The sequence below is a fragment of the Vulpes lagopus genome, chromosome 3 (genome assembly GCF_018345385.1).
Source record: "Vulpes lagopus strain Blue_001 chromosome 3, ASM1834538v1, whole genome shotgun sequence".
In the NCBI taxonomy this organism is placed as follows: domain Eukaryota; kingdom Metazoa; phylum Chordata; class Mammalia; order Carnivora; family Canidae; genus Vulpes; species Vulpes lagopus.
Window position 1 is genome coordinate 144,976,820 of NC_054826.1, and position 252,285 is coordinate 145,229,104.

The window sequence follows — 252,285 nt, forward strand, 5'->3', positions numbered from 1 at the left end:
TATTATCAAAGAGGTATATTTGCTGTGCAGTAAAGCCTAGTCATAGGGACACCTGGGTGGCTCAGTGGTTTAGCGCCGCCTTAGGCCCAGGGCGTGATCCTAGAGACCCAGGATCGGGTCCCACATCCGGCCCCCTGCATGGAGCCTGCTTCTCTCTCTGCCTGTGTCTCCGCCTCTCTCTCTTTGTGTCTCTCATGAATAAACAAAATCTTAAAAAAAAAAATGCCTAATAACATCAGTTCTGGAGAACATTTGGTCTAAGTTCTCCTCAGTGTTTCTCTCAACAGGTCATCAAGCCACAACTTCAACATCTTGAGTGGTTCAGTAGCTCAGAGACAGTCATTTCAATTTCATAAATGCTAGTAATTAGAAAACTCCATCTGTAAATGTATAATCTGCCTTCCTATGATTTCCATTTACTGATCTAACTTTTGGCCTCTTTAGCCACACAGAAGTATTCTAATCCCTTACACATTACAGAAACAATGATGCCTATTAAAAAAAGAGAGAGAGAGAGAGAGAGAAAGAGAGAGAGAGAGAAAGCTTGTCATTTTTCTACATAAACACACAGGTTCAGAAGTTCATTGATTTAGGGAAACCAGGTACTCAGGGTATCAAAGGCACTGAGAGTCACTGTAAAATATAAACAACCATAACTGGGGGCGTAGAAATTTCTGTTAACCAAGCAACATGTGATAGATTAGGACTTTACATAGATATGGGTATTACGTAGGTATATCTGTGGCAGGAAGTGAGCCTAGGATCCTCCTCCTAATGTTAAGTTTCTCAGAAGCAAAAGCAAAGTAACTCCAGTCAAACTGTAACCTTACTGTTGTTGTTATTTATACCATAGTCATTAGGATTGTTCTGGTTCTCCTCGCTTCCAGGCATAGTAAAATTGTACTCTCTTGCATCTTTGAAGTTAGGCTTGGCCATGTAACTCCCTTTTACCAATAAAATGGGAGGAGAAGTGATGTGTATCATTTCCTAGGAAAAGCTTTAAGAGGCAGAAGCACATTCCTTTCCCTCCTGCTGTGGTGATGATGGAACCATGTGTTGAAAGAGGACATCTGTCACTTTAGGTCCCTCAACGACTACAATAAGCAGAAACTGGAGTTGTACAACCATCACAACAATCTAGTTTTAAAACATTTCTACCACCCCCAAAATATTCATTATGCTCTTTTCTAATCAACCACCGTTTCCATTTCCACCCCCAGGTATCTGTCTCTATAGATTTGTCACTTCTGCTCATTTTATATAAATGGACTCCTACAATATTTTGATCTGGCTTGTTTCACTCATCACAATGTTTTCTTCCTTTTGTATTGCTTCATTGAATGAATGTACCATATTTTGCTTTATCATTTCACCGGTTGATACACATTTGAAATATTTCCAATTTTTGACTATTATGAGTAATGCTGCTATGAAAATTTTTGTACAAGTCTTTTTAGATACTTGACTCCTAGAAGTGGAATTGCTGTGTTGTATGGCACATTGATTTTTAACTTTTTAGGATGCTGCCAAACTGTTTTCCAAAATGTGACAATGTTTGAGGGTTCCAATTTCTCCACATCCTCATCCATACTTGATATTGTCTATCTTATTTAAATTGAAGGATAAGTTACCTAACTTTCTACCATGACCTAACTGTACTATCTTCAACCTAGCCAAACCATTCCCCAGTCAAATGTATGATTCTCCTACCTCTTAGGAGATTTCTTATAGATTCCCCCATTTTCTGCTAACAGAACCCAGAGTCTCCCTTCTCTTTTCTTTTTCTCTCTCTCTCTCTCTCTTTCTCTCCCTCTTTTACTCCATAAATGTTGGGTGAATATCATCTTGTTTTTTGGTTATGTTTCTATTTATACAAAGAATCAAAGAACTGTTGTCTCCAGTGGGAGTGAAGTCATTTCTCATTGTGGTTTCAATTTTTATTTCCCTAAAGGCTAATGATTTTGAGCATCTTTTCATGTGCTTATTTGCTAGCCATTCTTATATCTTTGGCCCATTTTTAACTGGACTGTTAGTCTTCTTATTATCAAGTTGTAAGATCTTTATTTATCCTGGATATAAATCCTTTACCAGATACATGATTTGTAAATATTTGCTCCCATTCTGTGTCTTCTCTTTTCATTTTCTTAATGGTGTCTTTTGAAGCTCAAAAGTTTTTTTTAATTTTGATTAAATCCAATTTATCTTTTTTCTAAATGCCAAAACTTTAGATCTTATATCTTAGAACTTTTTGCCTAACCCAAGATCACAAACATTTTCTAGTATGTTTCTTTCTAGTTTTATAGATTAGCTTCTTTATAGTCCATGATTCATTTGAGTTAATTTTTGTGTATACTATGAGATATGGGTATTCATCTTTTTGCATGTGCATACTAAATTGGAGGAAATAAAATGTTGTTGTATTGAACCACTGCAATTTGGAATTGTCTGCCACCCAGCACTTTTTATGTGTATTGCTTATCCTGACTGATATAACCTAGATATGTTAATATAGAATAGAACTCAATAATAGCATTAGGGGATCCCAGGGTAGCTCAGTGGTTTAGCACCTGCCTTTGGCTCAGGGCGTGATCCCGATCCCAGGATTGAATCCCGCATCAGGATCCCTGCAGGGAGCCTGCTTCTCCCTCTGCCTATGTCTCTGCCTCTCTCTCTGTGTCTCATGAATACATAAAGTCTTAAAAAAAAACAACTGAAGATAAAAAATATGAGAATTTAGCAGAATATTCAAAACACTAGGTAATTCTCAATATTTAATATTGAGAAATCACAAGGAATATTATAAAATACTATATTTATAAGACTAAAGCTCTCAATTATTAGTTATTACTCTCTCATGGAAAAGGGCTAGAAGACCCTTAACACTGTGCACTGTACAGGAATAGAAATGCAAATCATCAGACAAGTCAGATATGTCAAAGAAAGACATTCTGTGTCTTTGTAGTTTGCTTTCATAAATCTGGAAAGGGAAGTAAAACTGAAAAAGCAAAAGAAAAATAAATGTTTCCATAATTATCAAATCAAAAGGATTTGTTAAAATCTCTTTTATTTTTGTCCAAAGTTTAAGCATCCATATATAACAACACCTCTTTTAAAACACAGCTATTTGTTGTAAAAAGTATGTACAGTTGACCCTTAAACAACACATGAGTTAGGGACACTGACCCCACCCTCATCCTGCACAGTCGATAATCCATGTATGATTTTTGACTCCCAAAAAACTTAACTACTGCGCTAGCTTTGGGAGTACATGTACCAAAAAACTTAACTATTAACAGCTTACTGCTAACTAGAACCCTTACCAGTAACATAAGCAGTGAGTAACACATATTTTGTATGTTATGTGTAGTATATACTGTATTGTTACAATAAAGTAAGCTAGAGAAAATAAAACGTTATTAAGAAAATCATAAGGGGGGATGCCTGAGTGGCTCAGCGGTTGAGCGTCTGCCTTTGGCTCAGGGCGTGATCCTGGAGTCCCGGGTTCGAGTCCCACATCGGGCTCCCTGCATGGAGCCTGCTTCTCCCTCTGCCTGTGTCTGTCTGTCTGTCTGTCTGTCTCCCTCTGTGTCTCTCATGAATAAATAAATAAAAATCTTTTTTAAAAATCATAAGGGGAGCATGCCTGGGTGGCTAAGCGGCTGAGTGCCTTCCACTCAGGGTGTGATCCTGGGTCCGCGGACCCGAATCAAGTCCCACAGGAGGTTCCTTCCAAGGATCCTGCTTATCCCTCTGTCCATGTCTCTCCCTCTCAGTGTCTCTCATGAATAAATGGATAAAATTTAAAAAAAAAAAAAAGAAGAAGAAGATGGGGATCCCTGTGTGGCGCAGCGGTTTGGCGCCTGCCTTTGGCCCAGGGCGCGATCCTGGAGACCAGGGATCGAATCCCACGTCGGGCTGCCGGTGCATGGAGCCTGCTTCTCCCTCTGCCTGTGTCTCTGTCTCTCTCTCTGTCTCTCTCTCTCTCTCTCTCTCTCTCTCTCTCTGTGATTATCATAAATAAATAAAAATTAAAAAAATAAAAAAGATGAAAAGAAATTCATAAGGGGCATCTGGGTGGCTCTGTTGGTTAAGTATCTGCCTTCAGCTCAGATTAAAATCAGTGGGTCCTGAGATCATGCCGCAAACTAGCCCTGATTCAGCCTCTCTTCTCGCTTCCCTGCACAGCAGGGAGTCTGCTTTTCTTTTTCCCTTTCCCCCACCCCCTCACTTGCTCTCTCTCTCTCAAATAAATAAATAAAATCTTCTTGAAAACCTGGGTGGTTCAGTCGGTTAAGCATCCAGCTCTTGGTCTCGGCTCAGGTCATGGGCTCAGGGTCCTGAGATAGTGCAGCAATCAGGCTCTGCGCTCAGTAGGGAGTCTGTTTGTTTCTTTCTCCCTCTTTCTGCTCCTCTCCCCCACCACTCATTCTCTCCCTCCCTTCCTCCCTCCCTCCCTCTCTCTCTCTCTCAAATAAATAAATAAGAAAAAGAAAATCATAAGTCAAATACATTTACAGTACTTTATTGTATTTATAAAAGAAATCTGTGTGTAAATGGATCTGTGCATTTCAAACCCATGTTTGTTCGAGGCTCAAATGTATAGAAAATTTAGACCCCTCATATAATACACCTTAAAATGTAGTGTGCCTATTATCAATGTATTGTCTGTAATTTCGAAATCCACTCTTCATTACTTGCTTTGTGAAAATGGATGTGGACCCTTTAAATATTTTTCCTTCACCAGCTTCCAGAACGTTAAGCTTTGTCAGAGAATTGAAGAGACCATGCATTATAAAGCAGTTTTCCCTTTTGGTTCTAAGTGCACTCTCAGCAGCCTCCTACAGTGTGCACAGCTTCCCCAGAGCTGGATCCTGACGTATATGCACCTTCCTCAGGCTTGTGAAATCATCTTCACTCTACCCCAACCCCAGAAGAATTAGCATGTGCTGCCATTAAAAGTGACATTTCTGCTGTCTTGGCAGTCAGAAATTTAAGGTGAGTGATTGAAAAGGGTGTGTGCAGTCCAAACAAATCACTCAAGAGCCATAAGAGCTATATTCCAATTCCCATTTCCATATACCTGCTTATAATACAAGCTTTGGAAAATTAAATCACCAAAATTTGGGAGAAGGGAGATGAGAGAGAGAGAGAGAGAGAGAGAGAGAGAGAGAGAGAGGTTGAGAAAGAGAGAATTATATCCAATAGTAAGAAAGATAAATTGTCTTATCTATCTTTACACTGTTAATTTGCCCACTGAGCCAAAGATGTGGACAAGGTAAGAGAGACAGCATGAAGTGAGAGGCAGAGAAACAAAAGTAGAAATCCCAGAGGACTGAGGACCGTAGGTGCTAGCCAGATTATGTCACTTTATTAGCTGAGTGATCTTGAGCAATCACTAAACTCTCACAGTCTGACTCTTTTTGGGGGGTCAATGGGGAGGCTAAGAATATCAACATTCAATCTTTATCACACAGAATAACTGAAATGGTATATATAAAGTGTTTTTTTCCTCTTGGAACAATTATGACATGTTTGACTCCCCTGATTCAACTTCAAGTTCTTTGAGGTTTGAAGGGCATTATTCTTCTTTATTTCTCTATCCCTGGAAACATCTGGGCCACAGAATAACCCTTACAATAACTAAATTTTAAAATGGATATTTACTTAACAATGTTAAGTATGTTCTTCTATATGTGGAGAACTATGCTGTGACTGTTCAGGACAGGATACAAACATCAATAATACATATCCATAAAGTAGGCTAAAAGGTCTAGAGATAGTGATATTAATAAGTAATTAAGGTACAATATAAATCTATAAAAATGTGAAAAGGTATGATATATCCTAGGAGTGAGAACAAATTCAGTGGGACCTAGTGTGAAAGATATAAACAAGGATAGAAAGATGGCCAGGTCTTATTGTGAGAGACCTCATATGATGAGTGGTATATATAGGTCAAGACTTTTTTATTGCAAGGGTCATTTCTGCAACCCGAGCAAGCCTGGGAAGGCCAGAACCCTTTGCCTTGGTCTTGCCTGGAGACAGAAACAAGAAAGATAAAGGATCCTCCATCTCAGTCTCTCTCAATCTCCTCCTTTCCCCCTTCTCTCTCTCCCTCTCTCCCTCTCTTGCTTCTGCTCTTCTTGGAGTGTTTCATTTTCTTCTTCTGCAGATGGCCATCTTTGGTTAGTAGGAAACAGGGCATTTGGCAAGGCTACATATTTCTATAGTAACCAGTCAAGAAAAGAGAATTTTCTCCCTTTATCTCTTTTCCTAATCCCTACTCCTCACCTTTAGATTTCTAGGAAGGAAAGTAAGGGAAGGGAAGGGAACAGAACGGAAGGGAACGGAAGGGAACAGAAGGGAAGGGAAAGGAAGTATTCCAATGGACTAGGCTTGGGTCAGATGCCCAACCTGGACCTGATGTTACAGGCAAGAAGATGAGCTATGATGTTCAGCAAAAATTAGATCAGTTTTTTTTTTTTGTAATGCAAAACCAATTTATTTCCATGTACAACAATGAAGATTGGGATACTATTAAAAGTAAAGCAGTCTTCTGTCAAATAGAGATCCAGATTTTTAAGTAGCTGCTTTTGGGAACTACTACGATGGAAGACTTGCTGTGTTGCCTTCAGATGTTAAGCCTGTCTGTCTGATGCTTCACCAAACTGTTCCGAGATGCCTTCCTTCGAAATCAGCCTTTCTAATTCCTTCTGATAGCTATGCTGGTATTCCAGATATTTTATGTTCCTCATCTGTTTACCCATGAACCTTTTCAGGAATTCTAAGAGATCAGTTTCATTCTTCTGAGAAGCCAAGTTCTGCAGGTCTTGTAGCCAAAGTAGCCATCCCAGTAGCCAAAGAAGTGGAGTTTTCTTATCAGATGCCACCACAAGAAGCACATAATTGAAGTGGAAGAGAAGGTGTTTCCACCAAAAAAGGTGTTGTTCTTCTGGGCTGCCCAAATACTTTAAGTCTACTAATATGCAGTGAAGTTTGTACTTCTGTTATAATAGCAGTAATAATGTTAATAATAATAATAACATCTGTTGGATTTTATCCTTTGTCAATATGTATGAAAAGTACTTTACAAATGTTATTTAATTTTCCCAAAAACCCTAAGAAAAAGATATTAATTCCTATTTATTTTACAGGTAAAGCAACAAAGACACAGAGAAGATAAATTATCCAAAGTCGCACAAATAAGTGCAGATTTGAATCCAGTTTTGTTTACTTTGGAACCATTCTTTAACCACTATCCTATATAGAAACAGAAGAACCATCAGAGGCTTTAAGATAAATCCATCTGGGACACTCAGTGGTTGAGCATCTGCCTTCAGCTCAAGGTGTGATCCTGCAGTCCTGGGATCAAGTCCTGCATTAGGCTCCTTGCAGGAAGCCTGCTTCTCCCTCTGCCTATGTCTCTGCCTCTCTCTGTGTGTCTTTCATGAATAAATAAAATCTTTAAAAGAAAAGATCAATCCTTCAGAAATATCTCTTGAATAACGTTGTGGAAATTGGATTCAAGGTTGGAAGTACTGCAAATGAAAAGGCCACTGCAACTGTCCAGTTGAGTAATGGGTGAATGCCTGGACAGAGAAAAAGAAGGCACCCCAAAGACAGAAAGAGACATCAACAAAACTTGACAGTCATTGGAAGAGGTATGTGAAAGAGTGAATTGATTTAAGAATAATCTTTGAGGGACGCTTGGATGGCTCAGTGGTTGAGCGTCTGCTTTTGGCTCAGGGCGCAATCCCAGAGTCCCAGGATCGAGTCCCACATCAGGCTCCCCGCATGGAGCCTGCTTCTCCCTCTGCCTATGTCTCTGCCTGTGTGTGTGTGTGTGTGTGTGTGTGTGATGAATAAATAAAATCTTTTTTAAAAATTACTTTAATCTTTGAGGTTTGTGGCTTGAATGGGATGAAATATGATGATTGTGTTTCTTTGTTTCTTCTTCTCTCTCCCCTTTCTTCCCAACTTCATCTTAACATAAGGTGGCTGATGTTGAAATTAACCAAGATAAGTAATAAAATCTGTGGAACAATTTAAAGGAAAAACTAATGAAATTAAGTTCTGAAGAAGTTGAATTTAAGGTGCCCATGGAATATTAAAATGAGTATGTCCCGTGGGCAGCTGGAAATGATGCATCTGGAGCTCCAGAAAGGAGTGGGTTGGTATTAGATGGAAAACTACACACCTAATCAACCCTTAGTACTCCAATCCAATCTGCTTCATTAGTATTCTCCCCCGACTCTCCTATGCTAGGAATAAGAGGTTGGCACAATTAGCAATTATAATTGAAGCAGAATAAAATATTAGGCAATCAAATTTAATTTCACAAAATTTACATATTAAACTGGAGGATTTGCAGGATTGCTGATAAGAAGACAAGAATGAGTAAATAGTGTTTATCGATTTTGTTTCACCATTGTCATCAGTTAATAATAAATGTACAGTTGGAGTGCCTGGCTGGCTCAGTTGGTAGAGTATGTGGCTCTTGATCTCAAGGTTGTAAGTTTGTGCCCATGCTGGATGTAGAGACTACTTAAAAGCAAAAACTTTACATGATAATAATAGTAGAAGTAGTAGTAGTAGAGTTTATGGTTATCTCTAAGCAGTAAGTTTTTCTTCTTCTTTGTGCTTGTCCCTATTTCCTAATTTTCCTGAACTTCTAATATTTAAAAGGTTATTTAAAACTCATACAGTGCAGCAATATAGGTTTTTGGTCATGTGACCATGAGAAAATTTAGATGCTGCCAGAGGCATTTGGAAGCTCCAAGGCTGTCAAAATCTGGGCTCCTTGGGGAGCTCTCCAGGGTACTAAACTGCCTCTCCTGAAATTCTGACCAGTGAATCGGATCTTTGTGTTTCTCTTCTGACTTATTTGCCCTTGGTCTACACTGAATCCTGGTCTTCTGAGTAACTGGCTGTCTCAACGATGTCTTAACAATCAACTTAGTTCTCTAAATGAGTTCCCAACAGGCTTTTTTTTTTTTTTTAGATTTTTTTTTTAATTTTTTTTTAAATTAACTTTTATTGGTGTTCAATTTACCAACATACAGAAAAACACCCAGTGCTCATCCCGTCAAGTGTCCACCTCAGTGCCCGTCACCCATTCCCCTCCAACACCCACCCTCCTCCCCTTCCACCACCCCTAGTTCATTTCCCAGAGTTAGGAGTCTTTATGTTCTGTCTCCCTTCCTGATATTTCCCAACATTTCTTTTCCCTCCCTTTATATTCCCTTTCACTATTATTCATATTCCCCAAATGAATGAGAACATACACTGTTTGTCCTTCTCCGATTGACTTATTTCACTCAGCATAATACCCTCCAGTTCCATCTACGTTGAAGCAAATGGTGGGTATTTGTCGTTTCTAATTGCTGAGTAATATTCCATTGTATACATAAACCACATCTTCTTTATCCATTCATCTTTCGATGGACACCGAGGCTCCTTCCACAGTTTGGCTATTGTGGCCATTGCTGATAGAAACATCGGGGTGCAGGTGTCCCGACGTTTCATTGCATCTGAATCTTTGGGGTAAATCCCCAACAGTGCAATTGCTGGGTCGTAGGGCAGGTCTATTTTTAACTCTTTGAGGAACCTCCACACAGTTTTCCAGAGTGGCTGCACCAGTTCACAGTCCCACCAACAGTGTAAGAGGGTTCCCTTTTCTCCGCATCCTCTCCAACATTTGTTGTTTCCTGCCTTGTTAATTTTCCCCATTCTCACTGGTGTGAGGTGGTATCTCATTGAATGGGAGAAGATATTTGCAAATGACATATCAGATAAAGGGCTAGTTTCCAAAATCTATAAAGAACTTATTAAACTCAACACCAAAGAAACAAACAATCCAATCATGAAATGGGCAAAAGACATGAAGAGAAATCTCACAGAGGAAGACATGGACATGGCCAACAAGCACATGAGAAAATGCTCTGCATCACTTGCCATCAGGGAAATACAAATCAAAACCAACAGGCTTTAACTGTTAATTATACACTGATGCCTATAAAATCTGTAGAGCCAGTAATTTTCTTCCCACCCAAATTCATCTATTCTATTTCTACTACCATTAGCCTTCACTAATTTGTTTGACAAACTGGTGTAAATGGATAGGTAAAATGTAAAATTGTTAAACTTCCAGAAGATAACAGGAGAAAATCTATTTGGCTTGCATTTGGCAATTCGTTTTTAGATTCAACACTAAAACCATGTTCCATGAATTAAGAACACTGATAAGTTGTACTTTATGAAAAATATTTTTGCTTTGCAAACAACACCATTTAGATAATGAAAAGAAGGCCAAGGATTGGGAGAAAATATTTGCAAAAATACATATCCAGAATTCAAAATAGAAAGCTGATATACAGAAATCTGTTCCCTTTCTATACACAAAAAATGAAGTAGCAGAGAGAGAAATTAAGAAAACAACCTCATTTACTATTGCACCAAAAAGAATAAAATATCTAGGAGTAACTTAGCTAAAGAAGTGAAAGACCCCATACTCTAAAAACTATAAAACACTGTTGAAAGAAATTGAAGGTGACAAATGAAAGATACACCATGCTCCTGGACTGGAAGAATTAATATTGTTAAAACACCCATACTACACAAAGCAATGTAGAAATTCAATATAATTCCTATCAAAATACCAACAGTACTTTTCACCAAACTAGAACAAATAACTAAAATTTGTATGGAACCATGAAAAACCTCAAATAGCCAAAGCAATCTTGAGAAAGAAGAACAAAATTAGAGGTATCAGAATCCCAGGTTTCAAGAAATACTACAAAGTTGTAGTGATCAAAACAGTATTGTATTGGCACAAAAATAGACACATAGATCAATAGAACAGGATAGAGATACCAGAAATAAACTCATGCATATATGGTCAATTAATCTGACAAAGCAGGCAAAAATATACAATGCAGAAAAGACAGGTTCTTCAGTAAATAGTGTGCAAAAACCGGGCAGGTACATTCAAAGGAATGAAACTGGACCATTTTCTTACACCATATACTAAAAATAAACTCAAAATGGATTAAAGACCTAAATGTGAAACCTGAAACTATAAAACTCCTAAAAGAAAATAGGCAGTAATCTCCTGGACACTGGTCTTAGCAACATATTTATGGATATGTCTCCTCAGGTAAGGGAAACAAAAGCGAAAATAAGCTATCGGGGCTACACCAAAATAATAAGTTTCATATAGGCAGAGAAATCATCAACCAAATGAAAAAACAACCTGTGAATGGGAGAAGATAATTGCAAATGGTATATCTGATAAGGGGTTGATACCCACAGTATATAAAGAATTTATGCAGCTCAACATCAAGAAAAACCAAACAATCCAATTAAAAATGGACAGAGGACTTGAATAAACATATATCCAAAGAAGACATATAGATGACCAACAGATATATGAAAAGATGCTCACCATTGCTAATCATCAGGGAAATGCAAATCAAAACCACAACAACAACAAAAAACAACTCACACCATTCAGAATAGTTAGTAACAAAAGGCAAGAAATAACAAGTGCTGACAAGGATGTGGAAAAAGAGAATCCTCTTGCATTGTTGGTGGGAATGTAAATTGGTGCAGCCACTGTGGAAGAAAGTATGGACAGTCCTCAAAAAATTAAAAATAGATATCCTATATGATATAGTAAGTCCACTACTGTATTATTTACCCCCCAAAAATGAAAACACTAATTCATAAAGATATATGGACACTTACCTTTACTGCAGCATTATTTACGATAGTTAAGATATGGAAACAACCTGTTTATTCACAGATGAATGAATAAAGAAGATGTGGTATAGACAGATAGGCATACACTGGATTTTTATTCAGCCAAAAAAAGAATGAGATCTTGGGATCCCTGGATGGCTCAGCAGTTTAGCGCCTGCCTTCGGCCCAGGGTGTGATCCTGGAGTCCCAGGATTGAGTCCCACGTTGGGCTCCCTGCATGGAGCCTGCTTCTCCCTCTGCCTGTGTTTCTGCCTCTCTCTCTCTCTCTCTTTCTCTCTCTCTCTCCCTCTCTCTGTCTCTCATGAATGAATAAATAAATAAAATCTTTTTTAAAAAATTAGATCTTGCCATTTCTGACAACATGGGTGGTCCTATTGATATTATACCAAGTAAAATAAGTCAGATGCAGAAAGAAATACTATATGATTTCACTTATATGTGGAAACTAGAAAAAAACAAAACAAGCAAAAACAGAAACAGACTCATAAATACAGAGAACAAACTGGTGGTTGCCAGAGGGACGGTGGGAGGGGATGAGTGAGGTAGGTGAAAGGGATTAAGAGATACAAATGTCCAATTGTAATATAAGTAAGTCACAGAGATGACAAGTACACCATAAGGAGTACTGTGAATAATATTGAAATGTTGTATAGTGACAGATGGTAACTACACTTATCATGGTAAGCATTGAATAATATATAGATTTGTTAAATCACTATGTTGTGCACCTGAAGCTAGTATATCATTATATGTCAACTTCACTTAAATAATAAAATCTTTCAAAATTTTTAATTATGATGTTTAGAAATGTATAAATCTTATAAATAGATACTGTCAACTATGTCTAAAAATGATTCTCCTCTGTAATCCATGTGCTTTCCCCTTACTCTTTTTTTTAAGCTGGTGGGAAGTGTTACAATTATTGAGGAGCAGTTTATAAAACTTTCTAAAATGAGTTTTCAAACAATCTTTTATAATTGCAATTTCATTGTTTCATACCTATTTTGCCTTGGCTGCTATTAAAATTTCTAAAACATCATAAGCTATAAAGATTTCCCATATTACATGCTCATATTTTTTAGTTTATCTATAATCCCAAGAAGTTCTGGTTTTAAATTGCTCATTTTTTTGTATCTTCAGTCCTTGAACAAATTTTAAATAGGCTATACTATACTATGATTTAAAAGAAACCGCAGAACATTAAATGGGAAGGGAGGCCATGGATATCAGTCAATAGTCATAGTTGATAAATTTGGGGAAGGTCTAACTTTTTAAAATCGAAGTCAGTAGTCTCAATTGATTTTATTGAGAATTTTTTGGTAAGCAAATGATAATCATTTCTACCCAGATCTTATTCTTACTTTCTCAAACTTTCACCTTGATACGTAGTGAACTCAGTGTGATGAGTATATTAGATTTCATAATAATGTGAAAATTACTGGGCTGAATTTTGGTTTAGAGCACCAATTGTTGTGGTATTTACTTCTGTTTGAGTCAAGTATAGTGTCTAATGTCAAAACAATACATCGGATCCAGTAACTCTTAGGGTAAAAATTATCCATGTGCAGATGGTGACAAGAGTGACCAATTAAACTCTGGATGTATAAATACCATAAGTACGTATTCACAGTTATGAATGAAATAAGAATTCTCACAGTATTAATGCACTTTCAACAAGCTGTGCAAATAAAGAGTGAAACACAATCTGTTCTATACGTTTTCACAGTCTTAATTGCTGTAACATGAGAAATCTTTTCTTAAGGGTTGAAACCCTCAGCTGCTTTTAGATCACAAAAGTCCTTCAGTTTACAGTTAGAGGCTTCTCTACATCCAGAATATTTGGTACTCTTATGGACAATAGTCTCACTGTTTAAGTTAACAGATTTCATATACTTGGAAGTAAAGTGCTTTTAAGTCATGACATGACTTTAGCTTTGGCCTTAAAATTAAGCCTTTTATTAAAAAGGACTTTTGGCCTTTTATTTCTAAGGACTTCTTTCTGTAAAAGGATTCTTCTGTTAACATATAACATATTTCCATTATAACATTTGATTTTTCTTTTGCATCTTCACAAAACCAAAAAAAAAAAAAAAGTTTTGTGCCAGCCAATAGTTGTCTCTAACACATATTTTTTTCCAATTACAACGTGTTGGTGTTATTTCTGGAAAAATATAGAAAAGTACAAAGCATAAAATAAAAATTATTCATAATCCACATAGACATGAACACCATTAACAGTGTGGTATTCATAGTTCTATATAAAATGCTTATTTTAAAAGAAAGAAATATGACATTCCTGGTTCATTTAAATTGGAAGTGGGAAATGCTAGAAGTGTGGTTAGATAGATTTGTGAATATTTTCTTTTCTAATACCTATTGTGGAGATAATGATGAATAGCTCTATGATGGCAGAATGGGATATATCTGTAACTCCCATTCCCAAGAAAATTTCAAAAAATGTTACATAGGACTAATCATAAAATATCGCCATAAAGAAGAATAAGTGATGAATAAACTCATTATCAAAACTTATCTTAATTTTTTAAAGTTTTTTAAAAGATTTTTACTTATTTGAGACAGAGGGAGGGCATGAAGGGGGTGGGGGTGGAGTGGGGTGGGGGAGGAGCAGTGGGGGAGGGACAAACAGGCTCCCTGCTGAGCGAGGAGCCCAATGCAGGTCTGGATTCCAGGATCTGAGCTCATGACCTGAGCTAAAGGCGGAAACATAATCGACTGAGCCACCCAGGCACCCCTCAAGATGTATCTTTAATGTGAGGAAGAGGGCAGCCCTGGTGGCTCAGCGGTTTAGCGCTGCCTACAACCCAGAGCCTGATCCTGGAGACCCAGGATCAAGTCCCGCATCAGGCTCCCTGCGTGGAGCCTGCTTTTCCCTCTGCCTGTGTCTCTGCCCCTCTCTCTGTGTGTCTCTCATGAATAAATAAATAAAATCTTAAAAAAAATAAAGTGAGGAAGAACATCAAGAAGTAATAAAAAAAAAAAACCTATAGAGTTGTACAACACAGAGTGATGACCCTTAATGTAAACTGTGGACTTTAGTAAATAATAATGTATCAATGTCAGCTCATCAACTTTGACAATTTTTACCACCCAATGCAAGATACTAATAATAGGGGGCGCTAAGGTGTAAGGGTAGGGAAAGGGAGTATATAGAAGCTCTCTTTACTTTCTACTCAGTCTTTCTGTAAACCTAAAACTGCTCTGAAAATTAAAGGTTACTAATTTTTTTAATGAAAAAGAGAAATAAAATAAAATAATATGAATCTGCAAATCTCAATACTTTTGTGATGGATTTTTCACCTGCATGTTTGCTGATTCTTTTCCATTTCCTGAGCCCTTAACCAGTAACCATGACACAACTTCATCAGTCCTCTTCCTTTTTATTCTCCAGTCTAATCTTTCTAAACTTGTTCATCTGCTTCCACGCCTTCAATTGTTACTCATCGGATAGCACTTAGTACTTAGTGCCTTCCTTTCTTCCACTGAAAGTACTCACTCTCCCCGTATTCTCATCTTGGCCATATTCTCTACCATCTTCCATCCTGCTTCCACTTTCCATCATTTCAGGCATATCAGATGAATATGCTGTCTTTTCATACTTATCAATCTGCCTGAATGCCCTGGTGAATCCTTTCATCTTTCCCTATCATATTCTTTAAGCAAATGTTCTAAAGTAAATGTCCCTAGTTTTGTAAAGGTACTCCTAACTCAACCATTGATTTTTTTTTTAAAGATTTTATTTATTTATTCATGAGAGACACACAGAGAAAGGCAGAGACATAGGAAGAGAGGGAAGAAGCAGGCTCCATGCAGAAAGCCCAATGCGGGACTCCATCCCCCCAGGACTTCGGGATCACACCCTGAGCCAAAGGCAGACCCTTAACTGCTGAGCCACCCAGGCGTCCCTCAACCATTGAACTAAGTCAGCATTTGCTTATAATCACAGACAGGACTTTAAAAAAAGGGAAAAATAATCACACAGTCTGGCTTATATTGTCATTAGTTATATATTTTGCTTCCTTCCTTCACTAATCAATGACATCTCAGGAGGTAGGATATATACATATTACTCAATTTTGCATTGTCCTGTTACCAAGTATGGTACTAGGAGCATAGACAATAATAAAGATTTTGGTTCCTGATAATCAGGCTTGAGCCAAGCTCTGACTCACTCTTCTGCTTTCACAAAGTACTTGTTGAACTGATTGAAAACATTGATGGGGATTGTTGTCTGCAAGAAACAGTCCTGAAATATTAAAATTTACATTTTTATGTTAGTAGGCTTTTAGTATATATCTTTTTAGGTCATTAAAAAGCATCTACTTTAAAATATAATAAAAATAATTTGTAAAATAGAGAATTATACTTTAAAAGGACTGTTGAACAATATAGTTTTTAAATATCATCAAAAGAAACTGAGTCTCATATGATCCAGAATAAGTAAAGTTTCATTAGCATTTTTCTAGAACTTTTCATGGGAAGGGTATCTGGATAAATCAAAATGAGTATTTCAGTAAAAAGCTACAGTCTTTTTTTTTAAAAAAAAAGATTTTATTTATTTACTCACGAGAAACACACACACACACACACACACAGAGAGAGAGAGAGAGAGAGAGTGGCAGAGACACAGACAGAGGGAGAAGCAGGCTCCATGCAAGGGAGCCCAACGTGGGACTCAATCCAAGGTCTCCAGGATCACGCCCTAGGCTGAAGGCGGCGCTAAACTGTTGAGCCACCCAGGCTGCCTGAAAGCTACAGTCTTATGTGAAACATCAAATTTACACAAAGATTATGAAAGAGAGATATGATGACATGATTGTGTTTTTGGTTTTGGTTTTTTAAAACAGCACTACTTGTATCATATGCTGAGTTTCTGGTCACTAACACACACACACACACACAAATACAACTGGATATGTTGTATTATTAATCTGGACTAGAAAAATAACACTTTACATGTTAATTAGCATATTTAGAGGTAAAGATGAAAATATTACAACAAACAGTACAAACTTAATTCCTTAAAATGCAAATAGATGTTAATCGAGGAGGGCTGAAGTAGACCTTCAAGATTAGCACTAGATACAGATATATGAAAATGCAGAATATGATCAGAAGCAAACACAAATCCCTGTCTCTCTTTCTTCTTCCTTTTTCTAATAAGAGTTAATTTAGTGCTTATTATGTGCTAGGCACTGCACTAGCAGCTGGAGATAGAAAAACCAGAGTCTTTATGAATCCTACCCTCACAGTTAAGTGAAGGAAAAGTAAGTAAACAACTGCAATACAAATTAAATGCTGTAATAGAAATAAGAACAAGTTTATGTGAGGAGGAAGAGCCTTTAAATTTGCACAGAAAGCAAGTAGGAGGAAAGTGAAACCAGTGTATGGAGTTAAGTTCTACATCCAATGAGATAAAATGTGCGGGTGACAGATGGCAGCCATGCAGTACTCCACCAATGGAGTGTTGCGGAGTGAATAGCAAGTAGGTTTGTCTAACTGGAACAAGGAGTTTGTGTTGGGAATAGGAGAACATAAATTTAGAAATATAGGCAAGCAAAGGAAAATTTGTGACTTGGGGGCAAGGGCCTAGAGACGTGAACTTTTTGTTAATCTGTTACCATTATGAATATGGACATTTCCTTGTTCATGTGTGAGCTCCTCTTCATCCTTCAAAGACCAGTTTAGATGTTCTAGATCTTCATCCCATTAGTGCCAACATGGAAAGCTCCTTCTGTGCTTCACTTTGTTCCTATGTCCATGTTTCACTTGCTCACATTGTGATTTACTTAGATACTGATTTATTTGTTTCTTCCTTTTAGTCTGGGCTTCTTGAAAAAAAAAAAGGCTATGCCTTTTCCCTCTATGTCCTATTATAGGGGAGGCTCACAATATAAATAGGGTGATGAAACAACAGAAGAACAGCATTTGTGCCTGGGTGGCTCAGTCAGTTAAGCATCTGCCTCCAGCTTAGGTCAAGATCCCAGGATGCTGGGATCCAGCCCACATCAGGCACCCTGCTCAGTGGGGAATTTGCTTCTCCCTCTTCCTTTGCCCCTCCCCCTGCTGTGTGCATTCTCTCTCTCAAATAAATAAATAAATAAATAAATAAATAAATAAACCTTTTAAGAAAGAAGAACAGCATTTGTTTCCTTGTTGTTGTTATGCTTTTTGAAAATAAAGTTGTATTTGGAGGGGGAAAAAGTGTTGACACTGACTATGCACATTGTCTTTCTTCTTTAATTTTTAATAATTAATTAATTTTTAAAAATATTTTATTTATTTATTTATTTATTTATTTTAATTAATTTTTATTGGTGTTCAATTTACCAACATACAGAAAAACACCCAGTGCTCATCCCGTCAAGTGTCCACCTCAGTGCCCGTCACCCATTCCCCTCCAACACCCGCCCCCCTCCCCTTCCACCACCCCTAGTTCGTTTCCCCGAGTTAGGAATCTCTCATGTTCTGTCTCCCTTCCTGATATTTCCCAACATTTCTTTTCCCTTCACTATTCTTATTCCCTTTCACTATTATTTATATTCCCCAAATGAATGAGAACATACACTGTTTGTCCTTCTCCGATTGACTTATTTCACTCAGCATAATACCCTCCAGTTCCATCCACGTTGAAGCAAATGGTGGGTATTTGTCGTTTCTTTTTTTTTTTTTTTTTTTTTTGTATTTTTTTGTATTTGTCGTTTCTAATTGCTGAGTAATATTCCATTGTATACATAAACCACATCTTCTTTATCCATTCATCTTTCGATGGACACCGAGGCTCCTTCCACAGTTTGGCTATTGTGGCCATTGCTGATAGAAACATCGGGGTGCAGGTGTCCCGACGTTTCATTGCATCTGAATCTTTGGGGTAAATCCCCAACAGTGCAATTGCTGGGTCGTAGGGCAGGTCTATTTTTAACTCTTTGAGGAACCTCCACACAGTTTTCCAGAGTGGCTGCACCAGTTCACATTCCCACCAATAGTGTAAGAGGGTTCCCTTTTCTCCGCATCCTCTCCAACATTTGTTGTTTCCTGCCTTGTTAATTTTCCCCATTCTCACTGGTGTGAGGTGGTATCTCATTGTGGTTTTGATTTGTATTTCCCTGATGGCAAGTGATGCAGAGCATTTTCTCATGTGCATGTTGACCATGTCCATGTCTTCCTCTGTGAGATTTCTCTTCATGTCTTTTGCCCATTTCATGATTGGATTGTTTGTTTCTTTGGTGTTGAGTTTAATAAGTTCTTTATAGATTTTGGAAACTAGCCCTTTATCTGATATGTCATTTGCAAATATCTTCTCCCATTCTGTAGGTTGTCTTTTAGTTTTGTTGACTGTATCCTTTGCTGTGCAAAAGCTTCTTATCTTGATGAAGTCCCAATAGTTCATTTTTGCTTTTGTTTCTTTTGCCTTTGTGGATGTATCTTGCAAGAAGTTACTGTGGCCGAGTTCAAAAAGGGTGTTGCCTGTGTTCTCTTCTATGATTTTGATGGAATCTTGTCTCACATTTAGATCTCTCATCCATTTTGAGTTTATCTTTGTGTATGGTGAAAGAGAGTGGTCCAGTTTCATTCTTCTGCATGTGGATGTCCAATTTTCCCAGCACCATTTATTGAAGAGACTGTCTTTCTTCCAATGGATAGTCTTTCCTCCTTTATCGAATATTAGATGACCATACATTTCAGGGTCCACTTCTGGGTTCTCTATTCTGTTCCATTGATCTATGTGTCTGTTTTTGTGCCAGTACCACACTGTCTTGATGACCACAGCTTTGTAGTACAACCTGAAATCTGGCATTGTGATGCCCCCAGATATGGTTTTCTTTTTTAAAATTCCCCTGGCTATTCGGGGTCTTTTCTGATTCCACACAAATCTTAAAATAATTTGTTCTAACTCTCTGAAGAAAGTCCATGGTATTTTGATAGGGATTGCATTAAACGTGTAAATTGCCCTGGGTAACATTGACACTTTTACAATATTAATTCTGCCAATCCATGAGCATGGAATATTTTTCCATCTCTTTGTGTCTTCCTCAATTTCTTTCAGAAGTGTTCTATAGTTTTTAGGGTATAGATCTTTTACCTCTTTGGTTAGGTTTATTCCTAGGTATCTTATGCTTTTGGGTGCAATTGTAAATGGGATTGACTCCTTAATTTCTCTTTCTTCAGTCTCATTGTTAGTGTATAGAAATGCCATTGATTTCTGGGCATTGATTTTGTATCCTGCCACGCTACCAAATTGCTGTATGAGTTCTAGCAATCTTGGGGTGGAGGCTTTTGGGTTTTCTATGTAGAGTATCATATCATCGGCGAAGAGGGAGAGTTTGACTTCTTCTTTGCCAATTTGAATGCCTTTAATGTCTTTTTGTTGTCTGATTGCTGAGGCGAGGACTTCCAGAACTATGTTGAACAGCAGTGGTGAGAGTGGACATCCCTGTCTTGTTCCTGATCTTAGGGGAAAGGCTCCCAGTGCTTCCCCATTGAGAATGATATTTGCTGTGGGCTTTTCGTAAATGGCTTTTAAGATGTTGAGGAAAGTTCCCTCTATCCCAACACTCTGAAGGGTTTTGATCAGGAATGGATGCTGTATTTTGTCAAATGCTTTCTCTGCATCTAATGAGAGTATCATATGGTTCTTGGTTTTTCTCTTGCTGATATGAATAATCACATTGATGGTTTTACGAGTGTTGAACCAACCTTGTGTCCCGGGGATAAATCCTACTTGGTCATGGTGAATAATTTTCTTAATGTGTTGTTGGATCCTATTGGCTAGTATCTTGTTGAGAATTTTTGCATCCATGTTCATCAGGGATATTGGTCTGTAATTCTCCTTTTTGGTGGGGTCTTTGTCTGGTTTCGGAATTAAGGTGATGCTGGCCTCATAGAACGAATTTGGAAGTACTCCATCTCTTTCTATCTTTCCAAACAGCTTTAGTAGAATAGGTATGATTTCTTCTTTAAACGTTTGATAGAATTCCCCTGGGAAGCCATCTGGCCCTGGACTCTTGTGTCTTGGGAGGTTTTTGATGACTGCTTCAATTTCCTCCCTGGTTATTGGCCTGTTCAGGTTTTCTATTTCTTCCTGCTCCCGTTTTGGTAGTTTGTGGCTTTCCAGGAATGCATCCATTTCTTCTAGATTTCCTAATTTATTGGCGTATAGCTGTTCATAATATGTTTTTAAAATCGTTTGTATTTCCTTGGTGTTGGTAGTGCTCTCTCCTTTCTCATTCATGATTTTATTAATTTGAGTCTTCTCTCTCTTCTTTTTAATAAGGTTGGCTAATGGTTTATCTATCTTATTAATTCTTTCAAAGAACCAACTCCTGGTTCTGTTGATCTGTTCCACAGTTCTTTTGGTCTCGATATCATTGAGTTCTGCTCGAATTTTAATTAACTGTCTTCTTCTGCTGGGGGTGGGGTCTATTTGTTGCTTTTTCTCTAGTTCCTTTATGTGTAAGGTGAGCTTTTGAATTTGAGTTCTTTCCAGTTTTTGAATGGATGCTTGTATTGTGATGTATTTCCCCCTCAGGACTGCTTTTGCTGCATCCCAAAGATTTTGAACGGTTGTATCTTCATTCTCATTAGTTTCCATGAATCTTTTTAATTCTTCCTTAATTTCCTGGTTGACCTTTTCATCTTTTAGCAGGATGGTCCTTAACCTCCACGTGTTTGTGGTCCTTCCAAACTTCTTGTTGTGATTAAGTTCTAATTTCAAGGCATTATGGTCTGAGAATATACAGGGGACTATCCCGATCTTTTGGTATCAGTTCAGACCCGATTTGTGACCCAGTATGTGGTCTATTCTGGAGAAAGTTCCATGTGCACTTGAGAAGAATGTGTATTCAGTTGAGTTTGGATGTAAAGTTCTGTAGATATCTGTGAAATCCATCTGGTCCAGTGTATCATTTAAAGCTCTCATTTCTTTGGAGATGTTGTGCTTAGAAGACCTATCTAGTATAGAGAGAGCTAGATTGAAGTCACCAAGTATAAGTGCATTATTATCAAAGTATTTCTTCAGTTTGGTTATTAATTGGTTTAAATATTTGGCAGCTCCCACATTCGGGGCATATATATTGAGGATTGTTAAGTCCTCTTGTTGGATAGATCCTTTGAGTATGAGATAGTGTCCCTCTTCATCTCTCACTATAGTCTTCGGGGTAAATTTTAATTTATCTGATATAAGGATGGCAACCCCTGCTTTCTTTTGAGGACCATTTGAATGGTAAATGGTTCTCCAACCTTTTATTTTCAGGTTGTAGGTGTCCTTCTGTCTAAAATGAGTCTCTTGTAGACAGCAAATAGATGGGTCCTGCTTTTTTATCCAGTCTGAAACCCTGCACCTTTTGATGGGGTCATTAAGCCTGTTCACGTTCAGAGTTACTATTGAGAGATATGAGTTTAGTGTCATCATATCTATTCAGTCCTTGTTTTTGTGGATTGTTCCACTGAACTTCTTCTTAAAGGGGAATTTTAAGAGTCCCCCTTAAAATTTCTTGCAGAGCTGGTTTGGAGGTTACATATTCTTTCAGTTCCTGCCTGTCTTGGAAGCTCTTTATCTCTCCCTCCATTTTGAATGAAAGCCTTGCTGGATAAAGTATTCTTGGTTGCATGTTCTTTTCATTTAGGACCCTGAATATATCCTGCCAGCCCTTTCTGGCCTGCCAGGTCTCTGTGGAGAGGTCTGCTGTTACCCTAATATTCCTCCCCATAAAAGTCAGGGACTTTTTTTCTCTTGCTGCTTTAAGGATCTTCTCCTTCTCTTTGGAATTTGCAAGCTTCACTATTAAATGTCGAGGTGTTGAACGGTTTTTGTTGATTTTAGGGGGGGATCTCTCTATTTCCTGGATCTGAATGCCTGTTTCCCTTCCCAGATTCGGAAAGTTTTCAGCTAGGATTTGTTCAAATACATATTCTGGCCCTCTGTCCCTTTTGGCGTCCTCGGGAACCCCAATTAAATGTAGGTTTTTCTTCCTCAGGCTGTCATTTATTTCCCTTAATCTATCCTCATGGTCTTTTAATTGCCTGTCTCTTTTTTCCTCAGTTTCCCTCTTTGCCATCAACTTGTCTTCTATGTCACTCACTCGTTCTTCCACCTCGTTAAGCCTCGTTGTTAGGACTTCTAGCTTGGATTGCATCTCATTTAATTGATTTTTAATTTCTGCCTGATTGGATCTAAATTCAGCAGTCATGAAGTCTCTTGAGTCCTTTATGGTTTTTTCTAGAGCCACCAGTAGCTGTATAATAGTGCTTCTGAATTGGCTTTCTGACATTGAATTGTAATCCAAATTTTGTAACTCTGTGGGAGAGAGGGCTGTTTCTGATTCTTTTTTTTGAGGTGAGGTTTTCCTTCTAGTCATTTTGCTCAGTGCAGAGTGGCCAAAAACAAGTTGTATTGGGAAAAGGAGAAAAAGAGAGAGAAGGAAAGAAAAGAGAAAAAGAAAAAAGAGAAAGAAGAAAAAAGGGGGGAAAAGAGAAGAAAAAGAGAAAGAAAAAGAAAGAAAGGAGAAAAAAGAAAAAAAAGGGGTGGGGTGGGGTGGGGTGGGGGAAGCAATCAGAAATCAAGAAGAAAGAAAGAAAAAAAAGCACAAAACAAAACAAAAACAAAAACAAAAACACACACACAAAAAAAAACCACGGGGGGAGTATCTTCCGATTCTGTATACTTTAAGTCCCTTGACTTCCCCTGGAATTGGTCCGTCTCGCTGGTCTTCTGGGGGAGGGGCCTGCTGTGCTGATTCTCAGGTGTTAGCACTTGGGGGAGCTGCTCTGCCCCTGCCTGGTGCAGGGCTCAGTGGGGGTGTTCACCCCGTGAGGCCCCGGGAGGAAGCCACAGTGGCGGGGGCAGCTCTGGGACCCTGGAGTCAGCCCCCGCAGTAGCTCCGGGGCTCTCCGTCTGCAGGGCCTGGAGGCTCCGGGGCGGGGCCGCTGATCTGCTCAGTTCCAGGCAGGAGTGTCCTTGCTGTCCTGGGCCCTCCCGGCCTCTGCCTGTCCCTGGGGGAGGCCGGATCCTGGGCTGTGTCCCGGCGCCCAGTGCTCCGGGGCCTGCGCTGTTGGATTCGCGCTTCCGCCCCGCAGCCCCCTCCGCGGAGCCGCCGCCCGAGCCCCTCCGAGCTGTTCCCGGAGCCGCGCCACCCGCTCCGCGCGGAGCTTCTTCCTCCGCCCGAGCCGCCGCCGCTGAGCTGCTCCCGGGGCCCCGCAGCCCCCTCCGCGCGGAGCTTCTTCCTCTGCCCGAGCCGCCGCCGCCGCCGCCGCGCTGCTCCCGGAGCCCCGCAGCCCCCTCCGCGGAGCCGCCGCCCGAGCCCCTCCGAGCTGCTCCGGGTCCCGCCGTGCGCGCTGCAGCCCTCAGGGAGCTCGGCGCATCTCCCGGGGCGCAGTTCCTGTTACTGCCCCAGGGAGCCCGAGGGCATCCCCGCCCTCCTGGGTCCTGCTCCACCTCCCTGCGGGCCCCTTTCCGCGGGGAAGGTTGGTGCAGCTCCTGCTCCTCCGGGACGGGGCTCCCCTGTCCTGGGGACACTCGCCCCGGCCTCAGCCCGGCTCCTCGGGGCCCCTCCCCCTTGGAGGCCTTTTGTTTCTTTATTTCTTTTTCCCCGTCTTCCCACCTTGATAGAAGCGCGAACTCTTCTCACTGTAGCGTTCCAGATGGTCTCTCTTTAAATCTCAGGCCGAATTCGTAGATTTTCAGGATGATTGGAAGGTTTTCTAGGTAATTTGTTGAGGACAGGTGACTTGGGGACCCTGCTCTGCCGCCATCTTGCCCCTCCCCCCTGTCTTATTTATTTATTCATGAGAGACAGAGAGAGAGGCAGAGACACAGGCAGAGGGAGAAGCAGGCTCCATGCAGGGAGCCCGATGTGGGACTCGATTCCGAGTCTCCAGGATCACACCCTGGGCTGAAGGCAGCGCTAAACCGCTGAGCCACCGGGCTGCCCTAATTTTTAATTTAAATTCAATTAATTAAGATATAGTGTATTATTAGTTTCAGAGGTAGACTTCAGTGATTCATTGATCTTATATAACATCCAGTGCTCATTACATCAAGTGCCCTCTTTAATGTTCACCACCCAGTTACTCCCGCCGCAACTTCCTCCCCTCCAGCAACCCTCAGTTTCTTTCCTTTTTTTTTTTTTTTAGTTTCTTTCCTTTGATTAAGAGTCTCTTATGCTTTGTCTCCCTCTTCGATTTCATCTTGCTCTATTTTTCCCTACCTTCCCCTATGATCTTCCATTTTTTTCTTAAATTCCACATATAAGTGAGATCATATGATGATTTTCTTTCTTTAATTGTTTATTTCACTCAGCATAATACCCTCTAGTTCCATCCACATCATTGCAAATGGCAAGACTTCATTTATTTGATGGCTGAGTAGTATTCCCTTGTGTGTGTGTGTGTGTGTGTATATGCATATATATATATATACCACATCTTCTTTATTCACTCATCTGTAGATGGACATCTGGCCCGTTTCCATAGTTTGGCTATTGTGGACATTGCTGCTATTGGGGTGCAGGTGTCCCTTTGGATCACTACATTTGTATCTTTTTTAAATTTATTTTTTATTTTTTTACTACATTTGTATCTTTAGGGTAAATATCTAGTAGTGCAGTTGCTGGGTGGGCTGTAGGGTAGCTCTATTTTCCACTTTTTTGTTTCCTTCTTTTTTTAAAAAAATTTTTTTCTTTTTTTAAAACAGAATTTCTCTTTTGCCTTTTCAATGAAATGGTTTTTCAGTAGCGTTAGTCTATATATACCCATAGAAAGGCAAGAAAACCCAATGTGAATTACTTGTTATATATTTCTTACAAGATTTTTTTTTCCTTCCTACTTTATAACTGCAGATAACCCAGGAATCTTATTTAAGGGTGTCCTGGAAGTCATTCTTCTTCAGTTCCCACCCATTCTATTTAATTCTGAAGTTTGAAGGTGCCTTTCAGGCTTATCTTTACTCTTAAGTCATAGAAGTACTTTTTGATTCAGATTGATGTCCTAGTCTTCTTTTCATTTGGACCATTCACAAGTCAACTGTGATTTATTTTAATGGCAAACAGTAGCTGCAACAGAAAGACACAATCGAATGAAGTCACTATAATGGCTTTTACCAAAGATTAAATCCTTTCTACCCTGTTTTCTACAAACAGATCCACCTGGTAGCTTCAGAAGCTGGATTTTCCTGGTCTTTGTCAGCATATGTGTCTTTTCCTGCTTATTTTAGAGAAAAAGTGCTCTGCTTATCAGCCTGAAACAACATTTTTTGTGAAATTGATCAATGCTGATTCCAGAAGTTGGAGCCACAGTGTTCCATGGAAAGCTCTCTGTCCAGGTTTGATTGTACTCTATATATTAAAATGTTTTAGGGCAGCCCGGGTGGCATAGAGGATTAGTGCCACCGTCAGTCTAGGGCATGATCCTGGAGATCTGGGATCCAGTCCCACGTCAGGCTCCCTGCATGGGTGGGGCCTGCTTCTCCCCCTGCCTGTGTCTCTGCCTGTCTCTCTGTATCTCTCTGAATAAATAAATAAAATCTTTTTAAAAAAATAAAAATAAAGTGTTTTAGTGCTAAGAACTTTTTTGATATTATAATTCCTTTGAAATCAATGATCCAAGCGTGAGATGTATGTAATTTATACTTGCTTATCACACTGCAGACTGCCTAAGAGCAGACACTATCAGTTATAACACATTGGGCAGGGTAAAACCTAGTGAATATTTCTTGAATTAGGTTAATTGAAACCAGGTTTGGCTACATAATTTGGAAAGCCCGGTGTGGTAAAAAGTGATACCAGGTCACTTTGTTAAAAAAGCAGGAGAAAATCACCATAAAAAGTACTAAAATGGAATGTTTATGGCAGTTTTTTTTATTTTTATAAATTTATTTTTTACTGGTGTTCAATTTGCCAACATATAGAATAATACCCAGTGCTCATCCTGTCAAGTGCCCACCTCAGTGTGTATGGCAGTATTATTCATAAGACCCACATTAAGGAAACATGGAAACAACACAAATGTCTATAACTGAAAAATGGATAAACAAAAATGGTACATTCATACATGGTATATCATTTAGCCATAAATAGGAGTGAGGTACTGATCCATGCTACAACGTGAATGAACCTTCAAAGAAATGTGCTAAGTAAAAGAAGCCAGTCACAGAATGACCATATATTATACGATTCTATTTATATGAGATATCCCGAATGGGGAAATCTACAGAGATGGAAAATAGATTAGTGATTACCTAGAGCTGAATTGGGGTGGGGGCGGGGATTTGCTGGGGAAAGGGAATGGATTTTTTTTTTAAGAGATGAAAATGTGGGCAGCCCGGGTTGCTCAGCGGTTTAGCGCCGCCTACAGCCCAGGGCGTGATTCTGGAGACCCGGGATCCAGTCCCACCTCGGGCTCCCTGCATGGAGCCTGCTTCTCCCTCTGCCTGTGTCTCTGCCTCTGTCTCTCTCTCTCTCTCTGTGTGTGACTATCATAAATAAATAAAAAATTAAAAAAAAAAGAAGTACTAAAATATTTTTTCCTTTCTTCTGAAGTTTCTTTCTGGACTTGCCATGATGTTGTTTATTTGATATGTAATGTCATTCTAAATATAAAAAATACAAAATATATAAAAAATATAGAAGTTAAAATTATTAGCATGAATTTTAATGTTCACTTTGTATTACGTGATACTAGTTTTAAATGTAAATATAAGAGCATTGGGAACCCTGGGTGGCTCAGTGGTTTAGCGCCGCCTTCAGCCCAGGACGTGATCCTGGGGACCAGATGGAGTCCCCTGTCAGGCTTCCTGCATGGAGCCTGTTTCTCCCTCTGCCTGTGTCTCTGCCTCTCTCTCTCTGTGTCTCTCGTGAATAAATAAATAAAATATTTTTTTAAAAAAGAGCATCTCACTCGTACAATTACCAATTGTAATTGGTACAAATTACACAATTCATATATTTTACAATTCATATATTATACAATTCATATATTACACAATTCATATATTATAGTTCATACTTGTGCAAATATTTTGTTCTTACCAGAACAATGGAAACACTCTACAAAACAAACTCAACTGTTTTTATTTCACTTCTTGTTATGCACACATTACACCAGCACTGTCTTCAGCATACTGATGGGTGAGGAAGAACTGAAAGGAAAAGAACCATAGGTTGCTCTTTCTTTCCTTCTATGTTGTCATTTTCAGCATAAGTAGTTGACTAATACAGGGAAGTAACATGAGTAAAGAAGGATATGATGGGATTTCTGAGTCATTTGTGTTTCTTTAGGATATCATTGCTTGCTCTCTGATTTAGAGCAAGTTCTGGTCTGAATTGAAAAAATGGCCTCTCAGGGCCCTGCTAGTTTTAGATGTAATGCGATTATCTTGTGCTTGCTTTACAACTCACTAAACTCCCAGGCCATATGGCTCTCCACTGGAATTTTGTGTTTGTGGGGGCAAATCTAGAAAAGTATATGCAAATTCAGCAGCAAAGAATGGATGACACTCTTATCTCTGCCTATGCCACATTGTCCCACCAGACTTCACTTACAAAATTTAAGTTCAAAGATAAAATAATTAAACATTTCCAGATGGAGACAGCAGAGCATTAAACCAAGTGGTGGACATTTCTGAGCATGAGCCCTAAGTGGCTTGCATGTCCATGAAGCCAACTCTGATTGAGAAATACTCTATTTCTAAATGATTTTAGTTACATCTTTGGATAAGCAATGCATCTGAGGGCAGAAAATTTCCTGAGTTCAGGTCTTTTTTTCCAACTGGGTGACTTTGAGCAAATGATGTTTTAATCTGCAGGCTCTCAATTTAATCGGATGTTTCCATCTCTCCTATATACTGTCTTGACCTAAAAAAGCTAGAAGAGTAAATTACTGAGTCCTTTTTCACACCTTTTCCCAATTCAGTTTAAAAGAGAAGTTTGGTAAAAATATATGCCATGATTACTTGAATATCTAAGCATGAGTTTGAGTGGGAACAGATTACCCTGCACAAAAGGTTTTAATTCCCTAGAGGGCTGTGGTTGACTGAGGGAAGAAGGGAGGGGGTGAGCAGTTGGATGCTGTGGGAACATGGTTATGGTTCATTAGGGCATGTATCTAGTCTGGATGTGTGTCAAATAAACCAGGAGACGTCTAAGGAAAAACTCATCAGCCTCCAACCCTCTCCAGAATAAATGAATAAAAAGGCAGTTTGTAAGTTAAAATTGCAGATGCTCAATGATAAAATTCAAATAGCTTTATATCCACAGCTAATTTAATGGCCTTAATAAGTAAAGGTCATCTATACAAACTGTCTAATAGAAATATTCAAGTTATTTATTTATTTACATTTTATTTAAATTCAAGTTAGTAAACATATAGTATATTATTAGTTAGAGGGGTAGAATTTAGTGGTTTATCAGTTGTATATAATACCCGGTTCTCATTACATCATGTGTCCTCCTTAATGCCCATCACCCAATTACCCCATCCTTCCACCCACCGCCCCTCTAGCAACCCTCAGTTCCCTATAGGTAAAAGTCTCTTAAGGCTTGCCTCTCTCTCTCTCTCTCTCTCTCTCTCTCTCTCTCTCTATTTATCTATCTATCTATCATCTCATTCATTTTTCCTTCCCTTCCTCTATGTTCATCTGTTTTATTCCTTAAATTCCACGTATGAGTGAAATCATACGGTAATTGTCTTTCTCTGACTTATTTTGCCTAGTGTAACACACTCTCATTCCATCCATCAAGTAAGTTATTTATAATGCTATTTAACAAGAAAAATACTTTTTTTCCATCAAGGTTCATGTAGCTAAAGCATAGAACACTTTTGAGTTATTTTATAAATATTATAAGAATAGGAGCTCAAAGTATTTACTGAATGTAGAATTATTATTATTATTTTATTTATTTAAGAGAGAGAGAGAGCAGAGCAAGAGAAAGAGCACAAGCAGGGGGGAGGGCAGAGAGAGAGGGACAAGCAGACTCCCTACTAAGCAGGGGGCCTGATGCAGGGCTCAATCCCAGGAAATTGATCATGATCTGAAATCATGATCTGAGCTGAATGTGGACACTGAGCTAACCGACTGAGCTATCTAGGTGTCCCTGAATGTAGAATTAAATAAGGAAACTCGTCTTGAAGAAAAATTGTTTAAGCCTGGGAGATGGGCCCCTAGATACAATTGAATGCAATAAATTCCACTAGCCATTATTTTATTGGTAAGAAATGCCTGTTAACAGACACTTCCCTTTTTAACCTACTATGTAATAATTATGAAGTTTCATATATAGCTCTAGGACTCACATAGTAATTCAAAAATTTTGGAGTGCCTGAGTGGTTAAGTGTCTGCCTTTGGCTCAGGTCATGATCCTGGAGTCTTAGGACTGAGCCTGCATTTAGGCTCCCTGCTCAGTGGGGAGTCTGCTTCTTCCTCTCCCTTTGTTCTCCCCCCCTTTCTACTCTCACTCAAATAAATAAATTAAATAAATAAATAAATAGATAGATAGATAGATAGATAGATAGATAGAATCTTTAAAATAAAACAGAGTGCATGACTACATACAGTATATCCTACAAAGAGGTGGAAAGAGGAAAAAGAAGACTGAGGGAAAGAAAGAAAGAAAGAAAGAAAGAAAGAAAGAAAGAAAGAAAGAAGAAAGAAAGAAAGAAATGATCCATATTATAATGTCTACCACCAATACTACAGCCAAAGTATACAAAACAAACACACAAAACATTTCAAAATAACTCAGGAGGAAGATGATAATGGCTAAACTCTTGTAATATACCTCAGAGTCTATGGGAGAGCCAACCCAACTCACTGTGTAGTCTGCACATATGGTGCCTTGTGGGTTTTGCCGTAAGAAAGAAATACACAATTTTAAGTTTTTTGTTTTGTTTTGTTTTTTTAGAGAGAGAGACAGAGAGAGAGAGAAAGCGAGGGGCATAGCAGAAGGAGAAGCAGGCTCTCTGCTGAGAAGGAAGACTGATGTGGGGCTTGATCCCAGAACCCCAGGATCACAATCTGAGTTGAAGGCAAACGCTTAACGGACTGAGTCACTGAGGTGCCCCTAAAATTTTAAGTTTAGGTTAAGAACTATAAAACTATAAGGTACCCATAAAAGTGGCTCACTCCTTTTTATTACTTATATTATACAATTTTAAAAATCCAGTTTAAAAATGAGCACTGAATCATGTTATTATAAGGTAGGCAAATGATCCTCCTTTATTATGAAAAAAGTCTGAACTGGTCATGTTTTTTTCTGAATGTTTAGAGAAGAGGCAATGAGGGACACCTGGGTGGCTCAGCCGATTAAGCAGCTGCCATCCAGTTAGTCCATGATCTCAGACTCCTGAGATCTCTCTGCTTAGTGGTGAGTCTGCTTCTCCCTCTCATTCTCCCTCTATGCTCTCTCTCTCCCAAATAAATCAGTAAAATCTTTAAAAAAAAAAAAAAAGAGAGACAATGAGAGTACTTTGGTTTGAATTCAAGTAAGAGGGTTTCAAATAAAGATTTTGGAATTGAACAGCTCTAAGTCCCTTGAAGATTTAGTTCCCAGAACATTATATTTATAGTGCATGTGGTGTTTGATTAGCAATATGTACTATTCTCTGACCAAATATAAGTAAAGATTTTATTTACTTAGTTTCTAGATTAAGATTTTCAAACTCCTCTATATATCATCAAAAACATATTTCTGCTTTAAAAAACTTTTCATCTTGTCAAATAAATCAAATTCATTATTTTTCTAGATGCCTGCTCTTTTAAGGTTATAAAATTCACTTTAGTTGCCTTCCTGTGTCACAAACCCTATCAAAACAACATACTTAAAAAAAAAACTACATGATGCAAATATAAATTTTATCCCTGTACAGATGGTTGATACATTACCTTTTGGGTAAAGAGAGGTGGGGGTAGGAGAAACACAATCCCAGGCCAATTTTCATGGCATTGTTCAAGTGTAGAACAATCAGAGAGCCCACCTGCGATCTCCTTCTATATTAAGAATACTCAGTACATGAAAAGATACACGAACCTAACCTTTTAAAGTAATGACGTATTTAGCTGTTATTATTTTTTAAAGATTTCATTTATTTATTTGACAGAGAGAGAGCATGAGTGGGGAGAGAAGCAGAGGGAGAAGGAGAAGAAGCCTCCCTGCTGAGCAGGGCTTGATCCCAGGACTGTGAGATCATGACCTGAGCCAAAGTCAGTTGCTTAACCAATGGAGCCACCCAGGTGCCCTAAGAGTCACATGCTCTTCTGACTGAGCCAGTCAGGTGCCCCCACATCATGATTCTAACAGGTTGTTTTTTAAAGCATAACTTCACTTGAGTAAAGTATTTACAGAAGACAAATATATAAAATAGATGAAAATAGGATGGTTTTGGTGAAGGTGAGAAGTAAACAAAGACACTTCATACACATGTAAGTCTTTCTGGAGCTCAGAGCACTACAGACCCAGATTATTAATACTAGCTAACTTCTTTGGGACTATTTCTGTGCCACTCATTGTGCTAAGAACTCTATGGTATATTATCTCATATAATCATCACCATACCTTTCTATGAGAAAAAATCCCTTATTAGCTCCATTTTACAGACAAACTAAAAGTCAAAGCTGTTGTTCATTGTTAAATTAATTAATGGTCACATGCTGGTAGCTAATGGAGCTGAGCCTTGACACCAGATTCCCTGACTCCAAAGCTTGGGCTTTAACTGCCATGGGTATCTGGCCTTCTACAAAAGTAAGCATGTTACAGGTGTCAAACGTTGGGCGGCGTGGGGAGGTGAGCGGAACAATAGTGGCCACACCCCACCCAGCCAAAGTACACTGGATTGATCTACATCTGCTCTCCTATCTCTTCATCTCTTTTCTCCCCCACCTGTCCTTCTTTCTCACCTACTCATTTGTGGCTTCCCATAGACTGCAGCATCCCTCGATCAGATCTGGCACCTTGTGGTTAAACACAGGCTCCACCTTCTGATGTTCCCATTGCTTCTCTGATTGAATCTGACACTAACTTCTGCTTTCTAGGAGCCCAGACATCTGTTTTCAGTTTTCTGATGCCCCAGGTGTGGCCACCAAAATGCCCATTGTGGGAAAACTGTTGGGCTGGGGAAACTAAGAGAGCCAACATTAAATGCATTCTGTTTCTTTTACTTAGAAGGAAAACACAAGTTGCTTACATTTTGAGGTGAAATCCAGTGCTCTGGTTCCCACACTTACATGTGAGCTTCTTCTTTGCTCAAAATTCACTACCTCAAGCAAAAAGTATTTCAACACTGCTTTGAGGGCAGACCCGGTGCCTCAGTGGTTTAGCGCCGCCTTCAGCCCAGGGCCTGACCCTGGAGACCTGGGATCAAGTCCCGCATCCGGCTCCCTGCATGGAGCCGGCTTCTCCCTCTGCCTCTCTCTCTCTCTGTGTGTGTGTGTGTGTGTGTGTGTGTGTCTCATGAATAAATAAATAAAATCTTTTTAAAAATAGTATTTCAATACTGCTTTGAAAAGAGAAACCTTATTTATTCCATACCGACATGTAGTCATTAAAGAAATACTTGTAAGAAATGTGAGAAACTTTACTGCTTTTCTCTCTTTTTCTCTCTTCCTCTCTCCTGCCTACACCACAAATGCAGGAGGCAATTAATGTTTATATAGAATCAAATGTATAGAAAGAATATTTCTGTAATAGTCAACAAAAATGCATATGAAGAAAAATACTTGGTCTTTCAAAGAGAATTAGAAAAGGTATTTTCACTTGGATCCTTGCAAAGTTGTCTCCATAATATGATCCAAATGAACTATGGGATCAAAAATTCTGGGTTGCTCCAGGAGACAGGCCTTGGCTCTTATCACCTCAGCCTTATAGGAAAGAGGCCTGCAGAGGGCTGAGGCAATGAGATGCCCAGACTGTACCTGCATCCATCTCACCCATACCCCACTATTACCTAGAACTCTCTGTCAAGGGATAGTGCTCTTTGGAGCTTCTTTAGCCCCTGTGTCCACCAAATGTTCCTGTAATTCTCTGGACCCAGGGAAGTCCCTTTCTCTCTGGACAGATTTCAGGGTAGGGAAGCACTGCCCATTTGCTTGCCAAAAACCCCAGCCTTGATACTTTCTGTTAGGGTTTCAGTTGCATAATCAGTAACGTTTCTAGAGCTTGGAGCTGAGTAAGAGAAAGATACAAGAATGGGGCAGTTGTAGATCAAAATAGCACCTTAATTTTGACTAGTTTGGAGTATGTAGTTTAGCAACAGACTGCCCTATCCACTCACAGGCAGTACTGAGTGACCCTAGACCTATCCCTATAGAATTCAAAGCATAGAGAAAGTCCAGAATGTATGTTCTCTGCAGGAAGGTAGATCTCAAAGAGAATCAAGGAAGGAGCATGCTCATCTTCTTTAAAGGTAATTCCTCCACCCTTGTGGGGTGGTGCAGAAGGAGAAATGATTTGAGGTAGGAATATACGCAGACCCCTGGCAGTGGTCCATGGCCTGACCATCTGGTCAGGAACAGAGGAAGAAAAGGACTGGAGGATTGGAGGCAAGTAACAAAGGCATATGGATGGTCATAGAGAATAATCACTGAGTGTGAGGATTTTTGTATCATCTGTTAATGCCTGCTGGAAGCATCCAACACAACTGCTGAGCAAAGTAAACAAAATTTCTCAGCTAGTTGATGTTAGCCAGCCATTGCCACTGTCAATCCTGGAGCAGGCATGATGGGAATGACTACTGTGGCAGAGATGGAAGCTATATGTTGGCCCCAGAGCATGGGCTTCCACGTGCTAGGGCCAGTCTAGCTATTGCTGCCTCTAAATGTCAGCAACTCAGACAAACACCAGGGTCCATAAATGGAACTGTTCTTCAAAGAGACCAGCTTAAGTTCTTTTCTATACTGGAAGAGCTGGTGGTTCATCCTCACATCCTCAACAATATATATTCCAAGTATGAGTTTGCCTTTCCTGCTCACAGGGGCACAACCAGCACCATTTTCTAGAGCCTTATAGGAAGCTTTAGGCACAGACATGAAATCCCACTCAAAATAACCTCTGACCAGGGGATCCATTTCATAGGGAGGAAGAGGTGGGAATGGTCCACAACTCCATTTTATGTTTGAATGGTACAGTCAGAAGATAACTTAGGTTATCCATTTGGCATTGCCTGAGTAGACATTGTAGAGTGGTTAACATATGTTTTTCTTATATACTGTTATGGGCTTAACTGTGTCACCTGCAAAAATCATATGTTGAAATCCTAAGCCCAAGTAAGGAACTCTTAAAGAGGTAATTAAAGTAAAATAAGGTCATTAAGATAGCCCTAAATTCCAGTATGACTAGTGTCCTTATAAAAAGAGCTTAGGACACAGACATGCATAGAGAGAAGACCATGTGAAGACATGGAGAGAGGACAGCCAGCTGTAAGCCAAGGAGAGAGGCCTCAGAATGAAATCAAGTCTGCTGGCCCCTTGATGCGGGACATCCAGCCTCTTGAACTGTGAGAAAGGAAACTTCTGTTGTTTCAGCCACCCAGTCTGTGGTATTTGTTATGGCAGCCCTAACAAACCGATACATACACTGTTAATAATAACTAACATGGATAGTAGTTACCTTTACAGGTCATAAAGCACTTGCAGTTACATATATGATTTGAATCTCATAACAATGCTGATATGGTGATAATTTTCAGTTAGGGAATTGAGGATATGTGAGTCCCAAAGATCACATAGCAAGCAATAAAATTAGGTCTTGAGCCTATGAATTCTGAGTCCATCTCCTCTCTATGAAGGGCGACTGTCTCTTAAAAACCCATCAATGGCCACATTCCTTACTTAGAATGGTTTACCAAGGCCTTCACCTTCCAGGGTGCCCCTACTTTCCCACTCCATGTACTATCATTCACCTCCTTTTGGCCTTATGCTTTATCAACACAGAATCATCAGTCTGCATTCAGTACACCTTGCTCTCTCATGTTATTGTGTGAACTGTTTCTCCAGCTGGGACACCTTTGATGCTCTCTGTACTTGACAAATTCCAATATATTCTTCAAAACCCAACCAAACATCACCTTCTGTGGTCCCCCTCCCCATGGCTTTCTCTCCTTTGTGCTTCCATATTTTGCCTATATATCTATAATTACACTTATCTCATGAGTCTGGGAAGCAAATTAGAGTGAAAACGGCCAGAATTTTGGAGCCAGGCAGATAGGGTCAACCTCTGACTCTGCCATATTTCAATCAAATAGCTTTTATTGAGTATAAATTACAAGAAAGGCATTGAACTGTGGTTCCAGGAGTACAAAGATGACAAAGCTGTGCTCACCCTGAAAGAAATTCAATCCTAATGTAATCTAGTTGATAATTCAGACAAACAATTAATTAAAATTTAGACAGACAAGTGTACTGCTAGAGATATGTTCAAAGAGCACTGGACAAGGCACTGACCCTTCTCTAGTTCAAGGAAGGCTTTTTTAAAAAATATTTTATTTATTTATTCATGAGAGAGGCAGAGACATAGGCAGAGAGAGAAGCAGGCTCCCTGCGGGAAGCCTGATGCAGGACTCGATCTCAGGACCCCAGGATCATGACCTGAGCCAAAGGCAGATGCTCAACCACTGAGCCACCCAAGTGCCACAAGGAAGGCTTTTTAAAGGATAAACAGGAATTAGGTGAAGATAGGTAGACAATTTCAGCCAGAAGAAGTAAATACACTGAGAAGTGAGAGACTGGCAAGGTAATTCTAAGTATTGGCGTCTTCATCTACCAATGGGGAGATGTATACCAACCTCTTTGGGTTGGCAATAGGATTAAATGATACATCGTATAGAAATCATCTAGTAAAGTTCCTGAGTTTAAGTACTCAAAGTATTATTATTTTTAAAGATTTTTAAAATTTATTCATGAGAGACAGAGAGAGAGAGAGAGAGAGAGAGAGAGAGAGAGGCAGAGACACAGGCAGAGGGAGAAGCAGGCTCCATGCAGGGAGCCCAATGTGGGACTCGATCCCGGGACTCCAGGATCACGCCCTGGGCCAAAGGCAGGCGCCAAACCACTGAGCCACCCAGGGATCCCAGTACTCAAATTATTGAGACTATTATTTTGTTGTGAAATTCTTCAATCTCTCCTGATTGTCCCTGGAAGCTTTTGAGGGGTAGAAACAATCTTATTCATCCTTGTATCATTAACTTCTGACACTGTGCCTGGCACATAGTAAGCACCAATATATATTTGTTAAATAAGCTTATGAATACATGAAGGACTGAGCACATGTTTTAGGATCTCATCTATTCTAAGAAAAAGGTAAGCAGTTTAAGAAAGGAATAAAAAAAACTATAGCAGCCTTTTAAAAGTCTTCAAACTTTTAAAAAATTTTCCCGTTTTCAATTAATAGAATAAGTGTTCTTCTTGTGATTTATGTTTCCCGATTTATCAGAAATTACCAACAATTCTGCCTTAGAAAACTCAAATAGCAGCAAATCTCAGATAAGTTCATTTTGATGTGGAAGGAAGGAATAATAAGTATGAGTCCATGGGACTCCTGGCTGACTCATTCAAGAGAGCATGTGACTCTTGATCTCAGGGTTGTAAGTTCAAGCCCCACATTGGGTGTACAGAGTATGTAAAATAAGATAAAATATTTCTTATTTTTATTTATTTTAAAGATTTTTATTTATTTATCCATGAGAGACACAGAGAGAGAAAGAGAGGCAGAGACACAGGCAGAGGGCAAAGCAGGCTCCACGCAGGGAGCCTGACGCGAGACTCGATCCCAGGTCTCCAGGATCACGCCCTGGGCTGAAGGCAGCGCTAAACCGCTGAGCCACCCGGGCTGCCCAAACCTTTTTTAAAGAATCCAAATTCCCTGATCTTATTCCTTCAACGATAATTAATACTTTATTACAGAGGATTAAAACATATTAAAACATATATTTCACTAAGAGTTGGTCAGTGATAGAAGCCTGGGAGACTAATGTCTCAGGAACTCTTTTTTTCCCATTGACAAGTCCTAAGAGGATCCTGGGAACATGGTGAAAAATACTGTTTTAATCAATTTTATAAATACCATGTGAGTAAATAGAAGCTTGTAGGTCTTTGTGACAACCATTCTTTTTAGCATCAAAAAAAAAAAAAAAAAAAAAAGGTAAGATAGACATCATATTCCAAGGTCAGATTCTCTTGAAACAGTCCCAAGCCATTTACTGTAAGAGTAATTAAATTGTAATTGAAGCACAGTTTAAACAGCCTAACAAATCTTTGTCCAGTCAAGCATCCCTAGAGGAGGTGCTGTACTTCTGCATGAATCTTAAAGGTACTCCAGCTGTAAGTGTAATCTGAATTTATGCTCCAAATTACCAAAGCCAGATTCTACTTTCCACTATTTAATCTATTTTCTTCAGTTTGTATGCAGAATCTGCCAAGCAGGTGGTCTGTAGCTTGCAACTGACAACACTTCCCAGCTGTTAAATTTACACATTGCTCTAATTTAAGTGCTTAATTGCTCTCAGTGCACTCAATTTACAGCTCATAAACCCCTTCCAAACGGCCCCCAAACCTCTCTGCCTATGACGGATTCAAAGTTAAATGAACCATAGTGTCCCTTGGTGGGAAAATGAAATATCTGATTAATCTTATACTCTTTAAATGCTTCTAATTATTTGTAAGGAAAAAAATTGATATCTGAGTGTTTTCTCTAAATTAGTTGTGGACAGAAGTAAAGGTTAGGTTCAGCAACTGCCAGGCAGTCTACTAGTCCCTTAACAAACATCCTTACTCTTTGAAATCAGAACATAAAGATGGTACCTGCCCTTATCTTTATATAGTGGCTAGGACGACCAGGGAGGATCATAGAACTATTCAGCACTTTGTTGGCAATGACTACATCATTGCAAACTGTTACAATGTCAATGTCATCTAATGAAGGTGAAGAACACAGTTGCTGTGTTACAGTCTGATGGAGAGTCTGTGAAGATTTTTCTATCTTCAAAAAAAAAAAAAAAGATTTTTCTATCTTCTCCCTTTCCTGGGAAACTGAAAACTGACTTTGAGAGCATTCATCTTATTTAACTCTCACGTTAAATAAGAGCTCCCAAAAGTTCAAGTGGGCTTGTCCAGCTAGTGAGTGATGACAGGCAGGACTGGAATCTCAGGTCTTTGCTGTCTCAGGCAGTGTCGTGTCGTTTGCCACTTGACAACCCAGCCTCTTTTGTCCTTCAATTCTTGGCCATCACCTGCAGCAAGGAGAGAGCGCAGAATATAAGTAAACCTTGCACAAGATACAGAAATTGATTTTTTTTCCAATCAACAATACCCAGGTGCTTTCTGCTTTAAGCCAAACCACATATGAAAATAGAGATTTATATACTAGGCTAAATTATGGAGTGCTTCTTGACTTAATTCAAAAGGATTCACTATTGGATTGTCTTAAAATCTGGCTTCCCTACTGAATTTTAAAGTGGCTTATGCTGGCCTCAAGAACGCATCTATTATGTAAAATAAGGTATTTATGCATTCAAACCAATTAGCAAGTGGTGTTTATAACGTACCTAACTATGCCAGGTGTTATACAATTTTTAAAAATGGTAAGTACAATATAAGCCGTCTTCCGTACTGACAAAGAGCTTGCATCTTAGTCATGGGCAGGAGACAAGCAAATGAAACAACCTGAAAATGAAACAGTATATAATGAAGTTGAAATGTACAGTATGGAAAATATATAGGATGTGGATAACAAAAAAGACAAGTGAAATCTGCATGACACTTAAACATCTCTATTAATTTTATTTGTATAATTTTTGTTTGTTTATTTATGGGCTATCAAATTGAAACAGGTTAAAAAGCAATGTAAATGAAACTGTGACCAGGTTAGTAAGAGTTTTGATGCCCCCTGGTGGTCAGTCATAATAGTATTGAACGTCTGAATTTACTGTTCTGCAACTTTGATGCCTGAAAACAATGGAGGAGACTTTAATTTTAAGCTACTTTTAAAAGTTTTTTTTTTTTTGAATAAACAGAGACCACATAGTATGGTGGTTAACCCATAATCTCTGGAGCTAGATTGTCTCAATTCAAACACCAGCTTTGCCACATACTTAAGCCTGGACGGGCAAGTGACCCTTAATCTTTCTAGGTCTCAGTTCCTGTCTGTAAAATGGGAATAATAATAGTATCCTATTCATGACATTGTTTTGAGAATTAACTTAGCTTATATCTGTAAGGCACTTAGAATAGTACCTATCACATAATAAGCATAATATAAATGCTAAATGAATTAAAACAAATTACAATAAAGATAATCCTTATATTTAGGTTATATACAGTAATTTATACTTTTGCTAACTTGGGAAAATTAACTTCCCTGGGCGTAAGTTCCTTTAATAATAAATAATTATGTGTCAGGAAAATTTTTTTTAAAAGACTACATATGTATGTATGTGCTTAAGACTTTTAGAGAAGTTTTAGCTTCATAGTTCCCCATTACTGACATCCCCTATCAGAGAGAACATTTATTATAACTGATGAACCTATTGACACACCATTATCACCCAGAATCCAAAGTTCACATTATGATTCACTCCTGGTGTTGTACATTCTGGGTGTTTGGACAAATGTTTTCCAGAATGTCATATAGTTGAAATCACAGGGTATGTAGCCTTTTCAGATTATTTTCTTTTGTTTAGAAATATGCATTTAAGTTTCTTTCATGCCTTTTCATAGTTTGTTTTTCTTTTGTGTTTTGGGGGGGAGGTTGAGAGAGAGAGAGCATAAGTGCAAGGAGGGGAGGGGCAGAGGGAGAGAGAGAGAATTCCAAGCAGACTCCCCACTGAGCACAGGGCCTGATGCAGGGCTCAATCTCATGACCCTGAAATCATGACCTTAGCCCAAACTAAGAATCAGATGCTAACCAACTGAGCCACCAGGTTCCCAGCTCATTTCTTTTTAGTTCTGAATAATATCCTGCTGTTTGAATGTACTACAGTTTATTTATCCATTCACTTACCAAAGGACATCTTGGTTGCTTCCAAGTTTTGGCAATTATGAATAAAGCTGCTATAAATATACATATTCATATTTTTGTTGTGGACATACATTTTTTAAAGATTTTATTTATTTACTCATGAGAGACAGAGAGAGAGGCAGAGACACAGGCAGAGGGAGAAGCAGGCTCCATGCAGGGAGCCCGATGCGAGACTCAATCCCCGGGACTCCAGGATCATGCCCTGGGCCAAAGGCAGGCAGTAAACCACTAAGCCACCCAGGGATCCCCCTGGACATACATTTTAAGTCTTTTGGGTAAATAATAAGGACCATGATTGCTGGATCATATTAAAGGATATTTAGTTTTATAAAAAACTGCCAAACTGTCTTCCAAAGTGATTGTACCATTTTGCATTCCTATTAGCAATGAATGAAAATTCCTGCTGTTTCCATCTTTGCCAGAATTTGGTGATGTCAGTATTCTGAATTTTGGCCATTGTAATAGGCATATAGCTCATTGTTGTTTTAATTTGAATATCATTCATGACATAAAATGTAGAACATCTTTCCATATTTATTTGCCATCTGCATATCCTCTTTGGTCAGGTGTGACTATATTTCTTTTTTTTTTTTTTTGAGTTTTAGATTTGCAGAAAAATTGAGAACATAGTCCATAGAATTGACACATACTCTACACCCAATTTCTCCTATTATTACCATTCTATATATGTATTGTATATACACATATTACAATATACATTATTATTAACTAAAGTTCATAGTTCATTCAGATTTCCTTAGTTCTTACCTGATGTCCTTTTAATACACTATATCTCATTCAGGATACATTACATTTAGTTCACAAGTCTCTTAGACTCCTTTTGATTATGACAATTTTTCAGACTTCCCTGGCAACTTTGAGGAGGACTGGTCAAATATTTTGTAGAATGTCTCCTTCAATTGGAATTTGAGGTTTTTCTCCTGATTAGATTGGGGTTATGGGACTTGGGGAGGAAGATCACAGAGGCAAAGTGCCATTCTCATCATATCATATTAAGGGCATATACTATCAGCATGATTTATGACTGTTGGTGTTGACAATGATCACCTGGATGATGCAGTTTTTGTTAGATTTCTCCACTGTAGGGTTATTCTGTTTTCCTCCCTTTCCATACTCTTTAAAGGGAAGTCATATCTAGCCTCCTTCATTTAGGGGGTAGGGATTTATGCTCTCTCTCCCTGCAGACGGAGAGTCTATGTGAATTATTTGAAATTCTTCAGCACAATTTGTCTCTTCTCCTTCACTTATTAATTTATCCAATCATTTAATTACATCAGTATTGATTCATAAATATTTATTTTATACTTTAGATTATTATCCAGTATTACTTTCATCTATCTACTTATTTATTTGCCCAAATTGTTCCTGGCCCCTGGAAACTCCTTCAGTTAGCTCCTCTGCCCCCTTTTTAGCGTTTTTTTTTTTTAATTTTTTTTTAATTTATTTATGATAGTCACAGAGAGAGAGAGAGGCAGAGACACAGGCAGAGGGAGAAGCAGGCTCCATGCACCGGGAGCCTGATGTGGGATTTGATCCCGGGTCTCCAGGATCGCGCCCTGAGCCAAAGGCAGGCGCTAAGCCGCTGCGCCACCCAGGGATCCCCTCTGCCCCCTTTTTAAAATCACACCCTTACTTTCTGGCATGACAACATGCTTCAGGCTCACCCAGTCCTTAAATCAGTCATTTCTCCAAAGAGCCCTAGTTCTTTTCATTGGAGAATGATATTAGAAACCAAGATCTGGGAGTCAGGTATGTTTGTGATAGGGCTGTCATTTCTTTTAGGACCTCTCAGTTAACAGATCAAAGAAATATATGTGTGTGTATAGTGATCGGTGTATATATGCATGTCTATAAATATTTCTGTTATGAAACCATATGCATCTATATTAGCTAAACCTGAGGTCCTACTGATGTCTCCAACTCTAATCCATTACAACATGGATGATTTTAACCTCCTGCTCCTGCTTATCTGTAAGTTCTCATTCCAAAAATGAGATACTTGGCTCCCACCAAGTGCCATCCCTGTACTCAGTGGTCTAGACCCATGTGCAACCATTTTAGACTGGATTATTTCCTTTAACAGTATGCATTTAAGAGTCCTCCATGTCTTTTTGTGGCTTGGTAGCTTCTTTCTCTTTATCTATGAATAATATCCCATTGGATAGATGTACATTTTATCTGTCAGGCAATGTTTAAATAATTGAAAATGCAGAGATAAAGAAAAAAATAATTTTTACCCCGGAGAAGTCCACTGTCATTGGAACTGGTGGCCCATAAATACATTGCAGCATGGTAAGAACTGTGTTACATATATAAGCAAAATGCTGTGGGCACCCATGGGAGAAAGTGGATGTCTACTGGGAATGCACTGAGGCATAGGTATAGTGAAAAGCTGGCATTTTCTTTGGGCCTTGAAGAAAAGTAGGTCTTGGAGGGGGATAAGGGAAAAGAAAGATGATTGGTGAAAAGAACCTGCCAACAAGTATTGCAAGAAGGTGAGAGAGATTATTTTAGGTCCTGGAAAACAAGTGCATTTTTCTAATCTGCATGGGTGACCTCAGAGTTAGATTTGCAGGATAGGAAGAAAGGTTCTATGGTGCCCCTTCCCTTGGATAATAGCAATAACAATGTTTCTCACTTAATGAGCAGCTACTACCATGTGCCAGGCACAGTAGAGGCACTTTACACATATTTTCCCCTCACAGAACTGGACTGGTATATGTGTAACGCACATACATGCAAAGATACGGAAGGAGCCCATCATTCTTTGTGTTGAAAGCTGATCCCACTGATGATGATTGCTATTAAGGTGTGTGCTGGTGACCTCAGAGACATTGTCTTACATGTGTAAAGAGAAACTGCCCTTTGATGTCTCTTCTTCTTTAGGCCCCTTTTAAAAAGCCATCACATTATCGATTGCTGCATTCCTTGGGAGTGTTCACTTCATCTGTCTGGCATCAGACTTCCAGATCACCTCATTTTCTTCTTTACCTCTAAGATTTTATATTTACCTAAACAATTCCAGAAATGAGTGATCATAGGGACTGAGATCAGAATTGGAGGACACCAAGCTTTTCTTTGAATAAAATAGCAATATGCAACTTTCTCTGGACTGTTCCATGTAAGTTTCCTTAATAAAGTCCAAACAATGCCTGGTGGCTCAATTAGTTAAGTGGCTGTCTTAAGCTCAGGCCATGATCCCAGGGTCCTGGAATCGAGACCTGCATCAGGCTCCCTGCTCAGCAGTGAGTCTGCTTCTCCTTCTGCCCCTCATCCCCTGCTCATGTTTACTCTCTCTCTCAAATAAATAAATAAAATCTTTAAAGAGAGAGAGAGAGAGAGAGAGAGAGAAAGTCCAAACAAATCTGCTGATCTCTTTTTGGGCTGCCAGCTTCTTACTCAGAGTTCAGAACTGAACTTTCCCCACCTCACACGTTGACTCTATAATATGTGGCAAGGTCTTCAGATTGGGCCAACACTCCATGGAGGCCATCATAACAGCACTATTCTGGAATAGGGTTCTCTAAGGCAAAGAACTATAAAAATGTAGAAACTGGAAGAGTAAGATCTGCCTCAGCTCCAACTCTGTTTGATCATCAAGACTTTTGGCATTGGAAGATGACATGTCAATTTGTACCAAAAAACAAGTTACCAGTTTGGAATAATCTTTGATGAAGCCTTGGCAATCCTGTTGATGCTGCAAATCCTTTATATATTTCAGCCAATGTAATCCGTCAGGGAATGTGTACTGAGTGACACATCACATAGCTAAAAATAAAGCAGGAGTTAACTTGACACCCACAACTAGATGACAAAAGTGAAGCCTACAAAGTGATTCAAAATTTATGTTATTTCCAACATTTTAAATACTGATGATTAGGTTTCTTGTATTCATTTCCTATGGTGCGAACTTTCCAAACACTATACTTAAATTCGTTGTAGAATAAAATTTTGAGATCTAAGGAATTATAAACTCACAATTGCATAAATATAAATATGTGTCCCTAACCACATTTGGTTAGGTTAGTTAGTATTTGGTTTAAAGTCCTTATAAATGTATCAGTATTATAATCACAATCACACCTTTCCATTTAAGTAAAAAGCTATTTTGTCAACTTAAACTAGAGGTGGTTGTATGTACAACCAATTCTGCTACTCAATTGAAGCACCCAAAGCAGGTATGTGTTTTACAAGTACTTGTACTCTCTATGCAGCAGAGGCTTCCAGTTGTCCTCCAATAATCATGGTACTCCCTACTCTCCAATTTTTAAAAAAGGTTTTTATTTAAATTCCAGTAAGTTAACATGCAGTGTTCTATTAGTCTCAAGTGTACAATATAGTGATTCAGCACTTTCATACATCAACCAGTGGTCAACCCAAGTGCACTCCTTAATCCCTGTCACCAATTCAACCCATGCCCCCACCCATACCCCTTTGGTAATCATCAGTTTGTTCTCTTTAGTTAAGAATCATTTTTGTGGGATCCCTGGGTGGCGCAGCGGTTTGGCGCCTGCCTTTGACCCAGGGCGCGATCCTGGAGACCCCGGATCGAATCCCACGATGGGCTCCCGGTCCATGGAGCCTGCTTCTCCCTCTGCCTGTGTCTCTGCCTCTCTCTCTCTCTCTCTGTGACTATCATAAATAAATAAAAATAAAAAAAAATTTAAAAAAAAAAAGAATCATTTTCGTGGTTCGCCTCTCTTTCTCCCCCTTTTTTTCTCCTTTTGTAATATTTCTGTGTGTGTGTGTGTGTGTGTGTGTGTGTGTGTGTGTGTGTGGTCTTGTCTATTTACCAATTGATGGACGCTTGTCTTGCCCTCCAGTTTTTAAGTAGGTCACATGACCACTTAGAATAAAGACCACATTTCCTCAGCCTGCCTTACAGGTAGGTGTGGCCTAATCATTAAGTTCAGATAAATGCTATGTAAGAGTAAGTGTCCTATAGAAGTCTCCAGGAACTTTCCTTCATTTAGCTTTCTTCTCTGTTCCTTCCTTCTTCATCCTGGCTGCATGGCGAGCGGTTATCTTGGACCATCAAGTGATCTTTGAACAGAGGCCAGGCCTAGCAGAACTGTTCTGGCCTGCCTCACTCTGGACTTCTTTGTGGGACAAACTTCTATCTTGTTCAAGCCACTGCCACTAGCAACTGAACATAATTCTAACTGATAAACAAAATCTCCAGCATACCCTGGCATATCACCACCGAGGCAGAATGTATGAAAGTTCATTGCATAAATACTGCAAATTTTGGGGTGTACATTATTTTTGTTGACCCAGAAGTTCATGGGCTGACACAGGAAAACAGTGAGGTCACCCCAAGGTCAGAGGGAAATGAAATCAAGGAGCTCCAGCAACCAGGAGTAGCCCTTGTCAGACAAATAAGGAAGAAATAGTCAAAGCCAAGTCTCAGCAAAGGAAAACATGACCCAATCGGCGGGGACCTGAATGTAAGAGGAATTTGCAAATCTCTCTCTCTAGCCTGGAGGGTAATGAACAACTAGCTCAGAGTCTATGTCACAGGTTCTCAACTGGGGATACTAATGCTCTTTGGGGGACTTTGGCAATATCTGAAGACATTTTGCCTTGTCACATCTGGTTAGGCGAGGGGAGGTGCTGTGGGCATCTAGTGCATAGAAGCCGCAGGTGCTGCTAAAAATCCTACCATGCACAGGACAGCCCCCAAAGCAAAGAATTATCCAGCCCCAAATGTCGATAGTGCTGAGGTGAAGAAATCCTGGTCTAGCTGACTATAGCTGTAGAGGCTGGACCCTCCACTCTAGCTACTCCTGGAGCTCAGGCCAGAGGTCAAATGGATCATTTAGCCAGCCTAGATAACAGCTTGGAAATAGAAAATCCAGACTTTCATGTTCAGCGTCATTAAGCAGACTTTGTGACCAAGCTGAGTTCCTGCAAGTTGCTCCTGGAATACTAAACAGCTTATACCTTGAAGTTTCTCCCACATCACAAAGATAATTGTGCCCTACCTAAGGCTGAGACTGTGACATGCTCCCCAGCCATTAAGGAGAACATGGAATATAAAACAGAGTGTGGGTATGTATGGGGGTTATAAGATCTCTCCCCATACCAAATATGGGGAGAGAAATGAAACTGACAAGCAGCTTTTCCTTTGGTGTGTGTCATCTGTGTCCTAAATGTGGTAACGAGCCCACATTCCCAAGGCCAGGGCTTGTGCGAGAGATCCATGCCAGAGTGGCTGAGAGGGCAGATCTATTCTTGATTCTGCAGTTGATTTGCTGTTTGAACTGAAATAACCCTCTGACTTTTCCAGGCACCAGTTTCCCTTATAGTGTGAAAGTCAAAATTATCATTAGCTGAAGGGGAGGCCTGAGGGAAAGAAAGGAAGAGCAAGTTGATTGAACTGCTCTGGCTCTCAGGCACTATCTGCATAAATCAGCTCACTTCAGCCTCAGAATATCCCTGTTGGCTCTAGGATGACAGTACTGTGGAAATAAAGTCCTAATTACATTCCTGCATCTATGTCAGCATGCATACATCTGTTTCTCATATTAATTGGATTATAATAATTACTTTTGTTTCTCAGAAATTTATTTGCCCAACTGCATTAAATATTAATTGGATGCTTATTATACACAGAGCACTATGCTTGATGTTATGTGGTTCTTGCCCACAAAAGGCTTTCATTCACATTCACACAATAAATTATAATACAAGATAGAAAGTCATAATGCCATAAAAGAGACATCAATAAAGTATTATGGGCCTAGGGGGAGTGGAATAATCAATTTTGTTTGAAGAAGTAGGTTCAGTCATTCATTATTTTGGTTAAAATATATTATTGCACCTCTGATATATGTCAGGCAGTATACTAAATTATGGACATTCAAAGATGAGAGAGACCAAAGAGCTTAGCTGGGTGGGTAAGAGATGCATATCAAGAAGTTGCATTTGAGGGCAGCCTGGGTGGCTCTGCGGTTTAGCACCACCTTCAGCCCAGGGCGTGATCCTGGAGATCCGGGATGGAGTCCCATGTCAGGCTCCCTGCATGGAGCCTGCTTCTCCCTCTGCTTGTGTCTCTGCCTCTCTCTCATTCTCTCTCTCTCTCTCTCAGCCTGTGTGTGTGTCTGTCATGAATAAATAAATGAAATCTTAAAAAAAAAAAAAGTGACATTTGAGTAACATTATGTTAGAAGTTGTTCATGGTCCTTCCAAAGGTCAGATAGGTCGGTGGGGGCGGGGGAGGGGTAATCCAGGCAAAGGGAAAGAATAAGGAAAAACTCAGGATGCCAAATCAGCCTCCACATAGTTCCTGATCACTACCCAAATCCCAATTCCCACCCATAACCACACCCATTACACCTTAATTTAGGAGGGAGCTTCTCCCTAAGTATTGCTCTGTAACCTAAATCCTCCGTGAGGATTTTTTGTTTGTTTAATGGATGTGCAATATTTCTCCCATTAGCAATTATCCACGTTATTTCTGCTTGGAAACAACTATTAAAATGATATAGTAAATATCCTGTTGTATGGATCTTTGAATATTTGTGTGAGTCTGTCTATGGACTAAAGCTTTATTTTTTTTTTTTTTTGGACTAAAGCTTTAAATTGGGGTTGTAGTAATTAATTTCAAGGACAAGTCACGAATTGACAGGGATCTGATTCCTAGAGAGATGAAGGGTGTATGATAGAGCACTGAGCCTCTAAGAGAAAATGGCAGAAAGAGAAAATGGAAGGCTCTCAAGACAAATTTCACCTGCCTCATATTTTTGTGTAAAGGCATCTCTGTCTATAAACTCAACCTGGGGTTTGCCAAGTGGGTCTTTACCCCTTTCAAGATTCTGCTTCAGTGAGACTCATTTCTATCCGGATGTGCTGAGCATTACTCTAGTGTGATTGAAAAAGATGGGCCCTGTTCAATTTTAGCTTTTGATGATCAGTGCTTTGAGAACCATAGGTCTGATGTAATCATCAGAACCCACGTGGGAATCCAGGTCCTATTACTCTTACTGTTCTAGTTTGCTGAAAGGTGTGGGGACGGTGCTAGCATAGAGAAGAGAAGAGGGCAAGGAAGCCAAAATAACCCTTCTTAAATTTTGCCTGGATTTAATTGAATCAACAAATGATTCAATCTTTAAAAAAAAAATTAGATATAATTCACATACCATAAAATTCACCAAAAAATGTACAATTCAGTGGCTTTTTGGTGTATTTACAAGGTTGTACAACTATTGCTATTATTTAATTGCAGAACATTTTCATATTCCAAATAGAAACCCCATATCCATTGGCAGTCTCTGTCCATGTCCTCTCCCCCAGCCCCTAATCTACTTTAAATCACTATGGTTTTGCCCATAGTGGACATTTCACATAAGTGAAATCATACAATATGTGGTTTTATGTGACTAGTTTCTTCCAGTTGGCATAATGTTTTTATTATTATTCATAATGTTTTCATTCACTATTGCTAAGAGATTTTACTGAAATAAACTGATGGAATGAATAGCTTAAACGCTTGTTTGTTTTCTGCAACATCAAACTCACATTCTCGCACTTCCAGTTTCTAGACCTAGGATTTATCTCTCTTTAAAAATCATTTCTCTTGAATATAGTGCTGATGTTATGAAAATCTGTGGAGAGGAAAGATATAAGTGCGACCTTGTGCCTTGCCTCTACTTTCCAGAGTCACTTTTAGATTCAGAACTGATTACATATTATCTCTAACCGGCACGATGATTCAGTTCTTTGAAAGAATAGAATTTTAATGTCTCTTTCTATTAATATCTCACCTTTTAAAGCTACATAAAGTAGATCAGTCTTAGAATCCACAAAATCTACAGTAAATCTTATTTGAGCATGAAATTCTTTGCTGGATCCAGTAAATTTTCTACACCTCTTTTCAGCATCCAGAATTTTTAGCAATCACTATTGTCTGAGTCACAGAATTATCCAGGGCAGGGATATATGTCTGCTTTGTTCATTGCTATATATTTCCCCAGTTTCTAGCACAATAGGTAGGTAGTGTAGAAAGTGCTCAATAAATGTCTGTTGAAAAATAAATGGATGTGAAGCATTTAAGAAATCCTTACTTGTATATTGTCTGATTTAAGATTTGGTCTAATTTCTTTCCAGGAGGGAGTTTCTTTCTTTCTTTCTTTCTTTCTTTCTTTCTTTCTTTCTTTCTTTCTTTCAGATTTTATTTATTTGACATAGAAAGAGAGCACAAGCAGGAGGAGCAGCAGAGGGAGAGGGAGAAGCAGGCTTCCTACTGAGCATGGAGCCCGATATGGGGCTTGAATCCAGGACCCTGAGATCATGACCTGAGCTGAAGGCTGATGCTCAACCAACTGAGGCACACCAACATTGAGAGTTTCTAACAATATACATAACAAAGCCCTGGGAAATGGTAGACTAGCCTGATCAGACTTGTGTCCCAGGCCTCCTGAGGGTGGGGGATGGGATGGGCAGTTACTAGGACTTGTGTGGGAGCAAATCTGCTAAGGAAAGGGGGTGCTGTTATCAAAAGAATAGGAGACAAGGAACTGGGGAAACAGAACCAATAGCTGTCTACATGAACTCATGAAAAATTATTCAATCACATTACATACTCCAGAAAGAAAGCTTAAAATGAAAAAGAAGGAGAAAATGCTAGGTATTCCAGCAAGGGGTGGAGGCCAGTTGGAGGAAGAGAAGGGAAGCAGAATGTGTGAGGCAGAGATTTGGGGATGGGGAAGGAGAAGGAGGTTAGCAGCAGACTAGGCAGGTGCAAGCAGGCCAGGTGGCAAAGCTAGGATTTTATTCTCAGTGTGGTGGAATGACATGGCCCATTTATGTGTTTAAAGATCATTCTGGCAGCCCTGTGGAGAATGAACATGGAGAGATGACAAGAGGGGAAGTCTGAAAACTAGTTAGGAGTTTATTGCCAACTAGGCAAGTGACGCTGATGGCAGGGACTAGCCTGGTAGCAGGCAAGGTAATGAGATATGTTAAATTACCCACATATTAAGTGACTGTGTGCACAAATAATTAACTTCAACTGGGATACATGCTACAAAGGAGATGAGTAAGGCAACTTGGTCTGGTCTGCCAGGTGGGAGAGCAATCAGGTGAAGTTTCTTTAACCAAATGACATTCAATTGGGACTGGAAGGATAAGTAAAAAGAGAGAGGAGAAGAAAACTTTCTAGTACAGGAATGCAAGTAGGAAGGCTTTGAGGCCAGGAAGGGCACAGCTCCCTCCAGGAGCCAAGAGGCAGCCCATGTGGCTGGAGCAGAGAGCAAGAGGAGCAGTTACATGAGATGAAGCTGGTGCGGTCAGCAGGAGCCAGGTCTTGTAGGGTCTTCTAAACCTTACATGCCTTGTATGACTGTACACCTAAAAGCACAAGCAACCGTAGAGGGATTTTAAGCGTGAGTGGGACATTGTTGGTTCCCTCTGTTAATGTATTAAACACCATCAACATGACCATCACCTACATGGTCAGATTCACAGTTTAGAAAGAGTACTTCTTAAATTTTATTTATTTATTTATTTGAGAGACAGAGAACACAAGTGGAGAGGGGCAGAGGGAGAAGCAGATTCCCTGCTGAGCAGGGAGCCTGACATGGGATTTGATCCCGAGACTCAGGATCATGACCTGAGCCTAAGGCAGACACTTAATGGACTGAGCTACCCGGTGCCCGTAGAAAGAGTAATTTAACTGCAATATGGGAGGTGAATAAGAGAAAGTAAGAGTGAGTGCAGAGGACTGAGTGGTGGACTTTTGAAGCAGACAGTAGAAGATGGTTGTGGTTTGTAGTACGGAGGTGGCAGCAGCCACAGAAGGAGGAGGTGGGTTATGTGGGGTTGGCGGATTAGGGGAGCAGGGGTGTAATAGAGGCTCAGAGATTGGGCATTGCACAACAGGCATTGGCAGATGGGGTTTAAGCAAAGGTTTGGACGTTGTATTAGATTCCAAAGAGCAGCTAGTCAGTCCCCTGCTTCTTAACCTATAGCATCTTAGAATGTCTTTAAAGGACTGTGACAAAATTTGCAGAATGACTAGCAGGAAATAGATGGTGTGCTCAACTTGGAGCCCTTCTAAGTGAGCTTATTTACAAAGGGTTGCTTACAAAGACGTGGGCAGGATGTAAAAGAATCACAAAGAATAACCCTAGGCCCCAAATAGATGTGGTAAATTACCAGAACTTAGCTGAAGAAAGTCATATAGAAAAGATATCTTTGACTATGATCTTTGGTGAAGGGATTCACAGGGAAGAAGCCTGGAGAGTAGAAATTCTCCTTGAGTCTCTTCCCTCGCATCAATCCATTTGCCTGGGACCAACCCCTTTGGCTAACCCCAACCAGAAGCCGGAAGGCTTGGAAAATCTGTGATGGATTCAGGTTGGCCTCCAGGTGCTAGTGCAGAGTGAAAGGTGAAGAGTGGACCTGGAGGGACAAACATAAATTCATCCTAGAACCCAATCAAATTAACAACTCAAATCCTCACCTCTTAGCCTGCATTGGAATAGGATTTTGAACATTTATACTGGGAAGCAAAAATGGAAGAAGAAAAATGTTCTCAACTGTTGGAGGAAGTCCCTCCACCCATCCTTATCTATTATTCAGGATATTTAGTTGTTATGATCTGATGAAAATTCCCTTTTGGGATCTGTAGCTTTTGCCAATCTTTCAGCAAGATCTTCAAAAATACAGTTTGAGAAGTAAAGAATTTTGCAGCAAAATTCAAAGGAATCCAGTGTGCATCCTGCCCAAGTGTGAGTTGTTTTCTGCAACCTAGGCAACTCCTCCTCTTAAACACACCAGAAGCAGGGAATTCTGGCCAGATAACAAAATTATTTTGCTGCATCATGAATCTGATCAACCCAGGCTTTTTGCTTTTGTTTTCCCTATTACCCAAGTTACAGCAAATTTGTTTTTCTAAGCACATTGTCTTTTTAAAATCCGTGACCAATCATGGAAAAATCATCTATTACTTCAAATTCAGTTGGTCAGCACATTTTCCATCCACGACTAGTAAAACAGGTTAGCCAGGTATCTTATTTCTTTACCCTGTAAAATGTTATGATCTTGGAACAGGCTTTTAATATTTTTCTTAATGGCTCCAGTTTCCACTGCAAGTTAACAATGATTATTTGTGGTCTGACAGTTCCCTTGGCATTACACCAAAAACAGAAGCAAGAAAGCACATTCTCCGCCAGAGAGGCTTAACATCTAAGCCAGACATTCAGCTGTGAATCCAAATTTCCTTCTCTTCTATACTTCTCTCTCTTGAGTAAAAAATGTCATCTGGCAGGTTCTTTGGTTTTCTAGTTCCAGAAAGCTATTTGAGCCCAGCAATTTCCAAAAATGTCATAGCATTTTCAAGTCAGTATAAATGTCAGTCTGTTTTCTTAAGTAGAATATGTGTGTCCAAGTTAAAAGAAATGAATTTTTTTTCTCTCCTTAGAAAGTTGGTTATCAAATATTGTCTTGGGGCAGAACAGCAGCCTGCGACTAGTAATGTAGATTGGTCAATGGTAAATTGTGAGGTGCATACAAACAGATTGGAACACTGTCCCTCTTTCTTGCTCTTCCTCCTCCAGCTCTGTCCTTGCCACCCCAGTCCCACCCATAACAGCACTCCAGTTGAGAGAAGAGAGACCAGCCATGATGGGAGGGCCAGGGGAAGGCTGTGTGAAGAACTCAGGATAGCTTGGTTTCTGAACACTTTGGCTAAAAGTACAATAACAACAAAAATGTTTCAGTTCAAAGCCTCAGAAACGAAAGGCAACTTAATTTTACTTTTTTAGGTTTAAAAAATAAGATCAGGGAACAGAGACCTCTATTTAACAAAAATAACCAATTTTAAAAGTCCAGTGCTACTTGATGGGATGAGCACTGGGTGCTGTACTATATGTTAGCAAATCGAACTTCAATAAAAAAAAAAAAAGTCCAGTGCTAAAGTATGGTTATTTAAGGGCAAGATATGACTGACAAAGACAGGAGAATGAAAAGCTGGAAGGAGAAAGAGAGAAATGACCCCAATGATTGTCAAATTCCTGAGAAGCAGAAATTCAATGTATTTATAGTAGTGCTGGTATATTCTTACCAGTCTTTTCTTTGCATTAAAAATTGCTTAATTTATTATTTATTAAATATAACATATTTTCCTTTTAAGTTAGTTTAGAGTATTTTTGAAGCAAATAATTAAAATTTTAAAAAGATTTTATTTATTTTAGAGAAAGAGAGAGAGAAGAGTGTGCACATGTGCAAGTAGTGGGAGGGGCAGAGGAAGAGAATCTCAAGCAGACTCCATGCCTAGTATGGAGCATGAAGCAGGGCTCGATCCCACAACCCTAATATGACCTGAGCTGAAACCAAGAGTCAAACATTCAACTGACTGAGGTGCCCCAATATTTACAATTTTTAAATCTTTAATAAAAACTTATGTATGGAAGGCATATAACATGATGATTTGATATACATAGTGAAATGATTACTATAAACAGGGTAGTCAACATGCTGTCTCCTTACATAGTTACTATTTTTGTCTATGTAATGAATGTACCTGAAATCTACACTCTTAGTGTATTTTCAGTGTTTGGTACAGTATCTAGTACAGTTGACCCTTAAACAGCATGGGTTTGGGCCATGTGGGTTCACTTATACATGTTTTTTTTTTTACAGTACAGTATGACTGTAAATGTATTTTCTCTTATGATTTTCCTAGTAACATTTTCTTTTCTATAGGTTACTTTGCTGTAAGAATATAATACATGCAACATACAAAGTAAGAGTTAATTGATTGTTTAGGTTATCTGTAAGGCTTCTGTTCAACCGTAGGCAATAAGTAGGTAAGTTTGGGTGAGTCAAAAATTATACACAGGGAAGGTGAGTGGACGGATAGGGGAATAGATAAAGGGGTTAAGAAGTACAGACTTCCAGTTATAAATTAAATAGGTCACTGAGATGAAAAATACAGGACAGGGGATGTGTCAATATTGTAATATACTTGCCAAGTATATCTTAATGTATATAATTGTTGAATCATTATGTTGTATACCTGAAACTAATATTTCACATCAATTCTACTTCAATTAAAAATTTTTAAATGAAAAATTAAAAAGTTACATGCAGATTTCCAATTGCATGGGGGCATCTACCCCCAACCCTCCTGTTGCTCAAGGGTCAACTGTATAGTCATCATGCTATACATTAGATCTCTAGACTTCTTCGTACTACATAAATGCTCATTGGTATTCTTTGATTAACACCTCCTCAATCTCCTTCCATCTCCCATCCCTACCAGGCCCTGATTCTACTCTCAGCTTTTGAGTTCAGTCTTTTTTTAGATTCTACACGTGAGATCATACTGTATTTGTCTTTCTCTGGCTTATTTGACTTAGCATAATGTCCTCCAGATTTCTCTTGATAGGATCTTGTTCTCCCACACACCTCTCTCTAGCCTGTTATAAATCTATGTCTACACTTCCAGTTTCTAAGCTGATCTCTGAAACCTATGTCACCCTAACTTCTAGTGGCCTGGTTTATAATTAATAATTCCTTGATTTAGGCAGGAAACAACAAATGTTGGAGAGGATGCGGAGAAAAGGGAACCCTCTTACACTGTTGGTGGGAATGTGAACTGGTGCAGCCACTCTGGAAAACTGTGTGGAGTTTCCTCAAAGAGTTAAAAATAGACCTGCCCTATGACCCAACAATTGCACTGTTGGGGATTTACCCCAACGATTCAGATGCAGTGAAACGCCGGGACACCTGCACCCCGATGTTTCTAGCAGCAGTGTCCACAATAGCCAAACTGTGGAAGGAGCCTCGGTGTCCATCGAAAGATGAATGGATAAAGAAGATGTGGTTTATGTATACAATGGAATATTACTCAGCCATTAGAAACGACAAATACCCACCATTTGCTTCGACGTGGATGGAACTGGAGGGTATTATGCTGAGTGAAGTAAGTCAATCGGAGAAGGACAAACAGTGTATGTTCTCATTCATTTGGGGAATATAAATAATAGTGAAAGGGAATATAAGGGAAGGGAGAAGAAATGTGTGGGAAATATCAGAAAGGGAGACAGAACATAAAGACTCCTAACTCTGGGAAACGAATTAGGGGTGGTGGAAGGGGAGGAGGGCGGGGGGTGGGGGTGAATGGGTGACGGGCACTGAGGGGGACACTTGACGGGATGAGCACTGGGTGTTATTCTGTATGTTGGTAAATTGAACACCAAAAAAAATTAATTTATTAAAAAAATAATTCCTTGCTTTACATTGGCCTCTAGTATTTGTTGACACCTGAATAAACATTTATTGCTGACTCATTGCTCAGTTTATTTAATAAGAGATCTTTTTCTGAACAAGTCTAGTAGAATAGCCCAGGCTTTAAGGTTAGGTAGATCTGAGTTTGGGTCTCAAACGCCAACCTAACAGCTGTGTGATTTGGTTAAGTTACCTAACTACTCTGAGCTTAAATTTTCTCATTTGTCAAATATGGACACTCAGGTCATTGCTAGGATTATATGAGACTTCATATGTTAAAGAGAATAATGTCTGGCAAATGGATACTTTTCATTCTCCTTTCTTTCCAACCCATCCAGTAGGAAAAAAAAGTGAAGGTAGAAGATATGGCTGTATGAATGTCTAAAGTTCTATTTAATATCTCACCAAAAAGAGAAATGGGATTCTCTGGGCTTATGAACAATCTAGCAATTAAAATTCCTGGCAATGGATGAGTCTCCTAATGTTTCAATCCCAAGATTTAGAATCATGATAAAAGCAGTGGTGTCTGCAGTGTCAATGGCATTATTCAACACTCTGAATATTTCAGTTAGATCTCAGTAGTGATGTTTTTTTTGCAGTAGGCCTCCTTTTTTTTTTTTTTCTTGGCAAACTATTCTGGCCTAATTTTTCGAAAGAGAGGGGAATAGGGAAAGGAAAACTCTGAATATTAATAAATTCCATACTCATAAATAGTAAATAGAATTAAAACTGCCTGATGAAATCAATCCATTAAAAATTCTCTTTCATAAAAGCAAAAAAAAAATTCTAAAAAGGCAACAACAACAAAAAAGTGTTTGGCATAATGTGCCTCTAAAGAAATAATCTTCTTTTCTCCAAGCAATAAGGGTGATGGCAGAAAAACAATGGTTAATTAATTAGGATAAACGTGGTCAAGAAAAGCTATTTCATAAAGTAAAAACCAGGGAGCAGAGAGAAACCCAGGCAAAGAGTTAGTAGTAAATAATAAAATGATCAAGGGACTGACATTAAAGAAAATAAGTGGCCATCATAAATGAGTCCTGACTCAGGAAAAATACTCAATGATTTCAGCTGTGGAGATAATCCCATGATATACAGATAGATCTGCTGGATGATAGGCACCTGGGGAGAGCAAGAAAGTATGTGCTATGAGCAGGAACCTTGAAAAACTAGCAACTCTTTAGCTTTCCTATGCAGGATCTTATTCTAGGCATAGGACCTAAGAGTCACTGGGCTTAGCTTGCTGCTATCCTTGTACCTATCTGGATCCTTCCAGAATGTCAGAGATATGGAGTAACCAGGCCAATATGCACCTTCTTCCTTCCACAGAAATCCCATGGCTCTTCCTAAACCCTTATTTCTGTCCCAGTCCTAGGATATAAAAAGCAGCTAAGCAAGTAAAAAATGCAAGAGTCTAGCCAGTTCATCATACAGCAGGGTAAAGAAATTATGCAAAATCCGAGTCTATGACTTCCTCACAGAGGGTCATGGATTTTGGTTCACCTCAGGCTTCACTCCACCTGAACTGATTTTAATCCACAATGCAGTTCTCTAGGCTGCCAGCCTAACCTCCTGGAATCCACAATGGCTAAGGAGGGAGTCAGGACTGGCCCGTTCCAGATTAAGGCAGAGGACACTGGCCTGCCCAGTTTGAGCCTGTGCTCTCATGACTGACCTAAAGCCAAATCACTCCCCAAAATATTTGCTTTTTCATAGTACTGAACACCAAAGGCAGGAAAGATTAGATGATCATGTCAATAACAGTGGAAGCTTACTTCCCTGCCTGTTCTGTGGTTTGTTCTTACTTCTTTATCAGGCAATATTAACGGTGAGGCTGAGAGTGGGAATGTAGCAGAGTAGAGCATGTATGGTGGGAGGCAGTTGAGAAGAGAGATGCTATAACCATTAACTCCCGTGCTCCTAACCTTTTTTCTCTGGATATATCTTCTCCACTCCTCCAGAAAATTAAGGTCCTGTTTGCATGAGCATCTAGGTTTCACAGGGTTGAATCACTCTTTCCTGTGAGCCCATCAAGGCTTAAAAATGGGCTTAGATGCTCCTCAGCTGAAAACAACCCTAAATCCTACAATGACACTCTGAACATGAGCCTCTTAGAAGCCTTGGTGAAAAGAAAGCAGATCACCTTTCTACATCCCTTCTTGCTCAGTCTCCTGGCTTTTTTCCTTATATTGGCTCTGTAGGAGAGATTTCTACTCTGAGCTGTAATTAAAAGCCAAGGGCCTGCTTTTCTACCTCATTTCTGCTATCCCATTTCCCAGGAGTGGGCTCTTCACTAATATGGAATAGATTACTTTGAATGACACTGCTCTGCTTAGAATTTAGGACCAGTTAAGACCAGTAAACCCCATAAACACAGCCTCACTATTTTTTTTTTTTTACTGTAAAATAAGTTCTTGGATCAGAAGCAATGTCGTATGGTATACCATAGTGGTTGATTAAACATTAACTAAGAACATGTATAGTATTCCTGGAAGATATATGGTATGCAAGAAAGATTATCCAGAATAAATTTCTATTCCAATGAAGAAGACAAATTACCAAATTCCTTAGTCATAGTAATAGAAGGGGCCATATAATAAATCTGCCACCAGGTGGCAGTCTCTTCTTGCTGAGTGTACTACGGAATTGAGGGCTCAAGGAAGGTGGAATCCAGGGCACAAGGTCAGGTTGACATTCAGCAGTGGCAGTAGCCAGACCAGCTTTGTTGAAGGGAACTTCATATTAAGTCCTGAATAATCTCCATCCCTGACACCATTAATTTTTCTGAGTCTATTGTGCAAGTACTGAAGAGTTTAGAGAAAGAATCTGAGAGTCACAAAATGAATAATCTTGTTCACCCAATTATTCAGATCATTTTTGATGGGCATTCACAAAGGACACAAGTATTCCCATATCCTGGAATCATTCCAAGATATTCATTCATATACATCTTCCCTAAACCTCCTATCAATCCCCTGATGTTCTGTTTTTCCCTCCAAATTTCTGAACATGTGACCAAGCCTTTCATCATTGCCCTTGAGGGGCAGCCCTGGTGGCAGCGGTTTAGCGCCACGTGCAGCCCAGGGCGTGATTCTGGAGACCTGGGATCGAGTCCCACGTCGGGCTCCCTGCATGGAGCCTGCTTCTCCCTCTGCCTGTGTATCTGCCTCTCTGTGTGTCTCTATGAATAAAATCTTTAAAAAAAAAAAAATCACTGCCCTTGAATTTATATGGATCTACATTTCAGTCCATTTCTCTTTCTTTGCAAATTGACCATTAGATGTACCGGTCAAAGTTATGTCCACTGGGAGGATTTCCACTCCTCACTGTCTTTTCATGACACACCTAATTTGGACAACTGTAGCAGTTTTGACTGGTAACGTTATATTGTGGAAAGCCACTTAATGGCTTGTAATTTGTAATTTGTAATCCAGACTTGAATTTTTTCATCCTTTGTCAATTGATCATAGAGAACTTTCCATAAGGATGCAGGTGTGGGTTGAGTGAGAGATATCTGCTTATGCAACTTACCTGGGTCTCAGAAAATACTTAAATCTTTAAAAAAGAAAAGGTTACTTAAAACTGATTTTACATAGGCCATTTCCCCTTGATGATGGAATGCTCAGCTTACCAAATTCATGGTTTGGTGGTGCAGACAACTCCCAGTTAAGATGAGCAACTCACTTCATGTTGCGTGTTCTAAGATCTGGTAGAGATGGCTAGAGGCCTTGGTAAGACACACATATTCCAGAGTTGGGAGATAAACTATGTAGATTCAGAGACCATCTACTTCAATGTAGTTTTAGGAGTGGTTCAGGCTTGTCGAATAACCACTCCAAAGTGAAAGAAAAATTGCAGCATCTTTCACCCTACCATAAAGAAAGAAGCAAAGAGCCCATTGATCTCATTGGGTTCTGGAAACAACATATTCCACACTTAGGAATCTTGTTCTTGCCCGTATACTGGGTGACATGGAAAACTGCGAGCTTTGAGGGGCCTTGGAGCAAGAAAGGGCACTTTAGCAGGTCCAGAATGTGGTACAATTAGCACTGCCTCTTGGGTCATATGATCCAGCAGGCCTTACCGTGATGGAAGTGCCCATGGTGGCAAAAAATGGAGTAAGGGGCCTATGGAGAACTGCCGTGGGAGGATCACAAGGCTGGCACCTGAAATTTTAGTATATGTCCTGCCAAAGCGAACACTTGGCACCTGAAATTATGGAGAAAGTTCATGCTATCCACAGTAGAGGATTATATATCTTTTGAAAAACAGTTCCTGGCAAGTTACAGAAGACAAGTTATTTTGATAGAGGCAAAACACTCTCTCCCAGATGCTAAAAAACAAAGTAGACAAAATGGGTCAGCTAACTGATATTATCCAGAACTCATCATCAGCGATCTCAGAGTTGACATGATGGACATATAAATGGAACAACTAGGGAATCCCTGGGTGGCTCAGAGGTTTAGTGTCTGAGTCTTCGGCCCAGGGTGTGCTTCTGGAGTCACAGAATTGAGTCCCACATCAGGCTCCCCGCATGGAGCCTGCTTTTCCCTCTGCCTGTGTCTCTGCCTCTCTCTCTCTTTCATGAATAAATAAATAAAATCTTTTAAAAAAATAAATAAATGGAACAACTATGTGGTAGAGATGGTGGCTACATATGTGCCCAACAGCATGGACTCATATTTAGCAAGGCCAATCTAGTTACCACTGTCTCTGAATGTCTAACTTGTCAGCAACAGAGATCAACATTATGCCTACAATGTAGCATTATTTTTTCTAGGAAATCATTGTGGACATTGGAACTGTCCTATTATTTTTTCTTTTCTTTCTTTCTTCCTTTCTTTCTTTCTTTCTTTTCTTTCTTTCTTTCTTTCTTTCTTTCTTTCTTTCTTTCTTTCTGAGAGAGAGAGCATGAGTAGGGGTGGGAGGCAGAGGGAGAGGTAGACAGAGTAGCAGACTTCCTGGTGAACAGGGAGCCCAATGCAGGGCTCAATCCCAGGAGCCCAAGATCATGAGTGAGCTAAAGGCAAATGCTTAACTGACAGCCACCCAAGCACCCTGGAACTATTCTGAAAGAGCTAGTGGTTCACTCTTATAAGGATAATACAAATTCCAGGTATGAGTTTGCCTTTCTAAGAGAGTCTCCACCATAAGCCTATAAAAGTGTAATATCTGACAAGGGGGCCTGTTTTGGAGCAAAGGTGCAGACCCATGACTACTATGGGTCCAATTGATCTTATCACATACCATTCCATCAAGATGCTGCCAGCCTCCAAAAATGCAAATGATGCAACTTTGTCCACTGGTCTACATTTATTTTTTTTTTAAATATTTTATTTATTTATTCATGAGAGACACAAAGAGAGAGGCAGAGACATAGGAAGAGGGAGGAGAAACAGGATCCATGCATAGAGCTTGATGTGGGACTCGATCCCAGAACCCCGGGATTATGCCCTGAGCCAAAGGCAGATGCTGAACCTCTGAGCCACCCAGGCATCCCTCTTTTTTTTTTTTTTAATTTTATTTATTTATTCATGATAGAAAGAGAGAGAGAGGCAGAGACATTGGCAGAGGGAGAAGCAGGCTCCATGCCAGGAGCCTGACAGGGTATTTGATTATAGAAATAATCACTGTTATATAATTTTTTTATTTTATTATTTTTTTTGCTTACTCGTTTTTTTGTTTGTTTTTTAGTTTTTAAAAGTGTTACTGTTAAGTTAAAGGGGAAAGTGTAACGAAAACTTTTCATTGCTTCAGAAAGTAGCCCTTTTAACTTCTGAGCTCTAGAGTCTTTGCCTTTTCTCTTTTGAACTTTCTAAAACCTGTGTGGCTCTTTTATCATCATAAAAATCTTCTGGTGCTTTCAGAACCACTTCTCTGCAACTTCTTGCCACAGAAACTGCATCACTGAAACATATGTCTTCCATCGTCCTAACCCTCTAAATCTGTCATTGTTGTTTTTTCTATCAGTGTCTGAGTGTTTCCTATAGAATTTGACAAAGAAATTTATTTACCTGGTACCTCCTGAGTTCTAGAAGCCTGCTAATATTTATCTCAAGTCCCAGAAAGTTCTATTTTACAGTGAATCTGTTGTACAGATAATATAACAAATTATCCCAAAATTAGCAGTTTAAAGCAGTATTTATTATCTCACACAGTTCCTAAAGGTCAGATCCAGGAACAGCTTAGCAGGGTGGATCTCTTATGACGCTGCAGTCCATATGTCATCTGGCAATGCCGTCATTTCAAGCCTTGAACGATGCCGAGGATCTGCTTCCAAGATGACTCACTTGCATGGCTGTTGGCTCAGTTCCTCATTGTCTGTACCTTTCCTCACAACATGGTAGCCAGAATGAGTAATTCAAGAGAGAGTAACCTAGACAGAAGCTGCAGTTGCAATGTCTTTTATAGCCTTGTCCTGGAATCAACACATCAAATATGGCATATTCAGTTTGTTAGATGCAATCACTTAGTCTAACCCATAGTTAAGGGAAGACTCTTGTAGAAGAGAATAGCAAAGAATTTGTGGACATATTTTAAAAACCACAAAATACAACTTTGGAAAGACTTCCCTACGTAGCAGGATCCACCCATCCCATTAGTTTCCTCTCAATCTTAAGGCTATCGTCAGAGAATAATGCCAAATTGCTGAGTTCAAACCTAGCAGAGTATTCAAAAGCCTACATACCATATACACTTATTCTGTTCCTGGTAATAAAACCATCATTTATTCCTTTTCTTGAGCACATGTGGATAACCCTGAGGTGTCATTAGATCCTTGAAATTTAAAAAAGCACCCTTAGATTGCCAAACATGCTGTTATTTTCCTCAAACTCCAGAAATGTGTTGAACTTTGAGCCACAAAATGCAAAGAAAGGCCACAGAATATAAAAAGCGTAGGCTTTTCACTCAGGAAGGACAGTTAATTGTATTTTAATTTTGTTCAAAGAAATAAATGTAAAACAAATAAAAAATCAATTTACAGAAGTATTCAGCAGTAATGTATGAAATGGGATATTTGGAATCTGTAGGCCTAAAAAGTATGGAAGGAAAAATTTGGGTTCAGTGATCAATAAAAGTTTGATGAAGAGCTGATTACTATTAACTATATCTCACTTCTGTTTCCAGGCTTCATTGGATACAGGAACTAGATTTATTCTTCTGCCAGAAATAATAACAAAAAAAGCAGATTCAAAATGCTTTTGAAATTTAAAAAATTACCTTAAGAAATTAGGAAATGGATCCCTGGTGGCTTAGCAGTTGAGCATCTGCCTTTGGCTCAGGGCATGATCCTGGTCTGGGGATTGAGTCCTCCATCAGACTCCTCACAGGGAGCCTGTTTCTCCCTTTGCCTATGTCTCTGCATCTCTCTGTGTCTCTCATGAATAAATAAATAAAATCTTGAAGAAAAAAATAAGGAAACTAGAAAATGAAGAGCAAATTAAACTCAGAATAAATAGAAAGGAAATAGTGAAGATAAGATAGAAATTAATAAAATAGATAACAGGGATCCCTGGGTGGCGTAGCAGTTTGGCGCCTGCCTTTGGCCCAGGGCGCGATCCTGAAGACCCGGGATCGAATCCCACGTCGGCCTCCCGGTGCATGGAGCCTGCTTCTCCCTCTGCCTGTGTCTCTGCCTCTCTCTCTCTCTCTGTGACTATCATAAAAGTTTAAAAAAAAATAGATAACAGAGAAAAAATCAATGAAACCAAAAGCTGATTCTTTAAGACAATCAATAACATTTATAAATTAATAAATTTCTAGCCTGATTGGTCAAGAAAAAAAGAGAATATGCAAATCACCAATAGCAAATTTATCAGTATCAAGTGATATCACTAATTCTATAGCTATTAAGAAGGTAATAAGGGAATATTGTGAATAACATTGTACCTACAATTTCAACAGCTTAGATGAAATAGACAAATTCCTTGAAGAACACAGACTACTAAAATTTACTTAATTACTAAATTTACTCTTTTAAAAAATTGAATTTGTAGTTACAAACCTTTCTACAACAAAACTCCAGGCCCAAATTGCTTCACTGGCACATTATAACTAATATAGGAAAGAAAGAAAGAATACCAATTCTGCATAAACTCTCTCAGAAAATTGAAAAGTAGAGTTTCCCCCAACTCATTATATAAGGCTAGTATTATTTTCCTGATACCAAAACTAGACAGACATTGCAAGAAAAGAAAACTTCAGACCACTGTCCCCTGTGAACATAGTGCAAAAATTCTAAAAATACTTTTACCAAGTCAAATCCAACAATATATAAATGGGATAATAGAGTATAGCTAAATTGGATTCATCCCAGGAATGCAAGGGTGGTTTAACATTTGAAAAATCAATCAATGTAATTTATCAAATTAATGAACAGAAAAAGAAAAGCTATAAGATTACCTCAATATGTGGAGGAAAAAAATTGAACAAAATCTAGCATCCATTTCCAATAAAACTCTCAGCAAACTAAGATTAGACGAGAACTTCCTCAACCTGATAACAGCATACATCAAAAACCTGTAGGGGCACCTGGGTGGTACAGTTGGTTAACTGCCTGGCTCTTGGTTTTGGGTCAGGTCATGATCTTAGGGCTGTAAATTCAAGCCCTGTGTCAGGCTTTGGGCAGAGTCTGCTTGGGATTATCATTTCCTCTCCCTCTGCCCCTCCTGCTCATTCTCTCTGTCTCTGTTTCTGTCTCTGTTTCTCTCTCTCTCTCTCTTTCCCTGTCTCTCTCTCTCAAATAAATAAATAAATCTTTAAAACAAAACAAACCTATAGCTAATATCAAACTTAGGGTTAAATATAGAGTGTTTCCCCCTAACATTAGAAACAAGCCAATGATTTTCATTCTCACCACTTCTATTTAACATTGTACTAGAGGTTCTAGCCAGAGCAATAGGTCAAAGGAGAAATAAAACACATCCAGATCAAAAAGAGTATCTTTATTCACAGGTGAAATAATTACCTATGTATAAAATCTGATAGAATCTCCAAAAATCTACTAGAATAAATGAGTTTAGTAAGGTCTCAGCATACAATATTAATCTACAAAAATCTACTTTACTCTTCCATGTTTCCAACAAACAACTAGAATCTAAATTTTTATTTTTTTAATTTTAGAATCTAAATTTTTAAATGACATAATAGTATCAAAAATAGGGGATCCCTGGGTGGTTAAGAGGTTTAGTGCCTGCCTTCGGCCCAGGGCATGATCCTGGAGTCCTGGGATCGAGTCCCACATCAGGCTCCCTGCATGGAGCCTGCTTCTCCCTCTGTCTGTGTCTCTGCCTCTCTCTCTCTCTCTCTCTCTCATGAATTAATAAATAAATAAAATCTTTTAAAAAAATAGTATCAAAAATATGAAATACTTTGGCAAATAAGCACATGGAAAGATGCCCAATATTGTTAGTCATTAGGAAAATGCAAATTAAAAACCACAATGAGATACACTATACAGACACTATAATAAAAAAAATAGACAATATGGAGTATTGGCAATGATGTGGAGAAACTGAAACTTCATACTCTGCCAATGGAACTATAAAATAATATCATAAGTTTGGAAGTCTTTTAAAAAGTTAAATATATACTATTACATGACCCAGCCAAACTCCTAGGTATTTACCCAAGAGGAAAGTCAACATATGCTTACACAAATACTTGTACATGAGTGTTCATGGAAGATTTATTTGTAATAGCCAAAAATTGGAAGTAACCCAAATGTCTGTTAATGGGTACTCGAGTGGATAAATAAATTGTGGTATAGCCATATAACGGTGTACTACTCAGAATAGAATACAATGAACTACTGATACACCAGCATGAATGAATCTCAAAATAATTACTGTAAGTGAAAGAATTCAGACTAAAATAAAATTTTAAAAAGCAAAATGAGTACATACTGTATTATTAAAACTCTAGACAACACAAACTGATCTATGGTGACAGAGTATAGATTGGTGGTTACCTGGTTAGAGAGTGTCAAGGGAGGAGGGGTACAGGGGTATATGAAAACTTGTTTAGGTGATGAATACTTTCCCTATCTTGACTACGGTGGTTGCTGCCTAGGTGTATATATATATCAAAACTTACCAAATTGTACACTTCAAGTATATGCAGTTTACTCTATATCAATTATACCCCATAAAGGTATTTAAAAATTGTGAAAGTGATAGTTTAGTAAGACTTGAAGGAAGTGAGGACATTAGTCTTATGGATAGCTAATGTGAAGTTTTTAAAAATTAACAACCAGATCTTTGCAGTGGACATTTATTTTTTTCTTTTCCCCCAGCAATATTCCCTTCCTCTGGTAAAATAGCACCTTCTTCACCAGAATTAGTTTTGGCTGAAAGTGACAACAAATGCAAAATGTTAGGAGCTAAAACAAGCTAGAGTTTTGCTTTCTCTTTTCATAAATTTGGACAGCTCAGAGCTGGTATGTTTCCATTATCACCAGGGACCCAGATTCCTTCTCCTTCTAATTTGTCGCTACAGCTTCCATTTCATGATTCTAGCTATTCTAGGTCCAACTAAAACATTTCCATTCCAGGTAGCAAGAAGGAAGAAAGAAGCATGCCCCTTCTATTAAGAACTCTTCCTAGAAGTTGCATATACTCTTCTACTTAGATTCCACTGGCTAGAACTTAGTTGCACACAATGGGGAGAACTAAGAAATACTGTCTTCATTCTGAGCTGCCATGTGCCCAGATAAAAGTCAGAGATAAAAGGAGAACAAGGATATTGAGAGACATCTAAATAGTCCTTGCCATATCCACTTATTTTTTGGAAATTTCTTCTGCTCTCTTACAAAGCGTGTGTTTAGTGAGGGCTACCGGTCATTTTAACATCTCATTGGTCACAGAGATGGATGGGCACATGATCTCAGAGCTGGGCTAATGAATGTGACAAATATGGAAGATGGGAACTTGAGAGTGCCTGGCAGTTTTGGGACCATCCTCAGGAAAGCCAATATACAAAGGGCAGTGAAGACCAAAAGAAGGGTTCTGAAGGTGTCCAAATCACTGCTGCAGCCACATTTGAGGCCCCCTTGGCTACATTGCTCACCCCTCATTTATGTTATCTAAGACAATGTACCTTCTGCAGCATAACTGTTAACCAAAGAGAACCCTAAGGAACCAATTTAGCCTTTAAGAAGCCTTCTAAGGGGTCAGTTTCACTCAAGAATAAGCACTATCTTTGAATTAATTCACATAAGAAATATAAATGATTAGAAAACATATAAAAAGATGCACACTCTCACTTCTAACTAGGGAAATAATTATTAAAGCAAAAGGAATATACCTTTTTCATTTGCTTAGCATATTGGCAGTTTCAATAGTTCCTCAATATCTGAGCAAACATATTTTAATATACAATTGTGAGAGTATAAATTGATACATTTGTGGAGAAAATTTTCCACTAACAACCACAATTTAAAATGCATGTATCCTGGGGTGCCTGGGTGACTCAGTTGGTTAAGCGTCTGCCTTCCACTCAGGTCATGATCCCGGATCCTGGAATAGGGCCTTGTGTTGGGCTCCCTGCCCAGTGGGAAGTCTGTTTCTCCCCCTCACTCTCCCCACTTGTGCTTTCTCACTCTTCTCTCTCTCTCTCTCTAATAAATAAATAAAACTAAAATATAAAATAAAATAAAATGCATGTATCGTTTGACCAGAAATTTCATTTTCAGGAAATGGCATGCCAGGAAACTAAGCATAAGAATATTTATTAAAGTGTTCAACAAGTGAAAATTGGAGTCAAAGTAAATTATTTTTTTAAGATCTTATTTATTTATTTATTTATTTATTTATTTATTTATTTATTTGAGACAGAGAGCTGTGCAGGGGTAGAAGCAGAGGGAAAGGAATAGAGAGAATCTTAAGCTGATTCCACACTAAGTAAGCATCATGCCTGACTGGGCTTGAGCTCATGATCCTGAGATCATGATCTGAACTGAAATCAGGAGTCAGGGCCTTAACTAACTGAGCCACCCAGGCACCCCTAAAATGTTTATTTTTTTTCCCTAAAATGTTTATTAATTGGAAAAGTTTCAATACATTATGGTACATTCATGTGATGGTATATTTTATTTTATTTTATTTTAAGATTTTATTTATTTATTCATGAGAAACACAGAGAGGAGAAAGAGAGAGGCAGAGACATAGGCAGAGGGAGAATCAGGCTCCAAGTGGGGAGCCCGACGTGGGACTTTATCCGGGGTCCCCAGGATCATGCCTTGGGCTGAAGGTGGCGCTAAACTGCTGAGCCACCTGGGCTGCCCTGAAGGTATCTTATTTTATTTTATTTTATTTTATTTATTTTTTCTGATGGTTTATTTTATTTTTTATCTTATTTTTTGTTTTTTATTTTTTATTTTTTTATTTTAAAAAAATTTTTGATGGTATACTTTAAAACAATTTTATAACAAGGCTGTTATGGCCTTAATATATATATATATATATATATATATATATATATATATATATATATATAAACTATTATAAAGAATGGGATGAATTTAGGTGGTAGCATATAGGTGAGACACTGTTAAATAAAAAGAGCAAATTACAGTATGTAAAATATAATCTCATTTATTTAAAAAATATACTTGTACAGAGTCTTTCAAAATTTGGGATTATCTCTCTGACTAGGACCTTATATTCCTTTTTTTTTTTTTTTGAGAGTGAGAATGAGAGAGTGCGTGCATGAACTAGGGGAAGGGGTAGAGGGAGAGGAAGATTCCCTGCTGGGCAAGGAGCCACATGTGGAACTAGATTCCAGAACCTTAGATCCCAGGACCCTGGGATCATGACCTGAGCCGAAGGCAGAAGCTTAACCCACTGAGCCACCCAGGTGCCCTCTATTTTCATTTAAAAAAAAAAAAAATCACAATGAGACAAAAATCAAAGGATACTGAGAGTTGTAAAAGAGGTTTTGTTTTGTTTTATTCTGCAAATGAGAAGTATGTGTGTGTGTCTGTCTGTCTGTGTACATGTGTATGTATTTTGTAATTTGACCAGGCAACAGCTTGATAACAGCCATACTATCCTTGCCCATCTGCCTAAAGGTGAACTTACTTAATGATCTGAAAGGGACTGCCCCAGAGTGAGTTCTGCTCACTAGCCAATGAGGATTAACAACAGGAGGGATGTCCTCTTCCCCTGCCAGACCTCTGCCAAACCAAGCAAGTAAATGTTCCAAAACAGGAAGATGTTCTGATGACTTCTATTAATTTCCTCAGGGCAGAAGTTGTGAATCCATGGTGATGGCGAGTCTGGCCTCTTACTTGAGACCCTAAGTGACTGACAGGTTTCTCCTCAGTCTTTTGTAGAAACATAAAAAACAAGCATTGTTTTTTGTTTTTTTTTATACTAAGAAGCTTAAAGCAGGGTTTTCATGAGTGCATCATAAATTTTCCTTTATTGCAGATATGAGTCTTATCTTTTTGGAAAGACCACAGAGATCTTGGAGTGTCTTGCTTAAGAATAAGAGGTAACAGTTATAACCTGTTCATCTTACCTGCTTTCTCCATGAAAAAAAAAGGAGAGAGAATCATCATATAACACTGTTAGGGACATCAGAATACCCTCTAGTTCCCCTGGGGACTTTTCTTAAGATTGTACATAAACAAAGTTCTGGAAGGAGACACAAGAAAGCCTCCATGGTTACCCAAGGGTAGGGAGAATAGAGAGGATGAGGGTAGGAATGCTTTCTGTGTCTTTTGAATATTTCACAAGTGCCTATACTTTCATAATTAAAGTTTTTTTTTTCCTGATATGAATTAATGCTGTATGCCTGTTGGGTGTGTGCTTTGAAATGGACCCAAAATAAAATCTGAGAAAAATCTTGGTCCTGCATTTTCTAGTATACCTCCATGCAAAAGTTTGGTGGCTTTCTATTTTGGCATACTGGTTAGAGGTTTTCCTTTCATAAAAGGTATCAATTCTATGTTGATTATGCTTAATTATACCATAGAACTTCTACACTTCAGAGTCTTCTCAGAAAATATAACCTTGAATTGCTTGGTGTTGAATTATTCACAAAAGTTTAGTTGTAAAAATCATGTTCAGGGAGTTTGGCCTAGTGGAAATGGACCCCTTCTCTAGATGTTCTAAATTTTGCAGATTTGGAGGTAGATCCTTTGAGAGATTTCTTGGCCTACATTGTCTCAACACCCCTTACCCTCACGACATGGCCTTTTTCTGACCTACATTTTGTCATTTTGCCTTGAGCGAACAGAGAGGTGTTTTAAGAAACAACTACAACTATCATTACATAAACTGTATGATTGTTATTGTGAACATTGTCTAGACATCACAACAATATAGAAAAAGCTGTGTTTCTTCCTGAGCATCTAGTCTTCTTTTTATCTTATGCTTTTCACACTGTAAATCTTATAGTAACTTTGTTTTCCCTTGGCCACTAGGAAACACTAAGCCAAATTTGTGTGTTTTTCAGCACCTATATGGAAGTTCAGAGATGAATTTTAGTACCTGGATATTATATATTATACTATATTATATATTATATTACTTTAATTTTAAACTCTAGATATTATATTTTTCTACCTCTTAACTTTTCCTTTGATCCCTTTCCTCATTTATGTTAGTATATTTTTGTTTTATTTTATGTATTTCTATAAAAGATTCTAAAGCTCCTCCCCCTCCTTTTTTTTTTTTTTTTTTGAATAAAGGTTGAGGGATCCACTTTCACTTTGGAGCATGTAATTTGCTAAACCTCTCGTGATTCAAACTAGGATTCCAAAGTTTTCTACAAGGTTTCTGGTTATACCATCTTAATGCCAGTGTCCTCAACATTAACATCAGACCCTGTTGTCACAATTCTAGAGTAATCATGAGTGTTGCAGACCCCTCCCTATGAAGTCAATATTGTCTAGATCAAGCTATTGTGTTTTGGTTAGTGAAAAAAAAAGTCATAAGACTTGAGCTCCAGACTCAGCTAATTTATTCATTTATCTAAAAATTTATTACTAGTTTACTACATCCCAGGCATGCAGTTAAGTTCTGTAGATACAATGGTAAGCAAAAAGCAGACATGCCCTCAAAGAACTTATAATCTAGAAGTGAAAAAAGACACTAATCATATTAATCCCACCTGTAATGTAATTACAGATCATGAACAGGTTTGGGGAGCATGTGATGTGGGATCAGAACTTGTCTTGGGAGTCCGGAAAGACTCGTTTGACTTGGTATCTGCAAGACAACTAGGAGTTTGGGAAGAGGATAAGGAGAGGCAAGAAGCATTTGGGGAAGTGAAAACAGAATGTGCATAAGCCATGTAGCAGGAGAGAGCACAGTGGAAGGGAGGAACTGAAAGAAGAACCCTGTGGCTAAATGCAAACATATGTGGGACAGTGGTGTGAGCTGAGGCCTATGGCAGTATGCAAGTGTAGCCTACTAAACCGCTGAACCGTTTTAAATAATGACTAACTGTGTAAGCTATGATAAATGATCCAACTTTTCTACACCTGTTTTCTTGGCTGTAGAACACTGATCCTTAAGTGCATGGTGATGCTAAGCTACCTACCAAGCTACGGTTAAAGTTACGGGGGGATTTAAAGCTAAACTTTCTCTAGGGGCCAACATACGGAAATTTCCATTTACCCAAGAGAAGAGCCATCTATTTTTTTTAAAGGCCCTTGGGGAGTTTTTTTGTTTTTTGTCTTTTAATCAAATTATACACTGTGAAAGAACAGTATCACATGTAAATAGGCTTGTGATGGATAGCCAAGAGAGAACAGTATACGTCCCACCCCCTCTTCAGATACCAAAACTTAACAGTTTTGTTAATGTTCACAGAAAACTTACAATATGCAAGACACTTTCAGCTATGTTATTTTGTTTAATCTACACAAGAAGCCTATGGCTTAAGTATCATTTTTAATCTTTCAGAGATGAGAACACTAGTGACCAGAGAGATTAGGTAACGTATTCAAAAACATAGAGCTAGAAAATTATAGAGCTGGAATTCAAACTCAGTCTGATCCAAACTCACAAAACTATCATTCACCACAGGGACCTCAACAAGACTAGATCGGTTCCAGAGTTGCCTGTCAGACCTTGTTTTGACAATGAGCCGGGAAAGGAAAAACTGGATCCACTAGTTCTCATTCCATGAAGCTAATGTAAAAAAAAAAAAAATCCTATCTTCTGAGGAAATGCCCTCAACTTCTGCTATCAACCCCCCTCAGGTAAGGCATGACCAGAAAGTCAGTTATCTGTCAAAGCAGTTCCTCTGTCTCTTATCTGCTGGGCATTTGTTCCAAGACCCCAGTGGATACCACAGATAGTACCAAATCCTATATATACTATGTTTTCCCTATGCACATCCACCTATAATAAAGTTTAATATATCAGTGAGGCACAGTAAGATATTAAAAACAATAATAAAATAGAACAATTATAACAATATATTGTAAAAAAAAGTTATATGTATGTGGTCTCTCTCTCTCTAAGTATCTTATTGTGCTATACTCACCCTACTTATGATGTTGTGAGATAATCAAATGTCTGTGTGATGAGATGAAGTAAGATGAATAATACAGGCACGGTGATGTAGTATTAGGCTACTATTAATCTTCTGAGAATATGTCAGAAGAAAGATTGTTTCTGGACTGTGGTTGACCGTGGGTAACTGAAACTGTGGGAAGCGAAACCACAAATGAGGGGGGATGGTCCCCCAGCTTAAAAGAAGGAAATGAAATAGATAAACCCTTCTGCCAATAAAGATAAAAGATTCTGTTTCCCCAATTGGCCCTGACAGGGAGTGGGTTCTGCAAGACCCGTACTTTATGAAGAGAAGGGAAATGTCACCAGACTTTCATATCTGTAGAACTTGGCTAGCATTCTGTAAAGAAGGGGAATATAACATGGTACCAGCTGTCAATGCTTCTGTTTTAATAACAAAACTACCTTTGGAACAAAGTCAGTCAGACCCACACTGGGATGGAATAGGATGTCCTAGACACGAGTTCTAACTTGGTGTAGGATTATTAAGAAGCAAGTGCTACAATCCTGCTGAGTCAATGGACAGAATCTATTTTCAGTTCTCAACTTGTCCTGAGATGCTGTAAATTTCTTGCCAAGACTTGAATCAGTACAGCATCTGTGAGAACTGATTAAGAATGCCACATCACCTTAGGAAGAGAGCAAGAGTGCTGTGAATTCATATTTGGATAAAAGTGTCCCAAAGTGAAGAAAATTAGCCAGGTATTTAGTCAGTCAAATCTTTTGTTAATAAAAGGAAAAAAAGGAGGACCTGCTCTGGTTGGCCCAATTCCATATTCCCTGAGCAACTAATTTCCTTTTTACCTACTTCTCCTGATAGTACCAAGCTAGATACCATTTGGCCCAAGAATCAAGGTTTCCTTATAGACTTCTTTACCTAGGTATTTGGCTCTGTCATCCAGACCTCTTGTAGAGGATGTACTCTTGCATTCTTTTTTTTTTTTTTTTTTTTAAGATTTTATGTATTTATTTGACAGGCGGAGGAGAGAGCACAAGCAGGGGGAGGGGCAGAGGGAGAAGCAGGCTCCCTGCTGATCAGTGCTTGGGTGGGGGTGGGGGGCTCAGTGCTTGGGTGGGGGTGGGGGGGCTCAATCCTAGGGCCCTGGGGCCATGACCTAAGCCAAAGGCAGAGGCTTAACCAACTAAGTCACCCAGGCACTCCTGCTTTTGCATCCTGGGTTCCTATCTGCCTGGCTTTTGGCATTCCTGGTCTCTTAAAGCATTCTTTTGGAATTTCTGGTCAATTTGATGTCCTTGCCTGATTTCTGGCGCACTCTGATTTCTGCCTGTCTTTGGTTCTTGTGTACTGATATGTCTTGTCCTTTGGTTTCTGAGTACTTTTCAACTTCTGTTTTTCCATGCCTGCTCACCCATTGCCTAGCAGATAGCCACCTCCAACTTCCCTTACCTGTTTGATTTTTTTTAACCCATTTTTGCAAAGCACCACCATTGTTCACAATCCAGAACTGACATTTTTAGAGCTTTAGGTGGAGCAATCAAGAGGAAATACCCTTTTGGAAAAAGGAAATGCAGGATTGGAATGTAGGGCTACTAGCCTCCTTTAGATCTGAATCTCAGGAAGGCAATACTAGGGAGCATAAAGTTAAAAAGATCTGAATCCAAAAAAGAGATATGTATTCCTGGTAATATAGGCAATAAAATAATAATCACCTAAGGAGAACTTAAAATAAGAACCCTGAAAGATCATTAATTCTTAGTAACATTCTATTTTTCATATCAAGAAAATTTTGTTCCTTTGAACTACTTTTAGCCTATTACCAAATGTTGAATATGTGAATTTAGAATTTTTTAATGGGTAAATATCTTAACATCCACAGACACTTATGCTAATGTCGTTTTAGGGTACCAAATTTGAAGCTAGTATTTAATTTCAAATCTAATTGAATTGTGCTATTTTCATAGGAATACACAGGCTCCTTTTGAAAAGTTTAATTTTAGGTTGTAGGAATTCAAAAGAGTTAGCTCTTAAGGTACACATGCCGCATGCCATTCCATATCATCGATATATTTTTCTTATAAACAAAGGGGCAACTCACTCTTGTTCCCTCAAAAATTATAAGTTACGTGACTCTAGAATGTTACATTTGGAATTTTCCTTAGAATCAGAAAAACAAATTCAGTCATTTCTATGTTTTCCAGAATAGCATAACCTTTGTTTTATTTTAAAATGAACCAAGCAAAGCAGCAGAAATATGTAGGGACTCAGAGAGCCCGTGGTATAATTCTGGCTGTGCACCTTTATAGCATGACCTTGGGCAAATTACTCAACATCTCCTTACCTGAGAAAGATTGTTAACCAATTCTGGCCCCACGGTCTATGACTTAGGGTCAAGTCATCCTTGTACTTGTTTTACCCTGACAATATGCTAGACTTTAGCTCTCTTCATGTGTCCCTACTCTTATAATTAAGCCTCTGCTGTGGTCTCTGTTCCACAATTTATCTTCCAGTTGCCTGCCCAGCATAGTTATTACTTTTAGGTTGCAGCCCTGCCCTGTACACAGGTTATAGAACCTGGCAGTATTTGGACAAATCTTCCAGTGACCCCCTCCAGTCTTCTGGTCTGAATCCCAGAGAACTATGTCCCTCTGAGTTATTTGATTTTGTGTCAACTTAACTCTGTGTCAACTTGGCTGTGTATTCAACTGCTGCCTCAGGCCATCCACTGACAACTGCTTTTATGAACTATGGCCTGATATCTTGAAATATTTTGAACACTTGTTAACATGTCAGTATCCCCAAGATCCAATCCTCAAGTTCCAATCCATATCCCAGTGGATATGTTCAAGACTGGTTCTTTTCCCTTCTCTGGTACTAGTGGGCCATACCCAGCCTACTCCCAAGATGCCAGATAAGTGGTTCTATAAGGTATAATCCTATAGCTTCAAGAAATTGTTAAACTGTGTTCATTATAATCTGTTTAATAAGACAGGGACAAAAGTGACATAGTTCAAAAGATCTCTATTAATGTAACAGTGGTCAAAACTTTTACAGGAGTTGTACTTAAGGGACTAGTTTCGTTTACTTTTTTTACTTTTAAAGATTTCATTTATTTTTTCATGAGAGACACACAGAGAGGCAGAGACACAGGCAAAGGGAAAAGCAGGCTGCCTATGAGGACCCTGATATGGAACTCTACGCCAGGACCCCAGGGATCACGACCTGAGCCAAAGGCAGATGCTCAACCACTGAGCCACCCAGGTGCCCCTAGTTTTGTTTACTAAGAAAATTAATTTGTGGGGTGCCTGGGTGATTCAATCGGTTAAGCAGCTGACTCTTGATTTCAGCTCAGGTCATGATCTCAAGGTTGCAGGATGGAGCCCCCTGCGTGGAACTTTCTGTGCTCAGCAGGGAGACTGCTTGAGATTCTCTCTCTCCCTCTTCTTCCTCTTCTGCCCCTCCCCCCTAAAATAAATAAATAAATCTTAAAAAAACAAATAAAATTAATTTGTGTGGAAAAACTCATTTCCCTAAAACTCAGAAATGGATTTTTACCTAAAGCTTTTGAGGAAGGATTGTTGAAGATGTTTGTGTTCCATGAATTTGTTCAATAATAAATTTCACAGGAATGGCTGTGAATTTACCTATTTACCCAGTCATGCTTTCGAAGTGAAAAACTCCTTCTATTGTTTTTTTTTTTTTTTTTTTTACTTAAAAAAAAAAAGTGATAGCACGTGGTTTTCCAGCATGGCATTTTAGGCATCTATGTGTGTGTGTAGCACTTAGTCTGTGTGAGGTATTATGCTAAGAACTTTATAACATATAGTCTAATTTAATTGTCACATAGGTTTATTAACCTACTACTAAAGATGAAATTGAAGCATGGAGATTTTAAGTAACTTGCCCAAGGAGGTCATACAGCAAGAAAGTGACAGAACCAGTCAAACAGAATCTCCAGATAGCCCCTAATCACTACATGGAAACAAGAAACACTAAAGAAAACGAGGAGAAAAAAAAATTGGGAAAAGATAAGGAATATACTTCACAAGAAGTATGAACACTTACTACATTTTCTGAATTGGTTGGTTCTGACTGGATTTTACTAGGGGTAATCAGCGAGGAAACATCTGGGTCTCCTAAGATCTTTGCTGTCATCTGAGAGAATTGGATGTTTCCTGGATTTGGATGGTTATTCCTGTGCTCAAGAGAACTGGGAAATATTTAGGGCTGGTCTTCAGAAGGAAGATAACACTACAAATCACCCTAATAAACAGTGCTCTGGAACTGTGCTAACAGGTCAACTCTAGCTGCATTAAGTCTCTATGCAATTTCCCCCTTCTGTAGAGAGCATGGCATATCCTGGCATAACCTTATGCACAAAATAGGGAAACCAGATTGTGGAATGGTATTTGAATGTTAGGACATTAACAGTTATTCTAAAGGAGACCCTGAGACTATAGCCAGAGGCTGAAAATATTCTCAGTCTCAGGACAAGTTGATACCCTGCTGAAGACCACAACCCACCATAACAAAATAAACCCTTCAATAACTTCCATGTGACGAGTTTTGTTTTTCCTTCCAGCAGCTTCTTAAAGAATAGTTGTTTTCATGATTAATCCAAAGGTGTTCTAAGAAATGCCACCATCGCAGGCGTGTGACAAGTTTTGTATGATAATTTCTGACTTGCTTGCTATAGTCATTGTGAATTCTTGAGAATTCTTCTATTGATAGAAGTCTTTTAGTGCCATGTTTTCATTGGGGGAATTTCAGTTTCCAGAATCATAGTGTTATGCCTCAAGTCAGACAAAATCCTAGCACCAAATTATAAGCTGTTCCTTTTCTTGAGGAACTATTCCAAAAAACCCACAATATTTCTTCAGGGAATGTATCAATAAGAATAAGAAATGGAACATAGATTGTCATTCATGATTCTGTTTCAGATTTTGAATGTTGCTTTTAAGTTAAAAACATCTTTAAAACATATTCTGTTTTTACATTTTTTTTTGTCCTCTTGGCAGCCTCATTTATTCATTCATTCTTTTAGCAAATATTTACAGATTACCATCTATATGCCAGGTGCTGTGCTAGGTATTAAGAACACAACAATGAACCAGAATTTGCTGTCAAATTATAATCATTCCATTAAATTAAATTAAATTAAATTAATATTAATATTAATATTAATAAACAGATACACAAAATGCCTGCCCTACTTCATATTAAATTTCTTATGTTCTACACTCCTAACATCATTTTATAATATTTTATAATATAATATTTATCACACACAATAGTGGTGTGATATCAATGGAAAATTAAAGAATCATTGTATTTTTAAAAATCAATATCCAATTGGCCTTTTCATAGAAGATAAATGAGTGCCTTATCTCTTGTTTCAGTTTTCTGTCTTTCCTTCCTTCTTTCTTTCTATTAAATTTTTAATTTTAATGCCCTGTCTCCCATTTTAGTCATGTTCTCCTAAGTTACAACAGACTTCATTTTTCCTGAAATGCAAATTCAGTCATCACCTTGCCTTAGCATTCTAGTGGATGGTGGTGACTGAATTTGTGCCCCAGGAAACAGTGTAAATAAATACACTATTTATCTATTCTGTTCTCTGAGGAATTTCACATAAAACAAGCGTTCTTTTTAATTTTTATTTTTAAAAAAGATTTTATTTATTTATTTGAAGAGAGAGAGAAAACACGAGTTGGTGGAACTGCAAAGAGAGAGGGAAAAGCAGGCTCTCCACTGAGCAGGGAGCCCAATGCGGGGCTGGATCCCAAGACCCTGAGATCATGAGGGCTGTAAGGCAGACCCTTAACTAGCTTACCCAGGCCCCCCAGGGGTTCTCTTTTAATTGAATCACTAATTCAGAGCCTCATCTCCTCCCTTCTATTTTCTCCACTAGTTCCTTTCCTGCTTTCCCTTCTGAAGCTTCAAAGAAACTCCTGATTGTGTCTACTTTTCCAAATCACTCACAAGGAGGTTAATTCAGAGGTCATAAAGTCAGATGCCTGTAGGGACCAGCCTGGAAAGAGAAATAAGTGCTGGAGACTGAGGCAGAAAAGTTAAGGAGTTAGGGGGGACTCCAGCAAACCGTAGAGCGCAGGCCCAGAAAAGAGGAGGATGCTGTACTCAGTGTCAACTCATTGTTGGGTGAATGGAACACTGAGTTAGCTGATCATCCCATTTTCAAAAGAGTTAGAAATCTGGATCTTTATGTAAAATGTCCCAATCTGTAAATGTTGAACCACTCAAAGGAAACATGCCTACCCAGAACTGCCATTTGCAATCTTGGCTCTTATTGGTGTTGAATTTGAAAAACTAAAAGCACCAGAGGTTTTTGAAATGTCCTTGAAGAATATGAGTTGAATTTGTGACCCAACTCTTACACTCAAGGGAAAAAGAAAAGGAAAAGTTCTTATCAGGGGTGTGATTGGATATTGGTCTAATTAGTACATTTTCGTTAATCTAATCAGTGCATTGCCATTTTACAGTTTTAAAAAATGTAATAAAGCAATCCATCTTTTATGTAAGAAAAGGAAAGGTGAGATACATATTCAACTTAAAAAACATATTCAGTTTTGTTTTTATTTATATGAAGGAACACTGGCACTGAAAGAACGCATTAAAAATTAATGAGTGATTATCTTTGTAGGGTAGGGATAAGGTAGAGAGGCATGAGTGTGGGAATAAGACTTTTCAATCTACACTTTTATTTAGTTTTTATTTTTGAAACAAGTGAGAATATTATATATTCAAAAATCAAATTTTTAAAAATGAAAATAAATGGCATTAACATGCCAAATTACTTTTTATTGCAGGCAAGCATGACAGATGACAGGTTGAAAAAGAAATTAGAATGCATAAAAATAGATAACAGAACAAAATTATTTAAGGTAAATGTAATTATAAACGCTAAAGAAGAAGCAAAAGGAATAATGTTTCAATGAGGATAGCTAAAGACATTTTTTAATTTACTCTTTAAATGATATCAAACTGCTGTGGTATTTATAGCCCACTGAACATACTTAAGACTTATTTTTTTTTTTTTTTTTTTTTAAAGGTAGAGTGTTCTTTTCTTTTTTTTTTTTTTTTTTTTTTTTTTATTTTTATTTATTTATGATAGTCACAGAGAGAGAGAGAGGCAGAGACAAAGGCGGAGGGAGAAGCAGGCTCCATGCACCGGGAGCCTGATATGGGATTCGATCCCGGGTCTCCAGGATCGCGCCCTGGGCCAAAGGCAGGCGCCAAACCGCTGCGCCACCCAGGGATCCCAAGACTTATTTTTTTTAAAGATTTTATTCATTTATTCATGAGACACACACACACATACACACACACACACAGAGGCAGAGACACAGGCAGAGGGAAAAGCAGGCTCCATGCAAGGAGTCTGACGCAGGACTCCATCCCGGGCCTCCAGGATCACGCCCTGGGCCAAAGGCAGGCGCCAAACTGCTGAGCCACCCAGGGATCCCCAAGGCTTATTTTTTAAAGATTTTATTTATTTATTTATTTATTTATTTATTTATTTATTTATTTATTTATTTATGACACAGAGAAAGGCAGAGACACAGGCAGAGGAAGAAGCAGGCTCCATGCAGGGAGCCTGACGTGGGACATGGGACTCGATCCTGGGTCTCCAGGATCATGACCTGGACCAAAGGTGGCGCTAAACCGCTGAGCCACTGGGGCTGCCCCCCAAGACTTATTTTTTAAATGCCAATATTTACAACGTAATATTGAAATGCTTCCTTTACAATTGTTTTATTTTATGGTAAAAATTTTGGACATCGATATAAAAATGAGAAGGGGATAGATGTATTTTTCAAAATTCTTTTGTGAGTATATAACCAAAAACGTTCAAAGACTGCTGATCTTTATGTTCCTATACAGTTGACTCTTGAATTACATAGGGACTAGGGGTGTCAACGCCCCAGCACATAGTTGAAAATCTGCATAATTTTGACTCTCCAAAAACTCAATAGCCTACTATTGACTGGAAGCCTTACCTATAACATAAATAATGATTAACACATATTTTGTATATGTATTATATGCTATATTCTTACAATAAGCTAGAGAAAAACAAGTGTCACTAAGAAAATCATAAGGAAGAGAAAATACATTTAAAGTACTGTAGAACATCTGCATATAAGAGATCTGCAAAGTTCAAACTTATGCTGTTCAAGGGTCACTTCTACTTGAATTACTGGAGTCGTTCCTTGGTCCATGGAAGGCCAAAGTTAACATTACACGATGACAAATTAGCACCTCTGAACAGAATCATATGGATTAGTTTTGGATTAGTTAGCGTTTACTCAGAAAACCAGAAAACCTTTAAGTTCTTTCTATAAGGATGAACACCAGGTAAATTTATAAGGTAAGTCCAATATGCAAGCTCAAGAATTTGCAGGGCTAACATGGTAAGAGTACAAAGGAGGTGTACTCTACCAAGTTAAGAGGTAGAAATTTTCTTACTCAAATTTGCTATAGTCCAACCTGCTTGGGCCCATCTTGGGACACATACAGGTGGATTTAAAACCAAAAGTACAAGTCTAAAATTAAAAAAAAAAAAAAAAGCAAAACAAAAAAACAAAAGTACAAGTCTAGTTGTATGAGGGATCATCAAACCCACCTATAATGAGGCTCACAGTGTGGACCTTGGGAAATTGCTCTAGCCCATTTCTCTTTCAGGTTCTTGGAACATATGATGACAAGGAAAACAACCCAAGTTTGAAATGAAAATGATCTAAACTGGGGCACCTGAGTGGCTCAGTGATTGAGCATCTGACTTCGGCTCGGGATGTAATTCTGGGGTCCGGGTTTGAGTCCCACACTGGGCTCCTTGCAGGGCCCTCTGCCTATGTTCCTGCCTCTCTCTGTTGTGTCTCTCATGAATGAATAAATAAAATTAAAAAAAAAAAAAAGAAAATGATCTAATTTTTTCTTTCCTAATAAGAAAATATTAACTTAAGCTTTGTTGACTCTAAATAAAAGCTGAGTAATTGTTTCTTCTCATTTGGTTGAACCTTTGTCCTTGTTATTCCTGTTTATTATATCTCTTACCAGGGAAAATTGAAGACTCCCAGGTCACCCTTCATCTATCACCCACTGGCCCAGTCAAAGCTCTTCATATGACCTGTTTTGAATCCTTTTCTGGCCACTCCTCAAATTCTGAGACTATTCCACTGTGTCCTCTGGAATTCATGGTCCATCACCAGCAAAATCCTCTGTATCCTCACTCTCTTCTCTGAATATTTCCTTCACCTTGTTCTAAAGCAAGCCTGGCTCATCTTCTGTAGATGCAATTGTCCCAGCAGCCTTTCCAGAGACCTCATACCACTGGACTTGGAGGTGGGCTAAGAATCTTCCTTGCTGTTCATTGCTTCTTTCAGACTGTTCTTCCTCTTCCTTTTCTAATTTCTTCCCCTGCTCAGTATTTGCTTTGTTTTTTAACTCATGTCCTCTGGTGTTGTCACTCTTGTCATTGTGGTAGTCACCTACTCACTCATAATCACTCTGCCTGATTTTCCCAGGGCTACTGGCATCCTCTCTAGCATCTCTCCTAATTCTAAGTCCTATTTTCAATACATACATACATAATCCTTACGGCACTCTCCTTGACTCTTTTCCAATGACACTGTATCCACACTTCTTAGGCATTCACTGCCATTGTTGTATTTCACTCTAGACTTCAACACTTCTCCATAATCTTGTTTTCATGCACCCCACTCTAATGACCATATTGCTGTGGTCACTCTGCAGAAGTAGGATGGACTCCTCTACCCCAAATTTTGTTTGAATGTCAAGACTAACGACGCCACACATGTACCAGAGAGTATGCAAAGTTGTATGGGGCACCTACCTGGATCCGTTGTGGAGTTTGTGGCTCTTGGTTTCAGAGTTGTGAATTTGAGCCCCATGTTGGGTGTAGAGATTACTTAAAAATAAAATCTTTAAAAAAAAGTTTTAACATTCACAAAAAGTAGCTTTCTGTGGAAAGCAGGGCAGGCTCCTAAGCTGATACAAATATGGGCTGAGGGAACAGAGAAAGAGACTATCTTAGGGTTTTATGGTGATTGAGGGGTGGGACCAGGATGAAGGTTCCCTCAAGTGGGGTGAGTGTTCCATGGTTTGAATTTTCCACCAGCACCAAAGGAGCCATCTTATCAGTTTTCTCAGATGTGGGGCAGAGGGAAAAGAGGAGAGGTGGGGCTTGAAAGCTGCCAATGAATATTTAAAAAGTGGAGTCAGACTCTTCATTATACATCTATCTTTCCAGATCATTCCCCTTTATTCTCTGACTCCTACAGTCTCTCAAACCCACAAAATCTTGGAATTCATTGATCCTACCACCTTTCTCTGTCCTTAATCTCTCCATATTCATTCTTCCTTCATCCTAAACTCCATGGAGAATCATAATCACTCCCTTACTTATATTCTCAACTTCCTTGCTCTTCTTTCCTTGGTAAACCTGATTAAAAAGAATTCTAAGCCTACTCTGAACCTGCATCCTGGTAGCTAATTATTATTGGACCAAAAAAAAAAAAAAAAAAAAAGCACAATCACACTGACTTATCTCACTTACCTTCATGATCCTGAACTCAAGTGGGTCCTTTATGGCACTCAGAATTTTTCCTTAGTTCATTCATCTTCCCATTCTCCTCGATAACTACTTCACATCTTCTCTTTTCTCTTCAAAGCTCTGTTATCTTCTGCACCTCTCTATTTTTTTAAAAAGATTTTATGTACTCATGAGAGACACGGAGAGTGATACACTATCTTCACTCCACTTCCAGGCATCTCTTGGCTTTCCTCCTTCACTGGCTGCTCCTTCTCAATCTCCTTTGCTAGCTTCATCCTTGGTTCTCTCCTATTTAAACGGACATAGGCAGAGGGAAAAGCAGGCTCCATGCAGGGAGCCTGATGTGGGACTCAATTCCGGGACTCCAGGATCACACTCTAAGTGTGAAGGCAGACACTCAACCACTTAAGCCACCCCAGTGCCCCTGCACCTCTCTATTGATGACCTTACTTCATCTCTGAGAAAAATGAAATGATCAGAAGAGAACTTCCACAGATTCCCACAACCCCTCCTATCCACCTGCTTGCCTGTTCCCATAGAAGAGCCTACACTCCTGTCAACTGAAGATCCTTTCACTTGTGTGCTAGATTCCAAACTCTCTCCCACTCAGTGACACTGCTTCAGCAATTCTTTTTTTCTTTTTAAGATAAGGGTTTTTTAAAAAAAGATTTTATTTATTCATGAGAGACACAGAGAAAGGCAGAGACACAGAAAGAGGGAGAAGAAGGCTCCCTGCAAGGGGCCTGATGTGGATTTGATCCTGGACCTGGGGATCACACCGTGAGCTGAAGGCAGATGCTGAACCGCTGAGCTACCCAGGTGTCCCAGCAATTTTCTCTTCTTGATGCTACATTAATTTTTCATCTTCCAGATCTTTTCCAGATCATTCTGCTCAAAACCAAGTTTTTCTCCCAATTTGTCAATCTGCTTTTGACTCCACTTCCACCACCAGTTACTGCTCATTTTTGGGCTCCCCTTTAGAAAGAACTTCTCAAAAGAATTGTATTAGATATCCTAATCCCCTCCCCCCATTTTTTTCTTAAACCCACATGGATCAAATTTTCTCCCATTGCTCCACTGAAGTGTTACCATTAGCTTCCATGGTACTAAATCCAAAGGTTAGTTCTCAGTCCTTACATATAAGCATTCACCTCTCCTTGATACACTATCTTCACTCCACTTCCAGGCATCTCTTGGCTTTCCTCCTTCACTGGCTGCTCCTTCTCAATCTCCTTTGCTAGCTTCATCCTTGGTTCTCTCCTATTTACACTCACTCCTTTGGTGATATTGTCGTTTCTTGACTGTAAATATCATCTAAATGTTAGTATCACTCAAATATCTCTGGCTTGACCCTCTCTTTTGAACCCCAGACTCAAATACACAACTACCTACTCAAGATCTTCACTTGGATTTCTAACAGACCTCAAATGTCAGATGTTCAAACTGAACCCTGATCTTTCTCCTCAAACCTATACTACCTGTAGTTCCCTTCATCTTCACTAATTTTTCCTTTTTTTTCAAATCCCCTACCAGCTTTATTACCCTATTAGATTTCACTGGTCCTATTTATTATTTATTGCCTATTACCCCCACGTCGAAAAATGTAACATTCACAAGGGTTGAGATTTCTGTCTGTTTTGTTGGGCTTTATAACCCTAACAACTAGAACAACTCCTGGTGTCCGACTAATATTTATTGGATGAATGAATGAATGAATGAAACAAGTAGTATCCATTCTTACCTAACTAGCTGAGTTCTCTTAACCCAAACTGAAAATCAATGAAAAAAAAAAGAGGGGGATTTATCTGCAAGCAATAACCCTGATTTAAAATCTGTGTATAGGGATCCCTGGGTGGCGCAGCGGTTTGGCGCCTGCCTTTGGCCCAGGGCGCGATCCTGGAGACCCAGGATCGAATCCCACATCAGGCTCCCGGTGCATGGAGCCTGCTTCTCCCTCCGCCTGTGTCTCTGCCTCTCTCTCTCTCTCTCTCTGTGACTATCATAAATAAATAAAAAATTAAAAAAAAAAATAAAATCTGTGTATATAGGTTGGGGGAGGGGCCGGTGCGAAGGTGTGTTTTTTTTTTTTTTTTTTTTTTTCCCCAGATAAGCAAAAGCACCAGAACAAGGTTTAGGTGAAAACCACAGCGAGTGAGTAAAGGTTGATTTCTGGAGAAAACCCTTCTCGGCGTACTGAGCTAGCAGGAGGTCTAGCTGGCTCCCTAACCCGTGCTGGCATCGCGTGGAAAGGTGGCCCGTCGGGTGAGAACAAGCAGGAACGCATCTCCCTCCACTACAAGTCTCTCGGATCAACAGCTGTTCTCGCACTAGGGTGGCTCTTTTTTTCCCTTATTTGGACTTCACTGTCAAAAAGAAAGACACCACACCCTTCGTTATGCAGCCTTCACCGCGTAGCTGTGCCACGTCCCAGGTCTCCTGTCTTCGGGACTGCGTTTTTAATTCAGTAGTATTCTGGGGTTGGTTTTTTTTTTTTCCCCCTTTTGAGTCAGGGTTCCTGGGTGGGGCCAGAAAAACTCTTGAAGACGCTTGAAAACAATACAAACTGAAAAAGTCTGCATTTTTAAAAAGTACATCCAAAAAGAAAAAGAAAAAAAAGTTGAAGGCCGTTACGGGGCGGGACAGCTTCGGGGGGCAGTGCGAGCTCAGCGGCGGGGAGCCCGGCGCCCGCCCCGCAGCGGCTGCAGGGGGCGCCCCCGGCCCCCGAGCCCCGCCGCCGCGCGAGGGGCGGGTCGAGCCAGGGGCCACGCCACGAACCTCGAGCGTCCCCGAAATTTCCCTGCAGCCTGCCCGGGACGCGTCCCGAGTGAAGGCGCTCAGTCCGCACCGGGGTTGGCGGGAGGCGCGGCGAGGGCGGCGAGGGCGGCGAGGTCCGCAGGGTCCGCAGGGTCCGCAGGGTCCGCGCCTCGCCCCGCGGAGCGCGCGCCAGCCGGCCCGCCGCGGCGCCCCCTGCCTCCTCCGCACGCCTCCCCTTTAAGCGCGAGGCGCAGCTGGATTTGTGTCGGCCGAGGCGAGGCGCGACTCCCCTTTATGGCGGAGTCGGCGGCAACGTCGCTGACAGCCGCGGCGGCGGCGGCGGCGGCGGCGGGGCGAGCGGAGCAGGAGGCCGAGCCTGGGGCCGCCGGCCGCCGTCGCCGCAGCGGGGCCGGGGGGAGCGCGGCGCGCGGCGCGGCGGGGGCGGAGGAGTGGGCGGGCCCGGCGGGCTGGGGGCGGGGAGGAGGGGGAGGCGGGGGAGGCGGGGAGCCGGGCCGCCGGCGCTCGGGTCCGCCTCTGACTGCGGCGCGGCGGGGCGATGTGTGATTACCATGGCGAGGAGTCTCTGTCCGGGCGCCTGGCTCAGGAAACCCTGTTACCTCCAGGTAGGCCGGCGGCGAGCCCGCCGGGCGGCCCCCCTCGCCGCGCGGGACTCGCCCGCCTCCCCCCCCCCCCCGCGGGTCGGCGCCCGCCCGACCCCCGCTGCCCCCTGCCGTCCGGCACCTGGCGGCGCGCCCTCCCCGGCCGCCCGGCTCCGGGGCCCGGGTCTCCCCGCCTGGACTCGCCCCGGCGCCCCTGGCGTCCCGCGAGCCCCGAGCCGTGCCCCGGGCGCGACCCCACGCCCCCGGGAGTTGAGGCTGGGCGGCCGGGGCTCGGACGTGCCGCCGGCTTCCCCCGGGTCCGCTGCTCTCCTGCCCCTCCCCGGTGGGCCCCGCAGGTCGGCTTTTCAGGACTCTGTGTCTTCGCTCGGTGGTGGGAAAGGCGGTGTGTCATTCCACCATATTTCAGAAGATCGTGGCAATTTGTCACCTCGGTGTTTCCCCCCCAGATTCGCGGAGCAGCGACGTGTGCGTGCCTAGCGCTGAGCCCCTGGATTCGGTCCTCCCATCACGCCCGCGGTTTAAACGGGAGGCTGGGCTCAGGAGCCCGAGAAAGAGGCGGGTGGGGGTCTGCCTCCTAAAAGGACGGGGGACGGTGCCTGGTGCCGAGCTCAAATACCCGAGCAATGCAAACGTAATTCTCAGTCATGTCATGTGTACCGTTCGCGTGTTCATCTTGCATGATTTCCCGTTCCACCCTCTGTGCCGCTGCCAGGCTGTGTCTTGGAGCCCTGCTGCTGCCTTCATGTAGTGTCGGTCACCAGGGGGACCCAGCCGGCGTCGTGAGCTGCCGAGCGCACAGCCATCACCCCGGTGCAAAGACAACTACAAATCAGTGCCTCGCGTGGGTCAGCAGCGTTGTCCGCATCCAGAGGACAGTACTCCCTTTACCCCTTATATTAAAAGGCTACGGTATTGATTTTGGGGAGAGGAATTCATGCCCTGCTGGCGCTTTATAAATTATTCTAAAAGTTGAGAAGAAACCATCGAGGGGCAAATAAATCATTCTTGTTTGGAAATTGCCTATGTAAATGGTTACCCTGCATTGAATGATGTACTGCAAATTGGAAGCCTGATTTGACAACATATGATACAAAGAATATAGGAGTGAAAATTGAACGCCCTGAGTCCTTGGAGCAGCTCCACCAGTAGTAATTATGCTGGAGTGACAGTGGAGTGAGGCAGTGTGGAATTCAACCCAGGCCAGACACCGCTTCATAACCCTTTATGTGAACAAGAAAAATCTTTCTAGGCTCTCTCCCCAAAATAAGTTTATTGGGATATTTAAATCTTGGGGGTTTTTTTAACTAAAACTAGCCATTTTAATTTTTTAGATATTGTGGCCGACTTTATTTTAGATTTTGATTAGTCTCTAAATCTTCTCCATAAATGTGACAGGTTTTGGCACCATAGCTCAAGAGCTTTCAGATTGGCTGAATTAAGATTACTTTTACAAATAGTTATGCTTCCATTAATGGCAAACATTTGGCAATTCTGCCTTTCTGAATGTGCACATCATTATCTGTTACTAAATTAAGGGAAATTTGGATTTTTTAGCCATTTCAAAAGGATTTGGGGGCATAGTGATATTTTTTTAATTTCTTTTTTTATTGGAGTTCAATTTGCCAACATATATCATAACACCCAGTGCTCATCCCGCCAAGTGCCCCCCTCAGTGCCCATCACCCAGTCATCCCAACCCCCCACCCGCCTGCCATTCCACTACCCCTTGTTCGGTTCCCAGAGTTAGGTGTCTCTCATGTTCTGTCACCCTCACTGATATTTTCACTCATTTTCTCTCCTTTCCCCTTTATTCCCTTTCACTATTTTTTATATTCCCTGAATGAATGAGACCATATAATGTTTGTCCTTCTCCGATTGACTTACTTCACTCAGCATAATATGCTCCAGTTCCATCCACATCAAAGCAAATGGTCAGTGTTTGTCGTTTTTAATGGCTAATATTCCATTGTGTATATAGATCACATCTTCTTTATCCATTCATCTGTCGATGGACACCAAGGCTCCTTCCACAGTTTGGCTACTGTGGACATTGTTGCTATAAACATCGGGGTGCAGGCGTCCCCGGCGTTTCACTGCATCTGTATCTTTGGGGTAAATCCCCAGCAGTGCAATTGCTGGTTCGTAGGGCAGATCTATTTTTAACTCTTTGAGGAACCTCCACACAGTTTTCCAGAGTGGCTGCACCAGTTCACATTCCCACCAACAGTGCTGGAGGGTTCCCCTTTCTCCACATCCTCTCCAACATTTGTTGTCTCCTGTCTTGTTAATTTTCACCATTCTCACTACTGTGAGGTGGTATCTCGTGGTGGTTTTGATTTGTATTTCCCTATTGACATAGTGATATTTTAGTAGACTACTTCTACATAAAATAATGATTAAATAAAAACATTATGAATTTTAGTTTTATATTTGAATTAAATAAACTTAAAACTTGGGAACCCCGGGGGACTGGTGTCTTAATATCTTGGTATTAGTATTTATTCTCTTTATGAATTTTCTTGTTAGTTGATTCTCACTATACTGTTTCAGTTTAACCACATTAAAAAAAAAGGCCTTCACATTACTTAAGTGTCATATCTTTTTCTGTTTCCTGTTGTCTAAATGCCTCCTCACCTTCTGCTTTTTAGAATTCTTCTACTGCTAGGTGCTTCAACCTTGAAATTGTTTTGGGCAAAGTCAAAATACTTCCAACTGAGACTATTATACAGCTACTCAAGTTTCTCAGCTACTGAAGATTGAGTTAATACGTACAGTACTCCCTTTCCTCTTTTATTGTTTTATTTTTCCTGAGAATAAAATCATGTTCTTTTAGGAACAGCGTGAGGCCTGAGAACAGAGCTGAGCTTTGTTCATTTGTGCTTCTGGTTCATCATGACCTTGAAAAAGTTTCCTAACTTTTTAGTTCCATAGTTTCCATATCATAAAGTGGAGATTAGAGTTCTTAACTGAGTACATCACATGAGTATAGTGAGGACAAGCTAGATGAGGTTAAAGCTGCTTTGTGACAGTTTTACTACACTTTATTTTTTTTTTAATTTTTTAAATTTATTTATGATAGGCACACAGTGAGAGAGAGAGAGAGGCAGAGACATAGTCAGAGGGAGAAGCAGGCTCCATGCACCGGGAGCCCGACGTGGGATTCGATCCCGGGTCTCCAGGATCGCGCCCTGGGCCAAAGGCAGGCGCTAAACCGCTGCGCCACCCAGGGATCCCTTTTACTACACTTTAAATAGAAAAGTGTGTGAATTTAAATGGCAAGTACATATAGGTAAATATGTTGAATTCCTTTATCCAAAGATTCCTGGATTTCTACTCCCCTTCTTATTTATTAGACATTTATTGATATTGACCTAGGTACAAAATGACTTATCATATTGAGTTTAGTCACTTCCTTAATATTTGCTGGAGGCCTGTCACATGCCAGTAACTTTGTGAGGTGATAGCAATTCTTTTGGAGCTAATCAAACATTGTGATCCTCATGGAGCTTAAAGTCCAGTTAGGGAGACAAACATTAAATAATCCCAGAAACAAGGCACCTGGATGGCTTTTGCACATGGTGTCTGCCTTTTGCACAGGTCATGATCTCAGGGTACTGGGATCCAGCCCTGCATCAGGCTCTCTGCTCAGTGGGGAGCCTGCTTCTCCCTCTCTCCTGCTCCCCTCATTTGTGCTCTCTCTTTCAAATAAATAAAATCTTTAAGAAAAATCTCAGAATTGTGTAATGACAACAGTAAATGCTATGAATGAAAAGAGAAGCAGCAAAAGACTACCTGAAAGGAAGAAAACTGTTTCTTGCTCTTTTAAAATTATTTTACTATGGCAATTTTTATATAGACGTAAGGCAGAAAAGAATAATGAAGTCTCACCTACCTATCTACCTGCCCTGAAGAACTACCAGTATTTTATTTCATTTCGACCCCCATCATCCTCCTTCCAACTAAAATAGGGGTTTTTTTATAATTAAAAAAAATTAATTCTAGTATAGTTAACATACAGTGTTATATTGGTTTCAGGTGTACAATTAGTGATTCAACACTTCCATACATTACTCAGTGCTCATCATAACTGTACTCTTAATCCCCATCACCTATTTCACCCACCCCCACTCTACCTCCTCTCTGGTAACCATCAACTTGTTCTCTATAGTTAAGAGTCTGGTTTTTTGATAGTCTCTTTATTCTTTTGTTTGTTTTGTTTCTTAAATTCTACATATGGAATTTGTTTTTCTCTGGCCAACTTATTCTACTTAGTATTATACTCTCCAGCTCCATCCATTTTGTTGCAAATGGCAATATGTTATTCCTTTTTATGGCTGAATAATATTCCATTATATATCTATATACATATATATAATATATATGCCACTTCTTTATCCATTCATCTATTGATAGACTAGGCACTTGGACTGCTTTCATAATTTAGCTGTTGTAAACAATGTTGCAGTAAGCATAAGGGTGCACATACGTTTTTGAGTTAGTGTTTTCATAGTCTTTGGATAAATTCCTCAGGAGTGAAATTACTAGATGATAGGGTAATTCTATTTTTAATGTTTTTATTTAATAAAGTTTTATTTTTCAAAATGTACAGTTGGTAGGATCTGTTCATACATCTTCACCAGCAGCTATAGGGCATCTCCATCCTTAGTATTTCTTGTGTAACTTACTTGAGCTCTGTGCTCTGAAACCAATTTAATAGATCATTTACTAAGGAGCTAAAGGTCTGCCCTGGCTAGGAACCTCAAATCTTCAGTCTTTCAGAGACAATAGCTGGAGTTATCAGTTTATAGTTGAGAACTTCCTTATGGAGTTTGTCGTATGTTGTCAGGTTATTGAGATTGTCCCAAACTTTGCCTTTGGATCTTTTTTTTTTTTTTTTGGTCTTACCTCAGGTTTGTTCACTGAGTCTTTGTCTTTCTTGGATGACTGTGGCATCTTTTCTTGCTGTAGTCCTTGGGCAACATTGCAAAGCTCAGAGAACAGCAGCCACCCCTGCAAACTCACTAAGATGACAGACATTGAGATAAGAAGCTTTTTTACATTTTTTAAGGAACCTCCATTCAGCTTTCCGTAGTGGCTGTCGAAACCAGAGTTCACATTCCCACCAACAGTGCAAGAGGGTTCCTTTTTCTCTACATTCTTACCAATACTTGTTGCTTCTTGAGTTTTTTATTTTAGCCATTCTAACAGATGTGAGGTGATATCACATTGTGGTTTGATTTGCATTTCCCTGATGATGAGTGATGTTGAGCATCTTTGCATGTATCTGTTGGCCATCTGTTTGTTTTTGGAAAAATGTCTGTTCATGGTTTTTGCCCATTTTTAAATTGGATTGTTTTTTGTTGTTGAGTTTTATGAGTTCTTTATGTATTTTCCTTTATTGGATATATCATTTGCAAATACCCATTCACTTTCAGTAGGTTGCCTTTTAGCTTCATGGATTGTTCCCTTTGCTGTGTAGAAGTTTTTATTTTGATATAATCCCAATAGTTCCTTTTTGCTTTTGTTTCTCTTGCCTTGGGAGACATATCTAGAAAAATATTGCTATAGCAGATGTCAGAGAAATTATTGCCTGTGCTCTTTTCTAGGATTTTTGTGGTTTCAGGTCTCATGTTTTGGTCCTTAATCTATTTTAAATTTATTTTTGTGTATGGTGTAAGAAAGTGGTTCAGTTTCATTCTTTTGCGTGTTGGTGTCCAGTTTTCCCAGCACCGTTTGTTAAAAGACTGTCTTTTTTCCATTGCCTCCTTTGTCAGATTAATTGACCATATAATCATGGGTTTATTTCTGAGCTCTCTGTTCTGTTTCATTAATTTATGTGTCTGCTTTTGTATCAGTACTATACTGTTTTGATTACTACAGATTCATACTGTATCTTGAAATCTGAGATTGTAATACCTACAGTTTTGTTCTTTTTCAAGATTACTTTGGCTATTCAGGATTTTATTGTGGCTCCATACAAATTTTAAGATTATTTGTTCTAGTTCTGTGAAAAAATGCTCTTGGTATTCTGTTAGGGATTGTATTCAATCTGTAAATTGTTTTGGGTAGTTTGGACAATTTAACAATATTTATTCTTCCAACCAACTATAGTACCTTGAAGCAAATCTCAGATATCACATCATTCCATCTAAGTACCTTATTATGCGTTCTAACAAATAAGGATATTTTTAGACATAATCACAATACAATTATGATACCTGACAATTTTGATAACAATTCCTTATTTTCCCTGCCTTCCTTGTGGATATGCATTACCCTGAGAGAACTGACTAAATTTGCTGTGGAGTGGGCTTACTGTGATTCAAGAGGGTCTCTCAGCAAAAATAAAACAAAACAAAAAAATACCACCTCACCAGCTTGTTCGTGCTGGAAATTCATCTAGGGAAACTAATTTTCATTTTGTATTTTGGGAGAATGTCTGAAAATAAATGTCTGGTTTAAGTAATATTTTCATGTAAATGTATTATTTTATTTAGAATGAAGTGCATTAGTTAACAGGTATTAAAGATCTTGTTTGGGGGATGGGGATGGAGTTAAGAGTACAGAAGGAATTGGATTTCAGAGATGGAAGGGAGATAGGGAAGGTTGCAGAGACCAACTTTAAATAGTTATAATTTTATTGTTTATCTTCAACTGGGTGAAGTAAAAAACACAGATATGTCTTGAAGTGTTCAGGCCTCAGAGTTTGTAAGTTCCTTTCCCCCTACAATTTATAGTGAAAAAATTTTATTTTTTTATTTTTTTATTTTTTTATTTTTTTATTTAAGATTTTATTTATTCATGAGAGACAGAGAGAGAGGCAGAGACACAGGCAGAGGGAGAAGCAGGCTCCATTCAGGGAGCCTGATGTGGGACCTGATCCCAGGACTCCGGGATCACGCCCTGAGTTGAAGGCAGACGCTCAACCACTGAGCCACTCAGGCGTCCCTATAGTGAAAAAATTTTAAACGGTTGACTTAATTATAAAGGACCTGCAATCCCAGTATTTTTATTGATCCAGATAACACTGTGGTAGTTGATAACACTTCTAGAGAACTAGAGCATTATGCAATTAATGATATATTTTCAGCTATAATATGGATTAAATAGGTATTTATGGGCTAATGTGGGGGCATAATCACTGTTTAAAGTTTTGTTTTGGGGGGATCCCTGGGTGGCGCAGCGGTTTGGCGCCTGCCTTTGGCCCAGGGCACGATCCTGGAGACCTGGGATCGAGTCCCACATCAGGCTCCCGGTGCATGGAGCCTGCTTCTCCCTCTGCCTGTGTCTCTGCCTCTCTCTCTCTCTCTCTCTCTCTGACTATCATAAATAAATAAAAAAAAAAAAAAATTAAAGTTTTGTTTTGGGATGCTGGGGTGGCTCAGTCCGTTAAGTGTCTACCTTCGGCTCAGGTCATGATTTGGGGACCCTGGGATCCAGCCCTGCATCAGGTTCCCTGCTCAATGGGGAGCCTCCTTCTTCCTCTCCCTGCCCCTGCTTATGCTCTCTCTTGCACGCACGCTCTCTCTCTCTCTCTCAAATAAATAAATACAATCTTAAAAAAAAAAATAAAGCTTTGTTTATGTAGTGAAAGAGATTCTACGACTTGTGAAGAAAAACTGATGTGGCATATCCATATGTTAGAGTATTATTCAGCAGAAAAGAGGAATGAAGAACTGACACATATACAATAACATGAATGAACCTTGAAAATATTAGATACATGAAATAAGCCAGCCATAAAATACCACATATTATATAGTTCCATTTGTATGAAACACCCAGAAAAGGAAAATCTATAAAGACAGAAAATGGATTAGTTATTGCCTAAGGCTGGGAGGGTTGAGGGGAAATGGGTATGAGGTTTATTTTGGGGGTAATGGAAACATTCTAAAACTGAGACTGGTGATGGTTGCATTCTTTTTTTTTTTTTTTAATTTTATTTATTTATTCGTGGAGACGCAGATAGAAAGGCAGAGACACAGGCTACATGCAGGAAGCCCGATGTGGGACTCAATCCTGGGACTCCAGGACCACGCCCTGGGCCAAAGGCAGGCGCCAAACTGCTGAGCCACCCAGGGATCCCTTGATGGTTGCATTCTATGAATATACTAAGAACCATTAAACTGTATACTTCAAATGAATAAAATGTATGGTTTGTGAATTATATATCTCAGTAAAGCTGTTTAAAAAAAAGAAAGAAAGAAAAGGGACTGAGTTTAATCCCATTGATGTGGTCCTTTTCTCTGCCCCTTGTTTCAGATTCCACCAATGCCGGCTTTTTGATGCAGGGAGTACTTCTTCCAGAGAAGTGGTGCAGGTGTACTGTTTGTGTGTGGGGCCCCTTTGTCAGCCAGGAGGGTTTGTGACCTGCCTGAAACAGATAGCTAACAAACATTTACCTAAGCAACAAGCTTCTCATGGCAAGGTATCATTCTCAGAGCATACTAACTTATAATTCCATCCTTTCCAGCTATTTTGTTGAAAACTTACCTGAGAAATAGTGCTTCCTGAACTGGCTAAATGCTGAGGCGCATTGAATAGAGTCCTGCATCTGAGATGGGAAACCATGGATGTATTAACCAGTTCAAGCCATTTTTAGGCAGTATTTTTCTTTTTCTTGCCATTATGATGATACTACTTGTGGCTCGGTGGGTGTGGCAACCCAGAATGACACCTGCATTTATCTGTTTTTAGCAGTATGTTTTCTACAAATTAGGACCTACTTTGTTTAGGGGTTGCTCAAGTCTGGGCGGAACTGATAACACAGTCCTATAATTCCTTGGTTTGAGTTTAGAATACCTTCTTCCTTCCCACTGTCATTAAGTCCTGGATGAATGAAAGTGAAGACAATTTAGAGCAATTCTCTATATTTAGATTATACACATTTTCCATTCTAGTCATTCCGTCTGCGTGCCCTGTTGCATTGACAAAGCTGCTGCAGTTCTACTGGAATTTGAAGTTTGAGATCAGTATTTCTAAAGATTTTTAAGCCCTTTAGATTGCAAAAGTTTCACATTTATTGAGGCATCTTTTAAAAAATTATTAGTTCCAGTAGGTGTTCAGTAGGGCTGTCAGGAAGGAGTGGATAGATAGCATGTTCTAATTAGGATGAGGGCACATGTTTAACATTTCTGATGCCAGGCTCTTTGGCATATATTAGTATTGTTTTTCAAACATGACTGCTGTAGATGGTTCGGTTCTTTATGACCTAGGGTGGTTATTTTGTGGGATTTAATGCCAGATGGGGTTACTGATCTGGATTAACTGGTAGTAAGTGATAATGTTGACAAATACGATACTTAAGAGTGTTGTGGCTTCTTGCCCATTTTCAGCCTCCAGGATTATTTTAAATCTAAAGATAATTAGAGCAGGTGATGGTTCCCTATTCCCCAAGGGCTATAAGTGGTATGGTTCTCATCATGTTTGTTAGACCTGCTGTTCTGAGCTAAATTTTTGCCTTTGCCTGAAACTAAATCTCTAAAACTATGATTAGCTTCCTGAGACCAGTGAGTGTATTGAGAGCTTATGCATCCTATAATGTCTTAAATTCAAGCAAAAAATTATAATGTAGGGGATCCCTGGGTGGCGCAGCGGTTTAGCGCCTGCCTTTGGCCCAGGGCGCGATCCTGGAGACCTGGGATCGAGTCCCACATCGGGCTCCCGGTGCATGGAGCCTGCTTCTCCCTCTGCCTGTGTCTCTGCCCCTCTCTCTCTCTCTGTGTGCCTATCATAAATAAATTTAAAAAAAATTATAATGTAGCCATTCATATTTCCATTAGTTGCTTTTTACCTCTGTTAGGAGCTCAGAGAAATGATGCATTTTCAGGCAGACAGCATCCTCACCATACTTTCAGGCTGTAGCATACATAGCAGTGTTAGTAATTGTTGGTTTCTCATTGCTGCCTTCCCAGTGCCACCCTGTTTTTTTCGTTTTGATGGATTATAGAGTTGTTTTGTATTCTACTCTGTAGAAATTTCCTCCCTCCCTTTCTTTCCTTTTCTTTTCTTCTTTTTCTTTCTTTTCTTTCCACTCCTTCCTTCCTTCCTTCCTTCCTTCCTTCCTTCCTTCCTTCCTTCCTTCCTTTCTTCCACAGTTAGGTAGGTACATTTCAATGTTTTCATCTCTTCTTCTTCTTTTAAGATTTATTGTTTATTAGAAAGAGAGGGCATGCAGTTGGGGGAGAGGCAGAGGGAGAGGGAGAGAGTCACAAGAAGACTCTGGGCTGAGTGTGGAGCCCAACCTGGGGCTGGATCCCAGGACCCTGAGATCATGACCTGAGTAGAAACCAGGAGTTGGGTGCTCGACTGACTGCCACCCAGGTGCCCCATAATTTCATTTCTCAAAGTGCTTTGAAACAATATTATACCATTCTGTTAAATATCATATTTTTACATTATTTGGTTGAAAAGCTAAATGCCTCACATTTTTAACATATTTCTAGACATTCAAATATTTTGTGAATAATTTTTTAAAAAAATTTTTAATCTACAAAGTATATAAACTTAGAAAAACTAGGATATTGTAGTATGAACATATTTGGAAAAAAACCCCAAAATATTAGTGGATGAATTTTTCTTTAGAAATAAGTAATTCTGGGCAGCCTGGGTGGCTCTGCGGTTTAGCGCCACCTTCAGCCTGGGGCATGATCCTGGAGACCCAGGATCGAGTCCCATGTCAGGCTCCCTGCATGGAGCCTGCTTCTCCCTCTGCCTGTGTCTCTGCCTCTCTTTCTCTCTGTGTCTCTCATGAATAAATAAATAAAATCTTTAAACAAAAAGAAGTAAGTAATTCTTTTGGTGGGGGGAGTTGACTTAGTAGTTACTGAAATTAAATAATTTATCTTTTTTAGCTGTGATCATGGTACTGTGGTTATTTTTTCCTTTTGTTTTTTATTTTGAATCCAAACATATGACATAAAATACACCATCTGACCATTTTTAAGTAAATGGTACATTGATGTTAATATATATGCAAGTTGTTGGGGTACCTGGGTGGCTCAGTCGGTTAAGCATCTGCCTTCAGTTCAGGTCATGATCCCGGGGAATTAAGGCAGTTGGAGCTGGGCATGGGGCTCCCTGCCCAGCAGGGAGCTTGCTTCTCCCTCTCCTCCCCACTCATGCTCTCACTATCTCTGTTGCTATCTCTGCCTCTCTCTCAAAGAAATACCCCCACACACACATACACACACACTGTTGGCATCAGCTCTCTGGAACTTTTTCATCTTGCAAAATGAAACTCTGTATTTATTAAACAACAGCTCCTCATTTCCCCCTCCCTGCTAGTTTACTAACCTCATTGTACTTTCTGTTTCTATGAGTTTTGACTTCTTTAGGTAGCTCATATAAGTAGAACCATGCAGTGTTCGTTTTTTTTGTGACTGACTTATTTCACTTAGCATGATGTCCTCAAGATTCATCCATGTTGTAACATATGACAAAATTTACTTCTTCTAAAGGATGAATAATATTCTCCTGTATGTGTATACCATGCTTTCTTTATCCATTCATCAGTCACTGGACCTTTAGGTTGCTTCCACCTCTTGGCGATTGTGACTAATGCTGCAGTGAATATGGGGATGCTAATATCTCTTTGAGATCCTGCTTGCAGTTATTTCAGATATATACCCAAAAGTGTGATTGCTCAATCATAGGGTAATTCTGTTTTTAACTTTTTGAGGAAAATCCATACTGTTTTATGTTGTGGCTGTACCATTTACATTCCCATCAGCAGTGCACATGGTCTCTATCTGCTTACCAGTACTTGTTCTTTTCTGGTTTTTTTTTTTTTTTCTTTTTTAAATAGAGGCCAAACTAACAGGTGTGAGGCGCTATCTCACTGCGGGTTTGATTTGCATTTCCCTGGTGATGAGTGATGTTGAGCATCTTTTTATGTGGTTGTTGGCCATTTTTATGTCTTCTTTGGAAAAGGTTTCTTCTTAATTTGTTGTTTCAGATTGGTAGTTTTTTCAACAGGGTTATGGGTGAGTATAAACAGAGTTCCCCTTTCTGTTCTAAGAACTGAGTAATTATGTTTAAGGATATTCTTGCAAGAGAGATTTATAACATGCTAACAACTTCCTGAATTAATTACTACAGCCATTTCAGATATGCATGGTGTCAGAGTCACAGACTAATAGATCCTAGAGCTGGCACTACAAGTTATACTGCCTGCCCTCAACTACTTGAAAATTAGAGCTTCTTGTTTATATTAAATTTAAAATATTGATCAACATGCCAACCTCTCTGTACCATTGATTAGATCTAGTTTTTGAATGAAAAGTGATAAAAGATTTTTGAGATAATGGGGATACTTGAAAATGGATATTATTGTATCATTGTTAAATTGTGGTATATAAGAGAGTATCCTTAGTTTTAGAAGGTACAAACTGAAATGTTTAGGGTAAAAATACCATAATGTCTATAATTTACTTATAAATAGTTCAGGAAAATGTGTTCGTATATATATACATATAGAGAGAGACCAGGGTGTCTTAACTGCAGCACTATTGACCTTTTGGGATAGATAATTGCTTGTCATGTGGGGCTCTGTTTTGTAGGGTGTTTAGCAGCATCTCTGGCCTCTGCCCACTAGATACCAGTAACACTCCCCAGTAGTGACAATCAAAATGTCTCCAGACATTGCCAAACGTCCTCTGGGATGCAAAATTTTTCCTAGTTGAGGACCACTGATAGAAGAAGAAAGCAGGAGAAGAGATATTTATGTATGTTTAGAGAGAACGAGAAAGCAGGCAAATGTAGGACAATGTTACCAATTGATGAATTTAGATATAAGAGTATTTTTTGCACTATTCTTTTAAATTCTCTACAGACTTGGGCAGCCCTGGTGGCGCAACGGTTTGGCGCCGCCTGCAGCCTGGGGTGTGATCCTGGAGACCCAGGATCGAGTCCCACATCGGGCTCCCTGCGTGGAGCCTGCTTCTCCCTCTGCCTGTGTCTCTGCCTCTCTCTCTGTGTGTCTATGAATAAATAAATAAAATCTTTAAAAAAATAAAAATATTATAAAAAATTCTCTACAGACTTAAAGATGTTCAAAATAAAACATTGAGGGAAAATACATTAGACTGAATTTCATAATAACTGAGTATTAGTGGAAAATGTGTGAATTCTGTCCAAAGTTACATTAAGGGTCAATAAAATGAGATTTGATAGAGCACATTTGACATCAGTAATTAAAGAAAGTATGTTAGTTTTTCCGGTGGTCCTAGAATATATTACCACAAATTTAGCAGCTTAGGCCAGCATCCATTTGTACCTTTATCTCACAGTTCTATAGGTTAGAAATCTGGGCAAGTGTTTGGCCAGGCTGGTTGTCTGCTCCAGGTTTCAAAGGTTGAAAATAAAGGTGTCACTAGGGTTGGTTGACTTTCTGGAGCTCCGGGGATGAGTTGGCTTCTGGGCTTTTTCAAGTTGTAAGAATTCAGTCCCATACTTTTGTAGGACTGAGGTGTCTCTTTTCTTGCTGGCTGTTGGCTGGGGTGGTTTTCAGTTTCTAGAGGCCCCCTACATTGTCTAGTTCATGGCTCCCTTTCTCCATCTTCAAAGCCTGCAAGAGTGGTAGAGAGTCCTTTGCATGGTTCATATCTCTGATTTCCTTTCTGCCTCATCTGCTCTGCCTTTTTTCTCTTCTGCATTAAGAGTTCACATGATTACATTGAGTATAGCCAGATAACCCAGGATATTTATTTTAAAGTCAATTGATGAGTAACCTTAATTCCAGCTGCAAAGTACCTTCATTGCAGTACCTAGATTAGTGTTTGATTCAATAATGGGGGTGGGAATCTTGGTAGACATCTTTAGCATTCTGCCTACCATAAAAAGAATATAATGGAAATCTGACAAAAAAAAATCAGTTATTTCCTGAAATGTTTTATTGGTGTCTCTCCCATTACTATTAGGTTGTTGTTGTCATAGAATCATGACAATTATAATCAACAATTAAAGTTGTCATAGAATCGATTTTATGAGTTGAATTTTTTAGTTTATTTATTTATTTTTTTTAGGAATCTCTACACCTGACATAGGACTTGAACTCCTGACACCAAGATCAAGAATTGTATACTCCTTTAACTGAGCTAGCTAGGCATCCCAAAAGATTTGTATTTATCATTCCAGAAACTACTATGGGAAGAATCATGGATATTTACTAAAGGAAGAAAATGCAAATAGCTGCTGAACATCACATGCAAAAATATTTGTTTTTACAATAGATAGAATTCTTAAAACTTTTGTACCTTTATACAAATGAAAGTAAGAGCACAAAAATTTCACTTGATGAACTCTTAAGAAAACTTTCTTAAAATGTAACTTATTTCTCTTTATTACTGTGATAAACTAAAGTCGTTCTTTACTGCTTAAAGCACTTTAAGCTTGGTTTTATTTTTAACGTGCCAAGTGACAACATTTTCAGGCACACCTGATCCAGTAGAACTCACTTTGTCTCCAGTGAAAGCAGAGCCTATTTATTACCCATACCTTGCCCTTTGTCCTGAGCATACACTCAGATTGTGCAAAATGATACAGTATAGTACTCATGTGTTTACATGCATTCAGAAATATTCTGTAACCACTCTTAAGATATACTGAGCTCTGGTAGCATACATTCCCTTCTCTCTTGTATTCCTGTCTTTATCCTTACCACCACCACCATCTTATCACCATCATCATATTTGAGGCCTTTGCCTACTCCCATGCCTTCCAGTCCATCAACCCTACCCCCATGCTTCCCTCCTTTCCCTACTCAGTCAGGAGACCATGATCTGTCATTTCAGCTGCTCATTTACCATCTGTTTGTTGCCCTGACCTTCCTTCATTCTTTCCTGAGACTCCTGCCTTCTCCTTTAATCTCTTCAGTCCTTTGCTCCCTGCTTTCCCCCAGGACTCCAGCCTTCTTCGGCTTCTCTTTTTTTTTTTAATTTTTTTTATTTATTTATGATAGTCACAGAGAGAGAGAGAGGCAGAGACACAGGCAGAGGGAGAAGCAGGCTCCATGCACCAGGAGCCCGACGTGGGATTCGATCCCGGGTCTCCAGGATCGCGCCCTGGGCCAAAGGCAGGCGCCAAACTGCTGCGCCACCCAGGGATCGGCTTCTCATTTTTGTAGTCTGTTGGTCATTGCAACTAATCACATGGCTTCCACTACAACCCAATATTCATTGGTCTCAGTCTTGTTTCACCAGCCCGAACCTCTCCCTCAGATCCTTTAGATGGCACTTCATGTTTAATGTGTCCTAACCTAAACTCCAGCCCCCTTAAAACTTGCTTCTTTCCCTGTTTCAGTTATTGATACTCTCCACTTACTCAAGAGCATTTCCCTGTTGGTCAGTAAGGATGAGTACCTTTTCATGTACCTATTGGCCATCATCTCCTGCTGATACCATGATTCTCTCCTTCTGTCTCATTAGGCCCACTATTACAGCCTTCAGAATGGCCTTCCTATCTCATTTACCACTTTTAGTTCCATCTTCCACATTGCTTCCAGAATAATCTTCCCCTAAATGTACATCTGACCTAGTCTCCCTCCCTCTCCCTGCTGGTGAAATCCTTTAGTGGCTTTCCCACCATCTTCAGGAGACTGCAGAGTTCTGAGCGTGGCCCTTCATTTCTGGTCCCTTTCTGTCTTGCTGTTTCATTCCTGCCACCACCAACTCATGCACTGTTTGCCCTAGCAATCCTGAAAACCTTCCAGCTTACCGACACACCATGCTCATGTGTCAGTCTGTCTACCTTCCTCCTACCCACCTTGTTCTCTCCTTTGCCCTAGAATGCCCTTCCCCCTTTTCCCTGCATTCCTCTCTACCTGGTTTATTCTCAGTTTTCTACTTGTACTTCAGGTTTCAACTCAAAGAGGAAGTGACCTTTAAAGAATCCCTCCCTCACACCCCACATAGTGTTAGTTTGCCTCTTCTGTGCCCCAGACCATGCGTGTATGATATGTTGCACATACTTCTCTGACAGCATTTATGATACTGGTTTATCATCACTGGTTTTCATATCTTTCTTCTGTCCCAGACTGTGATTTCCTTGAGGATCAGGATGTCATTTGCCCTTCTCTGTCTCCTGTGCCTAGCCCAGAGCAAATGTTGAGTAAATGTTTGTGGAGACAGAGTTTTATGGGGCTGATTAGATTTATATATATATTTTAAAAGATGTATTTATTTCAGAAAGAGAGAGCAAGCAAGCACACATGAGGAGGGGAGGTCAGAGAGAGGGAGAAAATTAGACTCCCTACTGAGCATGGAGCCAGAGGTCATGAGATCAGGGGCTTGATCTTATGACCCCAAGATCATGACCTGAGCTGAAATCAACAGTTGGTTGCTTAACCAACTGAGCCCCCCAGGCGTTTTTAGAGTAATCCTTTATAGAAAAGAAAACATGTATACTATAAGTAAAATAGCATAGATAAGCTTATAATGCAAATGATAGGTCTCCCCTTTTACTTCTCTTTACTCCTGAAAGATAGCCTCTTTGAACTTCTTATCTTTTGGGATTTCCTAGTGGCCACATGTCTAACTTCTAGAGCTCTGTATCTAAAAACTTCATACATCCTAGGAGGTGCCTTGTTCTCATATACTTTTTTATATCTTAAAATATTTATTTTTGTCAGAATAACTGGTTATTTTCTGTTTCTGGTTTATTGCTACAATAAGTGTTCTTTCTCCATAAAAAAATCCATTCAAAGTTATTCTGATATGCTTTTAATGTCTATTTTTGTATAAACCACAATATATATAGTAGATTAATACAGTCATGAGTTTATGTGGGGCATAAATAAGTAAATATACAAATGTTAGGGATTTGTGCTCTAAAATACTTTCCTAAGAGGGTTGTACAATCAAAAGGATTTGGGGCTCCTGTTCCAGATAATAGACTTTTATCTATTTTTTTCCATTGATCAACTTTAGATATTATCTAATGACTTTCCACTTTCAAAACTGAATGTTTAGGTTTCTAACACTATGGTCATCGTAATCTCTCTTCCAGTGTTTGATACAGTAGTTGTATTAATTTTACTTCCTTTGCTGCTTGACTTAATAACTTTAAATAATGATAACTCTATTTCTCATTTCATCGACTTATGACCGTATTTGTCGACTCTCCCATTTTTAAAAAGGGGCATTAGAACTTGTGCTTCTTTTTCCGTCTGCTTTTCTCACTTTCTGTCAGTGACACTTACTTTTACATCGTCAAAGTTGGTAACTTATATTTTGTCCTGTTACCAAGGACAGCCAAGTCTCTATATAAGTTGAATCTGAAAGATGAAAGCTATAAATAGTATTGTACTGTTATGACCTGTTAATTCTTCACAAAGGAAAGTCTCCCTTATGAACCTATGACCCATTGACTGCAGCATGAAGTTACTTTCTCCTTGTCAGAAAAGCAGGTAGGATTAACAGACAGGAACAAATGCCTCTTGTTATTAAGCAGATTATTGCAAGGATTTCTCCTTTTCCAAAAGCTAAATCATATTTCTGCCAGTGGAGAAGAGAACATGTGATGTTTGAACATTCCTTTTAAAAAGTTTCTTTTTGGGACGCCTGGGTGGCACAGTGGTTGGAGCGTCTGCCTTTGACTCAGGGTGTGATCCCAGGAGCTGGGATCGAGTCTCACTCGGGCTCCTGTGGGGAGCCTGCTTCTGCCTCTGCCTATGTCTCTGCCTCTCTCTCTCTCGGTCTCTCATGAATAAAAAAAATCTTTTTTTAAAAAAAGTTTCTTTTTGCTTAGAAATCATGTTTACTTGCTTTTTAATATTCCAATTAAAGAATAAAAAATTTAAAGCCTAGCCTTTAGGATCTGTAATGAAGTAACAGAGTTATGATTTGTGATTACCATAGGCTGCAATTTCTTTCCTGAATGATCAATATACCTTATTTTTCTGGATGGTTACCTACTCAGCAGACAATTCTTCTGACATCTGCCCCCAAACTGAAGTGAACTGAGCTAGTTCTGGAATGCTGGACCATTTGAATAAGGAAAACAACTATAATCTTTAGGGAGAGTATTATAGGTAGGAACTGGCTATCATTTGGTGCCATGTTTATAGAAAATAAGAGTCAAACACTTTTGCCAGTCTTTCTTTTAAGATCCTGAAATTTATGTCTTGAGGCCAAAGTATCAAAGTTAGTTCTGGCCTAAAGATGAAGGATATCTCTATTTATAGTATCCCCTAAAATATGATTCTATAAATATTTAGTGCAGAGCCAATTTGTGTGCTAGGATTACATTTTCTTCTCTCCAGGGCCAGGGTAATGAACCCAAGACTCTCTAGATCTGTTATCAATAACAAATAGATCCTCTTTTCTCATACTCCATTAATTTCTTATAATTGGGGTACATATAAGCTTGCTTCATATTTGAAATGTATTTTTTGTCCCCTTTTTTCCCCCAGGGAGTTTCTAATTGTCTTTCTTACTTTTATTCTTCTCTTTCTCCTTCTCAGGCATAATATACCTTTGTCATGACCTCACTTCTTCTCTACTCTCAGGTCTATTTTTTTATTCTGTGGAATCCTTCTTTGTACCCAAAGGCTTTTGTAGGCTACTGCCCTGCTGTCTTCTGAGGATCTCCTTCCACTACTCTACAGGAGTAGTCTCCCACAGGATCCACTTCCACTGTCCTGATTTCTTCCATCATCTTACTGGAATGTATCCAGAAATAAGTTCTTTAGAAAGGATATGTGGAAAATAAACTTTCTGAGTCATGTCTAGAACTGTCTATATTGTACCTTTATAATGGTTCCCAGTTGAGTTGGGTGTAGAATTCGGGGCTGAAAATAGCATCCTTTAGAAAATGTGAAGACATGGTTCCATTGTCTTCTGACATCCTCTGTTGTTGACAAGAAGCCAGTTTGTTTGTCAGTCTTTTCTGGGTGACCTGTGTTCCCTGCTCAGGGTCTCTTTTTTATATTTGTTTTTGAATTCCATGAGGAAATGTATAGATGTGGGGGTTTTATCATTAGTTGTATTCAGTACTCACTGAGCCCTTCTAATCTTAAGATTTAGGTCTTTATTTATCTCTGGGGAATTACCTTATTTCTTAAATAGTTTTCCCTCTCTTTTTTCTGTCCCTCTTTCTGAGGCTCTTATTAGTCAAATGTTGTACCTCTTGGATTGACTCTTATGTCTCTTATGGTCTCTTTATTATTTCCATATTTTTATCCATATGCTCTCATTCCGTGCCTCTCAGTTTTGTTTCCCAGACCATATGTTGATTTACTTTCCATGTCTAATCACTCTTTAAATACTAAGAATTTTAAATTTAAAGAATTCTTCCAAGTTCTTTGTTCCTTTTTTTTGTGGTTTCCTGTTCCTATTTTATATGGGTGCAATACCCTCTGAAATCTTTAGGGTATAGAAGTTTTTTTTTTAATGTTTTCTTATGTCCCTTAATTATGTTTGCTCCCCTCAGGGTTCTTTTCTTTTTTTTAAGGGTTCTTTTTTCTATATGTTTTTCTTAGTTGTTCTTTCTCATGCTGCTTGTTTTCCCCATGTGCCTGGCAATCCTGGTTGTCTATTCCTATTTTAGAAAGAAGGACTGAGGAAATGGATTTTCTATGCCACTTTAAAAGATGGTCTCTTTTCTCCCTAGACCTATTACCTGTGTGGATGGCTGACTGAGTCCTCTGTGTAGAGCCAGGTGCCGTGGCTGGCCTGCTTGGTCTAGGCCTGTGCTTGGACGCTGCCTTTGTGCTAGAGAAGTGCTCTGCTGTGGGCAGACTGTACTCCCGGTAGATGCCTTGGCTTTCTCAGGTCATTTGTTCTTTCAGCTATCTGGCTTTTTGACTGAGGGTTTGTGCCAGGCTGCCTGTGATCTGTGTGGGGGTTGGGGAAGCGGATGGGGATGCCAACCAGTGCAGTTCCAAGTACAGACCTTCAATTATTCCCTCTGTCTTCAGCCCCACTTTTCCCTTCTCTCCTGCCTTGTACCTGCTGGCCTGGAGCCCAGAGCCATCAGGTGTTCCAGGGCAGATTGGCTCTCTAGATTCCTTCTAGCATTCCAACAAGCATTTTGGCTCCCAGCTCCTCTTAGGTTGCCTTGTGGCTGTGGCTTTCTCTGCTTGTCTCATCTATCACCACAATTCCATCTGCTTTTTGAATTCTAGAAATTTGTTGTATCTTTTATACACTGGTGAACTCCTTAACTTCTCTTTCCTTTTGCTATTACAGGGTTATTGCGTATTTTGTCTCTTTTATTTGAGTGTGGTTTTGTAAGCTGTAGGTAGTAAACATATATCCTCAACCTACCATCTTGAACTAAAAGTCCTGGTGTGAATTTTAAACTATCTCTCTCATGAATATTTATCTAACCTGTTTATCTTCATGGCTGCAATGTCTATTTAAGCATTGCATAATTTATAAATTATTTCAATAAAGTAAGACAAGAGAATTAGAATAAATAACTTCAGAGGGATAAAGATAAAATGGCACTTTTTTTTCAGAAAATCTTGTATAATAACAACAGTTTATTTTGGTTAAAAGACGAAAAAAATTGTACTGAACTTGTAGCAGTGACTTGATCTCTGCTCTCAGAGAATTCACATGTTGGTTTAGGAAGTTTCAGGAGTTTTTCTGGCACTGATGGATAAATAATAAATGAATTTTAAAAACAACACAAACATTGGGCAGCTATGTACACAATGCAAATAATTAAAATAGGTGATGTGCTAAATCGTGTCAGGACATCTATTTGGCCAGCTGGTCAGAGAGCCTTTCTGTGGAGGGAATGGTTATTTGAGATCTGACTAAAGATCAGGAGACAACCAGGGAAAACCTGGGATCTTGGCATTACCATCGGACACCATATCCTTTCACTCTACTCAGATTAGGGCTTCCTACCCTTTGGTTTTGATCGTACTTCCGTCCTATAAAGATTTTTATATTAATGTAATGAATTGCTTAAACATTTCATAGCTTTTAAATAGCACTTTGGTGAAATAAAAGACTCATGAGATAATTTATTCCCCTAGGACAGAGGAGGGATAAACAAGGCTTTTTATTCTGTGATAGCAGATTGGTTTGGTAAATTTAAAGGCCTTAATTATTATGCTTTAAGCAACAACTTAATTTGCTTCAGTCTGATTCTTAGTTTTTAAGGGGGGTTCTTCCTTTGATATATCATGTTGCTATTTTGGTGCTTGTCATTTTGCTCTTGCAGTTTCTCTCATAAAAAGCATTTACAGCTCACTTCCATGGAATCCCTCTGCTAGTGTTGATATCGCAGGCTGCAGATGCACATTCACTTTTATCTTTAAATTGGGTACACTTTTCAAGGAGTATAGGGGAGAGATGGTTTAAGAGAGCCAATTTGTAGACCTTTAAACTCCCCATGTAGTTTTCCTCACATTGTTCTGGCTGAGAATGTGTTTGTGATGGAGGTGTAGGGTCTGCTCTTCCCTTTCTCTTTCACCATTGCCCCTTTCACACTATTAAAAAAGAAAGGCATACTGCTCTATCTCTGATCTCACAAAGGTCCCTGGATGTAAAAACACCTGGGCACCAAAGGGCAATTGAAAATATTGGTGTCTGTGGGAAGATAGTAGATGACTAAGTAAGGTTATCTCATGTAATGATGGATAAAGGTTCCTTTTGCAATTCCAAGGCTTTTTTTTTTTTTTTTTTTGCTCTTATGAAACTGAGAAAAGACCTAATTGATTTGTTTGCTAATTAACTAATAGACTGTTAAGTTGTTAAGTGTGTATATATTTTAAAGATTTTATATATTTGAAAGAGAGTGTGCACAAGCAGGGTGAAGGGGAGAGGGAGAGCAGAGAGCCTGATATGAGGCTGGATTCTAGAACCTTGGGCTCTTGACCTGAGCCGAAGGCAGATGCTTAGTCAACTGAGCCACTTAGGCACACCTATTAAGTATACTTTTGATGATATATTACTGTCATATTTTTAAAAAATATTCTTCAAAAATTTTTGAAGAATTGAGAAATAATTGCTCTAACAAGACTTCCATTCTCCTCTCATTTATGTGAAACAGGTTTCTCACCATTTAAAGTTATAAAAACTGAAAGTAGTGATAGAATTGGTGCTGAGCACTATTTCATCCTGGCAATAAATAATAGTCACTACATGGAAATGTGTACTAACTGAAGAAGAAAAACTTCACCCATCTCCTTTTAAATTTTATTTTTTTATGAGTCTAAGATTACATATATTTCAATTTGTCTTCTTATAATACCTTTTGGCTCTATGATAAAAATAACTCAGACATATGGAATTCAAGCTAATCTGTGTAACTGTCACAAGAAAAAAGCATTAAATGCATTTCTGAAATAAGTATTTTCATTTAATTTCAGAATCTCAAAACAGCATCAGACATTGGCTTTGTTTTGAAAAAGTTTATTTAAACACTAAGCTAGCTAAAAAAAACCTTCTTGAAAGGTTCAAACACAATAGATATAGAAAATGCTTTCCCACTAATCTCAATCTTACATAAATGGAAGAGGTGAGGGGGGAAAGGTGACAATTTCTTCAGCAGCATATATGGCTAAACTCATCAACTGCCTTAAACTGGAATGTCCATTACTAACCCTTAAAAAGTGCTGGGCAAATATCAAAAGTCAACCCACTTCATAAACCAGAAGACAACAATTTTAGGGTTACAATAAGTAAAATATTTTTGAAACACTTAAAAAACTTTTAAACTAGAGGAATCATGGGGCACTTGGGTGGCTCAGTTGGTTAAACATCTACCTTTGACTCAGGTCAAGATCCCAAGGTCCTGGGATCCAGCCAAGTCGGGCTTCCTGCTCAGTGGGGAGCCTGCTTCTCCCTCTCCCTGTTCCCTACTCGTGCTCTCTCTTGCTGTCTCTCTCTCCTCAAATAAGTAAAATCTTAAAAAAAAAAAAAAATCTCAAGGGATCATCTCTTAATTGTAAAAAAGAAAGGCATAAGAGAAAGTAAAAGACATTTAAACTAAACTGATTCTTCAATCCTCTTTGAACAAAAGAAATGAAAAATAACGGTTAATTAGCTAAGCTTTGTACTCTAACCAAACTAATTAATTACAGTAATTTAAAATGGGAACAGCCCACCTGTGTAGTTTGACAGTTTTGAATACTTTTGCAATGATTTTTTTTTATGTAGATACTAAATGATTGGTTATGCAATGTGCATCTTACGCATCCTGTATCTCTGCCAATCCTGTAGCTAAGGATCTAGTTCCAGTCATTCTTAGTACATGTCATTGGCAGCTGTGGAGGTAAAGCTTTGAAAGTAGTGTCAGATGTTGTCTAATAATTCTCACTGATAGCAGTCTGATACTCATTTTCTGCAGCTTCTATAATCTTTATAAATTATTTTGCTGTTTGTACTTCATTAGATGCTGTTAGGGAATCTAGTATATTTTTTTGACTCAGTGAACACTATTATCTTCATAATAGTGAACCTGAATTTTCAAAATGCCAACCACTTGAGTGGTTGAAGAAGTGATTGTAAACTTCCACTCTGACCTCCAGTGACCATTCCAAAAGTTTTTTGCTTGGAACTAATGGCTTTCTCTGCATGCAATAATGATTTGCTGTCCATCTATTTTTTAAAACCATATAACAATGCAGACCCCATTTAGATAATGTTCTTTTATATATGGTTGCAGAGTGGTTTCTACTGAAGTTCTCCATGTATCAACTGCATTTTCTGCTTCATATGGTCTTGGATCAGTTGCTTCCTTTCTGAAATGATCAAATTTGAAACAGATTCTTGTTGGAATCCAAAAACTTTCCATTTCCTAAGTTGCCATGTTCTTTTATCAATAACCTGTTCTTCATAACCTTCAATTTTTATTGGAGTAAACTGGTCCAAGTTATATTGTGCAAATGCATGAGCTTCTCCTTCCCTGAGAAGATTATCATTAAGTGGTAACCAAACATCATTAAGCACCTTATTAAATTCTCCAGGAGGAACATGAGTAATGAATTTTGCTGCTCTACTCACCTCCTCCTCATTGGAGAACTGCTCCTCCACATCTGCCATTTTCCTTCTGGCAACAAACCAGGTGGTGGCAATGGTGGCAGCAGCAGCCACCTGAATTCCCCTCCCACCTATCTCTTTAATACAGTTTTCTTTATTGCATTTAAGAATCTTTAAAATCAAATTTTGCAGTATATTTATATTTTAATTGATTGGTTACTAATTATAATTGTAAAAAAAACTCCAGAAGAAATTGTGTTAACATCTGAAGTCTTTTATTACAGAAAATAAAGAGAAATTTAGTTTTAATTTACAGACAGATTTTTGTTGGGGGAAAAATATAACTGTCTAGTAAAAGACTTTCAAACAGAAAATACATTACATTAGAAATAATTCATGTGGGAGGAATCACCTTTTCTCAAGCCTTTGTCAAAGCTTGACAGTATAGCTTCATTAATCAAGATAGTGTGGTACTAGTGGAGGAATAGATACAGATCATTGGAGCATGGGGAACCCAGGATTAGAGCCACATGAATATGCTTAATTAATTTTTGACAAAGAACCTAAAAGCAATTCAGATAGCTTTTTTTTTTTTCTTTTTTCTTTTTCTTTCTTTCTTTCTTTTTTTTCTTTTTTTAGGAATAGCTTTTTTTTTTTTTTTTTGGAATAGCTTTTTAATGATGGGTGCTGAAGCAATTAGATATCCATTAGCAAAAGAAAAAAAACTTTACGTAAATCTTATATAAAAATGAACTAAAAATAGATCATAGACAAAAATGGAAAACATAAAACTACAAAACTTGAAAAAAAAGTGGAGAAAATATTTGGGGCCTACAACTTAGGTAAAAAGTTCTTAGACTTGACATCAAAAACATGATCCATAAAAGGATAAATTGATAAGTTTTATCTCATCAAAAATAAAAACTTGGGGCAGCCTGGATGGCTCAGCAGTTTACTGCTGCCTTCAGCCCAGGGTGTGATCCTAGAGACCTGGAATCGAGTCCCATGTTGGGCTCCCTGCATGGAGCCTGCTTCTCCCTCTTCCTGTGTCTCTGCCTCTCTCTCTCTCTCTCTCTCTCTCTCTCTCTCTCTCTCTCTCGGTGTCTCTCATGAATAAATAAATAAAATCTTTAAAATAAAATAAAATAAATAAAATAAAATCTACTCTACAAAAAACCTTGTTAAGAGGATGCAAAGACAGGGTACAGATGGGGGGAAAATGTTTGCAAGCCACATATCTGACAAAGAACTAGTATCTAGAATATATAAAGAACTCTCAAAACTGTAAAAGACATACAATCCAATTAGAAAATGGGAAAAGGAAATGGTAAAATTGCTAAAGAGTTTAAATTCATTTGATACATTTATATTTAAGATGATATAACAGCTTTATTTTAAAATATCAATATTTACAATGAAGTTACTCCTGTGCAACTACTTAAACTTATGGTGAAAAATTTTAGATGTCAGTTTAAGAATGTGTGAGGGGATGTATAGTTTTCAAAATTTTCTTGGGCGTCTGCAAATAAAAAGCTAGATTTCAATAATACATAACCCCCATTGATGAAGGGGCTACATTCCAAAATTGAATTTTAAAAATCAAAATCTGGGGCATTTGGTTAAGCAGCCAACTCTTGGTTTAGGCTCAGGTCATGATCTTAGAGTTATAGGATGGAGCCCTGAGTCTGGCTCCAGGCTCAATGTGGGGTCAGCTTGAGATTCTCTCTCCTTCTCTGCCTTTCCTGCTTATGCTCTCTCTCTCAAATAAATAAATCTTTAAAAAAAAGAAATCAAAATCTTAATTGCCGGAAGTAGTTGAAATAAATACTAATGAACCTGGGAGCTTCCAGTTAAGGGTAGGATTAAAAAGGAAGAAGTATTGTACTATTTAGATGCTTTCATTGGCCTTTAATATCTATTTTTTGAATCAGTACAGGTGTGTTCAGTTGTGTTCCAAACAGGCAAGAAAGGAAAAAGAAAGGAGGCAGAGGAGGGTCCTGTTTTAGCAGTCTCTGTTCGAGAGGGCAGAGGGACAGGGAATATCCATCATCCGAAAAGGACTAAGTCAGGTTTACCATTAGATAATGCATGATTTCAGACTTCCAATTCCTACCTCCCCACCCAAAAATTTCTCTTTCTACCTGATGATGTCCTAGTCTTAAGTAGGAAGTTAAGCCTTCCATTTACACCATTGGCTGACTTAATTAATATATACCAATACTTTGAGATTAGCTAATGTTATAGGGTAAATTAACTGCAGTCACTTGATATATGTAAATTACATCTAATCATTTCTTAGATGATAGAGGAGTGGAATGTGAAAGGAAGAGTTATGGAATACAAGGAGGTGTTTGGGAAGGTGGGAAAGCAGAGAGTTATGCTCTGAAGGCTGCAAATAGAAAAAGAAAGTGAGGTATTTTGGTCTTGCTAATGGATTGCTTAACATGATTTATGAATGTTTTGGTTAATATTTTAAAATACTGCTGACTGCTTTATTAAGGAATTTATATCTCTGAGGATTAATTAATCTAAAATAGATCCCATTAAATCAGGTTAATAAAAAGTGGCCCATAGCTAGATCTGCCAAATAAATTTGAAAGTCATTATGTTATGTAGACTTCCCGCCCCAAAGGTGATAGAAATTAACCATACAAAATGATAGTATTGGGTTATAGATGTCTTATGTAGCAAGCCTTTTTATTGAAGTGATTTTTAAAAAAGATTTTATTTATCCATTTGACAGAGAGAGAGAGAGCATAAGCAGGAGGAGGAGCAGGTAGAGGGAGAGGGAGAAGCAGGCTCCCAGCTGAGCAGGGAGCCTGATGTAGGGCTCAGTCCCAGGACCCTGGGATCACAACCCCAGCCAAAAGCAGACACTTAACTGAGTGAGCCACCCACGCATCCTATTGAAATGATTTTGAACTTTAAAAAAAGTAGAAAGAATTCTAATGTTATATTAAGATGAGTAATATGCTTTAGCATGAGATTTCAAGCCTGTGATTTGCCTTATATCAAGCTCCTTTGTCTTTCTTTCTTTCTTTCTTTCTTTCTTTCTTTCTTTCTTTCTTTCTTTCTTTTTTTTCTCCTTTGTCTTTCTTAGCCTTATTTTTTTCATTTACTGGTGACATGGTAATGATAGTTGATAGGAACAGTTTTTTCTTACCTACCTAGTAACACTATTTTCAGTAATAAAAGAGGAATGCTTTAGCTTCCTCATAAAATGTTATGATATCCAAAAATTAATAAACATTTGAATGGCTTTTAAAAAACACATTATGGCCATCTATGTTGTGTGCTTGCCTATTTCAAGAACTTTTTTAAAAAAGATTTTATTTATTTATTCATGAGAGACACACAGAGAGAGGCAGAGACACAGGGAGAGGGAGAAGCAGTCTCCATGCAGGGAGCCCGATGTGGGACTTGATCCCAGGACCCTAGGATCACACCCTGAGCTAAAGGCAGACCCTCAACCACTGAGCCACCCAGGCGTCCCTCAATTTCTCCCTTCAAACTATTTCTCTTGGCATATATTTATGGCTACCTTGGATAAATCAATGTATTTTTTCTTATCAAGAACTTTTACTCTATCCATTACATAAAAATTTCTCAAAATTAATAAATTTCTGGTTATTTTAAAATTCTGTTATATTGAATATAGAAAATGTCATACTGTATGATGATAAATGCTTTAACAGCGTCACACAAAATTTCTTTTTCCACTTTCAGTTAGAGGATGGCATATTTTTATTACCTGATGTGAAAAAGATTCTTTTAATATTTTTGTAGAACTTGTAATAGAAAAGGGCCTAGACAGAATAATGCACAGAGAGATACAGATCGATACTATCTGTGTTTACTAAAGAGAGCCACATCGTCATCTTGTTCATATAAATGCTTTCAAGAGACAAGTAGTAGATGTATGTCTAAGGACATGAGGGTATGCCCTTCATCTAAGTGGTTGGTATACCTTAGAGTTACACATCGGCCACCTCCATGGAGAAGTGGTGCGAATTATAGCATCACTGGGAGGCTGCTTCATCTCTCGGTGTGGGGAGAGGTGAAAGTAGGGAATAACCCTAGTTCATGATTTAAGATTATGACTCTATGAAAAACTCTAACACTCATTAAGTATACAGTTCTTTGATATTGGCAAGTATGTTTTTAACTCTGTTATAGAGAATGGCATTTAAGGTTAAATCTTCATGTTGAATGGTTCAAAAGTAAACTTTGAAATTCCTTATAAATGAAGGATGATGGAATCACCCTCAGGTCAAAGTGTGATTTTTTAACCCTGAAATGGATACTTGACACAAACGGACAGTTACTTTTTAAGTTTAGTGTTTTCCAAAGAAGAATGAGTAAGTGAAAGTGCTTGTTTCTTCTTAGGTACCATATCTGCAACTTGGGAAGGCATCTGCTAAGTAATACTTTTCTGGACAGAGAAGTATCTGATTAAAGATTAGAAACTAAGTACAGATCAATAATCCAGTCAATCATGTTTCTCCTGCCAACCTAAACTTTATTAAAGCTTTACTAGCATCCACATTAAATAATCTATCCTTGTCAACATAACTTTTGAAAATAATAACATTCTCTAGAGGAAGATTTAAAGAAAAGCAGACACCTTTGCACAATCAGGAACCTTCATACTGACCATCATTTTTTACAAAATTGCTTAGTCTGTCCCTGCTTCTTCCATTATTGCATAAGTAGAAACACTCACTCTGACTTGTTGTCTCATTTGAGACCAGTCTGCTGAGACTTCTACTGAGTTTTCCATGTAGCCAATTGTTAAAAACAACAAACAATACTAAAATTTGTACGGAACCTTAAAACCCCGAATAGCCAAAGCAATCTTGAAAGTGCAAAGGAAAACTGGAGACATCACAGTTCCAGGCTTCAAGTCATAGCTGTAGTGATCAGAACACTATGGTACTGGCACAAAAATAGACACATAGATTAATGGAACAGAACAGAAAGCCCAGAAATAAACCCACAATTATAAGGTCAGTTAATCTGGGACAAAGCAGGAAAGAATATCCAAGGGGAAAAAGTCTCTTCAACAAATGGTGCTGGGAAAACTGGACAACAGCATGCAAAAGAATGAAACTGGACCACTGTCTTACACCATACACAAAAATAAATTCAAAATGGATTAAAGACCTGAAACCATAAAAATCCTAGAAGAGAGCAAGGCAGAAAGCACTTAGGAGTGCCTGTGTGGCTCAGTGGGTTAAGCATCTGACTCTTGGTTTCATCTCAGGTCATGATCTCATGGGTGGTGAGATCAAGCTCTGTGTTGGTCTCCCCTTTCAGCAAGGAATCTGCTTGAGATCCTCTCCCTCTGCCCCTCCTCACACTTGCACACACTGTCTCTCTCAAATAAGTAAATCTTAAAAAACAAAACAAAACAAAAAACTCTTGGGACTACATCAAGATACAAAGCTTCTGCATAATGAAGGAAACAATCAACAAAGCTAAAAGGCAACCTATGGAATGGGAGGAGATATTTGTAAATGACATATCTGATAAAGGGTTAGTATCCAAAATATATAAAGAACTTCTAACACTCAACACCCAGAAAATAAATAATTTAATTTACAAATAGAAGACATGAACAGATATTTCTTCAAAGAAGATATTCAGGGGCAGCCCCGGTAGCTCAGCGATTTGGCGCCGGCTTCAGTCCAGGGTGTGATCCTGGAGACCCGGGATCGAGTCCCACATTGGGCTCCCTGCATGGAGCCTGCTTCTCCCTCTGCCTATGTCTCTCCCTCTCTCTCCCTCTGTGTCTCTCATGAATAAATAAATAAATAATAAAATCTTAAAAAAAAAAAAGATATTCAGATGGCCAACAGACACATGAAAAGATGTTCATTATCACTTATCAGTGAAATGCAGATCAAAACTACAATAGGGATATCACCTTACACCTGTCAGAATGTGAAACACAAGAAACAACAGATGTTGACAAGGATGTGGAGAAAAAGGAAGCCTTTTGCACTTGAGGAATGCAGACTGGTGTAGCCACTGTGAAAAATAGTATAGAGGTTTCTCAAAAAGTTAAAAATTGAACTACCCTATGATCCAGCAATTGTATTACTAGGTATTTACCATCAAAATACAAAAACAGTAATTTAAAGGGATACATGCATTGCTATGTTTGTAGCAGCGTTATTTACAATAGCCAAGATATGGAAGAAGCCCAAGTGTCCATGATGAGGAATGGATAAAGAAGATGTGCCCCCCACCCCAGCTATAAAAAGAATAAAATCTTGCTCTTTGCAATAACATGAATGGAACTAAAGTATAATTCTAAGCAAAATAAGTCATAGAAAGACAAATACCATATGATTTCACTGATATGTGGAATTTAAAAAACAAACAAGCAAAGAGGGAAAAAAGGGAGAAAGAGAGAGAAACCAAGGAACAGACTCTGAACTATAGAGAACAGACTGATGGTTACCAGAGGGGAGGTGGCTTGAAGGATAGGTTAAATAGATGATGGGAATTGAGGGGTGCACTTGTCTTGATGAGCACTGAGTAATTAATGTATGTAATTATTGAATCACTATGTCATACACTTGAAACTAATATAACATTGTATGTTAACTGGAATTAAAATAATTTTTTTCAAGATTTATTTATTTATCCATGAGAGACACAGAGAGATGCAGAGAGAGAGGCAGAGACACAGGCAGAGGGAGAAGCAGGCTCCCGTGGGGAGCCCGATGGGGGACTGGATCATAGGACTCCAGGATCACACCCTGGACTGAAGGCAGCGCTAAACCCCTGAGCCACCTGGGCTGCCCAAAATAAAGTTTTTAAAAAAGCTGTTAAACTTAACAATGTATTGTAGGTCTACTGGTGGCATGGATTTTCTATCTTAACACCCATCTTTCACTTCTTAACAGCCCAGTCCCTCCATGAGTCTTTTTAAAAAAATTTTATTTACTTGAGAGAGAATGAGGTAGAGTGAGGAAGAAGCAGACTCCCTATTGAGCAGGGAGCTCTACTCAGGGCTCTGTCCCAGGGGTCCATCCTAGGACCCCCAAGATTGTGTCCTGAGTTGAAGGCAGACGCTCAACTGACTGAACCACCCAGGCATTCCCCCAGCCCCCTCCTGAGTCTTTAAAAAAAAATGTGTGAGGGGACAGAGGGTTGGGAAGATGTTCTGTTCACATATAGCAGCCTAAAGTGATTAAGCAAAAGCCAAAGAAGATTATCATCACCCCATGCTGTAAAGCCCCCAGTATGACAATGAGGCAGAGATAAAATGGTGGTTAAGAATATCAACCTGGGTGGCTTAGTGGTTGAGTGTTTGCCTTTGGCTCAGGTTGTGATCCTGGGGTCCTGGGATTGAGTCCTGCATCCGCCTCCCCACAAGGAGCCTGCTTTATCCTCCGCCTATGTCTTTGCCTCTCTGTGTGTGTCTCTTATGAATGAATAAATAAATATTAAAAAAAAGAACATCAGCTTGGGAGCCAGACACACCAGAATTCAGGTCCTGGCACTACCACATTTGTACTGTTTGCCTTTAGACAACATAATCAGCCTATGTTTCTTTAGCTGTAAAATCATGAAGATTATAAAATTATTTCACAGAGTTAGGAGAATGAAATGAAATAATATATGTAATGCACCTTGCTCTGTGTATAGTTCCTGATAAGAACAATGATAAGGAGAGGGATAAGAAAATCATTGTTTTACTAACACTTTTTAATTTTTTTAACCAGAAAAGAGCAAATTCCCTATCCTAGACTATAACTAGATCTCTAATTCTGTGAAGCTATGAATTTGCTAAAAGTTAATCTGCAATTAGCTTAAAATCAGTTTGGCTATTAGCATTTACGTGTGTTTTGGTATTTATTTCAAGAGGTGCTGATTTTTTATGTGAAAGATCAGAACCTTAACACAAAATAACAAGAAAAAGTAATGCTTCTTAACTTTTTACTAAAGTTTAAATGCATATGGAAATGCATATTTGATCAAGAAATTGAACCTTGAGGGGTACCTGGGTGGCTCAGTTTGGTTAAGCATCTGACTCTTGATTTCAGCTCAGGTCACAATGTCAGGTTTGTGAGATAAAGCCCTGTGTTGGGCTGTGTGTTGGGCATGGAGCCTGCTTGAGATTGTGTCTCTTCCTTTTCCTCTGCTGCTCCCCCACTTTTAAAAAAAAGTAAAAAAAGAAAAGAAAAGAAATAGAACTTGTCAGCACTCTCGAAGCCCCCTGCATGTTCTTTCTGTCACCCCCACCCCCTGCAGTAATAACCACAATACTGACTTCTGATGGAACATATTAGTTTTGTCTGTTACTATTTTGGAGATAGATAGATGATAGATAGATAGATAGATAGATAGATAGATAGATAGATAAAGTGGACTCATGCCTTTTGGGTCTGGCTTCTTTTGCTTAGCATTACATTTGTGAGACTCATCCATATTGTCACATGTAATTATACATATTCACTCTCATTGCTGTGTAGTATTTTGTGTGTGTGATCATACTCCAACTTATTTATTCATTCTGTTAATGGATTTTTGGTTTGCTTCCAGTTTTTAGTTATTACAAATATTGAAGCTGTGGACATTTTAGTACTTGTCTAGTGAATATTTATAAGCATTTCATTGGAGTGGAATTGCTGGGTCATATATATTCCTACATTCAGTTTTAATAAATAATTACGATCAGTTTTCCAAAAAGATTGTTCCAGTTTATACCACTAACAGTGTATGAATACTCCATACATCGCACCATATCCTCACCAATACTCGGTATTTTACATCTTCTTCATTTTAGATGTTCTCATATGTGTAGAATGATATCACATTGTGGTTTTAATTTGCATTGGCCTGATTACTAATGAAGCTGGACATCTTTTCAGGTTTATTTGCCAAATGGATAGCCTCTTTTGGAAAGTCACAGAAGTTCAGGTCTTCTGTTCGTATTTCTGTTGCATGGTCTATATTTTTATTGATTCACAGTAATTCTCTATGTAAAATCTATATGGGTTCTTTTCAGGTATATTATTATTATATCTATCTTTGTGGGTTGTCATTTTGCTCTATTAATGGCATCTCTTGAACATAAATCTTAATGTAATCAAATGTACCAATTTTTTCTTTTGTGGTCAAAGTTTTTATGTCTGATTTAAGGGGATACAAATACTTCAAATACTCTAAAGTCACAATGTTTTTCTCTGAATTTTGTCTTATCTTTTTTTTATCTTTCATAGTCCATTAGAGGTTGATCTTTTGTATATAGGTGTAATGAGAGGTTAAGACATTCCCCCCCCCCAACCCTCAACTGGATGGTCAGATGACCTTTGCTGAGATTTTTTCCAAAAGCAGCATGAATATTTTGGTGATGATTGGGTCATTCGCTGCTAGAATGAGTTCCAGTCCTAGCCCCAAAAGAGACTAAAGGAGCATTTTTAGATCTGTTATTCTTTCCTGATTCGCTATTTGATCTCCAGCACAATAAAGCAGGTATGGATTTTTATTAAGATTCCCTTCCCCTAGGCTGAAAGTCATATCTACTAGAGTTAGGTAGAAGTATAATATAACTGTAAAGTAATACTTGCAAATTATTCATGATGGGTTAGTCATCAGTAAGTGTGCTATAAGAAAGTTGAAGTGATTGTAGAAAGATTTTTTTAAAGATTTTATTTGTTTATTCATGAGAGACATAGAGAGGGAGAGGCAGAGACATAGGCAGAGAGAGAAGCAAGCTCCATGCAGGGAGCCCGATGCTCCGGGTCTTGATCCTGGGATCCTAGGATTGTGCCCTGGGCCAAAGGCAGTCACTCAACCACTGAGCCCCCAGGTGTCCCTGGAGAAAGATGTTGATCTGACTGTATCTAGCTTTGGATTTTATATGAAAGGTTCAAAAAACTTAAGCTCAATAATAATATCACCTTACATTTATAGAATAGTTTGCAGAGTACTTTCATTTACAGTATTTCATTTTGATCCTTATGGTAACTAGCACTGCAAGGTTTTCAAGGCAGATATTATTGTCCCAGTTTAACACAGGGGAAAACCCAGAAATTCAGATCAGTTAATTAGCCTGATAAATAATTTGACAAAACTGATAACCTAGTAGTCTTATTGCTCTGACCCAGCCACTTTTACAAGACTGCTCTAGGCAAATTGAACCAGAGATACAGACGGCCCCCATATATGATTTATTCTCTCAAAGGGATATAAAGCTTCAGTGTTTAATCAAAACAAAAATATTTTAGGTCTGACGAATAAGCTGAATCTTGGAGGGGGTTCAGCTCATAGTTTGATAATCTCACATTTTCTAGTTGTCTTCTCTTTATAACCATCAGTTGGATTAGCTCTTTATGATGCTTTAATCCCTTTCTCTATTGCATTATAAATGAACTTTGTGTTTGATGTCTATTAGCAAAGAGACATAGGACCTAAGTGCAATTAAACTAGACACAAAAACGTGGTGAGAATTTAATTTTAAAAGTATAACTCAGAGGTCATCAAATTTGCATGATCCTGCTCAATTGTAAAATCCTGGAAGCTGGTGGTTGCAGAACTTATGTTAATACTTTCTGGTTTTCCCTAGAGTAGCTAACAGTAAATTGCATGTAATGAACATCTGTAGTCTGTATGAACTAATAGTTTTCTCAAGTAGAAAAGTGAAGGTAAAAGTTGTTTCTACTAATGGTAGATTGAAAAAAAAATATCTAAATGACCTGTTCATTAAAGAGCTGGAACATAAATCATCCAAGGCCATGTATAACAGCATTCAGTAAAGCAATAGATCAGGGTTCTTCATACCTGATGGAGGTGCATGCTACCTGCTATGGTGGTTCTGGCCGAGCCAGACTAAACAGCCATGCTGAGCAGCTTTTGTGTTCTTCTCTGTTTCCCTTTCAGAAAAACTAGACTTGGGTTTTTGAAACTATCTACTTGGTTAAATGAATGTAGAAAGATGTGATCTAAATCATAAATTCAACTGTGTACTACAATTTTTTCATGATAGTATCCTTCTCTCTGACTCTATACAGAGTCAAATCTACTACTTTCTTATACTGGAGGTACTTTCTATGTTTTAACTTGTTTAATCAAATATGTATCGTTGTGTTTGTTTCTTTGCTCTTATTTGAATGTTATAAGATCATTAAGGATTAGAGGGCACCCCTGGTGGCGCAGCGGTTTGGCGCTGCCTGCAGCCCGGGGTGTGATCCTAGAGACCCAGGATCGGGCTCCCTGCTTCTCCCTCTGCCCACCCCCCCGTGAATAAATAAATAAAATCTTTTTTAAAAAAAAGGATAATTAAGGATTAGATAAAAGTCTTATCAAGTTACATGGAATTATAATTTAAATGATAGAATAAGGGCACCTGGGTGGCTCAGTTGGTTAAGCATCCAACTCTTATTTTCTGCTCAGGTCATGGATCTCAGGGTCCTGAGATTGAGCTCCACTACAAGCTCTGCTCTCAGTAGGGAGTCTGCTTCTCTCTTTTCTCTCCTCTCCCTTGATCCCATCCCCTGCCCACACACTGTCTCTCTAAAATTAAATAAATAAATCTTTAAATGATAGAATAAATTATATGATAATATGATATAATGAATCATATATAATCATATCATATATTAATATGATATAATAAATTATGATCCTGATCCAACCTGCTTGTTCTATAGGTAGGGAGGAAACAAGGCTCAAGTCACACACCTAGTCAGTCACATACCATAATCTTTAAAGAATCTTTCCAAGTTTAAAGGTACAGGATTTCTTAGATGTGTTTTTATAATTTGGAATCCAGTTCTAGACTCATTTTACTTTGGTGACTCCAGACTTAAAATACATAATCCTTTTAGAAACTATTATGTACAGTCATAAAATAAAAGTATATTGCCATTTCTAGTAAAATACTGATTGAAAAAGAGCCTATGACATTCAAGTTTTAGATTAAATAAAAAGACTTTAAGATACAAGCAACATGGTCTTTTAAATATGATTTAGAAAGATAGTACTGCTTAATGGAAAGGTTGAAAAATTATTGAACTGGGAGTCTCAAGACCTGTGTTTTGTACTGTCACCAATTAGCTGTGTCATTGTGGGCGAATGACCTACCTTCTCTAGGCTTTGGTTTGCTTGTTTGTACAATAAGGAATGAGGGCTAGATTTCTTACTGTCTCTCCAGTAAATAACTCATTATTGTAGAATGTAAGAAATTAAGCAGAGCAAGTTTGATGTCAGAAGTCTTTCGACATGAAAATGATCTGTGCCTAATATTCTTTATCTTGACACTACTAAGTAACCACAGACCAGCCAGCCAGTAATCAATCTCCATCTGTAGGGCAGCCACTGTTTTCCATGTATAGAAGTCTGGAGAAGAGCCAGGTTTTATTTTTGCCAGAAACACTCTTGGCAAATCCGTATCCCTAGAGATGTCTGTTTAATTTTGTGGTGCGGTGCATGGTTTAGTGAAAAAGAAAAGGAATGCTGAGCTATTTCATTCTGAATATTCTCAGAGACAGCTTATGTTCTTTGTTTCCATACTATCTATGTTTCAAGATATATTGAGGGTAGAGGTGAGCCAAAATGAAATGAAAAGAGGAAGGCAAGAAACCTTCCACAGTGTATGCTGACTTTGGAGATGAATTTGAACTGTAGGAGCGATGTGTGTGTTTACATTTTTGAAAACTTCTGATATATGTATATAGTATTAAATATCTTGCAGATTTGTCATTTGACTTTCTTGTGCTAATTTTTTATTTTGAACTTATTTCCTAGCTTTAAATTGTTTAAAAAAACAAAACAAAAAAAAAAACAAAAAAAAAAAAATAAACAAAACAGCAAAACACCTTTTTCTTTTATTTGTGACATTTCCCATAGATATTTCAAAACTATCCCATTTTCTTGCCTTCTGGAAATAAAGATAAAAGTATGTAAATTTGAATAAATGTTCTGCTGGTTTTTATTCACTTGTAAAGATCCCAATTAACAACTGGATTTAAAATTTATTTGTCAAAGATCCCTGGGTGGCTCAGCAATTTAGCGCCTGCCTTTGGCCTGGGGTGTGATCCTGAGGTCCTGGGATCGAGTCCCGCATCGGGTTCCTGCATGGGGCCTGCTTCTCCTTCTGCCTGTGTGTCTGCCTCTCTCTCTCTCTCTCTCTCTCTCTGTCTCTCATGAATATAATAAAATCTTTAAAAATAAATAAATAAAATAAATTTATTTGAGAAAGTTTGTGACCAAAAGATAAATGCTGAAAGTTAAATATCCAATTTCTTTTTTAAAAAATATTTTATTTATTAAAAAAAGATTTTATTTATTTAATAAGGTCTGTAAACTGTCACTGTATATCACCAGTGATCTCCCATCCTGCATTTTCTTAATTTTTTCAGCCTTTTAGATACTTTTCACATCCTTTTCTCCTAACTTCCATATCCATTTTTTAACAAATCCTAATAATTTTATTTTCATGATGTCTCTCAGATTTCACTGTTCATCTTACTGCATTTGGCATGTCCTCATCTGGGCCTAGATTGCTGTAAAAGCATCCTATGTAGGCTCTCTGTCCTCAGTATTCCCTCTTACATAGTAAGCCCAAATCCAGATCAGTCTTGAAACATCACTTTTACTAGGCTCTATATCTGTTTAGAAATCCCAGGACCTCAAGATCGCACTCCAGTTTAGAAAGACTTCTTAATTCAGTTCTCAATACTATCAGGCATTTGAAGTCCTCTATATGCAATACTTTGTCTTCCAATTGAGTTAATTCAGCAAATACTGTTTTGAGCATCTATGTGGGAGACACTGTGCAAAGGTAAGAATAAATAAAATCTATCTTCTTGCAGATGTATAATAGCGTTAATGTTAACATCTCCAGGATTTTTTTTCCATTTAGAAACTAGTTCTACTTCATTCCATTCTACTTAAACTGTTCTTGGCTAAGGTAATCAGTGATCTCCTTATTGCCAGAGTCATCAGGCAGTTTTCCATTTTAACTGTTTACTTTTTTATGCCGTTGAGTACTGTTGACCAGGCCTGCTTTCTTGACACTTTTTCCTTCCTCAGTTTCTAAGTGTAAAAACTATTCACATTTTCTATTTCTTCTTGGAACTTTTTTTTAATTAAAAAAAAAATTTTTTTTTTTTTTAAAGTAATCTCTACACTCAAGGTGGGGCTTGAACTCACAGCCTGGAGCTCAAGAGTCACATGCTCTACCAACTGAGCCAGCCAGGTGCCCAGAACTTTTTTTTTTAAGGAACAAAGTTTCATTTTGTTAATCTTCTGTACTTTAGGTTTATTCTCTATTTTACTAGTTTCTGTATTCTTCCTTTCCTTCTACCTCCTTGGTTGTTTTTTTCTGTTTTGTTTTGTTTTTGTTTTGTTTTCTGTTCTAACTTCTTGAAATGTATGTTTAGCTATTTAATTTTTTTAAAAAATAGACTTTAGGGGCACCTGTGTAGCTTAGTCAGTTGAGCATCTGACTCTTGATTTCAGTCTAGGTCATGATCTCAGGGTTATGAGATCCAGCCCTGAGTCGGGTTCTGTGCTGGGTGTGGAGCCTGCTTAAGATTCTTTCTCTGCCCCCCCTCAAAAAAAAAAAAAGACTAGGGCAGCCCTGGTGGCGCAGCGGTTTAGTACTGCAGGGTATGATCCTGGAGACCCGGGATCAAGTCCCATGTCGGGCTCCTTGCATGGAGCCTGCTTCTCCCTCTGCCTCTCTCTCTCTCTCTCTCTCTCTCTCTCTCTCGCTCTGTGTGTGTGTGTGTGTCATGAATAAATAAATAAAATCTTTGAAAAAAATAGACTATTTTTATAGCAGTTTTGGATGCATAGCAGAATTGATCAGAAAATAGAGTTCCTATAAACCCCATATACATACAGCCTCCTCTACTACTAAGGTCCCCCACAAGAGTAGTGCATTTGATACATTGATGAACCTACACTGATACTTCATTATCACTCAAACTCTGTAGTTCACATTTAAGTTCATTCTTGGTGTTGTACAATGTATGGGTTTGGACAAATGCATGATGATACGCATCCACCATTACAGTATCATATAGAATGGTTACACTACCCTGAAAATCCTATGTGCTCCAACCCATTCTTTTATCCCATCTCCAACCCTTGGTTACAACTGTTCTTTTTATTGTCTCCATAGTTTTACCTTTTCCTAGAATGTCATATACTTGAAATCAATCAGATTGGCTTTTTTCACTTAATGATTTGCATTTAAGGTCCCTCGATGGCTTTTCATGGCTTGATAGCTCATTTCTTCTTAAGACTTAATAATATTCCATTATCTGAATATAGCACAGTTTATTTATCCACTTCTATAATGAAGGATATCTTGGGTACTTCCCAATTTTGACAGCTGTGAGTAAAGCTGCTATAAACATAGCGTGCAGGTTTTTGTGTGGACATAAGTTTTCAGTTAATTTGGGTAAATACTAAGGAGCATGATTGCTGGATTAAATGGTAAGAGTATATTTCATTTTGTAAGAAACTGCTGAACGATTTTTCAAAGTGAATATACCATTTTACATTCCTATTAGCAATATGAGAGTTCCTATTGATCTATATCATCCCCAGTTTTTGGTATTGTCGGTGTTTTGAATTTTAGCCAATCTAATAAATGCGTAGTGGTAGCTCATTGTTGTTCTATTTTGCAATTCCCTAATGGCATTTTGTGAGGAACATCTTTTCTTATGTTTATTTGCCATTTGTATATCTTCTTTAGTGAAGTGTCTTCAGATCTTTTGGTTCTGCAATTTTCAGACTGCTTTTATGACCTGTGCATTTAAGGCTACAGATGCCTTGTGAATGATTTGAACTCTGAATCTTGGTGAGACAAAATTTATACCTTAGCACTTAAAAAAATGTTCCATGTGTGTAGCAGTATTGGGTGAAGTATTCTATATTAAGTTGTTTCCAAATTATGTTGTCACATTGTTCAAATCTTTTCCAGTCTTACTGACTTTTTTGTCTACTTATTCTACCAATTATTGGGAGAGGTGTTCAAATCTCCCACCATTATTGTGAATTTACCAATTTCTCCTTCTAGTTCTGTCATTTATGGTTTAGGTATCTTAAGGTTGCATAGAGCCTGTTAATTCAAAAATGCTATAATTCATGATGATTTCTCATTATATCATTAGAATGTATCCCTTGAAGTCTGTTTTGGCTGGTAGCAATATAGTTATATTATTACCTATAGAACCTGCTAGGACTATACCAGCTTTCAGTTTGTATTTGATTAGTGTAGCTTTTTCCATTCTTTTACTTTCAGCCTTTTTTTTTTTTTAGATGTGAGTCTTATGAAGAGCACATCTTTGGATTTTGTTTTGTTTTTATCTTTGAGAATCTTTGTCTTTTCAGAGGCTGAAAATTTTTGTTTTTTAACAGCATTCTTGTTCATTCGTATTTTTTTTATTTATGATAGTCATACAGAGAGAAAGAGAGAGAGGCAGAGACACAGGCAGAGGGAGAAGCAGGCTCCATGCACCGGGAGCCTGATGTGGGATTCGATCCCGGGTCTCTAGGATCGCGCCCTGGGCCAAAGGCAGGCGCCGAACCGCTGCGCCACCCAGGGATCCCTGTTCATTCGTATTTTATGTTGTTGCTGATCTGTTTGAGTTTAAATCTACTATCTTGTTTTGCCTCTCTTAGTTTTGTGATGCTAAGGTGCTGGTTCTCTTCACACCTTTCTTTTTTTTTTAAGATTTTTATATATTCATGAGACAGAGAGAGAGAGAGAGAGAGAGAGACACCGGCAGAGGGAGAAGCAGGCTCCATGCAGGGAGCCCGAGGTGGGACTCGATGGGGGGGGGTGGGGGGGGGTGGGGGGGGGTGGGGTGGTCTCCAGGATCACGCCCTGGGCTGAAGGCGGCGCTAAAGCGCTGAGCCACCCGGGCTGCCTTCTTCACACCTTTCTGAGTGTTTATTTGTGTATATGAGCTGGGGGTGGGTGCCATTTTTTCTTTACTACTTAAATGCCTATGATCCCCAGGATCTTATTATTTGCCTTTTATTTTTCTTACTCTATTTACTTGCCCTTGGTGGCTTTATTCATACTCATAATTTCAACTGTTAAGTATTTGCTGAGCTCCAAACCTCAATATTCAAATGCCTCCTGGACTTCACCACTTGGAAATTCTGTCACCACCCTAGATTGATCATATCCAAAACCATACTTACCTGCTCTAAAAGTAGTCCACTTTCTATATTTCCTGGATTGGTAAATAGCACTACCTTTCCTCTTTCAGTATATTCTCATCTCTGCTCCGTGCATAATCCAGTCTCCAGATCTTAGAGTCATCTCCTTTCTGTTTCCAAAGCCAACTGCCTATATTTTAGGTCTTTATCATGATTTGCCTCGCTCATTACAATGGTTTTCTGAATGGCCCCGCTGCATGTATTCTTACATTTCTTATTGTCTCCATAGTTTTACCTTTTCTCTCTACATTTTACTTTCCATGGCTTTCAGAATGATCTTAAACCCTTTAGGGTTAAGCAGAAGAATGACATTAGATTTGCATCTTAGATGTATAACTCTGAAAATTTCTGGTAAATATGGCAGACAGTTATTTAAATCTAATGGTTATGTCATTTCATAGCTCCTAGATTCTCTAGAGCAGTTGACTTTCAAACTTTTTCAACCACAACCTTTAGTAAGAAAAATATATTTTATACCTTAACCCAGTACACACACACAGAAACACACACACACACACACACACACACACACACACACATAATATAACTGAAACAAAAGTTTTACTAATAATACTTACTTTTACTGCATTCTGATATTCTTTAATCTAGGCCATTTCATTTTTTAAAGATGCTGGCTGTAGTCCACTAAATACCTCTACTTTGAAAAACTCTGGTCAAGAGTGTGTCTCTTTCAACTGATTTTTGATGAAGAAACAAAGGCAATTCAGTGGAGAAAGGATAGTCTTTTTCAACAAATGATGCCGAACAACTAGACATCCACATGCAGAAAAGTAAATTTAGACACTGACCTTACACTTTCCAATAAAAATGAACTCAAATGGGGTTCATAGACCCAAATGTAAAACATGAAACTATGAAGTTAGAAAATAATACAGGAGAAAAGTCTATATGACTTTGTGTTTCATGATGAGTTTTTAGATTCAACACCAAAAGCATGAATTATGAAAGAAAAGTATAAGTAGGACTTAATTAAAATTAAAATTTACTGCTCTGCAAAAAACACTTAAAAAATGAAAAGACAAGCCATAGGCTGGGAGAAGGTAATAGCAAAACATGTATGTGGTAAAGGATTAGTATCTAAAATATACAAAGAACTCTTAAAACTCAACAATGAAAGAAACAACCAAATTAAAGGGCAAAAGGCCTGAACAGACACCTCATCAAAGAAGAAATAGAAATGGCAAATAAGCATATGAAAAGATGCACTGTATAATAGACCATTAGGAAATTTTAAATTCATTTATTTATTTTTTAAAAATATTTTTAAATTTATTTATTCATGAGAGACACACACAGAGAGAGGCAGAGACACAGGCAGAGGGAGAAGCAGTCTCCACCCAGGGAGCCCGATGTGGGACTCAATCCCAGGTCTCTAGGATCATGCCCTGGGGCGAAAGCAGGTGCTAAACCACTAAGCCACCCAGGCATCCCAGGAAATTAAAAATTTAAACAATAATCAGATACTATTGCATACCTGTTAGAATGACTGAAATTCAAAACACTGGCCATACCAAATGCTAGCAAGAATGAGGAATAACAGTATCTCTCATTCTTTGCTTGTAGGAATACAAAATGCTATGGTGACCACGGAAGACAATTTGATAGTGTCTTACATAGCTAACTGTAGCCCCTTACCGTATGATCCAATAATCATGCTTTTAGGTATTTACTCAAATAAATTGAAAACTTGTGTCCCCAGAAAGCTATACACAGATGTTTATAGCAGCTTTGTTATAATTGTCAAAACTTGGGGAGCACCTGGGTGGCTCAGTCGGTTAAGCATCCAACTCCTCGTTTCAGCTTAGGTCATGATCTTAGGGTTATGGGATGAGCTCCTTATAGGGCTCCCCACTCAGCAGGGAGTCTGCTTCCATTTCTTTCTCTCTGCCCCTCCCCCAACTTGCAAGTTTTCTCTCTCTCAAATAAATCAATAAAAACCTTAAAACAAAACCTTAGAAACAACCAAGATGTCTTTCAGTAACTAAATGGGTAAACCGTTGTACATGTCAAGAGTGGAATATTATTCAGCAGTAAAAAGGAATTAGTGATCAAGCTCAAAAGGACATGGAGAAAACTTAAATGCATATTGCTAAGTGAAAGAGGACAGTCCAAAAAGGCTACATACTGCATGATTCCAACTGTATCACATTCTGGAAAAGACAAAACTATGGAGATAATAAAAATAAAAATGGTTATCCAGGGTTGAAGGTGGGGAAGGATAGCTAGGTGGAGCTAAGGATTTTAAGGACAGTGAGATTATCCTGTACAATACTCTAATGGTGGATGCATGATGTTATGTATTTGTCAAAACTAATAGAACTATACAACACAAAGGATGAACCCTAATGTAAACAGAGAGTGGGGGGAGAGATGGAATATATGGGAACTCTACGTTCTGCTCAGTTTTTCTGTAAATCTAAAATTGCTCTTAGAAATAAATCTATTGATTTTTTTAAAAGTAAAAGAAACATGTATGTCTCTTAATCCATTCATTCATTCAACAGATATTTATTAAATACCTACCATGTGCTTAAGAGTGAAGTACTAGAAATAGTAAATTATGGAAGACCTATTTCATTCGAAGAGCAGCTAATCTAGTGGGGTAAGTAAATAAACAATTGGGGTGATGTTTGCTGTGTCAGAAGTGTGTATGGATTGTTATAGGACCCAGGGAAGGACCTTGTTAGTCTGGGGTGGAGAGGGGAAGGAAGTGACTAGAAAGGCCTCTCAGAGATTTTTAGGCTTAGTAGCAGTTGACTAGATAAAAGTTTGTGTGTTACGGATTAAGCACCCCTAGTTTTAAGTTTTTATTTAAATTCTAGTTAGTTAACATATAGTATAATATTAGTTTCAGGAGCAGAATTTAGTGAAAGATCACTTACATGTAACACCCAGTGCTCATGACACAAATGCATTGCTTAATATCTATCACCCATTTAATTCATCCTCCTGCCCACCTCCCCTCCAGCAATCTTTACTCTGTTCTCCATAGTTAAGAATATGTTTTATAGGGGCACTTGGGTGACTCAGTTGGCTAAGCATCTGCCTTCAGCTCTGGTCATGATCCCAGAGTCCTGTGTTTGAGCCCTGCATCGGGGTCTCTGCTAAGCAGGGAGCCTGCTTCTCTCTCTGCCTGCCATTCCCCCTGTTTGTGCTCTCTCTCTCTCTCTCTAATAAATAAATAAAATCTTTTCTTTATTTTAAAAGAATCTGTTTTATGGCTTGCCTTTCTCTTTTTCCCCTCTATGTTCATCTGTTTAATTTCTTAATTTCCACATATGAGTGAAATCATATGGTATTTGTCTTTCTCTGATGACTTCACTTAGCATGCTCTAGCTGCATCCACATAGTTGCAAATGGCAAGATTTCATTCTTTCTTATGGCTGAGTAATATTCCTGAGTAATATTATATGTATATAATATAACACACACACACACACACACACACACACACACACCATATCTTCTTTATCCATTCATCAGTTGATGGGCATTTGAGCTCTTTCCATGATTTGGCTATTGTTGGTAATGTTGCTATAAACATTGGGATATATGTGTCTCTTTGAATCAGTATTTTTGTATCTTTTGAGTAAATACCTAATAGTGCAATTGCTAGATCCTCGGGTAGTTCTATTTTTAACTACCTCCATACTGTTGAGGAACCTCCATACTGTTTTCCAGAGTGGCTGCACCAGCTTGCATTCTCGCCAGCAGTGAAAGAAAGGTCCCCTTTCTCTGCATTGTTGCGTCTGTGTTGTTGATTTTAGCCACTCTGACAGATGTGAGGTGATATCTCATTGTAGTTTTAATTTGTATTTCCCAGATGATGAGGAATGTTGAGCATTCTGTTAGCCGTCTGTCTTTTTTGGAAAAATGTCTATTCATATCTTCTGCCTATTTCTTACCTGGATTATTTGTGTTTTAGGTGTTGAGTTTGATAAACTGTTTATAGATTTTGGATACTGACCCTTTCTCAGATATGTCATTTGCAAATATCTTCTCCCATTCTGTAAGTTGCCTTTTAGTTTTGTTGATTGTTTCCTTTGCTGTGCAAAAGTTTTTTATCTTCATGAAGTCCCAGTGGTTCATTTTTGCTTTTTGTTTCCCTTGCCTCTGGAGAAATTTCTAGTAAGAAGTTGCTATGGCCAATGTCAAAGAGGTTGCTGCTGTGTTCTCCTCTAGGATTTTGATGGATTCCTATCATATTTAGGTCTTTCACCCATTTTGAATTTATTTTTGTGTATGGCGTAAGAAAGTGGTCTCGTTTCATCCTTTTGCATGTGGCTATCCACCATTTGTTGAAAAGATTTTTTCCCATTGGATATTCTTTCCTGCTTTGTGGAAGATTAGTTGACCATATGGTTGTGGGTCCATTTCTGGGTTTTCTATTCTATTCCATTGATCTATGTGTCTATTTTTGTGCCAGTACCATGCTCTCTTGATTACAGCTTTGTAATATAACTTGAAATCTGGAATTGTGATCCCTCCAGCTTTGCTTTTCTTTTTCAAAATTACTTTGGTTATTCAGGGTCTTTTGTGGTTCTATACAAATTTTAGGATTGTTTGTTCTAGCTCTGTGAAAAATTGTTGGTATTTTGATAGGGATTACACTGAACATGTAGATTGCTTTGGGTAGTACAGACCTTTAATGATATCTGTTCTTCCAATTCACGAGCATGGAATGTTTTTCCATTTCTTTATCTCATCTTCAGTTTCTTTCAGAAATGTTTTATAGTTTTCAGAGTACAGATCTTTTTACCTCTTTGGTTAGGTTAATTCTTAGGTATCTTAAGGTTTTTGGTCCAGTTATAAATGGAATTGATTCCTTGATTTCTCTTTCTGCTATTTCATTATTGGTATATAGAAATGTAACAGATTTCTGTATGTTGATTTTGTATCCTGAGACTTCACTGAATTTGTAATCAGTTCTAGCAGTTTCTGGGTGGAGTCTTTCAGGTTTTCTACATAGAGTATCATGTCATCTGTGAATAGTGTAAGTTTGACTTCTTCCTAGCTGATTTAGATGCCTTTTATTTTTTTGCTGTCTGATTGCAGAGGCTAGGACTTCCAGTACTATGTTTAAAAACAGTGGTGAGGGATCCCTGGGTGGCACAGCGGTTTGGCGCCTGCCTTTGGCCCAGGGCGCGATCCTGGAGACCCAGGATCGAATCCCACGTCAGGCTCCCGGTGCATGGAGCCTGCTTCTCTCTCTGCCTGTGTCTCTGCCTCTCTCTCTCTCTCTGTCTCTCTCTCTGTGTGTGACTATCATAAATAAATAAAGAAAAAAGTATTAAAAAAAAAAAACAGTGGTGAGAGTACACATTCCTGTCTTATTCCTGACAATAGAGGAAAAGCTCTCAGTTTTTCCCCATTGAGGATGATATTAACTATGGATCTTTCATATATGGCCTTTATGATGTACAGGATATTCCCTCTATCCCTACTATGTTGAGAGTTTTTATCAAGAATAGATGCTGTACTTTCACAGGCTTTTTCTGCATCTAGTGAGAGGATTATATGGTTCTTATACTTTCTTTTATTAATGTGGTGTATCATGTTGATTGATTTGTGATTATTGAACTACCCTTGCAACCCAGGAATAAATTCTACTTGATCGTGGTGAATGATTCTTTTAATGTACCATTGCTGGTATTTTGTTGAGAATTTTTGCATCCATGTTCATTTGGAATAATGGCCTGTAATTCTTTTTTAGTGGGGTCTTTGGTTTGGGGTTGAAGGTATTACTGGCCTTGTAGAATGAGTTTGGAAGTTTTCCCTCCATTTCCTTTTCTTGGAACAGTTTGAGAAAAAAAGGTATTAACTCTTCTTTAAATGTCTGGTCGAGGGCAGCCCCGGGGGGCCCAGCAGTTTAGCACCGCCTTCAGCCCAGGGTGTGATCCTGGAGACCCAGGATCGAGTCCCACGTTGGGCTCCCTGCATGGAGCCTGCTTCTCCCTCTGCTTTTCTCTCTCTCTCTCTCTCTCTCTCTCTCTCTCTTTGTCATGAATAAATAAATTAAAATGTCTGGTAGAGTTCCCCTGTGAAGCCATCTGGCGCTGGACTTCTGGTTGTTAGATTTTTGATTGCTAATTCAATTTCTTTGCTGGTTATTAGTCTGTTCAAGTTTCCTATTTCTTCCTGTTTCAGTTTTGATAGTTTATATATTTCTAGGAATTTATCCATTTCTTCCAGAATGTCTCACTTGGTGGCATTTAATTTTTCATAATAATCTCTTGTAATCATTTGTATTTCTGTGGTGTTGGTTGTGATCTTTCCCCTCTTATTTGTGATTTTATTTATTTGGGTCCTTTTTTTGATAAGTCTGCCTAGGGGTTTATCAACATTACTATTTTTTAAAGAACTAGCTCCTAATTTCATTGATTAGTTATGTTGTTGTTGTTTAGTTGCTATATTATTTATTTCTGCTCTAATCTTTATGATTTTTCTGATGGCTTTAGGCTTCATCTGTTGTTCTTTTCCCATCTCCTTTAGGTGTAAGGTTAGGTTGTGTATGTGAGATTTTTCTTCTTTAGGCCTGTATTGCTATATACTTCCCTCTTATGACTGCTCTTGTTGCATCCCAGATGTTTTGACCATCGTGTTTTCATTTTCATTTGTGTCCATATATTTTTTAATTTCTTTTTTAATTTTCTGGTTGAACCATTCATTCTTTAGTAGGATGTTCTTTAACCTTCATGTATTTGTGGTCTTTCCACATTTTTTTCTTGTTGCTGACTTCCAGTTTCATAGCTTTGTGGTCAGAAAATATGCATGGCATGATCTCCATCTTTTTGTCCTTGTTGAAGGCTGATTTGTGACCTAGTATGTGATCTGTTCTGGAGAATGCCCCATGTGTACTTGAAAAGAATGTATATTCTCCTGCTTTAGGATGAAATGTCCTGAATATATCTGTTAAGCCTATGTGGTCCAGTATGTCATTCAAATCTATTATCTCCTTATTGATTTTCTGCTTTAATGATCTGTTCATTGATGTAAGTGGGGTGTTAAAGTCCCTTACTATTATTGTGTTATTATCAATGAGTTCCTTTATGTTTGTTATTAATTGTTTTATATGCTTGGGTGCTCCCAAGGTGGAGGTATATTTACAATTGTTAGATCTTCTTATTGGATAGACCCTTTTACTAAGTACAGTACCCTTCTTCATCCTCTTAAGATTATTGCTTTTTTTAAAGATTTTATTTATTTATTCATGAGAGACACAGAGAGAGAAAGAGAGGCAGAGACATAGGCAGAGGGAGAAGCAGGCTCCATGGAGGGAGCCTGATATGGGAGTCAGTCCCGGACTCCAGGATCACGCCCTGGGCTGAAGGCAGGCGCCAGACCGCTGAGCCACCCAGGCATCCCATGATTATTGCTTTAAATTTTGGATCAGGCATATTACTTATATCTGTTCTGATTAGATCCCTGGCTGTGACCTTTTATTTTTTCTTTTGGAATGAATTCCTCCATCTTGGCATTTTGTCTAGGTCTCAGTCTTCTTCTCTGTGTTAGGAAAACCTGTTGTTTTGAGAATAATGGGCTTATGAAGAGATCATAGCCAGTCCAGGGCCTGGCACTTCAGAAGGTGTCCCTGGTATATGCTGTGTGTGCTCCGCTACTGGGTTTTGGCTGCTGTTTCCCTCAGGTCAGTCCTCTGCAGAGTTTTTCTTTGCCTACAGTGGGAGTGTTTGCACTTTGGCCAGAGTGTGGCAAGTTTTAACTGGGTGTGCTCTGGTCTGCTTGTTAAATGAGACCTAATGGTATTTCCACTAGAGCTGAAGCTTTGCAGAGAACTCTGTGCTCAGTAGACATGGTACGTGTGGGGGTTTTGTGCCAGTCTTCTGGAGGAGGGTCCTGCCACAGTGATTCTTAGGCTCACTTGCCTGGGAAAAACAGCACCTCCAGAGCATAGGGGATAGGGCTTAGAAGCGGTTTATACTGCCACTGTTGGCACTGTGCTGCTTACTGAAGTTAGTTTATGCTGAGGGGCAGGGAAGAAAAATAGCACAAGCCTCCTTACTCATCTCCTGAGAGGGGAGTTGACGCCTAGTGCTGTCTGGAAAGCCCTCCCAGAGGAGCAGTCTCCCCTGGTGTATCCCAGGCATGTCCCCTGGTGTATCCCTCTGTGTCTGGGCTATCTGCCCAACAGGCAGCATATTGCACCTTGGACCCCCAGGTAGGTCAGCTGAGCTTTAAACTCCAGACTTTAGGGACCTGATGTGGTGAGGACTCTCGTTGGCCTCTGGGGGAGCATCTCACTATGCTGGGACTGGGCAGTTTTGTCTCAGAAAGGCAGTCATGCCAAAGAGCAGGGGCGGGGCATGGAGTCTGGAGTAAAGCACAGCAAAGAGCCAGTGTTCAGCTCGCTGCCCTCAGCAGGTGTCTCTGTGCCTGTGCTGAGTAGAGGGGAGGGAAATGGTGCCTGCTAGCTCTTTTGTCCCCAGAGAAGAAGTGCCACATCTCCCAGATGAATCTCTCCCAGTGCTCCCCAGGGGATCCTCAAATCTGCCATCTGCCCCGGGGCTGTCTGCCCTTCTCCACAGAAGCACTATGGTGCACTCAGGGCTCCACACAGGCCAGGCCATGCACCTTTAAAACTTCAGTCTTTGAGCCCAGCTGGTTCTAAAAACTCACAAAAATCAGCCCGTCTCATTTTCCCAGACAGTGGCTTTGGGGAAGTGTTCTTGTATGAGCCCCTGGGTGTCTCTCTGTCTTTCTCTGTCTTCTCCTCCATCCCCCACCTCGGTGATCAGGGCTCCCTCCCCTCCACCGCACCCATGATCCCTTTCTCCTCCAAAACACATCTCTGCCCCTCCCACCTTTCCCAGCATGGCCTCCTCTCCCTCTGGTTGTGTGACTTGTTCTATCAGTCCTCAGATTAACTTCTTGGATATTCAGAATGATTTGATATTTATCTATTTGTGTTCAAGGGACAAAGCAAGCTTAGGGACCTCCTACTATGCCATCTTAGCTCCCCTTCCCAGGACTTACAAAACTTAGAACAAGGGCAGCCCTGGTGGCTCAGCGGTTTAGCGCCACTGTCAGCCCAGGGCCTGATCCTGAAGACCCGGGATCGAGTCCCACGTCGGGCTCCTTGCATGGAGCCTGCTTCTCCCTCTACCTGTGTCTCGGCCTCTCTCTCTCTGTCTCTGTCTCTCAGGAATACATAAATAAAATATTAAAAAAAAAAAAACTTAGAACAAGTGAAGGGGAGCATTATTATGATGATTTATTTTTTAAAATAGTTTATTTATGTATTCATGAGAGACACACAGAGAGAGGCAGAGACATAGGCAGAGGGAGAAGTAGGCTCCCTATGGGGAGCCCAATGCAGGGACTCGATCCCAGAACCCGGGATAACAACCCAAGCCAAAGGCTGATGCTCAACCACTGAACCTCCTAGGTACCCTCATTACGAAGATTTAAAGGAAGAAGAACTCTGAAAAGTATTTAGTATAAGAACTATAAGAAATTTTGAAAGTTTTCTGTTATTCTTTATTGATGCAGGAAGACCTACCTGTCCTGTACTGAACTAAACCATAAAAGCATAAGGAACAAGAAGGCTGAGATGAAAAGGGGCAGTAAGGATGGATAGATATAAGTAAACTGAACATGCAATAGCAGAATTAAGATACAAATTGGAGATAGTAAAAGGGAGAATTCACACTGAAGTATACTGAAGCAATGATGTAGAAAACACATATGAGATATGTTCTAGGAACATAGGGAAAAATAAAAGATGAAAACCGTGGAGAGTTGGTAGTTATTGATTTAATGTCAGAGGTCAGAAGGTGAACCAGTGTTCAGGAGGGAAGATGGTGATTACAGTGTGGTGCCCAGCTGCATGTTCTTTCATTCATGAAGGTAACAGGCATTCCTGTGTACCAGGGCTCAAAACCATGCTGACAATTCACATAATCTCTGAAAGAAGAAGAGAAAGAGGGGGAGGGGGTAGAGGGAGGGAGGAAGGAAGGAAAGAAGATTTATTTATTTATTTATTTATTTATTTATTTATTCATTCATTCATTCATTCATTCATTCATGATAGAGAGAGAGAGAGAGAGGCAGAGACACAGGAGGAAGGAGAAGCAGGCTCCACGCCGGGAGCCTGACGAGGGACTACATCCTGGGACCCCAGGATCGTGCCCTGGGCCAAAGGAAGGTGCTAAACCGCCGAGCCACCCAGGGATCCCTGGAAGGAAAGAAATGAAAGGAGGGAAGAAGGAGGTCCCTGGGTGCCTCAGCAGTTGAGCGCCTGCCTTTGGCCCAGGGCATGATCCTGGAGTCCCACATCGGGGTCCCTGCATGGAGCCTGCTTCTCCCTCTCCCTCTGCCTGTGCCTCTCTCTGTCTGTGTCTCTCATGAATAAATAAATAAATAAAATATTTTTTAAAAAAAGAAAGAAGGGAGGGAAGGAAAGGAAAGGGAAAAGGGCAAGGAAGGATAAAAGAAAGAAACATTTAGTTAACTGAAAAACAAATCGAAATGAAAAACTTAACGGAATATATGTTGTGAAAGGGCTTGCAGAGTTTCTAGGGGACTACCAGTAAACAGAAGGCCACACAGGTCCTTAGGACAGTCATCGTAGCAAACAACACAGATGGAAGAGAGCACACTGATGAATCTGAAAGAATGTGTATCTTGTGGTATCTGGATTAAACTTAAAAGCAAACAATTTCCTCATGAGTTGTTATTCCCACTGGGCAGAATTGTGTAATTCGGCACAAACAATTCATCTGGAAAATCCTCTCCCTCAGGCACTGTTTACCACAAGATCCAGAAGTTCAAATAAATAATATTACAGTACAGTAATTAAAAAAAGAAAAACCTATCAGAAGAAAAGACTGAAAGGAAATACTTCAAAGTGTTAAACAAGTGATTACTACAAGACTATGATTTGTTAATCTTCTGCTTTCCTTTATTTTTCGGCTTTTGAAATGAGCTTGTGTTATTTTCAATGAAAACTAAAAATTTGATGAAAATGCCATCTAAGCAAGAAAAAAGGCATATAAAATAATGGAACAAGAGAGAGCCAAAAACAATTAAGATTTCATGAAATAATTAAATGAGAATACAAATGTTATTCAAAATATAGTATTAGCTAAAACAATGTAAAAGTGAACATTTAAATATTAGCCCTTTCAACTTTCAAAATTCTTCAATTTTAAAAGCAGACCATAAGACAAAGGTGACATCTTAATACCCTTGTGCAATGTCTTCTGTCCTGCGGTAAGCAATAAGAGGGCATTCCGCTGATCTTCAAGTCTGATGGATCTCCAGGTAATTGGAGTCAAGAGGTTGAGAACAGAATTCCTGGCCTCTGGCCTTGTACCTTTTGTAATTGACTTGACTGAGGCTTTTTAACAACTACCCTGCCTTGACACTTGAAAATGAAGGTAGGAGCAAATGGTTAGCCACACCCACACCTAAGAGGCACCATCTCTAGCCCGCCTCACCCCGGCTTCTCAGATACCTGAAGAGGAAAGCAGAAGCCTTACTGTCTTGCTGGCTCTGAACGGTTCCATTGTTCATTCCCTGCCTGCCAGCACTGGGCAACACAAGGTAATTAACTTTAAGTACTTTAGTTGGGAGCCTGTGCTCCAGCTGGGGACAGCTCACCCCTTGCTTGAGAACTCCTTGGAGACTTCTCTATATGTGCCACTTCTGACTCAGGAAATCTTCCCAGACACCTCCCCTGACCTCATGTGTCAGAATCTTGTAGGCTCTTCACTTCTTGCCTACCACCCAGCCCAAAGGAATTATCTTTCTCTGTGTTCTTACTCCTGAGACAGTCTGTCTGAATCTTTACCCCACAGCCACTGTCCAACCTGAGTCTAGTTCCTGGGTTGCCACTCTCCTACTATCTATCCTCAAGGGCACTTAGAATGTAACATATGGTCTTTTTTTTTTTTTTTTAAACTCTCTACCACCAAACTCTCCTCTCTAATTAGTAAGCCTGTTTTTGCTACCTTATTTTATTTCAAGTTTTTTAAAAAAAGATTTATTTATGTATTTTAGAGAGAGAACATACAAGTTAGGGAAGGGGCAGAAGGAGAGGGAGAGGGACAAAGAGAATCCTTAAGCAGACTCCCCACTGAGTGGAGATCCTGACTCCGGGCTCAATCCCAAGGACCCTGAGATCATGACCTGAGCCAAAATCCAGAATCAACCACTTAACCAGCTGAGCCACCCAGGCACCCTTACTTCAGTAAATATCCTCTGGACTTGGTCTGATATCCTCATCTTTGCATTTTACTTGCATTCCCTCCCTTTCTGGGAAATCTTTCACAATTTTTCTATCCTGAGTGTGTTTCTATAGCACTTAAAAATGAAAACAATTGCTTTTTCAACACAGTTGTAAACTCTTTTGCTCGCTGGAATGGTGTCTCATACTTTTCTTATGCAACATAGGACAAAGCAACCTGGGATTTAAAATAATAATAAGTGTTCATAAGAGTGGCAAGTAAATATTTCTCTTCACCTTAGCCTCCCAACTTTGGTGGCTCTGGCTTCCTCCAAACTCTTTCCTAACTAGGTCAGAGCCCCAAGGGATAGCTCAGATCTGCCTCGGAACACAGTTTTCCAGGCTACTTCATGGGTAGCCATTTCCTCCAGCCTGGGTCCCTAAATGTTTTTCTCTCTGCCATCACTTCTCACACCTCTTTTCATTCTTTTATACTCTGGGTACCCTGGTAAAGTCTTCATCTACCCCCATGCTCTGATGCACAATGTCCTTTGAAATCCAGTTCTGTTTGGTTCTTTATCTGGTCCAGTTGAAGACACAGTATTGCCTGCCAACGTGGACCCATTGTCCTTATCCTAGCTTGTGCTAGGATTCAGTTCCCTTTGGGATGAGTGATTTCCTAGAATGATACTTGAGCCATAGAGCAAGGAGTCTCCCCTGCATGGACCAATCCAGCAACCAAACATATTAAGGAACGTCTCGATCACATAAGACTGAGCCCAGGGACCATCTTTCTCAGGAAGTCTTTCCCAAATTCTCCTCCTTCCCCATCACTGTCACCTCCAGCTAGATTACATACATATCTTCCTTGTACCCTCATATGCTGAACATGTCCTGGATATAGGTTTTATCATATTATATGGTAATTATCTTTTTATGAAGCTGATTCCCCATTTAAAATATGAACCCTTTCAGGGAGAGAATTATGTCTCATACATTTTTGAATTCCAAGTGCCTAGCTTAGTTCTTGGCATTAAGATCCATAGAGTCTCAAGCTGGGCTCTTAATGTGCTTATGTGTAACCACAATTGATTTGGCTCCAAAAATACATTGTTTTTGATTAATGGCAGTTTTTCCTTTAAGAATTTCATGCCAAGGTGGTTTATTTTTTTTCCTTTAAGATTTATGTCAAAACAATTTATCATACATTTGGGGAGTACTGTATGTCCTAAGACCTGCTCTACTCCCTGGAGATATGGAGATGAGTAAGACATGGTTCCTGCTTAGAAGAGGTCACAGAAACTTTTGTGGATCTCCTTCCCTCCATTTCTCCATTCTTTCCTCCCATTCTTCCTCATCTGGATAAATGTTCTCTGAGCCTAGAATTGTGTCTAATGGAATAAATACACATAGTAGGTTATTTACAATACAGTACATTCAGCGCAACAGAAGTTTGTTCCAGATACAGAGATAGGACAGAAGAGAACATCATGTGGTTCTTGGGGTAGACTTGGGGGATCCTGGAGGAAGTGGCTTCAGAGTGGGTTATAAAGAATGGAAAGACAATCCAGATGGTCAGGTGAGTGAAAGGCACTCTTGAGAGAAGAAATCACATGAAAGGCCTAGAGATGTGAAAAAGAACAGTGTGTTTCAGAAACATTAATACTTTGGTGTCTCTGCAGCATGAAGTTCAGTAGAATGGGGGTGAGCTGGGAGATGAAGGAAGGGTAGCAGGCAATATTTTCAGGGTTAAAGTCTTTAACATTTGAGCAACTATTTAGTGAAGATAATGGTAGAGTCCAGAATAGCTGATGGTACTAATATTCCAAGGGTGAAGCCATATATTGCTATTTTCCATCCTCTTCCCTCACAGAATTCAACAAGGTTCTGTGATCACCTAGCTACATTTTAATGTTCATTGTATTGGTAGATAAGAATGAAAAGAAGCCATTTCCTGGAGTTTAAGTCTTACTGGGGATACAGAATATACCTACAGTTTAGAGCACTTACCAAGCAATACAGACTAGTGCAAACTAAAATTATATAGACAGTATGTAAGCACAATCTTGACATTGGGTTATAGGAATGATTAGGAAAGTGTGGGGTTACAAAGAGGGAACCTGATTTTTGGCTTAAGAAAAAACTGTCCATCAGAGCTGAGTATAGAAAATGCAAAATTGAGGAATGAACTTACAAACCAGAGACTTTTTGATGTTCTGTAGTCTAGAGCCAAGAACTGGCCTTCTAAGTTAGACCAATAAGCATTCATCTTTGAGCTTTATAGTATAAAGAAGAGACAAATTTATTTTTTTCTGAATATTTTCCATTAATTTTATTTTTATGTACTTCTAGATAGATACTCAGTTTGCCTAGGAATTGTTCATCGCTTATATGAAATGGGTCCCTGTGTTCCTGCCAAGCCCCTCTGTCTAGACTGCACTAAGATGATCTTAGCCTCCTCTTTCAACTCTTTACTCTCAAAAATGTACCACAGCTTCTGTCTTTTTCCTTGTGGAGTGTTTACCCAGCATCCTCTCTTTGCCCCACTGGTCATCACATCCCACAGCCCTCTTCTTATATATGCTTTCCTTCCATGGAGCTAGTGTGGACTTTTGTCAGGCCATAGAGTTTCTTTTCTTTTTTTTTTTTTTTTAAGATTTTATTTATTTATTCATGACAGACGCACAGAGAGAGGCAGAGACACAGGTAGAGGGAGAAGCAGGCTCCATGCAGGGAGCCCAACTTGGGACTCGATCCCGAGTCTCCGGGATCACGCCCCGGGCTGAAGGCGGTGCTAAACCGCTGAGCCACCCAGGGCTGCCTAACCCATAGGGTTTCTATGTGAACTACCCTAGAGCCTTTGATCACTAAATCACATTTCACAGGTAAACTCAAATTTAGGAGGTGATGTGTTTCATCAGTCCTCCAGGAAACCTTTCCCTTTCTATTTGTATCCTTTATAAATTATTTAAGTTTGACAATGAGCATTTGCTATTTTCATAACTGAAAAGTAAAAGCAATTCCATTTTGAACAATCAAATTCAATAGTAGAGCCTTTCATACCGTTTCATGTTTGTTAAATTAACCTTTCATCTAGATCCTCACACACACATACACACCACAGCACAAAATAGTGTTGAAAAAGTCATACTAGTTTAGGAAGCAAGAGCCATAAAAATGCTCATACTGTATGACCCAGAAACCTACTGTTAAGGAACAAACTAAGGAAATAATTCAAAAGAAGGGAAATATAAAAATCTATAAACAGCTTGTCTACCCACAGAAAGGTTGGGGAAAGACGACTTTAAAATCAACATAAGGGGAAGAGTTAGGAAAATAATGATACATCAACTGGATGAAATATTATTGCAACACTGAAAATGATTGTTATAAAAAACCATGTTAACAACACAGCATGTTTACAGTATAATGAGAAAAGGAATACAAAATTATATACACACTGATTACAGCTGTGTATAAAATGAATTACATGTGGATGACTAGAGGGAAAAAAAAGAATAATGAAAACAGCTGTTGTTCTAGTGTGGAATGATGGGTGAATGTTAAAATGTTATTGACTGTCTCTTCAAATTTTTCCAGTTTTATTTATTGAAAAAATTTCAGATTGTCAACTAATTCAGGTTATTGTTCTGGGGTTTTTATAGCAAAAAGAAGAAAGGATTCTGGAATCTGAGCTCCTTTCTTTTATCATTGGCCAAAGAATTACCCCTTAGGAAAGAAGGAAACCTTAACTTCCCTAGGAAGTTATAGAAAGGAACATTCTTGGGGCACCTGGCTGGCTTAGTCAGAAGACAGTGTGACTCTTGATCTCAGTGTTTTAAGTTCAAGCCCCATGTTGCATTTAGAGATTACTTTAAAAAATAAAATAGGGATCCCTGGGTGGCGCAGCGGTTTGGCGCCTGCCTTTGGCCCAGGGCGCGATCCTGGAGACCCGGGATCGAATCCCATGTCGGGCTCCCGGTGCATGGAGCCTGCTTCTCCCTCTGCCTGTGTCTCTGCCTCTCTCTCTCTCTCTCTCTCTCTCTCTCTGTGACTATCATAAATAAATAAAAATTTAAAAAAAATAAAATAAAAATAAAATAAAATAAAATCTTTAAAAAAAACAAAAAATTCTCAGGGCATAAAATACTGGATGGAATAGCCTCCTGGGGAAGATTATAGACTTCATTTTTTAAAATCTAAGAAAAAGGGATCCCTGGGTGGCGCAGCAGTTTGGCGCCTGCCTTTGGCCCAGGGCGCGATCCTGGAGACCCGGGATCGAATCCCACATCGGGCTCCCGGTGCATGGAGCCTGCTTCTCCCTCTGCCTGTGTCTCTGCCTCTCTCTCTCTCTCTCTCTGTGACTATCATAAATAATTAAAAAAAAAAAAAACAAAAAAACAAAATCTTTAAAAAAAAATAAAATAAAATCTAAGAAAAATTAGAAAGTTATTGTGGTTGACTCATTTATTCATTTTATTAAAGATGGATCAAATCTGATTTTTTTCAAATGTGATAGTTTTTAATATCTACTTTATTGAGATAAAATTTATACACCATAAAAGTCACCCTTTTTAAGTACACAATCAGTGGTGGTTGGTATAATTGCCAACCATTACTATTTTTTAAAAGTTTTTAATTTTAATTCCAGTTAATTAACCTACAGTGTTATATTAGTTTCAGGTGTACAATATAGTGATTCAACACTTCTATACATCATCCACTGCTCATCACAAGTGCACTGCTTAATCTCCATCACCCATTTTACCCATCTACCTCCCTTCTGCTAACCATCAGTTCTCTATACTTAAGCATCTGTTTCTTTTTTTTTTTAAGGTTTTATTTATTTATTCATGAGACACACACACACACACACACACACACAGAGAGAGAGACAGAGACAGAGACACAGGCAGAGGGAGAAGCAGGCTCCATGCAGGGAGCCTGATGTGGGACTCGATCCCAGGGCTCCAGGATCACGCCCTGAGGCAAAGGCAGATGCTCAACTGCTGAGCCATTCAGGCGTCCCAAGAGTCTGTTTCTTGGTCTCTCTCTCTCTCTCTTTCCCTTTGTTCTCTTGTTATGTTTCTTAAATTCTACATATCAGTGAAATCAAAGAGCATTTGCCTTTCTCTAGTTAACTTCTTTTGCTTAGCATTATACTCTCTAGCCCCATCCATGTCATTGCAAATAGCAAGATTTCATTGTTTTTTATGGCTTACTAATATTCCATTATATGTATGTGTGTATACATATATATGCCACATCTTCTTTATCCATTCATCAATTGATAGATAATTGGGCTGCTTCCATATCTTGGCTATTGTAAATAATGCTGCTCTAAACATAGTGGTGCATATATCCTTTTGGATTAGTGTTTTTGTATTTTGGAGGTAAGTACCTAGCAGTGTGATTATTGGATTGTAGGGTAGTTCTGTTTTTACCTTTTTGAGGAACCTCTGTACTGTTTTCCAGAGTGGCTGCACCTGTTTGCATTCCCACCAACAGTGCACACGTGTTTCTTTTTCTCCACATCCTTGTCAACACCTGTTGTTTCTTGTGGTGTTGAGTTTAGCCATTCTGACAGGTGTGAAATGATACCTCATTGTAGTTTTGATTTTCCTTTCCCTGATGGTAAGTGATGATGAGCAACTTTTTATGTGTCTGTTGACCACCTGGATATCTTCTTTGGAGAAATGCCTGTTCATGTCTTCTGCTTGTTTTTTAATTGGATTATTTGTTTCTTTGGTGTTGAATTGTAGAAGTTCCTTTTTTTTTTTAAGTAGGCTTTATGCCCAGTGTGGGGCTCAGACTCATGACCCTGAGATCAAGAGTCGCCTGCTCTATGGACTGAGCCAGTGAGGCAACCACCTGAGTTGTATAAGTTCTTTATATATTTTGGATAATAATCCTTTATCAGGTATATCATTTGCAAATATCTTCTCCCATTCTGTAGGTTGCCCTATAGCTTTGTTGATTGTTTCCTTCACCCTGCAGAAGCTTTTTGTTTTTAAAATTTTTATTTATTTTTAAAATTTATTTGAGAGAAAATGCACGCATGTATGTGGGGAGGGGCAGAGGGAGAAGCAGAATCCCTGCTGAGCAGATGTGGGACTCCATCTTAGAACCCCAGGGTCATGACCTGAGACAAAGGCAGATGCTTAATCAACTCAGCCACCCAGGTGCCCCAGAAGCTTTTTATTTTAATGAAGTTCCAATAGTTTATTTTTGCTTTTGTTTCCTTTGCCTCAGGGGACCTAACTAGAAAAACATTGTTATGGCCGATGTCAGAGAAGTTACTGCCTGTGCTCTCTTCCAGGATTTTTATGGTTTCAGGTCTCACATTTAGGTCCTTTACCCATTTTGAATTTATTTTTGTGTATAGTGTAAGAAAGTGATCCAGTTCATTCTTTTGCTTGTAGCTGTCCAGTTTTCCCAGCATCATTTGTTGAAGGGACTGTCATTTTTCCTGTGGATATTCTTTACTGCTTTCTCTAAGATTAATGGCCATATAGTTGTAGGTTCATTTCTGGGTTTTCTATTCTGTTCTATAGATCTGTGTCAGTTGTTGTGCCAGTACCATACTGTTTTGATTACTACAGCTTTGTAATATAACCTGCAGTCCAGAATTGTGATGCCTCTAGCTTTGTTTTTTATTTTTCAAGATTGCTTTGGCTATTCGTGGTTCCATACAAATTTTAGGGCCATTTTTTTCTAGTTCTCTGAAAAATGCTGTTGCATTAAATCTGTAGATTGCTTTGGGTAGTATAGACATTTTAACGATATTTGTTCTTCTAATCCATTTCCATTTCATTGTGTCATCTACAACTTCTTTCATCAGTGTTTTATAATTTTCAAAATATATGTCTTTCACTTCTTTGGTTAGGTTTATTCCTAGGTATCTTATTATTTTTGGTGCAGTTATAAAAGAGGTTGATTCTTTGATTTCTCTTTCTGCTGCTTCATTATTGCTGTATAGAAATTCAACAGATTTCTGTATGTTGATTTTGTGTCCTGTGACTTTACTGAATTTGTTTATTGGTTCCAGCAGTTTTTTGGTAGAGTCTTTCAGGTTTTCTATTTATAGTATCATGTCATCTGCAAATAATGAAAGTTTGCTTCTTCCTTACCCATTTGGATGCCTTTATTTATGTTGTCTAATTGCTCTGGCTAGGACTTTCAGTACTATGTTGAATAAGAGCTACCATCACTATTATCTATTTTTAAAACATTTTTTTAAGTACCCTTTAGCAACCACACCCCATTCCTCCCTCCTGCCAGCCTCTGGCAATCACTAATCTTTCTGTTTCTATGGATTTGCCTGTTCTAGGTACTTCGTATAAACAGAATCATACAGTATGGCTTTGTGTCTGACTTCTTTTATTTAATATAATTATATCAAGGTTTATCAATGTTGGAGCACATGTTAATACATTAGTTCTTTTTTGTGGTTGAATAATATTCCATTGTATAGTATGCGACATTTTATTTATCCATTCCTTGATTAATGAACATTAGATTGTTTCTTTTTTTGGCTGTCATGAGTAATGCTGCTATGAACATTTGTATAAAAATTTTTGCATGCATATAGGTTTTCAGGTTTGGGGGGATATATACATAGGAGTAGAATTGCTGGGTCAGATGACATCTCTATGTTAGGAACTACCAAACTGTTTTTCAGAGTGGCTGTGCCTTTTTATACTCTAACCAGCCATGTCTGAAAGTCCTCCAATGATCTTTTGATACCTTTTCCAGTTGGGGGGGCGGGGGGGGTTTCAGGTTTTTTTTTTTTAAGGAAACTCTGTGCCCAGTATGGGGCTCAAATTCATGACCCCAAGATCAAAAGTCTCATGCTCTACTGGCTGAGCCAGGCAGGCGCTCCCTCTTCCAATTCTTAACACAGTGCTTGGCATGGTGAAAATATTGAATGGATGCCAACTATTCTTACTGTTATTGTCACCATTGTTGTTAGAGGAATTTATAGTTATAAATTGCTTTGAGATCCATTGCAAGTAAAATGGAGTCACTATCATTTCCCTCACTGGACTATATTTTGGCTCTTTTTATGCTTATTAATTGGTAAGGAATGATATATATATTTCTTTTACTATATTATAGAGAGATTATAAATGTATGGGGGATGTGTGTGTATGAAGTTCTTCCTTTCTCTTCAGTAAACTACTTTCACATGGATCTTAAGTCTGTAAATATTATGTACATGTACTCATGTATTTGGGTATGCCATTTCATCCTCTTGAGTCCCCAGTCCTGCCTTAAATGTGTGGTAGAGATGGTGTAGATGCTCTGTGGATAGCACCAGGCTGTTGGAGCAAAGGAAGATAAAGAAGAAAAATAGAGATCTGGGCCTTGAACACCAGAATCACCAAAGTTAGAAGTCTATGGGTGTGTAGGATTTGTGCTTGCTTGCTTGCTTTTTAATTTAGTTTAATTTAGTTTATTTCTTTGAGAGAGAGACAGAGCATAAGCAGGAGAGAGGGGTGGAGGGAGAGAGACAAGCAGACTTCCCACTGAGCACAGAACCTGATGGGGCAAGGGTGAGATCATGACCCGAGTCAAAGTCAGACACTTAACTGATTGAGCCACTCAGCCACCCCATGTGCTCACTTTCTTATGGGTGATCTCTCTTTCCTGTCCTGACCTCCTTTGCTATATTCCTCCTCCCTCACTCCTTTACTGCCTCCCTCATGCTTGCTATTCCTATTTCATTGGATTGATTATTATTTTTTAAATTTTTATTTTAGAGAGAAAGAGCAAGCACACATGTGGAAATGTGAGTTGGTGGTTGAGGGAGGAACAGAGGGAGAGAATCTTCAAGGAGACTTCGCACTGAGTGCAGAGCCCCTGCAGTGCTCCATCTCATGACCCATGAAATCACAACCTGAGCTGAAACCAAGAGTCAGTTGCTTAACCAACTGAGCCACCCTGATGCCTCTGCTATTCCTATTTTAATGGAACATTCGTATACAAAAGCTCCATATATATATAATTAAAGTGTTGATGATGCAAAGACCCAGTTCAAGCCATTATTTAACATCTTCATGCCCTTTTCCCCATTGCCATGTTTTAAAACTTTCCTTACATTTGTGCCCATTAATCTGGTTCATAGCAAGGCACTGTTTTAGGTACTTATTCCTGTTTATCTCCATTGCTTTTTGTTCCTACCTTTTTCTACCCTTTAAATCCCTTTCTTTGCCAAATTGGAGGTCAGAGAGAAAGACAAATGAAAGAAATTGTAGGATGGAATGTCAATATATATTATATTCTTTGCATATTGTAATCATTTCATGGATTTTCTTTGATTTCAAAAAATTGATGTTTTGCTTGAATGCCTCAGAGTCTGAATGACAAGATGTCCCATTTGTGTATGCATCGGATTTAAAGACTTATTGCCAGTTATCTTACTTTTTTCTGGGATGGCAGTAATGATTTGTTGTTTATTTTCTGCGTTTGGCAAAAAGCCTGGCAGAAGGAGAAAGAGAGGTATCTACTAGAGGAGATAGAAAGGCAGAGAGCAAAAATGCAAGGCTCTGACAGCAGCCACTGTGAGTCAGAGAAGTGAGTGAGGTCTCCAGCTATATGATATCCTACACACTTATTTATGGTATTGTTACATTATCTTGCCCCTATTTGTCAGTTATTAAAGTAGTTTAGTTACACCTCATGGAGCTAGAAGGAATTCTAGAGATTATTTAATTCTCTTATAAAAAGTATGCCATGGAGCATGCACAGTACCTATTTTCACCCAAATTAATACAAAGGGGCTGATAATAGAATAAATTGGGTATTTTTTAAAAGATATTATTTATTTATTCATGACAAACACAGAGAGAGAGCGAGAGATCGAGAGAGAGAGAGAGAGAGAGAGAGGCAGAGACACAGGCAGAGGGAGAAGCAGGCTCCATGCAGGGAGCCCGGCGTGAGACTCCACCCTGTATCTCCAGGATCACACCCTGGGCCGAAGGTGGCGCTAAACCGCTGGGCCACTGGGGCTGCCCCTAAATTGGGTATTTTTGCTATCCTTTATATACTGACTCAGAATCCATCTTTGTAGTAGTCTCAAAGCAGAAATATTCTACAGCTAGGGAGACAAATGAGTAGACTGGTATTTCCCCATGTTTTTCACATCTGGCAAAAAAAGAGAATGATAATTTGTAAAGTACTAGAGGAAACAGAAAGGGTTACTGGCGACCAGAGCTGACTGGCCTGAGGTTCAGGCAACCAGTATCTTGGCCCACCTCTTACCCTATCTCACACATCAATTGAGGAGGTTGGGAATCAACTGTATAAATCACTATTGTGCTGGAGTCAGTATTGAATCTTACCCCTTGCTTGTGATGAGCACTTGGTGTTGTATGAAAGTGCTGAATCACTCTATCTTACACCTGAAACTAATATTACACTCCTGTTAACTAACTGGAATTTAAATAAAAACTTAAAAAAAAAAAAAAAAGAAGCACACATACAAAAAACCCACACAGCACTAAAGTAAAAAGCAAGCAAGCAAGGAAATATGTTTTGGCATGAGCAAGATGACTGGAAATAATGGCCTAATTAATTATGTGGCTCCCTATATACACGTATGTAAACATGATGTTGTTGCTGGTAATGTACTTATCACTTCTCATTTTTAACATGTGCGGTGATGAAAACTAATGGGCATTAAGGAGAGCATGTGGTGTGATGAGCACTGGGTGTTGTATGCAACTGATGAATCACTGAACTCTACCTTTGAAACTAATGAACGATACACTATGTGTTCATTAATTGAATTGAAATAAATTTTTTTTAAAAAGTGAAGTCAGTGACAACACCAAAAGTTGGTGAGGATACAGAGAAGCTATATCCTCATACATTGCTAGTGGGAATGTAAAATGGTAGAGCCACTCTGGGAAAGAGTTTGGCCATTCCTTTAAAAACTAAACATGTCATTACCATGCAACCCAGTGGTTACACTCTTGGGCATCTATTCCACAGAAATGAAAGCTTATTTTCACTTCAAAACCTATATAGTAATGTTCATAGTAGCTTTATTTGTAATACTCTAAAACTGGAATCACCCCGGATGTCCTGCAATAAATGTGGTTAAACAAACTGTGGTATGTACATATGGTGGAGTATGACTCAGCAATAAAAGAGGAAGGAGCAAGCAACACATAAAACAACCTGGAGGACTCCAGAAAATGATGCTGAGTAAAAAAAGCCAGCCCTGATGGTTTACATACTGTGTGAATCCGTTTATATGACATTCCTGAAATTGTGGAGAAGGAGAACTGATTGATGGCTGCCAGGGAGTAAGGGGAGAGCATAAAGGTGGATGTGGTTATAAAAGGGCAACTTAGAGGATCCTTGTAGTGTTGAAACTGTTGTGTACTCAGCCCTAGTAGAGGATACACAAACCTGCTACATGTGGTTCTTCAATTACTAAAAAAAAAAAGAAATCTAATTGTAAATTATTGGTTCAAATAATTAAGAACTATAGCATACTCCTCTTAATAATAGTTGTTATTATGTATTACTAATAAATCACTTATTATTTTATGAAATCTTGGAATGGAAAGGACTTTGAATGATACATTCTAGTTCTGGCACTATTACCAGTAAAGTAGTTGTTAAATGTAATCTCATTTTAATAAACTAGAAAGGTGATTCCTGAGAGATTATTATTTGTTTAGCCTTTGTCCATAACTGGTTCCCCTAAATTTAATATGAATAATATGGGGAGCTTTTAAAATGCATATTCCAAGGCTTCATCACTAAGGATTCTGATATATTAGGTTGGAGGGTAGATCTTGGCAACCAGCATTTTAAAAAATTACATCAGCTGATTCTTTTTTCTTTTTTAAGATTTTATTTATTCATGAGAGAGACAGAGAGAGAGGCAGAGACATAGGCAAAGGGAGAAGCCAGCCTCCTGCAGGGAGCCCAATGCAGGACTCCATCCCAGGACCCTGGGATCACATCCTGAGCCAAAGGCGATGCTCAGGCACAGAGCCACCCAGGCGTCCTAAGAGATCAAAGGGCTGCACTTTAAGAAATATTGAATTATAATTTTTATGGTGAATATAAATAAGAGCCCTTTAAATTTCTTTGTGGCATAGAGGATTTGTGGTTAGGTGAGAATTTTTAGAGCAAAGTACTGATAAAACTTTTCAAACACCCACGTGTTGAAAAAAGAATGTTTGACCAAACTGAGTTATGTACTTGATCTGAATCAACAAGAACTGAACAAAAAGGAACTTGCCCCTGGTTCTTATTCATGATAAAGGAGTCTTGCCTGACCACTTGTGATTTATTCGTACAAAGAAGGCAAAGACTCCTGTTTCAGTTACATAGATTGCATAAAGGGAATGCTCTGCCAGGGTGAGGAATGCTGAAGCACTCTATGAGCTCTGGAACTAATGTACTCCTTAATTCCTTAGTTGTTGTTTTTTAAAAAATATTTATTTAAATAATCTCTACACCCAGTATGGGACTTGAACTCATGCCCCGGATATCAAGAGTCACATGTCCTTCCGACTGAGCCAGCCAGGTGCCCCTTATTCCGTTCCAACTGCAGTAATTAACCCATCCTTATTTTTTCCCCTAAATCCTAGTACAGGCATACTTCAGAGATACTGTGGATTTGGTTCCAGGCCAGTGTAATAAAGTGAATTTGCAATAAAGTGAACCGAATGAAATTTTTGGTTTCCCAGTGCATATAAAAGTTATGTTTATGCTACACTATAGTCTATTAAGTGCACAGTAGCATTGTGTCTAAAAAATGTACATACTTTAAAAAATATTTTATTGCTAAAAAATGCTAACCATCACCTGGACTTTCAGTGAGTCGTAATCTTTTTGCTGGTGGATAGTTTTGCCTCAGTGCTGATGGCTGCTGACTGAGCAGGGTAGTAGCTGCTGAAGACTGAGGCAGCTGTGGCAATTTCTTAAAATAAGACAGCAATGAGTTTACTGCACCAGTGAACTCTTCTTTTCACAATTTCTCTGTAGCATGTGTGGCTGTTTGATAACACTTTACCCAAAGTAGAATATCTTTCAAAATTCGAGTCAGTCCTCTCAAGCCCTGATGCTGCTTTGTCAATTAAATGTATGTAATATTCTAAATCCTCTGTTGTCATTTCAACAGTCTTCACAGCATCATCACCAGGAGTAGATTCCATCTTAAGTACCATTTTCTTTGCTCACCATCAGAAGCAACTCCTTATCTGTGAAAGTTTTATCATCGGATATCCTGAGATATCACATCTTTAGGTACCACTTCTAATTCTAGTTCTTTGCTGTCTCCACATCTGCAGTTACTTCCTTCATTGAAGTCCTAAACCCCTTGAAGTCATCCATGAGGGGTGAAATCATCTTCTTCCAAACTCCTGTTAATGTTGATATTTTGACCTCTTCCCATGAAGCATGCATGTTCTTAATGGCACCTAGAATGGTGAATCCTTTCCAGAAGGTTTTCAATTGACTTTGCCCAGTTCTATCAGAGGAATCACTGTCTGTTGCAACTATAGCCTTATGAAATGTATTTTGTATGTAATAAGACTTGAAAGTTGACATTATCCCTTGACCCATGGGCTATAGAATGGATGGTGTGTTAGTAGGCATGAGAACAACATTAATCTCATTGTGCATCTCCCATCAGGAGCAGTAATGTTTTGAAAGGAAACTTTTCTCTGAGTAAGAGTTTTCAATAGTGGGCTTAAAATATTCAGTAAACCATGTTGTACACAGATCTGGTATCATGCAGGCTTTGTTGTTCCATTTATAGAGCACAGACAGTGTAGATTTAGCACAATTCTTAAAGGCCCTAAGATTTTCAGAATGGTAAATGAGCACTGGCTTCAACTTCAAGTCACCAGCTGTATTAACTCCTAAATAAGAGAATCAGCCTGTCCTTTGAAGCTTTGAAACCAGGCACTGACTTTTCCTCTCCAGCTATGAAAGTCCTACATGGTATCTTTCTCCAACATAAAGCTGTTTAGTCTACATTGAAAATCTACATTGAGTGTAGCCACCTTCATGAATTATTTTAGCTACATATTCCAGATAACTTGCTGTGGCTTCTATATCAACACCTGATGCTCATCTTACACATTTATATCATACAGACGGCTTCTTACCTAGATATTATGAACCAACCTCTGCTAGCTTCTAACTTTTATCCTGCAGCTTCCTCACCTCTCTGAATCTTCACAGAACTGAGGAGTTAAGGCCTTGTTCTGGATTAAACTTTGACTTAAAGGAATGTTGTGGCTGGTTTGAGCTTCTATCAAGACCACTGCAACTTTCTCTGTGTCAGCAGGAAGGCTGTTTCGCTTTCTTATCATTTGTGTGTTCACTGGAGTAGCACTTTTAATTTCCTTCAAGTTTTCCTTGGCGCTCACAATGTGGCTGAGTGTTTAGCACAAGAGGCCTAGTTTGGGCCTATTTCAGCTTTTGATACGCCTTCCTCACTAAGCTTTGCCATTTCTGGCTTTTGATTTAAAGTGAGAAACAGTATGATTCTTCCCTTCACTAGAACACTTAGAGGCCATTGTAGTGTAATTATTGCCTAATTTCAATATTGTTGTGTTTCAGAGAATAAGGAGGCCCAGGGGAGAGTGAAAGATAGGGGGAGGAGTGTGGAATTGGGTCACTCTGTGGAGTAGTCAGAAGATACAGCATTTCTTGATTAAGTGTACCATTTTATATCTGAGTGGCTCCCCAGAACAATTATAAAGATCATTGATCATAGATCACTATAGCAAATAAAATTTAAAAAGTTTGAAATACTGCAAGAATTACCAAAATATGATACAGAGACACAAAATGAGCAAATGCTATTAGAAGATGGTATCAATAGGGGGTCTGTAGATGGCTCAGTCAGTTAAGCATCTGCCTTCCAACTGGGTCATGATCTCTGGGTCCTGGGATCAAGTCCCTCCTTGGGCTCCCTGCTCAGCAGGGGACCTGCTTCTCCTTCTCCCTCTGCCCCTCCCCCCTGCTTGTGCGCACGCTTTCTCTCTCTGTCTCTCAAATAAAATCTTTTAAAAAACATACACACAATATCTGCAACATGCAATAAAGTGAAGCATAATAAAATGAGATATGCCTGGAGTTGCTGGATGGCTCAGTGGTTGAGTGTCTGCCTTTGGCTCAGGTCATGATCCTGGGGTCCTGGAATTGAGTACTGCATCAGGCTCCCCACAAGGAGCCTGCTTCTCCCTCTGCTTATGTCTCTGCCTCTCCCTGTGTGTCATAAATAATTAATTGATTAATTAATTAATCTTTAAAAAAAAAACTTCTGCCTCAAGCCCAGCTAATGCCCTATGTCTTTTTTCCTCTGTGTAGTCCGACTTCTCTTAAGAGCTGTCTACTTGGTCTTTATTTTTCATATCTCCTGCTCTTCAGCTCACTCCAGTTTGGCCTCTCTCCCGTGAAGTTGCAGGTAAACCCTCACTTCGGTGTCAACAAAGGCCGTGAATACTTTTCAGCCCCCGGCTTCACCACCTCTCAGCTACGTTTGCCACTGTCGGTTGCCCTCTGCTTCTTGAAATTCTCTTTCCGTGATTTCTACATGACATTCTTGTTTACTTCCAGCCAGTCTGCTCCTGCATGTTCTCTGTTACAGCTCTTCCTTTTTCACCCCACCATTAACTAGTGAAGATTCTCAGGACTCGGTTCTAAAAACCCTGTTCTCACTCTGAGTTTTTTCTGTGATAGCAGCTTGCCGTGGGTTTTATTACTTTCCTTGTGTCTCTCCTGAGCCTTCCCTGGGACTCCTAAACCTCTGCCTCCAGCTCTGGCCTCTGTTTTCTCAGTCATAGACCTGTATATCCACTTGCCTCCTAAATATCACTTACATGACTCACAGGCAAGGTTAGTCTCAGCATGTGCAAAACTGAACTCATCCTTTTATCCTTCCCCTAATGTTTTTGTCTTCCATTGTTCCCAGTTTTAGGAAGTGACACCATGATCCTTCCAGTTACTCAAGCCAGAAAACAGGGAGTCCTTGATTTCCCCCTCACCATCACTCCCATGTTGATTTAACCACGAAATCCTGATCATTCTACCTCCTATCTTTCAAATGTTTCCCTTTTCCTGGTATTTCTTATGGCCATAACTCCAGTATAGTTGCTTCCTGATTTTTTTCTTGACTCTCTAAGAGATAGACATTTTTCAGTGTAGTTCAGTACTTGACATATTTAAAATAATTATTTTTAAAATATTATTTTTAAATTTTTCTTATTTTAACAGTCTGATTTACATACAATAAAATGCTCAGATATTAAGTTGTACAGTTTGATCAGCTTTGATAAATGCATTTATCTAATGTAAACCTCACCTCTAGTAAAATGCAAAATATTTCCATCTCCCTAGAAATTTCTCCGATGAGCCTTCCCAATCAGTCACCCACCAAAGTAGCCACTGTCTGATTTAATTTTTTAAAATATTTTTAAATATATTTTTAAAAAATATTTTTAAATGTATTTTTTTAAAGAAAAATACTTGATGCGGAGCTATCTAAAGTACATAACCTGTGGCATGTGGTGATTAACTTTATCCAGTTTTGTAAGCTATTTTTACTATTAAGTTCAATATAAATAGGAAAATAATGACTGATTTTCTATCAAACAACCCATTAAGTATTAGAAATATTTTAGACTATCCTTTTAAGTTAACTTATAATTTCAACACTATTCTAATTATACACACACACATATATGTATAAATACATTAACACACATCCACACACACACACACACACACCCTTTACACTTAGAGCTGAGGTGATAGGGAAAGTGAGTCCAGAAAATAATTTAAATTTTATCACTATATTGAGAATCTTTTATGCATACACATACATAAAGCAATACAAATAATGGTTATTTTTATTTATCTTTAAAAGAATTCTATATTTGTATTGAGATAAGATGTGCAAAGCCGCCCCAAAATCTCCCAAAAATGTAGAAAGCTTTTGGTGTTTATGGGCTATGCAACATCTTTTAATTTCTCTATTTTGCTATTTTCCCAATTAATTTAAGTCATACCTTTAAACTCCTAGCAACCTAAAATAAAGATTAGAAAGTTTAAATTATTCTGTCATGTACTTGAATATCAAACATTTAAAGAAGCTGGCAGAGCCAGGAAACTGACCTCTTTTGTGTAGTCAGTCACAGGGTGGGTCCAGTGGAGGCAGCCAAAATGTGAGCTTCCTTCTGCTGGTCCAACACTGGATGCATTTCCAATTCAGCTTTAAAAATGAGAGGTAATTTAGGCTCCTCCATACAGACAGCTCAGCCCTTTTTGTTTCACAGCTAGGCTGGTTTGGGGCCATTAGATTCTAGATAGAGACCCATGGCATAATAAAAAGAGCAAGAGTGCCAGGTCTGAACTTACTTGGGAGAAATGAACACTACCAGGTCCTGGGCACTGTGCCTTTTTCACTGATCCCCACAATTTTCATTGTGCATTTGTTTTGGGAAATTTTTTTGAGCACATATCCCTGATACATATGTCATGGTATTATTACTTATCTTACACTTCTATGAATAGGAAGTCTTAAGTATATTTTTTTTTTTGTCTGTGATTTTGTTTAGTTTCACAACAACGGCATTTCATAGATGAAGACACTAAATCTCAGGGAAGTTTAGTAACTTGCCAAGGTCACATAATTTACTGAGTGATATATGATGAATTCCAAGCCATTTGGGGCCTCTGTTATAAAATTATAGATTACAACTGTGTGATCTGCAAGGCCTCTTTTAGCTCTGAACAACCTGTGCTTCTATGCTGTTGCTGATACTCACCCATCTAAGACATAATCTCTGGTTTAATATTTCTAAGCAGATAAGGCCTTATTATGGTCCATATATTAATAACTAGGAATTTTAGGAATTAGTGGGTTGTGGAAGAAAAACGGAATACTTAAAATAGTGTCAAGTTAGCTTGGCCTTAGGTATAACTTTAAAAATCCACTGGCATTTTTGTGTTTAGAGTATATGTTGCATATTTGGGATGCCTGGGTGGCTCAGCAGTTGAGCGTCTGTCTTGGGGTCAGGCTGTGATCCCGGGGTTCCAGGATTGAGTCCTGCTTTGGGCTCCCTGTGAGGAGCCTGCTTCTCCCTCTGCCTGTGTCTCTGCCCCTCTTTCTGTGTCTCATGAATAAATAAATAAAATCTTTTTTAAAAAATAGAGTATATGTTGCATATTTGAGATATTGGTAGCAACAACCACTACAAACATAATTTATTTACAAGATACCCATTATCTTAAGCACCATAGGTAATTCTATCGCTATATTTAAATGAGAATTTTTTTTATTACTTTTCAGCATTTTCCCCTCCGACAAAGTATTTCTCTCAGTACTTGTGTTGCAATAAGTGACTGCTAGTGTGTAGGTACCTCACTTTCCACAAGACCAGCAAAACACTTTCATATAGAAACTGTCTCAGTGCATTCCCTTTATAAGTCAGCTCCTTTTCTTGTAAGTGGAAATTGCTATGATCAAAATCACTGTCATTTGCCTTTGAAGCATTTTCTGTAAGTTTTGCTTTGTTGTTGTTTTGTGTTTTTTTAGCTTTCTCTGGAATCGAAAAGAGAAATAAGAAGACAATTTTAGATTAGCACCTGTCTGAGAAATTCCAAAATTAGAGATTGCCATCTGGTTTGCATGATTTGTAGTATTTTAAAAATAGAATCTACCATTCTAAATGGACTTTGAGAGCTATTCTAAAATAATAATACTTAATTTAAAAACTGCTTCACCTATCAAGTTTTAGTATCAAGCTGAAAAGAGGATAGGTAGATGTTGGTGATGTTCATTCCAAGAAGGAATGCTTCTGTAACCTCTCTGTCCTCTGATATGAACAGTTAGAAGGTCACATTTGCCATTGGTTGGACTCACATAACCTGAAGGTTCATTTTAGATTCCTCTGGGCTTCTAGTTGTTCTTTAGAATAATTTACTTAGGTCAGGCCTAAAATATTCAACCACGGTAGCTCTTAAGATATCTGAATTGGTCTGAGGTCATCCCCAAAATGGGGTACTTTCAATTTTGACTGATATTGGCCACAACCAATGCTAAAGATTCAGAGAACATATAAAAGGCAGCAAGGCCATTGTCAGAAAATTGAAACTAAAACGGTAATTTGCCTTAAAAATTGGATGTGGAGGAAGGTAAATAAATGCATCTGAAAAACCAGTAGAATGTTAATTGTTGTAAACCTTTTGGAAAGCAATTAATGATATGTATTATATATATTATATATATTATAATTATATGTATCATAAACCTTTTAAAACTACCACCCTTTGACCTAGAAATTTCATTCACTGAAATCTTTCCTGAAGAAATAATCAGATACCCCAGCAAATATTTGCATATTTAATACAATGGGTGATAGAGTAAAGTAAAATAAAGTAAGTACAGGCACTGAAGCCAAGTTGCCTCAATTTAAATCCTGGTTGTCCTACTTACTACTAATATAGCCTCATATTTTTCTGAGTTTCTCCATCTGTAAATAGAATACTCTCCCACTCATAGAAATCCCTATAAGGAGAGAATAGTAATTCCCTCCAGTATCTATTAGCTACCACAACAATGCTGCAAAACAAATTTCCCCCAAAACTCAGTGACATCTAATGAGCATCCGATGAACATCAGTGACTTCTAATGAGTAATCACATCTGCTGGTCAGCTGGTATGCAGCTGTTTTGAGCTGCACTTTATTCCAGACCATGCTATTGGTTCAAGTGAGCTATGGATTGGTGGCTTACCAGGGACTGGTCTTCTGGCAGTGTCTGAAATAGAAGGCAGCAGCCCAATTATATGCTTTCCTTTGCATGGCATCTACTAACAGACATTGGCCAAGTCACATGGCCAAGCCCAACATCAGTAAGACAGGGAAAGTGAAGCAGGGGGAGGGAATAAATATTTGTAATGCAAGGGTTGACATAGTATTTCTATAAAGAACCGGATAGTAAATATTTCTGGCTTTGCTGGCCATACAGTCTCTGTTGCAACCACTCAACTGTGCTGTGATAGCATGAAAGCAGCCTTAGACAGTAAATCAGTGCATGGTGTGGCTGTGTTCCAATAAAAATGTATTTACAAAACCCAGTGGCAGACAGGATTTGGCTCATGGACTGTGGTTTTCTTACCCCTAACCAATTTATCACATTGAATCATAGAGTTTTTGTGAAGATTAAGGAAATTAATGTATAGAAAGTGCTTATAACAGTTCTTGGTAGAGTAGCACTAATAAATATTGGCTCTCATTAATAGTGTTGTTATTGCTATTATTATAGCACAATATGAGAAATAATAAAACTGTCTAACAATAGAGATAGGGTGAAATAATTTATGGCACATCCATACTCTAAAATGTTACACATTAATTTAAATTTCATATTTTTTAAATATCAAGACTATTTAATGGCCTAGGTACATGTTTGTAGTATGTTAAGTGAAAGACACATTTTTCTTTAAAAAAAAAGTATATTTTTTATACATACATAGAAAACAATCAGGAAAAGAATATACCAAACTGAATCATTTACTTTTTTTCTTTTTTGTTTTTGTTTTTTTGAGATTATGGTTGATGTATATCATGGTATTAGTTTTAGGTGTGCAACACAATGATTTTATTATGTTGCATAATGATTTGCAATATATATATATATATATATAGTGCAAAATTATCACTACTGTATGTTTACTTAACATCTACCGCCACACCTAGTTACATTTTTCTTGTGATAAGAACTTAATTTTTAAATTTTATTTTAAATTCCAATAGAGTTAACATCCAGTATTACATTAGTTTCAGGTGTACAATGTGATTCAACAATTCCATACATCTCCCAGTGTTTATCGCAAGTGCCCTCCTTAATCCCCATCTTGTGATAAGAACCTTTATAGTCTATTCTTAGCAACTTTCAGATATACAATACAGAATTAACTATATTCACCATGCTGTACATTACATCCCCACGACTACTTATAACTGGAATTACATAATTCTTTACTGCCTATTTTCTTTTTTTTTTTTCTTAAGATTTTATTTATTCATGAGAGACACACAGAGAGAGGCAGAGACAGAGGGAGAAGCAGGCTCCCTGTGGGGAGCCCAATGTGGTATTCGATCCCAGGCCCCCAGGATCACAACCTGAGCCAAAGGTAGACGCTCAACCACTGAGCTACCCAAGCATCCTTTACTGTCCATTTTCTTTCCTATACTAGACATGTACTGTTTTCTGGTATTAATGTACTTTGATGGCAAAAAAAAAAAAAATAGAATCTGGGTCCATTGAAGACTCTTCTAACTCTGATATAGTTTGTATTTTATATGTCAGTTACATTTTATTTTTATTTTTATTTTTTTTAATTTTTTTTTAAATTTTTTATTTATTTATGATAGTCACAGAGAGAGAGAGAGAGGCAGAGACACAGGCGGAGGGAGAAGCAGGCTCCATGCACCCGGAGCCCGATGTGGGATTCGATCCCGGGTCTCCAGGATCGCGCCCTGGGCCAAAGGCAGGCGCCAAACCGCTGCGCCACCCAGGGATCCCTGTCAGTTACATTTTAATTGCTTAACAAATTAAAAGTTTACCCTCAGAGATGTCTGATTAGAATGGATTTTGTGGACACTCTAACCTGTTGTATTTTTAACTAAGGAGAAATTGTTCTGCTCTAGGGCTCCTAGAAAACTGTGGCAGGGTACCAACCAATGAGAAGAGAATCCCCACACCGTCTCTCTGGTCATAGGAACAGTAGCTCCTTTCAGACTACATTCCCAGAGCAGCCACAGTCCTTTCAGTGATAAAAGGCAGAATGTTGTTGTACAGAGGTGAACAACAACACCCCTTCTCTGGCCACCCCAATGTTTGAACATACACAACGCTTTTCTCATGTATCAGAGGGAGATTAGGCTTTAATATTTAATTGCCACTGTGCCTAGAAGTCCCATAAATAAATACTGTAAAGGGAAGCTAGAGAACCCAGCAGTTCATCAATATCACAAAATATTAACTAAAACTAATTTCTTTTTAAGAACCCTTTACAATAATCAACTTTCATTTAAATTATAAACGGTTAGCCTCCGGATTCTCCGAGAGAATCCAAGATTCTGAACTGTATTAAAAATTGGGCTGTATAACCTTAGATATAACTATTTCAAATAAAATTTGCTCTAGAATGTCCTTTAGAATATGAACTTTAAAGGAACTGTGGGCAGCCCTGGTGGCCCAGCAGTTTAGCACCACCTTCAGCCCGGAGTATGATCCTGGAGACCAGGATCGAGTCCCACCCACATCAGGCTACCTGCATGGAGCCTGCTTCTCCCTCTGCCTATGTCTCTGCCTCTCTGTGTGTGTGTGTCTGTCATGAATAAATAAATAAAATCTTTTTAAAAAATTTATAGGGATCCCTGGGTGGCGCAGCAGTTTGGCGCCTGCCTTTGGCCCGGGGCACGATCCTGAAGACCCGGGATCGAGTCCCACGTCGGGCTCCCTTGCATGGGGCCTGCTTCTCCCTCTGCCTGTGTCTCTGCCTCTCTGTCTCTCTCTGTGTGACTATCATGAATAAATAAATAAAATCTTTAAAAAAATAAATAGTTAATTAAAAATTTATAAAGGAAAAAAAATTTATAAAGGAACTGTGCCTTTTAATCTTCGGGTTTCAGTAAAGCCTAGCCAACCTTTATTTTTAGTAAGTGAATTGTTAGTGAATTTAAGTGCCAACTAGGATTCCCATTTAAGATTTGTATGTTATGGGGACCCCTGTGTGGCTCAGCGGTTTAGCGCCTGCCTTTGGCCCAGGGCACGATCCTGGAGTCCTGGGATCGAGTCCCATGTCTGTCTCCCGGCATGGAACCTGCTCTGCCTGCCTCTCTCTCTCTCTCTCTCTCTGCCTATCATAAAGAAATAAATAAATCTTTAAAAAAAAAAAAAAAGATTTGTATGTGACTACTGTATGTTTCAGTAAGCTCTAGACTCAGTATGGTGCCTTAGGCCTACTAAAAGGGGAAAACAGACACCTGATTTTCCCATTTTAGGTACCAGAATCTTAAATAAAATATTAAGATAATGTGAATGCTAAACAGAAATTTATCTATAACTGTATCTCAAGTAGCTCTTTAATTTGGGACTTTGCATATATAAGCTCAAGATCTGTCGGTAGTTTTTGAGCTCATGATATGAAATGAGAGCTATGTTCAGTCAACTTAAATATTTACAGCTACACTACTATTAATGGATTTAACTGCAGTTTCTATTTCTTACCAACTAAGGAATAAAGGAGAGCCCTTAATTAGAATGGCCAAAAAAAATGATCTCCCTTCTGGCTGGGACCTCCATATTGCTTTTCTTGCACCCCTAGACCCTTCTTTGCTGAACCTATTCTGCAGATGTAGCTAGTCTCCAGACATGACCCCTCAGTGAACCATGCCTTCTGGCATTCTTGCCTTTAGGGAGTACCCCCTATATTCAATCTGGTCTGGCCCTGTGTTACCATAAGAGTGGGGCAAAAATGACACAGCTTCCATCTTGGTCTCTGGGAACATGTGTTCTGTGGTTAGTCAGCCATCATGTAAGAAGCCTGACTACTGACCGTGAGCACCATGCCCTGAAGAAGTCCAGCTAGCCACAGGAAGCTGTTCCAGCTCTTCCAGCTGAGAGGTCTATGTCCTTCACATGCCTTCAGCCCTGATCACAAATGCATGAAAAACTTGAGAGAACTGACCAGCTGAGTCAGTCAACCCTCAGAACCATGAGAGATGGAAATTATTGTTGTAAACCACAAAATTATGGGGTAGGATGTTATATAGCAAGAGAAAATTGGAACACTTTGCTTTCTTAACCCCTGTCTTTCTGCACTGTTATGTTGAAGAATCCCACGACTGAGTTAATTTGTGGTTGCAAATGCTAATATTACTTTTATGTAGAGTGCTAATAGAGGCTACACTTCCCTCCCACATGCTTTTTTTTTTTTTTTTAAGATTTTATTTATTTGAGAGAGGGAGGAAAGGAGGGGGGGAGAGAGAGAGAACACAAGCAGGAGGAAGGGCAGAGGGAGAAGCAGGATCCCCGCTGAGCAGAGAGCCCAAAGCAGGGCTCAATCCCAGGATCCCGGGACCCAGACACAGAGCCAAAGGCAGATGCTCTAGCGTCGGAACCACCCAGGCACCCCTCCCTCCCACATGCTTTGTAATATGCTGGCTCTCCACTTTTTCATAAAAAATAGGAGTCTTACAGATCCTGTAGATATATTTTTAAATAGATGTGCTAAGCACCTACATGCAAATATGTAGGGGTTTTCTGATTAAAATAGTAATATAGGAATGCCTGGGTGGCTCAGCGGTTGAGCGTCTGCCTTCAGAAGCTCAGGGCGTGATCCTGGAGTCCCGGGGTTGAGTCCTGCATGGGGCTTCCTACGGGGAGCCGGCTTCTCCCTCTGCCTATGTCTCTGCCTCTCTCTCTGTATCTCTAATGAATAAAATCTTTACAAAAAATAAAATAGTAATATATTTATTATGGAAACCTGTGTAATAGAAAATAAAAATAAAAATAAAAATCATTCATGATCCCACCACTCTTGACATTTTTGAGATAACTACTCTTGACATTCTGGTTTATTTCCTTACAGTTTCTACAGTCTATTGGCGACCTTTTCTCTTTTCTTTTAAAAAGCAAAATTGGGAACATATCATACGTGCTGTTTTGAAAACTGATTTTTTTCACTTACTGTATTACGAATATTTTTCCATACTTTGACACTTGTTTGAAATAGTAAGTTACCGTTCAAACTAGCCACAGACCTAAGGACCAACCCATGCAATTAATTCCCCAGGTGTTCTTGCATTTTCATGCCATGGGCCTCAGAAGCATAAGAAATATGAACCAGCGTTCAGAGAAAATGTAAAAATTATCTACTCCTTACTGGAATTTTATTTCTGTAAGAAAATCAAAACAGAGAGTATGCTCATGCAAATATATAAATAAAATAAAACTTTTAGAATTTAGATCATAAAACAACTAGGATTCATCCTATAAATATGAAAATTCACATCTTAGATAAAGAATGCTTAAAAAACTATTAGACTAATACTGCTGTTTTACAAGGAATTCTCTAAAAGTTTTGTCATAAAAATAAGCATTTTCATGCTTAAGACAAGCTGGGGAGCATGGGCATTTTTAGAACCTTTCTTTTCACTATTTTTAAGTTATAAAAACCCAAGGTTTTCCTTGTTTGGAATGACATGAAAGGTCTTTTTTAATGCTTCTTTGAATATTGTCTTTTGATGTTTGTGAAAGTTAGCACTAGGATAGTTTACATTTGGTACATTTAAACATTCTTCTGAATGGTTTTCCAATAGCCTCCAGCTAATAATAAGACACCTTTTTAATAAAGGTACAGGATCCATTCCAAATAAAGTTTATCTGCATGTGCTGTGGCATACAGTAAATATTTACCCTATTAAATGATTTCTTCATATTTCTGTTTCTCATAGCTAGCATATTTTTCAAAAGTACTATTACTATAAATAGAATGTATTTAAAGAAAAGGGTAAAAGTTATATCTGGGGACATTTATCCATAATTTTAACTCTAGTTTTATCAGCCAGCCAGGTTAGTCCTACCAAATATTTAGTAAAAATTACCCAGCTGCAATGTTGTCAATATAACAATAAGGAAAAAAATATTTTCGAAAATTATTTCAAAGTAATGGTAATTGAAAAACTTGAATAAAAAGACAAACATGTATCTCTCAGCTTTTTCTTTGATATGATGAATGATAAGATGATTGTATTTGAGTTTGTGCAAGTCAAAACAATTTGTTATGTTTTCTGAATGTTCAAGTCCACTAAATATGTTAACAAAATATGTGTGGGTGAAAGTAAAGATATGATATTTTTTCCCTACTTCTCAAAATTAAGAACATCTGTGTGGAGAGTAGTCAAGGATAAAGCAAACAAGACCATGTGCTTTATGTTTACATAAGATGTTGAGTATAAAAAAAGGTAAGTAATGCAAGTAGTCTTAAATTTTAATGTATTTCCCCTTTATGCCTGTTTTTAAAACTTAATATAAAATTCTTCAAATAAGATCAAAGGTTTCCAGATTTCTTTTGAAATAAAAAGTTATCACAATGAGATCAAGCAATATAGAAAAGAATAAAAACCATCACTGTTCTTTAGAGTGGAGTTGGTAGAGAAAGTTTGCTTCATTATTTATAGATTTGCCATCTCCAGTGATTTTTCTCTAATATACTGCTAATCATTTACTCTAGTCATAAAGAATTGCTTCTGTTATTTCCAGACAGATGTTATATTTTTCTAATTAGTAGTAGTTGATACCTTAAAGACTAACTGAATATAAAATGACAATGTAATATAATTTTGATTCTTTCCATTTTTGTTTTCATTTTACAATGTAACCATAATGCAAGGTTTCTCACCCTTAGCACTATTGACATTGGGGTCAGATAATTTTTTGCTGTGGGAGGTTCTTCAGTGCATTGCAGGATGTTTAGCAAAGTCTCTGGCCTCTACCCACAAGATACTAGTAGCATTCCCCAGTTGAGAAATAAATGTCATGAAACAAACAATGTCACCAGACATTGCCAGGTGTCCCCTAGGGGGCAAAAGCAGTTCCTGGAGAATCACTGCCATAGCATATTTACTAAAATTCTTTTTTTAAAGATTTTATTTAATTATTTGAGAGAGAGAGCACAAGCAAGGGGAGGAGTGGTTGGAGAAGCAGACTCCCTGCTGAGCAGGGAGCCCGATGCGATATGGGGCTCCATCCCAGGACCCTGGAATCATGACCTGAGCTGAAGGCAAACACTTAACCGACTGAGCCACCCAGGCACCCCTTGCTAAAATTCTTATCATGCTTCTCAGGAGCATAATTTGGAATAAAGCAATGTACCATTAGTAGCTAGGCACAAAATTGAAACAGAAACTGCTAGGCATTATTTTGGATAGTTCAGCATAAATAAAACGATCACATTTCTTAATCAAAGACTGGATTGTCTAGGTAATTGGTACAGAACAGACCACTGGAAACATTTTAGTGATTACCGCACAGGAAAATAAAATTAGTTAATAGCTAGAAATGTCATTTACGGCTGTTTTTCTTCAATCATTATTCTTAAATGTGAAGCAGCGGGATCTGCAGATATTAGAGGACACATGAAGGTCCTTGTAACTATTTTGTGTTACCTCTAAATCACAGTGATTTTCCATGGCGTGCTGGAATAAAAACGTCTCACTCCTTTTGTCATTATGTCTACAATGGAGATGCCCAGTGCCCTACTGGGAACGCCATTAATCTAAGTTCCTCTCCAAAATTTTTGGCATTCAGTACCATGACAAGGGCTCAGCAGGCACGCCGGTTCACAGAGTGTTTTTCAGTTTAAACATATGCCAGAGAAAATCAGAAAATGTAGCTATTTGAGAGATACAGAAAAATCACAATGATTTCAAATTTTATTAGGTTTAATATGCAGGAGAGAGAAATATACAAAAGCCTTAATTGTCTATACATAATTAAGCTTAATATGCACTTGAAAGCATCTTAAAATAGCTTTACTGAACATGTATACAAAAACCTGAATAGAAATGATTGATAGAGGGCAGTTAACATCTCTAGATTGCTTGAGGTAGTGTCAAGAAGAAGGTAAGACCAGGACCAGATCCTGAATACTGGGGAAAAAAAACCCTCACTAGGTCTGTGTTTTCCTTTACTCTGGGACACATACCTGCCTCAGAGCAAGGCAGGAAGAGGAAAAAGGATATAGCATGTCTTCCTTGATTCTTTTCAAAATGAATTGAACCCATCTTGTTTTAAAATCCTGCCTCAAGGAGCGCCTGGGTGGCTCAGTCGGTGACTCTTAGTTCTAGCTCAGGTCACAATGGAGATGGAGCCCCACATGAAGCCACAGCAAGTTCAGCATGGAATTGGCTTGAGATTCTCTCCCTCGGCCTCTCCCTCTCTCTCTGCCCCTCCCCCTTGCTCACACATGCTTGCTTGCTCTCTCTCTCTCAAATAAATAAAATATTTAAAAAAAAAAGAAACCCTGCCTCAAAAAAAAAAAAAAAACAACTCTATAAAACATTCATATTATATTGGACTTCAAAAACTAAAATCACATTATGCTGTGGTCCTTCAAGTGACCCTCTGAACTATTGGGCCCTTGTAGGGTAGATTTATAATTTGTTCTTATAACTAGAGATTGTTTTGTTTTAAAGAGAGAGAGAGCTCAAGCATGAGCAGTGGAGGTAGGGAGGGTAGGTGGGTAGAGGAGGTGCAGAGGGAGAGGGAAAGGGAGAGAGAAAATCTTAAGCAGGCTCCACGCCCGCACAGAGCCCCACTTGAGGCTTGATCTCACGATCCTAAAATCATGACATGAGTGGAAATCAACCCCTAACCAACTAGACCATCCAGGTGCCCCAATAACTAGAGATGTTCTTAAAATGCCTAAGACAATAACAATAATAGACAAAACAGACAACCAATAAATAGCGGCTGGATGAATGTATGGGAAGTGTAGAAGTACACCTTATTGTGTAACATTAAAAATTTTACATCAATAGAAAAAAACATACACAATAGAAGGTATGCATGCACCTATCACTCAGCTTGAAAATTATCAACTCATCGCCAGTCTTGCTTCAACTATACCCCACCTACTTTTCTCTTGAATGTTGTTTTGAAGAAAATTCCGAATATATCACTTCATTCATAAATATTTCAATGTCTATCTCTAAAATATTGGGCTCTTTTCTTTAAAAATTATGTTATCATGCCTGAAAAATTGAAACAATTTCTTAATAACATCAGATATCCTATCTTCAAATTTTCAATTGTCTCATAAATGTCATTTTTTTTGCAGTTTTTCATTGGAATCAGGACTCAGAAAAGATCCACAGATTGCGATTGTTTGATATATTTCTTAAATATTTTTTAGTCTTCAATTTCCCCCATCTTCTCCTTATTTTCTCCTCTGTAACTTATGTGTTGGAGAACTGGGTTGTTTGTATTGCATTTTCCACAGCCTGGAGTTTGCTGATTATATTCTAATAGTGTCACTTACTGACACTATTAGACTGACACTATTAGACACACTTACTGACACTTACTGAAGGATCACTTATACTCCTCTGTCTCCTGGATTTCCAGTAAACTTGTAGTTGGAGCTGAAGCCTTAATCAGATTCAGATTCAGTTTTCTTTTACGAGTCCAAAAAGACGGTGGTGGCTAAATCATAGTGAAAGCTTTCTTGGCTTTTTGCTGAGAGCCTTGCAAATTGATTTAGCTAATATTTGTTGGGTATTTTGCATGTGCCTAGCAATGTGCTTATGTTCTATAGGCATTACATCATTTAATCATCTTTAAGCTTCATAATACTGGTTCATGTCAATTTCTGTCTGATGACTAGACACTCTTTAGTAGGGCCAAGTAATCTTAAGTGTCTTTCAAACAAACCCCTCAGTGTATATCCCATTGTCATTTATGTGATTTAATTTAGAATTCTGACAATTTTCTTATTACTGGATCATTTAGAGCTATACAAATATAGCTTGCATTAAAGGCATTTTTTATATTTTAATAATAAAGCTCAAAGACCTGTTACTTCTCTGTGAATTTGTTGTACTCAAGCTCTTCAGTACCGGAATTCACCATCTATTAATCTCACAGACACAGATATCTAAATCACAAATAGAGCCAACAGAATTCAGTATTTCCTGGGTCTCTTTTTCCTTTGCACTCATTGTCTTCTGCAGGTGCACTTAGGTCTCTTTCATCTCTCTCTGCTTTCTTTGCATGCTCACAGTGCTCACAGTATCCTACTGTTACCCAGTGTGAGAAACTGGCTCCTGGTTGTAAAAGCAAAAGTAGCTTTTCATTATTTGTTTACATATCTGTAATTTATTCTGTTCAATTATCTCCATACCCCGCAAATTTACCATTTATAAAACCAGACCATTGGAGATCCAGACTTAAAAAATAAATGTCCAATTATCTTGACCAATTGACACTTTTAAGGATTAAACTGTTTGATATGTTGTTGTTGGAGAAAAGGCAGTAACTGGCCCAAATTGCAATTAGATAGCAAAGAACAGGGAGCAGAACAAAGCAAAGAGGATCCCATTGTGTGGCTTCATAAGCTGACACAAGAAGAATAATTTATTCTTTATATATCTTAACCCTTCTTCTCCAATCATTTTTCCTTTTATAGTTGCAACAACATTCTCCTCGAGCTTCCAGAATATCTATTAGGTGAAGTGTTTGGTTGGTTGAATGGAAGGAATGTAAAGCCTTGGTGAATACGACAGAGAAAAAGGAATGAGCAGGAGGTTTAATTTCTTATTCTGGTTACACTTCACTGTGAGACATTAAACAAATGGCCAAATTCTCTGTCTTTATTTCTTTAAAACAAAATTATTTTTATACTGATTATCCATAAAGAACTTTAAAAATTTTATTTGAAATCATCTCCTGTAAGCTCATAGTAAGTAGGAATTGTGTATCTCTTTACCTGACCTCAAGGAGTTCCCAGGGAAACATGGTGCACGTGCTCATGCTTCATAAGTAGCTTTCCATGCTGGTGGTATTTGAAAGGTTATACATTTTAAAGGGTATTTTGTTCCTTTTTCCTTGGCAGGATGGAGGAGCTTCCTTTTCTGAGACCAGTGCTGTTTGGACTCCGTGAAAGTACACTTTGTTCTGGTAGAATTGCCATGTGAAAGCCTAGAATATATATTGAGTTCTTCCAAAAGGGGGGGAGGAAATCATGTTCTAGGACAATGAATGCTGACTTGGTGTTGAATGAATAATTGTTATGTGCTCTTTTACTCACAGGCTCGCTTTTCATATGTGCGGATGAAATATCTTTTCTTTTCTTGGTTGGTGGTTTTTGTTGGAAGCTGGATTATATATGTGCAATACTCTACCTATACAGAACTATGCAGAGGAAAGGACTGTAAGAAAATAATAGTAAGTATTTTTTTTATTTCCTAGCCTATAGAAAAACTATGTTAATGTTATATTTACTACTTACATACTTATTGTTTTCAAAAAGTAAAAGTTAATTTAATTCGACTCTAAACTTGTATTGAACTTCTTAGCTTTTCATTGTGACCAAGGTAGTAGGAGTGTTTCATACCTTGAAAAATCTACACTTCAGAAATCTAAATATATAATACAGATTAGTGTGAGAGCATTCTTATTACAGAGAGGGATTCTTTTTAAAATACGCTAAAAGTTTAGTTTATTCACATCACATGAGTTTTTAAACGCTTAGAGTATAAAAGTATTATTTACAGGCAACCTTTCTAGAATACGTCTTTTAAATAAATGGAGTCATTCTCAAATACCAAAAATGTATCTGAAAAGCATATTACATATGTAGTATTTTATTTCTAGCCTAATGATTGGCTATATCTTAGGAAAATTGCTCTATCAATCTAAGATTTCTAGTAGTAATTATTGCTAACATGTTTGAGGACCACTACTTTTAACTCCTTGTTTTCTTCTAATATCTTCTGATATAAATAATATTAAAACTTTTTATCTGAGAATTATATTTTTTATAATGGTTGTTGGAATTCCAGTTATTTTAACTTATTAAAGATTCTGTGGTTACTCTTCACCCAGGCCAGTGGTGTCCAGGTATGTGCATATAGCAGGGAACAAGCTATCATGGCCTTAGGAACTTACAGTCTAGCAGGGAAGAAAATGAATACAGTAAGGCATGATAATGATTACAATAGCAAGTGTTAATAGGAACATAAAACAGGAGGACCTGAAGCTTTCCAAAGCTCTAAGGAAATGAAAATCAGTTTAACTCTAGGCATTCTCAATTAAGATAAGAAATTATTCCCTGGGAGTATTACAGCCTCTTAAGTAGACAAGAGAGGAAACGGATATAATAAGCAGGGAAATGAATTAGTAAAGATGAGTCCCAAATCAAGTTCAAAGGTGTCAATCTTGTATGCCCATTCCAACTGGCCATTCCAGATCCTTGAGGAATTTTTTTTAAATTTTATTTATTTGAGAGGGAGAGGGCACTGCTCACATGAAGTGGGGAAGGGGCAGAGGGAGACAGAGAAACAGACTTCCTTCTGAGCAGGGAGCCTGATGTAGGGCTTGATCCCAGGACTCCACGATCATGATGACCTGAGCTGAAGGCAGATGCTTAACTGGCTGAGCCACCCAGGCACCCCCAGATCCTTGAGGAATTTTAAAATAGGAATGTTGGGCAACCCAGGTGGCTCAGCGGTTTAGCACCGCCTTCGGCCCAGGGTGTGACCCTGGGAGTCCCAGTATCGAGTCCCACGTTGGGCTCCCGGTATGGAGCCTGCCTTTCCCTTGGCCTGTGTCTCTGCCTCTCTCTCTCTCTCTGTGTCTCTCATGAATAAATAAATAAAATCTTTAAAAAAATAAAATAAAATGGGAATGTCTGGAGCCAGGCAATTACTGCATACTGATCAGTAATAATACAGTACTATGAAAGTCTTCCATGCCCATTTTATAAATGAAGAAGTATGTTCACATGAAATTAATATAACATTGTATGTCAACTATACTTTAATTTATACTATACTTTAATTTAGTAAAAAACATATATATGACTAAGAGAGAAAAGAATTTGCTTGTGATGGTGGAGCCAGAATTTGGGCCTAATCCTGCCTCTGTATAAAGCTCAGACTCTTTCTGCTACCCTTTGTCAGGGAAGGCTAGCAAAATTATAGCTTAATAAAGCTAAAAAAAAAAGAAAAACCCACAAAACTCACCTGCTCACCTTGGGTAAAGAAGAAAGAAGCAGGAGTTATATAATCAATTATAATAACATAAAATAACCAAAGTTATTTGAAATGTCTATTTTCCCTTTCTAGGACACTTTTCTCAAACTAGATGTCCTGGAAACATTAAAAGGTGTCCCATGGATAAAAGCTTTCTGCTCTCAGATATATTTGAAAACAGCAGATTTACACAAAGATAAATATGTGACTTTACTGAGGACTTCCCAGGATCTTTAGTGTACTAATAAGTGCTCTGCATATCCAGAAAAAGCAAATACACTTGATTAGGAAAAAAAACCCATCCCACTATGACTCTCTCAGGAAGACCTATTATCATCTGGGGATGTTAGAAATACTAAGAGACCAAAACAGAATGAAATAGGTATGTTGTTGTTGTGTATGAATACAATAATATTCAAATTATAAGGTATATGTTGGTGAATATTCTAAGTGAGTTATAGTTGTGAAATATTTTTATTTTATTATTTATAATATTTTATTATTAAAATATTTTTCATGATTTTTGTTTAATTTTACTTTATAAGAAATAGAAGCAGAATTCTAGCATAATTTAATAATTCTAATATAATAATAATTTTAGCATAATTTAATGGTTATCTTACTAAAATTTGAAAATAAGGAAAACATTTTCTGAGCCTAAAATACATCTTTTCCCTGAGACTGGCTTTAAAAAAGTTCTAGTTTCTCTGCATTTGGGAATTACGTTCTTAAAACTTAACAAAACTGGTAGTATTAAGATCCATAGTACTAAAATAGTGTTAATATTTAATAGGAATTGTGTGATTAGAACTAAAAAGCAAGCAGAAAAAATATATTTTAAGTACTTAAATATATTATTTAATTATTATTATTTAAACTTAAATATATTTTAAGTTTATATTTTAAAAATATATTTTAAGTATATTTTAAGTATTTTAAGTATATTAAAGCTTCAGACAGCTAACAAGATAGTACGGAATTACTTGATCAAGATTTGGGAGAGGATAAGATTTGAGAGAGGTGAGCCTAGATTTGGTGAGTGTTTGCTTGGGGTGTATGACCTAAAATAGAGTTTTATGCTGGTAGGAAGTTAAAAATCTAGTCCAGGTCCTACCAAGGGTGGGATCTTGGTACACCATGCTGTGGGCTGATACGCTAAAGAATTGAACCCCAACAGTAAAGGTAAGCTAAAAGAACCTCAGAGATGTGAGCTGACTTTTGTAGCCTCTTTTTCCCTCAGGGATGTTGCTGATACTGAGCATGAGCAGGGGTCTGAGAAACAGGACTGTATACTGGGAGAGAGCTGCTGCTGGGGACAAGAAACCAGCAAGCTTTTGTAGAAAACTAAGAGAGCCTCAAGCATACAGCCAGTTATCCTGTTGGGACATTTGCCAAATCCTAGGGTTTTACAGAATGGGAGGCCAAACATCTCATTGGAAAGTCTTTGAAAAGCAGAGCAGACATTTTGGCAGTCACACAAGATACAGCCTAGAGTTATGAACCTGCCAATGGGGGGAACCCCATTGAATTCCCAGGCTCTCTATTTAAAACCCCAGAGGGCTATGCTCTTGGAATGGAGATTAGCCAAAAATAGCTTGAGCTTTACCAGAGGCTGCAGTCCAGCCTCCATTCAGCACAGTCCCTGATTGGGTTAAGATGATCAGCTGCTGTTTTATCTGTCTACCCAAGGGAAGGGAAACTCTCTCTGGAGGCACTATGTAAAAAATTACAGGACATAGCAAAAGACAAGGTGACATGATCAAAAACCAAGAGAGAAACATGGACAATAGAATTAGATTCACAGATGATCCAGATATTGGAGTCACCCAGAAAAGATTTTAAAATAACTGTGTTCAATAAATAGGAAGTAAGGTAAAGAAATTAAATAAAACAATAGATCATTTCAACGAAGAATTGAAAAATATTAAAAAGAATCAGAAAGACAATATGGGCAGTTCCTCAAAATGTTAAATATAGAATTACCATATAATCCAACAATTCTGCTTCTAGATATATACCCAGAAGAATTGAAAGCAGGGACTCAAGCAGATACTTGCATACCAGTGTTTATTGTAGCATTATATACAATAGCCAAATGATGGAAACAACCCTAACATCCATTAACGTATGAATGCATAAACAAAATACATGGAATATTATTCAACCTTTAAATAGAATGAAATTCTGATGCATGCTACAACATGGATGAACCTCAAAAACATTATGCTGAATGATATAAGCCAGACACAAAAGGAATATTGTATAATTCCACTTATATGATGTACTAGAATAACAATTACATATATATTGAGAGGATGGTAAAAGGAGTTCAGATGTTTAAGATTCTTATCATATAGCTTAGTAGGTTAACAGTATCAACCAGTTAATATCAGTCTATTCATATCGATTAATAAAATATCACTCAATTAGCTTTAGACTTTGCTGACTGAAATATGTGTATTGTTATTTCTAGGATAGCCTATGGAATAGAAAAAGAGTCTATCATCTTCAAACTAATAAGGAAAAATGGAATAATAATAGAATACTCGTTCTAAAGAAGGCAAGAAAGAAAAGAAAAAGAAACATAGGCGTGAGAAGTACAAAATACCTAACAAGATGATAGATATCACAAATACAATCCCATGGGAAATAGACTCAGAGACTGAGATTGCCTGCAGGATGTTTATTGGGATGAGCTCTTGAGATTAACATCTGTGAGGGAGTGAGGAAACAGGACAGACCAGAGAAGTTAAACTGCAATATGATGGTAACAAAGACCTCAGTTGATTCTACAGGGCACTTTGGAGCTGGGATGGCCTTGCAAAGGTCCAGGCGTTTGTTTAGACCCTGTCACTGACCAGTCATTGGATACGGTTTTCTACCCTCTTCTACCCTCCCTTAAAGGGACATGATTTGGGGTAAGGCTGTATTCTAGGGCTGAGAACAAGTCCCAAAGAAAAATTCAGCTGAGAGCTGTTGACTATACAGCTGAGAGAATGAGTGTTCCAGTTCTGGACAAGATATGGCTGGCTTACCATGGCATTGGCTGTAGTATATTTCAACCCAAATATGTTTGTAATTACATTAAATGTAAATGGACCAAATGCTTCAATTAACAAGCGAAGGTTGTCAGACTGTACTAAAATTTAAATATATATATACTTACTAGAGACTTATCTAAAATATACAGGTGCAGATGGATTGAAAGTAAAGAATAGGAAAAATATTCATGCAAATATGCAAATTGTAGAAGAGGGCGATGTTTAAAGGAAAAACCATAGCCATATATATTCACATAAGTTTTATATTATGCAAACTATATCTCTTTTTAAAGTCTAAATCAGCCCTTACTGGCTTGAAATGTAATACTTTTTAAATTTGTTTCTTATGTATTTTAGTTTTACAATGTCTAAGTAATTGGCCTTTTCACAAGTTTTGGCAATATCCACACACACTTTTTTGGTCCTGGTAATTTCTGTTTTTTTTTGTTTTTTTTTTTTTTTAATTTCTGTTTTGAAATGTAGAGTCTAAACTGATTTTCTTTTTCCCTCTGTATTACTGCATAGGCTGTTCTCCTATTTAAGTGGACTTAAATGAACCAGAGCATATCATAAGATCACTGATTTTTCAATTTGGATATAAAAATATAAAACTGTGTTATCTCGGGACACTTGGTGGCTCAGTGGTTGAGCGTCTGCCTGGGATCAAGTCCCACATTAGGCTTCCTGCAGGGAGCCTGCTTCTCCCTCTGCCTGTGTCTCTGCCTCTCTCTGTGTGTCTCACGAATAAATAAAGTCTTTTAAAAAAAAAATGGTTCTTTCTTCCCTTTTAAGTTGGCAGTTTGACTTTTAGCTTTTTCCTAGTTCTTTTTTTTCCCTATTTTTAATCATTTAATGCTTATTTTCAAGGTAACTACTATCACATAGCAATCAAATAAAAAGCATAATCCATTTTAGAAAACGTATCAGTCAACAAGTGTTTTTGAACACCTATTACATGTCAGTCATTATTCTAGGTGCTGGTGATACAATGGTAAGTAAGCAAGATACTCAGCGTGCATGTCTTAAGGAACTTACATTCTTATAGTGGAATATGTATAATAAAAACAAAAGCAAATCAATAAATGACTTCAGAGACTTAAAAGTGTTATAAGAAAGGATTAATAGCAACATTTTGTAGAAGATGGCTAGGGCATGCTACCTTAACCATAGTGGCTGGGAAAGTCTTCCCTGAGAAGATGGCATTTTGAATTAGAACCTGATAAGAAAGAAGGAATTGTGTGAATACCTGGGCAGAAAGCATTTAAGAAGAAAGTACAATGAGTGCAAATGCCCAAAGTGGGGAGCAATGTTGGGAAGTATGGTTGTTTCATGAGTATAAAAATCTGTCTCATTACTTTAGTCATATCATGTACATTTAAAAATCTTGGATATTGATGGCACAATTCATCAAGTGAGGGGAACCTCTTGGATATAAGCAGCTCTACCCTATCATATAAGTCTATTGGAGAAAGTACTAGGCTGGAGTCCAAGCACCAGACTTACCCTTTCTTGTGATGTACCGTCTGACTTTGAGTAAGTGATTTCATTTCATTGACTTACTGTTAAGCCCGCTGTATAGGTAGGAAATATCCCTACCCTGCCCTACCCACATCACAGATTTTATAGAGATATAGAAGAATTGAACCAGTTATGATGGCTTCCTATCACTGAATGATACTCTAACATATCTATTGAATATAGAGAAGATTCTCAAGTCTTTGACTTGATTCCATTTGACCCAGGGCAAGTACCTTAATGGTTGCTGTTGCTATAACCATAACATTGTAATTTAAAATTTTCCCCAGAAGGTTGCTATGGCTGTCCTGTTCTGAGCATTGCCTCCAAGCTAGATAACTGTGTAGGAGTTAGATATCATAGGATTAACAGAGTGTGATAAGCAGTTTACTTATGTTTAAGAATCATGGTCTATCTTGTCCTACATAGCTTTCTTGTTCTCTCTATATATCTCTCTTTCCCTCCCTCTCCATTTGTGTGTGAGGTCATAACTATCGTAGTGTTTAAGAGCATAAGCATTGGAATAAGGGAGCTTCAGGTTTGGGTTCCAGCTTTGCCATTCCTTAGCTAGACAGCTTTGTCTTAGCCTCTGTAAAGTGGGGATTAAAATCAGGTAGTTGTGAGGATTAAAATGAGTTCATATATTGAAAGACTTAACACTGTGCTTGACACATGGTAAGTACTCAGTGAATCATTATTTTCTCAAGTTGATGCCTTTGAATCTGACTTGGGAAGATAAGACACACATATGACATTATATAGTCAGTTGTATCAATCAAGATACAAGCAGAGAAGAGGAACCCAAAAGAAGTATATATTAAGATATTTATTATTTACATTTTTGTTTACTGTTATTTATTAACAACATGGATGGACCTTGAGGGCATTACACTAAATGAAATAAGTTAGACAGAGAAAGACAAATATTGTATGATCTCACTTATATATGCAATCTAAAAAAATAACAACAACAACAACAACAAAACTAACTCATAGATACAAAAAACAGATTGGTGGTTGCCAGAGGGGGTAGCAAGGGAGGCAAAATGGGTGAAAAGGATAAAAAGGAACAAGCTTCCAGTTATAAACTAAGTAAGTCATGAAGATATAACCTAAATCAAGGTGACTACAGTTAATAATACTATTGTATATTTGAAAGTTGTTCAGAAAGTAGATCTTAAAATTTTGTCATCACAAGACAAAAAACATTTTGTAACTGCGTGGTAATGGATGTTAATTAGACTTACTGTGGCAGCTATTTCACAGTGTATGCAAGTATCAAATCATTATGTTGTATACTTTAAGATAATGTTATATGTCAGTTATATTACAATTTTAAAAAAGAGAGAGCTATATTGCATGGAATTGGCTTTCCCAGTTGTGGGGACTAGCTAGACGAGGCTGAAATCCTTACAGTGGGCTGTCAAGGACAGGGTGAGCTGAAGTTCCCATCCACAGACAGCATTTCTTCCTCATCATGGAAGCTCCATTAATTCTCTTAAGTCCCTTCAACTAATTGAATTAGGCCCACCCAGAATATCTAGGATAATCTCTCATTAAAGTCAGTTATCATGGACTTCAGTCCATCTACAAAAACCTTCACAGCAGCACCTAGACTGTTGTTTGCTTTATTAACTGAGGACTGTAGCCTAGCCAAGTTGATACATCTAGAGACCATCAGATCAGATTAAAATGGTTTAGTCTGTACTAGAAATAGTTGTATTACACAAATTTAAAGAAAGAAGGCTTCCATGAACAGAGAGATCACTGTGGGTAAAATAGTAGAGAAAGGCTTCATAGAGGACATAGCATTTCTATAGGCCTTATAAAATAGAAAGAATCTGGATAGACTTTTTTTTTTTTAAGATTTTATTTATTTATTCATGAGAAGCCCAGAGAAAGAGGCAGAGACACAGGCAGAGGGAGAAGCAGGCTCCCTGTGGGGAGCCTGGTGTAGGGCTCCATCCCAGGACCCCAGGATCATGACCCGACCTGAAGGCAGACGCTCAACTACTGAGCCACCCAGGTGCCCCTAGATAGGCTCTTAAGGAGCATCTTTCTCCTTTTAATTACAAACCTGGCTTGCTTTAGCACTTTTATCCCAAAGAGAAATTTGCTGATTAACATTAGATCTGAGAATTCCCAGAAGCATGCAGTAGTAGCCACTGAACCACAGCCTTGGTTGTTGAGCCATTTGGGTGCCCTTAAAATAACATATCTTCCTCTTTTGTCTTTTTATTATAAAACTTAAAAACTAATTTAGAATGTTGAACAAATCAGATATATATTTCATATAAATTATGTTCTATGTGTGAATTAGTCTAATTTAATAATCGATATATTTCTCATAATTTCAACATTGGAAATCACTATAGAGCATTAGTATTATATACCTGAGATGTTTTCTCTAACCAATGGATAATTTTTATTAAAAGGTATTACAAGGTTAATGGGATTCTTAACTTATCTAAGCTTCCAGGATGCTAGGAGCCAAAACTGGAATTAATTTTGCACATTGGGAATCCCTGGGTGGCTCAGCAGTTTAGTGCCTGCCTTCCACCCTGGGCATGATCCTGGAGTCCCAGGATCGAGTCCCACGTCAGGCTCCTTGCATGGGGCCTGCTTCTCCCTCTGCCTGTGTCTCTGCTTCTCTCTGTGTCTCTCAAGAACATAAATAAAATCTTTAAATAATAATAATAATAATAATTGTGCACATTGTACATTGACAATTTGAATTAAATTTTCCTCTATTCAGTTTTTAATAAAAGTATATTTTCCACTGTCACATCATTATTTAGAGGTTGATTCCAGTGAAATGCATAATAGGCTTTTAAATAGTAGGCTTTTAAAGTTTTGAAAAGGAAATACAGGGAGGGTAGTAATATCATGGGAAGCCAAGGTTAACTTGTGAAATTTGTGAGCGCTGGGAATTGTGTTCTGCTCTTCTTTGTTTAAAGGCAGCTTTCTCTGACACTGAGGGCAACCACTACCTAACCCTAATTAGATGTGCTTGGAAGGACCTTTTGGTTTTCCAGTTGTGCTCTTTTTCTTTTATCCACCAAGCTAATTATAATATGTTGTATAATTCATTGTACATTTTCTCTGACTATAGAAATCACTAATTCAAAAAAAAAAGAAATCACTAATTCATTCATTATTTCAGCAAGCCCTATTTGGTGTCTGCCCATAAAGAAATTTTGCACCATTTGACTATGTAGTTTGCTGGGTTCCTTAAAAAAGAAAAATAGAGTAGGGGTAGGGAGAAAAAAATTTTCTTGTATACAATTTTCAGGACAACATTATTTAATGGTGATATTTCTGACATTTCCCCCCTATGATTGAGAGTGTTTATTTTGAGTTTATCTCTGGATAATAATGAGGAATCACTCACTGCCATTCTAATGAACCTTTGTATTGTATTACATGAGTGCGTGTTTGCTTGCTTCCTCGCTTGCTTGCCTGTTTTATTTATTTATTTATGAGACAAAGAGAGCAAGTGAGAGCAGGAGTTAGGGTGTGGGGCAGAGGAAGAGGGAGAGAATCTTAAGCAGGCTCCAGGCCACTGGTGCAGAGCCCGACATGGGGCTAGATCTCAAAACCCTGGGATCATGACCTGAGTGAAAATCAAGAGTTGGATGCTTAACCAACTGAACCACCCAGGCACCCCTTTTTTGTTTTTTTTTTTCTTTAGACAACAAGCACATGCTTTAAAGTGGAAGAAATAAGAAATGAAAAATAAAAGAACCCTTAAATTTTGTTACAGTTTCTTCTGAAATCTAATTTCTAGAGATAATGGCTTGTTGGTTAAAACAACTAGCTTAACATACACTAAATTTGGTAATATTTAGAACTATGGTTTTAATTAGATAGTGATACATAATTATTTCATTTAGCTTTGAATTTTCTTAGAATCAAAATTACTATTTGGCTATAGAGGTACATTTTGTGCATTTATCTTCTGTTTTTAAAATATATGGAATAAATCCAGTTGGAATATACTGTTTTCAGAGTACAAGCTAAATTTTTTCCTTTTACAAATAGTTTTTTTATGCCAACTTGAATTAGATTACCAATCTCTTGATGAATTTATAGAAGAATATTTACTAAACAAGTTTATTTCAAATCTTAACAAATATAATAAGCCTTATTCTAAGAATAATGTTACTGGTTAGATTATACTAGCATTTCTGGTGACCTTCATGGGTTATGCTGCATGCTCTTATATCAGGTGGTGGTCACTATAATCCTGAAACAGGTGGTATTATTACTATTAGCATAACTATGGGAAGGAATAAAAAGACTAAAGGTTAAACCAGTTTAGAAGAAACAGCAACAATAAAACACCTTGTTATTTTAGTTATGTGCTTACCAGTACTTACTAGAACCAGCAGATACAGAGATAAGACATGTCCCCACCCTAAAGATGCTACAGACTAGTAGAGGATATGGAAAAATAAACAAGCACATAATTGAGACTGAAACTAGGGTTGCTAAATTTAGCAAAAACAGACAAACACAAAAACAGGATACCCAGTTAAATCTGAATTTAAAATAAACAATGAGTTTATTTTTTTTTTAGTATAAGTATATCCCAAGTATTGCCAATAAGCAACTAATAATTTTTCAATGTAAGTACATCCCATGCAATATTTCACTGGGCAGTCCTAACTCAGAACGTCCCAGAAGGCTTTCTGGAAGAAGTTTTATCTTAGCTGAATTTTGAAGAATAGAGAGGGAGCAGAAGGAGGCATGTGCATAGCTACAAAGATAGGGAAGAGTGCTACATTCCAGGAAGTGCCTGCCTAGAGCAGTTTACTGAGGTCACATTAGCAGAGTCAAATCTTAAAAGACTGTGTATGTCCTGTTAAGGAGTTTGCCTTTTAGCCTCAAGGCAGTACAAACTCAATAGAAGTTTTCTTTTCCTTTTTTTTTTTTAAGATTTATTTATTTTCTTGAGAGAGAGAACATGTGGGGGAGACACGAGTGGTGGGTTGGGGGGATGGAGAAGCAAGTTCCCTGCTGTGGAGGGAGGGCTCCATCCCAGGACCCTGGGATCATGACCTGAGCAGAAGGCAGATGCTTAACCAGCTGAGCCACCCAGGCACTCCTTAAGCAGGGAAGTAGTCAGATTTATGTTTCAGAAGAATTTCACCAGTTGTGGTAGAGAGGGTAGTAGATTGGATAGGAGACATCACAGGAAAGGAAACCAGTTTTATGGCACAAAGCAGTCAGGGCTTAGCATTGGTGGTGGGAATGGAGGGGAAGAAAAAGTTTCAAAGGATATTAAGAAAATAATTTGATTGCCAGTGCTTGGTGACCAGTTAAGTGTGGGGGGAATGAGGAAGAAGGAGAAGTTTAAGACAACTCACTGTTTCTTCCCTCAGATGCATGGGTGGATGATGGCACCTTTTAATGAGGTAGCGAATAAAGAAAGATAAAGTTTGGGCAGGAGGAAATAACTGTGAACAACAGGTATAGACTACTGTTTCTAGGAGCTGTGCTGAGAAATCAGTTGGTTTTGATCTGGTTTAAATTCTTTAAAATTGTGGTAAAATATACATAACATAACATTTACTACCTCAATCACGTTTGTTTTTCAGCTTGTCATTACCTTTTTTCAGCCTTATTGATGTATAATTGACAAAATTGTAAGATTTTTAAAATTTATTTATTTATTTATTTATTTATTTATTTATTTATTTATTCATGAGGGATACAGAAGGAGAGAGAGGCAGAGACACAGGCAGAGGGAGAAGCAGGCTCCATGCAGGGAGCCTGACGTGGGACTCGATCCTGGGTGTCCAGGATCACGCCCGGGGCTGAAGGTGGCGCTAAACCGCTAAGCCACCGGGGCTGCCCAAATTGTAAGATTTTTAAGGGTACAATGGGATAACTTGATACACATATACATTCTGAAAAGGTTCCCTCCCTCAATCTTTAACACATCCACTACTTCACATATTTACCCTTTCTCGGGAGGCGGGGGTGTGAAAACATTTAAGGTCTACTCTCAACAAACTTCATTTCTACACTACGGCATTACCAACTATAGTCACCATGTTATACATTAGCTCCTCAGACCTTGTTCATCTTCTAACTGAACATTTATACCCTTTTACCAACCTCTTCCTAATTCCCATACCCCTCAGCCTGTGGTAACCCCTTTTCTACTCTGTTTCTTCAAGTTTGGCTTTTTTTTTTTTAATTCCACATATAAGCAATACCATGCAGCCTTTGTCTTTCTCTGGCTTATTTCACTTAGTGTAATGCCCTCCAGATTCATCCATGTTATCACAAATGACAGGATTTTCTTCTTTCTTTAAGGCTGAATAATATTTCATAATATATGCATGTGTATGTATATATCTGTGCGCATACACCACGTTTTCTTTATTCGTCATTGGACACTTAGGTTGTGTATATATATGTATGTATTGTATATATGTGTATATATAATATATGGTAAGTTCTCTTTCTTTTCAAAAAAAATTTTAAAGCAAGCTCTACACCCAATATGGGGCTCGAACTCATAACCCTGAGATCAAGAGTCACATATTCTACTGACTGAGCCAGCCAGGCACCTCCACTTTGGTTGTCTCTATATCCTGGCTATTGTGAATAATGCTGCAATGAACATTAACAGATACATCTTTTGAGATAATGATTTCATTTCCTTGGCATATATACCCAGAATTGGAATTGCTGGATCATAGTGTAGTTCTAAATTTCTTAAAAAATCTCCATACTTTCACAGTGCATAGCTATTTTTAAGTATACAGTTCAGTAGTGTTAAGTATACTCATTGTTGTGTAACCAGTCTTCATAACTTCTTCATCTTGCAAAACCAAAACTCTATACCCATTAACAAGAACTTCCCATTTCCCCTCCCCCACAACCTCTGGCAATCACCATTCTACTTGCTGTTTCTCTGAGTGTGTCTACCTTAGATATCTCCTAAAAGTGGAATCACACAGTACTTGTCTTTTTGTGACTGGCTTATTTCATTTAGCATAATATTCTTAGGGTTCATCTATGCTGTAGCATGTTTCAGAATTTCCTTACTTTTTAAGGTTGAATAATATTCTGTTGTATGTATATGCCAGGTTTTGTTTATCCATTGCTGGATTCTTGGGTTGCTTCTGCTTTTTGGCTGGGAAATTGTTTTAAATTGACCTCATCCAGTTTGGTTATGCACATGCCTTAGATCCTGTTTTGAAAGATAATGGTAGCTATTGAAAATGTTTGATACTGGGGAGTAGTACAGGAGTACTCCTGTACAACTTTATTACTAGTTTATAATGAAAATGATTTCTGCCACACATATAGGCGTTTATTTAGCACGTATTTATTTGTAAGCAGTCACAAAACTTTTCATATAATCAGTCTGTAAATTACTAAAATTCTAATTCCATCCTTTTAGGTATGCTCTCAACTTGTATGAAAGATTTACTCAAGGCAGAAGCAGTGATACTCGAGAGGCAAGCTTCTGTTACCCTCATAATTAGCATCAGGCAACTAGAAATTCTTAACCAGTGATTCTCAAAATGTGGTCTCCTAGGGCAGCCCCGGTGGCGCAGCAGTTTAGCGCCGCCTGCAGCCTGGGGTGTGATCCTGGAATCGAGTCCCGCGTTGGGCTCCCTGCATGGAGCCTGCTTCTCCCTCTGCCTGTGTCTCTGCCTCTCTCTCTGTGTGTGTCTCTCATGAATAAATAAATAAAATCTTAAAAAAAAACATATGGTCTCATAGACCTGCAGCATTAGTAGCACTTGGAAACTTGCCACAAATGCAAATTTTCAGCCTCACCTAAAACCCAATGAGTCAGAAACTCTAATACTGGGATCCATCTGTCTGTGTTTTAACAAGACCTTCAGGAGATCTGAAGCTCCCTGAAGTTTGAGAATGTCTGTTGTAAAATTATTACCCTGAGTACTTCCCCAAAGGTAAAGGTTACAGCTTCAACTGGTTCTTATACCCCCATTATGAAAAGGTAAGGGATATCCCATATTTTAGCCAATCCACATGTATTAATACCCTCAATTTCACCAACGATAGTCCATTTCTGACATTCACTATGATATTTAACAAACTAAAAATTTCACCAATACGATCCTAATTTGGTAATTAACAAAATCCCAGAAATGAATCAATCTTGATCAAGATATGTACACTAGAAGCATGTGTAGTAGTTGACTGGGAGCACATGCTTCCTTAATACCTGATTAGGATTCTTGCAGAGCCCCTGTGCATTCCTGGATTATGAACACACAAATAGCACACTGTGTCTGCTGAAGAATATTGAAGTAAATTACAGACATTTTAACAGAAGGGAAGGAGACAGTGGAGAGGGTTCTTGTGCGTGTGCATATGCAGGTGTGTAGGGAGAGGAAAAAGGGATGTGATGAACACAAGTAATGACTGACAGGAAGAATTCAGGAAAGAAGGAAAAAGAAAGGAGTTGATGATACAGTGAGAGCGCAGAGAATGAAGATTAAAATAGCTGGTATGGAGAATCGGAAAGGGTGCTGACTACTAGACTTGGAGAATTTTTAGGCAACCCAACTCTGCTGTTTTTTCCTAAGGAGAAATTGGTAAGATTGTGTAAAATACGTTTTTAGAATGTGGATCTTAGAAAATGTTTTAAAACCTAGTTACTTAATACATCTGTTTGTTATCGCCCCTTGAGGTACAGTTTCCACAGTTCATGAAATTATTCCTTCAGCACCAATGGGTTTTGTAAAATTTAGCTGAAGAGTGCCATCTTCTGGTACTACCAGGTATGTGCAAACAAAGTCAGGGTGTACGTAGAATCGTGATGGAAGTAAAATCTCAGGACCAGAAAAACCTTCATTATTTTCTGCAGAGTATCCTGTTGTAAAGTTGAACTTCTTTATAACCTGTGTCTTTTTAGTTAGGAGATCAGATTCCTAACAATGATTATAATCTGTGTGTATGGCCATGCCTGAAAAACAAACAAAGCTGTATGTGGCCAACCATACTTTTCATGTAAGCATGTGGGAAATTTGCTTTTGGTTTGTGATGGAAGCCACAAGTTGAAGAGCCTGTTCTTTGTGACTACCTCTTTGATACAGAGTTGGCTTGAGGCCTTTGCTTAAAACAAGAATCTGATTCTTGTAGCTGAATGTCAGATTTGTCTTCACTGCTCAACGGTTTACCAATAAGATACTAATTTTTATTCTTTTTTAAAAAAATGTATAATGTATTATAGAAGATTATTAATTTTATGCTCAGTGAGGTTTTAAAATAAAAACCACTAGGTTTTATTATGGTTGTTTCATAAACATTACTGAACACTTAAAAATACTAAACTCTGTTCTGTGTGCTAGAAAAGGGAGATTCAAAGATGAATATAACCTTGTCTCTGACTTTGAATCATCTTACTTTCTACCAGGGAGGATAACATGAACATAAATGGTGTTATATTTGGGGGTATAAGAGAAGAAGGAGGAATAATGTAGACTCAGGAAGGAAATATAGTCTCAAGATTATTCATTGGAAAATTGGTGTTATGCAGAGGGTGACATTTAAATCTTGACCTGGGGCCGGGTTATGAATAGAGTGTTCCTCCAGATTCAGGAGCCAAGATCAGGACATTTGAAGGGGATAGTTCTTTAAGTCCTATTCCAGAAGCTGTTCATAATAGAATGTGCTATTTCTGCATAAAAACGCAGAACACAGGAAACAAAGAGGAAAGTCCTGTCTCTACTTTGCATTGCTTGTGCAGGGGGAATGAATGTGACCAGAACCCCTTAGTGGGAACACTGGATGGGCATCCAACCCAGCTATTATTAAATTTACTCTACATGTTCCTCTCCAAGATTCTGGTTCTTTTACCTCGATGGCTAATTAAAAGCACACACCCCGGAGGCAGACTGTCTGGCTTCAGATTCCAGCACCACCACTAACCTGCTGTGCACATTTCTTAACCTCTCTTACCTTAGTTTCTTTATCAATAAAATGGAGATGATGGTAATATCTATTTTATAATGAGGTTGTGAAGAATAAAGGGATAAACATGAAAAGGCTCTTAGAATAATGTTGACATACAGAGAACAATATGACAAACACTCGTGTACCTGTCATCTAGGTAACAAACGTTTTCCTGTATTTGCTTCATTTGTAAAAGAAAAAAAAGCACTACAGATACAAGTGATGCTTTCTTTATCCTCCCTGATATTCTCCTTCCTCCTCCCCAGGACTAACCACCATCTTGAATTTGGTGTAAGTCCTACCATCATGTTTTTATACTTTGACTATGTGTATATGGGTACAGAAGCAATATATAGCATTGCTTTATATGTTTCTAAATTTTAATTAATTATACTAAACTGCAGATATCATTTTATAACTTTTTCCATTTGACATTATTTTCACCATTTTTCCATGTTGATCTATGTAGCCTGAGTTCTTTTTTTTTTTTTTTTAATTTAGATTCTAGTTAGTTGACATATAATAATTCAATATTGGTTTCAAGAGTAGAGTTCAGGGCAGCCCGGGTGGCTCAGTGGTTTAGCGCCACCTTCAGTCCAGGGCCTGATCCTGCGGACCCGGGATCGAGTCCCACATCAGGCTCCCTGCAAGGAGCCTGCTTCTCCCTCTGCTTGTGTCTCTGCCTCTCTCTCTGTCTCTCATGAGTAAATAAATAAAATCTTTTAAAAAAAAAAAAAAAGTAGAGTTCAGTGGTTCATAGTTTACATATAACACCCAACTCCCTTTCTAACAAATGCCCTCCATAATACCCACCACCCGTCTATCCCATCCCTCACCTACCTCCATCAACCCTGTTTGTTCTCAGTAGTTAAGAGTCTCTCATGATTTGTTTCCTTATCTTTTCCCTTCCCAAATGTTCATCTGTTTTGTTTCTTAAATTCTGCATATGAGTGAAATCATATGGTATTTGTCTTTTTCTGATTGACTTATTTTGCTTAGCAGAATACACTGTAGCTCCATCCACGTCATTGCAAATAGCAAGATTTCATTCTTTGATGGCTGAATAATATTCCATTATATATATTATATATATAAATTTTATATATATATAATGGAACATATATAAATATATTTTATAAATCTTTATAAATCACATCTTCTTTATCTGTTCATCAGTCGATGGACATTTGAGCTCTTTCCATAATTTGGCTATTGTTGATAATACTGCTATAAACATAAGGGCGCATATATTCCTTCAAATATGTATTTTTTTATCCTTTGGGTAAATACCTAGTAATGCAATTGCTGGATTATAGGGTAGCTCTATTTTTAACTTTTTGAGGAACCTCATACTGTACTCTAGAGTGGCTGGACCTGTTTACATTCTCATCAGCAGTGCAAGAGGGTTTCCCAAGCCTGAGTTCTTTCATTTTAATTACTGTATAGTCTTTCATTGTATGAAAACACTTCATTTTATTCAGCCATTTTCCTGTTAATGGTCATTTGTGTTGTTACCCATTTTCCACTTACAAACAGTACTACATCCTGGATGGCACCCTGAGGTCCTCCCAGACTGTATCTTGACCTGATATTTTTAGAGGGAAAGATTTTTCATTATGGATTCAGTTTTTTAAATGTTTACTAGTCTTATTCAGATTTTCTATTTCTTCTTGCATCATTTTCAATTGTTTCTATTTTTCTAGAAAAATTGGTGTTGTTTATGTTATTCAGTATCCCTACCCTTTTCTTTCATAATAATCTTTAATTGTGCCTCCTCTTTTTCTCATGATCAGTCTTATTAAAGGTTTATTTCCTTTGTTAAAGTTTTCAAAGAACTAGTTTTTGGTATTATTGATCTTTTTTTTTTTTTAATTAATTTTTATTGGTGTTCAATTTACCAACATACAGAAAAACACCCAGTGCTCATCCCGTCAAGTGTCCACCTCAGTGCCCGTCACCCCTTCCCCTCCAACACCCGCCCTCCTCCCCTTCCACCACCCCTAGTTCGTTTCCCCGAGTTAGGAGTCTTTATGTTCTGTCTCCCTTCCTGATATTTCCCAACATTTCTTCTCCCTTCCTTTATATTCCCTTTCACCATTATTCATATTCCCCAAATGAATGAGAACATACACTGTTTGTCCCTCTCCGATTGACTTATTTCACTCAGCATAATACCCTCCAGTTCCATCCACGTTGAAGTAAATGGTGGGTATTTGTCGTTTCTAATTGCTGAGTAATATTCCATTGTATACATAAACCACATCTTCTTTATCCATTCATCTTTCGATGGACACCAAGGCTCCTTCCACAGTTTGGCTATTGTGGCCATTGCTGATAGAAACATCGGGGTGCAGGTGTCCCGACGTTTCATTGCATCTGAATCTTTGGGGTAAATCCCCAACAGTGCAATTGCTGGGTCGTAGGGCAGGTCTATTTTTAACTCTTTGAGGAACCTCCACACAGTTTTCCAGAGTGGCTGCACCAGGTCACATTCCCACCAACAGTGTAAGAGGGTTCCCTTTTCTCCGCATCCTCTCCAACATGTGTGGTTTCCTGCCTTGTTAATTTTCCCCATTCTCACTGGTGTGAGGTGGTATCTCATTGTGGTTTTGATTTGTATTTCCCTGATGGCAAGTGATGCAGAGCATTTTCTCATGTGCATGTTGGCCATGTCCATGTCTTCCTCTGTGAGATTTCTCTTCATGTCTTTTGCCCATTTCATGATTGGATTGTTTGTTTCTTTGGTGTTGAGTTTAATAAGTTCTTTATAGATTTTGGAAACTAGCCCTTTATCTGATATGTCATTTGCAAATATCTTCTCCCATTCTGTAGGTTGTCTTTTAGTTTTGTTGACTGTATCCTTTGCTGTGCAAAAGCTTCTTATCTTGATGAAGTCCCAATAGTTCATTTTTGCTTTTGTTTCTTTTGCCTTTGTGGATGTATCTTGCAAGAAGTTACTGTGGCCAAGTTCAAAAAGGGTGTTGCCTGTGTTCTCCTCTAGGATTTTGATGGAATCTTGTCTCACATTTAGATCTCTCATCCATTTTGAGTTTATCTTTGTGTATGGTGAAAGAGAGTGGTCCAGTTTTATTCTTCTGCATGTGGATGTCCAATTTTCCCAGCACCATTTATTGAAGAGACTGTCTTTCTTCCAATGGATAGTCTTTCCTCCTTTATCGAATATTAGATGACCGTACATTTCAGGGTCCACTTCTGGGTTCTCTATTCTGTTCCATTGATCTATGTGTCTGTTTTTGTGCCAGTACCACACTGTCTTGATGACCACAGCTTTGTAGTACAACCTGAAATCTGGCATTGTGATGCCCCCAGATATGGTTTTCTTTTTTAAAATTCCCCTGGCTACTCGGGGTCTTTTCTGATTCCACACAAATCTTAAAATAATTTGTTCTAACTCTCTGAAGAAAGTCCATGGTATTTTGATAGGGATTGCATTAAACGTATAAATTGCCCTGGGTAACATTGACATTTTTACAATATTAATTCTGCCAATCCATGAGCATGGAATATTTTTCCATCTCTTTGTGTCTTCCTCAATTTCTTTCAGAAGTGTTCTATAGTTTTTAGGGTATAGATCTTTTACCTCTTTGGTTAGATTTATTCCTAGGTATCTTATGCTTTTGGGTGCAATTGTAAATGGGATTGACTCCTTAATTTCTCTTTCTTCAGTCTCATTGTTAGTGTATAGAAATGCCATTGATTTCTGGGCATTGATTTTGTATCCTGCCACGCTACCAAATTTCTGTATGAGTTCTAGCAATCTTGGGGTGGAGTCTTTTGGGTTTTCTATGTAGAGTATCATGTCATCGGCGAAGAGGGAGAGTTTGACTTCTTCTTTGCCAATTTGAATGCCTTTAATGTCTTTTTGTTGTCTGATTGCTGAGGCGAGGACTTCCAGAACTATGTTGAACAGCAGTGGTGAGAGTGGACATCCCTGTCTTGTTCCTGATCTTAGGGGAAAGGCTCCCAGTGCTTCCCCATTGAGAATGATATTTGCTGTGGGCTTTTCATAAATGGCTTTTAAATCATTTTAAATGATTAAAATGTCGAGGAAAGTTCCCTCTATCCCAACACTCTGAAGGGTTTTGATCAGCAATGGATGCTGTATTTTGTCAAATGCTTTCTCTGCATCTAATGAGAGTATCATATGGTTCTTGGTTTTTCTCTTGCTGATATGATGAATCACATTGATGGTTTTACGAGTGTTGAACCAGCCTTGTGTCCCAGGGATAAATCCTACTTGGTCATGGTGAATAATTTTCTTAATGTGTTGTTGGATCCTATTGGCTAGTATCTTGTTGAGAATTTTTGCATCCATGTTCATCAGGGATATTGGTCTGTAATTCTCCTTTTTGGTGGGGTCTTTGGTTTCGGAATTAAGGTGATGCTGGCCTCATAGAACGAATTTGGAAGTACTCCATCTCTTTCTATCTTTCCAAACAGCTTTAGTAGAATAGGTATGATTTCTTCTTTAAACGTTTGATAGAATTCCCCTGGGAAGCCATCTGGCCCTGGACTCTTGTGTCTTGGGAGGTTTTTGATGACTGCTTCAATTTCCTCCCTGGTTATTGGCCTGTTCAGGTTTTCTATTTCTTCCTGCTCCAGTTTTGGTAGTTTGTGGCTTTCCAGGAATGCGTCCATTTCTTCTAGATTGCCTAATTTATTGGCGTACAGCTGTTCATAATATGTTTTTAAAATCGTTTGTATTTCCTTGGTGTTGGTAGTGATCTCTCCTTTCTCATTCACGATTTTATTAATTTGAGTCTTCTCTCTCTTCTTTTTAATAAGGTTGGCTAATGGTTTATCTATCTTATTAATTCTTTCAAAGAACCAACTCCTGGTTCTGTTGATCTGTTCCACAGTTCTTTTGGTCTCGATATCATTGAGTTCTGCTCGAATTTTAATTAACTCTCTTCTTCTGCTGGGGGTGGGGTCTATTTGTTGCTTTTTCTCTTTATGTGGAAGGTGAGCTTTTGAATTTGAGATCTTTCCAGTTTTTGAATGGATGCTTGTATTGCGATGTATTTCCCCCTCAGGACTGCTTTTGCTGCATCCCAAAGATTTTGAACGGTTGTATCTTCATTCTCATTAGTTTCCATGAATCTTTTTAATTCTTCCTTAATTTCCTGGTTGACCTTTTCATCTTTTAGCAGGATGGTCCTTAACCTCCACGTGTTTGTGGTCCTTCCATACTTCTTGTTGTGATTAAGTTCTAATTTCAAGGCATTATGGTCTGAGAATATACAAGGGACTATCCCGATCTTTTGGTATCGGTTCAGACCCGATTTGTGACCCAGTATGTGGTCTATTCTGGAGAAAGTTCCATGTGCACTTGAGAAGAATGTGTATTCAGTTGAGTTTGGATGTAAAGTTCTGTAGATATCTGTGAAATCCATCTGGTCCAGTGTATCATTTAAAGCTCTCGTTTCTTTGGAGATGTTGTGCTTAGAAGACCTATCCAGGGTAGAAAGAGCTAGATTGAAGTCACCAAGTATAAGTGTATTATTATCAAGGTATTTCTTGAGTTTGGTTATTAATTGGTTTAAATATTTGGCAGCTCCCACATTCGGGGCATATATATTGAGGATTGTTAAGTCCTCTTGTTGGATAGATCCTTTGAGTATGAGATAGTGTCCCTCTTCATCTCTCACTATAGTCTTTGGGGTAAATTTTAATTTATCTGATATAAGGATGGCAACCCCTGCTTTCTTTTGAGGACCATTTGAATGGTAAATGGTTCTCCAACCTTTTATTTTCAGGTTGTAGGTGTCCTTCTGTCTAAAATGAGTCTCTTGTAGACAGCAAATAGATGGGTCCTGCTTTTTTATCCAGTCTGAAACCCTGCGCCTTTTGATGGGGTCATTAAGCCCATTCACGTTCAGAGTTACTATTGATAGATATGAGTTTAGTGTCATCCTATCTATTCAGTCCTTGTTTTTGTGGATTGTTCCACTGAACTTCTTCTTAAAGGGGAATTTTAAGAGTCCCCCTTAAAATTTCTTGCAGAGCTGGTTTGGAGGTTACATATTCTTTCAGTTGCTGCCTGTCTTGGAAGCTCTCCTTCCATTTTGAATGAAAGCCTTGCTGGATAAAGTATTCTTGGTTGCATGTTCTTTTCATTTAGGACCCTGAATATATCCTGCCAGCCCTTTCTGGCCTGCCAGGTCTCTGTGGAGAGGTCTGCTGTTACCCTAATATTCCTCCCCATAAAAGTCAGGGACTTTTTTTCTCTTGCTGCTTTAAGGATCTTCTCCTTCTCTTTGGAATTTGCAAGCTTCACTATTAAATGTCGAGGTGTTGAACGGTTTTTGTTGATTTTAGGGGGGGATCTCTCTATTTCCTGGATCTGAATGCCTGTTTCCCTTCCCAGATTAGGAAAGTTTTCAGCTAGGATTTGTTCAAATACATATTCTGGCCCTGTGTCCCTTTCGGCGCCCTCAGGAACCCCAATTAAACGTAGGTTTTTCTTCCTCAGGCTGTCATTTATTTCCCTTAATCTATTCTCATGATCTTTTAATTGCTTGTCTCTTTTTTCCTCAGTTTCCCTCTTTGCCATCAACTTGTCTTCTATGTCACTCACTCGTTCTTCCACCTCGTTAACCCTCGTCGTTAGGACTTCTAGCTTGGATTGCATCTCATTTAATTGATTTTTAATTTCTGCCTGATTGGATCTAAATTCTGCAGTCATGAAGTCTCTTGAGTCCTTTATGGTTTTTTCTAGAGCCACCAGTAGCTGTAAAATAGTGCTTCTGAATTGGCTTTCTGACATTGAATTGTAATCCAGATTTTGTAACTCTGTGGGAGAGTGGGCTGTTTCTGATTCTTTTTTTTTGAGGTGAGGTTTTCCTTCTAGTCATTTTGCTCAGTGCAGAGTGGCCAAAAACAAGTTGTATTGGGAAAAGGAGAAAAAGAGAGAGAAGGAAAGAAAAGAGAAAAAGAAAAAAGAGAAAGAAGAAAAAAAGGGGGGGGGAAGAGAAGAAAAAGAAAGAAAAAGAAAGAAAGGAGAAAAAAGAAAAAAAAAGGTGGGGTGGGGTGGGGGAAGCAATCAGAAATCAAGAAAGAAAGAAAAAAAAAAGCACAAAACAAAAACAAACAAACAAACAAAAAAAAAACACGGGGGAGTATCTTCCGATTCTGTATACTTTAAGTCCCTTGACTTCCCTTGGAACTGGTCCGTGTCGCTGGTCTTCTGGGGGAGGGGCCCGCTGTGCTGATTCTCAGGTGTTAGCACTTGGGGGAGCTGCTCTGCCCCTGCCTGGTGCAGGGCTCAGTGGGGGTGTTTACCCCGTGAGGCCCCGGGAGGAAGCCACAGTGGCGGGGGCAGCTCTGGGACCCTGGAGTCAGCTCCGGCAGTAACTCCGGGGCTCTCCGTCTGCAGGGCCCGGGGGCTCCCGGGCGGGGCCGCTGATCTGCTCAGTTCCAGGCAGGAGCGTCCTTGCTGTCCTGGGCCCTCCCGGCCTCTGCCTGTCCCGGGGGAGGCCGGATCCTGGGCTGTGTCCCGGCGCCCTGTGCTCCGGAGCCTGCGCTGTTGGATTCGCGCTCCCGGCCGCAGCCCCCTCCGCGGAGCCGCCACCCGAGCCCCCCCCCCCCCAGCTGTTCCCGGAGCCGCGCCGCCCCCTCCGCGCGGAGCTTCTTCCTCCGCCCGAGCTGCCGCCTCTGAGCTGTTCCCGGAGCCGCGCAGCCCCCTCCGCGGAGCTTCTTCCTCCGCCCGAGCCGCCGCCGCCGAGCTGTTCCCGGAGCCCCGCAGCCCCCTCCGCGGAGCCGCCGCCCGAGCGCCTCCGAGCTGCTCCGGGTCCCGCCGAGCGCTGCAGCCCTTAGGGAGCTCGGCGCACTCTCCGGGGCGCAGTTCCTCTGTTACTGTCCCCGGGAGCCCGAGGGCGTCCCCGCCTTTCTGGGGATCCTGCTCCAATTCCCCGGGAGCCCCTTTCCCCCGGGAAGGTTGGTGCAGCTCCTGCTCCTCCGGGACGGGGCTCCCCTGTCCTGGGGACACTCGCCCCGGCCTCAGCCCGGCTCCTCGGGGACCCTCCCCCTTGGAGGCCTTTTGTTTCTTTATTTCTTTTTCCCCGTCTTCCTACCTTGATAGAAGCGCGAACTCTTCTCACTGTAGCGTTCCAGCTGGTCTCTCTTTAAATCTCAGGCCGAATTCGTAGATTTTCAGGATGATTGGATGGTTTTCTAGGTAATTTGTTGAGGACAGATGATTTGGAGACCCTACTCTGCCGCCATCTTGCCTGTTTCCGGTATTATTGATCTTTTTCTTTTTTTATTTCTGCTTTTTTCTTCTATTTCTTTTGGAGGTTTATTGTTATTGTTGGGGTCTTTTTAAGCTTCTTTAGTGCTTACTATTTATATTCAGTCAGTTGTTTTTTCATCATTGCATTTAAAGCTGTAAATTTCCCTCTAAGAATTGCTTTAGCTGCATCTCACAAGTTTTAGTATGTATACTTTTGTTGTTGTTCAGTTCTAAATATTCTACATTTCCACTGTCATTTATCTTAAAAATCCACAAAAATATTTACGAACGTGCTTTTTACTTTCTGAATGTGTCAGTGTCTATGTTTACATTATTTTTATTGTTGATTTTTATTTCTTTGTGGTCAGAGGATGTGGTCTAAGATCTAAATTCACTAGAAACTTAGGACACCTGGGTAGCTCAGTGGTTGAGCGTCTGCCTTTGGCCCAGGTCATGATCCTGGGGTCCTGGGATCGAGTTCTGCATCAGACTCCCCATAGGAGCCTGCTTCTGCCTCTGCCTATGTCTCTGCTTCTCTCTCTCTCTTTCTCTCTCATGAATAAATAAAATCCTAAAAAAATTTTCACTAGAAACTCTAAGCTGTATCTGTAGGAGGTTTCAGTCCAGCTCCTGAGTAAGGCCTCAGAACTCCCACCACCTTTGCCTCAGCGAAGACACATGGCAGTGAAATTGCTGGCCATCTGCTACAAGCAGAGATACCAAACAGATGGTTCTGCATTCCCTAAAAATCTCCAGGGGAGACCTGGGGAAGAAAGTATTGAGCATCTCCCATGTGCCCCCCCCCCACCCCAAAACCACCATCAGAATTGAGTATAGGAACTAATTTGCTCTGCTCTTCCTATGAAAATGAAACCTCATATTCTTGGTTACAGCCAGGTCTGAAGGAGAAAGCAGGCATGGTCAAGGCTTAACCAGGAATTTCTCTGGTAGTGACAGCTGAAGAGCAACAGTTTGTAGGTGTTGGCACTTCTTCACATGGACAAAGCTCTCCATCTCTACCAAAGCTATCCTTATCCTCACAGCAAACTGTTACAGTGTTGGTAGGGAGGCCCAGTGGCTAAGACTGAGGAGCCTATGCTGGTGTCTTCAAGAATTAAGTATTTAAGAGACTCGGCTGTACTTGGCTTGGGATCCTTGGGTTCAGTGTTTCCTTGGGATCAATGAAAAATTTAAGCCCCCAAAATGAAGGGCTCAGTAAATTATCCTTAATCCCTATCACACACAAGATAAGCCCAGTGTTGCCCCTCTAATAGGTTGCAAATAAACCTATTTCTTCTAATAAAAGACTCTGGTCCAGTGCCTATTGTTTCACACCTGGACACTGCCAAATTCTTTAGCTAGTTTTACATCCAGACTCTTCCACTCATTATCTCAGCCATCCTATCATTCTCAAGCGACTCTTGCTTAAAAGGCTACATCCATCAACTTCAGTTTATTAAGATTTTCTGCATCCCAAGAACCAGAGCAGGGCAAGATTGATCTGTGAGAAACATCATGTCATCAGACTGAGAGAACCAGACAAACAAGGAGAATTCTGGGGAAAAAACCATCAAAAGGTAATTGCAGAAACCAGAAAAGAGCAAGAAATCCAAAGTAAAGATTGGGAGATGAAGGTCAGAGGAATTCTTGCAACAGCAGCAACATACCATAACCTTGTATTGTTATTTTATATTGATTACGTCTTTCTGCTTTCTGTAGATTAATTTTTTCAAAATTCTTGAATTTTTCATTTGTTTTGTTCTTTGCTGTTTATTAACATAATTAAGTTGCATTCTTCAAGTGGTTCTTTGATTTTATCATTTATTTTCAGTTTCAGTTATTGTTATGTCCTAGATACTTAAGTATTTCAAATTGGACTTTCTCTTTGACTTTCAAGAATTAAAAGAACATTTAATTATGTATGGATGGATGTTTTATTAATTTCATGTGTTATATTGTGATTGGAGATGCCATTTCTACTAAGTGGGATGTACTAAGGCTTTGGTCTAATTTTTAATTGTTCCATGGGCATTTGAAAAGTTTGTTCTCAAGACAGATCTACTTTACTAGATTTTTTAGCTCTTCTACATCCTTTTTTTTGTAGATTTCTTTATCTGTCATGGGCTAGAAAAAGTGAACTAGGGTCTCCCACTCTAATGCCTGTTTCTTTTTTTTTATTTCTTATAGATCTTGCTTAATGGATTTTAATACTTCTTTATTTGCCTTATAGAAACTCATGAATGTAATATCTGGTGTGGATTATATGTTTTATCATTGTAAAGGCCCCCCCCCCTTTTTTTTTTACCTTATTTAATGCTTTCCTTATCTCTGATTTCAACCTTGTCTGGTTTAAAATTGTGATTTAATTGTGTTTTCTTTGTGTTTGCCTGATATACCTGTACTGTCCCTTATTTTCAACTTTTCTGACACTTTTCTAAGGGTATTCTTCTTTCAATAGATGAGCTTATATTGCTGACATTTATATAATATATACGACTTAATTCTGTATCACATTTTTTATAAGATTTTATTTATTTATTCAGAGAGACACCCACACAGAGAGAAAGGCAGAGACACAAGCAGAGGGAGAAGCAGGCTCCATGCAGGGAGCCCGACATGGGACTCGATCCCAGGGTCTCCAGGATCACACCCCAGGCTGCAGGCAATGCTAAACCGCTGAGCCACCCGGGCTGCCCCTGTATCACATTTTATGACCTACTTTCTGTTTTTAAGGATTTATTTGGTTTGCATCTTTCTCTAGATGGTGAATTTCTTGTTTTATGCATGTTCCTTTTGATCATTTAGGAAGCTTTGTATTCTGTATTTAGGTCTTCTAGTGTTTAGCTTTATACTATAACTTTTAAAAATGTACTTTATGCTCTATTTCTTTAGACCAAATCTACCTATTAAAAGCAGTGATTAAAAATTAAAATTCTATTAATCTGATCTCCTTTGTTCCGCCTAATTTTAAACAATACATTATTATTATTAATTCTTCTAGTGATCATTGGTGTACTTTTGAATATACTTTTTTTTTAAGATTTATTTTATTTATTTGATGGAGAAAGAGAGAGCACAAGCAAGGGGAAGCGGCAGGCAGAGGCAGAGGGAAAAGCAGGCTTCTTACTGAGCAGAAACCTGATGCAGGGCTGGATCCCCGGAACCTGGAATCATGACCTGAGCTTAAGGCACACACTTAACCAACTTAACCACCCAGGTGCCCCTTGAATAGACTTCTATCTCTGTTACTTGATTTATAAGATGTAAATGTTATCTCCTGACCTTGAGTATTAAAGAAATCAACATCCTTTTGTTACCTTCCATCTATTTACATCTTCCCTTCTTGGTTTTTGTTTATACCAGTACAAGTAACAAAATTGTTTATAACAACATTCTGAAGAATATACCGTAGCTATTATGAGAATAAGCTCTGAAACCAGACTGCCTAGGTTGGAATCTTGGTTTTATCATTTTTTAGGTATGTAACCTTACCTTGTTTTTACAATGTATGTAACACTAGGCTCTACCTCACAGGTTTGTTTTCATGATAATGAAAGTATAGCACTAGAACAGTGCCTGACATATAATAAGCATCTAGTAATATTGGATATTTTATTAATCATTATGAAGTAGATTCCCAGGGTTTTCATCCCAGTCCTATATTTCAACTGGCTTCCATGTTCAGGTTCTCTGTTCATCTTTTGGTTACCTAAAATTCATTCTCTAGTAGTTCTTTAAGAGGGAATGGTTTTCTAATCCTTGTATGTTCAAAAACATTTGACGCCTTTTACTTGAAAGAAAGTTTAGCGTTTAGCTATATAAAATAATAGTACCTGCTATTGAGCACTTTTTAAAAATCACAGGTGATCTGTATTCATTATTATATCATTTTACCTCATAATAATGCTATAATTTTATTACTTATTTATTTTTAAGTGAATTCTGTGCCCAACATGGGGCTTGAACTCACAACCCTGAGATCAAGAGTCACATGCTCTACCAACTGAGCCAGCTGGATGCCCTCTTCATAATTATGCTATAAATCAAATATTACTCATATTCCCTTTTACAAATGAAAAATTAGGATCCAGGCAAGTCACACTTCCTTTCTCAAAGACTTTGCTGGCATTGCACCATTATCTACCATTATGTGGCTGTGGAAAAATCTGAGGCCAACCTGATTTATTTCCTTCTAAAGGTGCCTTGATCTTTTTGCCTGAATGCTCAAAGGATTATTTATTTTTGAAGTCTAGTAAAATTCAATAGGGTAGATCACAAGGGTCGTTCTATATGTCAGTTTTCTTGGGATATTGTATGTCCTTTCAATCTATAAAGTATCCTTTCACTTTACATGAAGTTGCCTTGAATTCTACTTCTATTTTTTCTTTTCCATTTATACTGTTCTCCCTCATGTGGACATGCTGGATATCCTTTGTCTCCTGTATCTATAATATTGTCTCAAATTATATTTAGTTCTTTTTATATTTCCATTGCCTTTTCCCCACTTTTCTTAACCTAGCCCTCGTTTAAGTCTGTGTTGTCATCTTTGTCTCCTTCTCCCACCCCCATTTATGTGGCTTTAATTCCTAGGATTTTTTTCCTTTTCTCCTTTCTGAGCTCTACTAGCTTATTTTACATTTCCTTCTGTTGTCTCATCATTTCTTCTACCATGAGGTCTTATTTTTTAAGCTGTTTCATTAAGTCCTTTGAATTCACAGCATTATGTTTGGCCTGCTTCATGGCAACATTTTTCTGGAAAATTTCTTTTTATAACATTAGCTTTTCATTTCCTTTCCTCCTTTTTCTTGTAGATTTGCTCTGTAGATCTTGTTTTCCTTTGGTTATTACTCCTTATTGAATGAAAGAGTTCTTACTCAACCAGCTATTTGTAGGAAGCAACTGGAGGAGTGAATTGTGCTAGTAGTGAGACTGCTATGACCCAGAGTTTGTGTGTATGCATGTCATGTGTGAGATAGAAAAAAACGAGAAACACAGAGACAAAAATACACAGATTGGCTTATCCAGTGTTATCTCCCCAGGAGATGCTCGTAATGTACTCTCCCTCAACCCATTTCATTAACAGACTGCCTCCAACATAGATAATATTTTTAAAGAATTTATCATTCAGCACTGCCTTGTCCTGCTACTTTGTGATGCCATATAGACTCCTCGAAAGTTCCCACAGCATGTGCCCCTTAAACCTACATTGTAAATCAGGGTGATGGTTCTGCATCTCATCTCTTTGGTGCTATGCCAATGTTGAGAAGCAAAGTCACAGCAGTTATTTAATCTCAACAATCTCTGGACTCTGGTGTAATTTCACTGAATTTGGCAGGCTATCCTCATTAATTGTGCCTTAGGATTACCTTGATATCTTGTTGAAGATGGAGTATGTGTTTATATTTCTTATTTTCTTATTTTTGGGTGATCTCAAGGATGACCAGATGTTAGAGGTATTTTTTTTTTTTGGTAATTTTATTTTTTACGTATTTTCGTATTTAAAACTTTAATATCTTACTTTGAAACCAGAGCCATTTTTAAAGTGTGCCTCTAATCTTAGGGGGGAAGCAGGTACCTTACCACCTCAGACCATGTTAAGTGGGGAAAAATAGCTTCCAAATTCCAAGCACACTTTGGTCGCAGCAATATCTCTCATCATCATATAGCTGGTAAGAATAGAGCTTGGATTCAGATTCAAGTCTGTCCAAATCCAGAGTCTGAGTTCTTTTCATTATAGAACTTTATCCTAAAGAATACAGGTATCTCCTTACATTGTCTTTATTATGTTTCTTCTTATAAAACAGTTTTCTATTAACTACTTTTCTGTTTCCTGGTTTTTAGTGTGACAAGTACAAGACTGGAGTTATTGATGGGCCTGCATGTAACAGCCTTTGTGTTACAGAAACCCTTTACTTTGGGAAATGTTTATCCACCAAGCCCAACAATCAGGTATGGACATTACGAATAAACATCCCAGAATAACAGTGCACTCTAATTTTACCTTAAATTAAAGTATTATTAAAATAATTCTTGAACCATAGTGTTAGGATATTTTATATACTTTAATGTTGTATGCTTTGATTCACTCATCCAACAGATGTTTATTAATCCTTATTTCCAGTATATTCCAGACATAGTTATTAGGAATGCAGTGGTGATTAAGATAGATAAGATTACTTTCATGGATCTTATATTAATTAATAGTGACTAATTTGGGAGTATGGGATTAGGGGAATGGAAACAGAGGAATTTGCCTTTCATCTTTCTAGGCAATGTGACTTTTTAAAAATGTATTTATAGTTATAAATGCTTACATTAAGAAACAAGATCTCAAATCAACAAGCCAATTTTACAATTTCAGGAACTTGAAAAAGAACAAACTAAACCCAAAGCTAGCAGAAGGAAATAAACAATTTACAGCAGAGATAAATGAAATGGAGAATAGAAAAACAATAGAGGAAAATCAATGAAACCAGAACTTGGCTCTTGAAAAAAATCAGCAAAATTGACAAACCTTTAGATAGAGGAGTCTAAGAGAAAAAGAGAAGTCTCAAATTACTAAAATCAGAATTGAAGTGTGGGGACATTACAGAAATAAAAAGGATCATATGAGAGTACTATGAACAATTATGCACCAAGAAGTTAGATAGCCTAGATGAAATGGACAAATCCCTAGAAACAGAAAACCTACCAAGAAATAGAAAATCTGAACAGACCTATAATTAGGAAGGAGATTGAATCAGTAATCAAGAGTCTTCCAACAAGAAAAGCCCTGAGCCCGTTGCCTTCACTGGTGAATTCTACCAAACATTTAAATCCTTCCCAACCTTTTCTAAAAAATTGAAAAGGAAGGAACACTTTCTGACTCATTTTGTGAGGCCACCATTACTTTGATACCAAAGCCAGATAAAGACATTACAAGGAAAGAAATCTACAGACTTTTTGTACATTAATGCAAAATCCCCAACAAAATACTATCATGCCAAATTGAGCATATTAAAAAGATCATACACCACAACCAAATGGGATTTATTCCTGGAATGCCAGGATGGTTCAATATATAAAAGTCAATCAGTTTAATATGACAGATCAACACAGTGACCCCAGGATCATCTCAGTCGATATAGGAAAAGTATTTGATAAAATTCAGTACCCTTTCATGATAAAAACACTCAACAAAGTAGGAATAGAAGGCAACTACCTCAACATAATAAAATCCATATATGAAAAATCAATAGCTAATACTATATTCAATGGTAAAAGTATGAAAGTTTTTCCTCTAAAATCAGGAACAAGGCAAGGATGCCCACTTTTGCCACTTGTATTCAACATAATACTGGAAGTTCTAGCCAAATTAGACAAGAAAGAGAAATAAAGGTATCCAAATTAGGAAAAAGTAAAATTATCTCTGCTTGCAGATGACATGATCTTTTATATAAATATTTTATGTAGGAAAAAGTTGTTAGAGCTAATAAATTCGGCAAAGTAGCTGGAAACAAAGTCAACACACAAAAATCAGTTGTATTCCTATACACTAACAATGAACAATCCACAAAGAAAATTAAGAAAACCATTCCATTTACAGTAGCATCAAAAAGAACAAACTACTTAGAAATTAACTTAACCAAGGAGGTTTTAGGACTTGTACAATGAATACTTCAAAGTATTGCAGAAAGAAATTAAAGATACAAACAAATGGAAACATAATCCATGTTCATGGATGGAAGACTTAGTATTGTTAAGATCACTACCCAAAGTGATCTACAGATTCGTGAAATCCCTTTCAAAATCCTGATGACATTTTTTGCAGAAGTAGAAAAACCCACCCAAAAATTTGAATAGACTGTCAGAGGACCCCAAATAGCTAAACCATTGTGAAAAATAACTACAGAGCTGGAAGACTCATACTTCTGATTTCAACACTTACTGCAAAGGTAATCAAGACAGTGTGTACTGGAATGAAGACAGACATATAGATAAATAGAGTAGAGAACCCAGAACTAAGCCTCACATATTTGGCCAAATGATTTTTGACGAGTGCTAAGACCATTCGATAGAGAAAGGACTTTTTTTTTAAGGTTTTATTTATGTATTTGAGAGAGAGTGTGTGTGAGACAGCACAGGTTGTGGGGGAAGGGAGGGCAGAGGGAGAAGTAGGCTCTCTGCAAAGGAGGGAGCCCAGTGTGGGGCTCAATGCGGAGCTCAATCCCAGGGCCCTGAGCTGAAGGCAGATGCTCAACCAACTGAGCTACCCAAGCACCCCTAGAGAAAGGACCAACTTTTCAACAAATGGTGTTGGCAAAAACTGGATAGCCACATGCAAAAAGAATAAAGTGGGATGCTTACCTAATGCCATATGCAAAAATTAAGTCAAAACAGATCAAAGACTTAAATGTAAGAACTAAAACCATAAAACTCTTAGAAAAAAATATAGGGTAAAAGCTTCATGACATTGGATTTGGTAATGATTTCTTGGCTCTTTCACCAAAGGCATGAGCAACAAAAGAAAAAGACAAATCTGTACTTAATGAAAATTTAAAAATTTTGTGCATCAAAAAGTATCAAATCTACAGAATGCGAGAAAATGTTTGCAAATCATATATCCAATAAGGGATTAATATCTAAAATATATAGAGAACTCCTGGGGTACCTGACCAGCTCAGTTGGTAGAGCATGTAACATTTTTTTTTTTAAGATTTTATTTATTTTTGTGAGAGAGAAAGAGAGAGAGCATGAGCACAATTATAGGGGAGGGACAGAGGGAGAAGTAGACTCCCTGACCAGGAGCCCAATACAGGACTCAATCCCAGGACATTGGGATCATGACTTGAGCTGAAGACAGACGCTTAATTTAGCCACTCAGGTGCTGGAGCATGTAACTCTTAATCACAGGGTCATAAGTTCGAGCCCTGCATTGTGTGTAAAGTTTACTAAAAAAAAGAGAGAGAGAACGAGAGAGAGCAAGAACGCCTAAAATTCAACAATAAAAACAAGATTTAAAAATATGCAAAGGACTTGAATAGGCATTTCTCAAAAAAAAAAAAAAAAAGATACACAGATGGCCAATAAGTACATGAAAAGATAGTTGCTCAACATCACTTGATCATTAAGGAAATACAAATCAAAATCACAGTGACATACCACTTCATACCCATTAGGATGGCTACTATCAAAGAAAGGAAATTTCTTTGTCAACAAGTGTTGACAAGGATGGAAAGAAATTGGAACCCTTGTGTACCGTCAGAAGGAATGTAAAATGGCACAGCCATTGCAGAAAACAATATAGCAGTTCCTCAAAATATTAAAAATAATACTGTTCTTATGATCCAGCAATTTTACTTCTGGGTACATAACTAAAAAAATTGAAAGCAGTCTCCAAAAGATATTTGTATACCCAAGTTCAGCTCAGCATTATTCACAATAGCTAAAACACGGAAGCATCCAAGAGTTGATTGAAATGCAAAATATGGTATATACATACAGTGGACTATTATTCAGGTTTAAAAAGGAGGAAATTCTGACACAATACCATACAGATGAATCTTGAGAACGCAATGCTAAGTGAAATAATCTGTGCCATAAACACTGTCCAAATCAGACTCACAATGACGATCCTTTATAAATTCTTTCAGGTTTGTTTCTGGCCAGTCACAAAAAGAGAAATTTTATATGGTTCCATTTATATGAGATACTTAGTCAAAATTATAAAGACAGAGAGTAGAATGGTGATGCCAAGGGCTAAAGGGGAAAGGGGGAACAGGAAGTTATTATTTAATAGGTATGGAGATTCAGTTTTACAAGATGGAGTGCTGCAAAAGGGTGGTGGTGATGGCTGCATTGTGAATGTAATACCGTTGAACTGTACACTAAAAATGGTGAAGATGGTAAATTATGTTTTTAATATTTTACCATAATTTAAAAATTGGAATAAATAAATAAAATTAATCCATGGTCAAAAATGTATTTATTTAGGCATGCATTGCTTTTATAATCAAAAAGTTATAGAAAAAAGCTAAATCTCTGTGTTTTGTTACTTGCTTTTGTGTTTTTGTAAGAGGAAGAAGATACTAAAAATACAGTGGTGTATAATTCTACTCAGCCTAAAAAGTGATTTGTCATTCTTTTTCCACATAGATGTATTTAGGGATTTGGGGTAATCTACCAGGTGTTGTGAAATGTCAAATGGAACAAGCACTTCACCTTGATTTTGGGACTGAATTGGAACCAAGGAAGGAAATAGTGCTATTTGATAAGCCAACTAGGGGAACTACTGTACAGAAATTCAAAGAAATGGTCTACAGTCTCTTTAAAGTAAGTATATCCATTCCCAAGTTACTATTATGAAGTGGTACATTCTTCTGGAAGAGTTGGCAAGACCTCATCCTAAGCCACAAAAGTGTTGCTATTCTTTAACATATCAGGGGCTCCATCTTGAAACAATTCAAAAATGTGTAGAAGATGTTTATTTATAATAGTTTAAAATGTCCAGGTATGAAAGGGGAGTTCATTAAGTGGGTGAGCTGCTCTATAGTTTGACACTGTAGCTGATACACATTTTTTTAAATGTGGGAGAAGGGCTAAAATCAGTATACGTATCTGATAGCAAATTATTTTTTAAAAATTAAATAATCATACAAAGATTAAGTATATTAAAGATAAAAGTAGTTAAAATTTTATAAAAAGTCTCTTTTCTTTTATTGCTGTCATATTTTCATTCAAAATCTTTAAGTTTATATTTTTGGACTATTTTATCCTAAGAACCTTTTAACTTTCATCATTGGAACAATACAACTTGAACAAAATAGTTCTGTTAATGTGTTAACTACAAAATAGGAGAAAATAATTTTCAGTTGACCCTTATTATAACTTTGGATATGAGCACATTACACTGCAATTTTGCAAGTAAATATATGAGTAAGATAGAATTAGTGTGTTGAGTAACTATCAACAGGGACCAAGGAGCTTGCCATTTCTTAAATATACTCAAGAGTGCGTTTTACTACAATTATATAAAACATACTTCTTAGTAAAAGCATCATAAATTGGAGCTGTATTAAGTACCTTTATGGAGACTCAGTAACAAAATTATTACTTAGCATAATTTCCGTATAAAGTTAGTATGTATATTACATAAGAGAAATTTTTGCAAACTTTCTGTATTTAGCTAAATTCTTACCTTTATAGGCAAAATTGGGTGACCAAGGAAACCTCCCTGAACTGGTTAATCTCATCTTGACCGTGGCTGATGGAGACAAAGATGGCCAGGTTTCCTTGGGAGAAGCAAAGTCAGCGTGGGCACTTCTTCAACTAAATGAGTTTCTTCTCATGGTGATACTTCAAGATAAAGAACATACTCCCAAATTAATGGGATTCTGTGGTGATCTCTATGTGATGGAAAGTGTTGAATATACCTCTCTTTATGGAATAAGCCTTCCATGGGTCATTGAACTTTTTATTCCATCTGGGTTCAGAAGAAGCATGGACCAGTTATTCACACCATCATGGCCTAGAAAGGCTAAAATAGCCATAGGACTTCTAGAATTTGTGGAAGATGTTTTCCACGGCCCCTATGGAAACTTCCTTATGTGTGATATTAGTGCCAAAAACCTAGGATATAATGATAAATATGATTTGAAAATGGTGGACATGAGAAAAATTGTACCAGAGACAAACCTGAAAGAACTTATAAAGGATCGTCACTGTGAGTCTGATTTGGACTGTGTTTATGGCACAGATTGTCGAACTAGCTGTGATCAAAGTACAATGAAGTGTACTTCAGAAGTGATACAACCAAACTTGGCAAAAGCCTGTCAGTTACTCAAAGACTACCTACTGCGTGGTGCTCCAAGTGAAATTCGTGAGGAATTGGAAAAGCAGCTTTATTCTTGTATTGCTCTCAAAGTCACTGCAAATCAAATGGAAATGGAACATTCTTTGATACTAAATAACCTAAAAACATTACTGTGGAAGAAAATTTCCTATACAAATGACTCTTAGTTCATTTGGACATCGTGAGCATTATAGGAAACTTCAAAATTTTAAGGAAAAACTTTGAGCATTAAAAAAAAATAAGGCTTCTGATTCAAGTCCCTGTCAGTTACACAAAACCCCCCTTCCCCTGGTTTTAAGAAGCCATCATCTTAAGATACAAGTTGATTGAAGTAATGGCAGGAGGTAAAAGATGACCAGGTCCAAAGATTTCATTCCTGCTGTTAGAAGCCCTGGTAGATTTTCCAGTATTCACTGTGTAACTATTTTAACTAATGACCTAAAATAATGCTGTGAAAAGCCTCATTCCATAAACATCGACAGTGAAGTATTTTGTAGATTTGTTAGCCAAAATACCATTGCTGGAAACATTTTTGCATTGAAGCTGCTGTTGAAAAAAAATATACATTTAAAAAGTCTTAGCATGGTAAAGTTTGCACATTAACAGAAATTAAGACTGCAAAGGTCAAGTTACTCCTTTACAAACAGATGTTGGGTTAATAGCATGGTTTTTTTCCTACTTAAAACACTTAGACATCAAATGTTATATGGCTTCAGAATATTGAGTGGCTGTTAGCCTCTTAATCCGTAAGAAAATGTTCTACTTGACAATATATAATTGCCAATTTTAGAGGCTGAAACTAGATGAGCATTCGTCATCCTCATTTTGATGGGTCCTTCTTTTTGTCAATGTGCTATAGTCCGTCAAAACTGATTTTTTTTCCAAAACTGGTATTAAGGCCATCAACCCAATCCAGATCCATGTATCTGAATTTGAGCTATGGGGAAATAGGACATTAGGAGCCAGACTCTGAAATCATGGAACTTTTTTAGTTCACAATTTTCCATTTTTGAACAGTATATCCTGTTGGCCAAAGGGCTATTTCTGAAGAGGCATGCAAATTTTTTCATGTAAACTTGATATGCAAGTTAATATTTGCCCTTTTAATGTTGTTTTCATGTTTATTAAGATCTGGCATGTACCTTTCAACATCTCCATAAAATGGAACACTTCTTTTGAAGGATATTCTGCTCAGAGGTTTCACCTGATTAAAGTGAACGTTATGTGAACTTCATTGGACAGCTCTCTCTCAAAATTAAAGCCATTGATTAGCACCAGTTCTGCTTACTTTAAAATTGTGTACTTTGAAGGTACTTTTTCTTCCCACTAGCCATCTGGTTACACAATAAATGAATGGAAGAAATATTTCCTAGTGGATGGTTGGTCTGTTGCTTGACAGACTGTTTAGAGGGAGCTGGACGTCACACTTGAAGGGATAACTGTTAGGAAAAACAGAAGCCTGAGAAGCCGGTGTGAACTTTGAGTCAATATGCAGTTATATTTGTTTCTTGAAGAAAAATTTATCAACTCCTCTACTTTTGTACTTCACGTATTTCCTACACTTTCATTAACAAGAGTTTAACACAAAGTTGCTTGGTGAATAAGTTTATTATTGGCTTTATCTGAAAAATCTTCATAGAAAATTATGGTTTGGTTTATTAGCTCTCAGCAGCCCGCTCCTGAGCTCTAAGGAAGCTTGCCTTCTTCTGAGCTACCCGATCTTTCTTTTGGGCAAGAGACATCTTAGGACGGTTCCACCTGCAAAACAAAGTAAAATTAAGATATAGATTTTTAAAAACCACCACTACAGAGCTTAAAAAAGTTAACTTTGATTGGAAAAGACTATGATCAGGTCAAAACAATCCAAGTTCTAATACATACTTCTGATCTTAAAGGAACTTTCAAAATGCAGGAACTGGTTAAAAAAAGTTTTTTAAATGCTGTAACTGGTAGTTACACTGTAATGGGATAGAATAGGTCAGCTCAGTAAGTACCTTCTGAGGCTAATACATTTCTATCACCACAATTACTTTAGCAAACCTGGTTCCCCTCACTTCTGCAACATCATGCAGAGCTAGTGATCGAGTTTGCACAACTTCAACGAGTTTGATAAAGACCAAATAAGGCAAGAAATTCCTCCCAACCTCTCTTAAAAAGACAGTAATAGTAAGATGCGTACCTCTTCTTCTTAACTTCTTTCTTAGGCTTCTTCTCATAGACGGGATTCTCTCGTATAGCAGCGTGAGCTTTCTTATACATCTCCTCCATCTGAAAGAAAGCAAAGCAAACAGTACTTGGTTTCATTTCACATGCCCTATACAGTCACGTAACATATTGCATTCTACCACTTGCTCTATTTTGTCGCTAAACCAGACTGTCAAAGGGAACTAAACCGGGTCAACACTGGTATCTCAAATTTCTGCATGTAACCCACATTTTCCTAAGAAATTTCCAGAGGCAGTGTGAATTGACACTATTCACAAAACTCATACTCAAAAAATGTCCACTTATTTCTGAGGAATTCAGCTTTACTTCTTTAAGTCACTCAAGAGCAAACAGGTTTCAGCAAAAACATTTATGTTCATTTAAAATACTGTCTGACCCAAATTCTTTTATTCAGGGGAGGATTTGTGCTAAATCAAAGTATTTAAGATGTTAAGATGAACAGGATATGGGGCCAACAAGCAAATGCTATTAATTCATTTTTTTCTACCACATTCCTCAAATTTGTATTTTCCATCAGTACCTAATAGGTCTCTCAGTACTACTCCCAGAACTACATACCAGGGACCTCTTATATCTACTATTATTAGGTGTCTATGGAAACAGAAGGTTTGAATTTTCCTACAAAATGCTCAAACACCATCCAATCATCTCTTAATGAGAATTATGTTCTAAAACCCATCAAAAACTAATGCCGAAATTCTTGGAATTGTTTCAATTACCTCCTCCAAATAAATGACTATTGATTTTATGCTAGAGCAGGTCATGAAGCAGCTATAAAATGCCTGACTGTTCACTATCAAAATCTAGTAAAAATTACAGGCCCCCCCAAACAATAAACCAAAGTATTCAAATCTCTAAAACTACTCCTTCATTATGAAGAAAATGTGATTACTACATGTATTTGTAGAAAACTGAGCAAATGAAAAGAATGCAAACACTGCATGAGACCTCAACTACCTAAATCCCTTCCTTTAGGAATTACTTTAATTCCTTTAATTTCTCTACCTCTTTTAAGCACTCTATTACAGCTTTCCACTGTATTTAACAAATCCATTTGATGACTTCAAATACAGTTATTTAATAAATCTAAGCAATTTGGTCCATTCCTTCCAAGAGACAAATAGGATACACAACCATGCATGTAGATAAGAACATGAGTTTAGGTAAAGACCACTTCCTCAGAAGACATGCCAGATGTCTATAGAGGATTTCAGCAGGCACGCATAAGAGGCCTCCAAAGATCAAATTAATGAGCTAGCTGGGAAAAGTACATTAGCCTAAGAGTGGTCCAGCTGAAGTATACCATATATTTAGGAAAACATTATGAAGTGGGAGCTCAAAGCAGCTTGGGAATTTGAAAAGTTGTGAACAAGTGTGACATTACCAGAGCAAGAGAGGTCGTAGGAAGAAAAATTATGCAGGCCAAGTAGAATTACAGTCACAAGTAAAAGATCTATTTATCAGAGTGAATGAGGGCAATGCTAATAGTAACAAAAAAAAGTATGGATTTCTGAAAATTAACATACATTTGCATTATTACCGTTTTCCTAGCTCAAAAACTCAAGCTATGTATTTATTGATCCCTAGACTATAACTAAGCATATGAATAACAGGCAATTATCTTTTCTAATTACAACTCTTTTTTTTTTTTTAAGATTTTATTTGTTTCATGAGAGGCAGAGACATAGAGGGAGAAGCAGGCACCTTGCAGGGAGCCCGATGCAGGACTTGATCCCTGGACCCCGGATCACACCCTGAGCCAAAGGCAGCTGCTCAACCAGAGCCACCCAGGTGTCCCTAACAACTCTTTTAAAATAGGGACACCTGGGTGGCTCAACAGTTGAGCGTCTGCTTTAGGCTCAGGGCGTGATCCTAGAGATCTGGGATCAGGTCCTGCATCGGGCTCCCTGCATGGAGCCTTGCTTCTCCCTTTGCTAACATCTCTGTGTGTGTGTGTGCGCACGCGCACGCATGCACAGCTCTCATGAATATATAATTTTTTTAAAAAATAAAAATAAATTTATAAATAAAGTAATTTTCACAGGGTGCCTGGGTGGTTCAGTTGGTTAAGCATCCAACTCTGATTTCAGTTCAGGTCATGATCTCAGGGTTTTGAGACTGAGACCTCATTATTGGGCTCCATGCTGGCCATGAAGCCTCTCCTTCCTTTTTTTTTTTTTTTAAGCCTCTCCTTCCCTTAAGCCCCTCCCCCTCACCATGTGCTCTCAAAATTTTTTTCCATAATCAAAACTGTATCAAAATAGAAACTATGCACTAACAGAACATTTGATATATAACCATCAATTCATCTACAACTCTACAGTTGCATAATTTTATAATAAGCAGTGCTATTTTTGTGCTCTATGCCTATCCTCTTCCATTACTACAATGTGTCAATAGATGCCTCAAAGATACAACTTTAGGCTGATAAATTTTCCAACATTAAACTCATATTTGCAAAGTCATGCAGAACTAGTCATCTACTCAATACAAACTCTCCATGTGCATAGCCTGAGATATTCACAAAGTCCTGAACATAGAACTTTACTTGCTTTACAGAAAAGAACCTTTCCTCCACATTGCTTCAAAATGAATTTAGTAACTAGCATCTCCAATCAGACAGATGATTTTTAACTATGACTACAGGAATGAAGTCTGCAAATTTAAAACAGCCAAAATGTGTAAAAGCCATCTTTAGATTTAGATGCTTGAAGTCTGCCACCCTTCACTATCTAAAAAATTCCTAAAAGCATGTTAAGTCTCTTATAATTATTCTTATCCCATCTGACTCTTAACTTACCCTCACCCAATTTTCCAATTTCATGTCATTCCATTTTAAGGAACTGCTTGAGTCTGTCTATACCTCTTAACATACTCATGTTCAACTTTTAACTGTAACCATGAAATAAAATATATCCACGAAACCAAATAGTAAACCCAATACAGACATTTTTAGTAAAAATGTTTACCATGTCTGGAGTAACGTTGTTCTTTATATATTGAGAGAATTGTTTCTTGTAAGCATCTTCATCTTCCTCCATTAGGTAACGCATATAATCTGCAACATTCTGACCCATGATGTGCTTTCGATGAACTTCTGCATTGAATTCCTTGCTTTCTGAATCATAACCAGGGAATCGTTTGGTACTAAAATAAAGATTTTCATATTTTAGTACATAATGATTGAAATCAGTTCATTAGCAGGAATTCATTTCAGTAGCTGCCATCAGTCCCGTCTTGAAACAATTAACTGCATCATATGCAACCAAAGGACCAACTACTGACTGCTCAGTTAGTGGGATATCATCATTCAGCAGCTCATCTCTGAATTCCAGGATAGAAGAGGAAATGATGCCACAAACATCTTCAAAGCCATGAAATAAACCAAGTTCTCACCACTAAAGTAAGTTCTCCTTATTAACATAGGAAAGGATTTCAAAACTGCTCCCTTTAAATCCTAGAATTTCTTAGTGCTGCCTCAGGGTACATGGGAATAAGTGATTTGTTCAAGACCACATCTAATAGGTGTCTTGCAAGAGACCTGAAGGTCCTCAAAAAAAATATGCCCCACCATTATAAAAGTTCCAGTTAGGTTACATTTTGTAGGCTAAATTCCAAAACCTATAGCCAGAAAAAATTTTGGTGGTTAGGGATTTCTGCAACTTCTAATATAATATCCCTAAGAAGCTAATAAATCACTTTCTAAAGATGCACCTACTCAACAAGAAAAAAATCCTTAACTCAAAACCAAAGAACTACCAAATTAAAACCTACTTAACTTCTAAGAATGGTCTACAATCATTTCCAGTTGAAAGCTCTCAGCTTTTCTCTTTCTAGAGTTGACAGTTTTCCATAACTGAGTAAAATTATTTTATTCTGAATGAAAAAAAAATGCAATGGAGTTGCTCATTTCTAATCAAAACTAAGCCACAACACAAAAGCTAGTGGTTTTAACCCTGGCTCTTCCACTACTAGCTCCAAAACCTTCAACAAACCCTTTACTTCAGAACCTCAAACTCCTTTATATAATGTGTTATAATTCCCTCCTGCCCTGCCAGGTTCCTTTACCATAGTACTAAGCATATAGCAGGTATACAATGCTGTATACCTACTCAATGATGTCCACAGTCCAACCAGTTAGAAATGGAACTACTGGGAGTCTAAACAATGAAGCCTTGAATACTGTATTACCTGTGAGGGATAGACAAGCCTCCGTCCACTGCTCCCTTGAGGGCCCCAAAAACTTTATTTCCAGTGGTAGTTCTGGCAAGCCCTGCATCCAAATAGCAGGTGAAGGCACCAGGTTGACCATCAATGCTTTCCACATTGTATTCATCTCCAGTCACTTCCACTTGGCCTTCATAGATCTTGTCCATGCCAAATCTATTGAGGAGCTATTAACAAAAAAGCCAGTCTAAATATATTCAAACAATTCTAAAATTATCAAGTCACGTTTAATGACCCAATGCCTACAAAAAATTACCTTCCAATTCACTTATCCCTCTGTACCAATTTACTTTTAAATATTAAAATGCATAAACAAACAAACAAATAAATAAATGAAATGCTACAAGAGGGCAGCCTGGGTGGCTCAGCAGTTTAGCACCGCCTTCAGCCCAGGGTATGATCCTAGAGACCTGGGATCAAGTCCCACATTGGGCTCCTTGCATGGAGCCTGCTTTTCCCTCTGCCTGTATCTCTGCCCCCTCCCCCCACCTCTGTCTCTAATGAATAAATAAAATCTTAAAAAAAAAAAAAACTACAAGAAAACTTCAAATACTCAAACTCACCACAACTTTGTCTTATAGCTTCTGAATCTTTGCTACATGCCCATACTTGATTTACGTAGTAATCAATTAAGAGGTAACCATACCATTATCTATTCAAGGAAGATATTCTCCATATTTCTTCAGTCCTATTTGGCCACAGTAACTCAAGAACCAAATATTAAGTGGTATCACGTGCAATTTTGATTAATTTGATTAAAATCTTAGCAGGATAGTGGGCAGAACAGATCATCTTTTATGGCTCTACTACTCCAACCACATTATGTTAATAAGGGGGACTCTTCTACTGGTACATCTATCTAGCTACCGCTTCACCACAGTGTGATTTTGTAGAACATGTCGCTCTCATATAGAAGGACATTATTCCCCATCCTTATTCAAACATTTATAACCAATGAGGATATAGGTTCCTAACAATGATGCATGCTTAACAAGTCCACTGCAGACAAGATCAGTAACAGAGAACAAAAATAAGGCAAAATCACATTTTCACCTACTTTCTGTGTATTACAGGAAATGCTGCCACCCAGAGGTAAAGATAATTAAAACTGAATTCCATACCTATGCCTGCCCACCCTCCAAATTGAAGACCTTGTTTCTCAAAATTTAACATGTATATAAGTAACCTGGACATCCTATTAAAATACAGATTTCAAGGGTGTGGAGTAAAGCCTGCATTTTAAATGTACACTGATTGACAGTCAGAAGATCTATACTTCTGAGTAGCAACGGTCTGCCCTGTCCAACAAGACAGCCAGTAACTAGCCACAAAAAGCTATTCAAATTGTTAAAAATTCAGTTCCTCGGAACAGCACAGGTCATGCACTCAATATCCATTTGTGGCTAGTAGCCACCATTCTTTCGTTTAGATTCCACTGACCTATGGGGTCCCTGGGTGGCTCAGTGGCTTAGCAGCTGCCTGCGGCCCAGGGTGTGACTCTGGAGTACTGGGATCAAGTCTCACACTGGGCTCCCTGCATGGAGCCTGCTTCTCCCACTCTCTCTGTCTCTCGTCAATAAATAAAATCTTTGAAAAAAAAAAAAAAAAAAGACTCCATTGACCTAGATCTACCCAACAGGCAAAAAAACAGAAAAACTACCTCCCCAGAGTATTAGAAAATGTATTGCTGCCTAAAATTCAGGATTTATTAAAACTATCCTCCCTGATGACCCCATAACCAACAGCTCAACAGCAGGCATTCCCCAGAAACCAGAGCTGAGGGTATCTTACTCATGTAAGAACATTTATCTTGCAGTGAACTCCAAACAATGAGCTAATTCCAAATATATTAAAGTTATCTTCTGCATACCCTGCGGGCCAGCAGCAGGCCGGTACAATATGCTGCAGCATAATTTGTCAGGCCAACCTTCACACCATACTTTGGGAGTTCATGAGCATAAGCCGCACAAACGATCATGTCTCCTTCTATGCGGGCATAAGCAATCTGTAAGAGAAAAACCAGATTAATCATCTGTGCTTTCAACTATCTGATTACTTGTCCTAGGTGCCTTCTTTTTCAAAGGACTTAAGGAGAGAAAAAAAAAAAAAGGACACAAATCTGCAACACTTTAGAATCTCTTTGTTGATCCTACTATACAATGACAGTTTATGGCTTCGTCAAGTATAGCAGGTAGGTTTTCTGTAAATGTCAGAATGATTATCACAAATAGAGCTAAAATTATGACCTAAACAGTGAATACTGAAATGCCTCTGAAGTTAGAGACTGTCGTTCTTTCTAAATACTGAAAAGACTTAGCTGCACTAGCCAATGAACTAAAGAGGCACCATGAAAAGTCAAAAGAATCTCCAATAATTTCAAACATCTTTAGAACTCAACATATCAAAGTCCAATATGAATAGGGTTATCTGAACTTAGGTATGAAGGAACATGGTCTTCACAACCAACATTAGTTTGCCTAGAAAATAGGTGTGCCTGCCCCCTTCCCTGTAAAGGCTCAGCAAATCTTAATTGAAAATTTTCTCTAGTTGTAAAAGCCCAGAAAACTAGCTTCTAAAGGAGCAAACTGCCGTTTTCTAGAGGTCTTTTATATGGGAGAAACTTTCATACCTATTTATCAAAATTTTATGTATCAAACAATAAGCAGGAGTAAAAGCAATCTTAAGAGCCTAATTAAACCTTCACGACTACCTACCTCTTCGATGTGGAGTGGGGTATGTGGCACCTAGGGCTATACAGCATGTTGGGATTTAATCCATGACAAATTCTATTATTCTACTGGAAATGGAATGTGCAAGAACCTTCTACTTGACCTCAAATTTATACTACCCCTATATAATAGGGCAATACCTTTGATTTCTCTAATCCTCTTTTCCTCCATTAGAAAATGAGATTAAACTAGTTTGGTCAGGATTGCCAAACACAACTGATTTTCAACCAAGTATTTTAAAGTACCACCCAGCTCCAACTCCAGACCTACCAAAAGGAAAAGAAACTACTCAATGTTTTTAGAATGCCAGGCACTAGAGGGACCTTCCAATCCATATATACGTTTTGCTTCCCCAAGTACAACTTCTCTAGCAGTGAGTTCAAGGGGTGAGGCATAGCACTCATTGCTGGAGTTCAGAATACAACTTACCTGACAAATGATATCTCGGTTGGTTACACGAACTATCATCCTGTATTTAGGTGTGTTGTACTTATTTTTGTCCTGAATTACCAAGCGTTTCCGGGCATAATAATCAGTTTTACCCTCTGCAAGAAAAAAGTAATTTAAGAAAGTCTATTCCACTGCAAGTTCTTCTAATATTGTGAACGTGAGAAGTAACCGTACCTCGTCGTCTTCTAAATTTCACTTGGTATCTCTTGAAGTAAGCCTTATTCTTGACAACCTTAACAAACCCCTTTAAGAAGAAAAAAAAAAAAAGAATGTCATTAAAACTTTGATAAATGGTTGATAGTACTTCTGACATCTGAAGTAACTGTGTAACAAAAAAACACTTTAACTTCAAGAGTGAATCCACACAACTGTCACTTCTGCAGAGCCCAGTTTCTCAAACCACAGGGAGTCCAGCATCACCTTTTCCACTTCCCATCAGTCACTTTTCCAGAGCAATGCTCCAGACAGCCAGCAGTCTTGCCTAACGTCAGTTTGTTGTGGACGCCGTATGTCCCGTTTTTTGAAAACCTACCCTCGTATTTCCTGCGCTGTTCACACGCACGTTTTTCAAAAGCCGAATCACTTACCACAAAACTCATCTGGTCAAGACCTTATTTAGCAATTGCTCCCGATTAAAACAGCACTGTCCCCGCCACCAACCAAAGCAACACCTCATCCGCAAAATCACGAAACACTGGTGCCAGCAACAATCTAGAGCGAGCGACAGGAGGCACATGCCAAACTAAACGAGCTTCCTTCCGAGGCCCAGAGAAGCCCCAGCCTCCCCGCTGACTGCTGGGTCTAGGAGCCATTTCCCAAAGACCCACCAACTCGATACTCCCGAAAAAAACCCACGAAGCAGTCGGGGTGGACGGGTCCGAGGGCCCACAAGCCGCGTCCACTCAGGCATCCCTCTGCTAGCCTGAGACCAACTGCACGCAGTCCTCGCCGCCTGCCGGCGCCCAGTCGGCCCAGCCGAGCCGGCCCTACCCCCGCAGCAGGTCTCCTGAACTCGCCCCCTCCTCAATCCACAGCCCTAGCTCCCGAACTTCTTCGTCAACCCCTCCCCCAAAGCTTGCGCGCCGGGCGGCAGCCATTAAAGCCACGCTGGGAGCGGCAACCCTACCACAGCAGAGCCCACAATCCAACGCCATCCAACCCCCGCGCCGCGCGAGACGGACCCTAGGTCAGCGTTTGGGCAAAGACAGGGAAACCCAGTGCAGACGTAGCCCCGATTCCAGATATCCACTCACCATCCTGCGGAACAGAGTCCGGCGGCCGCGGCTCACCACAGACCAGCAGGCCCAGCAGCGCTCGGCGGGGGGAAAAGGCCTCAGCCCGTGCGCAGGCGCAGTATGTAGCACTGACGATCACGCGAGCTACGTGTGGAAGAGAGAGCGCGCGGCCCTAGTTGTGCTTTGGACTGCCCTCTGCTGGCGGGAGGACCGATGCCCGCCCTCCTGTGTGGAAACGCTCAAGGCCACGGAGTCCCCAAACGACTGACTGGTAATCCCACAGGGATGGGCGGTAAACAGCAGGGAGGATAATGGGAGGTTTGCAGTCTCCTATGCTAAGAAGTTGTTTCGTAAAAGACAATATGGCTTTTGAAAATAGGAAAAAAAGTTTAAAGTTAAGTAGAATCTATTTGCTCTGGAGCCTTTTTGCCCCCTCCAGGACACCACCGCCTGGACTGCGCATCCTGCTCCAGAGCATACAGAGTCCCTTCTGGAAGCACAACAAAGTGCTGACGTCCCGAAAGTGCTCCGTGTTTGTTAATGATAAAAGAACTGCTTGTAAAGAACTGCTTGTGTTCCCTGATCCCTGACAGCTACATTCCTTTTCCCTCCCTCCATCGCTCTGAACTAGTCAACTTTTCTCTGTAAGTCCTTTTCCCCCCATTCTTCTACAACTAATTGTAACTAGGGAATGAGCCGACTCATTCTCCACACGCAGACTGAGGAGAACCAATCAACCACCAACCAACCAAACAAAAAAGCACCTCAAGAGAAAGTATTCCCTTGCCTAACAGCATTTCTAAGGTGGTCTTTGGGCTATTGCATGGGAATCGTTGGGTACTAGTTAAAATGCAGGTATCTGAATATCCTCCACCTCTACTGAATCAACCTTGCTTGTCTGGGGACCAGGAATCACTGTTTTCAACTTGGCCTCAATCTTAATCAATTCAGGAGGTCTCAGGAAAGCAGAAAACAAATCCTGTTTTGCCCAATAATGGAATTTACTGACTCTACCAGATAAAGAAGACAAATTACTTACTGGCACAGCTGCTTAAAATATTCCCATCCTCAGAATGAATGTTAACTCTATACCCCCATTGCTCAGTAATTTAAACCTACTCTTGGGAGATGAGTATGTATATGTTTAATCTATCAGGAAAAAAAAATCAGTGTTTAAACTGCTCAGTGTCAGAGCAGAGAAAAGGGTCTGGCAAACAGGATGACAAAGTTAAGTGGCTCCAGAAAACTGCCACTAGAATAAATTAGAATTATGATGCCAATTTCCTCTGCTTTCGGTTTGTAACTTCTTATGTAGCAGGGAAAATGTACATTGAGTCCACTCTGGCCAATATCAAGAAAGCTTTCAAGGAGAAATGTTAAAACACTCTCCCAATGTTTATAGCAGCAATATCCACAATAGCCAAACTGGAAAGAGCCCAGATATGGAAAGAGTCCAGATATCCATTGACAGATGAATGGATAAAGAAGATGTGGTATATATATATATATATATATATATATATATATATATATATATATATAATGAACTACTACTAAGCCATAAAAAAAATTGATATCTTGCTATTGCAAAGACATGGATGAAACTAGAGGATATTATGCTGAGTGAAATAAGTCAATCAGAGAAAGACAATTATCATATGATATCACTCATATGTGGAATTTAAGAAACAAAACAGAAAATCCTAGGGGAAGAGAGGGAAAAATAAAACCACAAAATCAGAGCGGGAGACAAACCATTAGAGGCTCTTAATCATAGGAAACAAACTGAGGGTCACTGGAGGGGAGGATAGTGGGGGGACGGGACAACTGGGTGATGGACATTAAGGAGGGCATGTGATATAATGAGCACTGGGTATTATATAAGACTAATGAGGGATCCCTGGGTGGCACAAAGGTTTGGCGCCTGCCTTTGGCCCAGGGCGCGATCCTGGAGACCCGGGATCGAATCCCACGTCAGGCTCCCGGTGCATGGAGCCTGCTTCTCCCTCTGCCTGTATCTCTGCCTCTCTCTCTCTCTGTGACTATCATAAATAAATAAAAATTTAAAAAAAAAAAAAAAGACTAATGAATCACTGACCTCTATCTCTGAAACCAATAATACATTATATGTTAATTGAATTTAAATAAAATTGTAAAAAAGAATGTTGAATATTTCTCATGCATTTTTATTTAATTTAGAAAAAATTGTCTAAAAATTTTTTTTTAAGATTTTATTTATTTATTCATGAGAGATACAGAAAAAGGGAGGCAGAGACTTAGGCAGGGGGAGAAAGCAGGCTCCATGAAGGGAGCCCGATGTGGGACTCAATCCTGGTATTCCAGGATCATGCCCTGAGCCAAAGGCAGACATGCTGAACCACCAAGCCATCCAGGCATCCCTAAAATTTTAATCCTTTTAAGAATTAGATCTGTTTGAGTTTTGAATACATTTAAGTATTATAAGAAGCAAGCAATACTATATATCAAATAACTAGATAGCACAAATTCAAAATTCATTTTTCTTCCAAAGCCTCTGATTTGCTCTTTGAGTACCTTCTATTCTTTCACTTTAACCTTCTACAGCACCTCATGTTTTATCTAAATCCAATCTAACTGTTTTAACATGATGAATACCTCTGGAACCAGGAACTGGAACATAGAAGTAGACAAAAAAATGGAGTTTGGGCTTTACTCAGACATGAAACTTTGTTATAGCAGAATTTGAGGGGTTTAACATTATCACAAAGAAAGGATTTGACAAGTTAATTTGTTTTCTTCCTCTTTCCTAAAATATTTTCCATTACAGAAATCCTCCCACATTCCAAAGCAGTGTCTATTTCAAATGTCAACAGCAGCACAAGCCCAAAACCTTCATGACCTTCAGATACAATTGACTTTTGTTTCAAGGACAAAGCACAAGAAAAGTGGGATAGCATTTCCCTGGGTCCTGGAAGGTGTTGATTACCAAGGTAGATGCTTAGGGTTTCTGGTCAGAGGTGAATATCAAGTCCTGCATGACTGAAGCAGCCACAGCCATGCATTCTTTAATAAATTTACTTTTCTGTGTGTTTTGAGACATGCAGGGTATTACAAAGTGCAAGGCCAGAGAATGGGCCCAGATAAGGGCCCCTTTTGCTAGGCCAAAGGGAGGAAGCTTCATACCCACCAAAGATCATAGGATCTGAAATGTCTGAGCCCCTCCTGTTGTATTGCTCTATGGGAATCATCTCAGTGACTCAGATTTGACTGGCGGATTAGTGAGTAGGGATAAGAGAGGGGACTGTAGGGTTTCTACATAATATAAATAACAAACATCTATTGAGAACTTAATATATGCCAGAGTCTATTGTAAGCATTTCTTACATTATCTCATTTAATCTCATAATTAGTCTAGTAGATAGCATTATTAGAGCCTCATTTTACAAATGAAGAAGTGGATGCCACCGCCAATCACAGCAGAATACGGGTGGCTGTCATCAGAGTAATTTTTTTTTTTAAAGATTTTTTATTTATTTATTCATAGAGTCAGAGAGAGAGAGAGAGAGAGGCAGAGACATAGGCAGAGGGAGAAGCAGGCTCCATGCACTGGGAGCCGGACGTGGGATTCGATCCCGGGTCTCCAGGATCGCGCCCTAGGCCAAAGGCAGGCGCCAAACCGCTGCGCCACCCAGGGATCCCCAGAGTAATTTTCAGATCTGAGTCTGCCTTTAAATTGTGCTAAAAGAAGGACTCTAAATATTCCTAAGCCTGTATATTTGACTTTGGAACATATTCCATGATGTCTTTTTGTTTGGCAAAGATGTAAACATTATTTGGCTTAGACTAGCTACAAATAATTTAGAAATAGAAGTGAAACTGCTGCTCACCAACTGCTTATCATTTTCTGAACCTGGGGCATTAAAAAATTCCAGAAAGTGAAAACTTACAAAACTCTGACCAAAATGAACTGAGAGACATAGACTTGTTCACCAGATGAAGCCCACGTTATTAAAATTAAGAGGGAAGTGCTTAAAGCTTAAAGAAGGTGGTCTCAGGAAAAATCTGGGAAGGCCAGTATCACTTTATTAGATGGTTAACTAATGTATGAAAATCAAAAGATTCAGAATATTTATTTTTTAATGATTCACTAATATTTAGATGGTTTCCTGAAAACTAGGTTTATTATAAGTCATTAAGAAAAAGTTAGAAATGTCTGGGGATTGCTAAACTTTAGAAATGCTGCTTTAAGGGCAGTTACCCTTTATACTGCTACCCTAAAAAAATATCTTATTCCCACAAGATTGAGGGGTGTATGAAATTAGGGGAAAGAAGCAGCTGACTAGGAATGTTTTAAGTGGTAATAAATCTACCTGGGAATTAAAAGTATGTGTCTAGGGGATCCCTGGGTGGCTCTGTAGTTTAGTGCCTGCCTTTGGCCCAGGGCGTGATCCTGGAGTCCCAGGATTGAGTCCCACATCAATGGGATTGAGTCCCATCATCCACCAGGGCTCCCTGCGTGGAGCCTGCTTCTCTGTGAGCCTGTGTCTCTGCCTCTGTGTGTCTCTCATGAATAAATGAATAAATCTTAAAAAAAAAAAAAAAGTATGTGTCTACATCATTCTTGAAGTCATCAAAAATAATAGCCTTATTTTGCCTGTTCTTCAAGGCTAAAAATATGACTAATGACTAACTTCATAAATCCTTTTGAGATTCCTCTTGTTAAATGACACTAATAATATTTGTGTCCCTCTTCAGTTACTTTGGGCACATATGGAGGATCCATTGAGAGCTGATCAAGTACTTTGGGAGAAACATCATAAATTATTGTGGCTGATTCTCCCCATAGCACATGGCAGTAAAGCTAATTTCCGGATTCTACCTATCTCCCAGGTCAACTTCTTTAAGGAAAGATTGCAAACAAAAAAGGTGTAATTATATCTGTTACAGATAACTTCAAAGTGCTGGTCATAATGCTCTGAGTCATTCCTGCATTTCTGTGTGTCAGCATCTCCGAGAGTCTGTGCTTAAAGGCACAGTGTCTTGAAGGGCACTCAGTACTGACATCATAGCCATTATACGAGTGTTTGAATATACAGAACTACCCTAGGAGCTCGGATGCAGGAAACAGAACAAGCACTTAAGACTCATTTGCTATAGAGAAAGTAACACCAAAAACTTTAGAGTCATACTTGATGCCACTTTTTTAATCAAGTTCCACATCCACAAAGTACATGGCTACTCTTTAAATATATATATATATATATATATATATATATATATATATATATATATACATACACACACACACACAAAATATACACTACTTCTCGTGTCCTTGTCCAAGCTACCATTATCTATTATCTGGATCATTGCATCAACCTCTTAATAGGTCTCTTTGCTTCAAAAGACCCCTCCTGTTGTATTGCTCTACGGGAATCATCTCAGTGACTCAGATTTGACTGGCGGATTAGTGAGTAGGGATAAGAGAGGGGACTGTAGGGTTTCTACATAATATAAATAACAAACATCTATGGAAAACTTAATATATGCCAGACTCTATGGTAAGTATTTCTTACATTATCTCATTTATTCTTATAACTAGTCTAGTAGATAGCATTATTAGCCTCATTTTACAAATGAAGAAGTGGATGCTGCAGCCAATCACAGCGGAACATGGATGGCTGTCATCAGTGTAGTTTTCAGATCTAAGTCTGCATCTAAAATTGTGCTAAAAATCTAGAGAGTATCAGGCTAAGTGAAATAAGTCAGTCAGAGAAAGACAAATGCCATATGACCTCACTCATATGGAATTTAAGAAACAAACAAAAAAGAGTAAAGGTAAAGAGAGAGAGAAACCAAGAAACAGAGTCTTATCTACAGAGGCCAAACTGATGGTTACCAGAGGGGAGGTGGATGGGAGAATGGGAGAAATAGGAGATGGGGATTAAAGGGTACACTTACCGTAATTTAAAAAAAAGAAAAGCATATGTCACTTTCGTCCTCAAACCCTTTCAATGGCCAAAATCCTCATCAGAGCCTATGAAGCCCTATATGCTCTGTCCCCCACCCCATGTTTCTCTAACTTCATCTCTGCTTTTTCCATTCTTTTCTTTTTCTATTCCAACTTACCAGCCTCTAAGCCATTCCTATATCAGAGCCTTTGCACTAACTATTCCCTCTGCCTTGACTGCACATCCCCTAGATATTCATTTGGTGCGCTGCCTTGCTTCTTTCAACTCTCTATTCAATTTTTTTTTCATAAAGATGTTTCCTAACCATTCCATCTAAATTAGAATGCTCCATTGCTCTCGATTTCCCATTTCCTATTTTTTCTCTATAGCACTATAGCAATTATAAATCTGTTTATTTGCCTATAGTCTGCCCTTCCTGCTGCATGAAGGGAGAAAAGGGACATTATCTGTTGCAATCAGTGCTGTATCCTCAACATGAAGAACAAAACTTGTTATGAAATAAATTGAGTAAATGAAATGATTATGATATGTTAGGCACTCTGTAATATCTGATCATTTATTCTAATCATTCCATTTATCAATTGGTATGTAATAATCTACCTCAAAGCATAGAGGATTAAAATAATAGCTCTCATTTGTTTTGCTCATGAATCTGCAATTTGGACAGAACTCAGTTTGGAAGGCTTATTTCTGGCTCCATTTGGCAACAGCTAAAGCAGCTCAGCTGGGGCTGGAAGGATCCATATTCAAGATGGCTCATTCACATGGCTGGTAAGTTGGAGCTTGGTATTGGCTAGGAGCTTGGTTCTTCTCCATGTGGGCTCTCTGTGACTTCTTGAGCTTCTTCACAGAATGATGGCTAAGTTCCAAGACTGAGTATTCTAAGAGAACAAGGTAGAAGTAATGGCATAGTGTGATTTCTATAGTACTCTGCTAGTCAAGGCAGTCACAAAGGTCACCCAAGAGTAAAAGAGACGTGGATTTTACCTCTTAATGGGGGAGTGGCATGGTTCTAGAAACACATGCAGAATGGGCAACATCTTTTGATATCTTTTAAGAATATAATCTGCCATGCTAATTAAACCAATTTTGGAGAAATTATAAAATAATTACAACAACAAAAATATTGATGTGTATGGAACTGTCCTATACAATAGCTGCACTTTTCTTGGGTTCATGTTAAATACAAGTTATGCTTAGTTATGCTCAAAAAAAATAATCCAATTTCTCTCCAGACTTTACCTCTGGTGGCTCTTCTCTATCTTCGATAAACACCTCTTCAAATCCTGACTTCAAGAAGGACTGAATTCTTGCTCTTTTTTCTTCTCCACTATTAAACAATTATATTGAATAAAATTTAAAGTACCAATAAAAAATTCAATACATGTATTCTGATCACACATCTTAAATGTTCTGATTCTTTTTTTAATTCTTTTTTTTAAGATTTTAAAATTAATTTATTCATGACAGAGAGAGAGAGAGAGAGAGAGAGAGAGGCAGAGACACAGAGAGACACAGGCAGAGGGAGAGGGAGAGAAGCAGGCTCCATGCAGGGAGCCCGATGTGGGACTCATCCCCAGTCTCCAGGATCACACCCTGGGCTGAGGGCGGTGCTAAACCGCTGGGCCACCGAGGCTGCCCAAATGTTCTGATTCTTAACCAAATTTTTTTCAAATATTCCTCCTTCTGTGCAGTTGAATAGATATGGGTTAAAATTTTGACCTTTGCAAATACCACCTCAACAACCCTGATGAACTACCTGTTTGCAATCTTTGTCAATTTTACTATTGGATTGTTAGTGTCTTCCCCTTTTGATTCATAAGTGGGTTTTTTTTTTTTAATGTAACAAGAACATTAAATCTTTCCCTCCTGGTTTGTTGTTCACCTTTCAATTTTATGTGAAGTATTTGTTGACATATATAAGTTTACAGCTGATTCTGGCTGGTCTGATATTGCTTGCAGTGCCTCTGTGCACCAGAAGGAGGAGTGCAATCAGAAAGCTGCCGGAACATAAAACTGTATTTCAAGAAGCAAAAGACAAATAGCAAAAATGAACTAATGACCAACTCCTCTACACCTAAGTGTACCTGAAGGAGAGGGCAGATACTAGCTGCTGTCCCCAAAACTGTGAAATAGAGGAGGATGTAGGCTGGGAGAAGCTTGTCAGGATTCCTCTATTTCCAATAGCCAAAGGGCAGGAGCGGGTCAGTTTGAGTGTGTGTGTGTGTGTGTGTGTGTGTGTGTTAGGGGGAGCATGGTGAATGTCTTAGGAACAGAAACTGATTAATGATAGACTCAGTAGGTGTCAGTAAGTGACTTTACAATTCAAAGTGCTGTTTTCTTAAAACCAGGAAGTAAGAACAAGACTCTATGGACATTATGCAGGTCATATTAATGTACATTTGTGCATTTGGCCCTAAAATATGACACAATCTCTACATGTGCCACAACTATTCATTGTATTTTAATCTATAACACAGATGGACACTCTCTTTTTTTTAAGATTTTATTTATTCATGAGAGACACAGAGAGAGAGAGGCAGAGACACAGGCAGAGGGAGGAGCAGGCTCCATGCAGGGAGCCTGATGTGGGACTTGATCCTGGGTCTCCAGGATCACGCCCTGGACTGAAGGTGGCGCTTAAACCGCTGAGCCACTGGGGCTGCCCGGACACTCTCTCTTTAGTATGGAATTGATTGTACTTCCTAGCCATTGTCTCCTAATTTTTGTCCCTTTCTTTAAAGCATTAATATGTGCTGCCAGTCTTTGGTTGAGGCAAAGACCAACTCAGGATGGAACGCCTTTTCAAGAATATCTAAGGCTCAAAAAAAAAAAAAAAAAAGAATATCTAAGGCTCAGTAGTAGTGAATTGTATATTTTAAAGACCTTAAGGGAGTGAATCAATTTTGAGATGGCTTCAAGTTTGAAACCAACAACCCAGAAACACTCTAGACCATTTTGGGCCCCAGAGCCAGAGTAGCAACAAAGAGGAGGAATGAGGTTTAGGATGCACAAAATCTTCATTAGCACCACAGTATTTGATATAGACAATTAGTATTTTCTCAATTTCTCTAAAGTGTCATGTAAATGCAGCTTCAAGATCTTACCCCTCAGCCTAACTTCCCCACTGAGAAAGCTGTCTGTCCCATGCCCCTGCTATGTGGAAATCCTAAAGCCATTGCTAGTTCATTATCTGTAGTGATCCACAACATTTGGCTTCCTGTCTTGGCTTGATGGTTACAGTCTTATCTTTAGTTTTTGAGTAAATGCAATTGAGAATGCTTGAACTTTGCCCAACTTTAAGTGTAGTTTCAATGTTTACATTGGAATAATAGGTTCTGATCAGCATTAGTTGGGCACAAGTAGGTATAGTTTTAACTTCTCTACTAAACTGAAATGTTTGCCTTTATTTTACTGTGTGTACTTCATTGGTTCTTTAATTACAGTAGTGATCATTAAAGCATTAAATCATAGGTAAAGGCTCAGGTAAAAAAACTTCTAAAATAGCTCTTCGCTTTAAAGCCAAACAATTTAGAATAACTTTCTGTCCACTAAGACTGTAAAATTCACATGACTTTCTAGATGACAGACTTTTTACATTTTACTATTCCCATTACTTGATACATTTGTTGTTTTTATTGTTTTAAAGATTTTATGTATTTATTAGAGAGAGAGAGAGCACATACGAGCAGTAGGAGGGGTAGAGGAAGAGGGAAGAGCAGGGAGCCCCAATGAGGGACTCTATCCCAGAACTGTGGGATCATGACTCAAGCCAAAGGTAGCCACTTAACACTTAACCTACAGAGCTACCAAGGCTACTCAACACATTTGGTAAATAATCATAAAATAAATTCTTTTCCCCATAACAAAGTAAGTTTTTTTCTTTTTTTTTTTTTTAAGATTTTATTTATTTATTCATGAGAGACACAGAAAGAGAGAGAGGCAGAGACACAGGCCAAGGGAGAAGCAGGCTCCATGTAGGAAGCCCTACGTGGAACTCAATCCAGGGACTCCAGGATCACTCCCTGAGCCAAAGGCAGGAGCTAAACCACTCAGCCACCCAGGGATCCCCCAAAGTAAGTTTTTTTCTACAAAAGACTATATTCTCTCTCTCTCTCTCTCTCTCTCTCTCTCTCTCTCTCTCTCTCTCTCCTAGAATTCCTCTCAGGTAGAGCCCAGTATTTACTGGAGAAAATACTTGGTAAAGATGCTGGTGAAGGGTGAGACCTTAAGGACATGTTCAAGCAGCAAGCTTGCTAAATTGCTATGCAGAAAGCCAGGTGACGAATTTGCTTTTCTTCTGAGACGGAATAGGGTGGACAAGAGAGAGGGAGAGGGCAACAGAAAAGAGTGAAGCCATTGCAGTGGCTTTCTATGGGTTCACCCCTCTAAATGACTCCACATATCTTCAGTAAAGTCTACTAAAATTCACAAGAAGTTGTTGGAAGCGAATTTCTTGTGACAACTTATGAAGGGCTAGTTCTGGGAAGGTATCAATGAAAAAGGAACAAAAACAGCAAGCCCCAAAATAAGAGCCAAAGACAGATATGACCATGAAATCATAAACACTGGGAATTAGCAGAAATCCTGATTAGAACACTGGATTTTATAGCTATCAGAAACAGGGGGACTGAGCTCTCTGAGAGTCAAGGGAGTTCCCAGGTGAATCTGAAATAATCCTCAAAGATAATTATTTTAGGAAGGTAGAGCACTGCCTGACACAAATCTTGAAGCCTGACAGTTGAAGTTAAAAAGAAGGATAACCACCACCTAACTTTATCACTTGGAAATTTATTTTTTTTTTCACTTGGAAATTTAAAACATATAATAAGAATTGGCTTTTTTGGCATTACCTTAAAGAATCTACTGGTTCTGTTTTTTAAAACTCCCACTCCAGCTCAGCATTTTAGCCCCTGCCTTTGGCCCAGGGCCTGATCCTAGAGACCCGGAATCGAGTCCCACGTCGAGCTCCCTGCATGGAGCCTGCTTCTCCCTCTGCCTGTGTCTCTGCGTCAGTCTGTCTCTATGTCTATCATGAATAAGTAAATAAAAATATTTTTTTAAAAATAAAATAAAAAAATAAAAATAAAACTCCCACCCCCCAATTTTTGCAGAAATATATCTTATTTTATTTTTTAGATTATCTTATTTTATTTTTAAGATTTTATTTATTCATGAGACGTGCTCGTTTCGGCAGCACATATACTAAAATATTTATTCATGAGAGACACAGAGAGAGAGGCAGAGACATAGGTAGAGAGAGAGCAGGCTCTATGCAGGAAGCCCGATGTGGGACTGGATCCCAGGACTCCGGGATCACACCCTGAGCCAAAGGCAGATGCGCAACCGCTGAGCCACCCAGGCGTCCCAAATATATCTTATTTTAAAGTAGGTACCAGGAATATCTGGCTGACTCAGTCAGTTGAGAGTGTGACTCTTGGTCTTGGGGTTGTGAGTTTTTTTGTTGTTGTTGTTGTTTTTAATTTTTTTTTATTTTTATTTATTTATGATAGTCACAGAGAGAGAGAGAGAGGCAGAGACACAGGCAGAGGGAGAAGCAGGCTCCATGCACCGGGAGCCTGACGTGGGATTCGATCCCGGGTCTCCAGGATCGCGCCCTGGGCCAAAGGCAGGCGCCAAACCGCTGTGCCACCCAGGGATCCCGGGGGTTGTGAGTTTGAGCCCCACATTGGGTGTAGAGATTAGTTAAGAAAATAAAATCTAAAAACAAACAAACAAACAAACAAACAAACAAACAAAAAAACCCTAAACCTAACCAAAGAGGTAAAGGATCTGTACTCTGAAAACTATAAAAACACTTATGAAAGAAATTGAGGGGGTGCCTGGGTGGCTTAGTGGTTGAGCATCTGCCTTTGGCTCAGTGCATGGTCCCAGGGTCCTGGGATCAAGTCCCCATCAGGCTCCCTGCAGAGAGCCTGCTTCTCCCTCTGCCTCTCTTCTTGTGTCTCTCATGAAATAATAATAAATAAAATATTTTTTAAAAGAAAAAATTGAGGAAGACACAAAGAAATGGAAAAACATTCCATGCCCATGGATTGGAAAAACAAATATTGTTAAAATGCCTATGCCACCCAAAGCAATATACACATTCAGTGCAATCCCTATCAAAACACCATTGGCATTTTTCACAGAGCTGGAACAAGTAATCCTACAATTTGTATGGAACCACAAAAGACCCCAAATCGAACAACCGAAGGAATGTTGATAAAGAGAAGTAAAGGTGGTGGCATCACAATTCTGGACTTCAAGCTATATTACAAAGCTGTCATCATCAAGACAGTATGTTATTGGCAAAAAAAAACTGACACATAGATCAAAGGAACAGAATAGAGAACCCAGAAATGAATCCTCAACTCTATGGTCGACTAATCTTTGACAAAGCAGGAAAGAATATCCAATGGGAAAAAGACAGTCTCTTCAACAAATGGTGTTGGGAAAATTGGACAACCACATGCGGAAGAATGAAACTAGACCACTTTCTTACGGCATACACAAAGATAATTTCAAAATGGATGAGAGACTTAAATGTGAGAAGGGAATCTGTCAAAATCCTAGAGGAAAACACAGGCAGCAACCTCTTTGACCTTGGCTGTAGCAACTTCTTACTAGACACGTCTCTGGAGGTAAGGAAAACAAAAACAAAAATGAACTATTGGGATTTCATCAAGATAAAAAGCTTTTGCACGGCAAAGGAAACAACAAAACTAAAAGGTAACCTATGGAATAGGATAAGATGTTTGCAAATATCTTATCAGATAAAGAGCTAGTATCCAAAATCTATAAAGAACTTCTCAAACTCAACAACCAAAAAACAAATAATCCAGTCAAGATATGGGCAGACAACATGAACAGACATTTCTCCAAAGAAGACATATGAAGACATGGAAAAAAAGCTCAATGTCACTTGGCATTAGGGGAATCCAAACCAAAGCCACAATGAGATAACACCTCACATTGGTCAGGATGGCTAAAATTAACAAGTCAAGAAACAACAGATGTTGGTAAGGATGCAGAGAAGGGAACCCTCTTACACTATTGGTGGAAATGCAAGTTGGTGCAGCTACTCGGGAAAATAGTATGGAGCTTCCTCAAAAAGCTAAAAATAGAGCTGTCCTTGGACCCAGCAATCTCATTACTAGATATTTACCCAAAATATAAAAACATAGTGATTTGAAGGGGCACCTGCACGCCAATGTTTATAGCAGCAGTGGATTAGCCAAACTGTGGAAAGAGCCCAGATATCCATTAAAAGATGAATGGATAAAGATGTAGGGAGGGTCAGCCCCGGGGGCTCAGCGGTTTAGTGCCACCTTCAGCTCTGGGTGTGATCCTGGAGACCCGGGATCGATTCCCACGTTGGCCTCCCTGCATGGAGCCTGCTTCTCCCTCTGCCTGTGTCTCTGCCTCTCTCTCTCTGCCTGTCTCTCTCTCTCTCATGAATAAATAAATAAAATCTTAAAAAAAAAGAAGAGGTAGGGAATATATATACATACTGGAATATTACTCAGCCATCAAAAAGAATGAAATATTTCCATTTGCAATGACATGGATGGAACTAGAGGATATTATGCTAAGTAAAATATGATTTCACTCATATGTGGAATTTAGGAAACAAAACAGGTGAACATAAAGAAAGGGAATGAAGGGCAGCCCTGGTGGCTCAGCGGTTCAGCGGGCGTGCAGCCCAGGGTGTGATCGTGGAGACCCCGATCGAGTCCCTGCATGGAGCCTGCTTCTCCCTCTGCCTGTGTCTCTGCCTCTCTCTCTCTCTCTCTCTCTCTCTCTCTCTCTGAATGAATAAATAAATAAATCTTAAAAAAAAAAAGAAAGGGAATGAAAAATAAAATAAGATGAAAATAGAGATAGAGGCAAACCATAAGAAACACTGAACTCTAGGAAACAAACTGAGGGCTGCTGGAGGGGAAAGAGTGGGGGGATGGGGTAACTGGATTAAGGAGGATTATGCCATAAGGAGGGCACATGATGAGATGAGCACTGGGTGTTATATACAACTGATGAATCACTAAATTCTACTGCAGTAACTAATGATACAGTATATGTTAACTAAATTGAATTTAAATAAAAATTTGAAAAAAAATGTAGGTAACTATTAGAAAATAGGATGTAAGACTGGAATTTCAATGCACCTAAGAATTAGTGTTGTTAAATCTCTCCAGATTTATGTTGAAAGTTTTTTTGGGGTATGAAAACTAATTTATGTTGCTTTCATACTCTATTCTTTTGCATCCTGTTCTCTGGGTTGGATGTTTAGCTATACTTGTTAAGTCCTAGGCTTCAGAGTGAGCAGTTTCTCCATTTCAACATTGCTTCAGCATTCACTACCTCTCTGACCCTTAAATTCTTTATCTGGAAAATGACAATAATAATAGTATCTACCTCCAGGAGTTACTATGAGGATTAGAGAAATACTTAGTGTTTCTTATTTTTTTTTAAAGATTTTATTTATTTCAGAGAGAGAAAGAGAGCACAAGTAGGGGGTAGGCAGAGAGAGATGGAGAAGCAGACTTCCCACCAAGCAGGAAGCCCAATGTAGGCTCGATTCCAGAATCCTGAGATCAGGACCTGAGCTGACAGTAGATACTTAACCAACTGACCCACCCAGGTGCCCCTCACTGCTCTTTCTTATTAGTAGTATTGATGGAAATACACATACACCTAATTTTTACTCTGATGTTTCATCATCTTCTTGGTTTTCAGGTTTATCTCTTGAAATCAATATGGAGAAAGTGTTAGGACCTAAAGGGAGTTTCTCTTGAATAGCACTAGATATAAACAAAGCAGGCAAGTGGTAAAAAGGACTCTTCAGGACTGCAACTGGAAGGCTTCATAGCTATTAAATGTTTCCCTCACTGGTGGCTAATATTCCATAAGCAGAAATCTGGCTGCTTAGGTAAGAATTTTGCTCAAAAATAAATATAAAAAAATACTGCTGGGGAACATAATGGAGTGAATAATTCTTAGAATAATCCCTCTTTCCTAAGAAGAGGGATTTTGAATGAGATTATAAAGGAGAAAATATGGGGGGGCAATGGACTTCTGATAATCATAAAAAAACAATTAGAATATTGAGAAGAGAGTATTCCAAGGACAAATGAAAAGGTTTAATTATTAAAATGTCAGAGTTAAGAGAGTCCATTTGCAAAATCCTGATATTGTAGCAGATTATGAGTCTGGGTAATGAGACAAGTCAACATGAAGAGTGGAAACTGCTGTCTGCAGGTGTTGTCTTAGAAGGCAAGGGAGTGGTTAGGCTTCCTTATCTACCTCCCTTAGATTGCTTACCCATGCTGTTGGAATTATCTGGCAAATGCAGGTGGTCCTGGAAACTAAGGATTAGAACTGAGGCTCACAATGAGTATGGTGGCCCCACTCAGACCCATGGCTCTCAGCTTTGATGTAGTTCCCATGATTTCACTAGAGTCTTGGAGACTGAGCAAGCATAGGAGATCTGTTGGAGACCAAAGAGATTTCCTAAATCACAGACTTGTCAGGAGTTAGACAGGCTTATGTTTGAGTCCTGACTCAATGGCTTACTCACTGTGTGACTTTAGCAAATTGCCTAACTGCTCTAAACCTCAGGGTTTTTTTTTAATCTGTAAAACAAAGATTAATACTACTTCATGGAGTTATGAGTATTAAGTAATATACTTCACAAAACAAATGAACAAACAAAAAAACAAAAAAATCCCCAGATTCTTACATACAAAGAACAAACTGGTGGCTGCCAGAGGCAAGATGAGAAGGGGGATGGGTAGAATAAATAAAGGGGATTAAGAGGTACAAACTTCCAGTTATAAAATAAATAAATTCCAAAGATGAAAAGTACGGCATAGGGAATATAGTCAATATTACAATAACATTGACTGATGACAGTTGGTGACTACACTTATTGTGGTGAGCCGTGAGTAATGACGGAATTGTCAAATCATTATGTTGTACACCTGCAACTAATATAACACTGTGTGTTAATTATACTCCAATTAAAAAATATATGCATAGGGATCCTTGGGTGGCGCAGCGTTTTAGCGCCTGCCTTTGGCCCAGGGCGCGATCCTGGAGACCCAGGATCGAATCCCAAGACAGGCTTCTGGTGCACGCTTCTCCCTCTGTTTATGTCTCTGCCTCTCTCTCTCTCTCTCTCTCTCTCTGTGTGACTATCATAAAAAAAAAAAAAATATATATATATATATATATAGTTCATGTGAAGTGCTTAGCATGTATACCTAGCTATACATAATAAAGTATAGCTATTTTTATAATTATTTTTATGGTGGGGGTATGATGGTTTGTCTTATGTGTCAACATGGCTAGACTATGGTATCCAATTATTTAATCAAATACAAATATAGGTGCTACTGTGAAGGTAATTTGTAGATGTGGTTAACATCTATAGTTGGTTGGCTTTAAGTAAAAGTGATTACCATTGATAATGTGAGTAGGCCTCATCTAATCAGTTGACGGCCTTAAGAGTAAAAACTGAAGCTTCCTGGAGAAGAAGTTCCACCTCAAGTATGCAGCATAAAATCCTGCTTGACTTTTTAGTCTGCCAGCTGCCTTACAAATTTTGGACTCAAGACTGCAACATCAACTCCTGTGTGAATCTCCAGCCTGCCAGGCTGCCCTACACATTTCAGACTAGCCAATCCTCCAAATCACATAAGCCAACTCCTTAAAATAAAGGAAGTGTGTGTGTGTGTGTGTGTGTATCCTATTGGTTCTGTTTCTTTGGAGAACCCTGACTGATACAAATAGTATTGTATATGTATGAAATGTAGTTTGGCCATAGATCAATACAAGAGTTTTAGAAAATCCATTAGAGATAGTGGAGGAAGGAGAGAGGACAAGAGAAGTTCTAAGAAAAATAGCATCCTCTATATAGGATGCTCACTAGACCCAATTAAAATTTCCAGGAAGTAGGATCCCTCAACTTTTGTATAACCCAAAGTGTCTATGCAAAGCTGGGCCTGGTCTCCCTGGAGAACTTTCAAACTTTCACTTCACTATTACTGAGGATCTTCTCCCATGGAGAATTGCTTGCTCTACCATACCCCTTCCAAAGTGGCCCTCTGGGATTCACTGGAAGGAGCTATCAGACTTGCCTCTTTTTCATGGCTCAGGCCCTTCACAGTTAATCTGAAGACTGAATGATGCTGTTCAAGAATCAGGTGCCTTAGTGCCTCAGTTGGTTAAGTGCCATAAGTATAGACTCTTAATCTCAGGTCTCAATTTCATGATTGTGAGTTCACTCCATGCTGGGTGTGGAGCCTACTTAAGGAGGAGGAAAAAAAAAAAAGAAACACTGAAGGAAGTCTGGCCCCCCAGGCTCCTATTCCTCAGTGGCTCTGGACACAAGGTAAACGGCAACAAAATGCTCGGGAACACAATTCTCCTCCAACCCCTAAGGATTCCAAGGGTTGACTCTTTCTTGGTTTATGTCATGTACTAGTTTTTATATGTTTCCAAAACAAATATAGATACAACATAGTGATTAGAATCAGAGTTGGAATTTGCTGTTTTAGGGTCCCAAAGGGCACCTAGCTTTTAATTAAAACTCAGATAAACTACTTACTGTATCTGGGCAATGAAGCAGTTACTTCAGATTTTCTTTACACATTAATCATATTAATGATTCAGATTTTAAAAATCAACTTGTCAAATGACTTAAAAACCACTCATTTCACACATTACTTAAAATTACTTAAAAAAATCAAGATATAAAAAAAAAAATCAAGATATTACTGTGCATTGAAGACCATTTGAACAAATGGAAACCTAAGAGGCATACTACCAGTGTGGATTGTCTTGATAAAAAAGATTTTTTTGCATTATACATATTAAATGTGTAGGTGATTAAATATGGCCAATTTTATCTCACTTAAATTTCTATTACATGGGTCTCATCAGCATTTTTTCCCCTCAGTCTGTTATTTTATTTTTAGGATTTTATTTATTTATTCATGAGAGAGAGACAGAGACAGGCAGAGGGAGAAGCAGGCTTCCTGCAAGAAGCCTGATGCAGGACTCGATCCCAGGACCCCAGGATCACAACCTGAGCCAAAGGCAGATGCTCAACCATGAACCACCAGGTGCCCTCCCTCTGTTTTACCTTCCTGAAATTCCAGTTTTATCAGATCATGATTAACAATGAGCTTCCTCAGGCCGTGGTTGGTTCTGTCAGCTAAGCATCTGCCTTGGCTCAGGTCATGATCCAGGGTCCTGGGATCAAGCCCTGCATTGGGCTCCCTGTTTAGCCTGCTTCTCCCTTTCTCTCTGCCCCTCCCCCTGCTCATGCTCTCTCTCTCTCTCTCATTCTCTCTCTCTCTCTCCCCCCCCCCTCACAAATAAATGGATAAAAAAATATTTTAAAAAATTTGGGGGCGTTGACTGAGGAATCAAACTGAGGGGTGAGGATGAATTGGCTAGACAGCAAAACTGATAACCCTAAAACTGAAAGACTAGATTGAGGAGGCAAATATTGAGCACATATGGATAAAATTTTATATTGGTAGATGTTAGAAGGTGGAAGAAGAACGTTAAGTATCCTCCAAACTGAAAGGCACTCTGTGACCAGAAAGCTAAGGAAGCTACTTCATATCATTTACACGTGGGTTTTATTCCGGATAACTTACTGACAGGAGTGGAGGGCATGGAGACCAAGCAGACAATGATACAGATGCTGTGCAGCTACTCTCCTCAAAGTCTGGAACTTAATCCACAAATTTTACAAAGGAAGGGATGTGCAGAGGTCACTGAGGTGAGGTCAAGGGTTTGACATGTAGCAGACCTCGTGCACCATCTGAGAGCCAGAGGCGAAGGAGGGAAAGAGACTATGTTATCTCTACTAGTTATCTAAGGAACTTTAGGGAAGATCAGAACAAACCTTCCTTCATTCCAATCAGGGCATACATCAATCTCTGAGGGGGCTGAAACACGTAGCCCTGAGGGAGGTCACTGCGTGGACATGAACAAGATGAAGTGCCAAAGATGGTGTACCATTGTCACACTCCTAGGCCAGAAATATGTTTCATCCTATTTTCAATGGAAGAAAATAATTTGAGGAAGAATGCAGCTATAAAACTGTTGAAAATTATTGTTCATTTGACCAAAATCTGAGTTTTGATCTCATTTATGTCACTGCCTACTCTGTATCTACACCCAGGTAATTCAACGTGCTTAGGGTAAAACACATAACCGCACCAAATGCTCTCATTTTAAATTCATGACTGTGAACATCAGGTGGATCATTGATGATGCCTGGCAATCATACTATATTTCTTTAGCGAATTCATTTTCTCACTCTCGTAGACGACTATTTCATACCTTTTCTTGGCTCCTTAAAACTGCCAATATTTTTTCCACCTCCACTCTCAGATGATGACATCTCTTCTTAATTCACCAAGAAATAAGCACAACCAGAAAAGAATGTCTACACATTCAAACATGTTGGTATTTGTCTTGCTTTAATAACAAACAAAAAACCCTGCCTTCAACCACTCCCACATTTTTCACCTTTCCTTTATGGCAAAACCCTTTCAAAGACTTGTCTGTTTCTCTAATTCTACTTCCTTTCCTCTTAGTTTTTCCTGGACCCACTTCAGTCAGGCTTTTGCCCACACTGTTCTTGGAAACAGCTAATGATCACCAGTGAGTTCTATATTGCTAAATCCTATGACCATTTCTCTTGACCTATCAATAACAAGTGACTCAGCATTCTTGAAACACCTTTTTATTTTCTCTTGGTTTTCCTTCTGCTTCACTGGCTGCTCTTTCTCAGTCTCTCATTGGTTCCTCTTCAGCCCAAACTTTCATTTTCCCCAGGCTAAGAATCAGTCTTTGATCCTCTCCTCTCTCTTTTTTTAATCTATACTCACTCCCTTAATTCAACTTCATGTCTTCAAAAGTGTCCATAAGTCTGATCTCATTTTTTAAAATAAACAAAAAAACAGTAGGTTTTCAATACTCAGAAATGAGACAGAAAGGAAATAGGAAAAAAAAGTAAAAAAAAAAAAAAAAAGAAAGAAAAGAAAGGAAATAGGCCAAAAAAGGAATGGTGATTATCATTTGGTCATGAGATTATAAATGCTTTTAATCTCTATTTTTTTTTTTTGTAATCAATTAATGTGTATTGTTTCTGTAATCAGGTAAAAAAAAAAGATTCATGGCTGGAGGAATGCAAGGAGACTTACCTAATAACCTCTATTATTATTTTTTAATTGTATTTTTGAATTATTATTTTTTAATATTTTATTTTTAAGTGATCACCCAATGGGGGGCTCAAACTCACAACCCCAACACCATGTTCTACTGACTGAGCCAGCCAGGCACCTCACCCAATAAACTTTAAAACGGTCTTTTCCCAGGGGATCCCTGGGTGGCTCAGCGGTTTAGTGCCCAGGGCGACTCCCTGGAAATCCTGGGATTGAGTCCCATGTTGGGCTCTCTGCATGGAGCCTGCTTCTTTCTCTGCCTGTGTCTCTACATCTCTCATGAATAGATAAATAAAATAAAACAGTCTTTTCCCACCCAAAGCATCAGAACACTTCAAAAATAATGACAGCCATGCAGATTTGAAACAATTCTTTAGAGATGGAAGAGAAGGAGCCTTGGCCAACAAAAACTATGCCAACTTACTTGCATTGTCCAGGAGGGGAACTAACTATATTTCCTAGGTGTTAAGGACATTCTCCTGGGAAAGGAAAATAGGAAGATCCGAAGGCTCAAGGATCTTAGACTTGGATATTTTCTTTGAAGTAGAATGAAAATTCACTGAATGCTTTTGTTTCCTAAAATTGGAATTTCAATATATTACTTCTTGTTTATAAAATCAGAGTTTTTCTTTTAAAACAATTGTATCATGTAATATTTGTTCAAAAAAACATTGGGTGTAATGAAATTCAACAATTAAAACAAACTTCAACCTGGAACTTCACTTGATTAATAAACATTACCAATATCTTTGCATGTATTTATGCCACTCCCTTCCTATCCTGTTTGCCTGCCTCTCTCCCTGGAGAAAAAGAACACTAATCTAAATTTATCATTTCCATATCTATTTCAATAGTTTTGTTTGGTATATATATTTTCTTAAACAATTTCTTATTTATTTCTTTTTAGAACTTCCAAAAAATAACATCATACCTTATCATGCTTTCTGTAAGTTGCTTTTGCAACTCAATATTATGTTTCTAAAGTTCATCCACATTGTTGTATGGAGCTGTAGTTCATTCATTTCTGCTGTTATATAATATCTTATTGTGTTAATATACCATATACTTTCACCAATCAATGGATATTTGGTTTGTTTTCAGTTTTTTCTATTACTAACAATGCTACTCTGAGCTTTCTCAAAACTGTCTCCTGATACACATGGGTTAAAGTTTTTCTAGGCCAATAGCTTTTGTGCTTCATTTCACTGCAACCCAAATAATGAGTATATTTTACTCAGTAATTCAGTACACCTGCATGGCACAGATGGCTAGCTGTTATATGCTTCCATGCTGTAGAGTTATGGCTGGAAAACAGAAGTCACTTAGAAGTTTATATTCAAATACTGAGATCTCTGGAGATTAAAATTGGTTTCTCTATCTTTTCATCTTTTTTTTTTAAGACTTTACTTATTTATTCATGAGAGACACAGAGAGACAGAGACATAGACAGAGGGAGAAGCAGACTACAAGTGGGGAGCCCCATGTGGGACTCAAACCTGGGACCCTGGGATCATGCCCTGAGCAGAAGGTAGACCCTCAACCACTGAGCCACACAGGCATCCCAATATTTTTTCATCTTTAATATAGAAAGAGAAATAAAAATTTTGTTGTTGACTTCTAATTTAACTGCATTTTGTTCAGAGAAAATATTCCATATAATACCAATTGTCTGAAATTTGTTGAAACATGATTTATGGACTGAAAAGTGGTCAGGTTTTAGAAATATTCTATGTCAATTTTTATTAATGTTCTATGAGTGCTTGAGATGAGTGAGTATTCTCAAGTTATTGAATATAGGCTTCTATTTTTATGTGATAAATTAAGATTCTTACATTGTTTAAATATATATATATATATATATATATATATTTTTTTTTTTTACAGATTTATTTGAGAGAGAGTGTACACCGGTCCATGGGGCAGGGGGAAGGGCAGAGGTGGATGGAGGAGAGGATCTCCAGCAGACTCCCAGGTGAGCATGGAGCCCATCCTAGGGCTCAGTTCCTGGACCTTGTGATTATGACCCGAGCTGAACTCAAGAGCCAGATACCCAACTGATGGAGTCACCCATGTGCCCCCATTTAAACATATTTTTAAGATTTTATTTATTTATTTATTTATTTATTTATTTATTTATTTATTTACTTACTTACTTACTTATTTGAGAGAGAGAGTGTGTGTGTGTATATGTATGTTTAAGCAGGAGGAGGGACATGGAGAGAAGGAAAGAAAGAATTTTTAGTAGACTCTGCTGAGCTCTGAGCCTGATGTGGGGTTTGATCTCACTACCCTTCCACCTGAGTGGAAACCAAGAGTCTGACGCTTAATTGACTGAGCCACCCAGACACCTCTAAGTATATTTTTTAAAATGTTTACAGGTTGCGGGGGGGGGGGGGGGCCTGAGTGGCTCAGTCAGTTAACTGTCTGCCTTCAGCTCAGGTCATGATCTCAGGTCCTGCAATTGAGCCCTACATTGGATTCCCTGTTCAGTGGGGATCCTGCTTCTCCTCCCCCATCCCTGCTCTTGTTCTCTCTCGCTATTTCTCTCTCTCAAATATATAAGTAAAATCTTTTTAAAAGTATTTACAGGTGAAATGAATTTGTTTTAAAATATTCCAGTTCTTAAAATAAATAAATAAATAAATAAATAAAATATTCCAGTTCTTCTTAACTCCCTCAGAAATAATTGGAGAGATATTTTAGGTAAGATTACCAAAATGAATGATAGTACTATCATAACGGGTTTGTTTTTCTTTTTAAGATTTTATTTATTTATTCATGAGAGACACAGAGAGAGGCAGAGACATAGGCAGAGGGAGAAGCAGGCTCCATGCAGGGAGCCTCATACCAGGGTTCTTAAAAGTGTGGTCTCCAATCAGCGGCACCAAAACTACCTGGTAACTTGTTAGAAATGCAAAATCTTGGGTCCCACCTTTGACCTATTGAATCAGAAACTTCAGACTTACTGAATTAACAAACTCTCCAGGTGATTGTGATGCCAAATAAAGTTTAAGACTTACCACAGTTATCTTTTAGTTGATATTTGCCTGATTTTTTTTCTAGTTGAAATTTTATTGAGATAATTGCATATGCAATTATAAGAAATCATGCAGAGAAATCTCTTCTGTGTTTTGCCCAGTTTCTTGCAATAACATTTTGCAATACTATAGTATATTGCAACCAGGTTACTAAAATGGATAATTTGCCTTTTTTCTATCACTTTTTTCTATCATCTTTTCATGTTCTTATGTTTTAGATATGTTGTCTCTTGTAGTTTATCTCTGATTTTATTTCTATTTTTTAATCCAATCTATAATAGGCTAGTGCAACCCATTTACATTTACTAAATTAGTAACATATCTACTTGTTTCCAATTTCTATTTTTTCTTTTTCTTTTTCATATGCTATTTTGCTTCTTTGACGCCTTTCGTTTTTTACATTAAGGTTTTAAAAAAATTGTTAACTTGTATATGATCATATTCCATTTTATCCTCTCTACTAGCTTGGAAATAGCATTGTCTATTTCTGTTCTCTTAGTGATCACCCTTGAAGCATACTTAACAATATCCAAGGTTAGTATCTTCCCTCCAAAACAATATAACAAACTTTGAACCCTTTAATTCTGGTCATCCCAACCTAAATGTCATTATTTCCAGCTTCTTAGTTTTATCCTTTTCTTAATCCTCTAAATTAGCATTAAACAGATATTTGTTTAGATCTAGCTACATGTTTGCCTGTATCTTTGCTCATTAATTCATCACCCATCTCCCAGCAAAGGATTATTTTTCTTCTCTTTTCCTGCTCCTGATCTGAGACTAGCAGCATTGGCATTACCTGAGCAATTATAAATGCAGCCTCTTAGGTTCCCTGTTTAGATCTACTGTCTACATTTTCTGCATTTTATGAAAATCCCTGGGGTTATTTGCATACACATTAAAGTTTGAGAAGGACTATCCCAAAGTATTTCCTTTAGAAATTCATAGACTCCTTGTTCACTACAATCTGCCTTACTTTATGAAAACTTCTTTGACCACCCTAGTATTAGTCAGGATTCTTTAATTCTTAATTAAAAACCCAACTCCAACTAGTTCCTTACCATCCCTTCCTCCTCCTCCCTCAGTCTTCCCCTGTCATAGCAGATGGCAACTCTATCCTCTGGTTGACTAGCCCCTAAACCTCAAAGTTATCTTTGATCTTTATTCCATAGCCAGTCTGAAGGGGAATTACATAGGCTGAAAACAAATCCACATTTGCTCACTTCCCTTAGCTAACCTGAAGGGGAATTACATTGGCTAAGATTATACCCACATTTGCTCGCTTTTTCTCACCCTCTTGCACTTCCCACTCCAGGCCACAGTCATCATTTCTCAATAGCTTCTGGTGACTGGTCACCAAGTTTCTACCCTTCTCGAGAGTCAATTCACTGCATGGGAGCCAAATGATGCTTTTAAACAGAAAACATGAGTTAGATCACATCAATCTGCTTATTTGTCCCATTTAGAGTAAAAGATGGCCAGTAAAGCTGCCTATGTTGTCTGGTTCTGCTTTCTCCCTGATTTCATATCCTAGAATTTTCTATGTTGCTTGTGCCATTCTAACCACACCACCAGCCTCCTTGCTGTTTCTTGAATATACCAGGCACATTCCTCCTTTAAGGCTTTTGTACTTGCTTTTCTCTACCTAGAATGCTCTTTGCCAGATGGCTTGCTCTTTTACCACTTTCTTTGTGAGGTCTTCCTTGACTTTCCCAGTTAAAAAATAACTCTTCTCTACATTCTCTTTCCCCTTCCCTGTTTCAGTTTCCTCCATACACTTATACCATCTAATATTCTATACATTTTTGTTGTTATTTATTTTTTCAATTTATTATTTCAACTAAGTCAAATCAAGATTCTTTCTCCTCATTCTCCATTCTTTTCTTCTTAGGTGATCTAAATTCCTGGGAAGCCCTCTTTTCTTTTATTTTTTTATAGTAGAAAAGTAGACATAACATGAAGTTTGGTAAACATGAAATTTACCATTTTAACTATTTTTAGACAATGGTTAGATATTTAACCATTTTTAGACCATTTAGGTATATGATTCAGTGGCATTAAGTACCTTCACAATATGGCATAAGGATCATGAATATCTAGTTCCAAAACCTTTTCATCACCCCAACCAAAGATTTTGTGTCCGTTTAACAATGACTCCTCATTTACTTCTCTCTTGGGCTCTAGTAACCTCAATTCTACCTTCTGTCTCTATGACTATATTTTCAAAGTTCATCTGGGTTCTAGCATGAATCAAAACTTTATTCCCTTTTTGGCTGAATACTATTCAATTGTATGGATATGCCATATTTGATTTGGACTCTTGAGTTGTTTTACTTTCTGACTATTATAAAAAGTAGTGCCGTGAACATCTGTGTATCTGTTTGAGATCCTGTTTTGAATTCCATTAAGTGACTTGGAGTAGAATTGCAGAGTCATATGGTAATTTTAGGTATAACTTTTTGAGGACATGCCAACTGTTTTCCACAGCGGCTGATTCCAGTTTTTACGTTCCTACCAGCAATGCACAAGGTTCCAATTTTCTCCACATCTTTGCCAACATTTGTGATTTTTTGCTTTTTTCATAACGGTAATCATAGTGGGTATTAAATGACATTATGGGTTTTGATTTGCATTTTCCCAATGGCTGATAGTTTTGTGCATCCTTTCACATGCTTCATATACCTTCTTTTTTTTAATTCAAATTCTATTAACCAACATATAGTACATCATTAGTCTCAGATGTAGTGTTCAACAACTTATCAGTTGTGTATGACACCCAGTACTCATCACATCCTGTGCCCTCCTTAATGCCCATTACCCTGTTATCCCATCCCCTGTTCCTGACCTTAGGGGAAAAGCCAGTTTTTTTCCCATTGAGAGTGACATTCACTGTGGGCTTTTCGTAGCTGGCTTTTATGATGTAGAGGTATATCCCTCTATTCCTACCTACACTGTGGACAGTCTTAATCAAGACACAATGCTGTATTTTGGTCAAATGCTTTTTTAGACATCGAGGGGATCATATGGCTCTTGTCCTTCTTTTATTAATGTGATGTATCATATTGATTGATTTGCAAATGTTGAACCACCTCTGCAGACCAGGAATAAATCCATTTGGTAGTGGTGAATAATCCTTTTAATGTACTGTTGGATACTATTGGCTAGTATCTTGGTGAGTATTTTGGCATCCATGTTCATCAGGGATATTGACCTTTTTTGGTAATTCTCCTTTTTTGGTTGAGTCTTTGTCTGGTTTTGGGATCAAGGTAATGTTGGCCTCATAGAACTAGTTTGGAAATCTTCTTCACATTTCTGTTTTTTGAAACAGCTTTAGAAGAATGGGTATTAGGCTTTCTTTAAATGTTTGGTAGAAGGGATCCCTGGGTGGCTCAGCAGTTCAGCACCTGTGTTTGACCCAGGGCATGGTCCTGGAGTTCCAGGATCAAGTCCCGCATCAGGCTCCCTGCATGGAGCCTGCTTCTCCCTCTGCCTGTGTCTCTGCCAATCTGTGTGTGTGTGTGTGTGTGTATATGTATGTGAGTCTATCATGAATAAATAAATAAAAAATCTTTAAAAAAAAACCCTGCAAACCTCATTTCTTTATAATAAATAAATAAATAAATAAATAAATAAATAAATAAATAAATAAATATATGTATGTATGTATGTTTGGTAGAATTCCCCTGGACTCTCGTTTGTCAGGAGGTTTTTAATTACTGTTTCAATTTCCTTGCTGGTTATGGATCTGTTTAGGTTTTCTATTTCTTCCTGTTTCAGTTTTGGTAGTTTATAAATTTCCAGGAACACATACATTTCTTTCAGATTGCCCAATTTGTTGGCATATAGTTGTTCATGATATGTTCTTAAAATTGTATTTCTTTGGCATTGGTCATGATCTCTCTGCTTTCATTCACGATTTTATTAATTTGGGTCCTATTCTTTTTGATAAGTCTGACTAGGAGTTTATTGATTTTATTAATTCTTTCAAAGACCCAGCTTCTAGTTCCATTCATCTGTTCTACTGTCCTGGTTATATTTCATTGAGTTCTGCCTTTATTTGCTGTTCTCTCTCCAGCTCCTTTATGTGTTAAGGTTAGCTTATGTATTTGAGACTTTTTACATTTTTTGAGACTTATATTGCTATGTACTTCTCTCTTAGGACCATCTTTGCGGGCAGCCCCGGTGGCTCAGTGGTTTAGCGCCGCCTGCAGCCCAGGGTGTGATCCTGGAAACCGAGGATCGAGTCCCACATTCGGCTCCTTGCATGGAGCCTGCTTCTCCCTCTGCCTCTCTCTGTGTGTGTTTCTCATGCATAAATAAATAAATCTTAAAAAAAAAAAAAAGGGACCATCTTTGCTCCAAAGGTTTTGAACAGTTGTGCCTTCATTTTATTTGTTTCCATGAATTTTTAAAAATTCCTCTTTAATTTCCTGGTTGACCCATTCATTCTTTAGTATGATGCTCTTTAACCTCCAAGTGTTTGAGTTCCTTCCAAATTTCCTCTTGTGATTGAGTTCAAGTTTCAAAATATTGTGGTCTGAAAGTTTGCAGGGAATAATCCCGCAGTCTTTTGGTATTGGTTGAGATCTGAGTTATGACCCAGTATGTGATCTATTCAGGAGAGTGTTCCATGCACATTCGAGAAGAATGTGTATTCTGTTGCTTTAGGATGGAATGCTCTGCATGTATCTGTGAAATCCATCTGGCCCAGTGTGTCATTTGAAGCCCTTATTTCCTTGTTGATCTTCTGCCTAGATTGTCCATTGCTCTGAGTAGGGTGTTAATGTCCCCTAATATTATTGCATTATTATCAATATGTTTATTTAATTTGATTATTAATTGGTTTATATAATTGGCTGCTCCCAAGTTAGAAGCATATTTATAATTGTTAGATCTTCTTGTTGGATAGACCCTTTAAGTATGATATAGTGTACCTCTTCATCCCTTACTACAGGCTTTGATTTAAAATCTTATTTGTCTGGTATGAGGATTGGTACCCTAGCTTTCTTTTGACGTTCATTAGCATATAAATTATTTTTCCATCACTTTCAATCTGGAAGTTTCTTTAGGTCTAAAATGAGTCTCTTGTAGACAGCATATTGGTGGGTCTTGCTTTTCTTTTCTTTCCTTTTTAATTTTATTTATTTATTCATGAGAGACACACAGAGAGGCAGAGACATAGGCAGAGGGAGAAGCAGGCTTCCCGCAGGAAGCCCAAGGTAGACTGGATCCCCAGATCGGGGATCACGCTCTGAGCCAAAGGCAAACACTCAACTGCTGAGTCACTCAGGTGTCCCAGATCTTGCTTTTCCATCTAATCAAAACCCTGTGTGTTTTGATTGGCGCATTTAGCCTATTTACATTCAGAAAACTATTGAAATATATGAATTTAGTGCCTTTGTATTAGTAAAGTCCCTGTTTCTGTATGGATTGTTTCTGTTTCTTTCTGGTCTATGTTATTTTTGGGCTCTCTGTTTGCTTACAGGATCCCTCTTAATATTTCTTGCAGGGCTGGTTTAGTGGTCACAAATTCTTTTAGTTTCTGTCTGTCCTGGAAACTCTCTATCTCTTCTTTCATTCTGAATGACAGCTTTGCTGGATAAAGTATTCTTGGCTGCACGTTTTTCTCATTTAGTACCCTGAATATATCATGCCAGCCCTTTCTGGCCTGCCAGGTCTTTGTGGATAGGTCTGTTGTCAACCTAATGTTTCTACCATTGTAGGTTAAGAACTTCTTGTCTCAAGCTGCTTTCACTATTTTCTCTTTATCTCTGAAATTTGCAAGTTTCACCCTTATATGTTGGGTGTTTATCTATTTTTATTGATTTTTAGAGGGGTTCTCTCTACCTCTTGGACTTGAATGCCTGTTTCTTTCCATAGATTAGAGAAGTTCTCAGCCATGATTTGCTCAAATAAACCTTCTGTCCCTAATTTTCTTCTTCCTTGGAGACCCCAATAATTCTTATATTGTTTCATTTTATGGTATTGCTGATTTCTTGAAGCCTCGCCTTAGTTGTTTTTCTCTTTTTTTCCTCAGCCTCCTTCCTTTTCATCAACTTGCCTTCCAGGTAACTTACTCTCTCTTCTGCCTCATTTACCCTAACTGTTGGAGCATCCATTTTAGACTGCATCTCAGTTAAAAACATTTATTTTACCCTGATTAGATTTTATTTCTGGACTAAGAGATTCTCTAGTCTCTTTTATTTTTTTTTCAAGACCAGCTAGTAACTTTATAATTGTTATCCTGAATTCCATCTCTGATATTTTACTTATATATGATCAGTTAGATCTGTGGCAGAGAGTATTACCTCTGGTTCTTTTGCTGTGAGTTCCTCCATCTAGTCATTTTTCCCAGAGAATAATGGGTGAACAAGTGAACAAAATCAAAAATACCAACTCTGATCCAAGCAAAATACACACTAGACAAATCCAAAGAGGTCAGAAACCAAAAAAGAAAAGAAAAAAAGAGAGGCGCCTGGATGGCTCAGCAGTTAAGCTCTGCTTTTGTTTGTTCTATTCAGGGCATGATCCTGGGGTTCAGGTATCAAGTCCCATATCCGGCTGCTTGAGGAGAGTCTGCTTCTCCCTCTGCCTATATCCCTGCCTCTCTCTCTTTCTGTGTCTCTCATGAATAAATAAATAAAATATTTTAAAAAGAAGGAAAGTAAACAAGCAAGCAAGCAGGGGTGGGGTGGGGGGTGGAGAGAGAATATAATCTCACAGGTGGACAAAACAGGGTGATTTGCTTGGTCCTGGGTGTATTTTGGTCTGTTTGTTAGGAGACACTAAATCCCAAAATTATAAAGGAAACAAAACTTATATACATCCCCAAATAAAATTGAATACAGTGAAAGGAAGCCAACAATGAAGAATATATCTATAAAATGCAAATATAAAAAATGAAAGTTAAAAAAAAACTTAAAAACAAAGACTTAAGAAAATAAGAAACTAGTTGAAAAGGAAAAAAAGAAAAAATAGAAGGACAATTTTAAACTGAAAAATAAGTGAATCGTGAGAGGAAAAAAAAAACCCCTCAAATTCTGTATATTAGTTTCCCCTAGTCCTGAAGTTTTGCAGTCCTGCGTGCTTCATAATCTTTGTGTTCACCTGTTATTTCAGCTGGTCTTCTGGGGGAGGGGTGTGCTGTGCAGAATCTCAGGGGCTTTGCCTAGGCGGACCTAATCCGCCCCTTGCCAGGGCGCAGGGCTCAGTGTGAGCTACTACTGGTTGCTCCGTGTGGCTTTTGTTCCCTGAAGGCTTCTCCGCCTCCTTAGAGGATGAAAATAAAAATAGCCATGCCAGGTCACCAGCCCCAGAGCTGAAAGATCGTGGTTCCCTCTTCCGTAAGCCCTCAGGAGAAAGCAGTCCTCACTTTCGTTTGTGGCAAGTTCTGTAGACTCCTTTGGTGCGCTATGGCACAGATCGTCCCAGGGGAAGGCGGGGGTGGGGGTGGGGTGGGGTGTCTGCATTTCCGTCTTTTGCAGGGCCCCTGCACAGACAGCAGTCACTAGGTCATGCACACTCTTCGGGGAAGGCAGAGGGCTGTCACTTCTCTGTCCTTTGTAAGCCCCCCTCCCCCCCAATAGAGCTGTCTCCCCATCGTGCTGGTTTGGAGTTTATGGTGACCTGAGCTGAGATCCCCACCCCTGCTCACTGACCCTCACTGGGTTTCCTGCTCCAACGCTTAGGAACTCTGTCGCCCCTGGGACCCCTGTTCTTTCTGTGAGCCTCGGGATCCTGAGACCACACTGTCCCACCTAGAATTCTGCTCTGTTTTACCACCTGAGCACCTTTCAGCCTGGGATGTCTCTCTCTCGAGCAGATTTCTAAAGTTTCTGATTTTGTGGTCCGTTGCTGTATCACTTTCTGGTAGGCGGCTTATGGAGGCTCCCCCAGACTTTATCTTCTGATGTATCCCCTCAGATTCACTTCTCCTCATCTCCTACCTTGCAAAACGTGGTTGCTTTTCTATTTGAAGAATTGCAGCAATTCTTTTCTTGCATCTCAGGTTGAATTCATAGGTATTCAGAATGATTTGATAGTTTTCCATCTAAATTCAGGGGACCAGATGAAATAAGGTCTACTTCTCTGCCATCGTGCCTCCCTTGACTTTATATACTTTCTTTAGAGAAACGTCTATTTAAGTCCTTTGCCCATTTTGTAATTGGCTTATTTTTGTTGTTGATTTGTAGCAGTTCTTTTAATAATCTGATAATCCTTTATCAGAAATATGACTTGAAAATATTTCTCCCTTTCCATGGGTTATTTTTGTTAACTCTTTTGATAGTGTCTTTTGATGTACCAATATTTTAAATTTTTATTAAGTCCAATTTATGTATATTTTCTTTTGTTGCTTATGTTTTTGGTGTCATTTAAAAATCATTGCCAAATTCGATGTTATAAAGATTTTTCCCTATTTTTTTATAAGAGTTTTATAGTTTCAGCTCCTGAGCTTAAGTCACCAATTTATTTTGAATTAATTTTTCAGTGCGGGATAAGGTGAGGATCCAACTTTATTTTTTTGCATGTGATATATTCAGTTTTCCTACTATATATATTTTTAAAGATTTTATTTATTTATTCATGAGAGACACACACACACACACACACAGAGGTAGAGACACAGGCAGAGGGAGAGCCCGACATGGGACTCGATCCCAAGTCTCCAGGATCAATGCCCTGGGCCAAAGGCAGGCGCTAAACTGCTGAGCCACCCGGGAATCCCCCTCCTACTATATTTTTTAACTTACAGTACATATCTGTTCATTGTCTGTTTATTCTCACTATAATTTAAGCTCCGTCTGGCAGGGTTTATGTCTGTTTTTGTCACTGATATGTTAATTATCTATTGCTATTCTATTTATTGCTATTTGTGGTTTTAAAAAATCACCAAATATTTAGTGCCATAAAACAACAGTAAACATTGTCTCTTACAGTTTTTTTTTTAAGATTTTATTTTTAAGTAATTTCTACACCCAATGTGGGGCTCAAACTCAAAACCCTAAGATCAAGAGTCACATGCTCTACAACTAAGCCAGCCAGGTGTCCCTCTCTTATAGTTTCTGTGTGTCAGGAATTTGGGATCAGCTTTCTGACTGGTTCTGGCTTGGGGTTTCACATGAGATGCAGACAGATGTCGTTTGAAGAAGTTCCTTGGGGAACTGAAGGATCCACTTCCATAGTGGCTCACTGAGTGGCTGTCAGGTTTGTCTTCGGTGCTGATGGGATTTTTTTTTCTTCATAGAGTTCTGCACACATGGTGGCCAGCTTCTCCCAAAGCATGTGGTTTAATAGAACAAGGCAAAAACTCCAGCGTCCTGATGCTAGCCTCAGAGGTTGTACTCTGTCTCTGCCGTATTTTATTGGTCCCACAGACCAGCCTCATTCAATACATAAGGTTCTGTAGGTGTGCATGAAAAACAGGCAGCAAAAATCACTGGGCCAAATTAGAGGATGGGTAGCACACATGTATCTAGAATAGTGCCTGTTAAAATAATCAGCTGGGCAGCTCGGGTGGCTCAGCGGTTTAGCACCGCCTTCAGCCCAGGGCCTGACCCTGGAGACCCGGGATTGAGTCCCATGTCAGGCTTCCTGCATGGAGCCTGCTTCTCCCTCTGCCTATGTCTCTGCCTCTCTCTCTTTCTGTGTCTCTCATGAGTAAATAAGTAAAATCTTTAAAAAAATAAAATAATCAGCTTTAATAAGTATATATTATATATGAAGTTTGGGAAAAGTCAAGATTGACTAGACTCAGGGATTCTAATATCTTCAGGATGTTCTCCAACTCATTTTTGTTTCTCTGAATATAGCCAGGATCTCTGGGCTCATATCTTTATTTATTTTTTTAAAGATTTTTATTTATTTATTCATGAGAGACACCGAAAGAGAGAGAGACACAGGCAGAGGGAGAAGCAGGCTCCCTGCGGAGAGCCCGATGTGGGTGGGACTCTCCTGGATCCTGGGACCACACTCTGAGCCAAAGGCAGCCGCTCAACCACTGAGCCACCCAGGCGTCCCGGGTTCATATCTTTAGAGCTTCATAATGAGAAGAAAAAGGGCCTTTACTTGTCCAAGTCTGGTTTGAAAAATCCCATGGCACAACTTTCCCAGGCCTACCCCTTAAACCAGTCAGTGTGGTCATTGGGGTAACATGAATAGTTTAGCTTGTGTGAGGCACCTACATCTGTTAATAGAAGATGGAAGGGGGTGTGAGCAGATAAAAATAGTACAATTCCTTCAGGCAGGTTAGGTACTCCCCATTTTGTATATTTCCACCATAACATATCACCATATATAATAGAATATTCACATATTGTCCATTTATTTCTTCAAACGTCTGTCTTCTACACCAGACTATATGTTCTAAAACTAGAGCCTGAATTGAGCTTCTGCTTTTGACTCAGGGCATGATCCCAGAGTCCCCGGATTGAGTCCCACGTTGGGCTCCCCACAGGGAGCCTGCTTCTCCCTCTGCCTTTGTCTCTGCTTCTCTGTGTCTTTCATGAATGGACATACAAAAATCTTAAAAACGAAAACAAAAAACTAGAGCCTGAACACCTGTACTACATTTTTGTAACTACAAACAACATAGGCTTTGTAGCTAAGAGAGACTTATGCTTGCAGTTTTACTTTTCCTTTTACTATCACTGTGACTTTGGACCAGCCTTAATCTCCTCATCTTGTGAATGGGCCTGATAATGGCTATCTCACAGGAAGCACAGAATGTTTTTGTTGACATATTGTAGGAAATGAGAGTGTTAGTTTTTGTCCTCCTTAGGAAGGTGCCTGACACAATTGTATATACTTAATATATTCGTGAGTGAATGAATGAGTAAATAAATGAAACATTCTTAGTGACTTCCTTGGGGTTCACTTGCAAATGATGATTATAATATTGTTATGGTGAAGATTAAGTGAGATGATAGATGAAAAGTGCTTCCAAAGCACAACTCATGGTAAGACTTCTGA

The 252,285-nt window shown here is 38.6% G+C and overlaps 2 protein-coding genes, 3 non-coding genes and 1 pseudogene across 6 annotated transcripts; 1 reads left to right on the forward strand and 5 right to left on the reverse strand.

Moving 5' to 3' along the window:
• Positions 1–77,099: 77,099 nt before the first annotated feature.
• On the reverse strand, positions 77,100–77,165 carry LOC121488532. The gene has a single exon (XR_005987146.1). It is a non-coding gene; the product is annotated as a small nucleolar RNA SNORD58 (small nucleolar RNA).
• Positions 77,166–86,318: 9,153 nt separating this feature from the next.
• DIPK1A (divergent protein kinase domain 1A) lies at positions 86,319–208,580 on the forward strand. Its single transcript, XM_041747627.1, has 5 exons — positions 86,319–86,486; positions 170,688–170,822; positions 201,227–201,334; positions 205,520–205,696; positions 206,570–208,580. The coding sequence occupies exons 1-5, from the start codon at positions 86,433–86,435 to the stop codon at positions 207,380–207,382; spliced, it is 1,287 nt and encodes a 428-aa protein (XP_041603561.1). The 5' UTR covers positions 86,319–86,432; the 3' UTR covers positions 207,383–208,580.
• On the reverse strand, positions 108,730–111,408 carry LOC121486384 (annotated as a pseudogene).
• A 224-nt stretch (positions 208,581–208,804) lies between the features above and the next one.
• On the reverse strand, positions 208,805–218,227 carry RPL5 (ribosomal protein L5). 2 transcript variants are annotated; one of them, XM_041747628.1, is made up of 8 exons: positions 218,101–218,227; positions 217,022–217,091; positions 216,827–216,942; positions 215,539–215,673; positions 213,633–213,835; positions 212,411–212,588; positions 209,395–209,483; positions 208,805–208,973 (listed from the first exon to the last, which is right to left on the reverse strand). In XM_041747628.1, exons 1-8 carry the CDS (start codon positions 218,101–218,103, stop codon positions 208,874–208,876), a joined length of 894 nt encoding a protein of 297 aa, XP_041603562.1. In that variant the 5' UTR covers positions 218,104–218,227; the 3' UTR covers positions 208,805–208,873. The 2 variants fall into 2 exon arrangements, with proteins under 2 accessions (XP_041603562.1, XP_041603563.1); XM_041747629.1 differs by having other exon boundaries at positions 209,395–209,480; positions 218,101–218,225.
• LOC121488533 lies at positions 209,172–209,308 on the reverse strand. The gene has a single exon (XR_005987147.1). It is a non-coding gene; the product is annotated as a small nucleolar RNA SNORA66 (small nucleolar RNA).
• Positions 212,661–212,756, reverse strand: LOC121488527. The gene has a single exon (XR_005987142.1). It is a non-coding gene; the product is annotated as a small nucleolar RNA SNORD21 (small nucleolar RNA).
• Positions 218,228–252,285: the final 34,058 nt, after the last annotated feature.

Bases quoted from the DNA above. Each gene is read 5' to 3' on its own strand.
- DIPK1A (XM_041747627.1), top strand. From the start codon at position 86,433: ATGGCGAGGAGTCTCTGTCCGGGCGCCTGGCTCAGGAAACCCTGTTAC. The intron at 86,487-170,687 runs GTAGGCCGGCGG...TTTTACTCACAG, and splicing joins GGAAACCCTGTTACCTCCAG to GCTCGCTTTTCATATGTGCG. The intron at 205,697-206,569 runs GTAAGTATATCC...TTACCTTTATAG, and splicing joins TGGTCTACAGTCTCTTTAAA to GCAAAATTGGGTGACCAAGG.
- RPL5 (XM_041747628.1), bottom strand. The intron at 209,484-212,410 runs GTAAACATTTTT...GCTTTCTTTCAG, and splicing joins ACAACGTTACTCCAGACATG to ATGGAGGAGATGTATAAGAA. The intron at 208,974-209,394 runs GTACGCATCTTA...TTTGTTTTGCAG, and splicing joins AAAGAAGTTAAGAAGAAGAG to GTGGAACCGTCCTAAGATGT.